Source organism: Perissodus microlepis, chromosome 10 (assembly GCF_051167445.1).
Source record: "Perissodus microlepis isolate ML-2025 ecotype Zambia chromosome 10, ASM5116744v1, whole genome shotgun sequence".
Lineage (NCBI taxonomy): Eukaryota > Metazoa > Chordata > Actinopteri > Cichliformes > Cichlidae > Perissodus > Perissodus microlepis.
Genome location: NC_140470.1, coordinates 11117229 through 11364015, shown reverse-complemented (window position 1 = coordinate 11364015; position 246787 = coordinate 11117229). Strand labels below are relative to the sequence as shown.

The 246787-nt window shown below is 40.5% G+C and overlaps 19 protein-coding genes across 34 annotated transcripts; 10 read left to right on the top strand and 9 right to left on the bottom strand.

Moving 5' to 3' along the window:
• Positions 1–1593: 1593 nt before the first annotated feature.
• Positions 1594–18844, bottom strand: scn4bb (sodium channel, voltage-gated, type IV, beta b). 2 transcript variants are annotated; one of them, XM_084941955.1, is made up of 6 exons: positions 18467–18841; positions 17954–18208; positions 11969–12132; positions 11647–11866; positions 6889–7018; positions 1594–6731 (listed from the first exon to the last, which is right to left on the bottom strand). In XM_084941955.1, exons 2-6 carry the CDS (start codon positions 18036–18038, stop codon positions 6635–6637), a joined length of 696 nt encoding a protein of 231 aa, XP_084798081.1. In that variant the 5' UTR covers positions 18039–18208; positions 18467–18841; the 3' UTR covers positions 1594–6634. The 2 variants fall into 2 exon arrangements, with proteins under 2 accessions (XP_084798081.1, XP_084798082.1); XM_084941956.1 differs by lacking the exons at positions 1594–6731; positions 6889–7018; positions 11647–11866; positions 11969–12132 and adding an exon at positions 12139–13374 and having other exon boundaries at positions 18467–18844.
• A 4508-nt stretch (positions 18845–23352) lies between these two features.
• mpzl2b (myelin protein zero-like 2b) lies at positions 23353–34177 on the bottom strand. The gene is made up of 5 exons (XM_084941948.1): positions 33869–34177; positions 27522–27691; positions 27114–27327; positions 26322–26484; positions 23353–25342 (listed from the first exon to the last, which is right to left on the bottom strand). The coding sequence occupies exons 1-5, from the start codon at positions 33915–33917 to the stop codon at positions 25198–25200; spliced, it is 741 nt and encodes a 246-aa protein (XP_084798074.1). The 5' UTR covers positions 33918–34177; the 3' UTR covers positions 23353–25197.
• pafah1b2 (platelet-activating factor acetylhydrolase 1b, catalytic subunit 2) lies at positions 33493–43743 on the top strand. Of its 5 annotated transcripts, none has more exons than XM_084941953.1 (8): positions 33497–33659; positions 33789–33901; positions 37135–37258; positions 37673–37754; positions 38861–38950; positions 39151–39267; positions 39628–39750; positions 41239–43743. In XM_084941953.1, exons 4-8 carry the CDS (start codon positions 37674–37676, stop codon positions 41515–41517), a joined length of 690 nt encoding a protein of 229 aa, XP_084798079.1. In that variant the 5' UTR covers positions 33497–33659; positions 33789–33901; positions 37135–37258; position 37673; the 3' UTR covers positions 41518–43743. The 5 variants fall into 5 exon arrangements, with proteins under 5 accessions (XP_084798080.1, XP_084798079.1, XP_084798077.1 ...); XM_084941951.1 differs by having other exon boundaries at positions 33786–33901; XM_084941950.1 differs by lacking the exon at positions 33497–33659 and having other exon boundaries at positions 33683–33901.
• A 10270-nt stretch (positions 43744–54013) lies between these two features.
• LOC146378853 (transgelin-like) lies at positions 54014–59251 on the bottom strand. Its single transcript, XM_084941947.1, has 5 exons — positions 59068–59251; positions 55868–56054; positions 55602–55773; positions 55369–55471; positions 54014–55259 (listed from the first exon to the last, which is right to left on the bottom strand). Exons 2-5 carry the CDS (start codon positions 56045–56047, stop codon positions 55109–55111), a joined length of 606 nt encoding a protein of 201 aa, XP_084798073.1. The 5' UTR covers positions 56048–56054; positions 59068–59251; the 3' UTR covers positions 54014–55108.
• A 12625-nt stretch (positions 59252–71876) lies between these two features.
• Positions 71877–89645, bottom strand: LOC146378852 (gap junction delta-2 protein-like). Of its 2 annotated transcripts, XM_084941945.1 has the most exons (3): positions 87951–89645; positions 86253–86309; positions 71877–74254 (listed from the first exon to the last, which is right to left on the bottom strand). In XM_084941945.1, exons 1-3 carry the CDS (start codon positions 88019–88021, stop codon positions 73390–73392), a joined length of 993 nt encoding a protein of 330 aa, XP_084798071.1. In that variant the 5' UTR covers positions 88022–89645; the 3' UTR covers positions 71877–73389. The 2 variants fall into 2 exon arrangements, with proteins under 2 accessions (XP_084798071.1, XP_084798072.1); XM_084941946.1 differs by lacking the exon at positions 86253–86309 and having other exon boundaries at positions 87951–89643.
• A 3212-nt stretch (positions 89646–92857) lies between these two features.
• On the top strand, positions 92858–102350 carry rab6a (RAB6A, member RAS oncogene family). 2 transcript variants are annotated; one of them, XM_084941942.1, is made up of 8 exons: positions 92858–93220; positions 95528–95586; positions 95703–95756; positions 96328–96433; positions 96671–96782; positions 98675–98768; positions 99462–99528; positions 100913–102350. In XM_084941942.1, exons 1-8 carry the CDS (start codon positions 93151–93153, stop codon positions 100975–100977), a joined length of 627 nt encoding a protein of 208 aa, XP_084798068.1. In that variant the 5' UTR covers positions 92858–93150; the 3' UTR covers positions 100978–102350. The 2 variants fall into 2 exon arrangements, with proteins under 2 accessions (XP_084798068.1, XP_084798070.1); XM_084941944.1 differs by lacking the exon at positions 98675–98768 and adding an exon at positions 97019–97112.
• A 783-nt stretch (positions 102351–103133) lies between these two features.
• dnajb13 (DnaJ heat shock protein family (Hsp40) member B13) lies at positions 103134–108298 on the top strand. The gene is made up of 8 exons (XM_084941938.1): positions 103134–103354; positions 103441–103544; positions 105691–105852; positions 105947–106095; positions 106192–106305; positions 107092–107205; positions 107284–107360; positions 107703–108298. Exons 1-8 carry the CDS (start codon positions 103287–103289, stop codon positions 107860–107862), a joined length of 948 nt encoding a protein of 315 aa, XP_084798064.1. The 5' UTR covers positions 103134–103286; the 3' UTR covers positions 107863–108298.
• LOC146378849 (dicarboxylate carrier UCP2-like) lies at positions 108088–110859 on the bottom strand. Of its 2 annotated transcripts, XM_084941939.1 has the most exons (8): positions 110817–110859; positions 110520–110670; positions 109324–109523; positions 109032–109248; positions 108740–108937; positions 108554–108655; positions 108294–108474; positions 108088–108202 (listed from the first exon to the last, which is right to left on the bottom strand). In XM_084941939.1, exons 3-8 carry the CDS (start codon positions 109447–109449, stop codon positions 108088–108090), a joined length of 939 nt encoding a protein of 312 aa, XP_084798065.1. In that variant the 5' UTR covers positions 109450–109523; positions 110520–110670; positions 110817–110859. The 2 variants fall into 2 exon arrangements, with proteins under 2 accessions (XP_084798065.1, XP_084798066.1); XM_084941940.1 differs by lacking the exons at positions 110520–110670; positions 110817–110859 and having other exon boundaries at positions 109324–110287.
• Positions 110860–113013: 2154 nt separating this feature from the next.
• On the bottom strand, positions 113014–116226 carry LOC146378848 (dicarboxylate carrier UCP2-like). The gene is made up of 8 exons (XM_084941941.1): positions 116110–116226; positions 115798–115929; positions 115382–115520; positions 115088–115295; positions 114813–115010; positions 114625–114726; positions 114352–114532; positions 113014–114257 (listed from the first exon to the last, which is right to left on the bottom strand). The coding sequence occupies exons 3-8, from the start codon at positions 115505–115507 to the stop codon at positions 114143–114145; spliced, it is 930 nt and encodes a 309-aa protein (XP_084798067.1). The 5' UTR covers positions 115508–115520; positions 115798–115929; positions 116110–116226; the 3' UTR covers positions 113014–114142.
• A 5175-nt stretch (positions 116227–121401) lies between these two features.
• On the top strand, positions 121402–126230 carry ppme1 (protein phosphatase methylesterase 1). Its single transcript, XM_084941937.1, has 14 exons — positions 121402–121672; positions 122175–122270; positions 122475–122565; positions 122705–122762; positions 122876–122927; positions 123249–123403; positions 124069–124159; positions 124594–124659; positions 124753–124879; positions 124962–125091; positions 125195–125239; positions 125320–125384; positions 125527–125594; positions 125843–126230. The coding sequence occupies exons 1-14, from the start codon at positions 121587–121589 to the stop codon at positions 125844–125846; spliced, it is 1134 nt and encodes a 377-aa protein (XP_084798063.1). The 5' UTR covers positions 121402–121586; the 3' UTR covers positions 125847–126230.
• A 1151-nt stretch (positions 126231–127381) lies between these two features.
• Positions 127382–131718, top strand: LOC146378846 (odorant receptor 131-2-like). The gene has a single exon (XM_084940671.1). It carries the CDS (start codon positions 129435–129437, stop codon positions 130395–130397), a length of 963 nt encoding a protein of 320 aa, XP_084796797.1. The 5' UTR covers positions 127382–129434; the 3' UTR covers positions 130398–131718.
• A 3899-nt stretch (positions 131719–135617) lies between these two features.
• nectin3b (nectin cell adhesion molecule 3b) lies at positions 135618–166875 on the top strand. Of its 2 annotated transcripts, XM_084941934.1 has the most exons (8): positions 135618–135824; positions 142284–142631; positions 146001–146300; positions 147319–147436; positions 147691–147842; positions 159688–159832; positions 163305–163407; positions 163724–166875. In XM_084941934.1, exons 1-8 carry the CDS (start codon positions 135746–135748, stop codon positions 163886–163888), a joined length of 1410 nt encoding a protein of 469 aa, XP_084798060.1. In that variant the 5' UTR covers positions 135618–135745; the 3' UTR covers positions 163889–166875. The 2 variants fall into 2 exon arrangements, with proteins under 2 accessions (XP_084798060.1, XP_084798059.1); XM_084941933.1 differs by lacking the exons at positions 159688–159832; positions 163305–163407; positions 163724–166875 and adding an exon at positions 151181–155273 and having other exon boundaries at positions 135620–135824.
• On the bottom strand, positions 166871–176503 carry rtn2b (reticulon 2b). The gene is made up of 7 exons (XM_084941936.1): positions 176360–176503; positions 171582–171789; positions 171332–171470; positions 170920–170989; positions 170203–170249; positions 169974–170032; positions 166871–169847 (listed from the first exon to the last, which is right to left on the bottom strand). Exons 1-7 carry the CDS (start codon positions 176370–176372, stop codon positions 169745–169747), a joined length of 639 nt encoding a protein of 212 aa, XP_084798062.1. The 5' UTR covers positions 176373–176503; the 3' UTR covers positions 166871–169744.
• Positions 176504–178485: 1982 nt separating this feature from the next.
• Positions 178486–184411, top strand: ppm1nb (protein phosphatase, Mg2+/Mn2+ dependent, 1Nb (putative)). Of its 2 annotated transcripts, XM_084941932.1 has the most exons (6): positions 178486–179291; positions 179484–180055; positions 181515–181632; positions 182095–182209; positions 182307–182370; positions 183303–184411. In XM_084941932.1, the coding sequence occupies exons 1-6, from the start codon at positions 178886–178888 to the stop codon at positions 183318–183320; spliced, it is 1293 nt and encodes a 430-aa protein (XP_084798058.1). In that variant the 5' UTR covers positions 178486–178885; the 3' UTR covers positions 183321–184411. The 2 variants fall into 2 exon arrangements, with proteins under 2 accessions (XP_084798058.1, XP_084798057.1); XM_084941931.1 differs by lacking the exon at positions 183303–184411 and having other exon boundaries at positions 182307–182597.
• An 87-nt stretch (positions 184412–184498) lies between these two features.
• On the bottom strand, positions 184499–187757 carry kcnk12l (potassium channel, subfamily K, member 12 like). The gene is made up of 3 exons (XM_084941930.1): positions 187211–187757; positions 186404–187014; positions 184499–186298 (listed from the first exon to the last, which is right to left on the bottom strand). The coding sequence occupies exons 2-3, from the start codon at positions 186915–186917 to the stop codon at positions 185298–185300; spliced, it is 1515 nt and encodes a 504-aa protein (XP_084798056.1). The 5' UTR covers positions 186918–187014; positions 187211–187757; the 3' UTR covers positions 184499–185297.
• A 3489-nt stretch (positions 187758–191246) lies between these two features.
• ccdc61 (coiled-coil domain containing 61) lies at positions 191247–197088 on the top strand. 2 transcript variants are annotated; one of them, XM_084941929.1, is made up of 13 exons: positions 191247–191487; positions 192819–192976; positions 193063–193145; positions 193692–193852; positions 193937–194089; positions 194180–194387; positions 194474–194556; positions 194687–194907; positions 195007–195085; positions 195160–195357; positions 195450–195483; positions 195698–195764; positions 195868–197088. In XM_084941929.1, the coding sequence occupies exons 2-13, from the start codon at positions 192829–192831 to the stop codon at positions 195960–195962; spliced, it is 1530 nt and encodes a 509-aa protein (XP_084798055.1). In that variant the 5' UTR covers positions 191247–191487; positions 192819–192828; the 3' UTR covers positions 195963–197088. The 2 variants fall into 2 exon arrangements, with proteins under 2 accessions (XP_084798055.1, XP_084798054.1); XM_084941928.1 differs by having other exon boundaries at positions 194474–194574.
• A 951-nt stretch (positions 197089–198039) lies between these two features.
• LOC146378840 (transcriptional regulator ATRX-like) lies at positions 198040–219552 on the bottom strand. 4 transcript variants are annotated; one of them, XM_084941924.1, is made up of 35 exons: positions 219335–219552; positions 217807–217910; positions 217684–217718; positions 217078–217106; positions 215609–215733; positions 215177–215293; positions 214643–214752; positions 214046–214113; positions 212182–213944; positions 210888–210948; positions 206862–207016; positions 206483–206659; positions 206305–206410; positions 205976–206066; positions 205634–205819; positions 205328–205472; positions 205003–205112; positions 204025–204168; positions 203737–203914; positions 203502–203639; positions 202218–202393; positions 202019–202136; positions 201792–201922; positions 201651–201715; positions 201141–201241; positions 200898–201057; positions 200730–200821; positions 200525–200630; positions 200256–200433; positions 199750–199941; positions 199492–199635; positions 199335–199406; positions 199157–199252; positions 198538–198666; positions 198040–198453 (listed from the first exon to the last, which is right to left on the bottom strand). In XM_084941924.1, exons 1-35 carry the CDS (start codon positions 219352–219354, stop codon positions 198370–198372), a joined length of 5706 nt encoding a protein of 1901 aa, XP_084798050.1. In that variant the 5' UTR covers positions 219355–219552; the 3' UTR covers positions 198040–198369. The 4 variants fall into 4 exon arrangements, with proteins under 4 accessions (XP_084798050.1, XP_084798052.1, XP_084798051.1 ...); XM_084941926.1 differs by having other exon boundaries at positions 200898–201054; XM_084941925.1 differs by having other exon boundaries at positions 201651–201712.
• A 2038-nt stretch (positions 219553–221590) lies between these two features.
• Positions 221591–237319, top strand: LOC146378839 (plastin-3-like). 2 transcript variants are annotated; one of them, XM_084941919.1, is made up of 16 exons: positions 221591–221699; positions 228082–228186; positions 228273–228424; positions 230163–230292; positions 230518–230650; positions 231635–231716; positions 231830–231995; positions 232087–232229; positions 232932–233027; positions 233129–233324; positions 233821–233899; positions 234005–234122; positions 234203–234333; positions 235719–235842; positions 236020–236144; positions 236243–237319. In XM_084941919.1, the coding sequence occupies exons 2-16, from the start codon at positions 228126–228128 to the stop codon at positions 236373–236375; spliced, it is 1869 nt and encodes a 622-aa protein (XP_084798045.1). In that variant the 5' UTR covers positions 221591–221699; positions 228082–228125; the 3' UTR covers positions 236376–237319. The 2 variants fall into 2 exon arrangements, with proteins under 2 accessions (XP_084798045.1, XP_084798046.1); XM_084941920.1 differs by lacking the exon at positions 221591–221699 and adding an exon at positions 224939–225496.
• Positions 237320–239774: 2455 nt separating this feature from the next.
• Positions 239775–246223, top strand: cnga2b (cyclic nucleotide gated channel subunit alpha 2b). Its single transcript, XM_084941918.1, has 7 exons — positions 239775–240061; positions 240873–240981; positions 241097–241207; positions 241645–241821; positions 242307–242414; positions 242528–242634; positions 244467–246223. The coding sequence occupies exons 2-7, from the start codon at positions 240881–240883 to the stop codon at positions 245918–245920; spliced, it is 2058 nt and encodes a 685-aa protein (XP_084798044.1). The 5' UTR covers positions 239775–240061; positions 240873–240880; the 3' UTR covers positions 245921–246223.
• The last annotated feature ends 564 nt before the right edge of the window (positions 246224–246787 follow it).

Genomic DNA, 246787 nt, shown 5'->3' with positions numbered 1-246787 from the left:
GGATGGCTGTTATTCCTAAACAATCAATACATATTGTTTTGGCAAAACCACTGATCGTTTGATTTAAAATCCACTATAGTTGTGCACAGAAGGAAAATTAATATATAAAAAAATAACGAGAATTAAAAAAAAAATGGTATAAACAACAACAACAACAATAATAAAAATAATAATTATTATTATTCTTAGTTGAAGGAAATAAATAAGTGAACTTTATTTTATTCAATAAAACAGACACTAACAAGGTCCTTTAAGGGCATAAACTGCAGTTGAAAAAAGTCAATAAATCTCAATGTATGTCATTGAAATAAAATATAATTTTGTTGCATACTGGAAAAATGTTAAAACTCCAATAATATTGTATTGTAAGTGCAGAATTGTGTTAATATTGCATTGTGGGGTGTCTGTGATTCTCACCTTTAAGAAACACAATAAATAGGTGTGGATTAGTAATATAGAATATAGAGAATACAACAAAGCTATTAAAATGTTATTCTGCTGTTACCAACAAATAGAACCATCTGAAGCCTGAGTGCTCTGAGGGATCAGGTCATGTATGTTCATCTTATTATTTAAAATTTCTGCCATCTGACTTTGTAACTTTAAAATGTCTGGAGAGAAAATTAAAAAAATGTTTGTACCCTTTAAACCACAAACCTCCACATACTACACTTCCCATAATCCAATGTGATACAATTTTTAAAACTTAATCCAGTTTTATGCAACCATTATGCAGATTTAATGGTGTTCCACAGGCTAAGAGCACATTTTGTGACCAGAAAGCTATCAAAATCACAGAATGTAAAAAGGTTCCCTTAAAGCAGAAATTAAAAGATAATTTAAGGATATAAACATATTGTTGCTTCCACTTTACTTTGAATTATCTGAAAATTAAAGTTATTATAGGTGGCACTGTAAATGTCAGAAACACAGTGTTTAACTAAATGCTTACTCTGAATAGCTTTACCTTGGTTTTTCTAAAAGACCCCTGATAAACCTTCACTTGATCCAGATCACTGCACTGAGAGTACTGACAGGTACTAGAAAATGGGAGCATATTTCTCCCATTTTGGCTTCTCTTCATTGGCTCTCTGTTAAATCCAGAACTGAATTTAAAATCCGTCTAAGTCTTGAATAATCAGGCCCAATCATGTCTTTTGCTGTCATATTATCCCATTGGAGCACTTTGGTCACAGGCTGCTGGCTTACCTGTGGTTCCTAGAGTTTCTAATAGTAGAATGAGAGGCAGAGCCCTCCTGTGAAACAGGCAGACTCGCCCTCCTTTTAAGATTAGGTTTAAAGCTGTCCTCTTTGATGAAATGTATAGTTACTACTTCATCAGATGATCTTGGTCCATCCCTCAGTTATGCTGCTATAGGTTTGGGCTGTTGGTGGACTTCCCACAATGCACTGAGAATTTCTTATCCACATCCCTGTTCATGTGTTTATACGCCACTGCTGCATCTTCAAATCTTTGATTTTTTTTTAGGGTAAGAAATTGTGAGTTTTCATTGTTCTTCTTCCCTCTGCCCAATAGGAGGCAGTGAGGTCAAAGATCTACTTTAGTGATGCATCACTTCCAACAGCACGAGACAGATTTATATCCAAAACTTTATTTTTCTATAGTAAAGAGATCAAGAGTTGGTATGTATGAATTAGAGGTTGAAATGGGGACATCATTTGAGGGCGAGCAAGAGTATCACAGCTGTATTTTTCTACTGAGAGCAGCGGTTGAGTATGACTTTCTGAGTCTTTAGGTTTTCTGCCATATAACATAACATGCACTTCTCTCAAAATAAGCTCTAAGTCTAATACGACTTACATGTAGAGCAACAACGTGTGCCATTGGATTGTATAGCTTTCTGCTTCTTATCCATATGAGGGCCATCATTAAAACTCCCTGATCCACGACATCCCCTGCTATTGTATTGCATACAGAGCTGTCACAGTTAAGCCAAGGTACAGTACAACAAATTCACATTCAGTTCTGTTGTGATTTGCATAGAGTCGCTTGTCATCTTACATTCACCCAAAGCTTGTTTGGGCACATCCACTTAAAGCTTATTTTCCTCAGTTAATTAATTCATTGACACAATAATAAAACAAAACAAAAGAAAAAAAAACAACAACCTTAAAACCAACAACACCTGACAGAAGTGGATCTTTTACACTCAGAGAAAATCCACCCTTTTACAATTAAATATATTTATTGCGATTAAATATTTTTTAACTTACGATCTTGCACAACTTTGCCTTCGTGTTTCCAAAGTCACAACAACAGCCTAGGAGTTAAGATCTGACTCTAAGGTAGATTTACTCTTGCAATCAAAACAATAATTTACCATAGTTGGAACATCAAATGAATATTGCCCATAATATTTCCAGCGCTTTGCTTACTTGCAATATGTTTTTCAAAGGTATTGAGAATGAGAAATCGGTTTGCTTGTTCTCTTGCTGAGAGTTAGATGAGTGCTTTGATACAAACACTCACATGTGTTCATCAGAATTGATAAAGCTTTTGAGGTGCTAATAAACTGTCACATTTGGAAAAAGCCAGGTAAGTTCAGCTAACTGACTTGGTGGTAGTAGCTTTGTGAAAGAGTGATACCAATTTTATCATTTTACTCACAGGAGGACAAGCAAATAAGCATATTTTTTTCTGTAACACTCATCTGTTGCCATCAATTGCCATCAAAAAACCATCATCATCAGTGTTCAACAACAGTCTTTAACCATCTGTTTGGTTAACTTAGCTGAACAATGGAAAACCAACACTCATATGGATAATACATACACAGAAACATACATCTATATCTTTAGAATAGCATTGTAATAGCTATATTGCTTTGAGCCTTTGTTAAAAGACCAGAGGCACATAATTATTAACATAAGGGTGAGTTTCAGAAAGCCTTCAAACCGTCACGTTATTTAGGATTGAGAATAGATTACTCTAAGATTACCTATAAATGTGGAGCGCCACGGTGATGGCAGACACACATACACGCCACTCCCCGGAAATATTATATGACTATTTCATTGGGTCTGGTGCTGATTAATTCTTCTCCTGGTTCATCCCTGTCTCAGGTGAACAGATGTCCCACTTTAAATAGTACTGCATAGCATTTTTAGCCCCAAACTTCAGCTTCCTTTTATTTTTCTTGCATTTACTGAGCAAGAGAGTTGGAAAGTTGGATTTAAATATTTGAATGCCTCCCAGCATTGCTAACATGTCACACTTTGTGCCACACATACACCGAGCTTGTCCCACATTTAGTTTGTTGGGATCTGGTCACCCTTTACCTATCTGGCACAGTCAGTGAGCATCATTTATTCCTGCTTGAACAGATTATCCCTGCCATACAGCCCCTCTACTCAACCTGCGAAATCCAGACCAACCAATTATATTCCCACATTATTATGGGTGGTTTACTGAGTGCACGTGCATGGATACCCAGTCAGTTTTTCTCTCAGCAGTGCGCTGGGTAAGAATTATTTATTGCAAAGAGTAAACCGCTAACTAAATGATTGTTTGTCAGTGCTTAGAAAAGCCATTTCAACAGGCGCATACTAAGCAGAGGGAATATGTAGTGCTTAACCTCAGACACTGTTAGCACAATGAAGTTAGCGTGGTACAAAATGGGATTTACAGCTAACTCAGAGCTGATGCTACTGGTGTTGGTATAGCAGAACATGTATTTCCAAAGGAACATCTTTTAAAGGCTTTGCCCATATTGCACATGCTTAAATGCATTGGTTATTTGACTTAAAAGCAGCATTTGGGGGTCATTCATTTTTCTAGGAGGGGGAGGGTGTTTCAGGGGATTGTCTATCCTTTATTTTAAGAAGCTTGTTGTGTTACTTTTTGTTTTTGATTTTTTAAAAACTGCTTTACAACATGTAGCCGTCCTAAGTGACAGACAAGCATAGAAGCACTAACAGGCACCTGTGTTTTATATCAAGCAAAGAGGATGAAGAACTGGGCTGAATCCTGCCGCATTCTGTCGATACAGTCTTTGTGTTAGTTGTTTGAATAAATCAGACAATCTGAATGTTGTGTAAAAGGTTATACAGATATATTTACTGTTGTAAGTGAATTTGGTGTTAGTTAAAGGACGGTTCAGACCAGTTGTATTATATTGCATTTTTTCCCTGTTTCAAGAACCTAAACAAAGAAAGTTTCTTTGACTTCAGATGAAAAACAGTCACATATTTTTTTTTCAACTCTGGTTGTGGTAGCAGTTAATAATCGCTTCAGCAATGGACCCACACAGTATTGCTTGTGTACATTACATCACATCCTCATTTTACGATGTCATAAAATGTGCACATCAATTGTTTTTTCATTTTTCTTTATAAAACAATATACTGAAGGTTTTATCTGAGTGGTTAAAAAAGAGCCTGCAGTTGCTTTCCCTTTATTCAGTTTAGTTCATTTTTGTTTTATTAAGAGAGCTCCAGGTATCTCAGGGGCCTTTACATGATAAGGTAAGTCTTAAAATATTATAGAGAGGAACCCAGTAGTATCCTTTCAAGAAGCACTTGCCAACAGTACGTACAGTCATGCGAAAAAAGAAAGTACACCCTCTTTCAGTTCTAAGGTTTTCCATGACACGACATGTTAACAAACCATCTGGTTCTTAACAGGAATTTTATTACGTAAATTCAGGTGATGAAAAAAAAATAAGTAGATCTTTAGGAATTAATACTGCAGTTAGGAGCATTCAGGTGTTTGTTAACCCAAAAACCCCAAAGAAGAAATACATTAGTAATGATCTTAGAGAAACAACTGTTGCTGGCCATCAAGCTGGGAAGGGTCATAAGATAATTTCCAAACAATTTGAACTTTCCTGTGAGTAAGCTCATTCTCATGTGGAAACAATTCACGACAGTTGTCAGTCTTTCCAGGGGTGGACATCCCAGAAAATTCACCCCAAGGTCAGACCATGCAGTGCACAGAGAAACTGAAAAAAATTTAAGAGCTATATCTTTGGCTCTACAGTCTCAGTTAGCATGTAAATGTTAAAGTTAATGACACGACAATTTAAAAAAGGCTCAACATGTCAGTCCCTTCTCTCTAAAAATAACATAGCATCTGACAAACCACTGAAGTTCTGGATCAATGTCCTCTGGACAAACAAGGCCAAAGTGGAGACATTTGGCTATAATGCACAATATCGCACAAACACAGCACATCAGCAAAAAACACCTCACACCAACTGTAAAACGTGGTGGTAGCGGTGTGGTGATTTGGCTGATTTCAGCCACAGGACCTGGATACCTCACAGTTAAGGAGTTAACCACAAACTCCTCTTATTACAAAAATATTCTAGAGTCAGTTTGATGTTAAATGTGAAGCCATTTGTCTGACAGCTAAAGCCGTGGTCTAAATTGGGTAATGCAATGTACAGAATGGCTGAAAAAGAAACAAAAATGCTGAGGTAGTACTTAGGAGTGTAGAGGTGTGCAGACATACAGTGCCTGAATGCCTGCACATCTCAGTGGACTAAAGAATTCCTCTAAAAACAACATGAGAGACACTGACCTCTTCAATTTATTGCTGTTAAATATGATTGTACAAGCTAATGAATCGTGTACTTAGTGTACACACTAAGTACATTTGTTACTATTATTATTGTTGTTGTTGTTGTTATGTCCTGATGTACAATCATAGAACTGAAAGAGGGCATACTTTCTTTTTCACATAGCTATATGCTATACTGCCGTATAACACAAAGCAACATTTAAATTTGGTATCAATTGTGTATATAAAATAATATGTAATGGTCAAAGTATAAACACAAAACAACAACAAATTATGCCGACAGATATATTACTATTTTTTCACAGGTTGGTAACAATGTATCAGATTAAGACTGTAGTTGTGAATTGAATTCCCAAATATTCATTTAAGAAGTTACTTAAACGTCTTGTTTTACAGGGCCCGTAAAATAATAGGAAATTAATCACTTAAACTAATTTCAAGTTCCTGAAATACATAGTCTTTTGTAAAGTATCTTCTTTCTTCATGTTGTATTGTGTTGTTGAGTCCATTTAAGCTCAAACCTTCACTGCTGTTGCTGGAGCAGTGACGTCTTAATTGACCCACCCAGAAAGACAACATGGGGATAATGATCATTTGAGATTTCTGATGTGTTCCACCAAGCCTCAATATATTACCTGTTTGTTACATTTCATCAGGCTCAGTTACTGTCTGGATATCCTAAATAAGTCAAGTGTTAGTTGTTTCCCCTTTATTTGGTATTCCAACTCTGTAACATGCAACTTCTGTCGGTGCTGTGCGACTGGAAACTGAATTTCCCGGAGGAACCCACCCGAGGGATTAATAAAGTTTCATCTAATCTCTAATCTGCTACTGTTTATGTAAATTATGCAGTTATGCAAAAATGATGTGCACATTTTAAATAATATTGTTGTACATCATCTGGACAGTTACTTCTCTTTACACATTTGATATAATTTCCCTCTCTGAAGGCCACAACCAGAGTTAAGCTTTTAACTTGAACATAATGAATTTGCATGTGCGCAAACACATGAGCATATACAAATATCCAGAGAAGGTATATAAACATGAGCACTGTCATATTTATATACACTTGTTTTTACATGCACTGTCTCATTTCTTTTTTGGTGTTGGTTTTGAATCAGCTTTGGATCCTGAGAGGCCATTTTCTGTGTTGTCAATCCCTGATGAAGTTACAAGGCACTCCTTACTGCAGTTGGAGGTAAAAGAGACAGTGTTAAAGCTGTAGACACACAACAGTTCAAAGCTGAAAATCCTCAGCATGTACATATACTGGCTGATCTAACTTGATGCCAAGCACCAACTGTGTAATCTAGTGAAAGATCATTGCTTATAAGAAAACTTACTTCTTCTCCTCAAGCTTGGTGAGAACAAAGAGAGTGAAGTTCTTGAGCAGCATGAAGCCCATCAGCAGTGCAATGGCCCCACCCACAGCCGAAGCTATGATGATGGTCAGCGTGTTGTCCACCTCCCTCACTGCAGGCATTAGCAAATGACCAGGTAAAAACTGATGAAGGTAGCTAAACATGATGACATGTTGTTCAGGTGTTGTCTGTCTCAGGGTAACCTCCTGTTTTAGCTGATCTTGTGACCTTTGCTCCTACATTTATCAGTCTTAGAATAACAAAAAAGCTGTGAAATGTAAATATGAAATTACATACATTTAAAAATATTTTAAATATATATAAAAAATATATGAAATGTCACCAGATTTCTTTTTCTTAACTGCACAAATATATGTTTTTCATTTATGTGCGACCTGATTTATTTTGTACGGAGCCCTGCAAGGGACATGGGAGAAAAAAAAATTAAGATGAACTTTTGCGAGATGTCGCAAAACTAACTTGGGATGTAGCAAAACTTTTGCAAAATAGACTGCATACTTCGCAGGTTGCATTTGAAGGCCGAGTCAGTGTATCCTTCGTAACCCAACCTATCCCAGAATTCATAGCGCGGCCCAGCCAATTCGTTTCCAACAAGTTTAGTTTTAATTTTACTCTTTGTGGATCACAAAATAAACTTTTAAGATATTTTGAGGTGTGAATATAGCTGTGTAAATGTCTAATATCTGCTCAGTTTATCATGACATCACATATTTGCAAAAGTGCTCCGACGTTTTCAGAGACGTCTGTTACCCACCATCTCGAAGCTAGCAGGAGGACGAGGCCCACTACAGCCGGGGAGAACATCGCACTCCCGGCACATCGTGCCTTGACCTCCCGGTCGGCTTGAAGCTGGCGGCCTCCAAAGAATGCGGCCAAAACATTTGCGAGATCTCGCAAAACTTCAGCTCCCATGTCCCATTTTCTCCCATGTCCCTTGCGGAGCTTCGTAATTTTGCCTTCGACACATGCATGTTCTCTCTTATTTTTACCAGTCCAGTTGAGCATCTGGAAGACCACCCTTTCTGTGACTGCCTTATACACCAATCAACCATAACTTTACCATTATCTGCCTAACATGGTGTCATTTGCCTTTTGCTGCCAAAACAGTCCTGACCCCTTGAGGCATGGACTCCAATAGAGTTACGATGTACTGTAGCTATTTGACTATAGTACAGTCAAATAGCTGTACAGCACTTTGTTTGAAAGCGCTTTATAAATAAAATTATTCCATCCATCCATCCATCTTCATCCGCTTTATCCGGGGCCAGGTCGCGGGGGCAGCAGTCTAAGCAGAGAAGCCCAGACCTCCCTCTCCCCAGCCACCTCTTCCAGCTTATCCGGGGGAACGCCAAGGCGTTCCCAGGCCAGCTGAGAGATATAATCTCTCCAGCGTGTCCTGGGTCTGCCCCGGGGCCTCCTCCCGGGGCAGACCCAGGACATGCCTGGAACACCTCACCCAGGAGGCGCCCAGGAGGCATCCTTGTCAGATGCCCGAACCACCTCAGCTGCTCCTTTCGATGTGGAGGAGCAGCGGCTCTACTCTGAGCCCCTCCCGGATGGCTGAACTTCTCACCCTATCTCTAAGGGAGAGGCCAGCCACCCTTCGGAGGAAGCTCATTTCCGCCGCTTGTATCCGCGATCTCGTGCTTTCAGTCACTACCCTTCTCCCATCACTGAGTTGCTCCCTTCTCCCATCACTCGCGAACAAGACCTCGAGATACTTGAACTCCTCCACTTGGGGCAGGAACTCATCCCCGACCCAGAGTGGGCACTCCACCCTTTTCCGGCTGAGAACCATGGCCTCAGATTTGGAGGTGCTGATCCTCATTTCCACTGCTTCACACTCGCCTGCGAACCGTTCCAGTGGGAGCTGGAGGCCTTCACCCGATGAAGCCAACAGATCCACATCATCCGCAAAAAGCCGAGATGAGATTCTGAGGCCACCGAAGTGAAAGCCCTCCGCCACTTGGCTGCGCCTAGAAATCCTGTCCATAAACATTATGAACAGAATCTGTGACAAAGGGCAGCCCTGGCGGAGCCCATCACCCACCGGGAACAAGTCCAACTTATTGCCGGCAATGCGAACCAAGCTCTTGCAACGGTTGTATAGGGATCAAATGGCCCGTAGCAATGGGCCAGACACCCCATACTCCCGCAGCACCTCCCACAGGACACCCTGAGGGACACGGTTCAATGCCTTCCCCAAGTCCACAAAACACATGTAGACTGGTTGGGCAAACTCCCATGCACCCTCAAGTATCCTTGAGAGGATAAAGAGCTGGTCCAGTGTTCCGCGACCAGGATGAAAACCGCATTGTTCCTCCTGTATCCGAGGTTCGACTAGCGGACGAACTCTCCTTTCCAGCACCCTGGCATAGACTTTCCCAGGGAGGCTGTAGAGTGTGATCCCCCAGTAGTTGGAACACACCCTCCGGTCCCCCTTCTTAAAGATGGGGACCACCACCCCGGTCTGCCAGTCCAGGGGTACTGCCCCTGATCTCCACGCAACATTGTAGAGGCGTGTCAACCAGGACAGCCCTACAACGTCCAGAGCCTTCAGGAACTCGGGGCGGACCTCATCAACACCAGGGGCTCTGCCACCAAGGAGTTGTTTAACTGCCTCAGTGACCTCGCCTCCGGAAATTGGCGGGTCATTCTCCTCCTCCCCAGACTCTGCTTCCTCCTCGGAAGACGTGTCAGTGGGATTAAGGAGGTCCTCGAAGTATTCCTTCCACCGCCTGACAAGTTTCTCAGTCGAAGTCAGCAGCGCTTAGTCAGCACTATACACAGTGCAGGTAGAGCACCGCTTTCCCCTCCTGAGACGCCTGACGGTTTGCCAGAATCTCTTCGAGGCAGTCCGAAAGTCTTTTTCCTCTCTGAACTCCTCCCACACCCGAGTTTTTGCTTCAGCCACTGCCCGAGCCGCATTCCGCTTGGCCTGTCGGTACCTGTCGGCTGCCTCTGGAGTCCCACAGGCTAACCAAGCCCGATAGGACTCCTTCTTCAGCCTGGTGGCTCCCTTCACCTCTGGTGTCCACCATTTGGTTCGTGTCCCTCAGAATGCTGTTGAAGCTCTGCCGGAGGTGTGCTTTGAAGAGCTCGCGGACTGGGGCCTCTGCTAGACGTTCCCAGCACACCCTCACTACGCGTTTAGGTGCACCAGGTCTGTCCAGCGTCCTCCCCCGCCACCTGATCCAACTCACCACCAGGTGGTGATCAGTTGACAGCTCAGCCCCTCTCTTTACTCGAGTGTCCAGAACATATGGTCGCAGGTCTGGTGATACGATTACAAAATCGATCATTGACCTGCGGCCTAGAGCGTCCTGGTGCCACATGCACTTATGGACACTCCTATGTTCGAACAAGGTGTTCATTATGGCCAAACTGTGATTTGCACAGAAGTCAAATAACAAAACACCACTCGGGTTCAGCTCAGGGAGGCCGTTCCTCCCAATCACGCCCCTCCAGGTCTCGCTGTCGTTACCCACGTGAGCATTGAAGTCTCCCAGCAGGACAACAGAGTCTCCAGGTGGAGCACCTTCCAGCACCCCACCCAGGGACTCTAAGAATGCTGGGTACTCTGAACTGCCACTCGGCGCATAAGCGCAGATGACAGTCAGGACCCGTTCCCCGACCCTAAGGCGCAGGGAACAAACCCTCTCATCCACCGGGAAAAACCCCAACGTACCGGCAGCTAGCCGAGGGGATATTAGAATACCTGCCGGGGGTCAGTCCGCCAGGGCCTCCGCTCCTGGCCGCCGCCCGGCACACAATGCACCCGACCCCTATGGCGCCTCCTGCAGGTGGTGGGCCTGCGGGAGGATGGGCCCATGTCCCCTTTTTGGGCTGTGCCCGGCCAGGCCCCATGGACTGAGGCCCGGCCACCAGACGCTTGCCCTCGGGCACCCTCCCCGGGCATGGCCCCGGTAACCCTATCCCGGGCAGGGTAAACTGTTCCCTCGATGTTTTCTTCATAAGGGTCTTCTGAATTGCTCTTTGTCTGGTCCCTCACCCAGGACCAATTTGCCATGGGTAACCCTACCAGGGGGCAAAAGCCCCCAGACAACATAGCCCCTGGGATCCCTGGGACACACAAACCCCTCCACCACGATATGGTAGCAATTCACAGAGAGGAAATAAAGTTATTATTATTATTATTATTATTATTATTATTATTATTGGTAGTAGTAGTAGTATCTAACACCAAGATGTTAGCAACAGATTCTCGAAGTCCTGTAAGTTGTGAGTTTGGGTCTCCATGAATCTGACTTGTTTGTCCAGCACATGCTCAACTGGACTTAGATCAGGGGATTTGAGGTCAAGTCAACACCTCAAATTCATTGCTGTGCTCCTCAAACCTCTCCTGAACCTTTTTTTTTTGTTGTTTTGCAACGCAATATCCTACTGAAAGAGTCCACAGGGATTACCGCTTCCATCAAAGGGAGCACATGGTCGGCAACAGTGCTTAGGTCGGTGGTCATATCAGAGATCAGTGTTGTTCACTTCACTTGTCAGTGGTCATTGGTGTTATGCACTGATTGGTGTATATCAGTGTGACAACATGAACATTCAAATGACTGGTTCAATGGGGCAGAAAAAAGCTGTTTAACAGTTTAACAATGATGTCCTTAAAATCTAACAGGATATATTTAACTTTGTAATGAAAGAAAAATAAATTAGATGACACTGTGGCATATGTCATAGACCATGACCACTCACACTCGTCAACCACTATGAGGTTGAAGATGGCACTATGGTTCTTGTGGTGCTCTTTGGGATTGCGTCCAAAACACGTGTACTGTCCCCCGTCCTCAAAGGTGATGTTCAACAACAAGATGGAGACGTTATTATGATGGTTTTTCCCCACAAACTCCACACGCTCCCGGAATATAGCCACATCTGGCACCACCCCCTCTGAAGGTATCACTGACTCACAGACCTGATGGGATCAGCAAGATATCAGTCATCTCAAAACTGCTGCCGACTGCACAAGTTAGAAAAAAACGAACAGAAATCTTTGAATTACGTGGAAGGTTTTTACCTTTTGCATGGTGCCGTTGTCATTGAATTGCCAGTTGAAGTAGAGATTTTCAATGCCAATACAGCTGGCATAGGTGCACGGCAAAGTAACTGTGCTCCCATTCACTGCCTGAAGGAAGGGAATTTTCCCGACAGACATCTCAAGGGCCTGAGCAGACCACGCACCTGAAAAGCAGAGGAATGGCAAAAAACATGAAGATAGGACATACACCAGTCTTACAGTGCAGTACCATAGTGTGAGGTCTGTATGCTGGTGTAATAATTTTTTTTTGTCTTGGTTATTTGCTTTCTTGCTGAGAGTTAGATTAGAAGAACGGCAGTAATTTCATATCTGTTTGTTAAATATACAACTACACCTACCAACTAGTTGATACCAAGGCCGGGAAAAAGCATTTAAACAACTCTTTCTTTATATTTGTTTCAAGTTGTCTGTTTTATTTGTCATTTTTTAAATGCTCTTGAGCAATATTTCTCCAGGCTTTCTGAAGGTAAAAGGTTGTCTTTGGTTGCTTTTTTATTCAATTTTAGTGCAGTCCTTGTACCTAACCATTTTCATAGGATTGGTTTTTGTCACTGACCTCTGAATTATTCAAGCATAAAATATGTATCTAACTAAAAGGATGGACAATTGTTGTGTCCATTCATGGCAGAAAACTTAGAAAAGAACCAATTTTAAATTGTATTTTTAGGCACATTGTTACACACAGCTGAGAATAAAAACTAATTTGATTAGTTGAATCTATAAATGGCTTGGGGATAGAAGCTCCTCTTGAGTCTCTCTGTCCTTGCCCGGATGATGCGGAACCTTCTACCGGACAGAAGTTGGAACAGTTTGTTGCCATGATGGGACGGGCCCTTCAGTATCTTCAGTGTCCTGAAGCAGGGGGAGAGCAATCTTGCAGCAGCGTTCTGCCATATGGATCACTCTCTGAAGAGCTTTTTGGTCCTTAACACAGCTGTTCCCAAACCAGGATGTGATGTTCTGTGTGAGGATGCTCTCCACAGTGCCTGTATAGAAAACCCTGAGGATCTTTGGAGAGACCCTGAACTTCCTCAGTTGTCGTAGGTGGTACAGGCGCTGCCTAGCCTTTTTGGTCTGGACCTGAATGTGGGCAGACCATGTCATGTCTGAGGAGATGTGGACACCGAGATACTTGAAGGACTGTACACTCTCCACGGGAGCTCCATTGATGATAATGGGCTTGTAGTCTCTGTGCTGACTCCTTCTGAAGTCCACCACCAGCTCCTTGGTCTTGCCAACGTTCAGCTGGAGATGGTTGTCCTGGCACCATGATGCCAGATTCTTCACTTCATCCATGTAGGCCGCCTCATCGTTGTTGGAGATGGCGCCCAACACCACTGTGTCGTCAGCAAACTTCACAATGGTGTTGGAGCTGTGAAGCCATCCTTAATGGGAAACAGGGATACAAGGCTGAGCTATGGCAAATTACACAAGAACAGGACTGAAAATAAACAAGTCATATAGAGCGAGGAATCAAAATTCTTGGATCAAATCATTGTTAATATGTATGGAGGTTGTCAGGATGGAGGTACAGTGAGAATATGCCATCTGCACCCCCAGGCTGGGAGACTCTGTGATGGTTTGGGATTTCATTTTAGCCAGCGGTGTTGGTGATCTTATCGAAACTGAAAAGCACTGTCTGACTTTGATTCACGCAATACCATCTGAAATAATAACAATTATCCCAAACACACTGCCGATGCAGTAAAAGCACACATAAATAGAAAAACATGCAGCTTAACAATATAAATCATGAATGTCCTTCAAGAAGTCTGGAGAATTATTCCTGAGGAATACTTAAAGAAATGAGAAGAAAGCGGCTGATGAGAAGTCAGGCTGTGCTGAAGAATAAAGGTGGTCATACCAAATATTGACTTTCGAGCTCATGAGTATCATACAATCTCTGTTTTTGGCCTATATACTGTATTTCCATTATGTTTACACTTTTCAATAAAACACTGCACCAATTTTTCTTGCAAAATATAAAGAAATGAGAAGAAGGATGTGGTTCAAGTCTTTTGCACAGTAATGTAAAATAGATTTGATAACCTCCACTGACTCATAGCATCTTATTTGTTTAATTTGGGGAAAAACACATGTAAATAAATAAGATAGACGCTACATGCTGGGGTGTTTTTGACCTGGGAACAGTGAATTCCTGTAGAGATTTTAGTTCATCGCTGCTTTTAAGTCAAGAAAAAGACGAGATTTTGTTTGATTTTGCGTAATATAGAAATTCATCAGCAATAAGAATTACTGATGGTTGGATTTTAGTTCATATTCATCAGAAATGTGGTCTAAGTGTAGCACTTAGACAAGGAAGTGAATAAGGGATATTTCCCACAATGTCAGCCCATCATTTACATTTCTTATCTTAGTTGTCAACGTTATTATAATGTCAGTAACACAGATACATTTTCCTCAGTATCATGCTAAAACCGATTTGAAAACCTTCAACTTTTTATGTTCATGGGCAGGAGAATACATGTTGTGCTCTGTACTTTTTGTACAGTAAAAAGAGATGCACGATTAATAATGAAAAGTCACCTTTTAGATTATTTTGTACCATTTTTAAGTAGATATACACAGTCACTGCTTACTAGCACTGCGTGTAATGGGCATGGATCACAAATTATTTATCCTATCAACCACTTAAGTTTTTATTTTATGAAAATATATTTAACACCACAGATATTATTTCTATTAATAGCATTAAACAATTCAAACCCTTGGTAAGAGAACACCATAATGTCCTTGCTGTGACTTTGCTGTGAAAACTGTAACTGCACACCAAGGATCATCAGCATCCATCAGCATCAGAGTGTGCTGTGATTATTTTTTTTATCTATTTATGTTCAATTTATGTATACCTGATATATATTTTTTATATCAGGTACACAGTTGTAGTCAAAAGTTAACATGCACTCATCATGGACATGCATGATCTGGTATTTGGGGCCTTTAACAGTTTCTTTGAACTGTTCTTTTATCAGAGTGAAATGACAGCGCAAATCTATAATGACCTTAAAACAGGGGTGGGCTGCTGCAAATTTCAGCTGAGCTTTAAAGTGTTGATTTTGGCACACGATCTACTTCCTTGGTCGATGCCCGCTTAGTAGATGATGGGAATCCCACTTCACTGTGGAAAGTGATGCTGGAGTTCCAGTAGTTTTCCATTCATGGCAGGCTTGAGCCCCTGTGGTTCCTGGACCTCTTAACCAATTGCCTATTATCTGAGGGTGCCAGTTTGGGACTTCTAACAGACCTCAGCGAAGTGGTGACACATCTGAAAAAACTACAAGAGACCTTCCCAACTTGTGTAAATCTACAATTCTCCTGAGATCTTCACCTTGGACTTCCAATGTTCCAGTTGCAGTCAGTCATGACCATGAGTAGTTAATAAGCCTTTGCTTTGTCAAAAAACAAAACAAAAACCAAAACAGTGTAGAACTTTCAACCCCACTTACTGAATGTTTTATGTGAGTAAATGTATATTTCTGGCCCAGTGTGAATTGGAGAAAACACCCAATCCCTGTTTTTTGTAAGTCATTACAGATGTACAGACGAACAGTTTGAAGAAATCATAAAAGTCCTCAAATTACCTAAACCTTCATGCCCGTGATGAGTGCATGTAAACTTCAGACCACAACTGTAAGACATTCGAACTTAGCACTTGCTTTTGTGTGAAGGTCACAGACAGCAGATGGCTACAGCATATAATTTCAGCAGGTCGAGGACAGACAGAAGCTCTCCCCTCTCTCTCTGGCCTACACCACTAATGTGCCTTTTGCTTAGTGCTTCCTGTGAAGGATGTGAGGTAAAGTACATGCTGACAGTGTGTTTTGCAGGTTGGAGATTTAATGCAGAGAAACACTAACACAGACCTATTATATGATCAGTAGTTGCATGAGAGTAGTAACATGTTCTACACTCGTTGTAACATTCCTGTGATTCTGCCCTGTGGTTTGTGGACACTTTGTGCATAACATGTTCAAGGTCAACATCTAACAAGCACCATTTGCAGGAAGAGGAAACACAAACTGACACAGCAAAAGACGGGGGAGGGGCACTGTAAGTGTGCATGCTATCGATTCACTCTCAGCTCACTCTTGCCCTGACAAAAAAAGAAATCACACCTTCTAATCTTTTCCTCAGCTGCTCCTATGCAGTCCAGCAAGCCCAGAAAAGGAGTAATGAGAGAGCAGCACAATCACTCTGCAGTCTCATGCATGCATGTTTTATTTTATTCTTTTATCACTAGAGTTTTTTCACAGTATTTGTTTGATTTTATTTTCATTCTTTTAGCCCCTCTGTGTGTCCTTAACTAACACATTTTCCAGTACAAGGACACTGTTGCTATCAGTGTAGATACTGAAGCTGCTCACACAAGATCAGGAAATAAAAAAAAACATCTTCTTTCTGTTTTATCCCTAACACACTGAAAACCTTCTGGTATTTACTGCTCTCTTCTAAATCCAACTACTGTACTTTGTGTCTTTTTTCTAACTGTTCATTAAAACTTGTTTCGTGAGTCTTGGTGTTTCAGATAAAAGTAGCACACTGGTGTTCCAGTTTCTAACCCACATATGTCAACGTTTTCTTCTTTTTTTATTAACCGATGTATGCAAAAAACCACCAACTACTGTGAGGGCTATGTGGGGACAAGAACAGATCATTATTTGAAGGTAAAATAAAGACGCATACCGTCCATGAAAATTACATCTACCTTTTAAAGGCTCTGACTAAACACTGTCTAAAAATGAAGCCCATCAATGCCATAATGCTTAAGACATAAGATGATTTGTCTAAGTCATAATTCAGATAGTAATAATAACTCAGAAATAAAATAAAATCTATTTTCCATAGTACCTGCCTCTCTTTATCCTACATGTGGCTATAAAACTGTTATTCTCTCTGTTCAGGCTGTTAGCCATATCCTGTAAAGCACCTTACAGTGCATCATACAATAAATGCATTACATAAGGCAAATATCATTCTGTACTCCTGTAATATAATCACTGTCCTGAGCTATGGTTTAACCGCTGTAGCATCTTTCTCGCTGCTGGCCACCTGCATTTGCAGATTTGGCCTACTGTGCAGTTTCTTGAACGTTTCTTTTACATTGTAAAAAAGAAAAAAAAAAGAACACCTGTGAAAAATCGCTGATCTGTTTATGAAAAATCTGGCCAGACAGTGACAGTCATCTGTTCCTGTGTGTGAATGTAACACAATGCAAAGAAAAGAATTTGGTATTAAAAGTGGGGAACACAGGATATTTATTGCAATAGATTCATTTTTATGCACCTTACAGGACTTGAAATGGACTGGGACAATAAGGGAACCTTGCAGCCTACATCTCCTACACAAGATGTTTTAAACAAGGGAGCTTTAAATGTTTAATGTGTGTTTGGTGCACTGATGCCCCAAGAGAGGCATGAATAGAAATTAAGTTATGACTCTAAAAAGGATGTGGGTATTTCAAAGCACAAGTATCAGCCTCAAGTATCAGCTCTGAATGATTATTTGAAATGTCAAGCCACATTATTATCTGTTGGTTATAAATAATCTCAGGCTTGTACTGTTACTTTGTGCTTACTTGTAAAAGCCATCAAAACTTTATGACTCATATGAATTTAACAAAACCAGTTAGTTTACAAGACTTCCACCTACTGTCCTACTTCTACTCCATCTGGCTCAGAGCAATATGTAAAATGCAACATCATGCAAAAAAACAACAACAAAAAAAACAAGGACAACCCAAACAAAAATAATCATAGTGTTTCTTATTTCTTACACAAATTGTTGTGCTCTGCATAGTTCAGAGATGAAGGTCAGTATAAGACCTAGAAATACCAAAGCATCATTATTCTACCTAAACACATGAATAAATACTGATGTGAGGAAAAGATGAAGTTTTCTAACACTGCACACATCATATGACATAAAATGAAAGACAGACATTACCAAGCAGCAAAGAGAAGACCAGGCCACAGGTTGTGTGTGGAGGGCCCAGCCTCACGGGTTCAACCCCAATCCACCGGACCTCCATGGCTGCTAGAGCTGCTCCAAAACAAATGATGCTGCAGTATCCAACACTGGCCCCGAAAGCTAGGAGAATACTCTCTGTCCACTGGAAAAATCAGGAAGCTGCTCTGTGGATGCGTGTACTCCAAGTGTTGCACCTGCAGCTGTTTCAGGGTAGCACTCCTTTAGAAGGGACTGTCGGTTAGACAGTGGGCAGAGGAGGAGGAGGGTGAGGAGAAGGAAGGAAAAAGGTTAATTAACTAAAACCTGGCGCGATGAATACACAGGCAGTACAGTAAAAAGTTATATTAGTGCACAGAAAATGCAAGTCTCCTACACATACAATAACCTTTTTTTTAAAAAAAAAATAAATAAATAAATAAAAATAAAGGATGCTGAGTGAAAAGAAACATGACTTGATGATAAGCACAGTTTAACTTTGCTACTGCCTACCTGCTCCTGCAGCTGGTGCTCATTCAGGGGCTGACCAACTGCATGCACAGCTGAGTCAGTGTGGACAGGACGGAGGCAGAGCAGCACTCACTGCGCAACCAGGGTTCACTCAAGGAGAATCTGCCAGGCAGCACTTTCACTGCAGAGACAGCCACATTGCAGTGCCAGCCAAGAAGAGCGACAATTAAATAAGAGAGGGGGGATGTAAGCAAAAAAATAGAAGTACTGAGAGACAGACATCCAGGGAAAACGCCGCGGCTCTTATCCCTCCTCAGCACAGCCTCAGTGAAGATAAATCTCCCTGTTCTTCTCTCCGGCTAACTCCCAACTTTTCTCTGTCCTCTCAGTTGGCTGCATGCCACCTCTCTCTTACCTCACCTCTGCACCCCCCCCCCCCCCCCCCCCTCCAATGCCCCAGACAACTCCTTGTCTCATTCACCCCCCCATTGGTGTACACACCCAGGCACTTTTGACAGTGTTTATGAAGCTCAGAGAAAAGTTCTGCAGTGCAGGGTGACGTGGAGGCTGGGTACGTAACCACAGATCCCCCAGGTCTCCTGTAAGACACACATTTAAAAGCTCCTATCATAAATAGTTCTTTCATCGTTCTTTCCTGGGCAACACCATATTTTGCAACGTGAGAGATTTACAATGGGTGAGGAAAGCAGTAAAGTAGCTTCTTGTTTGCACAGACTTGTTTTAAAATGTCTTTTTCTATTAATTGTAATCATTAAAAGCTGCCCCCTACTCTTATTTTGTTTCTTCTGTCGTTTTGTCTTGTAAGGTGAAGATTTCTTGCATCGCATTACCATTCAGAGCTATGAATTAGCATATTTTATGTGCAGCATGCCCTATTTAGTGCATACAAAGTCACATTATCTTGTGTATTGTTATTTTGTTCTTTAATCTGCTAAAACTCTGCTGCAAGTCCATTATGATACACGAGTGTGTACAGTCATTTTTTTTTAAAGCACGACAGCTTCGTTGCCATAAATGTACAGACCATCAGTCAACAACAGCTCAGCAATGCCTTGTGTCAGCACTATTCACCGCAGCAGAAAATGCTTAGCACTTAACTTACAGATTTGATTGGTTTATTTATTTATTTGCCTGTCAGACTCCATCTGTTAGGTGCCTCTATGGTCACAAAAGGTTTTTCAAATACAAAAAAAAGAAGAAAGAGAGAGATTTGTGAGTTTTAACGAGGATGCAGCAGAGACCATGTGACAGAGCTTGTCACCTGAGTCGAGGTACAGCTAGACAGATAGAGGACACAGAGACAACTCACATCTGCTCACATCCATGCATGCTTGTTTTCCGCTGCTGATAGTACTTTTTTAAATTTTGTTTTTCCGTTTACAAGAAAAAGAAATGGAGATTTACGATTCCAAGGGCTTTAACTGCAAGTATTTGCCTTACATGCTAATAACTGTGTTTTCGTATTTGCAAGTTGATACTGTGATTATTGAGAAAGGTGTTATTTGGGGGGGGAATAACAAACTGCACCTTTTCTGTTTCTTAATTTACAAGTTCATACACTCTTTAAAATACATTAATGTTTTGTGTTAGTTGTGCAAAACTTCAGGTAGTCAGCAATAGAAATATTATGTTATTACTGTTATTTCTATAGTATATGATACAATCAGCAGGCTTGGCGTTGCAGGCATGTTGGTATGTAAACTAAAGTATTATTCATAAGAAGTTGAGTGAGCAAAGTTATTTCTTTGTGCTTGTTTAAACAGCATGAGGCTGGATGGCGTTATCCCACGTACGTCATGAATAAGATAATCATAGGATTTCAAATATACACTAACAGGGATTACTGATGTGGATTATTCACACCTCCATTATTAAACCCGTACAGGTAGGTAAGGTTTGGTGCAAGGTCACAGCAGGTAGAGTGGAGACGTTTCATGGGTGGGAGATAACGTGGGCAGGCTGCAGGCTCACTGCTCTCCTCTGCAGGCCCCTCCACTGGAGTATCAATGCAGCAGCAGCGGGAACTCTTCCAGAACTGCAATAAGGGAAAAAAACAACAGCATCGTGCTGCAGGAAGACAAGAGAGCTACTGCAGACCTGTGCTGGATGACTGTAACTACACAGAGAGCACGTCAATTTACAGCCAGTACAAAACATAATTATATTGTATTTACCGGTAGACATGTCCCTCACATAATACATTATGACTTGCAGATGTTTTAAAGTTTACCTCAGGCTTTTAAAAGAAAATCTTGGTATCTGGATTTACTGCAGCAAAACACGTGACTCTGTAAAAATACTTCAGTGCAAGTAAAAATCCTTTCCTGTTAGCCTTACTACAGCTCTGGTCAGAAGTTTGCATACACTCATAGTGTCTTTCTTGTTTGATACACTCTCAGTCCGAGGCTACGTAACATTTGCTGCACTGTGGACAGTGACGCTGGTGTTTCAGTAGTCTCTATAATGTTGCAGGCTTGAGCCTTGGTGGCTCCTGTGTTGCTGCATGACTGCAATGTTAATGTTGGTGTTTAAATTATTTATTTGAACTTTTTACAGGGTGGAATAATTCTACAGCCTATAGCCTGAAAAAGTTTGAAAAACTAAGAATTGAGGCACAAGATTGAAATGATTTTGGAGTTTCTCTAATCTACACAGGGTCAAAAGTATGCACACAGGCCAAAATATATACAAACATCCCCACTAATATTTGGTAAAATTACCTTAGCTAGTTGCAACCACATGCTTTTAGTAGTCGTCAACAAGCTTCTGGCATAAATCTACTTGTATATTTGACCACTCCTCTCTTAAGAATTGGTAGAGATTGTTTAAATTGGTTGGTTTTCTTGAACTGACCTGATTTTCAAGTGTAGTTTGTAAAATTTTCAACAGGGTTGAGGCTGGGGCTTTGGGAAAACCATTCTAGCAGCTTAATGTTAGTGTGCTTTATCCATTCCAAAACCAGTTTTGATGTAATGTATGCCGCCGTGTTCACGCTCTGACTGTCTAGCTGTTGATTTGAAGTGAAGCTAAAGAATTTGGAGGTATTCCTTCTCCTTCTTAACCCACTCTGTGTAATGTAATAATGGATTGCATTTATATAGCGCTTTTCTAGACCCTCAAAGCGCTTTACAATTCCACTATTCATTCACTCTCACATTCACACACTGGTGGAGGCAGTTACAGTTGTAGCCACAGCTGCCCTGCAGGCTGCCATATCGCGCCATCAGCCCCCATATCGCGCCATCGGCCCCTCTGGCCAACACCAGTAGGCGGTAGGGTGAAGTATCTTGCCCAAGGACACAACGACCAGGACAGACAGAGCTGGAGAGAGGATCGAACCGGCAACCTTCCGGTTACAAGATGAGCTTCCCAACCACGGTCGCCCCCAATCATATGTAATGTATCTGTACCACTTAAAGAAAAACAGCCTCAGAGCATGGTTATACCACTGCCATGCTTGGCAACTGGTACAGTCTCACCTTTACTTCACTTTCATAAAACATTTTCTCCAGAAGTCATTTGGCTTGTCCTTGTGGGCAGCTGCAAATTTCAGTCAAGCTTGAAGCTTTCGATTCTGGAGCAGGAGCTTCTTTCTCAGCCTGTGGCTATGTGAAACTCACTTCACTGTGGACAGTGATGCCGGTCATCCAGCAGTGTTCACTTTGTTGTTACTAGGTTGTTGCTGAACAGGCTAACCATGTTCCTGATAAATATTGGCCAATCCAGTGAGTGCTGTGTGACAAATCCTTTTTATGCTTGCAAAGAGAAACTACAAGTTATAGTCATTCATAATCAGCAATGAGTAGTTAACAGGCCTTGGCCTTATCAAGTTATAAAACACTGTAGAGCCTTGTGTGAGTGTATATATTTATTTTCAGCCCACATGTACACTTTCTCCAAAATAAATTCAAACTTGGGCACCTTCTTGTTTTTTTACATTGATTAAAATGTTTACTGTGTAATCATTCCATCCTGGAAAATGAACAAAGAAATTGTTAAAAGTCCTAAATTACTATGACATTCATGCCCATGATGAGTGTACATATACTTCTGACAGCTGTAAGTACAGTTATATAAAAAAAGTAAGATTATTTCATAAAGTGCATTTCACAGATATATTTATGTGCATAGAGAAAGGTTAGAATGATGTGTACAAAAAACAGCAGTGAAAAGGTCTCGGTTAGCATGTGAAAAGCTACAGTTCATGACAGCACAGTTAGAAATAGTCTGAATATGTCTGGCGTGTTTGGAGGGCTTCCAAGGAGAAAGCCTCTTCTCTCTGCAGAGAACATGGCAGCCCAGATTAAGTTTACAAAGTTGCATCTGAACAAAGTCCTTTGAACAAACAAGACCAGAGTCGACATGTTTGGCCACAATGACTTTATCTGACATCGGCAGTGGGAAAAGACGGGAACTATTTATCCAGCTGAGAATCCAACCAGAGACTTCAAAACATTTGCACCTGTTTGATACCCAACCTAGCCACTAAACTGTCATATCACACCAAAACATTATTTATTTTAATGAGAGGTAAGTTAATCTCTCACAGCAAAAAAAAGCACAGCACATTTATGTGGTTCTGTGACTGTTAAATATGGCACACTTACACTGATCTAATGAAAAGGAATAAAGTAAAGTGGTTCAGCGAGTTGTTTTCAATGATAACAAATACACCGCACAATATAAAATGAAAAAATGAATCGGTAGGGAGACAGATGGGGTTTTTGACAAGCTTGGACAATTCCAGGCAAGTTCCTGCATGTCCCAGTCTTTCCACCCCGCCTTAGTAACTAATATTGTTCCAGCAGCTTGAGTTAGATTTATCTTAGGACAGATATGAACAGAACAGGTAACAATGTAATTCAATTTCAGAAATATAAAAAATGAGCATTCAAGTTACCAGTGATGGGTTCCACATCTGTTTGATGTTTTTGTGAATTTATGCTCTTTGTGAGCAGTGTCAAAGTAAAGTCACCAATATCCTTTCAATAACTGTCCCAGTGAGAGTGTTTCAAATTATTTGAAGACACAGAAAACATCAAAGTGACTTTCCAGCACAAACTGTAAGCTGCAATCAACTGTTTTAGGGCAGAGTGACTTACAATAACTCACTGTCATGTGGACACACACACTGAGGAGTGGCTGACAGTTGGTATGTTGCATTGTCTTCCATGGTACTGAGCTGTTAATATCGAGCCTCTCTGTACACACCCTGATCACTTCTATTCAAAAAGAATTCACAAGCCTTTATGATTAAAACAAAAAACTTTATTCCAAAGTCGCTGAACAGAAAATTTTATTTTACACTTTTTATACAAAAAGCAGAACACAAACTTGCTAGCAATACATGTCCAGTTTTTGAGTAGAAATCCCCAATGAGATTACACAACAACAAACAACAAAGCAACATAGCGATCATAAACAGTACAGTGAACAAGTCTGGTATTTATTTGTCCCAGTTATTAAAAAATGAAATGACAACTCAACACATTTCAGACATCGGTGCCTATATACTGGAGTATGTATGTGGAGTACTGAAATAGTTGTGTAAGTTCTTTATTCGTGCAGAAAAAGCTGGAATCAGTCAGCTTTGGTTGGTGCATCACATTGGGAAGTGGAAATAATTTGTAATAGTTAAAAAGGAGTGAGCTTAGCCAACCGTTGTAACCTGCACATGATTTCTGTTTAATGCTAGGAGCTTAACACACTTGATTTTCTCAGCTGAAATGTCATTGGTCGAGATTTGCTGTCTGCAAATGCAAGCTTTTTGGCAAGGAAGAAAAAAAAGATAGCTTTGCAAAGATAACATGTGGGTTCAGCCAAATATATTTTAATCCTGTCAACTACACTATAGCAGCAAGTAAAATGTCAATAAAGCAGAATGCAGGAATAGCCTGATATTTAACTGAAAAAGTACTAAGAAGAGATATAAAATGTTGACAGATATTTTATTGTATATGCTCATCTTAAACTGGAGAGCAGCAAACTTGAAGTCTCAGAAGAGAATCCAAAAGAAGCTCAGTTTATCCATAGACAGTATAAAACATGGAAGTAGCTTTGAGGCAAAAAAAAGAAAGAAAGAAGAAGAAGCTGTATGAAAGAGTCTTAAAACAAACCAGCATTACATCATCTAAGGATCCGGTTTCATATCAGCCTCATCATATCAGTTTTTTAAAACCAAGATGGCAACGTCATCTGAAAGCTTCAAAACTTCAAAGACTTCAGAGACCAGGGAGCAGTGTCACAGAAGCTACATCCATTTTTATACTGTCAACAAGTCTTCCTTAAAAAACATGATGAAATTAAGAAAAACTGTGAAATAAGTCCAGACTTTTATGAAACATGCTGCTGACATAAAATTTAAAAACAAAACAAAAACATTGTAATATGTCAACATTTGTTTTTTTTTGGATTTTTTTTCCAAATAAATAAAAGTTTTAACTTATTTGCAAGTCACTGCTTTTCTCTTTTTACTCACATTTTACAGTGTCACAGCTTTTTGTTTTTACAGATAGGTGGAAGCACAATGCTAAACTTATTGGGAACTAGAAATCTAAAAGTAGCCTCTATGGTGGAAGTGTTCCAGAGGTGCACGGGGAGAGTTTCTTTACAGGGAAAAATTAGATTTCAATCAGAAGAAGTTTTTGCTTTTCATGGGCGGTCACAAAACTTTCTGAATGCATCACATCCACATGATCAGCCCAATAAATTTGTGTGAATGAACAAATTGAATTCAAGAAAAATGCATCTATCTAATCATCATCGTCGTCATCATCATCGTCGTCATCATCATCATCATCATCATCATCTCCACTGCTGGGCTCAGACTCTTCATCGTCTGAACTGACCTCTTTTTTCTTCTGCAAGGCTGCCAGATGCTCTGCCTCCTCGGGTTTGCTGAAGCACCCCCACCAAACAGTCACACACAAACACAGATGCAATGAGAAGGACTATTTGTGGGATACTGGCTTCAATCAAAAGGGAAGCAAATATACAAAAGACACTGGTTTACCTCAGCAAAAAAAAAAAAAAAATAATATATAGAGAAGGAGACACCCAGACTCCTCGACTTGAAACCAACCCAGCCCAGAGCCCAGAAAATCAATGAACTGATTCTTACCTTCGACAGTTCAAGACTTCTGCACTAAAACCCATTCACTGTTCCCTGGATCTTGGATTTATAAAATGACAAGTGCTGTGAAGCAACAGTTGTTCTTGCAGCTGCTGCTCACCGAGAAAGTAGAAGATTTTGCCCAGACAGCTTTCATCTGCCAAAGCTGTAATGTAACCCATTAGTAGCAGGCAGCAGAGCGCAATTAACTCAGTTCACCGCAGCAGTATCAGCTTTTCTTTATGTTGAAGACCACGTACAATTACCTCAAAAAGGTGCTCTAGTTAAAATTGACATCTATAAAATTTACAATAAAATAACCTGTGATTGAAAGATGCTAACTAAATGGTAAAATGCTAAAGATTATACAGAAAAACAGCCTCATTCATTCAGTTAGAACTGCTGCTGTGAACAAGTATTAATAACCACCATTATAAAAACCAACCACGATTACAATCCATAACCTACATTTAAAAAATTCTGTTACAAAGTATTCAGTAGTCACAATCAGGACCAACTTTGTAAAAAAGTCTCAATAGTATATCCACACATACAAAAGTGTACAGACTGGAAAGGGTGTTTGAGCTCTAATACTGAAATAACTGAATAAAAAAAAATACATTAATATTCAAGACATTCACAAGAGAGGAAAAAACATAGAAGAAGATGCCCTTATCCTTATTAGTCATCTCCTCCATCAAAATCAACCCAACAGCCAACCAGAGTCCACACCAGTGCCAAAAGACAGAGTTCTCTGGCCCTCACCACACAGTTGGGTCTTTGAAATCGTGCTCGTGCAGCTCAAAGTCATCTTCCCTTCTCTTTTTCTTGTAGAACTTCACTGCCATAATGATAGTGAGAATGAGCAGGATTACACCACAAGCACCTCCAACTATGATCGCCAGGAAACTTATCTCAGAGAGGGACACTAGGAGCAAGAAAGAAGACAACAAAGTAAAGATGAATGAGCGACCCAGTGGTTAATGACGCTGTCCTGCTTCATTCAATCATATGACACATACTAAAACATTCTCTATTTTTTTAAGTGTTTCTTTTTACTCGCTGTAGTGCTTCTGATAACGATGCAATGAATGAGTCAAACTTTTCATCTCAAAAGTAACAGAGTCGTCATATATGCAACGCATCAGTCTTTAAAAGACTTATTCTAATACATACACATACAAATGTCTCTGGTGCCCTACAGACTACTGACCATCATTTAGAGCTACTGCAATGAAATTTTGGCCAAATAGACCAGCCTGCTGTATTTTTCTCTGTCTTTGAATTCAGCCCTCTGTGGATTAATCATTTTAATTTCGATCAAACGATGTGGCATCTTTTCGCTCCTAGCAGATCATCCAGTTCAGATCAGAGAAGATATTGAGCATGATCTTTTTTGATCATTGTGAGCTGATGTTTTCAAAGTCTTCCTTTATTTGATTTTAGCAGTTTAGCAGATTGTTTAACAGATAACAAACTGTGTAGCAAACCAAATCATGAATCATATCATTCAATCCACGAGGTGTCATTTTTGGTATTGAGGTCCAATAGTCTAACCTTTGTTGACCACTCTGAGGTTGATCTCTCCAATATTGCCTTGAAAGTCTGGAGGGTTTCTCACTTGGCAGCTGTAGGTGCCATTAAAAGTTGGATTCACGTCCTGGAGAGTGATGGAAGCATCTTTTCTCATGATATCTCCCGACCACACTACATGCCCTTTGAACTGCGGAGACGTTGGAGGGTGAGGCGTTTCATTCTCGTAGTAAAACAGCTGCCACATACATTACAGAAAATGACAAAAAAAGGAAGTGCAGAAATAGAAAATATTAACACACACTGGAAACTTTAAACATATAAAACTAGAAGCTAATACAAGACTGAAATTGAGAGGAAGAAATTAGGTATTATTTGAAAGTCTTATGGATTGAATTTCATTACATTTAAAAAAATCTATTTTATACTCACAGACTCGCCGGGTTTTGAATTCAGGGGTTGGAAGTACCAGGATACTGTGACAGAACCTGGAGTCACTGGATGAGTACTACTGAAGGTGCAGCTTAGTTTCACATCCGTCCCGTTGACTGCTTCCATTTCCTTCTCCATTCTAATTTCTATCCCAGCAACATGCCGCACGCCTGAAATAAACACGACCAAACGAGAACAATCAAGATTGAAGTTAGTAGTTCAAACTGCCCATTTCATTAAACACAGGAATGTCTTTGACACACCATGTCATGTGCCTCAGACCTTTACTGCCTTTCAATATAAAATGTGAGTTTGTTACTTTCTTATGGCAACGACATGACAATCTATTCCACAGGTAATGCTTGAACCTATGTGACCTGACTGTGGTTTTACATGTCTGCCAGTACAACAACGAACACAGCAAATTGTAATTTAACAACATCTGTACTTGCACACCTACTATGAGGTTAGTGTTAATCTACCTCACGATCTGCTAATTGGAGCCCTTTTAGGGAACTTTTAGAACAACCTGATGACAATGAATTACAATAGTCCAGCCTGGAAGCAATAAACAGATTAGGATGTTTCAAATTTTAGTGATATGGTGCAGATGAAAGATGGCAGTTTCAGAGACATCCAGCACCAGTAAGACACAGGATTTCTTTGCATGCTAAATTAATGGGATGTGAAGCTTTTTAGTATAATGGTTAACAGATCCCTGGTAAATAAGGAAGCAGCTCAACACAGACAGAAGAATAAAAGTTAAGAAACCACATTAACCTTAATAAAAGAATAGTAGAGTAAGTAAGTTTTTAGAAATAACTATTTAAATCTGAAATACTGAAAAACTTCTCAACCCTTTCCAAGGCTCACTTCAAATACAAACAAGGTCAGTTTCAGTTCTCCTCTCAATTATCTCCTCCATGGCCGAGAGTGTGGGAACACCCCGTCAATGTATCTGCTGTGTTTACAGACCAAGGTTAATATTGTTAGTTACAGTTAAACTGAAAACTTAAACCAGAAGTGAAAAAATATTGAATTCACTAAAATCAAATTTAACTTTTGGAAGAAATAAAAAATACAACTGAAACTATTTTGTAAACTTGGAGAACTAACTTCACTCTGCGCAACTAACTGAAACTAAGATGACTTAAAGAGAAAAAAGTCAAAACTAAACAAAATGAAAACTAATTGGAAAAAAACAAAAGTACTGTGATCACACATCAAACAACCCTGCAGTCAGAGGTTATGTGCAAGTTTCCTGTTTAAAAGTAAGAATCACACTGCAAACCTGGATTTTTTGTTAATTAATACTAAAGATGTTTCCTAAAATGTTGAATAGATTCCTGCTCAGATATCAGATATAGAGATGACTTTGTATGACCAAATGCTGTCCAGCTCACATATCACATGTTAGCTAAACAAGAATGCAAAATCCATGTTGCACATGGCTTAGATTTACATTCGAAAACAACACACAAGTTAAGCTGCAAATAGAAGCTGGTTCAAGTGGATTTTGGCGTCAGTTGCTCAGAATGACATGCAAAAAGGAAGATGAGTGACTGGCATTCTTAAAAACAGTCAGAAGACACCTCAAGACAACATGCAGAGAAACACAGTGAAAGAAAAGGAAGCCACAATAAAGGAAAAATAAAGGTTTGGGATCCACCATGAGCAGCACAAACATGCTGTACTTAATTTGAATGTATATGTTTGAACTTCTTCCAAAAATAAATTAAAGGTTGTTTTGATAGTCTTTTGCATAAAGTCTTTGTATTGCAGACAGCTGCAGCTATGTATACATATTTATTTTTTAAATATATTATGTCATTTTATATAGAAAGTTGGGGCTTTGACTTCCTCTTTTATATATATGCTGTTCTTATACAAGAAGCTTTTTCACAGTGTTTGGCTTTCGATTGTAAACATTACAGCTGTTGCTGAAGCCTTAAAAGCCCTTTGCCTTCACAGCTACAAGGAGCTGGAAGCATTTCTCAGTGATTTTGGTCCATACTGACACGACAGCATTGCACAGTTGCTGCAGATTTGTCAGCTGCATATGCGTGATGATCTCCTCTTCCAGCACATCCCAAAGATGGATTCAGATTTAGTGACTGTGGAAACTATTAGGTACAGTGAACTCATTGTAGTTCGACCCTCCCGGCACTACAAGCTGTTCATTTTCGTGCCCCACCGTCCCTCCCTTCCTTTTTCAATTCATTCACTTCTCATTGGTACACGGGGATTTGCCTGGCCTGAGAGCTGCTGCCAGTCAACTCTCAGGCTTTCCCCAAACCACAGCCTCAATTTATGCTCAAGCCATCTGCCATTATCTACTAGAAATGCTGTGAAACCTAAAGTGAGGATGTGGTCCTAGCTAGTGAATTGTTATTTTCAGGAAAACAGTTTGAGATCAGTTTAAGAAGCAGCCATCATGAGATGAGTGATGCGGTCATATAAAGGGATGAACATGGTCAACAACAATACTGTGGTGTTTAAACGAGCTACGTTAGTACTAAGGGGCCCAAAGTGCGCAAAGAAATTCTTTCCCTCACACCATTAAACCACCACAAGGCTGAATCACTGACACAAAGCAGAACAGATCCATGCTTTCATGTTGTTTACGTCGGATACCATCTGAATGGTCACAGAAGAAATCCAGGCTCATCATACCAGACAACGTTTTTCCACTTTATCTATCTGTATTTTGTTGTGCCATTTTTGTGAGTCTGTGCAACTTGTAGCCTCAGTTTACTGATCTTAGCTGACAGGAGTGTCACACAGTGTGGTATTCTGCTGCTGCTGCCCATCTGCTTTGAGGTTTGATGTGTTGTGCATTCAGATGCTCTTCTGCACAGCTTGGTTGTAACAAGTGGTTATTTTAAGTTACTGTTGCCTTCATATAAACTCAAGGTAGTGGCCCATTATTCTCCTCTGACAGATACTGGATGTGCTTTCTTTTTCAGACCATTGCAGTTTCTGAGATACTCCGACCAGCCTGTCTGGTCTAAGTATTTCAAAAATGCCACTTTCACGGTTACTTGGATCACCTTCCTTCCCGTTTTTTAGTTTGAACTTCGGCAGGTCACCTTGCGCTTAATTGCTTTGATCTGCTGCCATGTGATTGACAAGATATTTGCGTTAGCAAGCTGCTGAACATGTGTACCTAATAAAGTGATAGGTCAGTTAAAAGTATGATCTAATACAAAGAAATAATCCATGGCTTCAAATCCAAACACGGTCTTATCAACGCCTGCTACAGGCATACTAGCAGAAACTGGTCGCAGTACACGTAAGTGTACTTTATACTCTGTACTACACCGTGAACGCCCAAAGAATAACACGGGCTTTACAGCTCAGAGACCAAATAAGATTCCGAACTTGATGTTTCGTTTGTGTTTCGTTTTATTAAACACGGTTGCCATGTTTGTGAAACACGTTAATAATGCGATGTACCTCCCGGTGTTCCAGATCTACTGGCGTTTAGATCAACTGGCGTTGGTCAAACAGATGTGTGGCAGTCTTGCGTTTCAGGAGCTGCTACCGACAAACCAGCAAAAAAACCGCCAAATGTGTCATCTGTGACACTTGTGAAGTTATCTCAAACACACTCCGTCAGTCTTGATGCTGTTGAACAACAAAATGTTTAAAAATGTCGCGAGTTCACCTGGTGATATCCTCATGCGCGACGCGATCGCGAAAACAGCAAACAATTAACACCACGCCGATGTCGTTCACAGGACAGCAAGAGTAAACGATCGGGAGACTCTTGTCGTCGTTATCGCTCCCCCCGCACGTTTTATTTCTCCGGTTTCAGCGTTTTTGCTTCACAACTAAACCGTGCAGTTTACTTTGTGCACTAACATGGACTCGAGTCAACCAGCGCCACCTCTGGCCAAGTGCCACAGCCTACAGCCAGATCAACTTGTGACACACATCTGCAGCACGTTTGAATTCGTTTCATGCACAACACATTTGTACCTTTTAATTGTCTCTGTTTGTGCGTCATGCAAATAAACCTTTGAAAAGAATGAAATGATATCATATATTCCTTATTGGCCTACATTTGTACAACATTCCAAATTATATAAACAAAGTCATAGAAATCACCACTCCAATTGGTCATCATGACTTTAATATTCTCTTTTTCCATAACAATGAAATATGCCTTGGACAAATACGACACATCAATATTTCATTAGTGTTGTCACATCACATCCTGTAAGCAGAGTCTGTCTGTGTCTTTTCTCTGGAAATGAATATTTCCAGCCAATATAGGCAATCCATCAACATGGCTGGAGAGTTGGTAGTTATATGCAGTCTGTATAAGTGGGGTTAATCAAATGAACATTTGTAAGGAGATGGCAGTTACTGTGAATTCACAGCAGTTACACAGTGATTAGTAATAAACAGAGCCAGTGAGAGTGAGTGGATTTAAGAAAGTCAGTGACTCAGGTGTGGCGATTGGTTTGTCATCTGTTTTTGAGACTGGAGGAGACGTAGAAATCTTTTGTTTTAAATCTTAGTTAGGAAGGTTCCTGTTTTAAAACAAGCATTGTGTGTGAGAAATGCAAGAAGTACATCTGCAGAAAGCACACAGTTACATTCTGTCCATCATGTGGACAAAATCGAAAATGTTGAGCATTGAAAAACTGAGAACGTTGGGCAAGTTCAAAAGAAATGTGTGTGTGTGTGTAAGAACGAAAAACCTTTACCAAAATGGTTCCTAAAATAGTTATGAAAAGTCTAACTGTTGTATGTCTGTGTTCTACATGTTTATCTGATGGAAAGTAAAGTTGCTATTGTTTTATTGCAGTTTCTTGACAATTCTGAGTGGATTTACACAGTACGGGTCAAAATGACCTGCAACAAAATCAATGTCACATTTTTGTTTGTCAACATAATACAAGGGTTAATTTCCAACACTTGCATATGATCTTCAATTTGTAGCAAATCCACTATCACATAGCAGCTGGAGCAGTCTCCAATGGAGGTCAGTCCACTGCTGCCACTTGTGGCCAAATACCATAGCCTACTACTAGATTAACTTGTGACACATCTGCACCTGCTGCTATGATCACATTGAGTAGAGGCTGAGTGGCTGCACTTACCCCTGGTACATTCAGATCTACCCACAAACATGTTGAAAGATGCAATCCCAGCAATGTGGATTGTTAACACTAAAAACAATCAGTAAGCAAAGACAACAGGGATCAATTTTTTCTGTTTATTTAGCAACCACAACATTTGTAGTCGCCTTCTGCACAGGGGAAGTCCACACACACTGTGTGGTACCACTTCCCACAGAAGGTGCATTCAATCTGCAAGAAAAATTAGATTGTCAGAGTCATTCATCTGAAGTCAGGCTCTTGAGTAAAGCAACTAAACATGTGCACCAGTCTTATCTGTGTATCACTTGATGTTTCCATGCGTCCTTTAGGTGCTCTAGTGTCTTTAAAGTGCAAAGGCATGCAGGTCACCTGAACTATAATTCCACTGTCGGTGCATCAAAGTGACATGTCACCCAGTGATGTTGAAGTAACCCAGTCAAGGTGCTTCCATCTGAGGTATTGATTTCGTTATCTTACCCATGCTAACGACATGTGATGTTACAACACTGGTGAAATATTAGTGTGTCTATATTTGTTCACGACATTTTTCTTATGGGCAAAAGTATTGATATCATGATGAACAAGGGTGGTGATTATTATGACTTTGTGTATATAATTTGGCATTTTGAACAAATGTAGGCTGATAATACATACATGATATCATTTCAGTCATTTCAAAGGTTTATTTGCATGACGCACAGACAGACACAATTGAAAGGTACAAATGTGTTGTGCATGAAACGAATTCAAACGTGCTGCAGATCTGTGTCACAAGTTGATCTGGCTGTAGGCTGTGGCACTTGGCCAGAGGTGGCGCTGGTTGACTCGAGTCCATGTTAGTGCACAAAGTAAACTGCTCGCTTTAGTTGTGAAGCAAAAACGCTGAAACCGGAGAAATAAAACGTGCGAGGGGAGCGATAACGACGACAAGAGTCTCCCGATCGTTTACTCTTGCTGTGAACAACATCAGCGTGGTGTTAATTGTTTGCTGTTTTCGCGATCGCGTCGCGCATGGGGATATCACCAGGTAAACTCGCGACATTTTTAAACATTTTGTTGTTCAACAGCATCAAGACTGACGGAGTGTGTTTGAGATAACCTTACAAGTGTCACAGATGACACATTTGGCATTTTTTTGCTGGTTTGTCGGTAGCAGCTCCTGAAACGCAAGACTGCCACACATCTGTTCGACCAACGCCAGTAGATCTGGAACACCGGGAAGTTCCTAAAACTCACCTGTCAGGAAGAATCCTCCCAGGAGGAGCAGAGGTAATATCCGATACATACTCCGCCTGATTAATTCTTCTGTATAAATCCCTTCATGAAAGTTTATTAGAGTCCAGATCGCGACTATCGCTGCCAAAAGGACAAAGCCGTTTTTTTGGACAGTGAAAACCTCAGTGCACCTGTAGGCGGAGTTTTGCCTATTGCATAACACATGCCCATGCAATCTCACAGCCGCTGAGTCGAAACTTGACACATTTCAACCCTGCCTTCTTCTTACTCCTACTTTCTAAGAGCACATTCAGTTATTTACACAGCTAAATGCGTCAGACACCTAAAACTTACCAACCCGCTATAGAAAACAGTAAATAAGACAACAAAAAACGCCCTGAAGGCAAACTGCTTCCTCCAGTCAGTCAAAAACTATCTGAAAATTAATCCGAGCACCCAGAGTTGGAAAGGAAGAGTTACCAGCATTACAGCACTTTGCGTGGAGGGCCTCTTGTCCTATAATATCCCAGCTATTATAGGACAAGAGGCAGGGTCCAATCTGAACTAACTGAAATCCAAAGAAAATGGTTACAAGTTTGGAAGTGTTAGAAGTTACCTCTCTGTGCAATTAAGGTTAGATAGACACATTTACATTTTTACACCATAATACCAAGATTTGCTGTCAAAATTAATACTGAGAGATATTATATTACACAGGCTATCATCATACTTTCCCAACTTCTCTAGACAACATAAACAGTAGCTACATCCAGCTTTTACATACAGTCTATGTCATACGCCTGTCTTAAAAATATAGTTATGCTGATGCATGGTTAGATGAGCATATACCTTTATAATATAATACAATGTACAGCAGAATCAGAAGTTCTCCAATTAGGTCTGACCAGGCAACTAATGTCATTACAACTGAGTCTGTCTTCCTCCGTAGTGGACCTGTGGTCTACACACCAAATCTAAGTAAGATATTCACTATAGCTTTACAAATTATGGTCTGGGATACCAGTAAATCTGTAAAGAGGATGCCAGTGTTTGTAAGAATCTCATTTTGAGGCTTTATCTATTTGCTTAAATTTGATATCCTATGTCTTCACAAACAAACAAATACTTACAAAGCTAATCCGATGATAGGCACTGTTAATTTGAGTTTAACTGATGTTTAGTTATTCTCGATTTAAAAAATGACAAAACAATAAATTAAAAAGTTCTGACATTGAGGGAAATTCATAATGGTTTATTTACTTTCAGAGGTCTTCCAGGTATGTTTTAGGAGGTAAACGTATTGTATAAAAAATAGCATCTGATAATATGAGTGATAAATGAAATGGAAAACATGAATCCTGGAGATCTGGCATGGCTCAGCTGTACTGTGTGGGGTATTTTAGCTGGTATGGGTGGCTTGGTTTGATCTACTGAAAACTTAAGCAGAGATGTGTAGGGACTCCATCTGGTGGTTCATTTTGGTATGAGTTATTTTTCCCTAAGAGTAGCGACACTTCTTTCAAACCTTTCATTGAGCTTTCAGGGCACGTCTACACACGCAGAAAAGCAGTGGACTGTTTCAGTTGGTTAACAAACACCGCTGGGGACTTGGCTGGGCAATGTAAGGATTAAGAGGGAAAAGGCATTATAGAAACATAATACAAACAGGAGAAAATAAAGGAAGAACTAAAATAATTTAAAGAGGTTTTAGTGATGGTGAATCATGCCATATGTGAAATCAAAGTAAAGACAATTTGTGTTTAAATAAATGTCCCAGGATATATTTTTAGCATGTCTTATCTGCCAGTTTGTAAAATGTAAAAGTGAGCCAAACAAAAGCAACCTCAAAGTTTCCCAGGAACAAAGAAAGGCTATTATAAAGCTGATTTCTGTTACTGAAAAAGCCACAGGTTCTTCAGGAGTCATGAAGAATGCTTACACTGAAAAAAGAAAATCTGCATTAACAATGATTGAGGCTCGGTTTGTTTAGTCGGAAACTGGAGGTGTTTGAGTCAGTGAGGGACAGGAAGTCACTGAACAAACTGATCATCATTCACAGCCATTGCTCCCGCTCCATTAGCCACACACTAAAGAGACTGCAGAGCCCATTCTTCCTCAGACTCATTCAGCCTCGCTGAACACTTCAGGAAATCACTCCTAGTCTAAACTGTACAGCTCTCCTTTTTAGTGACAGGTGAACACACCTGTCAGAACATAGGATTACAGAGATATTTCTGTATCAAACCTTCTTGCGGCTGTTTCTTAGATTCATTAATGACATTTATTAAAATTTTTGTACTCATTTGTGGTAGAATTCTCTTTTGCACAGTCTTAATCTTGTCTTTTATTTTTTATTCCTCATTTTGTTTTTCTGGAAAATGTGAAAGGTAGATAAAGATTAACATTTTTTTTTTTTTATTATAGTTCTTGTTTTTTCATTAGCTAATATAGAAATTTCTGGGGTTTTTTTGTTTGTTTGTTTGTTTATTTACTACAGCAGGATTTCTCTATCATCTAGAAAAACTGCAACATACTATTGAAATTGCACTTCTTTTTGATATATTAAGATACTTTAGGTACTCAGAGTGTTGGTAAAACTACTTACTCTGACAGAAAGGGGGGATTTCACTGTTTGTTCCACTTAAGATCAAAGCGGGGTGTATGTGGTGGTTTGACATTACTGATGTAAAGCATATTTCCGCCAAATGTAGACCTACGGCCAGAGAGCAGGAATGTTTTATTTCCTGTGTTTTCCACAGTACTAGAATGCAGCATTTGCTCTAACGTGACCGTGATGCATTGCGGTCAGCTGACGCCGGGCTGGGATCAACGAGAGATCACCGTCGCACTCCGAAAAACTAAACTGCACGACATACTCAGACATAGGAGCATGTCTTCATGTCTGGTCTTACACTAACTATCACCATCAAAAAATTAGATATAATTTCATTGTCAGAAAAATGCGAAGTTGTTCAAACACGCGACCACCTACCCATGATTCCTCGCGGGATCAGCTGTTGCGGTGGTGTGTTTTTGCCCTGCGGTTTCTCCTGAGGAAAAACCTCCCCTCGGTTCTGTGTTTTGGTGTCAGCGACCTCCGCAGATTACAGAAGGTAGCTGTGCCCGGGTTTAGGTCAGGTGCATGATAGCACTGATAAGACTTTGAACTCGGAAGAATCCACTCTTCCTTCCATCGGTGTTACGGCTGGTGGTGTCGAGCGGGCACTCTTGCCACTGGAACGATCTCTGTGCTTTCCCTCTGACACACCTTTTGTTGTCTCATCTAGCTCGAGGCTGCTAACACTTGCTAGCGAGCATCATACGCGTCGACTCCCTGACAGCGGTGCAGCGAAGCCGGGGAATAAAAAGTTAAGGGTCACCCAGGAGAGCCGACAAGTGACACCCTACCAGGTAGTTTGTCTTGTAAATAAATAAGTAATTTCAGTTTTTAAAAATGTTTTTATTTGTTTATTTTTTAATTAACGACGAGCACGACAGACGTGTATCAGAGATGCAGCCACAACAGTCTCCAGTCATTAGCAAGCAGCTAACAAGCTAACGTCAGATAAACAGTAGCCTAGCGGAGTTAATGCGATCTGCTCTGTGATCTCTAAACACCCGCACTGAGAGCGAGAGTGGCCTGCAATCCGCATTAGGCCAGTCTGTCTGCTCCCGAAACGCTAAGCCGCTGCATCACCCCGCTGCTCTCTGCTAGGTGGTGCAGATGCTTTCCTCTGTGCCCTGCATCAGCATGACGTCCTTCCCCCTCCTGTAGGTCGCACCATGTTTATTGCATGTGTAAATAAGCGCTAGGATTTCTTTCAGGATGAGTGGGGATGACGTGAACCCAGCAGCAGTCCCTCAGCCAGTAGAAGATGTTCAAGGAGATGGACGGTGGCTGTCACAGGTATCAGAATCAGAATACTTTATTAATCCCGAAGGAAATTAGGGGATCTCTATTGTTAGAGTGTTGTAAACATTTACTCTGTATTATCATTAATACCTCATATCCTTCTGATGTATGGAGGCGGTCTGAATGATGTGCATTATTTATCAAAGATAGTTTCCCTTATGTGTTTCCATAGTAATTGTTAGTATTAAGTCAGTGTTTAAATAAAATAAATAAAACCAGTTGTATAATTCAGCTCAGATGGGATGGCACTTTGGATCTGCACCTATGTGTGGCTTTGATAAGTAGGAGTCTTCTAAATTCTGCACGCTGTCCCCATCAGGAGTTTCTGTGTGACGCTTGGAGCGCTTACGATGGAGAGGAGGATGGTGCTGTGAGACTTTTATTGCTGAGAACTCTTGCAAATTAAACTAAAGCTTAGTATAATATACATTTCTCATGTTAATTGATGCGCCACTATAAGACATCGCTTCGATTTGGTGACCTTAGTCTGAGATTATGTTTTTATTTCTAATTCTTAAACACAGATGTTTATGACTGTGCTGCAATCCCGTGAAGCCAGTTAGTGTTGTCAGTTGATGTTTTGATCTTCTTAATAATATTAGTGTCTGAATAAGAATGGATGATAATGTTGATAATATTTATTATAGTAGTTATAAGCTCATGATCTGACTCAAAGAAAAGGCCACTAAATAAATATCAACCATGTGCTCACAATTTTTAGTCACTAAGAAGACTTTGTTTCAGTGCATCACTTTGTTTGGCTTGTTTAGTGGATCTTTCTAGAAAGTCTGCACAAAGTTAATCCTCCCAAAGCTAATAGGGCAGTCATTGAGACAGTCTGTTTTACTCAGAGCTCTCTGTCAGATAGGGCACCAGACGCATCTCGCCTATAACAAGCTTGAGGTTTTTTATCTGACTCTGATGGCTCACGACTGTCATCATACCGCTCAGATTTAGAGAGTCAAATCGCAAAGTTTTACATCAGGGGGCAAGTTCTCAGAACCAAGCAGAGAGGGGTTCATTTTTAATAAATTGAAGATGTTCTTGTATTTATCGGGTCTGTCATGCACTATATCACCAGCTCTCTTGTGTTTTTACAGCATTCAAGGTTTGTACAGGAGTGCAAGGATGCTGAGCCAGACGTGCTCTTTGTGGGGGATTCCATGGTACAACTAATGCATCAGTATGAGGTCAGAGTAAAGTCTTAGAAAACATTTTTAAATTAAACAGGACACATCTGGATGTGATTCATGTGTCTTGAATTGCACAATAAAGACAGCAAATAAAAAGCCATACGTTTGTCTTTGCTCGCTGTTGATTTTTCTTGATGACGCACTAGTTATCATAATCGACCTGACTCAAATGCATATTCATGGTTTTCTGTCCAAAGGTGTGGAGGGAGTTGTTCTCCCCTCTTCATGCGCTCAACTTTGGCATTGGAGGGGACACCACCTGTAACGTACTGTGGAGGCTGCAGAATGGAGAGCTGGAGAACATTCGCCCAAAGGTGAGACGAGCCCGCTAACAGAAAGGCAGATGAGGACAGTATAATGCGTCCACACTGATGTCCACAGTTTCACATTTCACACACTCTGACCTCCGTGTCTTGAGTTTTGTGACTTTCATGTAGATCTTGAGCTCTTTCTTCATAAGTGCAAGTTTCAGCATTGACCTCGGCAGAAGTCAGTGCTCTTTAACTTCTTTGTTAAACTTGATATTCATCCATTTGGCTTAATTGCTCTAAAAAAAAACAAAATGTCGCTTAATTGTGTTGTATCTCATATGTTATGTCATTCGCTTTGATATAAATTCTGCAGGGTTGGACGTGTTTAGCGGAAGTGAATAAATTGTCTGTCCTCTTGTCCAGGTGGTGGTGTTGTGGGTAGGAACCAACAATTATGAGCACACAGCAGAGCAGGTTGCAGGAGGAATTCTTGCCATTGCAGAACTGCTCACTACCCGCCTCCCCAAGGCAAAGATAGTTGTCCTGGTAAGTTTAGTCATATGTTGCATCTTGTCTTGCTTGTTTGTCTTAAACTCATATTTTGAGCTAGAACTTTTAATTATATTGACATTTGTTCCTGAGCATTAACATAAAGGCTCTTTAACGTGGTGATATGCACACAACTTGAATACAATTTCAGGTGACTTAAATAACATGACTGAGGAGTTGATGCCACAATATAACCAACAGACAGATGAAAGTTAGTTTCCTTTAATTGTGGACACACAGTTTGATATTAGTTTGCGGTGAAAGAAACTCGTCTGCATACAGATTGGTTGAACATGTGTAGCTAATAAAGTACATGTCTTTTACATATGTACAAGTCATCACTGTGAGCTCAGAGCTCAGTTTATTCTCGTGTTGGAGTAGTATAGTCAGTAGGATCATGGTTATAACTAGGGATGGGTATCGTTTAGGTTTTATCCGATACCAGTACCAAACCGGTACTTTTGAAACGGTGCCAGTGCTTAAACGGTGCTCGAACCGGTGCTTAAAGAATGGAGAACACAAAATTGGTCCAAAAACCTCTCATGTTCAGCTGTTTTTTTTGTAAAAAGATAACAATGTTAGCCTTTTCTGCAGCTATAGGGGATTTATGGCATCACTCTTGGCTGGAAGCAGTGCTTAATCAATGGAAAAAACACAAACTTTGTCCAAAAACCTCTCATGTTTAGCTGTTTTCCACTTTTTCTTTGGTCATTTTAGCCTTTTTGGCCAGGGTGAAGTTGGTATCTGCCATCAAACAAGAAGACAGCCGCATGTAGCTATGATGATGTTTGCTAGTTCACCTTACATGCATTAATGTAATAACGTGGTTAGCCTACTCAGCGTAAATTACACACGAACAACATTAAGCTACTCACGCAGAGAAGAACGGCTGCTGCTGCCATCATCATCCGTCATCATTTCTGCTACACTGGCAGGGCTAGGGGCCAGGACTCTACTCTTTGGGTTTTTGGGGGATGTTGCTAACTCCGGGTCAGATAACAGGCAACCCACCCGCAGTAGATGTACCCGGTGTGAGGTCTCGCAGCAAGCTATCAAATACGGTGCATTTCTCGGCTTTTAACAAAATGCTATACGTTGCCAGGTGTTTCATCAGATTCGAGGTGTTACCTCCTTTGCACAGTGTCACCTTAAAGCACTTGTTGCAGGCTGCTGAGTTTGCCATAATGGCACCGGATACCGGTACCCATCCCTAGTTATAACTCTGGCTGAGCACAGAACTCCCACCATCTGCTATTCAAATCTTGTTTCAGAGGCATCCATCAGGAGATATTTGGCTTAAAAAGAGAGGAGGAAGCTAAAACAGCTTCTTCAGAGGTGCCTAAGGAGTGTTTTGAACAGTGAATCATTCAGAGCTTGTCTAGTAGAGTCCAAGAATAAAAATATGGCGCTTGAAATTAGCACGATATGTCTCCTTTAATATAATAATTTCAGTAAATAAGTCAGCTCTGTTTCTGTGGTCCTCAGGGTTTGTTGCCTCGAGGGGAACGGCCCAACCAACTCAGGGAGAAGAACGCTGCTGTTAACGCTCACTTGCGCTCCTGGCTGCCACGGCTGACCCAGGCTCAGCTCTTGGATGTGAGCAGGGAGTTCGTCCACTCCGATGGAACCATCAGCACTCAGGACATGTTTGACTTCCTTCACCTTACTTCAGCAGGTTACGACTCTGTGGCCAAGCCCCTCAGTGACCTGCTGCTGCAGATTCTTGAGGAGACGCCAGAGGAGAGACGAGCATCGCTGGTTTGAGGGCTACGGCCACGAAGCACACTTCTCCAGAGGCATGTCTCATCTCCTGCTGCTGCAGTGGCTGAGACATGCCCCTGGTACCTGAAGGAGGAAGGGCTCACGCTCAGGGGGATGAAGAAACCTGATGTGAGTGGGCCCACGTGGGGTGTGGGATCACATTCTTGAACAGAGGGTTGAGTGTGGGAGAGGTGGCGAAGCGGGAGAGAGACCTCATTACCGACGTAGACACTGTGATTGCAGTAGTAATGTGAAACGGATTCACCAAGTTCGTGCAACTCTTAATTTTAGACTAGATTTAATGAGATCACGAGGGACTGCAGTGGCACGTGCACACAAATTAATCTCGGTCCGTGGATAAAACGAGTGTTTTGTCCCTCACCTGTACTGCAGGAACACAAAGCACCATCTAATTTATTTCTTCATGTTTTAATATCCATAAAACAATTCCTTGGCAAGTATCTCTGTCAAACACATGTCCCTGCTCATCGTGCGCTTAGCTGGCAGAACCTTAGTCAACACTGGACAATGTTATGAGTGTGGCCAGTACACCAAAGAGCGGTGGTTTCCAACACAGAGGGGATCCAAATCCTTCCCTTGAAGGTACAAATAAACTTTCATTAGTCAGTTTTAAGAATAAAGAGATATTTCTGCTACACTTAAATCTCTTCAGTGTCATTCAATCTCCCAAAAATCATAAAGAATCAATCAAGTTACCCCTCAACAGTCCACGAGATGAAAAGCAACTGCTGCAGAGAAGATAGCGCTGAGATGCACGCTGTTTACCAGTGAGCAGTATCTAAAAAAACTAACTCTTTTTTGCTTAATGTGTAACACTGCAATGCATAGAGCATATTAAATCACTCTAATAGTTTTTTCAGTTCACTAATTATGTCTTTGTGTACGTAAACAACTGCTCTGCGAAGCGAGAGCACTTAGTTTATTTAATGTTCACTTTTGAACTTGATGTGTAACTATTGTTTGAAACTGTTAATCACTATGAAATGTATCACTGCATAATTCACTGCTACACACACACACACATGCGCGCGCGCAGATTAAAATTATTCTGGTTCCTGTGTTGCGCAAGTGTTCAGTTCGAGCCACATCTTGCTGTTCGCTTCATGCTTGTTTGAAACTGAGCCTCAGCTTAAATGTAAAAAGGCTTCTGTGTTATATTACTCAGTCAGTGAATGTCACACATTGCTGCATATTCATTAGTGAGATTTATGCTGCTCAATCCACTTCTCTGGTAATCTTTAGGTCTTCCAAAATACCTCCAGCCTCTCTGCTAAAGTACGAAGCTTCTGTCCGAGCTAGCAGTAGTGTTTACATTGTGTTTGTGGAATAGCGTCATTAATTAGATTATTTGAATGTTTTTAAAATAGGTTATATGCATAAAATGTGCTGCTTTTTTGCAACAGTATGCTTGATTTTGTTTGTCTTATAAAGCAAAGTAAGAAGATTGGAGAAAATCAGTGGCTGTCCTGCTTTTGTTTTTTTCTTTTTTTTCTTTTTAAAGTATTTCTGATCATGAATAATTCCTGAGTTAGGCTGATTGATGTGCTACATACTGCATTATCCAAATGTTCATACTCAGACTCTCAGACCAGCTCTCTCTCCCTCTCCCTGCTTAACACCTAGATGTACAGTAATCTCTCCTCCTCACTTCTTGCCTCTTTACTTGTGGCCCGTCGTGTTTGTGGTTGAACCTCGCCCGACCCTGCCATCCTGACTTACTTCTGTACATGGTGTAGTTATTGAAGGGGGGGAGTCTAGCCACATGGTTAAGCTGAACGTACTATAATCATGCTAACTACTATAAAGCATCACAGGCCATGTAAAGAAAACCTTTTGTCTGTGAGCTTGCTGCAGCCGCCTGTTCTACACTGTTTGCGACCAAGAGTCTGCTGTCGAGCATCGAGATGTCAAACGTTACTGCTGTCTTAAGCTCTGCACATTTGTGTGACGTGTTTGAATATAAATGGTGTACGTGTGCGTGCCTTAAGCGTTCATGAGGGCGGGTGTGTACAGTGTGTCCGGTACCGGATTGTGTGAGTGTCATGAAATGACCCGGGTTGTATATAAGACGTGAAGTTGTTGGGGAAGAATGATGTTTGTAGGCTGGACTCTGTGTTTGCTGTCACACAGTATTTGCACTGTTCTGGCTTATTGTTATGTTATTGAGATAAAGCATTCCAATAAATAATAAAATAATAAAAACAAGGACCTAATCGTGTTTTGTTTTTGTTTTTTTGTCTTTGACATCAGCAAATAATGATTTCCTTTGTAAAATAAGAAGAGGAAACCTGAATTTGAGGTGCTGGATCCGCTCTTGTATTTTTCAGTGCTGTGTGTAAGTGTTACACGGCAACAAAGGGAGCCATTTAATCAGAGTACCAAATTGAGAAATACATTAATAAGGCTCACTGCTTGTTCCTTGGCTCCATAGAGTTTCTCAATGCTTAATTAGTTTGCTTTCACTAAGTTTATCCCCCTAATGTAACACTTCAACAGCACTTGGTTGCAGTGTGGACTCATTAAACAGATTAGGTGCACTGCTCAACTGTGACTGTGCGCACGTTACATTTTTTTCCCGCCTTGATTATTGTAACTCACTTTTCACATGCGTCTCAGTCCTCCATAGTCACAGCTGTTCCTGCATCTGTTCACTGGCTTCCAGTTTTATGTTAACATAAAACGCTGTACATGGACAGAGCTTCTGGGACCTTCTTGGAAGTTATATTTGCCACAATTTTTGCTGCCCTCTTGGCCTGATCTCTCTTGAAAAACACGTTTTTAATGTCACTGAGACTTTATATCCCGATAAATAAATAAAGAATATATGAAAGTCACTTTGCCAACAACAGCTTTTACCTTGTGAATGTTTTTTCCGGCTCAAAATGACTTCATGTTATTCATGAGCGATATGAGAGATGACAGATTACAGGCCAACAAGTCCTTTATAACAGTTTCAATTCCTGCAGTAATTTTCTGGCAAATGCCGGGAATCACTTTTTGGCAGACGATCAGTTTTTGGCACAACGCCGGCCTCTCCCATCCTCTAACCAGGGTCTCCTAGCTGTCCCCAGCTCTGATTTTATTGCTTAGCCTTTCCTTAATCTTTTCCCCTTTATTTTGGGCCATAGTGTCGCTATTTGTGTGTATGTTGGATTGAATGTCTGATCGTAAAGTTGATGTATCTGTCTGGTGGAATGTGGATGTTTATCTTGAATGTGTGGCTTTTATTCAAACTGTGAAGCATTTTGTAACTCTCTGTTTCGAAAAGTACAAATAAAGTTGTTTCTTTCTGTCAGAGGCACGAGCTCTTCCTGTTGACAGGGTTTTTAAAAAATTTTTTAATTTTGTGGATCAGTGAAAAATGAAAATAAACACATGTACACCCTGTCTACAGACCGCTTAGTTTAAATATCCCTTTAATGTTTTTGTAACTCTAAAAGCCAGCCATGTAGACCCAGGATAAATATTGCAATTTTCCTTCTGTCAACACACTGTTTGAACGTGAACTTTGTAATCCCAGCAGGCATCAGAGGAAACACCCTGATGTAATCTGCTCCTGGTCCTTTGTGCGGTTCCTGCTCTGCTCACCTCTGCCCCAGATTTCATCTTATCTATGACCCTGTGTTTTAAAGGTTCGTAACGTTATGCCAGGTGGAATGATCGGTGCAGCAGATGAAACACGCTGCTGGCTATCAAACCAATAGATCATCTCCCTCAGACAATAAACAGCTCACACAAACAGCCACAGAGGCTCATTTATCATGACAGTAGTTCCCAAGTTTTTATAGCAGAAGCCAAAAATTGCAGCTTAGATTTGTGTTTTCCCCACATAAATCATATTTATTCAACTTACAGCAGCCTGACTCATTATTTTCAGCTGCAGTGACTCTATAACCCAGCAGGGGGCACTGCCGCCTAGTTCAGGAAATCACTTGTGCTACACAGATATGCCTGTGACTCCATTTATTGAAACACACACACACACACAAATGCAATAATTTCAAAAGTTTTGCAGTTGTATTTTTTTTATGATTCCCACCCTGCAACTTAAAAAAAAATCCTCACGAAGTTGTTGTGAAACATGAATTTGTTCCTTCCTTTAACCTCCTAAGACCTGAACTCTCCCATGGCATGAATTTTTAATTTCTCTTTGATATTTGGGACGTTGGGACCTGATGAATGTAAAAACAAAGAATTTCCAGATGGTTTTTTTTTTTACCTGATTTTTGTTTCTGAGAGAAATGAGATCCACATATAAGGACATTTATTTTAAATTTTGATAGAAAAGTGGCAGTATAATGTCCTCGTATCTGGATATCAGGCCTTTGTAGAGCAAAATGTATTATTTTGGTCTAGACAAGCCAAAATGTGATGTCCACATACGTGGACGCCAGGTCCTAAGAGGTTAAAAAAAAGTTGCTCTATTTCCAGCCTGAATTGGTCATATTTCACTCATGGGGTTCTGTTTCTTTCATCATACAATGTGACTTGCATTTAGTGTATGATGGGTCTCATATGTTGTTGTTGTTGTTGTTCTGAGACCTTTGTGAAGTAAAAGGTTAAGATCATCCTGTCACATGTCACAATCAGATTATGTCGTTTCAGAGGAAATGAAATGCAGAAGCTGTTATGATAAAAGCAGAAATTCAAACAACCCAAAAAGTCCCTGTAATAAATTGTTTGTGGTTGCTTTAGCTACAGAGCAACTATTTACATCAGAAGGTCTGATTTGTTATTACCAGGAGACCTGTGTGTGTGTGTGTGTGTTTCAATTAGGCCTGCATACCTCTCCAGCAAGAGCACACCTTCATAGAAACAGAGTCAGGTAAAACACTGATGTTGATTAGGTGATGAAGTGCACGGTGAGTTTCGGCAGGTTAAGTAAGAATCAATCAATCAATGAGCTTTCAGCTCGTCCCCTTCTCCCCTCACAGCTTTGTTTTCCTCTCAAAGGGATTTGAACTGCGGTCTGACCTTTCAGCTCTCAGCCCTCTGCCTCAAAACACCAACAGGGGAAAACACCTGCCTCCTAATTTATGTTACACAACATCTGACCCAAATTCATTCAGTGCCACCACATGAAGAGCAAACACCACATGCAGCGATACCACAGCACCTTCCTCTGCGGTTTGTGATGCCATATTCATGCCAATGACTCGTTTACTTGTATTTCTAGGGAAGCTATGCTGGAGGTAATTTTATAAGTGATGTATCCTTAACCATTCATTTATCATCTAAAATTGCAGTCTCCAGCTGAGTCCCCACTGTTATTTTGCCTTTCTGCATTTGGAAAACCACAGTTGTGGTTGTATGTGAATATAAAGAGTCAATGCAACAAAATAAATGATAACCTTGCTCTGTGAAATGCTCACGGTGTAATAAATACTCACCATATTTCTCATAAATTTCCTCTGGAGATACATAAAAAAAAGTTTTTTCACTCACACTGAGCCTTCCAAAGGGCCTTTCTGCTATTTGACCAGGTTATTAAATAGTCCTCCTATATTCACTTATTTTTCACAATGCACCTCTCCTTTACTGTCTGGATCCTAAAATGAATTCAGCAGGTCTTTGGTCTGGAAAGGCCTTTCACCTGAGGCGGTCATTTTTTGACTGCAGCCTTTTGTGTTGTCATTTAATGACCTCACAAAGCCACACAGAGTGCAAGAAGCATATCAATACTTTTGATTTCACCTAATGTATAAAAATATATACATTATAGATATAGATAAATATGTTATTATATATATTGAAAGCTAGTCTCTCTACCTATAGTGTGTTCTAAGTTAATGTTTCTAAACCTGCGCTTGTCTCTAAAATGTGCGTCTCTTCTATTTTTTCACACAGCTCTTGCTTGTTCTCCGTTTTTGATGAGATTTATGCTCCAGCACTGTGACTTTTGAAAAGAAGGCGTCACTCGTAACCTCTCACGTCCCTTCCTGACATTGTGTACAAATCAAACTCGCCCACAAAGCGCATTAAAATTTTATCCCCTCTCATTTATGGCATGACATCTATTGCAAAAGCCATTATTATTGTCAAAATAAAAATAAATTGAATTCAAACTTTCCCCTGAATGAAAATACATATCTACAAACAATGCCTATCATAACACAACTGATCCAGTCATGGGTAAACATATAAATCAGCTGTCAACGTTTTGGTTTGTGGAAGTTTGGAACTTAAAAAAAAGTTTACATGTGTATCCAGTGTGCTAGAATTAAACTGTATAGTTGTACAGATAGTTAGGTTATCAGATTATAGTTCTCATTTTCATTGTTAGATTACAGGGTGGGCCATTTATATGGATACACCATAATAAAATGGGAATGGTTGGTGATATTAAAGTCCTGTTTGTGGCACATTAGTATATGTGAGGGGGCAAACTCCTCAAGATGGGTGGTGACCATGGTGGCCATTTAGAAGTCGGCCATCACTTTTACAAGTTTCTGACCACTTATAAAAGGTGTTCAATGTGCTGCCCATTGTGTTGGATTGTCAATGCAACCCTCTTCTCCCACTCTTCACACACTGATAGCAACACCGCAGGAGAAATGCCAGCACAGGCATCCAGTATCCGTAGTTTCAGGTGATGCACATCTCGTATCTTCACACCATAGACAATTGCCTTCAGATGACCTCAAAGATAAAAGTCTAAGGGGGTCAGATCGGGAGACCTTGGGGGCCATTCAACTGGCCCACGACGACCAATCCACTTTCCAGGAAACTGCTCATCTAGGAATGCTCGGACCTGGCAGCCATAATGTGGTGGTGCACCATCTTGCTGGAAAAACTCAGGGAACGTGCCAGCTTCAGTGCATAAAGAGGGAAACACATCATCATGTAGCAATTTCAAATATCCAGTGGCCTTGAGGTTTCCATTGATGAAGAATGGACCCACTATCGTTGTACCCCATATACCACACCAGACCATCACTTTTGTTGCTCCAACAGTCTTGGAGGGATCCATCCAATGTGGGTTAGTGTCAGACCAATAGCGGTGGTTTTGTTTGTTAACTTCACCATTCACATAAAAGTTTGCCTCATCACTGAACAAAATCTTCTGCATGAACTGAGGGTCCTGTTCCAATTTGTTTTGCCCATTCTGCAAATTCTGTGCGCCAATCTGGGCCATCCTCGTTGAGATGCTGCAGTAGCTGGAGTTTGTAAGGGAGCCATTTGTGAGTAGCTAATATGCGCCGAAGGGATGTTCAACTAATGCCACTCTCCAGTGACATGCGGCGAGTGCTATGCTGTGGGCTCTTGGTGAATGAAGCTAGGACAGCCACTGATGTTTCTTCATTAGTGACAGTTTTCCACATTTTGGCAAATCCAACACTGAACCAGTTTCACGAAACTTAGCAAGCAGTTTGCTAACTGTAGCACGGGAGATGGGTGGTCTCGTAGGGTGTCTTGCATTGAAATCTGCTGCAATGACCCGGTTACTGCGTTCACCAGATATCAACACAATTTTGATCCGCTCCTCATGTGTTAACCTTTTCGACATGTCAATGGCTGTGAACAAAGAGAAACTTGTAAATAACTCATGAAAGAATAAAGTTACGTTGAAACCAAGCACACCATTGTTTTTCTTGTGACATTACCAATAAGTTTGATGTGTCACATGGCCCTCTTCCTATTGAAAAAACAAAAGTTGTATCCAAGATGGCCGACTTCTAAATGGCCACCATGGTCGCCACCCATCTTGAGGAGTTTGCCCCCTCACATATACTAATGTGCCACAAACAGGACTTTAATATCACCAACCATTCCCATTTTATTAAGGTGTATCCATATAAATGGCCCACCCTGTAGATCTCTGAAGGGCTTAAAAATAAATGGAGTTCATTTGTGATGGCGATGGAAACACCTTAAATCAAAGGGGTTGTGTGCAAACTGGGGAAGTTAGCATACTGCAGCTATCAGAGGTTCGCCACATGACTGCTGCAGATAAAATAATTCATGATATGATATAATTACAATATGAATAGACATTTTTGAAAGTAATCACTTTGTTTACTTTGGGTTTTATTTCCTTTACGGACAAAAAAAAAAAAAAGAACTTTATGAAGGTGGAAGTTGGACATTCTGTCAATTAGTTATGTATGTAGTAGTTATGTGTGTATGGTTTCAATACTTTATTAACAAAAAACAGAGAACCTAACAGTGAGACTTAAAATGTCCCTGCATGAATTCATTCCTTTGACCCAGAAGAGTAAGTTGTGTTTATGATGTTTCTATGAGAACATCAGGGCAGTGTCACCCATTTTTTGTTTTGTATTTTAAAAACATGATGTCAATTTTCCAGTTTTGGCCCATTCACACTATGTATCCCAGGGGTGGGGGAACTCCAGGCCTCAAGGGCCAGTGTCCTGCAGGTTTTAGATGTGTCCTTGATCCAACACAGCTGTTTAAATGGCTAAATGACCTCCTCAACATGTCCTGAAGTTCTCCAGAGGCCTGGTAATGAACTAATCATTTGATTCAGGTGTGTTGAACCAGGGGATCAATTCTCATTCAAATACATACAACACAGCTAAGAAACAGACAAACTACTTTCTTGAACTTTCTTGAAGGAGGCCATAGCAGTTTTTGTTGGTGATTGTGAAGAGGACTCTGTGAAACCGAGCACACAGAGCAGCCATTAGTAGTCACTAGTCCTGCAAAAAGCATGCAATCCCTCACTGGCTTCTCACTGTTCACTTTAAACAAGCCAGAAGTCCTACTGTCATGGACTGAAGCCAGGGCTCTGAAATGGTGTGCAAAAACTTTTCCACTGCGTCACTCAGTCCCGCCTAACTAACTTTACTAACAGTAGCATTAGTTCTAGCCTGATAATCAGACTGAAAGGCCGTTTGAGTTACATGGATCTTCAGGTTTGGGCCAGATGGCTTTCGGTCTGACTGGTTCTTGCTTGCATGTTTAGGTCCTTATAGAAGTTAAACAGAAGTTACTCATTGTGTCATCATATCTGTATGCAATGTTGTAACCTTCTTCTTGAGACACCGCTGAATAAATAAATGCTGAAACTTGCATAGTTAAGTGGTTCCCAAATGACCTTTTGGCGTAATGGAATCAGCCCTTTCCTGCAGCCACTGGAGCGAGGGGGGCTTTACTCCCAACCCTTATGTGTCTTACCCAGCAGCACTGCAGTGGCTGAATAAGGGGAAGGAGGTGTTACATCAGCTTCCCCTGTCACATTTTCCCAGCTGGTCCAAAGATTCAAACTGGCAGTCAAAAAAGTAGCTTCTCTAATCTCAAGGCGATCATAATCCGCCCTGTTATGCCCCTCCATGGCAGCAAAGTACCTTCCACTGCGGTGAGCCCAGTCACACTTTCATCAAAACCTTGATGGGAATGAAAGGCCTTCTATCAAAAAACGTTGCGCACCACTACTCTCTTTCAAATTAGCTGAAGAAAAAAGAAGAAAAAAGGCTGCAACTATGAGAAAAAAAAAGAGGAAGAGCTGAGTGACGTGTGTTTTTGTTTGTTTGTGGAAAAATTCAAATGTAACAGATGGGTTTTTCAGGTTCACTAATTTCAGCTGCCTTTCAGCACTGCGGGTCAGGAACAATGTTTTGCCTCAAACTGCTGTTTAAATCTATGTAAATAGTTACACAAGCACCTCCCTGGAAGTAAAACAGTTCAACCACTGTGTTTAGCTCCACTGTTGTGGAGTGATGCTCCTCACTCAGGGATCGTTATGCACAAAAAAAGGGCAAGTGTGTTTTTCCTGTTTCGGGTTTAGTTACACAAATCAAGTTACACCCAGTTTAAATAACTTGTTCTGGTCCCACCACCACAGAGTTTCTGCACACGTTATTCACACGGTTTAAATCTGTGAAACCTCAAGGCACCGTGTTTACCACAACTTTCTAAAACAGTTGGAAAAATAAATCACTAACTAATCATTAGTTATGTAAAAGAGAAGATAAGGAAGCAAAAGCAAGGAGTAAAAGTGTATACATACATGTGCCTTCTGAACTGCCTCAATTCTTCATGGCACAGATTCAACAAGGTTCTCACCCTACCACTGAAATGTCTCAGCAGAAATCAAGACTCATCAGACCAGCAACTTTTTCCACTTTTTCCATCTGATTGGCTAATGAGAGATAGTTACGTAAATGAGCAGCTGAGCAGGTATACCTGGAAAAGATGCCGGGGAGTGTAGATATTCAGTCAATAAAGGAGCTTAGCAGAGATGAAAAGGCAGCAAATGGGCACCGAATCCACACATTAACTTTGGTAAAGTTTTTGCCCCTTCAAACAGAAATATATAATTCAATTCAATTCAGTTTCATTTATATAGTGCCAAATCACAACAAAAGTTGCCTCAAGGCGCTTTATATTGTACAGTAGATACAGAGAAAAGCCCAACAATCACATGATCCCCTATGAGCAAGCACTTCGGCAACAGTGGGAAGGAAAAACTCCCTTTTAACAGGAAGAAACCTCTGGCAGAACCAGGCTCAGGGAGGGGCGGCCATCTGCTGCGACCGGTTGGGGTGAGAGAAGGCAAACAGGATAAAGACATGCTGTGGAAGAGAGACAGAGGTTAATAACAGATATGATTCAATGCAGAGAGGTCTATTAACAACATTCGCTCTCGCTCTGCAGGCCTACTTGTTGTTCCTAGAGTATTTAAAAGTAGAATGGGAGGCAGAGCCTTCAGTTTTCAGGCCCCTCTTCTGTGGAACCAGCTTCCAGTTTGGATTCGGGAGACAGAAACTATCTCTACTTTTAAGATTAGGCTTAAAACTTTCCTTTTTGCTAAAGCATATAGTTAGGGCTGGACCAGGTGACCCTGAATCCTCCCTTAGTTATGCTGCAATAGACGTAGGCTGCCGGGGGATTCCCATGATGCATTGGGTTTTTCCTTTCCAGTCACCTTTCTCACTCACTATGTATTAATAGACTTCTCTGCATTGAATCATATCTGTTATTAACCTCTGTCTCTCTTCCACAGCATGTCTTTTATCCTGTCTTCCTTCTCTCACCCCAACCGGTCGCAGCAGATGGCCGCCTCTCCCTGAGCCTGGTTCTGCCGGAGGTTTCTTCCTGTTAAAAGGGAGTTTTTCCTTCCCACTGTCGCCAAAGTGCTTGCTCATAGGGGGTCATATGATTGTTGGGTTTTTCTCTGTATCTATGAAGCGCCTTGAGGCGACTTTTGTTGTGATTTGGCGCTATATAAATAAAATTGAATTGAATTGAATTGAACATAGTGAGTGAGAAATATACAGTAGATTATCTGTCATGTGTTGCAATGACCAAAAAAGAAAAAACTTGCTTGTTATATCAGTGGATGTGCAAATAAACTTGGGCTCATGTTGTGAGACTCAAGAGTTCATTGGTGCTGATTTGGCACTAACACTCCACGCGTGTCTGCTAGTGTTGAAATAAATATTAGTTTTGAAATCATAAACACATCTTGACTCTTATAACAGTCTGGGCTTTGGCAGAGATAACAGCTACTGTCACACTGACGCTAATGGGCCACAGCTTATCGACAGCAGAGTGGGCTCTATTAGTAGTATTAAGTTGCTTGCTAACTTCAAAGTCATCAATTTTCTCAGACTAATGCTTTTATTGTGAAAATAAGTCACTATAAAAACACAAGTACATATGTTGCGCTATGATGGATAACCTACAGTGTTGTTGTCTTTGCTCCACACTGGTTCCACCTCCATTTACATTATACTAATTTACCCCCTTTGTGTCAGCACCTACGCAGTTTCCTGCTAAGAAGGAAGAGGAAAAGGAAGTCTCTTTTTAACCCTCCTCCTGCAATGATTCGTCCTTTTTTGGAAATGCTCTCTACTATCTGAAATCCTCCTCTGTCATGACCTGCACTCCTTCTGACCCAAGCCACCTTAATCTCTAGACTCCATCTGGATATATATATATATATATATATATATATATATATATATATATATATATATATATATATATATATATATATATATATATATATATATTTTTTTTTTTTTAAAGCTGCACTTTTTCCTCTTTTTTTCATCAAAGCATCTTCTTTTATTGTTTTCTCTCTACTGCTGTTCTTTTCCATCTCTGGCTGTTTCTGAGTCATTTCATGCTGAACAGCTTAAGCTGGACCAAAGCAAGAACACAGTATAAACAAAACCCTGGCAGCGATAACGATAGTCTCCCACTGGCTTCTCTTATTCCATCAAAGTAGGCAAAGTCCAACATTATTTATTACTCCCTTACATTATTTTCTTCACCTTTGCCTTTGGCAGCCTTAGCTGACCTCTCTTTAAAGTACAGCTCAGCTTTACGGCACACAAACATACGTGTCGCCCTGACTACCTGCAGAAACTCTGATGTTTTTATTATCTGTTGCTAGGCACATAGGTTGCAGTTTATCAGCTACCAGTTATCAAGAGTCGAGATAGTGACGGTGACATCATTGAGTGTGAGGACACACTTCCTTAGGCCATAGATTCATTACAAAAGAGGCTTCTTCAAACGTTAAATCAAACTTTATTTCAAAGAGGCGGTCCAACATTTTGATTGACTCACGGCGTCTAACAATAGATTATGTAATAGGACAGTAAAAACACACACAGGTGTAGTTTATACCTTTTTCAAACCAGGCAGTTTATTTTCTAAAGTTACTTAAACTTGGCTGTATTACTGGATGCGTTTGTTATAACCTACTAACATTACTGTAAACCACAGCAAACTGTAATTGTCTTACCTTTCGTTAAGTTTTTACTTTATTCCAGTACAAATTGAATCAGCTGCAACTTGGTACCTGCTTAAGGTTGTAATCTGTGAAGCTGTAACACTAAGTACCCAGAAAAGCTGCAGTAAGACACAGTAAAACATCTGTGTCTTACTGCAGCTGTTGTGGGGAAAACACTCCTCAGAGGTGTATTTAAGGACATCCTGACGTCCATGAACTGACAGCTATGTCATCAGAAGGACAGAAAGAATAAAGTCAACAAAGACAGTGTACACTAAATAATGAACATTATCATTAAATTAAAGACTTCATGACAGAGTCTTACATCTTTGGTGTCCTTGAATGCACGCGCTGCTGGAGTTTTGAGAAGAGGCATTGACTGCAATAATGTAGATGTTACAGGAAAGAATAAAGCAAACAGAACATTCAAAGTGGGGGATTTCTGGGGATTTCTTCTCTCACGCAGGTTTCAAGTCCCTGCAAGCAGATTTTCTTTGTTGTAATGAAATGGTCTGAAGCTCCCTGTCTGTGCAAGGTAAGAAATCAAACATGTCTAACATTGTGGTCTCCAGTAATGATTTTAAGGTAATGAGTTTAAACATGCAAAACAACTGTTTTTGATTCTGTAACAAAAAAAAATATTTACAATGAGTCAAACAAAAGAAACATTGTTAAATGTTTGATTTCTACTGTTAAAGATCTACATGTGCACTTGTTCTCGTTGGTCCCTATTTTGGTCCCGTTAAAATCTGAAAAACAGTCAGATCACATTTTTCCTCATATCCAAGGTAAGAGTCAACGTCTCTCCATCCTTGCTCACTGGCCTTCCAGAGGGCAGAAGGAGGGCGGTTTAAGAACTGCTCCGGTTCAGGGGTTGTTGATGATCTGCCTGGGACGTCCGTAGCCTGTCATGCCAGCTTGAGATGCTCCTTTATTTGTGCCCATTTGCAGGCCGATGACACTTTGGCCTTCTTTCAGCTGTTCCTCCGAGAAATCTCTCCTGTTCTCCTGGGCTTTTCTGCACACACACAAACAGACGTCAGTCAGTGCTCAATCTTCAAACCTCCTTTGCGTTTCATCTTTCCTCAGAGGCTAGTGTATTTACAGGACAAGGAGGAAAAGCTTACTTATGGAACCAGCTGGGGTCTCCTTTGTAATTCCCATCACCCTTTGTGACGGCCACACTTCCCAGAGCCATCAGGGTCCTCTGGACAGCAGCCAGATCTTTGCCTGCAGACATGCAACATCCTCACATCAACAGAGCCCAAGGAAATACAAGGAGGAGAACCTGTACTGTTTTTTCCCTCTTGAGTCTCAATTGTTACAGTAAAGAAAAGCTCTGGTTGGTTGGTTATCTTACCCTCAAAGAGGTCTACAGTCTGAAAGATGTCAGTTTTGGTGACTCCGTAACTTTCAGCTGCTCTGAGGAACATGGAGATTTGCTCCATCTGCTTGAATGCCATGCCAGAGCTCTTGATGGTCTTGATTGGCTTGTTGGCTCCATACAGGCTGTTGATGAGCTCACACAGCACCTAGACGCACACGGAGTCCTCTCAATACACTGCACATAAAGTGAATTACAATGCTTTATAAGGACATTTACACTTCTGCAAAACTAGAACTCACACATCCATCCTTGAGCCAGTTTTGGAAGCCTGTCTTGTTGGGCTGGGGCCGACCGACTCCAGATCCGCACTGGGCAACGATCCACTCCACCAGCCTTTCCTCCAGTTCCGGATCGTATTTCTTATCAATCTTACTCTGAACCTCACGGGTCAGACCATAGGAGGGACCTCTGTTTGCCATTGTAATCCTAATGGAAGGGAAAGTCAATGTTAGATAGGCTGGTAGCTCAGCAAACTCCACTCCCTGGCAGCATTCTAATATCTGATAGATTTAATAGTGTTCACATACCGATGCCTGCCCCGCTCACACCCACAGATGCAATCAATCCAGTGAATGTGTTTCCACTGAATGTTCTGTTATTTATGAGGAGCTGTTACTTTGAAACTTTTAGAATGAGGAGACTTTCTAAAAGTGAGCATATTTTTGTTGGTCGTCACTTTCACACCTCAAGAGGCTCATTTATCATTTGAAGTTAGTGCGCTCTTCATATGTCTCAAATCTCTGCTATGTATGAAACAAATAAGAATATTTGCCATACTGTCAGGGTTAGATGGATTAGAAAAGAAGCCGATGACGACCTGAGGACAAGAGCGTGAGCAGGGTACTAACCATGCAATGCACACAATAATCTGAGTTTTCCATTATCCAGGCCGCAGCAGTGCAGCTATTTAGCAAATACATTTCTGACAATGGAAATTAAAGTGTTTAATGACTTGAGGAATTCCAACTTTGTTGCACTCTGAAAGTAATTATGGTTGGTTTATCTGACATATTAATGCACAAAGAACTTCCTGTTGGCCTCAGCCAAACCACCCTACTCCCTCCATCCTGTTTGCACATTCAGCTGTCATTTCCTTCCTGAGTAAGGTAGCTGTGTATATACAGGAATCTAAACATAACAACATAGTGTTGCTCACTATGGAAACGGTCTGTAAGAAAAAAACAAAAAGCCGGCTATATCAGAGAAATACTATCGCAATACACAATTTGCTTTTACAGATCCAAATCACAGAGTTGCACAACGGCACAACAACTTTGGAATTTTCTAGGAATCCACATAACAGATGGGGATGATTATAGCTCGTTCTCCCCTTTTTTCTCCATTTACTGTGCTAATTTACTGCGATAATATCTGCACATTTAACATCTAAGGTAAGCAGGTGCTCTGCAAATATCAGGATCCAGAATCACATCTTACTCATAAACAATTGGAGGATCTGTTTTTAATTCTGCAGACTTTAATATACACTTAGAATTATATAGATAGATGTTGCTCCAGGACATACAGGCACACCTTTAGCCAAACAGAGGATTAGTGTTACGCAATATGTGTTGAAAGTTTGATAGCTTATCATTGTGTCCACAGCTCCACGCTGGAGCTGCTATAGACACACACACACATTGTTCTCTGTTCATTGTCTGAGGTTGCAGTGGTTATGTGGTCATGCGGTCATGCGGAGGATAAGTGTCTTCCTGTCTCCAGAGTTATTCCATAAGTTGTTTGTTAACAGCGGCAAGAGCGAGGAAAATACTCAGCCATCCAAACTCCTAAGTAGCCTGTTTCTCAATCAGATGACTTCCATCTGTGTGGTGTCCGGACATGCCCGTTACATCAAGCAGCTGCAAACATCAGGACCTGAACGTCTTGCAAGGAATGACGAAATCAGAGAACGCGCTCTTTCAGATTAACCCCATGTTGAGCGTGAAATCAGATGTATGAGCGACACATTAAATGGCCAATGTTGCTGTAACTCGCAGCAGCATTTCCAGGGATGATTGTCCACCTAAGCATAATTGTAAAACTGCAACTAGGAGTGTGCGCAGGTGTTTATGGAAGCGTGACTTAGAAGCTCATATAGAGCTGTGCACTTAAAAACATAACTGGGAGTGGTCAAGTGGGAACATCTTGTAATCATAAAGTCACATCTACTCCCTCCCATCTCACAATCTCACCCCACAGTGGGCAACTACCACAAAATGATTTGAAGCTTAAAGTGACACTCAGCTGAAATTGTACGTAACACCTCTAAATGACCAAATCATACTTACAACTTGTGTAAGATGAATAACTGAACACTTCCTGATCATTAGCATACCTAATTAGTGCATGTCTTATAGTGGGTGTGTGTTTGTTTGTTTCTAATCAGAGAGGAGAACACTGCAGATTAATCATTTAAACTGCATGATCATAGAATCCACTAAATCTAGTATTTTAAGCCTTCATTCTCCCAGACGTCTTACTGTACACCATCATTTTATTAATCCTCTGCTTCAGTTTGACACAGTGGGACTTTAATGCCTGTTTTGTGTAGTTTAAACTAGAAACCGTTAGAAATCTGAGTAAGACACCGTTAAGTTACTCAGATGTCGTTCCATATGTGACCGAGTCACTCATCATCAGTCATTTGTCTCACTCCACCCTCCAAACTGTTAAACAATCATATTCTAGTAACTTGCAGACATCTGTTACAAGAGGCTTGCATAGCTTTCATAAAATTGCACCATCAGCTCATGTTGAAATCCTTACTATGTGAACACGGTGGATCCAGATCGAGATTATTTCTTCATGCTCTTGCCTTCCTTCATCTTGCACAGTCCCCACTGTTGTATTTCCACCTCATGACAAAAGATAGCAGTCACCACCTAACGTCAGTTTCTCAAACTATAAAACTTTATCAAGGCCCATAAATCTAACAAAAAATGTGGCAGCAGCAAGCTGCCAGTTGCCACTTTCTGAACCAACAACCTGGTGTTCAAAACATACCCTGAAGAGGAAATTTATATACTATTAGGCAGTAGCGATAAGAGGTTTGTCAGAGGCTGAACCTGTTAACATTTCCTGGAATTGTTAGGTCTCACATGCCGTGAGCACGAGGTGCGTGTTCAGAGGAGAAGCCAGACAAAACAAAATGGGTTTTTATAACAGAAGAATGCACAGGCTCACCCAGAATCCACACAGGAATGGCTAAATATTAACTCAGTGTATTGCCTCGGCCTGTGTATGACCAAACACAAGCAAGGGGGAAGGAGACAGAGAGCAAGGGTGGAGAGCATGAGAGGCAGTATCATATTTTTCATATTTTCTGCACCAGAATCAGCCACAAGATCCATAAAGAAGCAGAGAAATGGTTTGGCTGCTGATGAGAATTTAAAAAAAAGCAAAAAAAACTGAGAGGAAAAGAAGAGGAGCCTTTACTTACTTTGTGTAGTAGCTTTCTGGTGAATGCAGGTGGGGTTGGTCTGGCGCTGCTGTTTGTCTGCTCTTCTTCTTCCTCTACAACACAGTGCAGAGTGCACAGTACAGAAGTGGCAGGATTAAGCGCAGCAAACACCCCTGAAGTGTTACACTTCAGTAGAAAGAGGGAGCAAGAGAGAGCTACGCCTTTCAGGTCCTCTTATTTCACTCTTATGACCCGCCCCTACGCTCTTTCTCCTTTTCCCCCCTCAAATTGTAATTCCTTATTTAGGAGACGGGCGGGAAGGGAAAAACAAGACATGTGACTTCAGAGTTTGGTGTGGTCACTGAAAAGAATTCTCTGAATTTCACCCTTTACCACTGAAGAACAAGACGGGATTAGGAGGACAGAAGGGAGGCAGGGATGATCAAATCCTCGAGTGGAGCTTGACAGAGCACGGGAAAGGCAGTTCCAGTAATTAGAGAGCAGGGGAGTGCACGTACGAGAGTTTTTAGTGCCTTAAATCAAACTGCTGCTCACTGTGGTCTTTCAAATCAGGCTGAAACTGAAAGAGACAGCAAGCAGATGTCAAATGTAAATCCCCCTTCCTCTCTGTCAGGGTTTTATTTCAGTCACAGTGTCTTTTCTTATAGCTGAAACTTGCTCTTGGCTTTGTACACACTTTCAACAGATACAGCGCAGTTTATAGAGGGAGACACTCCCTCTGAGGCATCTCAGCCTTGTCAGCCACTGTCCACAGAAGCAAGTCAGGACCTGCAGAGTTCTCATGAAATGACTGTTTGAAGCTATCACTGTCTGAAGTCACCAATTAAACCTGCTCATCATGAGTGTAGGTGTTAAAAAATGCTGGGAAGTTTTAATATAAGTGAAGGTTTGTGTCAGACAGAAGTCTGATAGAACTTGAAAGGTTTGGTTGTAGTTGAACGTTTCCTCTTTTCTGCACATAAACTGTATCTGCACACACTTTCAGTAGCAGTCAGCTGTACTTCCACCGTCATAAATGTATTTTTTTTATTTGACTTTGGGTTATTTTCTTTGAACTAAACAAGTAACACACACGAGAAAACAGAACAAAATGAGGGTTTTTTTCTTCCCTTCCTCTTCTACATGAACCCAAAGCAAAGTTCATGTTCATGCAGATGACAGAAATCTGCGTGGGAACATTATCCAGCAAACCTGTAAATGTCAGATATACACAAACACAAGAAATTCCACACGCTGGTGAGCTCGGAGCAAAAGCCAAACACACTCAGCGTTTCTCATCTTTAGGCAAAGCGGTTACAGGCTTATCCTCCCTGGTTTTTCATCCTTCAGCCGAGAGCTGTGATGTAATCACCTGTCTTGAATTTGATGGTTCCCAGTGTCAGATCTACAGACCTTTTCTTGATTTTAAACTTTCCATCTACAAAATCCTGTTTCAATCAAGAAGTGGGAGCTTTGGTTTGGTTTTTTACATCTCTATAGGCTGTTCCTGCGCAGCAGCAGCATCTGGTGGCTCAGGGTGGCAGATATCAGGTGACATCATCTCACTGCTTCTCCCACTGCACGGGTGCAAACAAGTGCAATTGCAAGTTAAAATATGTTCAAATGAGAACTAAAATGCCCTCCGTGTTTAACCTTGTGCTGAGAACACATTTGAATGTGTTTTATTTCAGGTTGGTGGACATGCCGCTGGGTGTTAATGATCATGCTGGGAGATGCTAAGCTGCTAATTGAAAAAGAGCTGACCCATGGAGAAATACCCGTGAGGTCATTAGGGTTTGTAAAATCAAGCAAAGGAAAAGAAACAGATGGAGACCATAAACCTAATGCCAGGAGCTGAATTATTTAAATGCAGACATATTTTAGACTGATGAACTTTAGAGTGCTATAACACTCTTTATAGGTACACCTGGCTGTCCTTGGTCAGAAAAGTAGGTACAGCTGCAAGTTCTAACAATCCAGGTTTGTTGGTTGGTTCGTGCACACTTAAATATATAAAAAATCGTTGGGTGGATTGTCCTGAAATTGGTTACTTTGCACAATTATGACCCCCTTCAAGATATATTATAATAACCTTTCATTGAGCAGATCACATCTTTAAGCTTTTGTTTCCAGCAGCATTCCCATCATACTCAGCCACACTTAGTGCTGACGTGCAAAATCCAAAATAATCTCCTAAACTAAAATGCCTGCTTTCACCATTGTGAGCACTACTGTGTGGTTTGCATAGCCTCTTTTTTCATTCTTTCTTTGTTTATTTAAAAATAATGACTGAATAAATAGAGTGCATCTATAAAATCAGGGTCTTATCTCTTGCTGTGTTTTGAAGCCAGTGTTTTGTGCGGTAGAGATGAAAAGCGAAATGGAATTTAATATTTGGAAGCAGTCCAAGGATGTAATGCTTTTATTTTCAACCTTTGGTAATGTATTAGCTGCACTCATTGTCCTGGACCTTCACTTTGTTTGCATATTTCTATAATGGCTCTTGTGGCTGAATGCCAGCTTGAGATTGAATGCTAACATGGCTGTGTACTGCAGAGCCTCAGATGTTGTTGATCAGGTGAACTACTTACTGGGTTGAAAGGGAAAGGAAGATTATGATTGTTTCATCTCTTTTTTAATTCATGCACAATTTGTTATGCTGTGTTAATGTTGAAGGGCAGAGAATGGAAAAGCCTCCATCAAGATAATCAATAAGAAAAGGACCTTTCACACCATCTGAAGTTTTCTTTGTGCAATGTTATATTAATAAACTGAAAAAACCCTTCAACATGAAGTGATACTCTCTTTACGCCCATATAACCACAAATCATCCATCAGCAGCAGGTTTGCACTGCAGGAGGTGTCATGATGTTGATATCTGTGGACTAATAAAGAAATCTACATGTTCAGACCACAGGTGGTCTCAGTGCCTGACCTTCGAGGGTAAAGTACACAACAGGAAGCATGCAGTCTATTTAAATTCTATCAGTGAGTTTACCCACAGTTTACCCCCCCCCCCAAAAAAAAAGAAATTAGTGTCATTTCACAGATAAGATGAATGTTATCTGTACAGTGACAACTCTATTGTACAGAGAAGCACTGGCTTTACTACTTGCTAACAGTTAAGAGATTTAAACTGCAGCTGTAGTATGCACTACAGTCCTCTTGGGGGCGTTGTATGATCTAAAACATTAAACATAACATTTACTCTGCTGACACTCGGCTCTAAACTGCGACCCCTAAATGTCCATATAAATCTACTGTTCTCCACATCGTCCCTGTAATAATGCTATGAGGCAGGAAGCAGTTGTGCAGAAAATGAAGGTCTGCCCTGCAATAGACGTGGTCAAGATGGAGATGGTGCGTGTTAGTCAGTCCCGGCTGTAATTGCTCTGTTACATTTCACATCAGATTTTGATGCACAGATGCACATGCAGGGGGAAAATTTGCAGCTTTGTTACACAGAATTGGATTCCAACTGCATTCTGCTGGTTGATTGCAAAATGATGTCAGATATAACTGACCTCTGCTTATTGACCCAGGGGACAGAGGTGCACAGGTGGGGGATGTTTGTGGAGGGAGAAATTGTGAGCCGAGGGTGAGCCACCCTGTGTGTGTAAGGACGATGTCTTTGTGATCTACACTCATCCTGTCTGGCAGTTGCAGCTGACATCATGACGTAAATGTTTGAGGTAAGCTGCAGCGTGTTCATTTTTGGTTGTGCACTTCTAAATCATGTCATCGCACATGCACACACAGTATGCAAAAAATCAAACAACAAAAACATCTCCAAGAACAGCGACATCAGCAGCTCTACACTCACTGGTCTTTTTATTAATTCGACTGCTCATTAGCAGTTGAGCAGTTGAATTATCTGCTCAACTATCTAATCAGCCAGTCACGTGGCAGCTTGTGGGCATAGAGACGACTTGCTGATGTTCAAGCTGAGCATCAGAGGTGATTTAAGTGACTTTGAAGGTTTCATGTTGTTTTTGCGAGCAGCAGTTCTCTGAGAAAAAATGCCTTGTTAACGTCAGAGGTCAGAGGAGAAAAGCCAGGCTGCTTTAAGTTGATATGAAGGCAACAGTGAGTCAAATAAGGCCTTGTTAGAACAAAGTTTTGCACAAGAGAGTCTCTGAATGCAGAACACTGTGATTGTAGAAACAGAAGGCTAAGAACTAAGAACAGGAAATTGAAGCTAAAATTTGCAAGAACTCACCAAAATTTGACAACAAAAGACTGAAAAACGTTGCATGGGCTTATGAGCCATGATTTCTGCTCTGACATTCAGAGGGTAGGGTCACAATTTGATGTAAACAACATGAAAGCATGAATTCATCCTGTCCAGGCTGCTGGTGGCAGTGTTGTGGTGTGGGGGATATTTTCTTGGCACACTTTGGGCCCTTTTAGTACCTCCTAAATGCCACAGCCTCACAGACCAGAGTATTCATCTTTTGATGTCTGCTTCTAGAAGGATAACTTGCGATGTCACCAAGCTCGTGTTAATTCGAACTGGTTTCTTGAACATGCTGCTTCGTTAACTGTATCCAAATGGTCTCCACAATCACCAAACTGTGATCCAATAGAGCAACTTTGGGATGTGATGAAACAGAAGACTCGCATCACTGATGTGCAGCCAAAAAACCTGCAGCAACTGTGCGATACTATCATGTCAATACGAATCAAAATCTGAGAAATTTTGCCAGCACCTTGTTAAATTTGTGAAATCTATTCCACAAAGAACAAAGGCATCTAAAAGAGGCAAGAATGAACGGGATCCAACAAAGTACTAGCAAAGTTTTATTAATTTAGTATGTGGTAAATATGTATTGTTTATGCATTTCAAGAACAAAAGATGATAGTGTCGTGTCGACTTGTCGTGGTTCTTAGTGGTTGACTTGCCCCTGTGTCTCCTGTGGGTCCTTCATGCCATCTGTTTGTCTGTGTGTGCTTCTCACGTCTCAGTTAAACTCAGATTACTTTCCTTGTGAATCTTTTGCTTTTTATTTCCTGCCTCTATTTTTTCCCTATGTTATGATTGCTTTACATGCCCTGGTTAATATTCTTTAAATCAGTTAATTAGTTTGTTATGCATTTGTTTCATGTCAGTCTGATTCTTGTCTTTAGCCCCTTTGGTTTTTGACAGTTTTTTGCTTTCGTTTCTTGCATTTGTTTCTTATGACATCTCAGTCTTTGGAATATATGCTTTTGAAGTTGTTTAACTGTTACTGTGCCAGATTAAAGAGTGTCCTTTGTTCTGTTTTGCTCTACCTGTCGGACACTGTGTCGTGTTTTAGGATCCTTAATCTTTTGTATTGAAAAAATCTCTAACCTCTCATGAGAAAGGACCACTTGAAAAAGAAGGCCATACTGATAATGTGATCACACTGGGATTGCCTATCATATTGCCTGGCATAATTTCAATAACTATTAAACTTTAACTAGCTAAAAGCATTTTCTCACTAAATTTATATTTCCAGGTTTCTGCTGCGGGTTGCTTGAAGCCAATCTTAAAGCCATGCATGATCAGCAAAATAAGAGTGGCATCAAATGGCAGATGAATAGCCGCAATTCATGATACCTACAAATAAAATGTATCATTTTTTGTAGGCACCAGGCCAGTGTTGCCAAAAGGAGAACACATAACACCCGTGCTGTCCAAGTTTCTAAATTTATTGCTACAGTGGCTAATTTGGGTCACAGTGAAAGATTCAATGACAAATGGCATCTTTGCACATTTGTGGGGAACAGATGTACTGCATGTGTGTCTGCACATGAAACATTCTTCATGCAACATTCGTCATGGTCGGACTCAACAGCCATAACAAATAATGGGAGAGACACAGACTGATCAAAAATGTACCATTTTATTCAGCAAATAAAGAAAAAACAGTTTAGTGTGTAGCAGCTGGATGGGTGATCAAATGTTAGGTGTGAGTGGGGTTGTGCAGGCGAACCCTAAAATAACCAGGACAAAGCCAACTAAACATAACATGGTGCTGAGTGAATATATATATAGAGACAAAGCTGAGACAGCCAGATCTTAAATGCAGATCTTAAATATTATCGCAGTATTCAGGCTTCATTTCCTTTTTACAACACCCTAAAGAGGCCATCAAAGCATAAATCTGGAAAACGAAGAAAGCACAACTCTCCCTTGTCATGAACACAGCATGGTCTGTGTAAAAGGGAAAAAAAATGCTTCCACTTATCAAAATTACCAGAAAAGCTGCAGAGTTTCAGCAGATTGCAAGAGTTGTGTTATTGAGGGTACTTTTGAGACGTACCCCAAATCTGTCTTTCTCAAAGATGAGTTAATCCACTAAGATATCAGAACAGTGGTGACTGAAGGCTGAGAAGGCTGAAAATGAAAACCTTTGCAGCTTTAAATATATTAGTCAGACAGTATATATATATATGTATATATATATATGTTATATATTTTGGGCAGTGACATATGACTTAAAAGCAGAAAAGAAAAACAGCAAACTGTTCCCAGTTTTTGTCAGCAGTCTTTCTAAAATGGGATCAGAAAATCCTTTCTGGCTAAAGAACAGGGAAGAAGACAGAGTCTAAGACAGTTTAGGAGAGGGGAGATGATGGGCACGGACTGGATTTGAAGCTCAGCTGCTTTGACAGATATAAACAAACAGGAAAAGGAACATGGAGTGAAAACAAATGGAATTAATATGGATTCTCTGTGAGCTCCAGGTGAAACAGCCAGAGCAGGTTTTCAGGAGTAAAGACAGAGAAGGGCAAAGATAAAGCGGAAGGTCAGAATAAAGATGTGGGGGGGGGGGGGGAATAAGAATGAGTCAGGTGGAGATGGACCAGATGGAGACAGAGAGAGAGGATGAGGAGAGACACTGTGCCAAGCAGGGATATCTCAAAAGGCAACCGAGTCACTTGCAGAGAGCAGAATAGAGACTGACACAAATTGATGATCCAAGACAGGAGACTAGACAAGGAACAGGCTCCAGAGAAGAATAAGCCAACTCTAATTTCATCTTTATGAATTAGTGAGTGGGCAGTGAGGGAAATATCAAAGGAACACAGGAGAGGCATAATGAAATGATTTCCCATCTCACTGCTGCCTTATCACCACTATAACAGCGGATCAGCTGTGGAGAGTGGGTCACAGAGCAGAAGGGCATTTGATGGGAAGACGCTGATGGATTTCTGTGGTATGATTGCACCGAGGAGGAAAAAATACGTCTATTTTCTAAATATCTATTTCTAAATATCTATTTACAGTGGTGGTAAGGTCAATTAAAGGCTGACATGACCAGAAACATTGCTACACTTGTTTGGATTCTCCAGGGGTCGCACTGAGAGACTCACATAGAGATCTGTGTGGTCACAAAAGCACAGCAATAATCTGATGATGTGCTTACAGTAAAATCTACAGCCAAGAGGAGGTAAGATACCCACATAAGTCAGATCTGGTTTTGCTGAAATAAACAAAGACAAATAAAGAAGTGACACAGATGGTGCATCGTGTAGCCACTAAAAAGCCATGTGCCGAGAGGTCTAATGTAACCATTATACTGATAATCAAAAGAATGATGAAGTATATGCGACGAACACCTCACTTTCAAGCTGGACAACACAAAAAGCTAGCTTAATCTGAAACAGATAAGAGTACAAGTGAAACTGATGAGTGGTGGCGTGTCTAGAAAGCATAAGAAATACATCATCTGAGTCATAATACTGCAGGGCAGCAGTCTGCAGAGTGAGTGACTGAAGTCAAAGAGCTCAGCTTCTCCCAGTGGATCAGGGTGAAGATGCTGAAAAGTGCGTTAACGTGTGGAATGCACCTCGATCACCGCCGCAAACTGGTCACACTCAATTTTATTTTTTTATTGCCAGGCAGTGTTGGTTTGTTCATTTTTCATTCAACTGTATTAATATTTATTATGTTCTACTGATGTTTTCCATCTATTCATCCATTCTCTTCTGCTTTTCCTTATCCAGGGGGGATGGAGGCTATTCCAGCTACATAGGGTGAGAGGCGGGGTACACCGTGTTGGGGGTTGTTTTGTTTATTTAACTTAAGCTAAGAAAAAGAAGTTACTGTCAGTAGGATAGGTTTAATAAAGTCAGTGTGTAACACCTTTACTCTCCTCAACTTCAGCTTCAGCTAATTAAACTTTAATAAATTGTGATTTAAATTGGAAAGTTGGAAGTTAAAGAGGCACAGTTGAATAGTTGTACATGGTCAGAGAATGGACAGTGAATATATTAAAAACACATATATATATATTAATATGGAAGCAAATGAGCTGCTGTGGTGACTCGAATAAGAAACATCTGATAGGAGATACATTAACAATGTTTACTAAAGATTGTTAAGGTTTAACCATTGTTACTCTGTTTTTAGCCTGTGTATTAAAAACTAATTTCCTTATAGAGTTTAATTGAACTGGTTATTATATTTTAATATTTTATTTGTCCCAGCTGAGAAGAAACAACAATAATTACACTCTAATTGGCTCTCGTATTATTTTTCACACTGTGTTATGACATTGCTGCTGGCATCTGAGCTTCTCACAAGGTGTCCTGTGGCATCAGCGTGATGACACATCAGAACAGCAGTAACAAGACAAATTTCACTCCCGGCTCGTTACGTATCGATGCTTCTTATAAAGACGCCTCCCCTGTCCCTCCCTCCGCTTCCTATTTTTACAGACCAGACGGCTTTAAGCGTCAATGCTTTTAAGGTGCACTTATAATGCTGTATTTTCACCTAAATTAAACATAATCAAACAGCTAGTCCACACAAAAGTAAACAGCGGGGGAATATTCACTCATATTTGTTATCTTTAATGCTGTATGTTTTTATATTTTTAAGTTGTTGAGGATTTTTGGTACTGTGGATTTTCATGTTGTAATTTTATGGATTTGTTGTCTGGGCCATATTGTTGTAAATTGTCTGACTGAGTGTTAATTTTCTTCAGATTCTGCCTTGTTTTGATGCCGTTGCCACTACTCATGTGTATTTATACACTGGTTACAATATTAGCAATTTCACCTTCATATTAATCATCCAAGTGCAAATGCACTGTACAGTATTTCATTGTATTTACATTTTATAATGAGTTTTTTATTTAAGGAATATGTGCATTTATAATATTCAGTAGTTTATAAACAAATGATCAATCAAATTAGTAATTCTCAGTTCATTGTTTTGTTAACAGTTAACTATAAACTAAATATGAAATAACTTTCCAAGTTAACTTAAAGTGCAACCAGTGCTGTTAATTCATGCTTTAATGCACGGGAGACAGTTGGTGAACTCCTTGAGTGTATGTGGCTGTGCTCTACTAAATGGACTGCAGTGCTATAGTATAAATGTGCTGGTACAGTATGTGGGCATTGAGACAGCTTTATTTTACAGCAGTGATAAGAGAACATGAAATACAAAATATTGTAATATTCTTAGCTTCTATTAAGTAGATAGTATCATAAATTAAACACAGATTCTTAGAGGTTCACATGGTAAGTTTAAGTTCTTTACATATCACTTTAATTAGAAATAGCTCAGGTGCCTGACCTGTTATTTATCTTATGCTTGTGTGCTGCTGCTGCAATGCTGCAGAATGAAACACAGCGCAATGTGTTTCTAACTTTTCATCATGAGTCTTAAGTATTGACGTGCTACTGTGGGGCGACTGCAGGAGATGCGGTGCAGTGCTGTTTCTGCCTTTCACTGCTGCAGTCTCTGTGGTGTTTAACATCGTTACTGCCCTCATGTCACCACAGCAACCAGTCTGGTTACATCCTCAGCAAGGCCTTTGTTTAGATATTTATTATGGTCTGTGCATATGCATGTGCCTGTGAATGTTGGGTGCTTGTTGATGCAGAGGTATATTGGTCACAACGGAGAGTCAATCACAGCTATCCACATGTCAATAAAGACACACTTTGACCTTTAAGTGAATGAATAACCACAAGTTTCATTACTTTACATCCTATCAGACAATCAGCTTTATTACCACTCCTCTCCTTCCCCCTTGACTCTCTTGTGGTATTTCCCAGGATGTAGCCACATGCCGTCTGCACTGCTTAAGCTTTAATAACACTAAAAGGTTTACTTCCCCCCATCCCTCCCAGCTCCACCACCTCTCTTTTCTCTCCCTCAGTAACCATGGTCATTATTGAAATTATCACATCCTATCTAGTACCTTACCGATGACTCACAACAATCCTAGCACACAAAAGCAGGACTATGAGAAAAATCTTAAAATGATATTTTTTAGCATCAAAATGTGGAATCAGTGAGCGTAAAAGAGAAAAACCACAATGGGAAGTTCTCACTTTGTAATGTGGTAAATTTGCTTCACTCATGAGTCTTATATTGTGCAAGTGAACAGATTAAATATGTATTATTTATCAACAGAAACCCAGAGAGTGCACTGATGTATCTCTCAAACATGTATCATTTCTCCGTGCTGAATAATGAATGTTAAAGCAGGTTTTGAGTCTATGCAGCTGAAAGCACAACATGATGGATTTACAGCACCTATGTAATCCACACAGCATGAAGCTACAGTACATTTAATGTTGTATCGCAATGTCATGTGTGCAGCTAGAAATGGAACTTACTAGCTTACCAAATTACTTCTTCTAAACCTTTACTTTATTAGTAGTAACTTATTATTGACACAATATCCTATGATCTCTGTCTTTTTTTAGCACATCACTATTTTGGGTAATTTTATGTGTGAAAGTTTAGTTGATTTATTGATGAAGAAGTCGCTAAATGTGCAGCTGCTGTGACAGTCATGCTAATGTTAGCGTCTGTGTAACGCTGATTATGCTAGCAGATGTAGCCTCATTACGAGGTTACAGGGTTATATGTCAATAAAATCTTTTCATATCTGTGGTTTCAACATATAAATGATGCTAATGATAAATATATCTTTAAAAGTAAAGGCGGGTTTACTTTTAAAGGAAGTCTGAAGGCTGTATCACAGGAATTGATGCTAACAAGATTATTTTTTGGCAGCTTCTTACAATGTATTTGATAAAAGATATTTAAATGGGGTTTTAGTTTTGCATTTTTATCTCATTTCAAATACATAACAAATAATAATAGCTTTCTGTTTTAGACATTTTGTAGCACAACAAGTCATATTATGTTATTTAAGATTTTTGTTTCAGACATCCAGCCAGCAGCAGGAACAGCAATGAATATAGAAGCAGCTCCCTCTGGAAAGTCACCTTCAACCACCACAGACAGCTACTTATTCTAAACGCATGTAAGTTTCTGTTTTGCTTTAACTACACTGCTAATGCAGTTTTTGTTTAGTTTCACTTAGAGTACACTTTATGCACAGAAGTATAGGCCCACACCTCCTAACCTTTAAATTCTGGTGTTTTCAGTCCCTTGCTATGGGTGTATAAAAATCAAGCACCTAGCCATGCAGTTAGTCTTTACCAACACTTGGGTCATTCTGAAGAGCTTGTAATACTGTAATAGGATGCCACCAATGATACTGGCAATGTTTCTGGCGGTTGATTTTCTACTTATTTAAACAGGAAAAAGAAATGGACTAGTCAACTAGTCTAAAAGACAGAAAATCCTCATATAAAACCCCTAATTACATTTTCATTAGTGAAATCACATTCTAAATGTCGCTGAACATTTATAAAATAGGAATAACACATTTAACTAACTAGCATTTATGACAACAGCTAGCAAGAAATGTGATGTTTAAACATTTAGTCACAAGAAATCAAATTTAAACCCTTCTGGATATTTCATGATAAGCTGTAAGTGGTATTATTGCAAAGTGTATAGTAACCATAGTAACTTACCCAAAAAGTGGGAGACCACATATAGTTTGGGGTCGGAGACTGCTGAAGTGTATAGTCCATAAAAGTCGCCAATGCTCTGCTGACTCAGTAACTGCAGAGAAACCTCCTGTGGCATTAACGTAAGCACAAAAATTATGCACCGGGAGCTTCATGGCACTGGTTTCCATGACCGAGCAGCTCCTGTAGGTGTAGCCGGTGTTCTGACAAAACATCCTACTTTGTCAAAACATCCTACCGTAGCGTAAATTTATAGTCATGTCTATCAATCCGTGCTACCTTATTAGAATATACTACCTTATGTGGTTTATGCCTCCATCGTACATATCTATAGGTATGACTTTCTGATAGGCAAATCACACTTATCAAAACGTGCTAACAATGGAGCGTGGTGTCCACCAACTGCAGGAGGACTAAAATTAATTGACAGGGTTTACGCTGTATGCCAGTTTACAGACATTTAGAAGTACTAAATCAAGACTTGAAATATGACTTCAATTGAGACTCCAAATTGCAGTATTTTTGAAAAAAAAACAAAAAAAAACGCAACTTAGCTTGAAAAGTTAACAAATTGACAACAGCTTACGGAAAACAAGTATCAACTGTAATAAAGAAGTAAAACATATAATACTAACCATTTTTCACACGCACAAGATCGGGGTAGGATCAAATAATAGGCGTGTACTATTAACACCAAAAACATGGGCGTTTTGAGTTGTGCGCATGCGCAGTAACAACATCTAGGACAACTTGATAGGTAGGGTGTTTTGTCAGAACACCGGCCCTGTACTTTTGTCCATATATTTTAAATGAAGACTTTTGAAACTCACCATTCTTTAAGCTTGAACCTACACTGCACCGCATTAGCAGTAGTAATAGCAGTAAACATATGCTGATGTAGTGTTGTAGTGAAATTCCTTTTTGCATGGTGTACCTGCATGACTGTTATCAGCTAACACCACACAACGAAAGTAGAAAGGCAACAGTGCATAGTAATTATCACATCTTTGTTAAACAAAGCACAGCCAAAATCACTGCATAATGATTTATTCACATATTTTTTGTCACATACTATATATTATTATTATTATTGTTATTGCTGCAGTTGTGGCGCCTTTCAGGTATTTGCTTTCATTATTCCCATAACGAGATTCTATGCTCATATCTCTTTATAGTTTTCATCTTCATGCATGCTGAATATTACATTTCACAGGAGCAGGATGCAAATAAATTAAACAGTCTCTTTTTTAAAGTTACATCTCATAATCTATCCATTCTAATAATACTTCAGTTACATGCCTTTTTCAGAGTCCATAGAGGGAAGTCACTTCTTGGAACATACAGTCTCCATCAGAGGGTAAAGGCATTACAAAGAGCACATTATTAATACATCTCATTAAAGCTGGCAATCTATGATTAATTTTCATAACCAACCTAGCCCCTATTCCCCCACCCAAGTACAGCTTATCTCTACCGCATAGTGAAAACACTAAGTGTAATTATAACATTTCATCTATGTACAGTAACTTTGAAATATGGCACCAAATCAGCTTGTGAAAAAAAGCTTGAGGTTACATGTTAAAATATTTGTGACTACAATACTTTTCCTGTTTAAAGTGTGTAATTCCATTCATAAGCTTTCAACAGCAATAACATTTTACAAGCCAAAGTGCAAACACTGGCACACTTTTCTTGATTTTTTTTCTTTTTTTTGTGTGAACGTAAACAGTGCCTTGCAGGCACCGGGCGCATTGTGGTGCATTGACACAGTGTTGGAAAGTAATCTACCTCATCTTCAGTGCACCCTGTGTCCTATTTTGAGCAGAAGCTCTCAGGTGATGTGAGTCTGCAGTCTGTTTGGCACCTAATGCGGTGAAGAATATGGAGATTTGTGAGAAATTTTAGGAAAAGAGTCTGATACAATAAATGATGTGTTCCAGTTTACTAAACATTTTAGTGCTGATCATTTTGTGTTGTTCAAAAGGTGCTTGTTTGTCCACTGTGTGGTCTTAACAGCGTGGACATTATTTTTCTCTCAGTAGCTCAGATTAGTTTAGCATTCAATTATCCTGACTTGAGTCAGAGATTGGCTTTTTTTCCCCACACACATGCGTATGCATGCACGCGCTTAAGCTCTTGCATATGCACACATAATTGAAAAATGAGAGGATTTCTAAGCTACAGCAAAAGCAAATAATGAAGAACTTCAGATAATTCAACCTCACACAACCTTTAAACCTACAGTCTATTAATATTATTTGTAATTGCTCAGTTTTGTCAGTTGGGTTCTGTGAAGGCACCTAGTGTCACCTAGGCAGAGCAGAGCTCTCAATGTTACAGCAACACAGTTACCTTTTTAGTTTCAAAGTGTCAAAAACTACTTGGTGAAGTAATGGTTCATCGTCACTACACAGAGTCCATCTGTGCTCCTGAATAATAATGCAGTTGTCAGTTTTGTGCCTACTGATGGGTGGTCTGCGGCCAGGGAAAAGCTCTTCTCCAATATTTAAAAGGTCTTTGAGCCCCCAGGCAGAGAAGCCTCTGTCAGACGTAGGCTGACTCACTAGACTGGGTCCTGCCCAGGTTTGGGGCTTGGGACATGTGTGAAACATCCTTCTTGCGCACTTCACAGATGGACTTTCTCCGGGCCTGCACCCCTCTGATGGCCGTTTTTATCTTCCTCCAGCCAAGGTGGTTGAGCTCTGCCAGGTTAAGTAGCACACATATGCCACTAACTGCAAACATAAAGACCAAAAACACAGTCTTTTCTGTGGGACGGGACACGTAACACTCCACCTCCTTCACGCATGGGTAGCGATCGCACTCAAACATCCCCGGCACGTTGAAGCCGTACAGGAAATACTGGCCCGCCAAGAAGCCGATCTCTAGCGCATTGCGGAACACAACCTGGATGACGTAGAAACGGGAGATGCCTTCTTGCCGTCGCACTTTAGAGCTCTTGTGAGTTGGAGGGAGTCCCCGGGGTCCGTTAGGGATCTCCTTGACCTCCAAGCAGTCATGATCCTCCTTACTACTGTCGGGGTGCACCAGGATGCCGTTGATGTTTCGGGCATGAAGCTTACGAGAGTGGTGGTCATGGTGGCGACCGTGGTGGCCATGACCATGGTGATCCATGTAAGGATGCAACAGAGAGTAGCTTCGATCACGTGCTTTGGCTGACTGATGGACAGAATAGGTGATGAAGCACAGGCTTGGCGTGCACACCAGGATTATCTGAAAAACCCAGTAGCGGATGTGCGAGATTGGGAATGCCTTGTCATAACAAGCCTGGTTGCAGCCGGGCTGCATGGTGTTACAAATGAACATGATTTGCTCGTCCTCATACACCTTCTCCCCCACTATGCCAACTATTAAGATACGGAAAATCACCACCACTGTCAGCAGGATCCTGCAGAGACAGAAGGAGAAAGGGCAGGAAGGGAAGGTGGTGAAACAGGAGAAAGACAGCATCAGTTAATGAGGAGCAAATCCACAAAGGAACATTATATGTGGGCATGACTGTATGAGTGAGTCGGTATAAAGTTAATGGTGAATAGGTGCTGTCGACAATAGTGGTTTTGATTTTTTTGAATATGCGTTTCTGAAAATTAAAGGGACAGTGACACTACATTCACTTTGCATGTGTGTGCGTGTGCACGCGTATTTGTGTGCTTGTACGCAGCTGCTGTGATAAACAATACCCTGGGATGATGGAGCTGTGCTCTAGATAGCATGCGCACCTCAGGTCACTAATCATAAGATAAAGATGATTTCACACTCATTTTCACTGCTGGACTGAAATGGAACTGAATGGCAACAGCTATAATAGACACCCAGTGATTTAAGAATCAGTCTCGCATGTTAGCATATTTCCCCTAGTGTTAATTAGCTTTTATCGAACATACCAAAATATCTCTGTTGCAAAGCAACTGAATAGTATATTGCTGTATAAATAACCTCCTTCTGTTTCATTGTTGACTCCCAAGTGAGGAAAGAAGCATGCACCATATTAAGGGGCAACAACTGTCACAGTTGCAAAGCTTTTAGATGTGTAGCTATTTAAAGAGCTCACATACAAAAGAACGAGTTGCCTCAACTATAGGGAGCTGCTCTCCCGAGGAGGTGGCATTTGCTAAAAACTGCATGGACTTCCCATTGAGCATCATTAGTGCTTTGCTGCAGTTATAGAAAGCTGTGTCCAGGGACCGGTGGATCTAGAGAGCAGTACAGCTGTTCTGTTATTTTCATGGTGTCGATCCAGTATGGGCACTGCGGAGGAGGACTCTGGCTTTAGGGCTGCAGTGTCAGCTCTTTCTAATGAGCGAGGAAAGCCTGCACATCATTGAGCTCCCTGGTATTTATGCCACAGCCGTGGATGTGAATGCTCCCTGTGTGGAAGAGCCAGTTGCTTAGCACACCCTTGTATCCAAGCACAAGAGGGGGCCACAGACGGGAAGTAAAGGGATAGAGATAGATGGGAGCTGGCCCTGAAGTGAAAGGCAGCTACGTAGGACAATAGCCAAAGTAATGGGATTTTGTCGTATTTTAAATATGCACGTGCATCCTAACTTGTTTGCTATAAAATGAGACTCCATACTTTGTCTTTTAATGAGGGCTCAAAATGCCTACCGACCTTCAGTGACCAGTAACCACAGCAACCTGCAGAGGATGGCTGTATAGACACCCAGTATGGAGGGAAAAAATAGCCTACAGTTGTTAGAAATATCCGACAAGTCAAAAAAATACATTTGTTTGAATGATGTGAAAGAGGAGGCAATTTGCTGAAGCCAAGGGAAAGACGGGTGGAGGTAAGAGGTACACCAGGGGAACATGCGTTAGCATGAAACAGACTTAAAATAGAGCAGTGCCTTGCTGCAGGACTATCGCTGCTCCACCTGCGAATGCATGCCTGTGTGTGTTTTTTTGTGCGAAGAAGACAGGCACGAGGACACAGACACAAAGAGGAAGAGTCAGCCATGTGTATGACTTGTGCAAAATGGCAAAGACTCACAGTCGCCTGTGCTCAGAGCAGCTGCCAGCGTGCACGCTACACTGACTTCCATCATGGTTAAAAATCCAGCAGAATAAAGCTCCCCCGCATCTTTGGACTTTCAGAAGTTCAAATCTGGTCCAGTGTGTCATTCACATTAAGACATCTGTCAACATCTGCTCCTTTGCGGTTAGCCTGATGTGTACGGGCTCACTAGTGGTTTGACAGCAGTCGATATGGCTGAATGAATGATATTGATGGTTCTCTGCACCACAGGAAGATTTGACGCATTCTGCTCACAGGGACGGAGATCTGTGGTCGACACAGCTCGTCTGTATGCAAATATTTGTTTAAAAGATTAAGGATATATGACTAACTCTAGGTCAGTGTCAGTGTGAGAATCTGCAGTGCTGGATGTTGATTTAAAACCATGCAAGAGGCTCAAGAGCAGCTTTTCTGCATTCTACCTTGATTTTCTAATCAAGGTAATAAAAGACAATGGCTGCTTCTCTGCTCAGTGATAATTACTATGTCATAATTACAATTTAATGCCACTGAATCTTCCTGCTGTCAACATCTGTGTGTAATGCCACAGACTCATGGGCAACATGTTTTTTAATGTTGAACTGAAATATTCTTAGTTCAGACTGTCCTCGGACTGAAGGTAAGAGGATTGAAGCTTTTTCTTCTTCTTAAAATGTCATGCATCGTGATTTCCGATGAGTGCGTCCACGTAGATGTACTGCAACGTGTAATATCAGTTCATCTCGACAAACTTTCCACTATGCTATCATGTGTTCATCATTGTAACAGCTTTTTTAGTCCAGATCTGTTAACAAACATTTTAAATAGTGCTCTCTACCAGTCTTTCATTACATCAACATAGGTCAGTATGTATTTGTCTGTAGTCACCACCATCTAAACGAAAAGACTGGGCTTTTTTTTTTTTACATAAATATAGAGGGATAAGGACTTTGTGATTGCAGTTTTCTTGTCCTCCTCAGAGTTTGTTCAATTTTAAAGTAAGAACATTCCAGTGTACCTATGGGCATTCCTTAGCGCAGCATTGCAGTCATTTAAAAATCCAGTCATTACTTCTGCTTTTTTTGTCATTACAAAAAATCCCAAGGTGTTCCCTGTATTGAGTGCTGTGTGTTTGTTTGTGTGTGGTGGTTTATGTGTTTGCTCTACTGCTGGATAACGGGATAATCAGCATGGGGCAGATTGCTGCATTAGCAGAAAGCAGCGCCCGAACGTTGTCTGCAAACATCAGTGCTTTAAGTCCTGCAGCATAACTAGCCAATACGGTAACTAGGAGAAGATTGGGACAGCCCAAAGGCCTGAACCTGCAGAATATTCAATAACAATCATGAATAATGAAAAAGGTGTCAGAAGTTTTAGTGTCTCAAACCCACGGGGCAGAATATTAAAATACTTGAAGAGTTGATTCATATAAGTGGGCATGAAAAAGATTCAGGCATTACGACATATCACAGCATGGTTCCTGTCACCAAAAGTTTCTTAAATGGCTGCTAAATTGTCTCCCACATCAGTCCCCACTCGTCACCTAATTTAGCATCCTGCTTCCCGGAGGACTCAGTTAAAGCTAAGACTAATCATTACATTTTAGAGACCTTCTAAATCCCTACCACTGTCCAGGAGATTTGATAAGATTTAGAAGTCAATCCTTCTGCGTCTGTGGATTGTGTTCACGTCTGGATCTTCTTTTTTAATATCTGCTTTCTTGGGCTTCATCACTGACAGCTGACATTTTCATAAAGCGCAGAGACAAACAGCAGCTCATGGGCATGTTAACGTTTATGTCTAGAGGGACAGAAATAGGAGGAAGTAAAGATAATGAGGTGGTATTTTGTTGCGTTAACCTTCAAAGTGATCCTCAGGCAGCTGATTGACCTGTAAGATTGTGTGTGCGGTGTAATGTTAGCTGCTCATCAGCTGGTGTGTCGGCTGGATATGCAAGCTCTGTCTTTCCCAGAGGCTTTAACACACACACACACACACACGTTCATTCATGCAGCAGCTGCTGTCGCCAGCCTCCAGGGAGAACAGAGGCCCACAAGCACAAATGCACCAGAAAACCTACACTTGCTTTCATACATAGATTGTGAATATAAGAAAGTAACTGTTAATATATGAAGGTGCACAGACTGGCCTCTGAAGCGCTGGATAAGTGCAGTTAGCTGTGAAGAAACCTGGATAAAAATATTCCTGCCACCCATACGCTCTCAATAATAAGCTCCAATGATTGCTGATGGCAGCACATAATGAATAAAGACCTTACCGGGCCTTGAAATTAGACAGCTTAATTATCAGAGTGCAGACATTTCTATCCACCCGCCCCTCATCACTGCTCCTCTCTTAAAGAGTTTTAATAGTTTAAGGTCTTGCCCACATATCCGGCAGATGTGCACGAATGCCTGAAGTGCAACTACGAGTCAGCGTGACGAATACGGTAATTTAAGCTAAACTTGAGCTGCGGTGGTTCTCTTACCCCTGCTGTCTTGAAATACGTTACTTAGAGTGTGAAACAGAAACGGTTTTAAAAAATCTGCCCAAGTTTAGCGACGTCAGACTCAAACCATAACAGCTTTTTCATCCTGCTAGTTTCCACTGTGCCACGACTCAGAGTCAACATGGGCAGAAATGTAATTATATCACTTGCTCATTCAACATCTCGGAGGGAAATGGCCTCCAGCTGTTTTGCAGGAATAACGGAGGAAACGGGAAAGTTAATTGGGGGACACTCTACAGGTATCTGTGCCAATTATACCTCAGCTAACAGACAACAGCGAGATCTCAATCTTCACAGCAAAACCATTACAGCTGCGCTTGAGAAAGATGCCTTAGAATGGTTTATGATGAGTATTTTTATTTTATGCCAAACTACTTCACGCCACTCAAAGAAAGCTGGGGGAAGAAATTCCTACACACAACGTTTCTGTTAACTCATCGCTTGGCCTAACCATGCACGATGATAATGCAGAGCACGCCAGATGCAGCTTTCCTCTATCCCGTTTGTCTTTATGTCATCTAAAATTACTCTTTCATCTCGACTCAAGCTAGCGAGGCAAACATTATGCAGAAGTGTTTCTATCTAAAATAACTTCAAAGATAAATAAATGGCATCAGCATTTCTTTGTGTATCCAGAACCAGCACGTTTGCTGATCACATCAATATACAATTTCAGAAGATTCCATTTATATGACATCTTGGCCTACAGTACAGTATTTGGCGTAATGATGGGATTTTACACACATCAGATCTCCCATTTTATTCCTGTAATACATTTTTGTACAGATGGCTGCCCCTCCCTGAGCCTGGTTCTGCTGGAGGTTTCTTCCTGTTAAAAGGGAGTTTTTCCTTCCCACTGCCGCCAAAGTGCTTGCTCATAGGGGGTCATATGATTGTTTTTACTCTTTATGTATTATTGTAGGGTCTACCTTACAATATAAAGCCCCTTGAGGCGATTTTAATGTTTTTATTTGGTGCTGTATAAATAAAATTGAATTAAATGGATATTGAATTGAAACAAATAAATAAATACACAAGGGCGACTTAATCTGGGCAAATGACTCAGCATCACTGTAATGGAAGTCTGGTTACTGAGGATGAAAGAGTTACAGGAGATATTTTTTATATATTTATTAATGAAATGCTTGATATTGACGAGAAAAGAGATGATTACAGGTTAGCGCAGCTAAGTTTACGCAGCTCTGAAGTTTCACACAAGTTTCTCCCAAACTAGATAACAAGTAGTCAAAGATATCCTTGATAAAAACAGGAAACATCACCGCGTCACCGAGCCTGACCTTTTCAGACCTACCCAAAATAGCAAGACTAGGAAATTGGACTCATACTTTAAATGGTATTTGTTCAGGACGTTGCATAAGACCCCTTTTTAATTTTGATAGTTCCCAGAATGCATCAGCTCTGCTCTGTCTCTCTAATATGTTTTAGTGCCAGAACCTTTAAGTCTTGCAGCAGACAAAAATCAGCTGCCTCATGTGGTTGCACTGTATGTTTGTCTTCAGAGGATATCTTCTTAAGCATATAAATCTGGTGCTGAAAAGTAACAAATTGTTAGAAGTTTTTGTCCCTAATATTTCAAACAGCACTCACAAGTTTTCCTAAAGTAGCATATTTAACCTTAATTCTTATGTAGGGGCTTTTCATCTGACTGTTTAATTGCGAAAAACACATAAAATCTTAGTAAATGTCTGGAATGGTTACTTTTTTATAAAAATATCTCCGCTGCTAAAATGTAGCCTCTACATAAGGTCAGTAAACAGAACCTTTGCTACTTGTCAGCGCTGGTTAGATTGTGTGTTGGGTTGCAAAGATTTAATTGTAAGGCTTTTAGTAAAATTGTATGTAGCAAGTTTCTCTGTAAAAAGTATTAATGGAGTTTTAGCCTCGTGGAAAGAGGTTGGAAAAGCACTTATGATATATAACTTGCTAGTTATAAAACCAGCGAACACAGATCTATATTAGTGGGAGTTTACAGCTGTAAAAGCTTCTAATCACAAGCTAATTACTAGAAGTTACTGAAAGACCATATAAACACTTTGTGAATTCAGATGCTTTGTTCATCACAACGTGTGAGCTTTTGTTCATTTAAACATTGGCTTAGAGTTGCATACAATAACCTGTCTATAATATTTGTGTTTGCATATGTTGGGGTGTGAAACAGCTTCCCGCCTCATGGCTTTTCTGGCAGATTATTTAAATTCTAATCAGTTGTCCTTTCTGAAAGTTAGAGCACACTAACATGATGGTTACTTTCCAAATCAAGTGGCTTACTATTGTAGAGTACTGTCATTATGTATCACAGTAAAATATGATTCAATCTGCACATTAATGAATGTCCCTAACTTCCTTCTAATGTGTGTATTAATTTCTTATTTCAACTGAGGGAAATGTATTTGTTATTAATGAGCCTCAAACTGCGTGTTTTCTTTCCTAAACCTGCAATGTGCCATTAAAGACAGTCAGACTCTAGTAACGTGGTTGGCTCCTGTAAATTGACTTCCCACAATATAACATGATAGCACCGTTCACCTGTGCAAGGTGAACGCTTATTTCATGTCTCTCCCACTCAGCCATGCCCGCGTCCTAACTCTGTCCATATTTTAAACCTTCACTAGCTGATGGCTAAGTTTGTGATTAGGCTAGTGGTGTGTGATACTGCAAACTTTGGTATCGAGCTGATGCCAGATCAATACAGGACCGATACTGCTGATACCAATACTGATACCGATACTTTGAACCTATAAAGACAGCATATGGAGGGGAGAGCAGTGGCGTCGTAATTTATGAGTTGAATCATCAACACATTTTAATGACTACTAATTAACTGTGAATTTTAATTTCCACAATAATTAGTTAACACAACGAAACGCGCCTTTCAGCTTTTCACCTTCTGTTGTTTAAACGTGCCATAGGCTGTGAATACAATAGATAACACAATTCAATGGGCTACTGAACTTAGGATAGAAATAAGGCATTGATGCTATCGTGCTTGCATAGATCTAATACCAATACAAGGGTTGGCATAGATAATATCAATATTGGGATTGATCTGTCCACCTGTAGAATAGGCTGCTTATTACTTTTTACTGATTTATTCTTTTTATTTTAGATTGGAGCTTTACATATTGTATCATAGTATCATAGATTTGTTAGGTTGTCGGTGTCAAACATTTCTAGTTAGACATCTTTGCCACCGGGATTTACCCAAGAGGAAGTTAAAGTTTGTCTTTATTTTAATTAGAACACTGCAAATAGTTTAAAAATCTCAGAGCAGCCCACATACATGCCTGCTTCACTTTCATCTTTTAAATCAGCCCTTGTTTTTGTTAAAGAAAAAGAAATAAGCATTAATAAGCATTAGTCATTACTTCGGTCTCTGGTGCACATTTTTCCTGGACTACATTTTTACCTTAAAAAACAACATCTTCACAATGCTTTCTTTAAGGAAGTTTGGGTGTTTAATAACAGGCTCACAATTCATAAAAGTTTAACAAAACCTGTCTGAAGCGAATCAGAAAATATCACTACATGTGGGAAGTCATTAAATATACATTTAGGCTATGCATAGGGGAAACATTACATGCCTGATAAAACTCTTACACACACCGCTGATGTGTTGCTGAAATGAATAATAGCCCGCGCTGAGTGAAAGCTGAGCTCAGCGCTAGTGGCAAACCGTGCAATCAATTTCATTCAACATCAGGGACTGCTGCACAAATAAACTAATGACAACTATAGATGTGCAGGAAAATGGTTTAATTTGAACGACAGTCCTGCTCCTTGGCGAACGATGATGGATTACTAATCCTTTCTAATGCTGCAATATGGACGCCGTTGTTTTGCTTTGCACCAAAACCTTCTCGGGTGGAATAAATCTTATCCAGGAAGACGGTTATCAATGAGACATGAAGTATATTCTGTCAGAAGAGGTGATGTCCTCAATTCACGCAGAGCATTCCTGCATCTCTGATTATTTTGGGAGAACTAGGGTGCCCTTCTCAAAGTAGGGTACCGCCTTCTTGTGGATATCCTGACCCATTTAGGAAAAGAACATGACCATGAAAACTGCAGGAGTGAACAACTTCGGGGCAAAGAGTGCATCTTGCTTTTAAAGCCAACAAACAAGAACGCAGATATGTTCGGTCACGTCAAACCTTTCCGGGCTGCCTGTCTAAGTGCAGGTTCTTCCAGCCATATAAACAGCACTGCAGAGCAACAAGGTGTATTTCATACACCACTTTGTTGCATTAAAAGGCTGGTCAACTCTGCATACATTTTTAATGAATGACTTGACATCAGTTGCAACGTGCAACAAGAGGCACGAAGCATTTATTAAGATTTTATGGTTTATACTGCTTAAGTGGGGAGTGATAGATGATGAATAATGGATCATTTAGAGCTTCATCACAGGGGAAAAAACAAATAAAGGGTAAATAGATGCAGAAATCTAAAAGTGCATAAATGAATAACAGCAAACAGCACTTTGTAAACTAATTCTTAATCTGATTGAAATGCAGTTTACAGAATGTAATCTATGGAAATGTACTTTTGTGGCTTTAACAGCATAGACAGTGACATTTGCATCTCAGAATCAACCTGAACATTTAAAAGAGCTGCTTCATGAACATTGCTGTCAACATTGTGTGCCGGGTCAGCCAGCAACTTCAGATGAAGGATCTCTGACACAGATTCCGAGCGATAAACCTCTGCAGAGGGAAAACTTTTCTTCCTCCCTCTGTCTCACCCCCACCCTCATCCATCCGTTGCAGCTTTTTTGTTCTGCCTCTACAGCGCCCATCATCTCCTCTCTATCCATCCTGTTACCTTTATTATTTTATCTTCCTTGGATCACTCTAGTGCTCCATTATCTCTGCCTCTTTTTTTTCCAGCTCATCTTTTGCGCTGACCTCACTACAGCATTGCAGTCAAGGAGAGGCAAGTTATATATCTCGCACCCAAAAGGCTTGATCTTCACATGGTCGGACGCATTTTTGTCACGGTAGACATCACAAACATTCACACCTGCGATCTGCAAATGGTTTGAGCACCACATGTGAAACACACACATACACACACACACAAACTGTATTACTGTATGTGAATATTAAACTGTTTATTGCCTGTAGTTGTGTGCTTTAAAATATATTGTAATGATGTGATTTTTGTATACAGATTAAGGACTGGGAAAAATGACGAGCCTAGGTGTTAGATGCATGCCCTCCACATTCAGTTTGCAGTATTATATGGACATGTAATTTATTTCTCTATCGCACCTACTTAAATACTTAATTTGTATGAGATTGTATAGACAAGAGGTGTTCATATGCTCGTCTGATCAGCAAGAATTACGAATAGGACAAAACAAAAAGTAAATTACTGCTGTAACATTTTTATTGTGAAGGCTGTAGATGTACAAAAAAAGAAATTATTGTTTTAATTGTAACCAGAAGTCAGTTAATATGCATAGAAAACAACCACAAACATTATCAAGGCTGCTAGTGTCATGTTTTACACAAATGTACACAAATAGAGCTGTGCCATTGGCATAAGAATAAAATAACAATTTAGTTTTCCTAATTTTGGAGCCTGAATGTTTAAGTTGGAGAGGATAGTGCTAACAAACATCACGTATTCAGTGCAGATTTTGTTATATCTTTATTAGGTACAGAAAATAGATACACAGGTCTGTGTGCTGACATCCATTCTTATCAGAAATGTCATTAATTTGTTACAATTAACAGACTAAGACTGACTATACTATCTAATGCAAAAGATTTCAGGGTTATCATAACTGTAAAACTGGTTTGGGATAGAGGTGGATTACTGCAGCCTTGACAATGATTTTCATTTCCATGTTATCATGAGTACAGTCATCGGTTATCCATGCACACATTGTACATTGTGCAGTTAGAAGTCAAGCTTATGAAAATTTCACAATACACAACATTAATAACTGAATGAGTCATAATACGCAAGGCACCTGTGGTTAGTCAGAGGCACAGAAGCAACTCTCAATTTGTCTGTCTCGATCAAAGACCATAATTAAGCTAACCTATGCCACAGTGTAGAGTTGGTCCGTTTCTATTTCAAACACTCTACTGTAATCCTGAGCTAATTATCTATCCTATGCCAGGGCATAGGTTAGCTTAAACCTACAATTAAGAAACAGCTTAATTGTAGCTCAAAAAGACAGTCTAAACATCTGAAAATGCTGTCGGTGTCTCACGGTGGATTTACATCCTCGTGTCGGCACTCAAAAAAAGATGACTGACATGCAACCGTGTTCCAAAGTTTGGATGCAGGGGAGACCTTTTATGTCGAAACGTCACTGTTCTGTGCTTTGGAACCGCATCCATTAAAACTGCAAGCGAACACATGCAAACGTTGTCAAAGTAACGACACACAGGCTGAACATCCTACTTGTGATGCCATCTACCAGTCGCTGCATGCCACACCCTGTGAAGTGCAGGACTTCACGACGCACAACAGTGCAACACTACATCACGGTTGTGTTCACGAGTGCAATGGACCACAGCCAACAACCATTGTTGGCTGTGGTCAGTGGTGCAACAGACTTGAACCTTTCAACCCATAGAGGTCAGTGCAACAATTTTGACTCCACACATAATTTAGTGTGGGGTTTGGCGTTAACAATCTAGGAGGCACCTTGACAGCACAAAACTGTGCCAGTGGTGAACAATTCTCCAACTTGCTGGTACATCCAGAAACATGATTCCTGTCTTTTAATTATTAAGTGTCACTGATTTCCTGACCATGCAGACACATGCTTAGGTTTAGGAGTCAAGGCATTTTTTGTTGTTGTTGTTTTTTGTCTTACTGCTGAGATAACCTAGGAATGTCTAATGTTTTCTTTTCCTTTCTATAGTTGAAAAGCAATATCACCACTTAAAAATGACTTGCTACAAGCTAGTCCACGGCCTCTCTGTCCAAGGTACTTGTGAGTTTTCCTGTACATCTTCAGATATCCTGCACACATGCTAACTAAAGGGACAAAATCGAAAGCGGCGTAGAGAAAATAAGAAGCTGTTCGGGGGCCTAAAACAAAAAATGCTAACAAATAATGTACAGAGTCTCAAAAACAAAGGTTTCTTGGCTTACATAGCAGATGGAAGAAAAATGGAGGAAACCCCGCCACTGGGAAGCAGATAATGTTACAGCTAATGCTCTAGGGTCAACTAAAGAGCCTTGTAGGACAAACACTCTGAGGAAAGCCAAACACACGGGGATCATTTACAAAGCATTTCACTGTATTCAGCAGAGTCGAACATAGCTGTGGATTTCATACTACTATATGATGGAGATGCCCTTTTTTCTTACTATCATTTAACTATCCAATGTCACGTGTCTTTGGACAGTTTGACACATAATAGAAAATAAATATAGTAAACGCTATCACATCTCACACAAAAAAGTGCCCTGTTCTAAACTGTACCACTCGATTTACTAAACACATCTTTGGTATTCAGGATACCCTTTATTAGTGTTCAGCCAGTGAAGTGCATGATCAACAAATAGCTCAAACTATGCATATAAGAAAAAACCAGTGCATCATGAGAATAGTCTTTATGACTTCTGAAAGAGGTAGCAGACAAATTGAGAGTTGCTTCTGTGCCTCTGAAAATCTGTAGGTGGCGTGAATCATCCAGAGATTAATTTTCAGCGTTCTTTGTACCCTGTGCTCACAGGATTTTACTGATTCAGCTTCCAGAACTGTTATTTTAAAGCTGCATTAAGTAATTTTTGACCACTAGGGGGCGGAAAGACTCCAAAACAAGTTCACAACAGTTAGCATCTAGCTTATCAAGATGTTATGGCTAACATGTTAGCAAACAGTTGCCTACTCACATATCCAGCAGAAACAGAGCAACACGGACATCCCTTCGGTCTCCTTTATCTGGCCACCTGTTGAATGTAATTCCAATATTCACTGGCGTTTTAGCCCTTGTTTGCTCTTCCAACTCATAATTTTTTTTTTTCATTTGCTAAATCTCCAACTTTGCTTACCAGTTCCTTCTGCTTTTTTTTACACAGGGCTTCGGTACCGGGAGCGACTGCCCACATTCATGTGAACCAGCATTGTTTTGGTTTTTCCACTTAAAGAAACCAAAACAACTAGCTGAAAGCTGTGTAGGGCTTCCAAGTGGGATATTGATTCTCAGTGCTACAACAGTACTCCCAAGCCATCAATGGGAGGGACTCACAAGACTGTGAGATTGCTTAATGCATCTTTAAATCAAGTCAGCGTCCAGGTTATTGTTCCATATGAGGACTGGACCAGATGAATTCGTTGGTTAATGCACTTTTAAAATATAAAAATTAGTTGACTGAAATTATTTGGTTGGAAGGAGGATCTCTGTCTTAGCTTCAAATTGCCGATCAGCTGAAATTTTGCTATAAATGTGTAGCTCACATCATCTCTGTTACTTTGACGGAGTTCCAGTGCCACTGGAGGATGTTGGCTTATTCACAGACAATGAACACATGAGCCATTTTGCAGTCCTTTAACTTACACGGGGCAAGAAACACACACACTCACACAAAAGACCACTGAAGCAAAAAGAAGTTTAGGCCATGTCCTTGTTGAGTTTGAGTTAATGAACACAGCAGGGCGATCACAGTCTTCAATGTTACTTTTTGTTTTTACCAAAGCAAAGCAGTTTTTAAATGGCCAACATATACATCCAGATTTCACAGGCTGAAGCATGTTGACTCTTCACTTTGCCAAATGAGCATCCAAGCGGGACATTTGGATTGTGTTCACTGGGTGGAAAATTCCACTTTTGCAATCAATTAATCACACAGAGATGATGTGGGGCACGCATGTGGGGCACGTATTTCACACCAATTTTACAGCAAGTCTCCGTGGCATGTCTCCACTGCTAATCAAACTAAAAGCTCGTCTGTTCAACTCTCCGCCACGAAACACTCTCACGCAAAATATAACGTCTGCTGGTCAAAACTAATTGGATTAACTTTTTTGTTTTTTTTAGGAAATAAAATCACTCAGAGTTCAGAGTCATTAACTCCCCCCTATGATTCTTCCTCCACACCTGCTTGCTCACCATCCTTTCATCTTCCGCACCTCTGCTCTCCTCTCCTCTCACTCCTACTCCCCTCTCCCCCTTCTGTCCTATTGGTCTGTGGCCAGCAGCATCAAGCATAATCTATCAATAGCTTGGCTATTAGCTAGTAAAAACATAGGAACCTCTCTGAATTAACCGTAATGCCTGCTGCTGACTATGTGCAATTAGGTTATGCCTTAACTAATAGTGGGTGTGGAGGATAAGAGTGAGGAGAGCAGGGAGGAAGAAAGGACGGGGAAGGCAGGGAGGACTGTGAGGGATAGTGGAACAGAGGAGAGCACTGGGACAAGCCTTGAGAAGGGTAGTCTCTGTACAGATGCCATCCACAGATCCATACAAAACAGCATGTAATGTGCAAAAAAAAAAGAAAGAAAGAAAAAAATCCCAGCTCATCAGTTGACATAAAACCGCGGACACAAAACCAGAAAACACCACCTTCCCACTTAAATCCATGTCTTACCTTCCGATCATAGTAGAGTGCTGCTGGACAGCCGCCTCCAGCAGCCTCTCCAAAATCGTCCACTCTCCCATGGCGATGAAGAGGGGGCAGAACGGTCAGAAGAAACAGGGCTTGGGGACCTGATCCCCCTTTCCTCCAGGGAATTCCTTCGCCTTGCTCTCAGGACCAGCAGAGAGTACAGTCAAACCACCCACCAACTCCCGTCACACCTCGGCTCCCTTTGACCTCTACACGTTGACCTGGCTGCTTATCAGTTCATCTCTGTGCACGTGAATGAATGAGTGTCTTCTGCTGGGCCTGTCCCGCTCTGCTCCTCTTCCAGGTGCTGAAGAGGTGCTGAGCTGATCGCCTCCCCACCACACACACACCACTCCCCCCACCTTCTCTCTCCCGTAGTTTCTCCCCCTCCCCTGTGCAGTGATGCTTGTCCTCCCCCTGCCGCACCACTCCGCTCTGCGCTACAGCATATGCTATAGCTCACTGAATGACAGCCATGATCACCCTCTGTTTTCCACTTGTCTCTGTTCTCCTTCCCCTCTCCTTCTTCTGTCCCTGCCTTTGTCCTCCACCTTACCCCCAGGGCACTCCTTGTACTTTAGCTGCACTCACTGCCATCGGTGCTCCCCTGCAATCGTCCTTGCATTGTGTAGAAGCTTTGCCTTTGCTGCACCCTTGCTACTCCAACCTAAACACACACACACAACACATACAGCTGATCCTCCTCGGCTCACCTCAGCAAACGGCACTGTAAACACACACACACACTTGCACTCGATGACAGCTTTGAATCCCACTCTCGCACTTCCTACTGAGGACTGCAGATCCACGCCAGCACACAAAGCTCCTTCCTGCTGAATGTCATTTCATGACTGGAGGAATGGTCGCTCCCACAGCTCTGAGTGCTACAAGGACCCATAAAAACCTGCATACACACACATGCACACACACGTGCGCGCTCAGAGACACACGCTCAAACACGCTGCCACCCAGCCCCTCAGTAATAAATCAGCTGCTTTGCTGCATCCAGTGAGGCTGAACCCAGTCAATGTGCTGCAGACCTGCTGTCCTGTGTTGTCCTGTGTTGTCCCTCTGGCTAAATTCAGCACAGTCCAACACCAAGAGTCATGTCTTGCAGGGATGAAAAGCTGTCCTGAGAAACCTATTTCTGGGCTCCATCATCTTGCACCCCCCCCCTCCCTCCCGCCTCTCTCCCTCCTGCTCTCCTTCACCTTCACTCTCTTCCTCCTTTTCCTCACGTTTGTTCTGCAGATCTGAGTCCTTCCAACTACCTCTGTCTCAGCGTTCGGTCCCCATCTCTGCTCTGTGCTCTCCCCTCTCTCCCTCTCTCTCTCTGTGTGTCTCAGCCTCGTTCATCGCTCTATCTCTGTCACACTGTGTGAGCATGCAACACCCCTCCTCCTCCTTTCATAGATCTGCTCTCTCTCATCCCTCCTTCTCGCCCTCCCTCCTTCTCTGCCTCCTCTTGTAAATGTGCTTGGATTGCTACTCTGATCTCTGCTTCGGTTATGCTTGCAAGAATGCCTCCCACTGTACTGCTGTGCCTGTTCCTGCCTGATGTTGCACAGAGAAGACGGAGTTGTGATCTAACTGTGCCTCCTGCCCTGTGTTCATTGCAGTCCTTTGTTCCAGTCTGGAAGCTCGACGGTGTTTCCCTTCACTTCAAATGCTCTCTTCCTGGTTCCCCCCCCCCTCTCATCATCTAACCTCATGATTCCAGGAGGAGGATTACAGGAGAATTGTAGCTCTGCTCCACCCCATCCCCCACATATCCCCTCCCTTTCTCTATCTTACTGTATTGGGGAATACAACACACCTATTTTACCCTGGCCTAACCTTCATACCCCTTTTTTCCGATTTCCCCTTTTCATCTTCTTTCTGTTCCTCATCAGTCTCTCCTCCATTAGAGCCCTTGCGTTCAGTCTCCCCCACGGGAGAGATGAGCACAGTGTTGTACTTTGGTGTGACATTGACATTAGATCAAGGTGGTGTGGGCATGTGATGGTCTCCATCCATTACGCACATGGATACAGTCAGATTCCTACACTAATGCACAAACATCCCCTATACACTCTCTTTATCTGAACAAGAGAAGAAAAAAGAAGAAAAAAATAAAGACTTTTTTTCCCCAAGATGGGAGTCATAGCAAGGTTTTCCCATCTAGAAGACTGAGTCAAGTTTTGCAGAAGTAAATGATGCAGTGGCCTGACATGAGACCAGCGCACCAGGATAAAGTCATGGCTTGGGGTGACAGCTTCGATTCTTTTGCACCATGCTTCCTTTTAGTCATGCTCCTTTGATTTTGGATTACACGCTTTTCAAGCTGACAGCTCATTTCTTGCAGAATAAGGTGCGTAACTTTGAGGAGCTTCGGGGGAAATTTGATAGCACCTCCTCAAATTCATGGTGCTGATGGATCTTTCACAAATGAGCAAAAGGCAGTGACGTGAGCACATTCAAAATGCACAACCTCTACAGAGGTCTACAGCGCAATCCGTCTTGCTGTGCGCGTGGAAACACACGTGCCGCATCCCTCTGTATGCTTATGCGTGAGAGATGGAGAATGACTGAGTGAGGGAGACCGGGAGCAATGGAGAATTTGTTAATTCAGCATCTTCAGTGGGAGGGGCGGGAATTTGGGGTCTTTCCCTGACCAAGGACATGTGGCGTAGGAGTGCTGTTAAGGGGAGAGAAAAGAGGGAGGGGAGAGGCAGCCGGCTCAAGTTGATGGCTCAAGTTTAATGAGGCGTGGGTCGCAACCAGAGCAGCTGAAGGGCTGGCATCAGACCGTCAGCTGCTCTGCAAAGAGACTTCAGAGCTGCATGGCACATGAATGAGAGCGGGGCGCAGGTGTGTCTTCTCTTCAGTGACTTAGAACAGCTGGCTCAAGCAGGCATGAACTCACATACTGTACCCATACACTAATAATGCATTGCCTTTTATACTTAAAACCCCTAAAATGTAAATGTAATCCAGGCTAGTGAACAGTAGGGTGAAGCCAGTTTCCTCTGGTTAATTAATAGTTGAAGAAAACACTTGCATCTGTAGGGTTCTGACATTTTAGTTTATTTTCTGTTTCAGCTCATCTTTATCTCATCAGGATGGACATGTCCACACAAATAATACATGCCCTTACACAGCACATGTATCTTTAATAGGAATTATGTAAGAATTAAATTACCCTAACAACAAGGATGCTGGAATGACAAAATATTGAGACCAAATGTGGTTATCAGTCAGTGGGAGATTATAAGTATCTTGATTTGGTATTTAAATGACTGCAGGTAAAAAAGCAGAGGTGTACTGTTCATACATGCTGTATATGAGAGTGGGTCATTTATAGAATTTATTAAAACACTAACAGAATTAAACAGGTAGACAGGTAGTCATTCATACATCCCTCTATCCATAATCACATGCTGTGTATGCTACCGTTGTGTATAGTGTATTATTTTACTTATATTATATTTGTTTGTATTTTATTTAGATTTTTAGATTTTTCTTCTGCTATCTGTACCTGAGCTGAGGTAACGCACAAATTTCCCTGCCGTGGGATCAATAAAGTCTTATCTTATCTTATCTTATCTTATCTGTCCTTGGGTGGAGTAAGTAAACCACCTTGTATGTTGCCTCGGGGCTTCATCCTTCAGGACAGCAGCTGTCTGATGAGCTGAAGGTCATGAGTAATCCAATAAAAGCTACACAGGGTCCTGTAAACATCACAGCCTGAAACCAATTTTTAAAAAGTGTCTGACATAATAGAACTAACAAGTCAGACATCCACTTTCACAGCTACAAACTGCTACCCTCAACTGTGATTTAATTTCCTTCACAAGGACTCTTAATGCCAGTTGGCTTGATGCTACATGGTTGCCAGCAAAACCTGGCATTAATAGAGGGAATATAAGGCTGAACATGTGCACATTGCAGTGAGGTTTAAAAATAGGCTGAACAAAAAGAATGCTATTCTTTCAGCACCAACAGGACTAATTAACACTGTCGAATGCTATATAGGAGTGTTACACAGTTTCTTTAAACAACGTTTATTCTACATTGAAAAAAAATGAAATAAAGTTTACCTAAAAACTCTGAGTAACAAAGAAAGAAATTCTAAAGAAAATTTTACTCACTACTGGGGACTGTTTTTAATAGAAATATTAATGTATTAGTGGCTGTTTTCTTCCTTAATCTTCTGCTTCTGAGGGATTTCATCATAAGTGCTGACCCCGTGTTTGCGTGGGTTCTCTCCAGGTACTCCGGCTTCCTCCCACAGTCCAAAGACATGCAGTTAGTGGGGATAGGTTAACTGGAAACTTTAAATTGCCCATAGGTGTGAATGTTAGTGCGAATGGTTGGCTGTGTGTCTGTGTTAGCCCTGCGACAGACTGGCGACCTGTCCAGGGTGTACCCTGCCTCTTGCCCTGAGACAGCTGGGATAGCCCCCCCCTCCCACCTCCGCGACCCTGAACAGGATAAGCGAATGAATGAATGGATGGATGGATGGATGGATGGATGGATGGATGTTAAAAAAAATCTTTCCATGTAATTTAACCATCGGTAAAAGTCACCGTCTAATCTTTAAACATTATTGGGATTCCCATTAAAGTTGCTTAGTAGTGAAATCTTACCTGTGATGAAAGTGCCCCCTCTAGTGGGCTTTAAAAAAGCCACACCGTGCCTTTTCCTTCTGTTCTTCTCTGTCCTTAGCACGGTATTTTTCCCCCTCATAATGCTTCCAACTTTGTGAAATAAAATAAAAATAAAATCTACTGAATCAAATGTGTCAGTGCGTTGCTCTGCCAAAGGAGCAGTCTGGTTTTTCATTGTGTTTTTTTTTTTTTGCTCCACCAGCAGAGGGCAGCACATCAACATGCCAAGAAGACACATCTATCCATAAAGTTGTCTCTGAAGAAGAGCGGCCCGAGGTGGCTCGTTGGTTGGGTGTAATTGACAGAGTAGAAGAGTAACGCTAACTTGGCCCTAGTAGTTAGTGCGGTGCTTAATATTGACTTGGACTTTGAAGGAATACGCTTTGAGCACAAAATTTGCTCAAGTCAGCCACGAGTGGGGCTGTTCATTTTCGCTGCCTCTGGATATTTGATAACTGACAACAACTGGTTAGTTAGCATTAGCTAACTAGCTAGGAAGCTCCCGAAAAGTAACGTCAAGGTTTGATTCAGTCATGTCTTCGGCCGGAGACTTCGGAAACCCTTTAAGAAAATTTAAACTGGTCTTTCTCGGTGAACAGAGCGGTAAGTCTGCTGGTAATTTTAAATGTTGTGGGATGTAGGATTTACCTTTTTGCTCTGTTGGACATTTAGCTAACACCAGAGTTTGGTGGGTGATTAACGTCAACCAGCTAGCTAGCTAACGTTAGCCACGTATCGTTAACACTTGGCAGTGATGGCATTACGACACAGTAACTTGTTACGAACAGTTTCTTCGCCTTGGCCCGATTAAAAAGGTGATTCATTTCCTTCAAAATGAGTCATGTCTGTAAAAATGGACTCTTACTTCAGTTGTGTGACGGGCTGTGATAACACATCATTAACGGAGGCATCGGAAATTACCAAGTGTCATTTAACAGGATGTTAAATTATGAAGCACCAGCATTATTTTTTGGTATCTCTTCGTTATTGAAGGATAGGTGAACTTCAGGCATACCCTGCTGTGTTTAGAAGATGTTCATAATACTTGAGTGATCATAAACTCATAATTTCGACCCTGGAGCAACTTCCAAATTGGCCTATCTTGCCAAGCAACATTCCTGCGATCTCCCTACTAATTTAGACTCTTTCAGTGTCCACACAGAGGGTTCGTGTGGGCTGTTTTTCATGTCTTAGGTAAAGCTGTGTGGCTGTTCGTTGTGTCGTCCGCGGTGTCCACAGATTTTAGGGTTTAAAGTAGAATTTGGGTTATTGGTCCAGCGTTGTCTCTTTCTTTGGAATCTACTTGCAACATATTTGAACTAGCTGTTTCATGTTGCTTTATTAAAACAGTATGAAGTTGGAATTCTCGGTAAAGAGAAACTTGGATCAAACGTGAACTCAGATAGCCACCAAAGGACAATAGGGAAGACAAAAAAGGGGCTATTGTCAAGATGAGATTTTGCACTATTTATTCATTCTTTTCCAGCAAGAAAGAAACAAAGAAGTCATGGCTTCTCCTGCTGTGATGTGAGAAGAATAGCAAACCCAATCACTTATAAAAAAAAGGAAGCTAAATGCATAATAAACATCTAAACTGAAGAAATTACTTACAAGAAATGTCAGAACCATTACATTGCACAAATATTTATTATAAAAAATACCCAAGAACATTAAAAAATGCAAATGTAGAAAGAGGCCCTGCACACCTTTTTCCCAAAATATAAAACTTGTCTTTCAGTCGCACTGTGCCATAGACTGCATATAAAATAATACAGATCTCTTTGGAAAAGATGTGAGTTGAGAAGCTGCTGTGATAAATGAAACTAGGAAAGAATTAAGGAAGCCAAAACTTGATGACATTATTGACAAAACTGTAATAAATGTTTTTGCTGTAATATGACCTGTAAGTCCCACCAAGACGGGACAGACACACTGCGTTTATCGGACAGTGTGTGATAAGCTGTGGCTCCTTTAAGCCTTGTAAACAGCAGTGTTGTCTGTAGCCCTGTCACCATCCCTTGATGGACATTGTAACTGATAATGTAACTCGAGCTCAGCAAAAACAGTCTGAGAACTGGCAGCACTGTGCGAGTACTCAGAGCTACTGTGTGACTGTCCCTGATGTGTTAAAGGTGTTCATAAATGTTTTTCTATGAGATTAGGAAAAAATTGAAGCATTTTACAGCTGCAAAGTTTGTAAAGCGTAGTTTTGTGTGTTAAACAACATTACAGAGTTTTTATTACATATGGACACAAACCCTCCATTGTGGATCAAATCAGCACCCTGAATACATGGGTGGGGGGAGTTCAGACATAAATGGCAAACTTTGCTTACAGCCCTTTTTCTCTCTGTGCTTTGCTCAACCCTCTGACTCCTGAATTACTTTGAACAGCTGTGCACTACACGCTTAGTGGACAAGAGGGCAGTGGGAGTTGTGTGACATGAAGCTGCTTGCTTTACTCTGTTATTAGTGGTCATCATCTGTGGAAAAGGGCCACAGCAGCTGCTTCGGGTTGAATAACTTTAAACACATTTCATTTCTGCAAGCTTTCAGAGATCTGCGTAGTTTTTATTTAGCCCCGTAATAATTATTTTGATTACAGCTGAAATTATTAGTGAACCAGTTAAAAGCGGCTGACTAGCTTTATGTTATTGTAAATTAGATATGTTTAGGTTTTAGACAGTTGGTCAGATAAAATAATCTGTTTGAAGACTTTGGGTACTCAGAAAGTGTAAAAAGCATTTTCAGTTTTTAAATTTTCTTCTAATTGGGGGAAAATGTAGAATAGATTCAGTTATAAATGCAGTTCTTTTTTCCAGGGGAAAAGATGTACCTAATTCTTCTCCAAAATCAAAGTGATCGTGTGGTCATTGCACTCTTTAAGAGTTTCTTGTTTGTGTTTGTGCAGTGGGAAAGACTTCATTGATCACCAGGTTCATGTACGACAGCTTCGACAACACCTACCAAGTGAGACTTAACACCTCCACTTTTAACTTTAATAATCATTGATGATGCCCAATATCAACAGCAATACTCCTTGGAAATGACTGTGAATATTTGGTTGATTTTTTTGTTTTTTTCAGGCCACAATAGGAATTGATTTCCTGTCGAAAACTATGTATCTTGAAGACAGAACAGTAAGTTTATTTTTGGCACAACCAGTAACTCTGTTTTTGTTTTTCTTCTTCTTGTCCAGTTGCTTTTCTTTAGCCACTGAATTATGCTCTTTCTAACACACACAGAGACAGCATTTGTACGTTGCTACTGTGATCAGGAGTGTTGTATCCCCCTGGACAATCCTCCTTTTCTCTGTTCATTTCCTCCCTCAACACGAGTTTTCTTCCTCTCCTTCCTACCCTTCCATCTACTTTCTCATCACCGTTTTGAAATTAAACACCTTACTTGATCCAGAGAGGAGGGCTGATGACAAGTGAAGGGTGATTACTTCTTTCTTCCCTCCCAAAGGCCCAGACAGCTAGCTCTCTCTGGTGCTTATTCACTGCCTGCATGCACTACGTGCTCACCTTTCTCTCTCTTTATCTTTTCCCATTAGTCCAACTTTATTTCCTTTTATTAATTTTTTTGTCACATAAACTTACCCCATTTGTCTATTTGTTTTTCTTGTTTCATTTTCATCTCGTTTTGTTTCTTTCTTTTTTTTTTTCTTTTCTTTTTTCTTTCCATCCCCTTCCCCTTCCTCCCCCACAGATTAGGTTGCAGCTGTGGGACACAGCGGGGCAAGAGCGATTTCGTAGCCTCATCCCAAGTTACATCAGAGACTCTGCAGCTGCAGTCGTAGTTTACGACATTACAAGTATGTGGCTCACCTGTCCACTGGGAGTGCCCTAGGTTATTCACATCGTTGATGCTGAGGAATGCATTGATTCCATTTAAATACACTAGTATGACCGAAGCATATTTTTCTTTTTAATTAAAAAAAAAAAAAAAAAAGTTGCACATTTTACAGCTTGTAACTCTCTTTGCTTATTGCCTTGCTGTCACTAACCACTGTTTTCTCACCTGAGGCCTTTTATCTCCATCTGTCTTCCAGATGTCAACTCTTTCCAGCAAACCACAAAATGGATTGATGACGTGAGAACAGAAAGAGGAAGTGATGTCATCATTATGTTGGTGGGAAACAAGACAGACCTTGCCGATAAAAGGTAATCTGTGTTTCCCTCCTTCTGCCTTTGTTAAAGTAGGCACTCCATGAAGAGCATAGAAGTGAAGTTATTGATTGTTACTGGTTACTGGTGGCCTCACTAATTTTTTTTCTTTCATGCATTATATCTGAAAGTGTCCTGTTTTGGGTTTTTTTGTTTGTTTTTTGTTTTTAAGCCTTTTTTTGAATTTGTATTGTCTCTTGCTGTGAGTCTTTTAACCGTTTTATCTACCACAGGCAAGTATCTATTGAAGAGGGTGAGCGGAAAGCCAAAGAACTAAATGTAATGTTTATTGAGACTAGTGCGAAAGCGGGCTACAACGTAAAGCAGGTAAGAGTGTGTGTGAGCCGTGCTCTGACGCCGTGCTGTAGATGCTGCCTCCTGGGTTTCACCTCCAAAGGTCTCCCACTGAAAATAAAAGTCAGACTAGGTTCCTGAAGTTGCCCCTTTTCAGACATGGCTTGCATAAAATTTTTGATCTGGTAAAGTGACAGCATTTTCTTATTTGGACATGGAGCTTTTCTTTTACATTAATACTCATCAAAGCTTCTTTCAAACATCCCCACTCTGACAGAACAAGCTACAGATATCATGATTTTATTGTGTGCTATGCGCCAAATTTCACACTATAGTTAGTAGGATATAGTGTCCCAAATTATTCTGGGGGGTTATTACGCCACATTCTGTATATTTGCAATTGCAACCATAAACACTTAGGTCAATTTTATAATAATAATAATGGATTGCATTTATATAGCGCTTTTCTAGGCACACAAAGCGCTCTATGATTCCACTATTCATTCGCTCTCACATTCACACACTGGTGGGGGCAGCTACAGTTGTAGCCACAGCTGCCCTGGGGCAGACCGACAGAAGCGAGGCAGCCATATCGCGCCATCGGCCCCTCTGGCCAACACCAGTAGGCGGTAGGGTAAAGTGTCTTGCCCAAGGACACAACGACCAGGACAGAGAGCAGGCAACCGGCAACCTTCCGGTTACAGATGAGCTTCCCAACCCCCTGAGCCACGGTTGCCCCAATTTTACTAAACAGTAGCTTATAAATGACCACTAAGTGAACCACTAAATTCACACTGTGGGTTGTGATTTTTATGGACCAGTGTAGATGCTGGACTTTGTCCAGCGTGGAATAAAAAGCCTGTTTAACATATGTAACAAAGGAGTGGCTTTGTGGCTTCTGCAGTATTTCTGGCAGTGAGACGATGGAAAAAAGCTGAAAGCTGATGTCTCATGCCAAAACTTTATTTTTTCCGCCCCTCACATTATTATAGTTTAGGGGATTATCCACAACAATCATGTCTTTTAGTGAGCTGAGCAACTCAAAGGTGGAGAAGTGATGTGCGTTTGTAACCTCTGCGTTTAGATGCCATCTGACTAACAGAATTGAGTGCATGTCTGAAAAGGGCTTCTTAGTCTAAATTGCTCTTGTTTGTGCGTATTTCTTTAAATAAAACAAGTATTCATCACTTTCTTGCTAAAGGTGATGAGAGTGTGTGGGTGTCAGTCTCGTGTATGGCTTTTCCCTGTTACCTGCAAGCTACTCTAAAAGCTTATTTACAATCTTTTTACTCGTCTTGGCCTAGCAATGCCTTGGATCTCCAAAACCCTGTTTTTCAGCCAAACACAGAGAATAAAACATTTATGGTTGAGATGTTGGAAGTTTCACTTCTCTTCCTGTTTTGCCAGGAAGTTTACTGGGAAACCTTTGGTGCTGGGCAGTGGTGGCAGCCGCAGCAGGAAGGGCACGGCTTGTTAATGCTCTTCAACATAATCACAGTGTCTGTTTCTTTTCCCCTGTCTCTGTGTTGATGTTTGTGGGGGTATGTGCGTGTCCTGGTGGGTGTTTGTGTGTTGTTCGCGGTGGCTCATCACAGACAGATAACCACAGAGGAGGGAGAACAGAGAGCGAAAGAGATGAATGTTCTGTTTATTGAAACAAGTGCAAAGACAGGCTACAATGTCAAACAGGTAGAGCGTGTGCACCTACATGTGTATGTGTTCTCATAGTGCTCTCTTCTGATTGGCTTCTATTTCACACGCATGTGTGCGAAAAGGTGTGCTTTAAACATCAGTTTCCACTGGTCACTAGGGAAGAGAACTGATTGTTTTTCAAGCTCTCTCCCCCCTGCAATGATTTGTATTGGCCAACCTTTTATCACAAAGTCTTAGAGATGGGGACCAGAGTTTGCAAATCAACAACCTGCACAGCACTGATCACCACAGCAATAGTGTTACTGCTGCTGTGAACTCTGCATGTCATAAGTCTGCTTCCATGACGCTCTTTGGTGGGGGCAGGGGATGCTGAGCATCATCATACATTTCTCTTGAATTTTATGAATGGATCCATTCATCGCTTAAAATCCTCCAAGCTTTGTCAATGGAAGATGTCACTAAAGCTCAGCTCCATCCTCTTTTCAAATCACTGATGCAGCACAGAAATTGGTTTACAGTGTCAGAGACACAAGCTGCTAAACTGAGATCAAATTTGATAAATCTCTCTTGGGTGTCTTTCTCTGTGTGAGTTTCAAGTGGACCTTATGCTTGATCAGTTAATATTAGGATTATACACAACATGCTGTGCCAATTTCATTTTGTATTTTTTATCATGCCCTCAGTATATTCCTTGTCTGAAAGAATACATGTGGTTCTCTTTCCCTCCAGCTTTTCCGTCGTGTGGCAGCTGCCCTCCCTGGCATGGACACCACACAGGACAAGAGTAGAGAGGACAGTATCCTTTTGTGTACATGTCAGTGTCTGCATCTGACATGACAGAACAGAGTCAGAGGTCTCTTTGCCCTCTTATGTCTGTCATATGGATAAGCACGGCCACAGGGAGAATCAAGTGCAGAATTGTGACATCTCACTATTGTTGCTTAACCCACATGTCGATCTAGATTTGTTTTACCAGTGAGGACACCTATTGAGATTCAGCTGGATGCCTGTTTTAATGAGTATAATATCAAAGACACTCTGCACTGATGGTCTATTTTTGGAGGGTATGAAACAGACTTGAAAGGTTTTGAAGTTTGTCCTGATACAGATCAGAGCAGACAGTGAATTCACATTAGTCAGTCATGCTCCTAGAAACGTGCCTAAGTCTGAACTCAGACTGAGTTATAAAGATGTTGTTATGATGTTTACTGACTTCAGCTTTGATAAGTTTGCCATGTAACTATAGCACAAGCCATCATGTGTCCATAAGAATATTTAAGATTACTTTAATATTCTGTCTAGCAATAAGTGGTGAAATACTGACCTCAGTTAAATGGAGACCAGTATGAGTCGTCACATTGAGTTGAAGCATCTGATCTTGTAAAATATCTGAACGATGATAATTTATTCCTGCCATTAAAGGGTAAAAACTTCAGCTAACACCCACAGAAGTTCATGTAGAGCTGAAAGACTTTCCAACTTTGGCACGCCATATACACAGTACAGTGGGTGGATAGCGCTCTTAACTCCCCAGCAGCCCAACAACTAGAAGCTTTTCTGGTGGAAGACCAGCTTTGCATTCTGTCTCATGCAGAGAGAGAATGCAGTATATGTTAACAGTATTAGTTTTAAATTGTCTTGCTTAATGACTCAGCAAATAGAAAAATATTTAGTTGGGGGAGGGTCTTTAAAAATTAACAAGTTCATTTTTGAAACTAAGAACTTTATTTTAAAACTTAAACCCCAACCCTTTTGGTGCCTGGTTCTGCCAGAGATCTCTTTCTGTTAAGCTGTTTCTTCCTTCCCACCATCAACAAGTGCTCCATTATAGGGGAGTCCCTTTGTAATTTATTGTGAATGTGTCATAAACCAATACATGTGAATTGGGCAATACCACTGCTGGAGTGTGAAAATGGCCTCTACCTGTACAGCACATGTGGTCACTGACTACTTTAATGATCATGAAAATAATGTAAAACGTGCTGGCATTTACAATCACGGTCATCTCAGGCTAATTGAACACCAATGGGACATTTTGGACCATTGTGCCAAAAAAGTGTGACTGTCTTTCCTTGAGCAGAAATCTAGAGCTATTAATTTATTTATTTGTTCGTTTAATCAATGCCAATGCATTTCAGAGTTCCTTTTCAATGTTGTTTCTTAACTCCTAAACCTTTCAGTGATTGACATTAAGCTGGAGAAACCACCAGAGCAACCTACCAGTGAAGGAGGCTGTTCCTGCTAATGTTTCTATCTAATACATTCAGTTTTTCTGCGCCCATATCCTTCACTACACCCTCCACTGTCCCCCAGCCTGAAAGAGAACACTACATCCGTTATCCTCGCCATCATGGAAGTCTGGTAGCCCATCGGGCTGCTCTGAAAGTCACTTCAGTTGTACTTAAATTGAATATTTGCACTGTAACACACATGCATTGAAACATTGCATATTTATGCTTGAACTAAGCCTTCTGTCATTTCAGCAGAGATGGTAGTACAAGAAAAATGAGAATAGTTTGTGGGTAAAGATGATTTTGAACCAAACTGAAAGACGATGTGTGTCAAAGTCATCAAATCAATGTATTTGTCTAAGAGCGAGAATCTTTAAAAAAAGAAAAAAGAAGTAAATATTGCTTTAAGCTTAATAAGCACAATGTGAATGTGTTGTGTGCATTTGTCAGTTAACACAATAAGCGCTTTTGTATTTGATTGGCCGAAGTTAATTTAGGTGTTTTCTTCAAACTATTTTGTTTTTAACATTTTGGGATAAAACGAGGAAAAGGTTGTAGGATTGTTTCAAAGTAAATCATTATTTGGAGTGCTGGATGTAGACATGTATACTACACACCCATGAAGTGTGAGCTAGGAGCTTATTTTAAACTTGATCACAGTTCTCCCAACACGACCTGCACAGTCACGCAGTCTCACACCTACACACCATGGAAACCAGCACAAATGCATAACATGACTGCATCAAACACATTACCGTCCTTCCTCCTCTGCCCACACGTCTATTGAGATGGATTATTTTTACCTTGGCTTCCATTTTCTATTACTTTTTATTTGGATAGATTTTTTTTTCCCTAAAGACTATAGCTGACATGGATTAAAACCTTCTTTGATAGTGTTTGTAGATTTTCTCAAATCCAACAATAGACATTAGATGTGGAGATATATGCCTTTTGGAGTTGAATTGTAGAGGGCTTCCTTGGCTTTGGATTTATCTAATTAGGTTTGGTATGCCGTTTTATCAACACTTCCTTGTTTTTATTTTTTGGCATTGATCTCTTGTTAGTGATGATTCTACATATGTATTTAATCCACAATGACTTGTAATATTTATTTCTATCAGATTCCTGTTTCTTTTGTATGGCTGTTAATATCTTCACTTTGGGTATGAGTCGCTAATAAAATATGCATCCAAACTGGACCACCTTTGACACTCAGCAGAGAGCAACTGCTGTTTCACGTGCTGCCTCGAAGTGGCACTTTGATCATACTGAAAATATTGTGCAATTTTTGTGTAAAACTACAGGCGAGAGTTCAGTTTGTATAGCGTTGTAGTCCTTAACGTTTCTGGAATGGATTCAAATGAAAGAATAAAAGTAAATTTGTCAACGCTGCTGGTATTGATCTGTGTTTCTGACATGTGTTTTGGATAAATCAGTTCAATATTTTTATTTTTTAAGTGCTGAGATGGTGATCTGTTTCTGTATAATTTCTGGCAGCAATTACTACAAGATAATGAAAGTTACAGAAATATAGATGTTTAGCTGTGTACTGAAAAAGTGATTGTAGTCAGAGACATTCAGTGTTCAAATCACATTTAACTTTTTGATTTTATACATACAGGTTTGATGTCCAATAATATTACAGTTAATTTACAGAAAATCTCAAAATGACTGTCGAGGTACAAAATAACCAAGGTGCTTCAAAAATTTACAGATAGACAAGATCACGGTATGCTGAAGCTACAGTAACTGGCCTGACTCATTACCTACTGTTTGTTCTGCAAGTCCACAAAAGAAATAATGCAATGGTGGCCCCCAAACACGAGACATGCCAGCAATCCACTATGCAAAATGTCAAGTGACCCTATCTACCTGACCTAGTTGGGATCTAGCATTGAGTGATTATCAGATTGTTGCACAGCTATTCATTAATATCGTGGTCATCTGCATATGATTCTAGGCCATATTACAAAGCAGACAATAACTAACTACGCGGAGACATTAAATAATGCCACATTATAAAAGCTTTCGAAAGAGGTCAGTAATAATTACTTCACTGCGAAGTAGCAACTCCCGTCAACGTTTATTACTTCTAAATTTCTTCTTATTTATTTGAAGACGAGCAGTCTTCTCTGGACTGCAGTCTGTTTCTTGTTTTTTCATTCAATAGTTTATTTTAAATCAATGTCCGCGAGTGTTTGCAATTCTCGCGAGAGTCTCCCAGCAGCCGTTTCCGTGGAAACCAATTCACGCACCCGCACTCTGTGTTTTAGCTGGATATTTCTTTGATGTCTAAATGTGGTTTTAAATACTTAGTTTCACAATGAGTAATGATTACTACGAGACTTTGGAAATAAATAGAAACGCAACAGATGCAGACATCAAAAAGGCGTAAGTCATTTAATACATATGAAACTCACATGTTTAGTAATGAGGCTTGTTCTGTTATTCCTCAGTTATTTCTTTCTCTTTCTTAGATATCGACGCCTTGCACTCAAATTTCATCCGAAAAGAAACAGAGAGCCTGGAAGCTCCCAGAAATTTACCCAGTTGGGTGAAGCCTATGATGTTTTAAGCGACCGTAAGTGGAAGAATATCGAGACTGAAGTGTGTTTTATTTTGGAAACCGCACGGATAAAAACAATAAGGGGACACTCGATGATCACAGTCTAAGGAAAAGTCAGTTAATCGTACTGAATCCATTTCAGCTGCTTTGGTGCAAATGAAAGTGGTCGTTCCTTATCCCTCGTGATTTAGTTCATTCTAGCTTTGCTTTTTGTGACTTTACTTTTCACTTCTGGTGGAATGACATGATACCTGCATCCCATTCACGTTGCAAAGATAGTCAGTGCACAGCTGCTCCAGGACTGCAAATCAGGAAGAGCCGATGTAAGAAGGTGTATCTGTCAGCAGTGTCAAGAGTGTGGAGCTGCTAAGAGCTGGGCAGTTAGGGGCATCACCACAGCATCAGTACCCATGTCTGTTCCTTTGTATAAAAAGGGACAGGAGGAACATTTCCAGTGCTCTCGAAAATTACCTCAAGAAGGCAACAGATGTGTCTGTTTCTTGGCAAACTTTTATCACCGACCTACCAGCACGTGGAGGTCTGTGGAACCCTCCAAATCTGTCATGCTGAAGGATCAGGCAGACAGCCCAACATTCACCACAGTGTCTCAAGACCCTTTCATGTCTGTCACATGTCCTCACTGCTTGTGTGTGTCTCTCCTGTGTGAAGAGAACTGAGCTCGACTACCTGTGCAACCTGCATGGGCTGCATGTATTTCTCACTGACAAACAGCAAAAACAGTCAGGTTTTTGGGTGGGGTTGTCTCGTTGATGCCTCTCCAGCGTTACTTTCATTTGGACCAAAGTAAGCGAAACGGATTCACACGGGTTCATGTTTCCCAACTGAACAGACTGATATCTCTGAAGTTTAACTGATATACTGTTATACTGTGATGATCTATTATTCTTCTTTTTAAAGCAGCACAAATCAATTGAATTATCAAAGGAAGGTGTACAACATTCCTGCGATACGTGATTTTGCATTCAGTTGCAACCAGCGACATTCCTGTTCTATGTAAATAAAACCAGAATATAGCCACCTGGGAGCCGGTTGAGTCAGTTATTTGACATTCTCTCAGAGAGTGATTGCAGTCAGTCTAAGTCAGACTGAGACTGTTTGCAGAAAAGTTGCCTCCTCTCAGGTGACCTCTGCAACTGCCTTCCGATCAAAATTGACCATTTGTGTTCGACACCCTCACGTTCTGGGCAACTGTTTAGTCAGTTGCAGAATGTGAAAAAATTCAATTCTATAACCAGGCAGTCACCGATTCTTAAAAAAATATTTTGTAGCTGCAAGGAGGTTGCTGTCCTGTTTTTACTTATGAGCCATAAGTTCGCTCTTAATTAGCATGTAGCTTTGTCAAGCTAAGTGTGTCCAGTCCTGGGTGGTTTGTCAGTGGAGCTGATTTTACATTCAATTCAATTCAATTTATACGACGCCAAATCACAACAACAGTCGCCTCAAGGCGCTTTATATTGTAAGGTAGACCTACAATAATACATACAGAGAAAAACCCAACAATCACATGACCCCCTATGAGCAAGCATTTTGCCGACAGTGGGAAGGAAAAACTCCCTTTTAAAAGGAAGAAACCTCCGGCAGAACCAGGCCCAGGGAGGGGCGGGGCCATCTGCCGCAACCGGTTGGGGTGAGAGAAGGAAGACAGGATAAAAGACAATGAGCTACATAAAATCATCTCAATGTAAGATGAGTCCTACTGTTCATAGTACTCCCTGAGTATTTATATTTCTTTATAAAATATCGATATTTGGTGACTCTCTATCGATACAATATCACCACACAAAGTATCGCAATGTATTGTATCTACCCTCCCACTCACGGTTTTAAACAATGCTATAGATAAACCCACAGCTACAAATCAGTTTAAAATTGGTTATATTATAAACAATACTAACATTTTTGTAAAAAGAGAAGTGGAAATAACTGCAGATTTGTATTTAAAGCTTTTTGTTTTAAAAAAAAAATTTAGCAGGAAACTGTTATAAGGATCAGAAATAGAATATTTTTTACCAGTTAATATTAAAATAGTAATACAGGCTAATATACAGTGAAGTGTATTTTGGTCTGAGGAAAGGCTGTATTTATTGTATGTAGAATGTACCATATGTGTGTGAATCAAAGCCAATTTTCTGTGTGAAAGCTCGAAAAAAGGCAACTTACGACAAGTTTGGAGAGGAAGGCCTGAGAGGTGGTATTCCACTTGAGTTTGCCAGCAATGGAACTTGGTCATCAAAATACGTCTACCATGGGAATCCTGACCAGACATTCAAACAGTTTTTCGGGGGTGACAACCCATTTGCAGGTGAGAAAAAAACATAATCAAAGCCCGACAGTGAATGTGCCTTTTTGATTTTAATCCTTTAATCCCCCTTCTTTTTTTTCTTTTTTTTTACTAGACTTCTACACAAATGATGTGCCGCTTCAGTTCGGTGGCCTGCAGCGCCAAGTGGCGAAAACGCAAGATTCCCCAATAGAGAGAGACCTTCATTTGTCCCTGGACGATCTCTTCCATGGATGCACAAAAAAGATCAAGATATCTCGCAGAGTAAGACATGTTTATATTTTCTCCCTCCCGTGGCTTTTGTTGGATACAGCACTGATTTTGCCTCATATATTGTACGATGCTTTATTCATTTTACAGGTCATGAATGACGATGGATGCACATCCAGTATCAAAGACAAGATTCTGAGTATAGATGTCAAGCCTGGATGGAACGAAGGCACAAGAATTACTTTCCCCAAAGAGGGAGATCAGGTAATTAACCAGCCTACACATCATTTTAAAATGGGGGGTTTGAAAGTGAGCTTATGAGTTGGTATAGTGTATTATTTCTATCCTTTTATACATAAATATTTCCTACAGCCTGAGTTGGGCTCGTGGCTCTGATGCCATTTCCAAGCTATATGGCTGCTATAACCCAGAAATGTATTTTTTGCTGTAATCAATCCTAGGCTTCAGTGTGCAGTTAGCTTTAAAGGGAAATTTAGCAGGTTGCCATTGTTATTGTGGTATATACATTACTGCAGTGCAGCAATTAGTGAAAAGATAGTAGAGGTAAGCATTAAAAAGGCTGAATGCGACAAAGGAGAGGGGAATTTTTAACAAATTATAATTTATTGTACTCCTTTTTCTGCTATTGCAAGTATAACTGATGACTAACTACTTGTGAAGGTTTTCCTAAAATTGGCACTTTGCATAGACTGCACACAAGTACGTTGTTCCTGCAGATCTTTTATAGGTTCACTGAAATGGAACACGCTTACTACCAAAAGTAAGCATGTTCGGTTTTAACACCCGATTACAATAAGCAAAAGGCATTTTGGTTATTGTACTCTGGGCAATTTTAACCAAAAGAAATTATGCGCTCAAAGCTATTCTTCTTATTACTCTGTTTTTTTATTATGATGATGTGTACTGACTGTACCACTGCCTTGTTTGTGTATATTCTTTCCTTTACCCAGGGAGGGAATGTATAAAGAACTGTCTGTAAAGACTGCTGCATGGTAATCTTTTTATTTTGTTTTGCTGTTTTACCTTCAGGGACCAAATAGCATTCCCGCAGATATTGTGTTTATTGTGCGACAGAAGACTCATCCTCTGTTTGTGAGACATAACAATGACCTCATCTACAAAGCAAAGATTACTCTGGAGATGGTGAGTCATGTCATGGATTGATTATTGGCCATGCAAAAAGGTTTCTTTGAAGCTGTAAGCTGATTCCCTTGTTCGCAGGCTTTAACTGGCTTCTCTGTGGACGTGCAGACACTAGATGGCAGGCTGCTCTCTGTTCTTATCAATGACATTGTCCAGTAAGTGCTTTCAGTCACTGTCTTGAAAAACTGTTTTTCCCAGTCTGGTTGTTTTTACATTTATGTAGTGCCAGAGTGCAACAACAGTCGCGTCAAAGTGCTTCGTATTGTAAGGAAATACAACCCCCCCCCCAAAAGAAAAAAAGCAGAGAAAACTCCAACAATTATAGGATCACCTATGAGCAAACACTTGGCGACAGTGGGAATGAAAAACTCCCTTATAACAGGAAGAAATGTCCAGCATAACCATCTGCTGTAACACTTAATGATTATTGTGTTTTTATTTTGTGCACTATCTGCATTAAGTTTCCGCTCTCTGATTTGTTTGTCATGTCATATCAGCCCTAGATACCAAAAAGTCTTGTCCGGAGAAGGAATGCCGCTGTCCAAGAATCCTTCCCAGAGAGGAAACCTCATAATTACTTTTGACCTTAAGTTCCCCAAGACGCTTTCTGCTGAGAGGAAGTATCTGATCAAGCAAGCTCTGTCTTTTAAAGATTAATCACATTCCAAATACATGTGTAATCAGAATGATTGATTGGACTGTTCATGTGGCTACATGTCTGTCAGGAGAGAGCAATACTGATACATTTGCAAATCATGTCTTTCTGTTTTTATTTGCACTTTGCACTCTGTCAGAATATTTCTGTAAACACGCTGGAAGATAACAAAAATGAAAGACAATGTGAGTGTGGTCGAACACGAGCCCATCAAGAGACAGTAGAGATTACAGATAAGCTTTGCAGCTGTGATTCGCTGCCATCATTGCTCGTTTCAGCTGCTCGTACGTCACAAACATGACCACGTTCCAGGACCCCAGGCGTAAGAAAGACGGGATAAACCTTAAGAAAATGGAAATGGAGGCAAAAACATTTTTGGTTTCGTTTCATTCACATTAAGAGTTGTCAAATGAATGTGGAATCACTGGGTTACCCTTTGTAAAAAGCACGCGGGCCTTCATTGGTCATCATGGCAGCAGCACAGTTGAGAACGCTGCTGTACTGGCCAAGAGCAGAGTTCATGTATCTTGTCTTGACCACATCAACAGGAGAGGCGATCACTGTTGTGCACAACCCCGCACCAAAGGCTGATGCAAAATGGCAGGGCAGATTATCTGTGGAGTGCACAGAACCCAGGGCTGAGTGCTATATCATACACATGCGTGATGTTGCTGTGAAGCCACTGTGTTTTACCTGTCAGCTGCGTGGACCTAAGGAGCATATCCTTGATGAAGTCATAGGTCACCAGTTCTGTGCAGTTAACAATAGCGTTACGTGCAATGTTTGGAGCTGTGCCTGTGTGACATTGAAAACAAAGATGCATCATAAGAAATGAAGCAGCAGCCTTTTAAAAACACGCATTTTGGAAGCTTGAGCTACCTTTCCACAGACCACAAATGCCTTCCTCCTTGGCAATGGTCTTGTAAGCATCCACTGTGCTACAGTAGCGCCTGGCACGGCCAAGAGATCTGGCCTGTGCCTGGAAGCGAACTTTCACCACGTCTGTGGGCTGAGCAATGGCAACCGCCAAGGCACCTGTGGTAGATCCAGCCAGCAGCCGACTCCCAATGCCCACATCTAAACCAGGGAAGAGAGAGATGTCAGTTGAGACTGGTCAAAATTTCCCCTCAACCAAATAAACAACTGTCAGAATCCAATCACAGATGCTCACGGTCAGAGCCTTTAGTGTAGAACTGTTTAACAGAGTCGTAGAGACCAATTCGGACAGACGCAAAGCTCATCTGCCTCTGGAGTCCTGCCACCAGCCCACTGTAAAGACTCAGAGGACCCTCAGTACGCACCATGGTGGCGATGGTGCCGAACACCCCTCGATACTTTACCGTAGAGCCGCTCCCTGTAGCAGCGGAGCCTCTGGCCTCTCCTTGGATCTGTGCAATGAAAGTTCAGGCTACTAAGGTTACAAGAATTGGCTTTGTGTTTGTTACACAAGAATACTTTAATACCTGCAGTCGCACTTTGGCTGTGTCTAAGGGAAAGGTGAGCAGGTCAGCGATGCAGGCTGCAGTTCCTGCTCCCACAAACTTTACAGCTGCCGAAGGTGGCACATCTGCAGGCCTGAATCCAACCATTTTCCACAGTGTTTTTTAAAAAACACAAGCGTTGTATTTGTGAACGTGAACACGACAAGATGTTCCTGCAAAATCTGACAGAAAAAAATTTCACAAACACACTGCATTCAGAGACAAATGTTTTTTATTTAAAACTGCATCTCTAAATTTGACACATGAGAGTTACATCCCATCTAGTAGCTAGTAATCAAAGGAGCTTGCAAAGAAAAGCGTCTGGACTTCTTTAAGTTACTTGAAGACGTTTCACCTCTCATCCAAGAAGCTTCTTCAGTTCTAAGGTCAAATGGTGGAGAGTCCCAGATATAAACCTAGTGGGAGTATCCCCCCACAGAGGGACAAAAGGACCCCCTGATGATCCTCTAATCGCCTGAGCCAAGGTGTGAAACTGGGTGTGGGTCCCAATCAGCCAGAGTTTCGGGTGAGTTCATTGTGAAACCTGGCCCCACCTTATCATGCGAATTCCTGATGTCAGATGGCCCAGGATGTGAGTGGGCGTTAAGGCGTCTGGGGAGGGAACTCAAAACTGGATTATAGATGGCAGAGAGTTGGTGTCGTAAACCACCGCCTCTGTTCAAAGATGGTCGCTCACAGTGGACATAGATGGCTTCTTTCACTCCTCTTTCAAACCATCTGTCCTCTCTGTCCAAAATGTGAACATTGGCATCCTCGAAAGAGTGTCCTTTATCCTTAAGATGCAGATGGACAGCTGAGTCTTGTCCTGTGGAGGTGGCTCTTCTGTGTTGTGCCATGCGCTTGTGAAGTGGCTGTTTGGTCTCTCCAATGTAGAGGTCTGGTCCTCTACATTGGAGAGACCAAACAGCTGATTGGGACCCACACCCAGTTTCACACCTTGGCTCAGGCGATTAGAGGATCATCAGAGGCTAGTAATGCCTCCAGCTGGTGTGTGCCATAAGGTCATTTAACACCTCTATTCAGCAAAAGCAGCACCCCCCCCCCCAAGTACAGGCTTTAATGAGACTGCTGTTCATTATGTTCTGTGTACTTGCATGGTTTTAAAAAAGAAGCATTGCAAATTTAATAAAATCTAATTTTAAGTCATTAAGTCTTACCTTTATAGGAGCAGTTTGGGACATATATTTTAGAGATCAGGATTCTCTAAAGGCGTCCCTCTGGCTGAACTTTGTCCCAGCTATGAACAACTTTTCTTGTTTTTCCATAGATTTTTTAACAGCAATGAGGCGTATAATCATACTCCAAATCCTGCATAAAAGAGTCATTTTAAAATCAACATAGCAATCCAACAAAGCTTTATTAATTAATAATATTAACAGGAAAGTAAACAGTAAAAGTAAAAAGGTAAAATTTGCCTGTATTGTGATATGATTTGTAGAGTTGAAAAGCCTTACCAAGGGACAATAACCAAACCTCTCGTCGAATCTCAGACAATAAGTGGAACAGATGCAGGAGCGGGGAAGAGGTCGGCCTCTTTAAATACTGCCCATGATGCTGTTACATCATAGCATGGCATGTGTTACATGGTGGGGTCCCACCCCAAATATGTGGGCCGACTGTAAACCTCTGCGTCGGCACGGCACAGAGTCTGCATTTGTCACGTGTGGGAATGCGTGTAGTTTAGAGCACGCCTTCCTTTTGTCTTCTTGACTTCACAATCAAATGCATCATGTCCCCAAACCCACATTAATGCACAAACATTAATTAGATCTTATTCCATAAAATCAATGTTTTATCTTTGAAGATGGATTTTTTAATTTGTTTAAACACATTTTAATCAACCCAACAATTTCTTTAGGTGGTCTGTGCAGCAAAGACTTGTAAAGTAAATGCTGAGTCATGATGAAAGTACAAGAAGCCGCGCGCATGTACACTGCACCCCAAATTGTAGCCATATGTTCAAACCGGTAATTGTCTCACTGCAGCTTTTCGTTAAAACGTGTTTCGTAACTTGTTGTTCCTGCATTTAGTAGTGAGCTGGAAGGTTGAAACATGCAGTTAGTCGTCATACAGTATTGTTTGTTTAAATGGCAGAACTGCAATCCAACTATGCCACTGTAGGGGACTCCAAAAAAGTGCAGCGTTGTATTTTTAGTGCCATGTTGGCAAATACAAGGACTGTAAATTTCCATGTTATGAGTCAGTGCATGGGTGCATGTTGTCCTGCATATGTAGTGGTATGGTGGCGCTATCTTTCCATATCTGACTGACCCAGTTATGGGACTGCAGCAGCTGAACCAGGTGTTTGGATCACAGAGATTCATCATGAACTGTCATAAAAATATAAAATGTGAAGTGATTTTTTTTTTCACATTTATCCTAAAAGGTTTAAATGCTCATTTGTGCTAGTGTTAGCTTGGATGATCTCAATAATAAGTGCAGTTTATTTTTCCTGATGATTATCCTGGGATAAATTATGGAAAAAAGAAGTGATGGATAACTGATTACTATATAAACAGTATATTTAAACTGTTGATTCCCAGTATATATATTTTATATATCAACCAGTTATCCATCAATTATGTAGTAACTTATCCATACCCCCATATCTGCACTATATGTGTGTGAGATAATATGACAGTGATCCAAGTGTTCATCAGAGTGATGGCCTGTGCAAAAAAACTGCACAGATATCGTACCTGGTAAGATCTTTTTCAGAGACCTATGGAAATGATACTGTCACGGACCCGGCTCTGGAGGACTCGGGGGTCCGTGAGCAGGATGGACCATTATTGTTATTATTATTATTATTATTAATATTATTATTGTTGTTGTTGTTGTTGTTATTTGGGGATGTGTGTTTTTCTGCACTATGCTGTGTTCGGTGTTCCACTCATATGTAGAGGCAGGGTGTGTACATGTGTGGCTGGAGGACAGCCACATGCAGGCCTGATGGGTGTGGCCATGCAGGAGGACTGGTCACACCTGAAGTTCCTGCCACACACCTGTTGGTGATCAGGGCTCGTCGGGGGAGCTACTTAGGAGAGTGTTGGAGCTCCCACTGGCGCAGGATCATTAAGCTAAGACTCCAAGTCAGTGTGTGTGTGTGTGTGTGTGTGTGTGTGTGTGTGTGTGTGTGTGTGTGTGTGTGTGTGTGTGTGTGTGTGTGTGTGTGTGTGTGGTAGTAGTAGGAAGTGCGGATCGTGTGTGCGCGCGGGTTTAGTGTTTAACGGCTGCTTCTGTTATTGTCCTGCAGGTGGAACGAGGGACCAGAAGGGCAGCACGCACAGGGTGTGCAGAAACACAACTGCCAGGAGCACGGATGTCGGAGGGGAACACACACATGGGAGTCTAGGGAGCAAAGGGGATTTATTGTGCATATGTTACCTTCACTGTAAATAAAGTGCACTGTTTGCATCGCAGAACCATGCACTTTGGGTCCTCATTCCCCCATATCCCCACGGTCTGCCAGCCAGACCGTGACAGATACAGCACTCAAAGAATTATGGAGTTGGAAATGTAATTCATAAATGAAAAAAAAAACATATTTTAGGTTTAAACTGGTGGTTCTGTGCCAAAAGAAATGCTGGGAGGTGTTTTATGACGGCCTGTTTCATGATTTGTTTGTTGTAACAATTCATTTTTATTTGTATAGCCCAGTAGCACATATCATGTTCAAAGGGCCTCACAGGCATAAAAATATATTAAGAAACAAGGTCACTTCCACGTTAAACAAATAAGCAACCCATCAGAAATACATACATGCAAAAAAATCCATGAGTGAAAAAAATTATATAGTAACATATGAAATCTGGGACGTAACAGAAGCAGAAGGCCAACATGATACTGATGAAGAAGACATGCATATGGTCCGTATTACCATGTGTAGGTACATCTCTGTAAATGTGGCTGAACTCCGGAGGCGCATTTCAGGAGTATTATTATTCAGGAGTATTATTATATTATTAAGTGGAAGCACTAATAAATGCTAGATTTCAAAAGGAGGTATATTTTTAAGAGATCAGCCGCATTTGCTTCCCTAAAATTCTGAGGCTTTTCCAGAAGATTTTAGGAAATCCGCATTCCCAATTTCTCCCTGTGAGGAGTGTTGTATATCTAACAGGTTAGGAGTGGGAGTCGGGATGTGAAGTGACAAACATTCAGAATAAAGTTACAAAGCAACACTGGCATTCAATAGCAGACAAAAGGATGGGCGAAATTACAATTTTTCACTAATTAAAGTACTTTATTTCACAAAATATACATGACTTATCGACCAGCAACAAATCATACATACTTTTCACATCTAGTGGCAAATACATTAAACTACAACTACAAAAGGTAAACAGTGTAAACAATCCAGAAAGACATATTGTGGTCATTTTAAGGTATGTAATGTTGGACATAAACGGTCTTCTGCTTTCATGGAAAGCCTAAAAGAAGTAAAAACTAACTTTACGGCCTAACATTATTCACGTGATTATTTCATTTAAACATGGAAGTTTACACCAGAAGGAGCTTCTTGTAATGGAATTTCTGACCATTAAAATGCATGAAGCCTCTGTAAGGTCTAACCTTTAAATTATTTTAAATATTGCAACAATGTCCCTGAAGTCTTCCTGCTCAAACTCTTTCTAATGTCAACTCTTGTGTTTTCATGCTCCTGTATTTTCAGGTCTCCAACCAAGAGTCGTCAGTAGTCACCCCCTGCACTGTGGTGTGCGTTAGGCTGTTGTGTTTTGCGGTCCTGAGTTGAACAAAAAAAAGTGACTAGTTGCGGTCAGAACGGAGACTCCCAGTACTGCTGTGCCCTGCTCATGCCTTTTTTAATTTGCTCATAGGTGACAAACATCACAATGTTCCAGGAGCCGAGTCGCAGGAAAGAAGGCATGAACCTGAAGAAGAGGAAAGAAAGACAAGTGAAGAATTATTCAAAAGGACTTTTGTAGCATCTCTGCTTGCCTCGTGGTCATGTTAGAGTGTGTTTACCCTTTATAGAAAGCCGTGGATCCTTCGTTTCTTAGCATTGTGAAGGCACAGTTGAGAGCGCTGCTGTACTGGCCGTGTCCTGAGTTCATGAAACGTGTTTTAACTACATCCACAGGAGAAGCCACAACTGTGGTGCAGAAGCCTGCGCTGAAGGCGGCCGTGAAGTGGCACGGCAGGTTGTCTGTGGGAGGACAGAAGTTTAGTCACAACTTTCACGTTAATTTGACAGACGTTTGAGGGATGTTTGTCTGTAGCTTTCATTCATGGCCTCACCTGTCATTAGGTTGTACTTCAGGATGAGTTCTTTGATCATGTCGTAGGTCACCAGCTCTGCGCAGTTTACGATGGCGTTACGAGTGATGTTTGGCATGCATCCTGGAACACAAAAGAGGATCGTAACTATGAGAACAGCCGAGGGCATTTTCATATAAAGATGAATGACTTGAATGCAAAGCAGGTACCTCTCCACAGGCCACGTACACCCTCATCTCGGGCAATCGTCTTGTAGGCATCTATGGTGCCGTTGTATCTCCTCTCGCCGTCAGCCAGTCGGACCTGGGCTTGAAAACGCACCTTTACCACATCTGTTGGCTGTGCAAAAGCCACAGCCATTGCCCCGGTGGTGCAGCCCGCCATGAGCCGAGTAACGATCCCTGCACCTGTGTGCCATACGTATGTTGGTCACGAAGAAGCCGTGCAATAGAAGCAGACTTGTTGCTCGCTCACTGATACTCACTCTCGGTGCCTCGGGTGTAGAATTGCTTCATGGAGTCGTAAAGGCCGATACGGACAGAAGCGAAGCTCATCTGTCTCTGCAGGCCTGCCACCAGTCCATTGTACAGACTCCTGGCCCCCTCTGTGCGCACCATGGTGGTGATGGTGCCAAACACGCCCCGATACTTCAGTGCACCAACCCCTTCGGCTATCTGAGACTCTCCCTGAAGCTGCACGACATGATGCAAATAAAAGAGGATTTAATATGACATCTATCATAAGGTTAAAGGCATCTGGTTAACACTGTTTGTCAAACCTGCAGTCTGACTTTGGCGGTATCCAGTGGAAAGGTGACAAGGTCGGCAATGCAGGCTGCCGTGCCTGCTCCGAAGAACTTAACTGCCGCAGAGGGCATCACATCTTTGGGTTTCATGCCAACCATTGCTGCGCCTCAGCTGAGGACATGAATGGAAAGATATGCTCTTACGATCCAAAGACCTTTGGTTGTGTAACACAAAGCACCAAAGAACATTGCTGCCTGGACAACCAAATATGGGATATAACCGTGTAAAGTAAAAATAGACTACATGCATAACTGCTGATATTTTCTTATATTAAACGACTTTTATTTGATCTGTTTAAAATGACTAACTGTGACAAACCTGGGTGTATTTAGTGCACTGGATGTGCTGGAAATATTTTCATGCTGTTCATGCTGAAAGTCATACAAACCTGTGAGTAAGGATTATGACAAGTTTCAGGTTTTCTCAAGAAACAAGCTAGTCTTTCGAAGTGCTTCTGTTGTGGAAATGCCTCGGGCCATAAACTCTCCTCGAAATGAGCCAGTGAGCATACCACCACTCGCTGCAAAAACAACCATATAGCACAACTCAGCAAATCATCATTCATTCAGTTTTAGCTGAAAGCGACCCACAGCTTGAAGCAAATATAACTGACATTTTCAATTAACTGCCAATAAAAATTTACAGAGTTAAAAAAAAATCACAGCTATGTTGATATGCAAGGTTGGGTTTTTTTTTTTACCTTAATACTTTTCCAAGTAAATTATAATCCAATGAACAGGAAAAAATGTATACAGTCCTCTTTGGTAGTTAATCCTATACGTTTTCTCGTCTCCTGTGTGCCTACTGTTCCAGTATGGAAGAAGCCTCCCCAAATTTATAGGAAGCTTTTCCACGTGACTACATGCGCTGTAGCCAAACACGCTGTACACCTGTCATGAGAATATCATGTTTATCAGTCTGTGAGCCTGAGCCAGATATCTGAGCTCTTGTTGATCTCTTCCTGATGCTGTCATCATGGCAGCCTGGCATGAAATCTCTGAGTACACGTAAACATTCAGGTCTATTTGGAGTCCGTTTACACAGTAAAGAACTTACTGCTGAAAGTTTCATGGATTTTTTTAAAAACATTGTTTCAGGTTTGGAATCCAGAGTTTGATATTTGTGTGAAATTTCAGCTTTTCTTCCCCAGATACCAGCTCACATTACTCTGCTGACATCACAGGGTATTTTTCTATTGGTTGGTTACATGCAGCCAATCAGACTGGAAGGCTTGTCTGGATTCATGAGATGTTTGCACCGCATCATTTCTTACTGTTTGTGCCCAGGGAACAGAATTAGTTCTAGAAGTTTAGAAGCTTTAGGAATCCCCCACCTCTCCATCCCTGCAAGCGATAAAAAGATAAAGTTATGCTTCGTAGCCAATCCATACCATGGGCCATGGTGGTTGGGTGCAGAGAGCATCTGAATGCAATCATTTGGGTTGATTTGTAACAGGGACACAAGCTGCTTCCAACAAGAGGAACAGCTGCCAAATGGAAAGTGTCAGGGGGAGGAGGTGCACTCTTTGTAGGTGGGGGTGTTGGCTCTCTGTGAGTGCATGCCTCCTTACATGTGACTTTCCATTGCATTCTGGGTCACAGGTCGCCAAGTTTTTCTGAAGTCAGAAAGCACAGCCTCATATTCCAAATATCAAAGGATTCACCTGCTGCAACATGTGTCAGGAAGTTGTTCTGTTCCCAAGACGACACTACTAAATTTTGTAACCATATTAGTACTGTGCAAAAGTCTTGAGCCTCCCTTGTTTCTTTATATTTTGCTTCCAAGGAGCCAGATAAGATAAGATAACTCTTTAAGATAAGACCTGGTGCTACTGAGCCATAGTTCTCCAGGCTGCTTTTTTTGATTATATTCATTCAAGTCTTTTAACCATTTTTAGAAGAATGTTTTTTATTTGTTAAGCCACTTAACACTGACCTGTTAATGAATTAGAAAACACACCCAGCTAAAGCAATTAACACCTAAGACAACTTAGCCAAGAGCCAGTTTTGAATTGTATCATTAGGATCTTTGGTAAGCCTGTCACAAAAATATCTAATTTCTTCTCATTTATTTTGTTGAATCCACAAAATATGCCAAAGATAACACAGTTTGACAGACAGAAAACTGTGTTTTTGCACCTACAAGGTGATTTTCAAAGAGCTATTCAAAAATAACTTGTCCCAGCATGGTGTGAAGGTTGTCCTTAAATACAGAAACCAGATAAGAACAGATTTTTTTTTAATGAAAAAACAGGGGACTTGACCCTTCATCATCCACCTGTTCTTCACTAAAACCTCATCAGAAATGGTCTCAGTGGGAGGATGGCTGACAAGAAATCATTCTCAAGGAAGGAAAACAGGTAGGCTGAGGCAATCCAAATTACACAAGAACTGGACTGAAAATCTGAATCTGAATTTGGAATTGTTTGGTTCACATCATTGTCAGTATGTGTAGGGAGGAGATCAAGAGGGACGTACAACAGTGAGTATCTACAGCCACTTGTAAAACTCGGTGGATGCTCTTTCATGGTTTGGGGCTTCATTTCAGCCAGTGGTGTTGGAAATCCTATCAAAATTGCTGAAATTATAAATACAGAAAAGCCCGGCTGTGTTGAAAAATAAAAGTAGTCATACCAAATATTGACTTTCAACCTTATTAGAATTGTATAAATTCAGTCTTTGCCTTGTATTTCTTATATTTATACACTATATTTCCATAGCTCAAGACTTTTGCACATTATTGTAAACATCTTTCTTTCCCATAAACTGCTGCTTTATAGCAATATTGCCCTGTATGCATAAAACAGTGTCATAATTCATCTTCAGTGTGACAACTTACTCAGAAACTCTGAAGTAGTTTTGGTAAACAGGGTGAAAGTAAAGCCATACACCTGCATATTTTCCACTCCTCATATTTACAGCTATAAAGGTTCTATATTAAACAAGGCATTCGTTGGAGATTAGTAAAGTGAGAACATATTTACGTTTAGCAAACATATTCAGACTGGGTCCTGTGATGTCAAACGACATTACAGGACATTTGAGAGGTAATAATCCATTTATACTGTACTCCATGAAAAGGTTAAGGAGATGGTGGAGGTGGTTTCACCACCTGCTCTCTAAAAACAGTTTCCTGGGAACACTCTGTGAGAAACATTTAAGCACACGGTCGGGCCAGTAAACAAGTCAGTGGGCTGGCTTCAACCAGTCTGCAGTGACCTCCCCTTAAAAAGACACTGAGCCCCCAGACCCGATCACCCCTGAGCTCTGAATACTGTGAACTTTAAATCAGTACTCTATAAATAAGGTCAGCCGCTGCATCACTTAAAGGTTAGTAGGGCACAGGTTTATGGCTCAGCATCTTTGCTTCATTCACAAAACCAACTCAGACTTGGATTGTCCTGGTTCTGCTTCACTGGATGATTAAATAGGAAAAGAATAAAGGGACACTAAAACTGCTTATTTTTAATATCTGTAGTTACCTCAAGTTTATAATGTGTTTCCAACTTCATCAACAGCTTTTATCATTTATGCTGACTTACAGTTTTTCACCGTACACAAAACAGATATTCCACTAAGACAGCAAAAGGCCCCGCATAGCAGAGATGACTCAGGGGTTTGCAGACTGTTCGGATTTAGCTTTGGCTTGCATTTTTCTTAAAACTTAGTGCTTATTCTGGCTCTCACTGGCTAGATGATATTTTCTAATATTAGGTTAGATCAGTGAGCAAAGATCAGATCACACATGTTGTTAAGGAGTTGATGGGTAGAAAACAAACACAGGAATTATAATGTAATATAAGCACTGTTGAGAAGATACGGAAGGAAGAGCTCATGTAAAGCACATGATGAAAAATGCTTGAATAGTCTGGAAAATTGCCTAATATTGTATTCCAGAGAGCTTTTTTTTTAACAATATCACAAATTCAACTTAGTATTTAAAAGATATCTGGCATGATAACTGGAAAGGCTCTTTATGCAGATACTCCTCAGTGTTTAGACCTTTGCCCTACTTCAAACGTGCGTCAGTGCTGACTGATTAGGATGATAATCAGCTGAGTCCTCCTAAAATTACATGTGACTCTTATGTTTGCTCACCAGCACCTGTTCCCGTCCTCTCGTCTACAACTGTGGAGAACTGGCTGTCATAACATGTTCATTTTACATAACTGCGATTCATTCTCTCTGATGTCTCTCACTATGTCGCTCAACTTCAGTGTCTGTAAGGTTTCACACTTTAACAACTTAAATTTCCTCTTAACAGTTTTTGTTATTGGAATGTGTGTGTTTACTTTTGCACTTTATATGTGTCAGGCTCTAAAAATTACATGTCAAGTAATGTAACTTGATGTCTTCTCTCACTGGAAACACCCACACCTTTAAAACTGCCTGCACCCATTGTCATACAGACCAAGCCTTGGAAGACATTGAACTCCTGTTCACAGACTGAGTAGCACAAAAATTACTGTGAGGAAGTGGGACATAGTGGGTCACATTCTTGGATGGGCACTGCTTCCAGTCTGTGTTCAAGAATTATATAGTAAGCTAATATATATATATATATATATATATATATATATATATATATATATATATATATATATATACGACTGACCTAAAACACACACACACATATATATATAAATATAGGAGTGTTGTTGTTTTTGTTTTTTTCTGAATTCTCACTTTTTGTTGAACTTACTCTGCCTTCACGCATCTGCATTTGGGTCCAGCTCACAACAAGCGCCTTGAGGCAACTGTTGTTGCGATTTAGCGCTATATAGATAAAACTGAATTGACCTGAACATTCGACCTACGTAAAGCAGCAGACTGTGACACAGCAGAGTTTTTCAAGTGCTGCTTTTAAATACAGAGCTGTATACAAAGTTGTGCTTCGGTGTTTGTGATTCCAGAACATGCTGAAGGTTTCGCTCTCGGAAGACAGAATAAAGGATCATGTATACCATACTTATAGCTGTTGGTTCATTTATGTTTACAGTTCATTTTCCTTTAATGTAACTATAGCAAAGCTGTGAAAAGATTTGATGCTATGTCTGTGACACCACAGATGCAGTGGGTTGCTGGGCTTCATGACTAAAGTTAACCTCTGCTTAATGTAACAATACAGGCTGATGTTTATTAAGAGTGAATCACTGCTTGCAGTGAGTCAATGTTATTTGTAACAATCCAGTTAGAGAATCAGCAGCTGTAACTGTGTCGTTGAATTTGAGAAGGCAGTTAATTACATTACTCCTTTACATTACTGCTCACTAAGTAACTAAAGTGAAATAACAGTTCTACACTGTTTATGTATTATTTAAAATCACATAAAAAAATAGGATAAGAATATTAAGTTAGGATAACATAAAACAGCATGTTTAAGTTTTGTTAACATAATCCCATTGTTAATGAAAAACAGCTTTAGTATTACAAAATAAATAAATAAATAGGATTACCTGAATTTAGCTGACCAAAAATATGGGTGGAATTAAAATATCTACATTTTTTGCCCATTACTCCATTTTCATCCATTTATCCAGTTAGGGATCACAACGGGGGATTAAGGCTTTTCGCGCTGTCACGGGACAAGAGAGGGAGATACAACCTGCACAAGTCTGTCCCAGGGCAGACAACTATTCAAACCTACAGCTAGTTAAAAATCACTTGTTTCTCAAACATGCGTGTCTTTAAGTTGAGGCCGCGGTACGTTGAGGCCAGGTAATGCAGTCTGCAAAGGGGGCAAATGGACTTAAACCCACCTCCTTTTTGCTATAAACTGACAGCGCTAGCCATCACGCTACTATACTTTACTCGGTTTACACTTGATATTCATAATAATCAGTCTCAGTTTTTAGTGTAAAGAGTCTGACTTTCATTCACGGTACTCCGAACTGCTGAAAGCTATGGATTGTAAGCCGCTTTTGAATTGCAGTTGAATTTGTAGCCAGTAGATGGCGACGATGCTGTGAAATAATCTGCGTCAATCATCTGAGGAAAAGAGACCGTCATTTCAGCTGCAGAAGAAGAAGAACGCTAGCCGTTAGCTTGCCAGGCAAACGCAGTTTAACCAATGTCTGGCTAACATCGGTGTAGGTGTCGAAGAAAATCATATGCTGCGAAAGCGAGAGAAGGTCACATCAAAGAGTTCCTGACAAAGACCGGCCTCACTTTTGACAACATGGAGAAACAGTTGCATTTGAACCTGTTAGCCTCCAGACCTCCCATGGCAGGTGGTTTTCAGTCTGGCTCCAAAATGAAAATGGGGTGAGTTAGCTAGGATCTTAGCAGCTTTTTTTTTATCGTGACGTTTAGTTGTGTGCACTATCACGCCGGTTGTGTTTTTTATTCCCAAAGCCAGGGAGTGTAATCGAATATTTACACTCACTGAATTGCACTGCTTAACTGATTGCTTTAGCCCAGCTAGGTTAGCTGCGTCTGCTACCAGAGTTTAGATAATCAGTGTTATACACCACTGATTGATTTAGCCTGGCGCTTTTGCGTGTTAGCATTTAAAAATTAAAAGGATATCCTTTCAGTCTGAAAATTCTGTTTTGTTTTTTATTACATTTTTTGTCTTTTTGTTTATTTTTCTATTTTTTATTATTGCAATGTTTGATAATGTGAAAAGAAGGGGAGAGTTATTTTTAGTCTGGAGGGTTTTTTGTCTTTCAATTGCTTCTACAAAGTTTACCAGTCCTGTTGCAGTGTTGAGTCACATCAGACATGGATTCGGTTACTTATTTACTTTTGTTCTGTTTTTTTACAGACCTGGGCGTAAGAGAGATTTCTCTCCTCTGCCCTGGAGTCAGTATTTTGAAACCATGGAAGACATAGTGGTGGAAAATGAAAACGGCAAAGATATATCCTTGACTGCTGTTCCAGTTTGTAAGAGGAAATTGAGCATGAATGACACACACTTTGGGTCCAAGTCTTCAGATTTAACTCCTGATATCATTGTGCTATATGACTAGAATATATGCAGAAGATTAATGTGCATTATTGTTGGACGAGCATCTGCTTACTTCATTATTCTTTCAATTAGTATTTCTTTGACCACTGTGAACATTTTCAGAATTTACTGCAGTGGCTCCCATGGTCCTGTGCTGCTCCTGCTTCACGGAGGAGGCCACTCTGCACTATCCTGGGCGGTGTTCACTGTGAGCTTCATAACTATTACAGACCCTTTATGATCTGTTAGCAGTCTACATTAAAGTTAACAGCAATGTTGGGCAGAATATTTATAAAGCTTGTCTGTGATCTATTTCATTGAAATGATTTTTATCTATGTTCTTGCAGGCCATCATATACAGCAGGATTACTTGCAGGGTGGTAGCTATGGACCTCCGAGCTCATGGTAGGTTACAGGACACAGCAAGTTTTTATTTTTGCACGTGGTTAGAGGATTATGGCATTCTTTGCCTCAGCGTACATGGAACAAATGAGTTAAATCTCTGTCATCACCTGCAGGTGACACTAAAGTGAAAAATCCTGAAGATCTCTCTGCAGATACGATGGCGAAGTAAGTCTTTAAGAGAACACAGTTTTTGTGGGAATGGTTTTTAAACATCTGCTTCTTGGGTTTACATCACAGGAACATATGGGACGCCACAGAAGGTGGTGATGATCCAGCAGGCATGAGTTTAATTAAGAAAGTTTTGATTTCACCGCTCATTAAACGTGGGAAGAGTGTGGTGACTTCCTGTGGCTAACATTTGGATTATTGATTGCGGTGTAAAATGTAAAAAGTAGTTACAAGCTTCCTGATTAGAGTTTCAATCATAACTGAAAAACAGGCTGACAGGTTATATTCTTGCTTCTTTTTTTTTTTTCTTCCCCAAAGGGATATTGGCAAAGTGGTGGAGGCACTTTATGGAGACAACCCACCTCCAATCATGCTTATTGGACACAGCATGGGAGGGGCCATTGCAGTTCACACTGCCACTGCCAATCATATACCATCCCTGCTTGGTCTCTGCGTCATTGACGTTGTAGAGGGTAAGCTCCACAGATAAGTGCATATTTCCAAAGTCGTTAAAGACAAATCCTGCGAGTTGCTTTGGTAACGCCCCAGGTCACTTATTTGGGCAGTTACTTTGAGGCCCTTACCTAAATGACTGAGGAGACTGAAAATGGCTTAAATGATCACCAAGACATAAAAACTCTATTTATAGAATCACCTGGCCAAAGGCACCAGATGGTTGGTGACTTTGTCCAAAATCAGGTTTCCAAAGTTTTTCCCCACAAGTTGTTCTTCTGTTCCGAATGGGCAAAGTCACATGTCAGTACAACTTCATTAACAGTCCAAATTTGATCAGTGACTGGCTTGTTCTACTAAGAGCACTTGAACAAATATTATGCTAATCAATGCTCTCAATACTGGGAACAAAGAAAAACAATGAGTATACTTAAACACTTAAAACTGTGTGCACGAGTCTGCAACAACATGAGCAGATCACATGATTGGGTCTTTTCCAATACAGAATGCTCTCATTGATTTTTACGAGAGCATTCGTCATTTCTTTCATTTTTTATTTTTTTTTGTTAGTTGTTTAGTTTTTTTAATGATGTAAAATGTAAGTTATTATGCTGAATATCGTTAATAAATGCCATAAGCACTAATTGTGGGTTTGTTAAATAATTTTGTTTGTGTTAACACTCAGGGACAGCAATGGATGCTTTGAACAGTATGCAGAATTTCCTCAGAAGTCGGCCAAAAACATTTAGATCTCTGGAAAATGCGATTGAGTGGAGGTAAATGTTAAACAGTGAGCCACACTGCTGCATCTTTTTGTTTGATTAGATTACATCATATATATATATATATATATATATATATATATATATATGTGTATATATGTGTGTATATATATATATATATATATATATATATATATATATATATATATATATATATATATATATATATATATATATATATATATATATGTGTATATATATATATATATATATATATATATATATATATATATATATATATATATATATATATATATATATATGTCTTTTAGTTTTCAAATTGTGCCAAGTGTTATTTGTCCAAAGCACACTGAAATAACTTGCTTTATTTATTTATTTGTTCGTTGTAGTTCCTTACCTTGAAGAGCTTCAATTCTTAATTGTTGTATACAAGTGCCTAAAGGTGTTCTTCACCTTTTTCCTTTCAGTGTGAAGAGTGGGCAGATCCGAAACATCGAGTCAGCCCGGGTGTCCATGGGAGGCCAAGTGAAAAAGTGTGTCTGGGCTCTCTCTTCTCTGCAGTTTTTTCCGTGTGGGTTTGTGGCTTTAACTGACCGTTTCAATTTCCTCTCTTGTGACTTTTACAGATGTGAGGAATCCACCAGCAGCTCAGGGGTGTCTAATAGCATTGGTGAAGGTATTATAGAAGAAGAGGAAGATGAGGAAGCAGAAGAAGAATCCAGCAAGAAAAGAGCAAAGGAGGATGACCAGGAGGTTTGGTCTCTTGGTTCTTAGTTTTCTCTTGTTTGGAAAGAGATTGAAAGCTATAAAAGAGTATTTGAATTCTCTCACACAGACGAAAAAGGAGAGCATCTTCACCTGGAGAGTAGAGCTTTCCAAGACAGAAAAATATTGGGAGGGTTGGTTCAAGGGTCTGTCTGCCCTCTTTCTCACCACCCCTGTGCCAAAACTGCTCCTTCTCGCAGGTTCGATTTATTCATTTTTTTTTTTTTCTCAAATATCTAGTAGTTTAAATAGGACACACACACTGACTGCACAGTTTCACGCCTGACTTATCTCGTTGTACAGGAGTGGACAGGCTTGACAAAGATCTTACCATTGGACAGATGCAGGGTAAAGTGCACAGATTGTTTCTCCCTTTTTGCAATTTTTTGTAAGAATACACGCATTTAAAAAATATTATTTGTTTGCAGGAAAGTTTCAGATGCAGGTCCTCCCTCAGTGCGGTCACGCTGTTCACGAGGATGCACCGGAGAAAGTGAGCGTTCTTACCCGAATTTACTGGCGCTGTACTCATGTACTGTCAGAGGCCCATAACGTTATATATTTATGTATGCGTGCTGCGTGTTGTTATGTCTGTTTTCAATTTTTTAACTTGCTCCTCTGACATCTGTTGCTAGGTAGCAGATGCACTAGCAACATTTATGGTTCGGCACAAATTCACTGAGTTTAAGGAGGGATACCTGTGGTAAGTGAGCTCACTACTAAGGAATGAGGTTGTTAAATTTCCAAGAGATGTATTAATTATATGTAGAATAATATGATAATCGTTTCAGTTCTGCTTTAACAATAAAAATCTAGATTTTTAAATTGGTTGATAAGGAATTTATCCTTGCTTGTTTCTGTCAGAGAGGCTGGAATAAATGGTAATGGTAGAGACACATGAAGAATTCACCTAATCTTCCTTCATTCCATTTTTCTTATCTTTTTCTGCAGCTAATTTCCAGTTTTGCGTCTACATATAGCCAGCAGCCGTAGAAGAAATGTCTCAAGATTCATCAACATCATTGTCCAATTAAGGAAAATATAGCTGCTATTATTATTATTACTATTATTACTATTATTATTATTATTATTATTATTATTATTATTATTATTATTATTATGCTTTTGTCATGTTGATATTTTTGCCTTTCTGCTTTGCCTTATTTTTATTTTAAATCATCAGATTTGCTTGTATGTTTCCTTTTTGTTTATATATATTTTTTAAATTTCTGATTTGTAATGCTCTCCTGTTTTATTTTGAGTGATTGCATCATTATTAATGTGTGTTTAATGTTTGAATTTAAACAGTGATTAAAGATGGATGCAGCCAGTAGTGTCACCCAGTCTTTTAATATGTGCGTGTTAATATGCATGTTGTACTTTATTCTAGTTTTCTATCATTTCTACACTGTTCGCACTAAAATAACTACTAGAACGTTCTGCTGTTCTGAGTGAGTTCTGGTTGTTACTTTTTTTTCTTTTCTTTTTTTTATCCAGTAGGTGAAGTAAGTTGACCAGGTGCCCCAGTTTGTAAAAGTCTGAATGGCACATTCAGCTCTTGTCCAGCAATGTTTCAACACACCGTTTACAACACCTAGATTATTGAATCTTGGACACAGTTGGGTGTTCCAGCAGGAAAATGATGTTAAAATTGGTTTTGGAATGGATAAAGCACGCTAACAGTGAGTATCCTCGAGCCTACTGAAAATATGTCCACTGCATTTAAAAGTTGGTCTGTGCCAAGAAACCCAAAAATTTAAATGATTTAAATTTTTGTTTATTTAAATGATTTAAATTTTTGTGGTAAAAATATCCAGCCAGAATTACGCCAGAAGTTTGTTGATGGCTACCAAAAGCATGTAGTTGAGGTCCAACTAGCCAACAGGGGTTCAACCAAATATTAATAGAGAAAATGTGCACATTTGAGCCTGTGTGGATAAGAGATTTATGCTGTACATCATTCATGATATTACCATGGCATTCATTCCCATCATTATTTTTGTGAAGCATGTGTAGCTCATGTATGTAATTAGCCGGATCAGTGGCAGTATGAAATTGTATTAAACATTTCTTTTACAAAATCATCACAGATATGGAAATAAGTCTGAGATTCTGCAGATTAAAAATCCAAGGTTGGCTGCAATTTCTAAACTTTATGAAAAAGGTGACATCTTTTTCCTCATGTCCTTCATACACTCCGTGGAATAACAAAAGGTTTTTAATTGTCCCGCAGTGAATTATCAGAGTGAGAAATATGTTGCAGAGATGTGCAGTATAAACACCTGAATTATTAATGAGCCATAATGACTGTCCTCCAAAGAGCTGAAGCCTCTGAGATTATTTTGTGATCTGAGTCTGTAAACAGAGCTGACGTGCACCGCTCCCAACAGGGGCAAAGTTTATGGGCCCGGCAAATTATGTTTTATTTTTTTGTTTGCTTTTTTTTTTTTTTTTTTTTTTTTTTAGAAAAGAAGAAAAGAAAATGGCAAAAAACAACTTTGCTGTCAGTGTTAGTTACACAACTACAGCCTCGTGAATATGCAGGAGCTGTCCATGATGCAGTGGTGCTGAAATGCTGAAACGGGGTCAACAAATTGGTTCCTTCTATCAATAAAACTCTACTATATTACATGATATTACCTTATAGTGAATATCTGTCCAATGTATTGATGGGCCAGGGTGTTTAATACCTAATCTCGCAATATGACACAATTCATGATCCTCAGAGGATAAAACAGACCTGATGTGAGTAAAAAAAAAGGTCACACTATGTAGTGTAATGACATTTCTACTTCGAGTTCAATTCTACATACGTAAGGCGTAATTGACGACTCCTTTGAACAGACATTACAAATAATAGCAAATAAATAATACATTAGCTCATTGAATTGGCACTGCGTGATCAAATCTTTAGGATCCCTGCTATAAACAAATGTAAAATGCCTTTATATTGCTTGCCTTCAACAAACAGTGCAGAACTGAGCCCAGCAAGCTCACTAGATTTAATGTAAGGGGCACTCATGATATAACATTGTCCTCTGGAGCTGTACCTAAGGCCCAGCTTTCAAGACAGTTTTCCTCTGCACAAAATAGAGCAGGTATCAGTGGGACTGGGCCACAAAAATAAATAAGAAAACTGTAGTTTTTAGTGTCTTTTTGTTTTGGGTTTTTGTTTGTTTGTTTGTTCTTTGCCTTAGCTTCTCTGATGACTCATTTGACTGAAATAATGGCTGCTTGGGGCAAAGTTTATGGGCGCAGCAAATTATGTTTCATTTTTTATTTGTTTTGTTTTAGAAAATAAGAAAAGAAAATTACAATCTGTGTCACACTGCACTTCTGTTCTCTGTTGGTTTTAAAAGCATAATGTACATTAATCAAGGATCCATGAAGAAATGCCCCGGAGTTACCTGTTTTCTCTTACAATCTGACTGAAAAGATCCAGTTGGGTTTTATTATCATCTAGGTGAATCATCTTATTATGAAAAACAAGAGTGAAGTGATATTAGTGCTGTCAGCAAAAAGAACTACAAACAACAAGCCTCCAGCAGCATTAGACCCAAAAGAAAAAAAAGATATGTTTTTAAAATTCATATCTGCTGCCACAAACGGCATATTAAATATATGTTTGTCGCGTGATTCCCTTTTCAGGCTTATTTGTGTCATCAACTATTCACAGAGAAAACTCAAACAGCATCACTGATCTCTTTAATGACTCACATTAAATTGCCTATTAAAAGAATATCTGATTCTGGAGTGTTGGTGCAGCTCACTGGGTTGAGCAGGCAGCTTGTGTGCTGTAGAGCAACGACAGAGGTCTGGGTATAATCTTCTCCCATGCTCTTTTTGAATGATAATAATAAAATTTCAAGAAAACAAAATATGTTAAAATGGATATCTAATTCCTGCACAGTTCCCTAAACAGGAAAATGTCACGAGAAGAGAAGAGCCCTTTATTGTCATTGTACATGTACAATAAAATTATGGGTGTTCCACACCAACTGTGCATGAATAAAATGTAAATGGTAAGACAGCAGGAATAAATAAATCATCAATAACAAAACAGGAGAAATATATACCACAAAGAGAAATATATACAAAACAAGTGAAGGTCACAGAATGTAGAAAAAACTGTGTGATATCTTTTAATGGTAAGTGGAGTAAAAAGTAGATGGAAAGATAACATCAGTTAGACAACTTGGCCAAACTTTCACTCCACAGCTAATGCAGAGTGTTGAGTGGCTGTGAAGCTGACACAGATGGTGATGTCAGGACGCGGCTCACCTATAAAAAGGACATGACAGGCTGCTCTTCTTTCCTCACATTTGTTCACCGAAACGTGTTTGCCAAATGAAGTCAAACCACACAGGTGACATGTAAGTAATATGTCTACAAAGCATATAACGTCATAGTTTCCATCTAGGTTTGGCACATATTTCTCACTTTGATGCTGTTTTTTTGTGATATTTGACAAAATCATCTTGCACAATCTACACTTTTCAGAATTGTTTATAATATTAAAAATCAGTCCGTGTTTGTGTTTTTCATGCCTTTGCAGACACGGTGGGAAACTGCAGTCATGAATGCCACAACAGCCGAGTTCCAGTCGTTGCCGTTTCAGACTTCAGTCAAAGCTGCGCTGTCTATGTTGCCGTGTTTCTTCTTCCTGTATGTAAATGCCATCATGATGTTTGCCCTGTTGAAGAAGCCTCTGTTACTAGAGTCCTCCCGGTACATCCTGTTTGGTCATTTGCTCATGTGTGACTCTGTGCAGCTGCTGCTGACTATGATGCTTTACATCTTTGCCGTGATGATGGTCAGAATGATCAACTATGTTTGTGTTTTTGTCTCACTGGTTGCGGCCGTCACTGTTAAAATGTCTCCTCTCAACCTTGCCGTGATGTCTTTGGAGAGATATGTTGCAGTTTGTTTTCCGCTGAGGCACCCCAGCTTTGCCACGCCGAGGTCGACGGGTAAAGCCATTGCCGTTATGTGGACGGTGGCGTCCTTAGACTCATTCATACAACTTTTCCTGTTTGTCAGGATGGAGAAGACGATCTTCCCTATGCAGTCGTTCTGCATCAGAAACAGTGTTTTTCGCCTAGAAGTTTTTGTGACTTTAAACATGGCCTTCACCATTCTCTATTTTGTGTTTGTGAGTATGATTATTATCTATACATACACTGCAATCATGATCACTGTGAAGTCAGCCTCATCTAGAGGGCGTCATACCAATAAGGCACCCAAGACAGTGCTGCTACATCTGCTTCAGCTGTGGCTGTATCTCACCTCCACCCTGTTTAATATGATAAACCCCAGCATGATGTTGAAAGTGCCTCCTGATGTGGCTATTCATGCTCAGTACGTCCTCTTTGTGGGTCTCATCATTTTCCCAAAGTGCTTGAGCCCGCTCATATACGGCCTCAGAGATCAAACTCTCTGTCGTGTCTTCAAATACTATTTTACATTTGGCTTTAGAGCCAGTGTTAAACCATCACCTTTGTCCTGATTTCAGCGCTAACTGTGTTCTAACTGTGTGGTTTAGGGGTTACAGCCTATGATATGTTTTTATAAAAATTTGATCTAGCCAGAGACAAAGATGTTTTTTTTGTTTATGTTACAGAATTACAGATATTGAAAGTTCAACATAGTTTTGAATATTTATCCTTGTATATGAACTTAAGCTCTGCAGGGAAGATTGTATTTATTCATTACAATATCTGTCTTCTACTAGCTTTATTGTCTAATCTCCTGTTATAATAAAGAACAAAAAAATATGTTAAAAATTACATCTGATTCTGGTGTAGTTGCTGCATGGACACACTCTAAATGTGGCTGATTTCACAAGAATCATGACAAGGTTTTAGAAATGTTATCCAGTGAGAGTTATTTTTGCGTATTTATGTTACAGAATTGGAGATACTGAATATTTTTATGCACATTTGAAGTGCCACTTAGTTTTGAGTATTTATCCATAACAGAATTTGAGGACATATCTGTACTCATATCCTTTCTAAGATCAGTTATTTTTATTGCACTATTAAAGTTCTGCAGGGTCGGCTTTGCTTAGTCATTTGAAAGACATAAAGTGCAGCAGCCTTTCAGTCTCTTTTTTATCGTTATATGTTGCTTATCAGGTAATTTGATTATCAATTTTAGGGATGACTTTTATTATTTAATAGTAATAATGACAAATGTGCAAAAACAAAAAGACTTATTTGTAAGTTAATTTATACTTATGGGTTGGGGGTGAGTAAAACTAAAGCAAAGTTATGGTACTATGCAAGAAATAATAATATCATTTACTTTTTGACTGTGTTGCTCATGTGTGATTATGCATTAACATGTGTCATAAAGGGAAAAACAAACATCAGACTATCCATTTGTAATTTTTTTAAAAAGAAAAAGAGATGTTCATGCTTTTATTCAAGCATTTCAAACTCATCTGCGTACGTCATCTTATCCTTTGTGGAAATACTTTGCATTCAAGGTCGGGCAAGAATAACTGCTGATGTAAAAAGAAGGAAATTGTTTGTCTGTGGAATCGCTTTACTTATATAAGAAAATATTAAATACTAAAAGAGATACATAGACTTTTTTTTTCAATTTGATTTTTTTTTAAAATGATGTAAGCTCATAATAGATCTCTCTGCCTTTTGATTTTTTTTTCACACAAACAGACAAACTGATTTTAAGATTTAAAGATAATACTAATATTTCAAGTCTACAATTGTTAGTGGCTTTTTTATCAAGTCTTTACCATTTGCTGGGGGTATGTTAGTTAAACCGGAAAGATGAAACACATGTTATTTAATCTTGAATAAAACATTATAGAGTCACTATAAAGTAACTATTTAATAATAGAATTATCTGTAGCACATTTCATGATGATCAGGTTCGATTTCATTAAATCTACAATAGAAAAAACTGCAGTAAAAGTAAGTCTAAATCTGCATGTAAAAAGTTCATTGTTTTAGCCAGCAGATGTCACCTTTGCTTTGTAAGTGGTTGTAGAAGCTGAGGCTCCAGCTGCAGCCCTTTCATTTCAGTCTGTGTGGTATGTAAGAAGCTGGATCATGAACTCTTCTATGATTTAGTCTAACTTATTCCATCAGTACAGCATTTAGAATATCTGATCTGGCTGATAAAATTCCTTTTCCCTCTTTCTCACAATGCACACAGACACTTGTGTAGGAGAAAGAGCTTAGACAGAGCGCAGGGAGAGGGAACAATTTATGTGGGTAAACAGGGAGGTAAGTACTGACCCACAGAATAAAAGAAGCATCTGAGCAGGAGGTGGACTAATTTAAAGGATCTTTACTCCGCTGCAAACTTGAAGCCCTCTCAATACCTCTCTGGCCTTCATGAAAGAGCACTTGAACGGCTGAAAAACATTCCAGAGCGAGAAAGTACCTGGTGACAGAGAGCGGCTTCAGTTTAGAGAGAGAGCGGGAGGGAAAGGTTCTTATCATGAGCATGAAACCATTCACAGGCTAACCCAAGAAAGTGGATTCTGTGGGCTTTTTTTATTTTTATTATTAATGGCAGCTTTCTTTGGAGTTCCAATATTACTTTTGATGATACAAGTTATGGATCTCCCTTTCTGCTGTGTTCACAGGAAGCGCATCCAGAGGAGAGCTAAAGATAAAGAAGAGATGGCACAGACAGACAGAAAGCTTATCTTTGTGTTTGTTAATTAAAGATAAGACATGGGAGAAAAACCATTGCTTTGCTGTTGCTCACACATATGGGGGACTGATTTTTTGTTTGCATATTACAGTGCAAAGCAGAATTCCTTCTCCTAAATCCCTGTGCTTGCCACATATTTATTTGTGTATCCTGATTTGACAAATTGTAGAAGCATTTGTAAGCAATTAGGATAAAATGGAAATTCAATTGTATTAATAAACCGCTGATGAAAGAAAATGAAATGAATGAAACACACAGAGCATATAATTTACAAAGAAAAATAAAAAAGGTATACCATTGTCGAATATTATAATGGATGGAAAGGTTTACCGCTTCTTGTGAAGGGTTGTGGAAAAGTCAGGGGGGACTTTCTAATGTACAAGTGATGATATAGAAGAAGAGTCAAAATCGAATTACAGAGTCTTTTAGCACACTCTTCACTCTCCCTCATCTCAGTTTCTCAGAACACATGACAACATATAGCTTTCAACTTGATGCACTGCACTCAAGGCAATATTTTCTGAATGAATTTAGAAACAATGGGAATATTCAATGCATTTTTACTCACTTCAGTAGAGAGCCAAAGAGACGTGCTATAATGCTCGCGTGCACATGAACGTGCGCAGCCGTTCGCACTATAGAGCTGCAGATGAATGTCATGGTGGGAGAGTAATTGTATCCCCTGTGACTCGAATTAAAGCACTGACCTGGTTAGCTTTCTGTCAGCAAGAAGGGGTGGGGGTGCTGCCCCCACAATTCCCAGCCCGTCCCACCCACATTAACTCTTCAAAGATTAACTTGTTGACTGACTGAACCATGAGGAGCACCCTGAGCCACAGAATCATGGAAGTGACACACCCAGGGATAGCCTTGGGAAGAGAAAATGTTAACAAGTGCTTAATAGCCATCTTCTTCTCATCTGCTGATAAAAACAGAACACGCATTGGGAGATGAGTTGTTTCTTTCATTTTAGTAATGTAGTGATAGTAAGGCAGATTTGGAAGGGCTTCACTACAAACCCCTGAACGCCACAGATACATTGCCCGGCCGGTGGCATGCCAAATCATGCCAGTTTCATGAATTTAATTTCTTTACGTGGGGGCCACGAGCAGGTTAAACAGCCTTGACCTTTGTTTTTACTGCAGACCTTTTGATTTGTCATTGCAGGAAAAATAGAGGTGAAAGTAATAACATTATCAATGATTCAGTTAGATGTAAGTGTCCCAGAAGGGCCATAATGACTTGCTCATGCAATGTGCCATGGAAAACCCACGCTAAATGTAACTGGGGCATTATTAATGCTATTAATTACACCTGCGCCGCCCAATAACCAGTGAATTACAAGCATGAATGCCTTTGCCACCAGCACCTTTTACATAACAGTTCAAAAGGAAAACAGAGGACTGCTCAGAGTTATCGGGGTTGATGTTTTTTGGATAATATCTTTAATTTTCTTTAACAACAACAAAAAAGCTGGGCAGCATGCTAGTGCAGCGGTTAGCACCACAAGAAGGTCAAATTCAGCCTGGGACCTTTCTCTAAGGAGTTCGCGTGTTTCCCCTGTGCATCTGTGGGTTCTCTCTGAGCACTCAGGGTTCCTCCCACAGTTCAAAGACATGCATGGGGTTAGGTTAACTGGTGATTCTAAATTGACTGTAAGCACAAGCAATGACAGACATGAAAAAGCAAACTCCTCTAAAATAAAACATGGCAATCCACATTTCCAAAACAAGTGTTCATAAAAAAAAAAAAAGAACACCGGTTCAAATACTGCATGGTTGAGATAAAGTCCAAGTTGTTTACAAAGTCGAGGATGTTCCCAAACCTTTTCAAATATTTTTGTTTGGTTAATTTCATTCTGTTGTTTTGGTTCTTACAAAGCAAAGCTCTTATCTTTTTAGCACTCAGTAAACTGACAATGATTTGTTTTTGTTCATTTCTATTATAATTATTTCCTTTTGGAAACAAACCAAGTAAAAACAAATTAGCTGGATCTGAAATACTCTTCTCACATCACCTACTGCTTTCTAAAATATTTTAATGTCTCTCTACACTTCCAAACACAGTGAAACAGCATTACGGTGAATTGTATGTCTGGCATGTTTTTATCATATGATTTAACCTGGCAGGAGTTACATATGTTTAAAGGAGCCAGTAACAGTTTGTAAATCAGAGGTGTATATTCACCATGCCAGTCTGAACTCCATGCATGCTGATTTCCAATCCTATGCTAAGATTTAGGTTTCCACATATTTGTCTGACATTTTGTGAACTCCCTGATGAACAGGATGTCAGCACTGTGATATGATGCCCTTTTTAAAAAGTACTCCATCATCATTATTACGACAAATATATTTAGGGGGAGGTCTAATACATGAATTATGATGTTTTAATCACATGTTCAACCTTATTTTTTTCAGAGAAAAAAGAGGTGGGAGGAGGAAGCTGCCTCGTGAAAGTATTGTTAATCATATCAAATAATACTTATAAGAATTTTTAAAGGGTTGAATGGTATGAAATGTAATCCAATTTTGATAGGATTGGTTGAATGTGTTGCTCAAATTCAAAATGGTGGTGAATGTCTGGAGTCAATGGTTAGACCACATAAGTCAGATAAAAAATGTTTTTTCTACATTTCGATGTTAAAGAATTAGAGTAGAAGACGTTGCATGTAAAATAAGTTTAATTACTAAAAGGCCAAGCCTTCCACCAATTTATTTTTAACTAAAATATGATATAATTTAATTGTAAATCCTGGTGCCTATTGAGAAACAAAGAAAGTAGACCGAATTCATATTTTTGGCAGCCGTAAAGGATGTGGATTTATTTATTTGTTTGTTTATTTATTTATTCTGTGAGAAGACACATAAGGGCGGGAAGTGATTTGATGAATCAATATAATATGTCGGGTTATCAACAGAGATGACGTAATGTGTATACTAATGGAGTATTCCTTTAGGGGGAGGTTGCTGTCGAACCTCGACAAATTACCATTTACATCAATTGTCAGGTGAGCCCCCAGTCTCCCCGCTCCACGATCATAGATGGTACAGTCCGCATGCAGTTCGGAGTTGTTGCTGAGGAGGTTCCACTGTTCCGCACATACTGTTAGATTGGCATGCATCCTACGCTTTGGTCCTGTGGTAGAAGGCTGCACGGCTTTTGAAAATGTTACCGTCTTGTCAAAGGAGTTACTTCAGACAGCAGAGGAAGGTTGCATTATTCCTCCTTTTGTTCAGTATTACAGGTGAGTGCTGATTTTGTGTGTGTGGTGATTTTTGGGGGGTCCTACCAACGTTACAGAGAAGTTTTGTGAGGAGCCTGCGTGAGTGTCTCGCGCATCACGGAGAAATTTCAGTCGGCAAAACTAGCTGCCGCCGCGTGCTTATTTGAAGCCGCAAGTCTAGCAAGTTTAGCCGGTGGCATTTAAAGCCCCAAACTTGGTTACAAGTTCACTCCGACGCCTCGGGAGTAGTAGCTAGCCAGCGCCACCACAGCGGATGCTGGTGCGAACCCGGGCTGCCATAGAAACAGTCCGGAGAAACCGCCGAGGAGCGCGAGCGGTGACAGTCAGTCAGATATACCGTCCGCTACTACACAGCCTACACTTAGGTCACTGCAGACTCAGTGGCAGCCATATTAGCTCCCGAAACAGTTTCTGTTAAAGTAACATGATGCAGTGAAGTATGTCACGCCAGCTGCTCGTGCAGAAATGTTGAGGAACTTCAAGTCGTGTCACCAGAGAGGACAATGCTAGCGCAGCACTCCCCCCGCCCCCCTCATCATCAGGTCGGGATGAGGGTCAGCCACCATGTGCCTGCAGAGGAGCCTGAGCTCATTATGGTTTAATCAGGGAGTGGGGAGTTTCCTGACTCCACCCTGAAGCACGCCAACTTTGTGCTAAGTGTTGACTCAAAAGCACGAATATGACAGTGTAGCTCTAACCCTGCCTCTAAACTGCTTTTATCAAGTATGATGCTAAAACTATCTGAACAAAATATACTTCTTTTTTTTCCAGTGGAACATCTATAATTAAATCTTTGTCATGCCCAAGAATAATGATGAGCTGCAGCCAGGTATCCCGAGCTAGAGTGAATCAGAGCAAGCACTTTACTTCACTCAGCAGTCTTTCCATATCTAAAGGGCCATGAGACTGACTAAACGCATCAACAAAGTAGATGTATACACTGCTTAGAGGGGGGAACAAAAAAAGCAGGTACACATGCCACTGTAGGCTACCTGTGTGGACACACCAGCACCATATCCCTGTTTTGATAGTAGAGGGACTCTCTTGTAGTTTTGCAAGCAGACCAAAAAAAGCTCTGGTCTCCTACACTACACCAAAACCCAGTGAAGCTCCATAACTCTCTAAAGACCTGACATGAGTTTACTGAGTCACTCTAAGACTGCGGTACATTTCAATGAGGAGGTTGACCTTGTGTCTTTGTTGAATGCAAAATAGATGCATATACATTTATGGCTAATAATGTTTAGGCCTTAAAGGGAAATAAACACTGTTTTCATAAGAGACTAGAAATGTCATGAAAACTTGCTCTACCAAGAAGTCGATGCCAAAATTCTGAAAATATGATGAATAAAAATAAAAAGTAACCAGACCTATTATAGATGTCATAACAACAACATGTGTAGCAGAAGTGTTAAGTACAAGTTCAGCAACAGGTCTGGTGCTATGTGTTTGAAAAAATACACCAAGAGTCATGTATGGAAATCAGAGTTTTTCTTGTAGTTTTGGAGAAAAATAATGTTTTTGTGACTGGAATATGGATGGGGCATATACTGATTTCAGTAAAACGGACTCTTTGCCTTTACTGTGGGCTAGTCACACCTCTGAAGGCCCCTTCTGAGGTAGGACCCCACCCCAGAATCAAGATAATTTGTGCTTGAGCTTCAGATAATTGGGTTCAACAGCCAAAATCATCATGCCAACTATTCTGCAAAGCTCCCAGAACAAACAGGACGCCTCAAACTTAGCTTAGCACCTCAGAGAGAGGCATGTGGGCATATCACAGTGTGGTCACATAAATTTTAAACTTGTAACAATGAGCTGTCATCAACATGTTGTGATTCTGAAACAGTTACTTTTATTGTGTGGGAACTGCGGCTGTAGCCATCAGTTGCAGCAATGCTCTGCACAGTTTTCACCATGACTAATGATGTGTCCCATTTGACTTGGATATCAGAGATGGGAGTGACACCACTCCAGAGTTGAACGTGTTCCTGTAGTAAAAAGCAAGGGAAAACTGCAACATAGATCCATTCATGCATCACTAGCCATACCCAGTGGGTTGATGCAATAAGGCAAATGCAGAAACCTGGGTTCAAAGTTAACCTTGAGGTTATGTACTGCCCATCTTCTGCTGGGTGTTTCTTTCCAGCCTTCTGTTCACTGGCTTATCACAATAAAGGCTCAAAGCACAAAAAATGTATATCAAAAATAAAATTCTAACTGGAAATTCAGAAATTTCGACTTCAAATGGCACACACAATAGGTTTATCTGTGCTTTGTTTATTTATCTTTTATTTATTTTTTATTTTTTTTAGGGTGAGCCAAGTGCTTCTCATAATTATTAGGCAACTGCCATTATTATGTGTATGTGTTTGAATATGGTGTTTATGGCAGCATTTTCAAGTTTAATATTCAAGGTTTCAGTTTAATATGAAACATTCAATATTCATTCATTGTGGTGTTGGATTTGTACAGGCAACATAAAAATGTAACTTTACAAGACGCAAGTAAAAAAACGCCAAACGTTCTCCTGGAGTTAAAAGAAAAACACTGCAACATGTACACAAAGATTAGCTCAGTGTTGAACTTGAATAGCTCCTGCTGATTCACCACTGATGGACAGCCATTTTAAGACTGAGTCATTTGAAGTAAGAAGTTGATGCGACTATGGGTTAAGATCAGCTTATTAAACAGGTGTTTAATGCACTCCTGTCCTGCTCTACAAAACTGGATTTCCATCTTCGGTTCTATAACCATCACCTATTATATTGTGATTTCTACTTTTAACAAGACATGGTGTCCTGTACCAAGATATTGCAGCCACACATGTAATGCCCAATAAAGTGAGAATGAGTAGCAAAATGCCCCAAGGGAGCAGCGTGTCCTTGATGCCAGGATATCTATAATCTGTTTTCTGCTCTGTGTCAATGAGAGACTGTGTTTGAATTTGCAAAGCAAACTGAAAGTGTCTGAAGATTCTGCTCTTTCTGAGGATTTAAGGATTGCAAGATCTAAAAAAACACTTTCTTTTGGCTGTCTGAGAGCATCAAAAGGAGAGGGAAGGAATCGCTATTATGTGAAGATAGGCTTCACATAAGATTTGATAGACTTTCTCTTCACTTTTTTTTTTTTCTTTTTTTACTCCAAGTTGGAGAAAACGAGGGCACGCTTATGTAAGGTTGTCGTCATGTCACGAATAAAAATTTAATGCAGTCGCTATACCTCTCCATTACACATTCAGTGGAGGAAAAGTGCTGCTTTCTTCCTTCACTATGCCTTCACTCATGCAATTTAGTCAAGTCATTCAAAAGCTTGTACAACGAGCTTTCTTTTAACTCCAGGAAAAGGTTTGTTTACAGTGTGCTGTACTGTAGTTACAGTCTGGCATTTCACACACTGTATTAATCAATATTGATATTTATTTCTAAACCTTGTTGTGGTGACATGCATCTCGTGTCCAATTAGATGGCTTTCCCTTGTTTCGAAGATGCTTTGTTTGGGGGAACTTTCTAATTAATTTGAGCATCTGAACGAATAGCAAACATTTGCTGTGGGGTATTCTTTTATGGTCTGAACAGCTTTTCCTCCCTTGAGGAAGTTGTTAACTGTGTGTTAGGCGAAATAGGGCATACGCCTGTTTTAGAGTAGCTCGACTACTGATGGTTGGTTTGCAGTCATCCTTATCCATCTTGTATTTGTAATTTTTTCTTATTTGCATAAACATGTGGTGCCTTCCATTTGTGAATAGGCTCAGTATGCTTGTAGAAAGGAATAGACATAGCTTACAGTCACGCTTTTAATAAATCATTTTACTCTCCAGAGTAGTGTAGCATTGTTTGACAGAAAACTGGCTTCAGATGGCAGCAAACCTCCATGTAATGAGCTTAATGGTAATGATTAAATCATAGTAATATTTGAAAGTAATATGAAAATGTTGTTAGTTTCTTAATACGAGTAGATAAATAATTCACAAATGTTTGTTGAGCTTCGATGAGATAATGTCATTTTGTACCCGTCAGCCATAAAAGGCTGATGGGGTATTGTCGTCACCCAAGTATGTGAATGCAATAACTCCAACGTGGCGACGTAGAATTTTCAAATTGATGCCACCAGTCTTTCTAATAAAAATCTCAGATGAGTTTAAACCTCAGTGACATCGATCTCAAGGTCAAAGGTCAAGATTTCTGAAATTCTTGTGAATACGTTAACTCAAGAACGAAGTCATGTAGGATTTTCAAATTGATACAGTAAGTGCATCTATTAAAGATCTTAAATAGACAATTTTAAATCTCAGTGAAATCTTGTGGATGTGATAACTTGAGAAAAACGTAGGACTTTGAGACTGATAACATAGGAGACTGAGGGCTAGCGCTGGCAGTCACCAGTATTTTTCCATTATATTTATCCCGAGTATTGATGCACCAGTTCCAGCAGGTTTTCTTGGTCTATTACACTTACACACACACACACACACACACACACACACACACACACACACACACACACACCATGCTGCCCTCTCACTGACTCTTGGTGTGATTCTTTTCAAGTGACTTGTTCCATTCTCTCCAGTCAACTAGCAGTATGTTAAACAGATGGCAAACAGAGTCTCTGCAAATGGTTTTGATTGATAAATAAAACAGAAGGAGCGCTGTTTGGAAAATTTTGGACTTTGAGGGAAATAAACACAGGGAGACAAACGAGCCGTTACACAAATGTTGCTACAGAGCAGTGCTCGCCAGAAGGTTTCAGAAACCATTATTTTAGCGCCTGAAGAACCAACACGTGGACCTGATTGCAACCGAGGGTCGATGACATAGGCCCTAAATTATATCAGGATATTTCTGATGACAAGGAAAAGTGTAAGCAAATTCATTTTTCATTCTGTTTCCAAAGAGAAACTCTCATTGATGACACACTTCCTAGTTTAAAGTGTGAATGATGGCTTTGGATTGCTACTAGTTTATCTTATTGACCCAAAGAATTTGTATTTCCTGTTTGTTTGTTTGTTTTAACACAGGAGAGCATTCATAGCATATTAAAGTTCTTAAATTGCCTGTCAGTTCCCCTACTATACATGTCATCCTGTTTCTCGAATATAGCTACATATCTATGTTTTCAGCCAAAAGTTCAAACAAAGAAACGCTAAGGGCACAACAATCTATACTGCAGTTTGTAAGGTAGATTATTCTATGTCATAATGACAAAGTCACATTATAAGCAATTTAGGATTACAAGAGTCGTCTGTCATCTGGAAGACCTAATGATTAACCTGTAATTAAATTAGTCTTAAATTTTAGTGAAAACTAGAAAAACTGATAAATAAGTACAGTGTTATTACACAACTCAAAAGGCTCCAGTGACGGTAACATTAGAAAACAGATATTTGCTTCTCATATTGTAGGGGTAGGAAAAATTCCTTGGGCTGTGCCAGTATTTGCGGACATGGCCTTTTTGAGGGAGATTGGTCGGAGACTGAGCTATTTTTTGGCAAAACAACAATAGAATATTTGAAGTCTGTTGCCAAGCAGCGCAGCAGGTTTTGATTTATGATGATGTCTTCCTGCTGGCAGCTTGTTGCAATTAGCGTAGTTGAAGGCCTTGGCAGTCCTGCAGTGTTGTGTTTATTTTTATTTTTTTTAAACCAGTAATTCCTCTTTTTTGTACAGGAATCCTGATGGTGCATTTCCTTCCCCTGTGTTTTATATGACTTCGCTCTTGCTTTTCCTCACGCTCAGCTTTCTCTTCTCTCATCGATGATGTCATCATGTTAGCATATCTCTTCCCTTCACCGTTTTTTTTTTTTTTTTTTTTTTTTCCCCTTTTCCTCCTTCTCTCCCTGCCCGGTCGCAGTCTGTTGTCTTCATATCTCTTTGACCTTCCACAACACTGAGCTCCTGCTTTCAAGACATGCCACATTTCTGACAAGCGCAGGTGACAGAGTGCACGGGTTAGTTATATTTGGACAAAACGCATACAGGCAGCCTGCTTTGAAGTCCTGAATTCAGGTCAGGAGGAGAAACACTGTAGAGACAAAACAAACTCATCAATGGGAACACTGAATCACACAGTAAACTGTATTATTTGTTGAAGATCCGAGTGTCTGCTGTGGTAGGATCAAGTTTGGATTCTAGTCTGATACCCACAGATGTCAGATAGTTCTGTATAGATATTAAATTGATTTTTTTTAACTAGTAAAGCCAGAAGTAACACCAGAAATACCCTCTTCTCAATGGAGGTATGATAGTATTATTGAATTCCCACATAGTTTGAGCACAATGGCTCTGGATTTTGTACTCGTTTGTTTTTCCGTCTTTAGTTGCTTGAAGTTTCGCCAGTTAAGAATTCAAAAACAACACAAAAATAGTTATTAATAGCTAAAATGTTTAGTTAAACCCTTGTTTACAAATTATCAAGGTGATTTGTATATCAGTGTTATTTTGTGTGTCTCTTTGGCAGGTGTGTGGTGCAGCCAGGTGGTGGTGCCTAAAAGAGTGAGTGCCGTGCTGGGGAAGAATGTGACATTAGAATGCAGGGTGGAGGTTGGCACAAACCTTACTCTTACTCAGAGTTCCTGGGAGCGCCGTCTGCCTTCAGGCTCTGTCACAGTGGCTGTGTACAACCCGGAGTTTGGCACCTCCATCCCTCCAGAATTCATCCATCGTTTGTATTTCCGCTCACCCTCCTCCCATGATGCCACCATCGTACTGGAAAACGTGGGCTTTGCTGATGTCGGGATCTATACCTGTAAGGTAGCCACATTTCCTCTGGGAAATACTCAAGCATCCACCACAGTCAGTGTACTTGGTAAGTGTGTGTCTTCATTTGATATACTTTTCTTGAGAAAACACTGGCTTTCCTTTAGGCGGTTTTTGGTAGAGATAAAATAATTAGATCAATTATTCAGTTTTTATGTTTCTGTCCAAATCTTTTTGGGAGGAAAGTTTGTTTTTTGTTCTTTAATATTTATGCTCTTTTGTGTTCAAATGTTCAATGTAGGTAATGTGTCCTCCCTCGTGCGTGAACACATGCTGTACTCTACAAAATGTGCAATCATGCATTGAATACACTGAAAAGGTCCAGAAAAAGACAGAAAAAACAAATTTAGTCAGCATCTACTCCTGATGCTTGCATAGAAAGCTTTTATGTGCAGGTTAAATCCTGTGTTTCTAGTTTTGTGTTGCATTTATAAAACAAATTGTCATGTCTTGTGATATTATTTAACAGAATAGTACTTTATGTATGTTTGCTATTGCCATTATTATAGTGAAGTGAATAGAAGCCAACAAACGTAAAACAGAAATCCACAGGATCATCATAGATTGTCCTCCAATTCATTACACATTGCAGAATTGCGGTCTTTTGAGAGTCATATAATTAGTTACTCTGCGTTCTCGATGCCTAGTGTGTTCTTTGTTTTCACCGAACAGATCACAGGTCTAGCTGCTAACATTAACTTGGACAAAAAGGAATAAAATGCAATTAATAATGCAGGAAAAATCATCATCATCATCATCATCGTTTATTTATATAGCACTTTAAAAACACACAAGGCTGACCAAAGTGCTGAACAACAGAAACATAACAGATACGATAAGAATAATAAATACGATAAAATAATAAACATAGCGAAAACAATAAAATACAAGTCAGTCAACCACTGAATCAAAAGCCAGTGAATAAAAATGCGTTTTCAATCTGAATTTAAAAACCATCACTGATGTCGATTGCCTAATGTGAAGAGGAAGATTATTCCAAAGCTTAGGAGCCACAATAGAGAACGCTCGGTCTCCTCTCAGTTTCAACCGTGATTTGGGGACTGAGAACAACAGCTGCTCAGCTGACCGGAGCGAACGAGTGGGGACATAGGGCTTCAGCAAATCAGACAGATACGCAGGTGCCAGACCATTTAAAGATTTAAAAACCAATAAAAGCACTTTAAAATGAATCCTAAATTCAATTGGAAGCCAGTGCAGGGAGGCCAGAACCGGAGTAATGTGCTCAAATTTCCTTTTACCAGATAAAAACTGTGCCGCAGCATTCTGTACTAGTTGCAGGCGTGTCAGAGTGCCCGGTCCAACCCTATTAAAAGGGAGTTACAATAATCCAAGCGTGAGGTTATAAAAGCGTGGATAACAGTCTCCAAGTCACGCCTTGAGAGAAAAGGTTTAACCTTCGACAGACGCCTGAGTTGATAGAATGACGATTTCACCACCCCATTCACGTGGCCATCAAAGGTAAGTGCAGAGTCGATTTTTAACCCAAGATTGGTAATCGAGCTCTTCAGGTGAGGGGTCAGAGCAGCAAGGTCAACATCAGGGATATCAGAGGAACGATTCGGGCCAAACAGAATTACGTCCGTTTTACGTTCGTTAAAATTTAAAAAGTTTTGAGCCATCCATGACTTAACATCACTAAGGCAATCAAGCAGGAGTCTAATTTGGGAGCTATCAGAATGACTGAAAGGAAAATAAAGCTGGCAATCATCAGCATATAGATGAAATGAAACTTTATGTTTACGAAAGCTCGCACCCAGTGGCAGGACATACAATGAAAACAGTAATGGCCCAAGAATAGATCCCTGTGGTACACCCCATGGCAGAGGGGCCACAGAGGACGATGACGAGCCCAACTTAACACAGAAGCTCCTGTTTGAGAGATATGATTTTATCCACAGGAGTGCAAAGCCAGAAATGCCCACACAATGCTGTAAACGAGAGATCAGCAGGTCGTGATCCACTGTGTCAAATGCAGCAGTCATATCTAGTAGTATAAGCACTACGTGTTTACCACAGTCCGTCGCTACCAGAATATCGTTCATAACCTTTATGAGAGCTGTCTCTGTGCTATGAAACGGCCTAAAGCTGGACTGAAAAACTTCAAACATATGAGAGTTGTTTAGATAATCCATCAGCTGAGTGTGAACAACCTTTTCCAAGATCTTACTCAGAAAAGGAAGTTTAGAGATGGGTCTAAAATTTGACATTACTGAAATATCTGAGCCTGGCTTCTTAAGTAAGGGATGAATAACTGCATGCTTAAACTCACTTGGTACTTGACCTGACAAGAGGCTGGTATTGATTATGTTTAAAATATGTGGTCCAACAGTAGGAAGCACCTCTTTCAGAAAACGAGGTGGAACGACATCATTCGGAGAACCACACGGTTTAGCACTTAACACAAGCTTCTCTAGTTCAGGTAAAACAATTGGTTGGAAAGCAATAAGCAAATTTAAACAGGGAACATGCACAGCCGGGCCAACAGAAGATAAAGTGGAGGGTCTCAAACTGGCAACCTTATCCACAAAGAAATTAAGAAACCTATTACACATAACCTCAGAAGATTGCAAAAGAACATGATCCTCTGCATTCAGTACAGAATTAATGGTATTATACAGAACACAAGGGTTATGTGAATTAACAGCAATAAGTTGTGAAAAATAGGAGTTTTTAGCGGTCTTTACTGCCCTCTGATAAGCTTTCCAACTCGTCTTAAGAGCTTCCAGAGAAACGCACAGCCTGTCCTTTTTCCATCGTCTTTCACATCTCCTACATTCTCTTCTAATGGCTCGAGTAAAATCGGTTAGCCAAGGGCTGGCCTTGGGTTTACACTGCCTGAGTCTTAGAGGTGCAACAACATCAAGGGCAGATTTACAAACAGAGTCCAGATGAGAGAGTAATCCATCTACGGAGGACGACTCAGAGGGACTGGACACAAGTTGTTCAAATAGTGTTGAAAAATCCTCAGCAGTATCTGAGCCGAAGGCACGATAGCATCGCATAGGTGCAGCCCGTTTAACAACAGGACTAAGAGGAACAACATCAAATAAAATGGGCATATGGTCAGAGAATACAGCATCCTCCACATGTAAGTTACAGACAGATAACCCATATGATAACACCAAATCCAATGTGTGACCACGTTCTTGAGTGGCACCTTTAACAGACTGAACAAGATTAAAAGAGTTCACCAGGTCCATGAATTCCTTAGCCAGGGGCTTCCCTGGGCAACAGACGTGTATATTAAAATCACCGAGTAGCAGGACCTGGTCATACCGGGATGCACAGTCAGCGAGAAAAATATCAGTGTACTGTAAACATTTGAAACTCAGTAAAGCAACCTCAAAGTCTTTACTGTTGTCTCTGTTGATTCTGTTTTCACTCTTGTTAATAACAGTGGAGCCGAAGGTTTACGTGTCTGCTGGTTCAACTGCACTGATTGATGGTGGCAATGAAACTGTGGTCGCTACTTGCATCGCTGAGCGAGCCAGACCACCTGCTGAAGTGTCCTGGGAGTCCAACCTTTTTGGCCAGTCAGAGGTGCAGCTATTTGATGAACCCAATGGTACTACCAGCACACAAGTGCGTTACATCTGGCAGCCTACACGTCATGTTCAGGGCAACACACTCACTTGCGTGGTCCGCCACCCAGCTCTGCAGAATGACTTCAGGATCCCCTACCAGCTCAATGTGCAGTGTAAGTGCCTTGTGAGTGACTGGTGTGGGCTAACAAATTAAAAACTGAAAGAATAATAAATATGTGAAGAATGTGTTTAATAATTCTGTTCCTGCCAGAGTTAGTAAGTTAAAGTTTAGAGAAGATTTTGTGCTGTAAGATTGCGATAATCATTAAACCAGTTACCCATTGCACTTGTGGTGTCACAGCTTCACTTAAAAAAAACAAAAAAAAAACACGAACTTCAAAAAGCTGATTATGTTTTAATATTGGTTGTCTAGAAAGTTTTCTCTTCCAGTCAAATCCCATAGATGCCACAGTAAATGTACTCAGCGTAGTACAGCTATTTCGCTACGTAACATGTGCTACCAACTTATGAAAAGAGTAAAGTGACCACCTCCAAAGTCTTTGTTTGACAGATACTTTTTTTTTCTTTGCTCTGATTTACTGCTTTGTGACATATGGTAACTATAAAGGATTTTCTGCTTATTCACTGAATGCAACAGTGGAAAAAATGTGGCAACAATTTTTCCATGTAACAAAATCTTTTACTTTGTAATAGTATATTTGTGTGAAATAAATGCATACCAGCAGAAGAGCCAGGGTGGTGCAGATGACTTCTCAGAAACCTTGTCAGCACCTTAATGAATAGATTTGTGCAATGTCAGCACAATATTTCAGTTACATTATTTTCATAATGAATGTGCAAATGAAAACGGTAAACCTGTAAAAATGGGGGGACACTGTTTCATGGTTGCAGTTGTGTAGTGTTGATGGTTCTTTTAGGCTTGTGAAAAACATTGCAATATACAAGCACTCATGAATGTTTGCTTCTCTCTGCAGATTATGTTTATAGATTATCTAGCATCTTAGTGCATATTTGCAAGCTTATGTCTTTAGCCCATTACTGACCTCAGACTCACTATAATGCTTCAGACAAACCAGGAAAATGGTTGTACTTGGAGCACTGTTCTCTAAGGCCATTTACTGTGTCTGGCCATTTTGTGGTCATGTCACATAATTGCTTTTCTCTCTTCAGTTGCTCCTGATATCTCCGTCGTTGGGTATGATGGAGACTGGTACGTAGGCCGGGAAAATGTTCAAATGACGTGCAAAGCCAACGCTAACCCGCCAGCTCATCACTTCAGATGGATCAGGTATGAGTATCCGTTTGTCTGGGATTGAAATTGACCCAGCGGGTCAATTGCTGATCGAGCTAGGTTGAATTATACTCTGATATTTTAGTAAGATAGAGCTTTACATTTGATATAAAATAAACAGTAAAATTAAGGTTTTCACATCCTTGAAATAATTCTCAAATGATAATTTATTATGCTTTCCTCATGAAATGTCCCAATCAATTGTGTGTCCCTCTGCGTGTCTTAAGGTTTCTGTCTCTTGTGTGTCACAGGTTGGACAGAGAGATGCCTGAAGGGGTGGAAATGATAAACAGCACTTTGCTTTTCCTGCGTCCCCTCCAGCGGAATGACTCTGGCGTTTACAGGTGTGAGGTTGCCAATGACATCAACCTCCGCAGTCGGGATGTGCGTATTCTCATACAAGGTGAGCAGAGTATACACACCGGAACAAAGCTGACTCCTATTGCCTTCTCTTCCCTTAGGAAGCATTGTGCGTGTTTGCACGTCATAGAGGGTATCGGTGCCTGTGTCGTTGTCCTTCAAACTGAAATGTGACACTATCACTCTCGCTCGTTCTGTACATACTGACAGTTTATCAAGTAATCACCCATGGTACACTGTGTTCATACTGATATTATTACATTTGGTCTTAATTGCATGCTTATTAGGCTTGATTAACATTACGCCTCCAGATGTTCAAAAGAGAGTTCCTGGGCCAAACAGCTGCAAATAATTTCGGCCTCTTCAGACCACAGTGCGCTGCCTCTGCTCTGTCCTGCTGGCTTGGCATCTGAGTGCGTCGTGTCTCTCTGTTGTGAATGATGAGCATGTTCCTTTGGTTTCACAAAATCTGTCTTGCCAGTGGAAGCTCTCTTTCTGAATGAAGTTCTGATTATGATGTGATTTCCCTTTTCATCACTCTCTCGCCTCCTTTCTGTGTTTCTTTTATTCCTGCATGTGTCATGCAGTGAGAGGCAAAAGCCTGCAGCCTCACTGTGAGATGATGTCCCAGATTCATAAAACATTAACTAGTTCTTTTCAACTCCTATTTATTATTTATCATTCATATTTCATTTTCCTTTGAGAGACCTGTACGGGTGTTCACAAGCTTATGCATGTTGGTGTACCCTGCATTGTGTGTGCGTGTGTGTGCGTGTCGTGTTGTGGGTGTACTCATCAGTTCACTCTTCATGGAGTTGTACATTTCACATACTTGGAGACCACAGACCTCCGGGTTCATGTGTTTGCTCTTTCAGATGTGAATCTTTGCCTCACATCTGGCCTGGCACCAGGGTTAAAGTGGCAGAGCAATTTTGCAGCACCATTAAAGCTTTTAGACAGATTTTTTCCATTACTCTAGCTTCTTATAATTATAGCCTTTGGCTTGTCTGTTTGTGGATAAAAACCACTAATCCGTTACATTTTAAGGTTGGTGTTCTATTCGTGGAATAGTGAAAGTTTATACTTGAAAAGTGGGGTCTTAAATGTATGTTCTTGATCATTTAAAACATATACCCATATACATATACCCAAAATAATCTGCTTATACCATTTTTAAAACTGATAACCCCTACAGACTGCAGAATTTTAAGGACATCACTGGTACTGTTTGGTGTTTCTTCATGTAGTCAAGTCACTTGTTTCTCTCTGCATGTAGAAAATGTGCTGAGCTGGCATCAGCATGTGCAAATACTTTGAAGTTACAAATTGATTGAGGGGACAATACAAAGCCTGTTGTCTTTTTTTTCTTTTCTTTTTAGTTTAAATTAATACAAAAGTAGCTGAAAACATGACCTGATCCTTTTAGACAGTTTCTAAAGACTTTGATTTATGATAGAGATAAATCCATAAAAGTGTTTTCAATGGTTTTTTTTTTTTTTATTTAGCAAAAATACCAAAAGTTGTAGTGTTGAACACATGGCATGGCCTGATTTGCCCAAAGTAAGAGAATGCACATTAACTTAAAGATTTTAAGTAACAGTTTGAGCCATGTCAGGTCTGCTATCGCTGTCACCTGCTTTTTTTCCTTTTTTGATCACAAGAGAATAGCTGTTATGTTGTGGTGTCTCGTTGAACTTTACCGAGATCTAGTGCTATGATTTTTGGGTACATACAAACTAACTCTTAGATACAGCAAACTCAATCCCAATAAACTCTATTTCAAGTGGAATGGAGTATGTAAGCACAGCATACTACACCACATAGAAACACAGTGCAGTGTGGTGGTGACTAGGGATGGGTATTGATAAGATTTTCACGATTCCGATTCCATTTTCGATTCTGTTTAACGATTCGATTCTTTATCGATTCTCTTATCGATTCTTTTTAAAAAAGGAGAACACTAAGGTCGAATAGCTTAGAACTTTGTTTTATATCTTCTCTTTGAACAAGATAGAAATTTGGGAGTAACATGGCCTTACAAACCCAGCAGTGAGATCTTAAGAGATCCAGCCTACGGCTCTTCAATGGGGTGTCACAGGGTCCCCAGGAAAAAAATTGTAAATGTAAAATAATAAAAATAAATATTCTTCTGTAGCAATAACAAAGTATAACGTAAATTATTCTGTAGCAATTACACAAGAATATCCAGTAATGTCCCTGCCTACAATTAAACACATTCACTTACCAAAAATCGGGGCATCTGCTGTGGCAAATGGGTGCAAGCCTTTGACCACAAACTTAGTCACTGCTCGGTGACATTCGTCTATCCTGGCCTGAAAGGAGACGCTACCGGTAGACTGCAGCGAGAACTGCCAGCATCTGAGCCAGCCAGACTCTGTCTGTCTCTCTCATCATGGTCACCTAAATGCACAGTAATGGCAGGTTTTGTAATAAGGCAGATCGCGCTAACATAATATGCGCTGTTGTTGATTATTTACCTGCCGCATTAACGGGAGAAGACGTGCAAACGTTACCGCTGCTGCTGGGTTGAGACTCACGAGTCCGGAGCAGAATTAAAAACACGACATTCATTTAAGGTCATCGCGTGTTTTGTGAGCAAATGCTTTTGCATATTCGTAGTGTTTCCTCCCTTAAATGAAATATCTACTTTGCAAGTATTGCAAGTTGCCCTGTTGTCATCCGTTCTCAAAAAGTATAACCAAACTTTTGAGCATTTGAGCCGCCATGTTTCCTGCCAGGTAAATGACGCTCCGCAACGTGGTGACGTCATTCGGGGAAACTGGAATCGATAAGGGAATCGTTTGCAAAAATGGCAAACAATTCCAAGGAATTGAAACAGTGGGAACCGGTTCTCAACAAGAACCGGTTTTCGATACCCATCCCTAGTGGTGACATTGCTGGACATCTGTTTTTCTGCGGTCAAAGAAACAAAGCAAACTCAATCATGCAGAATTTACTCTACAATGCATTCATTTTTCAAATAAGCATAGTAAGAATGACTAGTCGGCTGTCCATGTTGGCAGAGAGTATGCTTTTATTGTTAAGAGGATCTGGAAAGACATTACTGAAAATCAGAGTATGCTTAACGATACACATAGTGAGGATATAGTGATTAGGACAGGTTTTTAGATCCAACTTTTCTCATTAATCCATCATCTAATAGGTGAGCCCATTGTTCTCTGTGATACAATTTTATATTTACTTACTAATCTGTAACAGTGGGAATTTGCAAACCTGATGCTGCTATAGTTTTAGATGTTTTAGTCAACCTCTTCCTTCTTAGCAAAATGTAGTTGGCATTGACATTCTGCTTCTGTCTTTCACTCTTTATCCCCCTCTCACCCTCCTTCCTTCCATTAGATCCTCCCACCATGCCTTCCACCATTACCACTCCTGTCCTAACTGGCTTCTCCTCCACTTTTGTGGATGATAAGGGCCACGTCCTTCTGAGCTCCCCCACACTTGAAGCCCTTCCTGAAAGTAATCTTGGTTCCATAGTGGGTGGGGCCGTGGGAGGGGCCTTATTCCTCTTGCTGCTGCTGTCTCTGGTTGGTGTGTGTTACCTACGGAAGCAGCAGACCTTTCATGGGAACTACTACACCAAGCAGTACCTGGACCCAAATGATCTCCAGAAAGCTCCCACTCAGCACGAACTCCATCCTACCAAAGCTGGCAGCAGATCTCAGCATCGGGACCATGATCGAGAGGAGTGGGGCGACCGCCAGCTGAAGCAGGAGCGGGACCGCCGCCACCATAGTGACTATAACGGAGAAGAGTATCCTGTTAATGGGTACACTAGGGCAATGAGGGAGAGCAGGCGCCACAGTCATCAACAGAATCACCATCATGAACACACACAGTATTCTAGTCCACAGCAGGCCAGAGGTGTCAGATACCCTCATTCACCCAAACTACAGGGAAACGGCTCCCACTACATGTCAGACGACTGCTACGATAGCGGGCCCGACGGTGATTATGTATCTCATAAAGATGGCTCAGTCATTTCACGCAGGGAGTGGTATGTTTGACAAGGTACCTAGTTCTGCAGGAACGAAAAAATGCAACATGAGTTGGAAAGTTTTGTTTATCAAATTAGGGGGAAACACATTTTCTTCTTCTGTAGGCACACACAGCATCTCTAATGTGTGTTTTGTAGTTTCCATGTTTTTTGTTTGTTTTTTGTTTTTTTTTTTCAAGCGTCCTGGATGACACTTGAGATGTAATGTATACATTTCTGTTTTGAGTGTGGGCAGCCTGTGGACGCACTGTCCACAGGCTGCCCACACTGTGTGCGGGCAGCCTGTATGCGGACTAACAAAAGAGCCGATGTATGTGTTGTCTCTGCCTTACAACATGGACTGCTACAGCTGATTGAGCATAACTAATGTGTTACTGAGCAGAAGCCCCGGTGGCTTTAAGATCACGCACGATTGTCTGAGAGAAGAGGTTTTTTTCACAAACTCTGCATTTTGTGTTCATGTTGCTTGTACTCATTTGTTTAAATGAACTCTGGCCTCTTAGTGCAATTAGATGATGTCATATAGTTATTGCAGGTAAATCCATAAAATTCAGATGGTCATTTTTCTTCAGTAAGACACAGCTGAGCCGCAGTACATCAGTTTGTTTAAAACAGGATTTGTCTTCCTGAGAAATCTGAATTCCATTTTGACTAATTACCTAAACACACTCTTGGTCATAAGATTTATTGAACTGCTGTTTTTGCAGGATTTTGTAATGGATTGCTGAGTCATCAGACCTTTTTTGTTTTGTACTAAAATCTTAGGTAAATCACAATGGAAGAACTGAGCTTGAGGAGTTGACCAGTAAGTTTTTGGCACATTTTGTGTAAACCTTGTGAGCGTTTCTCCTGCTTGTCCTCAGCTCGTCTTTTATCCCTGTGATGAGAGAGCAGGCAGGAGGGCTACATGAATGGGGCACAGTCTGCTGTGCCAGCACACTGGGTTTGTCATATCGGTCAAGCCTTGAAGCCTGGAAAAATATTTCTCTAGTTTATCATTTTTATTAGAACTTATATAAGCTGCTGGTTTTTGGGAAGAGTTTCAGGTTAAACATTCCATTTAGTTAACCACATTATCATGTTGTCTATCGGATGATAATGGATCTCTTTGAGAAGTTTAAGCCTGGCACTAAACCAGGACTCTTGGAATTTCAAGAGCGGCATCAGCAGGGGCATTGTTTAAAGAGGCTACTGTATGGGAGCCACCGTAAGCTGGCCTCTTAGTATTTTGTAGCACAGAGAAACCATGCAGCCAGTACACACTACTACTGTCTACTGTGAGTAATCTATAGAAACAAGACATGACTGTGTCACAGATCTGTGACATGTATTGTTTGGAGTGTGCGCCCGCATGCTCAGACATTCACCATTTCATTTACGATTTAAACATTTGGTACTCACAAAATTAAAAAAAAAAAAAGTGTTATGTAGTTTTTGTAATGGCTGTGTTGTCACTTTCACCTGTGATTATCAGCACTTTTGACTAAACTCCACAGCACAGGAGTTGGAGACAATATTTTGTTGCCATCATCATTAAATCTTTAACACACAGTTATCCTTTGAGTAGCTATTAAATAATAATGATACACCCTATGATTTTTCTTTTTCCCCAAAAACATGTTTTATTCATTTGGAACCAGTCACCTTTTATTGCCAATCAGGACTCTCAAAAATCACATGCCATACCAAGAACTGTGATTAAACTGCAGAGAAAGCATTGTACGTGTTAGTGTCATTGGGCTCTGCAGCCCCAGTAGTTCAGGAATCAAACAAAGCTATAATGGATTTAAAGGTAAACTTAGGTTTTTGTATAAACGTAAAAATTAGAGTATTTTGGCACATGCACCTGTTCACCAGACTGCATGGAAGAGATCTGACTTTTCTTTCATATACACTAGATGTGAATACTTGCCAACTTTAGTAGTATGGTTACTTATACAGTATTTTCTGCCAGATGCCAAATCTTTGTTTAACTTGTGTATATATATATGACGATGACAGTGTCTCACATTCGTATTACCGACTAGATAACAACTGATGATTAGCTTACTTAAATGACTAATCCATCACTGTTGTAAACGGGGGTTTTGTAGCCCGAAATAGGGAGGGGGGAGAAGATGCTTTAACATTAGAGTAACAGTTGTCAAAATCGAAGCTAGTTATGTTATAATGAACCTTCACAAATTCTGTCAGGGTGTGAATTTTGTGCAGTGGATCGGCGGCAGTTGTCGTCATTTGATAATAAGCCACTGTAACTATCAGTCTGAGACTCTGGCCCCTGACTGTGTTTCATGTTGTTTTTGAATGCTGTACAGTAGAAGTAATTTATAGACTGAAGGTGCACATTTCTATGACTTCCTGAAGGTTGACTTCTGAAAACTGAGCATGTTTTCTTTTCGCGAAAGGTTTTAATTTGCACTAATTTCCTTGGTAGAAAGTAGTTGAAATGAAAAAGCATTTATAGTGGGGGGGGGATCTGCACAGCTAGGTTGTAATTGAGAATGTGAGTCTTTGTAAATTGGATGACTCTTTAATGGAGGTGTCACGGAAATGTACAGTTGGTAATTTGTTAGCCCTGTAGCCTCATTTTGACTGAATAATTACATATATTGGTCCGCTGCTGACACCTATTCAGTCTGCCCTTCTGGTCACTTTCACATAAATGCAGAAACTAACAGGAAGCACGGTAGCCTAAACCCTTGTTGTGTTTGCTCCTATGCACTAAAACGGAAATTCCTCTGATCGATAGACTTTTTTTTCTTGGCTCGCCAGTTTGAAGCCCTGCACTTGGATTAATGAAGTACAGTTTTACTGTGACATTTTGTATAGAGATCAGTCATCAATATCCTTACCTTGAGAAATGCCCTTCACTTTCTGTTGAAAAATACACACCTAGTGCCTTAGATATCTAGCAGAAATGTGTTTCTTATCGTTTACCTGCGTATGTCATGACCCGATGTGTCACGTCTGGGTTTTGATTTTCATTGCATTCTGTATTTTAGGAGGAATTCGTAGTGCCAAATTCACTCTTTCTGCCCTTGTGGCAGTGAAACGCAGTATGTTTCCAAACCTAAAGGCATTAAGAAACAAAAAAAACAAAGCTTGAATACATCTGGATGTAAAATGACTTGCATCCTCTGTACTGTTCTGTCAGGGGTTTTGGTTTCTGTATAGCCACTGTTTGTTTTTTTTTTTATTCAGAGAAATGTATAATTACCTTCAGTCTCAAATTGTCAATGAAAAGCACCTTGCAGTCATGTTGTTTGGTTTTTCAGGGGATTTTTCTTTTTTTTTTGTGGGTTGTTTTTTGTATATACAGAAAATGTACATTTCTTGAACGAGGGAAAATATTTATGTCATCAAAAGCAGTCAAACATTATTTTGTCAATCTCTTTGAGATACTTTAGTTCAATAAAGCACCTTAGCACCTGTGAATTCTTTTTCTTTCTTTTATTCTCTGGAGGTTTTTGAGCTTCCTATTACTCAGACTGCTCAGTCTCAGCCTCTTTGTTCATCTATAAATGACATCATCTCTAGCGCCGTAACGCGTAATGCTGCATAACCTCCCCCCCTACACACACACACACCTCAAATCCAGTATGCATATGTGGGACACCACAAATGATGTAATTCCTTTTTTTTTTTCCTTCCCCTCCTTCAGTTCAACTGATCCTCATTACACTTTAATAACAAAGATTTATTTCGGATGTTACCCTATTACATTTGCCATCTGGTTAAATACTGAACAGTTGATCTCCAGTGGTATTCCTGTGGTCGGGGGAGACCCAGCACCTCATGTGCTCGAGGTTCCCTCATTAATAGTCCTAGTTTGCTTTGTTTCAGGACAGAAAGGCCCTTGCTCTCCCCTGCAGCACCTCTCCTTTGTAAATCCACCACCTTCCCACCCCCATGTCTTTCTCCCACTGTCTACCAGCTGGTAAAATTAAACGATGAGTGTTTCTGACTGGCCCAAAGTCCCTGCTCTCCAGCCCGTTGACTGTCCCCATGGCAACAAGCTCATCTGGAGCTGCTGATGGAGGCTGTCGTCCTACAAGCTCTACCTGGCCACAGAAAGTAGGGGCCAGCGTGGAGCTCAGAGCTGGGCTGTGCTGTTGTGACAGCTCGTGCAGACAGACTGAAAATGGCCCATTACTCCCTGCAGCACTACAGAGAGCTCTTCTGGCTTATAAGGACATATACAAGTGTGACTCAGTGTTGTGCTGGCACTCTAGGTCCTCAAGACGCTCTTGCCATAAAAGTCTTCATCAACTGACCTGTCTTGTCTCCTACAGATCTTATCATGGTCACAGCAGTTTCTCATCCTGACCTTGAAACAGGGCAGTGTGAAAACGCATGTGGAAGCAGCTCGGTGGCAGTAATGATGTCACCCCCCCAATGCTTGAATTTGTTTGAGACACTCGTGCAGAAGATCAGCGGATTCGCTGCCTGCGACACAACAGTTTCCACGGATACTTTTCACAAGACACAAAGGAGTGAGCGAACGTCTCAGGCAGCGCAGAGGGATGCAGCTCTGACAACTGTGAGTGAGGGGAGAGACTTTGATATTAACTCCCCAGCAGAGGTGGCATCACATTGTAACCATCACAAAAACTCAAAATACTGAAATGCTGCTCTAACCTCCCCCCCATCGTTATTACACCAGCATCTGCTCCCCAGGGGGGTCTGTTGTCTAGGCAATAGCATGACCCCTGAGCCTTAAGTATCGGTGGGAAGGGGGGCGGTGTTTGGCCAACTCGCTCTGTCTTACTTCTGTTTTGGCCAGAAAGGGTCCGTCTGAAACTGACCTCACTGATCAGCATGTGCTTCTGCTGGATTCACAGCAGCATTGTTTGTGTGATGAAGTGCTGAAGCGGGAGAGACTCGAGAAGGGACGGTAAAAAGCCTGAAGCCGGATCCCAGTGTGGAGCAGTTGATCCACCACTAACACCAGTAATCCGAGGCCCACCACCCCTCCCCAGAATACATGGTATTTAAAACAATGAGGAGAAAATGTCAGGACGGAACATGCAGGATTTTTTCTGAGTACAATTTGTCTCGATATTTCTTAGCTAGAAGCATGCACAAAACACTACCTCCGTTAATGAACTCCTACAGCTGCTCCATGCGTTGTGGCTTTAAAGTAGCCACCCTGTGCAGGTCCCCTGAAAATGTCTGTCACAAGGCATTAAAGCAGCCGGCTTGATGAACTACATTTTTAAAGGCGTTTTGATCAACTCAAGAGGCCCTTGACATAGTTCAGCAGCCATCAAAGGTAATCGAATGGTTATTAACCGTTAGAGGACGGCAGGAATGGAGGAGGCGGAAGAAGTGACTTTCGGGGGTGAGCTCAGAAATCCCAGCTTGTTCAATATGCATCATAATTGAACTGTTATTTAGATTTCTCATCTCAGCACATTGATTTTTTTTTTTCTTCCCCTCTCAAGAGCTAAATCAAGGGGAACTGACCATTATGCTTATGCCTCCTCTGTCACCTTTTGTCCTTCAGTTCCTTTAGTGTCCTACATTTGGTTTTATACATTACTGCTGATTTGCCAAAGCTTGCTGTTTTGCGAGTTTAATGCATCCTAATCACGATTAATCCTTAATCCCCTCTGTGGACAGCATGGAGCATATGTTCTAACAAAGCTAATTCAACACTTTGATAATACTGTTACACACACACACACACACAAGAGTGAGGTAAAGCAACGGATGGATTCAGTGTTTTAACCCCGACAGTGAATTTTTAGTGAGTAACAGAGTTTTTAAACAGCATTTTTATACCTCAGTTAAATTGCAAAAGCCCTTTCATGAATACCAATAATACAGGGCTGTCCAGTACAGACTCGGACACAGTAAAAGGCTACTGGGAGCAAAGTATCAGCACTTTTTTTTTTCTTGAGCAGTAGTGGGGGTTTTTTATTTGAAAAGAGAAACTGTCTTTGTAGCTGCTGGGAAATATACAGATGAGGAAACAATTATTAGTTTCCCTATGAAAACTAAACTAAAAAGTCTTTCCCAAGTGTTGCTAAACACCTAATTCCAACATCCCACTAACACTCATGGGTCCTGAGCGTTCCCACCCCATTCTTCTTTGGTGAATCTCTCAACCTCCTCCAGATTTGATTGTCTAACGGCATGGACCTTGGTTTTCAGTTCACCCCACAGATTTTCAATGGGATTTAAGTCAGGGCTTTGTGCAGGCCAATCAGTAACATTTATTTTGGTCCTCTGGAGGTAGTTCTTCACCAGGAGTGACATGTTTTAGGCCACTGTGTTAGAAGACAAACTAATTGGCCAGATCCAGTTTTGCTGCTGACTGCTTGAGGTTTTCTTTTGAAATTGTCACACATCCATGTTTATTTAATCTTTCCACATCTTTCCAAAATCTTTCCACCTTGATGAGATTCCCAATTCCCGGCGCACTGACATGTCCCCCACAGTGTAATACTCCCACCACCGTGTTTAACTGCGGGAACGGTGATCTTTGGGTTGTACCCTTCTCCTACTTCCCTCTTATCTCTGTGGCCAAAGGGCTCTATTCATGTTTCAACTGACCAAAGATCATGCTTCCAGTATGCATAATCTTTCTCCAAGTAGTCCTTTCGCATACTTCAGTCTGGACTGAACAATAAAGGGTTAAAACCCTCAGTTTTAACTTGATTTTACAAAGTAAAATCAGATCATTGCACAGCTGTGGTTTGTGCAATGGCTCAATAAAAAGCTCAGTTTTGGGGAGCTTGTTATTGTGTGCAAATCTAAAAGTAGTAAAGGAGTGTGTCACAGATTTATGCAATTTATTTGTTTAACAAGACAAGTTGTAAGAAGTGCAATAAGGCATTATGGTGTGCTTAACTGTTCCCATACTAGCCACGCCACTAGCCTACTAGCTTAATATTCAGCATGTAGAAATGACAGTGGTACCCATGTTAAAAATCCAAGGATGCTTGTTTCAGTTTGAAAGTGAATAAATACAGAAATAAGCATAGAATAAATACAAGTTTGCAAGGCAGAGTTGGGAATCACAAAATTTCAACTTTCCGACTCAGATTTCAGAGTAAGTTGTCACCAACAGCCCAAACCTAACATATCTGAATTACTGAAATGACAAACAGCAAACAGCCATATTTAAAAGGCAGAAAGCATCAAAAGTTGTTATTTCAGTCTTTACTTCAAAGACAACTTCAACCTTCACAGCTGTTGAGATGGCTGGTAGTCTTTTAAACAAGAATTTGCTGGGTGGCTAATCAGGTAGGCTTCTCCAAACATTTTGCATGCGCGTGACTTAGAGCTCAATCAAATATAGTGAAGTAAAAACAAACAAAAGGGGTGCCGACCTGCAAAGTGTAGGTCGGAGGGGTTTTTGTTTTCTTTTGATTTCCTTTTTGAGCAGTGACATTTTTCTCCTGACTCTTTTTCTTTTTCTACAACTGTTTGATAATTGAGTTGATGCATGTGACAACCAATCACAGCTGAGCAGTCCTCTGGCTGACCCAATGTAGCACCAACCAAAGTGACAGCAGCAGTTTGGACTCTCATATTGTAGAGAAGTAGTGCTTCTAATTATAATCAGATCTTTAATGTGGGCAGAATATTATCTCCATAAGATAAGTAAAATAAACTGGAACAACTTAGTTTACTCTCCTTACCTCTAGGTCTAAACTGCTGTTGCTCTACTCTAATTGTCTTTATGGGTTAAAAGTTGTAGATTGGGACTATGAATGAGAATCTTTGAATCGACGCCTGACTGTGTGTACACTTTGATTCATTCACTGCCAGGATGTTAGTGGTCTGTCATCGTTGTGTTGTTGGTGGTATCCTGGACTGTTCTCTGTCCTCTCTGTCTCAGACCAGTCTCAAGCAGAGAGGTCAAACTCCATCACCGTGGCCGGAGCTGTGATGGGCGCAGTCCTTGCTCTCTTCCTCATTGTGGTCTTCATCATTGTGATCCACACCGCTCGCAAAGCCCCACCACCGGCCTTCACAGACAAAGTGTAAGTGGACCGAATTACTCATGTCGCATGCAGAACATGCTCAGCTGGTTAATTAATTGCATGATACAGTGTGAGGTGGTGGGAGCCCACCGGTGGGTTCAGGGAGTTGCTCCTTCCTGCTGTGGAGAATGCTGCAGCAGTGCGCGCCCTGGAGCAGGGAGTCTGCGGGACAAGGTTGAGGGGTGGCGGATAATTGCTGCCTTGGCAGCAAGCCCTTGTCCTATTTTGTACAGGTGCACCAGCACTCATGTTAATGTTAGAGCAAAGAAGAATAACTCTGAGGTTAAATTATTTACAGGAGGAGCTGGGTCACCCTCTGCCAGAGTCCTATGACCAACATTAAAATCTTTGTGTGTGTGCCTTCTTTGTTTTTTATACTCTAAGAAAACAGATCTGAGCAGCATCTTATACATGTTTTTTGTGGACAGAGATGAAGCCTGGGAGGTTTTGATTAACACTATTTTTGACTTTGAAGTTCATATAGCATCTCAAAAGGTATGTTTAATGTGTCCAGCAGTGCTCACAAGCCTAATACCCCTTATATAAGAAACATTGCCGTGTACCTGTGGAGCATATCTCCAAGGTTGCAGGCTGATCCTCTCATCCATCCCTGTTAGTGTATGATTCAGCATGAACACTCCAGTCCAAGTATTTCTCAAGTTAGGCAGCTATAAGGGCTAAACGCAGAAGCAATCCTGCAGTCTCTTTAATACTAGTGGTTTTATATCCACTGCAAATATGTCAGTGACATACGGAAAAAGTGGCAGCAATTCAACAGGTTTGACCAGCCCACAACCCCCCCCCCCACCCCCCACCCTCACCTTTACTACAGAGCCCTCTCCCCATTCTCCTACCTCCCTCGCTTTCCCCCCTTCCTGACACTATGACACTCCCCTTCTCCAACCCCTCTCTCAACAGCAGGACATCTGCTACAACTCTGAATTATGCCATATTCAGAAGTTTGCAGACGACACAGCCATCATGGGGTGTATCTGGGATAATCAGGAAGAGGAGTACAGAAGTCTGGTGAGGAACTTCGTCACATGGAGTCACACAAACCACCTGCAACTCAACACCTCAAAGACCAAGGAACTGGTTGTGGACTTCGGGAGGTCCAGAGCAGGTCCACTGCCGGTTCAGATAGAGGGGGAGGAGGTGGAGGTGGTCAACAAGTACAAGTACCTCGGGCTGTGGGTGGCCAACAAACTGGACTGGTCATGCAACACAGAGCACCTGTATAAAAAAGCCCAAAGCCGACTGTACTTCCTCAGGAGGCTGAGGTCTTTTATACAGAGCACCTGTATAAAAAAGCCCAAAGCCGACTGTACTTCCTCAGGAGGCTGAGGTCTTTTATACAGAGCACCTGTATAAAAAAGCCCAAAGCCGACTGTACTTCCTCAGGAGGCTGAGCTCTTTTAACATCTGCAGGAAGCTCCTGAGGATGTTTTACCAGTCGGTGGTTGCTGGAGTACTTTTCTATGCTGTGGTGTGCTGGGGGAGCAGCACAGCAAAGAAGGACTCATCCAGGCTGGAAAAACTGATCAGGAAGGCTGGCTCTGTGGTCGGCATGAAGCTGGACACTCTGGTGACAGTAGCAGAGAAAAGGACACTAAAAAAACTGCTGGACATTATGGACAATGCTGGGCATCCTCTGCACACGGCCATAAACAACCAGAGGAGTCTGTTCAGTGACAGGTTGCTTCTCCCAAAGACAAGAACCAACAGACTTAAAAACTCCTTTGTCCAACACGCCATCAAACTGTTTAACTCCTCTCTGGAGGGGAGAGGGAGGGGAAACAGGAGGACAAAGGAGGGGGGAACAAGCAAGCTGTAGTGCCTCTTCACTTCACTGTGCAATACTTTTTGTTAATAGTCAACGGTGCAATAGACTTCAATACTTGTATTCTTATTCCTATTTATTCTATTTATCCCTTTCGTATATTTTATTTATATATGTCTCTGTATTTATATATGTGTATATATATAATATTCTGCTCACGTTCTGTAACTTCTGTCGGTGCTGTGCTATTGGAAACCGAATTTCCCAGAGGAACCCACCCGAGGGATTAATAAAGTTTTATCTTATCTTATCTTAATTACCAGGACACAAGTATGTGTTCTGTCATCGTCCTAAATAAGAACACTCAGTCATTTGTTCCCTCAATCCGATTTTATTCTCCCATGTAAACATTTACATCCTAATTTCAGCGACTGCGTCGTCAGAAGAAATCTAGTGTACATGCTCCCAACTGCGCCTCAAAGGTGCGGCTTGAATAACGAACAACCCATCAGCCTCTGGGTGCAGGTTCAATGTATGTAACCCGTGTGTCAGGCTGGTCAATGCTACGACAAACTTAGCATCTTAAGTGTGACCGTGGCTGGAAATCCCAGTGGAACAAGGCGTGGGTAGGGGGAGGAGGAGGGTGAACGCAGGCTTCATCACCTCCTTCATCACACGCAGACGTGAGAGTAAGACGGCGGGTCAATGAGAAGCTCTGACTGTAATCGGTCACTTCGAATCCCAAATATGAAAGAGAGACTCGGCATTAAGTGACACACAGTGTTGGAAAATCGATGCCTGTCATGACGCTGTATTGTGAATGGCTGAGGTTTGTTCTTAGGCTTCAGTTTAGCAGGGCAGGGGGATTTCAGCCAGCGAGGGAGCGAGTCTGACTTCAGCGTCTTGCAGGGGTTTAGAGGAACAGCTGTCAGAAAATGTTCTAATTTACTCGTCCGCGTGGAAGTCCATCACTTTCATACACCTGCTGTCATGTACACTGAGCCATCTTCATTTAATCATCTGTAATATTGAATTCCAGGGCTTCGAGGAATACCCTGTCTAGGACTATTAAACTGCAGGACTTGCAAGATGCATTTAAAAATAAAAAGAGAGGTAAAATTTCATCAAGTTTCAGACATGCAGTATCTGTACGGTGGCCCTCAGGTGCAAATAATAAAAACTATTTGACGAAACACACAACACACAACACAAACACAACCACAGCAAAAGGCGAAAAAGTGCATCATCATTTTGTGATTTTTGTTTGTTTTTGTTTTGTTGTTGTTGTTGTTTTCTGCCATGTTTTCTGAAATCTTGTGCCTTTGTGTTGTTGTGTTTTGCATCTCAGGGCCTCTGCAGACTCCCATGTTTTCCACAGAGCGTCTGTTTTTCATCGTCTCCGCCTAAAAAAATTCTCACATCTTTAAAGCTCTGCACATCAAGTTGATTTTGCTGCCTCTTCTGTTGTGAATCCATCTCAAAGTTTATCGCAGGATACCATAAACAACATCAATATGCCTCAGAAGGAACTCGTTATAGTGGCTGCCCTTCAAATTTGATCCAGTAAATTGATTTTGTACCGATTTTATCTATCGCTGATCGTTTTATTCTGTTTCTTTGTGAGTACAGTGTTTTTCCACTCTGAAATTTGTCTCCATTGCCATTCTTCTTCCCCTTTTTCTTCCTCTGAAGGATTGACCTTCCTCCGACACACAAGCCGCCTCCTCCCTACTCCGAGAGAGCACCGGCTGTTCCTCTGGGAGTCCACGCATCACAAGTGGCCTGGCTGTGTCAGGTAAAACCCCACTTTCTTTTTACAACCAGCTGAAAGTCACGTATATGAATCATGACAGCTCTACACCACAATTATTAACACTGAATGAAGCGCACTGAGTCACAACAAGCAGCAGTAACAACGAGCTAACTCATGTCATAATCTGTTTATATTAAGCAGGAGGCTCTTTGGCTTTATTAACATAATATGTTGGAGAGTTTCATTTTTTATTTCCCTGTCCTTTTTTTGGAGTCTCACACATTATAGAGGCCTAAAGGGTGACGATGATAGAAGATGATTTAGGTGATGATTAGTTTTTTTTGCTTTTAATATACAGACTCGCAGGGCAGAGCACAGGCACGCGCTCACGGAGAGGCAGCACCCACCCACAGCAAGGCGGGGAGCCCAAAGCCCCACCCATCAGCGCTCCCGTCTGGAGTGGGTGTGTCATCAGAGTGGGACAGACCAGGTGTACATCAACCACCGTGAACACTACGTGTGAGGAACTGTTCCAATCACAGTCCACCAATCACCCGGCAGTCACTCTGCCTGAGCAGCAGAGAGCTTATAGGCTTCACCTGATTCACAGAGCCATCAGTCCAGAGAAGGAAGCGGGTGGTAGGGGTGGTAGTGTATGAGGAAAGTGTCTCTCTATATGCAAGCTTTTTTTTTCTTCTTAAAACATAAATCCTTTCTGCTATACGCTGGCTGTCACCCGTAGACTGTACAAAGAAGATGGACATTGTCATGTTAGCTCCTTTAAACCAAATCTCACAGTTGCAGGCAGATCTGAATATAAAGCTGAGGGACACTGCAAGCTCATACAGTTGAAACCTGTCAGTCACAAAGTAGGCTCACATTAAAGCGTTTATTTTTCATACAAATGGGGACTAAAATTTACAAAAACAACGTTATTTTGTATCATCATAGATTGAAAAGTAGAGCCTAAAAACTCATCAGATAAGTGTTCACTGAGGGCTCAGCAGCTGCTTTCCCATAGACTTTTATGAAACCGGATTTCTTTTGAAATCACAGGCGACGCCTTCTTGCTGGCTGTTAAAAAGCATTTTTAACCTCCTAGGACCTGGCGTCCACATATGTGAACATCACATTTTGGGTTATTTAGACCAAAATACTAAATTTTGCTCTACAAGGGCCTGATATCCACTTACGAGGACATTATACTGCTACTGTTCGATCGAAATTTTAAAGGAATATCCTCATATGTGGCTCTCATTTTTCTTAGAAATAAAAATAAGGCACTCCTAAAGACACTCCTCCAACGCAAAAGCTACTCTTGTCTATACAGTAAATATGTAGCTATAGCCAGCAGTGTGTTAGCTTAGCTTAGCACAAAATTAGAGATACTAGGGGGAAAAGGGCATTTCACAAAAGGTCCAACTATTCATTTAATTACCTTTTGTTACAAGTTCTCAGTGTGTATCACTTAGGGTACCGAAGTGCTTTGGAAGAACTAACAATATCTTCTGCCTGCATCAGTTTATATGCCTATACATGAGTAAAAGTGGTTAGAGACTAGATTAATGTCAGAGTTAGCCTGCAAAAATAAAGTTTTCTTTTTTTTTTCCTTGTTGGAGAGCATAAATCCATATTCTCAGTTACATCACCAGACCAAACTGTGAGGTCCAGTGAGACTAAATATTCTAGCTGCAACACAGACATAAAGGGATTAAAGTACTTCTATCGCAGCCCTGTGATGTGCGGTTGTAATGTTATGATGCTGTTCTTTTTTTAGGAACAAAACATGTAGATTTGTAATCCTGTGGAGACTTAACCTACCACAAATCAGGGAAACGACAATATGCAACAGTACAGATTACTGTTTTTTGGTTTCATGTGCACTGAAGAAAGATGCTTGCATTGTTTTTGTTAAACTAAAATAGATTACATAGTTCATAATCCTGTAGGATATACAGTGTCTGATTATTATTGTGAGGAGCCAGAGAAAGAATATTTTTAAAGTGCCATTATAACATTTGGCAGGGGGGAGGGGATTCCCTGCTGATATGTGTATGCTGTAGTGCTCACATTCCTCCACTGTGACTAGATGGTTTTGAGCTATTTTTTTTGACTGACATATGTATTAAAAGTGCATATTGTTGCCAAGTGTGTTCTCAGTTGGAAACATATCAAAACCACTTGAAAAGCTATAGGAATAGAAGAAAGAGTCTACTGAATTGCTGTGTGAAGACAGAACGCCCCAGATGAGGGTGTTCAGTGACCTTTTTAAAGTAAACACTCTGAGAGATGGAAGCTCTGAGTCACGACACGGGGAAACAAGAGAAGAAGTCCTTGAAGATTTGAAAAAGAGTTTGTAGTGACGAAGAGAGTTTGGTTGTATTTATTTTTTTAAGGGAAATAAAAATCATCTCAAGGTCACAGTCACATTGCAATTACTGTGACGCCCACATCAAAGAGAAAAGCTCTTATTATTACCGTGAGTCAATGATGTGGTGTTTGTGCTGTGAAAAGCCAGAGCTCACGTTGTAATGACACCACAGTGAGGGTGGAGATGTTTGAAAGAAATCAGTGATTTGTTTAGATCAGTCCTCGTGTTACGGGCTCTAGCGAAGACTTTCCTAGGGTAACACCTAGTGGACAAATGGGTCAGCGCAACCCCCGATAGAGCGTGTGCATCACTGAATACATAATGCGACCCTTGGCTGCTCCTTGTCAGAGAGAATTAAAACTTGGATGGCTGCAGTCTTACCGTCGAGCCTGTTTACACAGTGGAAAACTGCTAACCCTTTGGCACAGACGTCGTTTTCACAGCACAAAACTACAAACGATGGAATAAATGATGCATTAATTCCATTTAGATGTTTCTCTATCAGAGTCCTGGTGCTGTGATTGCTCCCGCCGTCATGTCTCACTGAGTGTTGTTACATTCTTTATAACAGCAGCTGAAATATACACTATGAAAAAAGTTAGCTTAGGCAGTGGAGGAAAATTGATTAATTAAACACTACTGTGCAAAAGTGAAGAGTCACCCCTCCTTTCTTTATGTTTTGCTTCCAAGGAGCCAGACTTTCTTTTCATTTAAAAGTGATATTTAGCAATGGATCTGATTTCAGAAGTTTTTCTCTGCTTCAGCTGATCCATCTGCTGTTCACTGAAGTCTCATCAGAAATGGTCTCAGTGGGGTGGGGTGTGGGGGGAGGCTGTCAAAAAGCCATTCTTAAGGAAGGGAAACAAGGAGAAAATGCTGACATATGGACTAAAAATCAGCTGCAACAGGTCTCTTGGACTGATCGATACTGAATAAAGTTGGTTTTACCAAATATTGACTTTCACGTTCAATGGAATTGTACAAACTGTTTTTGCCTTATATACTGTATTTTCATGTATACTTACTTAAACAAATAAATGAGGGGTTGAGCTCAAGAGTTTTGCATGGTACTGTTTGTGAAGGCACAGGGGAAACTCGTCTTTATTTGTAGTAAACAAGATTTTATTTGGGAGCAAAATTACAATAGAACATCACAATAAAAAAAAAAAATCCATTACAAATATAGAGTAGACCTAAAACATGGGCTAGCAGATGATGCCTGGCTTTAGGCAGCTGTTATTTAAGACCATGTGTTTATACTGATGGTTGTTATTACAGTGACTAAGAGAAAAAAGTCTGCTAATTTCACACGCAAAGTGCGCAGTACCACTGATACTACACTAATTCTGATATTGCACTAATGCATCATTTATGCAATCAACAGTTTTTGTTTAGAATAGCCACGTTTTACTGTTCTCTGTATACTGCAGAGGTGGGTAAATATGGTTGAAGATTAGAAAAAATACTCTTTCTAAAAATAAGACTTTTGAAAATAAATTGACAGAATATTCTGGGTAAATAAAAGCATAACTATCCAACATGAGTTTTACACGCTCATTAAGACACATTAGTATGAGCAGCAGCTTCTTTTTTATGGTCTAAAACACTGAGCGTTAGAGGCTTAAACGACACTGCTGACTACTGGCTCAGGCTTGGCAGCTGGTTGCTACAATAACAAAAGAGTTCACCCAAACTCTTCTTTCCCATTCGCCCACATGTCATGTTGTTTTCTGTGCTCATGTTTGTACAAAGTCACCTAATTTCTATGTTTACAGCATGTGGTAGCAACTACTTCTAGATAAGTGGTAAAAGTGTAACAAGCATGTTTTATACTTCACAAATTGTAATGCTGTGGGGATATATTGATTATTTTGGGGGGAAAGAATGAAATTAAAGTCCACTATTTTGCCATCAGTGCTGATAATTCCATGAAATTCCTGAAACTGCACCAAATTTGACTATAACTGGGATTTAATGGCTTCCTCAAATGTTCCCTGAAAGCAGTTTAAGCATCTGGTTCCTGCAGTTATGGACATGTGATAATTGATTAGCTAGTTAGTGATGGCTTAGCAAGTCGTAACTCAAAACAATGGAAGATTAGTGAATACAGCCATAATACTAAATTACTCTACACAGCGCTGTACTCATATTTATATGCACAGCGAATCACATGCTAATAATGTAAGATCACCCGGCTCTGTAGCTTTGGAGAGCCTTTTGGGCCTCGTTGTTTTGTTTTGCAGACAACAAATTAATAATAATGGACATAGATTCCAGGTTAGAAAAGTTAAGCCAGTGTAGAAGTGCCTTAGACATGTATTTCTTTGAATGTTCAAACCGAAGATAACGTAGTTTTTGTAAATTTTAGTCATTTGAAATGTCTAAAAGAGGATTACCCGTGGTATTCTCACTGGATAACAACTTGTGACTGATAAGTCGTTAGCCAGTGAGCATGCAATTTCACAATCTGACCCCAACCAATGTTCTTACAGTACATTTCTAAACACCAAGATGGTGGTGGTGAAAACACTCATTTCAACACTTTATAAAGGGATTTTATTAACCACTCCATGGTTTACTCTTACCACTCACCACTTAATACACTAGGCATATTCCTAATAACAACAGTGACGGTTTAGTTGTATTTAGATACAGAAGCCTAATTAATTGTGATTAGTTCTAATTATTTTTAACTAGTATTTCAGAGCAAAATGGCTGCTGTGAAATGGGTTATTTGGAAACTAATGGAAGTCCTGTCTGTAAATAGACATCTGTTTGTTGTTGTTTTTTATCTTTGCACTGTAAACCAGCTTCTAAATGGTTAGAGCATAGCATTTCTGTCTAAGTACCAGCAGGGGGCGACACCACTGGTTGCAAAAAGTCATCATATTGTACAGAAGTTTATGGGAAAATGTTCCTCAGCTTCCTTTTCTCTGTGACCTCAGTACAGAGAGTTGATTGGCCCAGTCACTACTTTTAGCCTTATTAAATACAACATCAAGTTTATTTTGTAAATTATTACCCACATTAGTGTCCAGAAGGACAATAAAGCAAGGAATGCTTTACCATTTGATTAACAAGTCATTAGCCAGGGAGCGTGTGGTGTCACCCAGTTACACAACGAAAACCGTCCCACACTCATGCCGTGTGGTTTAAAAAAACATGGCAATTTTTTTAAAAACATTGGGTGATTTCATGGTTGCTATGTCTATCTTTTGTATACAGTCTAAGATGTTATCTAGAAAGTGCCTTTTTGTGTTTTGATCAATCAAAATGAACTGCATTTACTACAAGAGTCAATATTCCTCCCACTTCTTAAGAGTTGTACTTTTTTTTTATTAGCAAACTGCTTTCCCCACAAATATGAGGTCACTGTTTGTTTCTAATTAAAAGTGATTAGCACTAACATTAAAGGAGAACACTCTCATTATTTCTCATGTAAGTCTTTTAAAGGTTGTAGGGCTGGCTGCTTACCAAGCTTTTTCCTCGACTTAGCAAGTGCAGCACTATTAATGCTGATTAATAGCAGCCGATGTTCATGTCTTTTTATTCTATGAAGCTAACAATGAATGATGCTTCATAATAAAAGCAGCAATAATGCTGCAGGGCTTCATTATAAATACTTCCACAGTTTGACAGGAACACAGCGGACTAGTTATGTAAAAATACACTTGTTATTAAAGAAAAAAAAAGCTGTGATGTTCTGTGCCATCCATAGCCCACTCGAAGAGTATGACTGTGTGAACTGGTTCTATTAGACGCTGCCCACAGAGAGCATCACAGTAAATAAAATTCCCCTCCTCATACACCTCCTCATCCTCTCTCTCCTTCAGTGAATGGCAGCTTTGTTTAAGCTGTCAGGATCAATTATATCTTGCTCCCATAAACAAACATCATGGTGGAGAAGTGGAAACGAGCAGCCCCTCCAGCCGCCCCCCAGAGGATGTGCCCTTCCAGTCTTTCCCCAAATCCCAAATGCTGGGTGTTTTCAATACGTGACCAACACAGTTACTTTGACTTGGCTTTCTGTTTGGGCACATTCGCAGCTGAAATTGCAGGTTTTGGTGCAGGGGCTGGAGGGGGCCTCACCGAATCGTACACACTGGAGAACCTACAACAAAACGGGGGCATCACAATGAAGAAAATACCAGCACCGAAAAAAAAAAAGCTACAATTTTGCTAGCATGACATGACCAAGAACAGAAAACAATATCACATAAATGGGTAGCTCACTTACAGGCTTTTGACTCTCTTTAGAAAAGCTCTGACGGCTCTAGCAATCCTTCTTATCCGCACCTGTCACCAAAATATCACAAAGGTCAGTGCAAACCAGCAATTTCTGCATCTTACATAGAATTACATGCGATTTTTACTAAGATATGTTTCTGTTTTGTTTGGTTTTAACTATTAATCAATTTTGCTGAATCATTTTCATTGAAATTTTTTTTAACATAAAATAAACTCACCTGCTGCTTTTTGTACAGCAAAGGAAGGGAGAAAACAGCGATCACAGCTGGACAGACAAATTATTCATGTAAATGACTGGACTGCTGCTTTTAGAGCACTCTAGCTGAGCACTCAAAACACTTTCTACTACCAGCCACATTCATCCATTCACACACACATTTAGGCTCCACTTTCAATCTTTGTTTTTGAGAGCTTTGTCTAACATTCACACACACACTTCAGTGGATGCATCAGAGGCAACTCAGGGCTCAGTATCATGCTCAAGCATGCTTTAATATGCAGTGTTGAGGAGCCAAGGATCAATCTACCAACCTTCCAATCAGTAGATGACCCACTCTACCTCCTGGGCTTTATGTCACTTTAGCTTTGCACAAAAATAATCTAATTGGTTCTAATGAAAACATTCTCCTATTTAAATAATTGGTGCAAACCAGTCATCTGAGGTGACTGATGGAGGCATGACTTCAAAAGGAACTTGAGGTTTGCAGTAAAAGTTATTCCTTAAATCTTAACCGTCATGTGCAGAGTGCTTTTTTCTGCCTAAACCCAGTCACACTTTAACTACTGAGATGATAGATCACTCATGAGTCTTACAAACAGGAAGATACATTTGAAGGTGCTGGGAGCTTAATATATGTAGGTGGAGGAAAGAGACATGGAGGAAATTAGATACGCGTGTTAGCACAAAGCATAAGTATGCACCGGGTGCAACTTACCACTTATTACCAGGGTCAGTCCGTTAGTTTGGATGCCAACATAGGTCAGCAGATACAGAAGCACAACAAACTGAGAGAAAGAGCACAGAAAAAGATTACTGAACAGTTTAATAGTTTCGTTTATTAACTGTAATTTGATTTGTGAATGATGCTGCTTTAATACATGTCTCACTGAGATTTAAAGCTTTTGAATGTAGTCTTGATCCCATGAGAAAATGAACACTGCATGGTGGCTCTGTTTAATTTTTAGCTGCTTTTAAGAAATGTAGCCTGGATTAAAACAGTACAGCTGCTCACAGCCCCACACGAGCGTGTGTGGTGTGTAGCTGCCACCAGGTGGCACCAAAGTCAAAGAGTCTTTTAATCTTGGCTTTGTGACATCTATACTATTGCTTTACCATCACACTCATACCTTAATAGAGTCAAATATGTTTTCAATGAAAATGAGCCGTTTGATTTCTGTGACAGCAAATGCGATCAGCAGCACCGTCTCCTCCACCAGCATCACCGTCTCCTTATTTGTCAGAGAGCTGTCGTAATCCAGACATGACCTAAGCACAGGATAACACATTTGTGAGAAAGTTCAACATGCTTCCAGAAAGCAGAGGAGCAGCATTTTAGCTGGAAAAGAAAAACCTGTGTGTGAACACTGATGGACTCACTGAAAGGGGTGAACCCCGGGGTTCCAGTGCAGGAGCTCCAGGAGCTTATAATAAAAACGGAGGGGGAAGGTGATGCACATGACACCCAGAAAGACGTTGGAGACCACAGTGACGGCACTAAGCTGGAACAAGCTGGCCAGACCGATTACCAGCCCTGTAAACACCACACCAGTCCTCCACATGTGGCGCCAGTACACCAGATCCACAACTGCAAAGCAATTAAGCACAAGACATCATCTTAAATGAGTGATGCACAGAGAGCGCGGTATATCTGAGTGAATATGCAACTGAAATGGGAAGTTGTTAAGCTTAAATTAGGTACAGGCTAATGTTTCTTATACTTCATGACCTGACTGTGAAGCAGGGTTACCAAGAGTGGTAACATGACAGAAGGGTGTAGAGAAGTCAATAAAACTGCAGTGGAGATAAAACTAGCAACGAGGCAGTAAGTAGTTCAAAATGAGGAAAGTACTGAAAGACCCAGGAAAAGAACTTATCTATCTCTACTTATTTTAATCCCACAGAGGTCAGTTATGTTGTTGATAATTTTATTTCTTCACTATGTAGGACTCTGGATATTGTAGCTCCTCTGAAAAAGACTTCCTACTCTCTTCTAACTCTCAAATCAAATATGCACCTTAAAGCAGATAACTCCAAAGCTGGAGAGTAAATAGGATCTCAGTAATTTAGAAGATTGTCATTTAGTCTGGAGAAAAGAAAAAAAAAAGCCCTTCGTAAAGCTAGAAAACCTTACTGTTCATCACTGATTGAAGAACGTAAGAACAGCCCTAGGTTTCTCTTCATTGGTGTAGCCTGACTGACAAAAAGTCAGAGCACTGTTAAGCTAACCATTCCTTTAACATTAACATTAACATTATTTGAAGAGTGTCAGTCAGGTTTCAGAGCTCATCACAGCACAGAAACAGTTTTAGTGAAGGTTACAAATGATCTTATGGCCTCTGACAGTGGACTCATCTCTGTGCTTGTCCTGCTAGACCTCAGTGCAGCGTTCGATACTGTTGACCATAATATCCTATTAGAGAGATTAGAACATGCTGTAGGTATTACAGGTACTGCGCTGCAGTTGTTTGTATCATATCTATCTAATAGACTCCAATTTGTACATGTAAATGGAGAGTCCTCTTCACACACTAAGGTCAATTATGGAGTTCCACAGGGTTCAGTGCTAGGACTAATTCTGTTTACACTATACATGCTTCCCTTAGGCAGCATCATTAGAAGACATAGCACACATTTTCACTGCTATGCTGATGACACCCAGCTCTATCTGTCCATGAAGCCAGATAACACACACCAATTAGTTAAACTGCAGGAATGTCTTAAAGACATAAAGACCTGGATGGCCGCTAACTTTCTGCTTCTTAATTCAGATAAAACTGAGGTTATTGTACTCGGCCCTGAAAATCTTAGAAATATGGTATCTAACCAGATTCTTACTCTGGATGGCATTACCTTGGCCTCCAGTAACGCTGTGAGGAATCTTGGAGTCATTTTTGACCAAGACATGTCCTTCAACGCACATATTAAACAAATATGTAAAACTGCTTTCTTCCATTTGCGCAACATCTCTAAAATTAGAAATATCCTGTCTCAGAGTGACGCTGAAAAACTAGTTCATGCATTTATTACTTCCAGGCTGGACTACTGTTATTCATTATTATCAGGATGTCCTAAAAACTCCCTGAAAAGCCTTCAGTTAATCCAAAATGCTGCAGCAAGAGTACTGACAGGGACTAGAAAGAGAGAGCATATTTCTCCTGTTTTGGCTTACCTTCATTGGCTTCCTGTTAAATCCAGAATTGAATTCAAAATCCTGCTCCTCACATACAAGGTCTTAAATAATCAGGCCCCATCTTATCTTAATGACCTTGTAGTACCATATCACCCTATTAGAGCACTTCGCTCTCGCACTGCAGGCCTACTTGTTGTTCCTAGAGTATTTAAAAGTAGAATGGGAGGGAGAGCCTTCAGTTTTCAGGCCCCTCTTCTGTGGAACCAGCTTCCAGTTTGAATTCGGGAGACAGACACTATCTCTACTTTTAAGATTAGGCTTAAAACTTTCCTTTTTGCTAAAGCATATAGTTAGGGCTGGACCAGGTGACCCTGGATCCTCCCTTAGTTATGCTGCAATAGACGTAGGCTGCCGGGGATTCCCATGATGCATTGAGTTTTTCCTTTCCAGTCACCTTCCTCACTCACTGTGTGTTAATAGACCTCTCTGCACTGAATCATACTTGTTATTAATCTCTGTCTCTCTTCCACAGCATGTCTTTTATCTTGTCTTTCTTCTCTCACCCCAATTGGTTGCAGCAGATGGCCCCGCCCCTCCCTGAGCCTGGTTCTGCCGGAGGTTTCTTCCTGTTAAAAGGGAGTTTTTCCTTCCCATTGTCGCCAAAGTGCTTTCTCATAGGGGGTCATATGATTGTTGGGTTTCTCTCTGTATCTATTATTGTATGATCTACTGTACAACATAAAGCGCCTTGAGGCGACTGTTGTTGTGATTTGGCGCTATATAAATAAAATTTAAATGAAATAAAAAATGAAATACAAGATCTTGAATAATCAGGCCGTATCACCCCATTAGCTCTCAGACTGTGTGCTTACTTGTGGTTCCTACAGTATTTAGAAGTAGAATGAGAGACAGATGCCATCTGTTGGGCTTAAAACTTTCCTTTTTGCTAAAGCACATAGTCAGTGCTGGATCAGGTGAACCTGAATCCTCCCGTAGTTATGCTGCAGTAGGTGTAGTCTGCTGGCGGATTCCCATGATGCATTGAGTATTTCTCCTTCAATCACAATTCTTACTCTCTTTTTGTTTATACATCTCTCTACATTTAATCATTACTTATTGTTAATCTCTGGCTCTCTTCCACAGCGTGTCTTTTGTCCTGTCTTCCTCCAGTCGCAGCAGATCGCTGCCCCTCCCTGAGCCTGGTTCTGCTGGAGGTTTCTTCCTGTTAAAAGGGAGTTTTTTGCTTCCCATTGTCGCCAAAGTGCTTGCTCATAGGGGGTCATATGATTGTTGGGTTTCTCTCTGTATCTATTATTGTATGATCTACTGTACAACATAAAGCGCCTTGAGGCGACTGTTGTTGTGATTTGGCGCTATATAAATAAAATTTAAATGAAATAAAAAATGAAATACAAGATCTTGAATAATCAGGCCGTATCACCCCATTAGCTCTCAGACTGTGTGCTTACTTGTGGTTCCTACAGTATTTAGAAGTAGAATGAGAGACAGATGCCATCTGTTGGGCTTAAAACTTTCCTTTTTGCTAAAGCACATAGTCAGTGCTGGATCAGGTGAACCTGAATCCTCCCGTAGTTATGCTGCAGTAGGTGTAGTCTGCTGGCGGATTCCCATGATGCATTGAGTATTTCTCCTTCAATCACAATTCTTACTCTCTTTTTGTTTATACATCTCTCTACATTTAATCATTACTTATTGTTAATCTCTGGCTCTCTTCCACAGCGTGTCTTTTGTCCTGTCTTCCTCCAGTCGCAGCAGATCGCTGCCCCTCCCTGAGCCTGGTTCTGCTGGAGGTTTCTTCCTGTTAAAAGGGAGTTTTTTGCTTCCCCAAAGCGCTTGCTCACCGATTGTTGGGGTTTTCTCTGTTTTCTTGGTATTACTGCAGGGTTACATTAGGGTTACCTTACAATATAAAGCGCCCTGAGGCTGTTGTTGTGATCTGGTGCCGTGTAAATAAAAATTAATTCATTTGGTTTTTAAAACATATGAGGTATACAAAAGATGCCATGTGCTACTTTTGCTAGTACAGTGAATGTTTTAAACTAAATTTAAACAGATGCTATGAGTTGCTGTATCATATTCCCCCTTTTCTCTCTGATAAGTCCCACTGTGGATATTTGAACTGTTTTGAGCCATAAATAGAGACTAAGACTTTTTCACATGGTCTCATAAAAGTCATCTAAAATTCTTTCTACCACAACGACCACAGCCAATGGGTGTTTGAAAAATGGACACGTGGTTATTTAAAGTGTGGATAAGAAAGAGAAAAGGGTAACGAAGAGAAATGACAAAACAATTTTACAGAAACTGAAGGACACCCTCACCTCGTTTCATGCCATGCTCCTTTATTAAAGGAGAAAATCTTTCTGAATGAATGCTGTTTTTAATGGGATCTGTACGTGTTTGAAAGTAAATCATAAATCCTCAGATTAGACACTAGATCCTTACCCACCAACATTACATGAGCATCCTAACTGCAGCACAAATTTAAGATCATTTTATGATTAAAACAGATTATTTAAAAGCAGCAGAGTATTGCTGGTTTTCATAGTTGGGTTTCCTGAGAATTATAAAAGTAGACGTATTCTTATTCATTTATAAAAACAGAAACATTAATGCTGTCACACCAGTGAAGTCACTTCAAAGCTGGGCACAAGTACGCCCTCTCATTCTTATCCGAATAACTGGAGTTATGTGTTATCAGAAGTAAAACAGCCCTGACAAGACAGCATTTCTTATCTCCTATAACAATTTAAGCCTTTACAAATAAAACAAACTACATTCAGTCAGCAGTGGGCTCTCATTTAGCTCAATCCCATTCAGCCCATCTGTCGACCAAATGAAAGACACACTGGATTCAGTGTTTAACTTGCCATCCTGCCTGCATTCACACCTGCACAGCAGAGGGAAAGTAAATAAATTCCCTTCTTCTCCACCTGACAGCTGCACTCTGACCCCGTCTGCTCTCCTTCACTTTACTTAAAGCTGTCAATATTGATTTCCTTACGTTTGGTGGCCATTTCAGCGGCGGTCCTGCTTGCTCTCCTCTCTTTCTTGTGCTTCCACCGTTGGCTTGCACTCCAGGCTTTTTTTGGCCACCCCAGCTCCGTCAGCAATATAAGGCCCGGCTGGCCTAATTTTATCCTGTATTGGATTCACACACACTCAAATTGGGAACTTGAGACTTGAGCATGTACATGCCCCACAGCTTGTAGAGGCTAATGCTTCCTCAACCAGTTGGTGGCTGATTTGCACACAGAGGCCTTTCCATGCACGACAGACCATGACAGTTTTTTTTAACATAAAATGATCAGCAATCCAAACTGATAAGAAAACAACTAATGTTAGCAGGAAGCTAATGCCAAAAGCTGCGTACTACAGCACTGACATCAAGCTGAATACATACAGTCACTGCAGTCACTTGCCACGTTTTACAGATAAGCAAGAAAGATGAGTTTCTCTATAGATTTATTATTCACTCTGCACAAATATCCCTCATGACACCTTCTGTGTGTCAGACCAAAACACGGAGCCAAACTCGCCTCGCCATCTGTATATTTAACACTTTCACTCACACCTTTAAAGCTCTAAAGATAACATAAGAACAACCTTATAAAAGAGGAAATCCATGTTAGAAAAGCACAGGCTCAGATGTATACTATAAAAGGGAGCTGTACTAACATTTGTATTTAAAAAAGCCATGATGTGTTTGCTGTACTGTATTTAGTACGAATTAAGGGTGTTATATAACTGTTATTCAACAACTGATACATTGCTAATTAATAGTGTCTAATACACATGTGAAAATAAAAGTATGTACTTTTTTTTGTATGCCCTTCTACATTTATGGTTGTAGAGGGCTATACTGATGTGTCCTATCCTAGCACTGTGGCTTCATATCAAAAGGATTCTTGCTGGACCCTTCTGAGTTGCATTAGGATGTTCTTCCTGTGCTTGTATGGCTCTCTACAGTTACTCTAGAGAGCCATGTAAGCAGAATAAGGGCATGTATGTTAGATTAACTGGTGATTCTACACTGATCATACATTCAATTCAGATTTATTTATATAGTATAACTCCAAACCACAACAGCAGTCACCTCAAGGTGCTTTATACTGTAAAGTAAAGACCCAACAGCATCAGAGCGAAAACCCTAATGATCCGACGATCCCCTATGAGTGCAAGCACAATGGCAATGTTGTTCGCGAAAACGAGATCTCTGCAGTGAAAATCTGACATTAGCATGAAAAAAAGGATGGAGAGATAAAAACTGTTGATCAAGCTGAGGAACATCTAACACATCTATTCTGCCTCCTCTTGGCAGGTGGTGACAAAACAAACTAAGATGTTTATTTTTATGGTGTGTATCACTTTGACAAGTGGTTTTTACACCATCATGACTTATTAGGTGTTTAAAAAAAAATCCTCCCTTCTTGTCTGATTGCAGCTTTACTAATATCTGTACCCAAGTCAGAGTAATGTGGAGAATTACACAGTGGTGACGTCACTGATGTTCACTGCACAGATGTAAGCTGTTGTTTGGGGAACGGGGCCAAACAAAAACAGCTGTAAGTCCTGTTATGGTGATTAATCATGAAAATAAAAATTGCAGTTTAAATGGCGAAGACACGCATATTTCTGCCTCTGTGATTATAAAACGCAGGAATTTTAAAAGTTTAAACAGTTTCAGTTTCTAAATAACATCAGAAAAAATAAGTAATAAAATAAACATTTTGTTACTGAGCAGATATTGCAAATACAAAAAAAAAATACAGTCTATCTCCCGCCTAAAGAATGAACGCAGCTTTGATTTCAGGAAAAAACACCCGTGGTTTGAAGTGTATGTACTATTATTGTGTTTAATAAACAAAAAGATAAGGACAATATCCGATCAGTTTAACAGGATCAACCTCCAACCTCTGTGTGTCTTCTTCAAACCATCTCACACTTTGTGCTGCGTGTCCGACAGTACTGTAATCCACAAGCCTATAATCCCGACCGATCAAAGGTTGAGATTAGGAAAGATGTGGGAGGGGCAGAGAGCTGCAGACAGGAGGATGGTGAGTGAGAGTGAGCGCAAACATGACAGTGGCAAAGCAAGCCAGGCAATGATTGGTGCGCACAAATAGCCAGCCAATCACAGCACGGGCAGGGAAAATAACAAGGCAAGGGAGAAGCTGGTGAAAGAGGGAAGAGCTATGAAAAAGCGAGGGAGAAGGTGAAATCTCAGCAGCACAGAGAAGAGGCCAAACAAGCAGGAGCGGAAGGATGATCGGAGGTAAAAGCGCTGATCAGTGAGGTCTCCAGAGAGGGAGAGGAGAAGAAGGAGATGAGCAGCAAGAGGGGGGTAAGCAGCCAGCACACACAACATCCATCAGCTCAGGCAGCCATGCTCTGAGCCCTGGAGCAGCAGGGCTACGCAGACACTGCACAGGCCCCACATCAGGCCTATAGCTCAGCCCTCCATCCCGGCCAGCAACACCGGGGCAGGGACAAAACAAGATTCCCTTCACAACACCTGTGCATAAAAGCCATGAGGACAGCCAGGAAGGGCAGTGTAGAGATGCCTGCGTTTGTGCGCCAGCTGGTGAAAGAAACAGAAAAGAGGGTCAGCTCTTTCTTCAAAGGGGGCCGTGGAGGAACAGCAGAAGGAGAGCAGCAAGGGGAGGGGGAGAAGGAGGAGGTCATCCCCAGCCCCTACTTAGACAGGCCAGTCCTGGACAAGCTCACAGAGGAGGGCTGTGCCCGCTGGGGCCTCACCTATGCCCTAGGAAGTATGCAGGGCTGGAGGGCCAACATGGAGGACTTCCACAACTGTGTGCCACAGCTGGGTGGAGAGCTAGCTGACTGGAGCTTCTTTGCAGTGTTCGATGGCCATGCAGGCAGCACGGTGGCTCAGTACTGCTCCCAACACCTTCTGGGTCACATCCTGGCTACGGGTGAGAGATCTGTTCAGTGACACCTGACAGTGTGTGTGTGTGGGTGTGTGTGTGTGGGTGTTATCTTATAAGGATATTATTTTATGAGATATTCAGAATTTTAAACAGGCTGGTGATTTTCCTTTGTTATTAGTCATCAATATGATGACTGCTATGGCTGCCGGGTTCAGAAAATACTGTTTGTGCTCACAGATGGAATAGGACCAGAAGATGACCCGCCAAAAGTGAAAGGGGCCATCGAAGAGGGCTTCCTCCAGACAGACAAGCACCTGCACTCTGTGGCCCGTCGAGAGGGCTGGGAGAGGGGCGGCACCACTGTGGTGGCCACTCTCATTTCGCCATATTACATCTACTTTGCCAACTGCGGTGACTCAAGGGCCATGCTGTGCCGGTCTGGGCAGGTCTGCTTCTCCACTGAGGACCACAAACCTTACAGCCCTCTGGAGAAAGAACGTATTGAGAGCGCGGGTGGCTCCGTGTCCCTCCAACGGATCAACGGCTCCTTGGCAGTGTCACGCGCTCTGGGAGACTTCGGCTACAAGGGGGCAGAGAACCGGACCCCGAGCCAGCAGATGGTTTCACCTGAGCCAGAAGTGTGTGTGGTGGAGCGCTCGCCGGCAGATGAATTCCTGGTGCTCGCCTGTGATGGCGTGTGGGACACCATCAGCAACGAGGAGCTGTGCGCCTTCATCCACAACCGGCTGCGTGTCTGCACCGACCTGAGGGACGTCTGCACTCAGGTCATTGACCTCTGCCTCTATAAGGTCAGCACTGTTACACATACTTACTGCATGCACTTGTGTTGCTGTTCAGTAGTCTGAATAACAAATCCTTTCGACTGATTAAAAACACAATTTCAGTTTCAAGCTGAGTTACATAATTTTTAATCAGCTTTGAATTTTATGGCTTCTAATCAAGTAAAGTAATCTACTACGAGACTGACTGTGTTTTTAAACAAAGACATAATGGACTGGATATTCATTTTGATATAAGGTAATGGGCTCTGCTTCCTCTTTTAAAGATAACCCTTTAAAAGTTCTGAGGTTGTAAAGGGTGCAGAGTCACACGTGGAAATATTTTCCTACTACATAAATGTTCATCTCTGCAACTAAAAACTTATCTTGAGGTAAAACTGTTTTAAATCAAAAATAAGCACGAAGTCACCATTAAAGTTTGACCCATGGTGGTCCTGAGAACCCATTGAGTTTTAGGAAAAAACACAAGATAAAACAGAAGCAGACTAAGTGAACTTCCTCACTAATTCTATAGCACATGCAGCATATTTGTGAAAGGTGCTCCAAAGTCAATAAACACATCCATATATGGAAGCTTAGAATATAAAAGGTTTTTTTTAAATCCACAGATAAGAAATGTTCTTCTTAGAGTGTGCTAATGTAAGCTCTCAGGGGCTGAGGGGAGCTGCAGAGTGAGATGATAACTGAGGCCCGAGCAGAGGCACATACAAGACGTGCACCTTTTGTTAAATGTCTTGTTTTCATCTTCTTAGTTTAAAATGTCATGCCAGTCCTGTGTGGTTAAATGTGGCTTTTCCTGATTCTTTTCAGCAAGTTCTGCCATACTTATCAATCCATTTACAGCCTACAATTTCGTTCCCATATGGAGGGAAAAAAATTAACAGGATCTTTGGCTGAAATGGCAAAAGTTAAAAATTTAAAAAGCAAGACTGACCTCAGCTTAAGCTTTGGTTTAGTCTCACTGAGACTGCCGCTGCTGTTCATGGTACAACAGACTATCAGACAGCCTTAAAATAGACTGCAGGGGTGTCGGAACAGGTTACATCGCATTATTCAGGGTTCCCATGAGGCCTAATTACCGACACTATCGCTCAGAGAGTTTACAGAATGTTACAGGAATGTAACGAAAGAAAGTAGATATTGGATTAAAATTACATGGCAGATTACCAACACAGAAACACATTAAGATAAACTTGAGCCACATGTGCACTCTGTTGGGTCCTCATGTCACGCTTATGTAACAGTGCTTCAGCTTGGATGTGCACAATGACCTCAAAATGTCATGCCTTCTTCCGCACTCCATTTCCATTTTGCAGCTCCCCTGAGTCTGTGTGACATTGGAGTGCAAACGCTGATGTGAAAAAAAAAGATCTATTTGTGAAACTGCTCAAGTGGGATGTTAAGGAAGTTGACATTTGTAAGGTCAGCCATCATTACTCACCTCTGCTGATGCCGTTTTGTTCCACAGGGCAGCTTGGACAACATCAGCATCATCCTGCTGTGCTTCCCTGGAGCCCCCCAGCTGTCAACAGAGGCATTACACCAGGAGGCTGAGCTGGAGGACCTGCTGGAGTCCAAGGTGGCAGGTGTGTGGGTAAAGATGCTTTGCAAGGGACAGTGACAACCTTCATATTAGCAACCTGGAGTCTGTTTTTGTCATGGTGTAATGTTTCAATTCTCTTTGGTGTTTCAATGGTTTGCAAAAAAAAAGTTTGAACGATTTGTTAATCAATGTTGTTTTTCCAAGATAATTATTTAAATGATTTCTGACATCACGTGTCTTGGGTAAAAAACAAAAGCAAAACACCAAATCTGTGATTCTTGCCATGAACCTATTTACTTATGAACACGGGCACTATCATTTATTCTGAGTAAGTCCCACATTTACCCTAGTGTGGTAAATACTCATTAGAAATCCTGATGTGTATTGATCCACAGCTGAAAATAGTCCTAAAAACTGTGCTCTTTACAGATTTTTGCCCAAATCTAAAGTGTCCAGTGTATATTAGAAAGAAACTCTCTAAAAATGCATCTTTCTTTTTAATCAGAGATTTATGATGAGCTGTGTGCCAGAGGGGAAGAGCCTGAGCTGCTGTCCGTCCTCACAGTTCTTGCATCCACTGTCATCCCTGGATTACCACCAGGTGGAGGCATACAGAGCAAGTAAGACACAAATGAGCATCTATGTGCATTTGTACATGTAAACCACGTTCTGCTGGATGCAGTAGTGATTACATTGTGTTACTTCTGTGTGTTACAGGAGGAACTGCATTATCTCTGCTTACTATCAACAACGTGATGCGCACAAGCCCATGATACCAAATGTGAGTGACAGTTACAATTAGGTCCATACGTTTTTGGACAATGAGACTTTTTTTTGATAGTTTTTCCTCTCTGCACCAACGCAGTGGATTTTAAATCAAACAGTAGAGATATGATTGTAATGTTTCTTCAGCTTTAATTAAAGAGGCTTTACAACAGGATTTACAATAATGTGCAAACCACTGGTTACAGTCAAAAACAAGAATGCAAGATTAGACTTTGCCCGAAAAACACGGTTCTGTAAAAAAAATATCTTTGGAAAGATGAAATCAAGAGAAACGTGTTATGGCATGGGCCTGTAAGGCTGCCAGTGGAACTGGGTCATTAGTGTTTATTGATGATGTGACTGCTGATAGAAGCTGCAAAACTGATCAAGCAGCACTTCACAGTGCAAAAAGATAAGGACCTAAAGCATTGTGCAAAGGCAACCCAAGAGTTTCCTAAAGCACAGAAAAGGAATATTTTTCAATGGCCAATTCAGTCAACTGATCTCACCAGAACAGAGCATGCTTTTACTGAAGCGACTGAAGACAATAGTGATGGCAGAAAGACCCACAGTCAAGCTGCAAGTGAAGGCAACTGCAGTAAAGGTTTGGAAGAGCATCTCAAGGGAGGAAAGAGCATTTATTGGTGTCAGGGGCCTCTCTGTCTACAACCAAGCAAAGGATTTTTACCTCAGTCATAAAAACAATCCTTATATGCACATTTATGGTAAAACCATGTCTGCACAGTCAATGCAAACTTTTTTGATAAACCCCTTGAATTAAAGCTGAAAGGCTGCACTGCAATTATATCTTGATTGGTTGATGTAAATATCCACTGTCCTGATGTAGAAAGGCAAAAAACAACTAATGGACCTAACAATATAAGTAAAAAGACATTGTTATTACACAGTGAACTCACTCTTTGTTACTTTATCTGTCTGTCTGTTCAGGGTCTGGGAGGCTCTTGAGAAGGCCAAGGGATTTAGATTTTGTCTCCAAAGTTCCTCAAGGGAAAGGGACTGTAATAAATGTGAATATTAAACCTGTTTTTTTTTTTTTTTCATGTGTGCAGTTTCACAACAAGACAATGGTGTTTGTTAGCAGCACCATCTTGTCATGACAAAAAAAAAATGCAAAAACAGATCTAGTAAAGCCTGATACTTTATATTTATACAAGAAAGATATTTTGTAAAAATGACTCAGAGACACTGACCCAGCAACCAAACCTCAACCTCAATAAACAGAAAGTGCAGATGACAAATTGAACTGAATAACAACCAACTGTGACATAGTTCGTTTTCATTAGATAAAATAAGAAAGATTAGTACATGCAGGGTCGCATTTTGAAAATTATGATTTAAGACTGTACACATGTGTGTGTGTTTGTGTGTGCGTGTGTGTATTAAAGAATGAACAGGTTTACCTTTCCTCTTCAGGAAACATTGTCACCATTAAATAAAACCTAGCATGCAGCTAAAACGTGTCCATTTGTTGTGACAGGAAATGCTAGTAGTTCATGATACAGCTCGTGGGGATGCACACAATCTTTTTCCCTCGTTGCTGTAAGTGAAAGGCAAATAAACTCATTAGATATCTGACTCTACTCACAATTCATGTCACGGGATCTAAAAACGTTTTTGACAAAGTGTTTTACATTTTCAAAAACAAGAACAAAATATGTCAAATTTGAAATACTTACAAATGGAACTAAAAGTCTCCCCCCTAAAATGTGTCCCGCTGTGATTACTGTCTAAATTTACATGAATGCGTTCAGCATGTACACAATTTGCAATTCTTTCTAAACATATATTATTTCTAAACACATTCAAAGGTAAAGTTTACATGAAATGGGATTTTCTCCATGAACTGATGCCTTATTCCCCTTTTTTACAGCTGACAAAACAAACAGCACCAGAGCGGGTCAGTTTCTGGATGAGTTATTTTACTGCTTACTGCATTGTAACATTACGTCAGCGAGTCATTTTCTGTGTTACATTAAGGAAATTACATTAAGTGTCACTATTGTTTTAAATCTAAATAAAGAATATTTGTCTGATGACTTGCTGTGCTCGTTTCTTAAATAACTCATTTTGAACACAGTGAAGACAAAGTATGAGCTGCGACTGCCGAAAATGGGTGATTATGATTTCTATGGAAGCTTTTAACCTCACACTCATCATCTACTCACAAAAACCCTCCTCATAAATGAATGAATTACAAACGGCTTTTGTTGCATAGTAAAGGATTTCATCTAGTTACCTAAATCTTTCTCTCTGCTCTGCTGACGTGATCCTGTGACTATCTGCAAAGCCCTCGTTGACATAAGGACGTCCTCTAAGAGTCATGTTTCATTAGATCTCAATTGAAAACCCTGGATCTCTTTCATGATTACTCTGAATTTCAATGACGTCCAATTGAAAAATGTCTTTCTTGGTGCTTCTGAGCTCCTGCAGTTTGTTTGAGAAGCTCTGTTTAAATACAAATCATATTTGAACTGTTTTATATGTGCAGTTAGTTATCTAAGAGGAGATATTTTGGTTTCTACGTTCACTAACTACCACCTTATGTACAACGATGTCTTCTGAGGAGCTCGGGGAGGGGGACATGTGCAGTGTCCTTAAATCAGCAGTCCTCTTTAAGTGCTCCTTCAAAGCTTCTCTCATCTGATTGCGTTTCTGTGAGTCAGTCACTTCAGGACATCAAACCCCTCTTCAAATGATGCTGAAGTCTTTAACACATATTTGTCCTTTAACTTCCTCTTTCTCCTCACCAAACAACGTATGAACAATTATTTGCTGTCTACAGTCTGCTTTTCAGAAACAAAATATTCTATTCTTGGATATTTTTTAATACAGAACAAATTACTCATAATAAAAAAAAATCCTAAGGAAATGTAAGGCTTAAATATAGAGAACCCAAAGAACAATTGAGGTGTTGTTATGATGCTATCTATCCACACTGGTTTCCTGTAAGCGATTATTCATAATCCCCAGTGCTCCCACACCACCAGAGAAACCATTCTGATGGCTGTAGCTCTGCCGCGGGCCCTGGTGAGCTGTTTCACTCAGCTGTTTCTGCAGCAGTGCCAGAGACACCTTGTTGGACACCATGAACTCATTGACTGAGATCATCTCCCCTGACAAACGACGCCCCACTTGTACTTCAGCCAACGCGCCCGCATCCGTCTCGCTGTCGCACACAGTCTCAACCGAGCCGTCTGTGTAGCGGTGGTGGGATGAGATGGGCTGCACAGCGTTGCGTTTGATGCGTTTTGGCCTGAAGTGTGCCAGTTGACGCAGTTGACGCCTCTGTTTGTGATTTTTGTTGTGGAGACAGGGGCAGCAGAGCCACCAGCAGCCAGGGGTGGAGCAGGAACAGAGCTGATGCTTCCCTGAGCAGACCAGCTTTCCCAGGATCCAGTTGAGAGTCTGCTTGATGACGATAGAAATGACGTTGAAAAGTGAGTAGATGCAACAAACCCCCATTAAGATGAAAAGGCAGTTTCCAAACCGGTAGGCCTCCTGAGAATCGTACTGCTGCCTCTGGCTGCTCACCAGGTCCCCGAAGCCAATGGTGCTGAAGGCCACAAAGCAAAAGTACAGAGAGTCCACATAGCTCCAGTTCTCCATGGAGCTGTACAGAGTGGAGGCACTGCAAGCAATCACAACAGATGCTATCCCTAAGATCAGCATCACGTAATAGACGGATGGCTTCCATCCTTCCAGACTGTCCTCTTCACCAGATGACTCCTCCCTGCTCGACACCACCCCAACTCCAGCACACCTCAGCCGACGCTCATGACACCAGCGCATGATGTAAGCTAACATGGTGATGATCCTCTCCAGGAAGAGGTTAAAAAAGAGGATGGTGGCAGCACAGCCAATGAGACCATAGAAGATAAGGAATATTTTTCCTGCTATGGTTGCTGGTGTGGTCATGCCAAAACCTTAGAGAGAAAACACAAAATACAAGGTTAATTAAATGATCACAGCCGTGAGCAACATTCCAAAACTGAAGAAAAATCTGGAAAAAAAGTTAAGTGGAGACTTACCAATAGTGGAGACCACTGTGCCCACAAAGTAGAAAGCTCCAGAAAAGTCCCAGCGTGGCCTTAATGTGTCCACCCTGATGCCAGCTCCGTTTGCCTCCTCATACTGCCTCAGCAGAGTGTGCAGGGCGCCCAGGTTGACCCTGTATCTCCTGGTGAAGTTGTCCAGCTGCTGTTTCCACAGGAGGCGTGCGCGGAGCTCAAACGGGTGTTCCAAGGCTGAGAAGATGGCAGCTCCGCACAATAAGTAGAGCAGGATGAGTCCGGCCAGCAGGCAAAAACGAGCATTGTCCTCTTTCATGGGCGCTCTGGGGCAGCAGCAGCAGCTACCTGCAGCCCTCCTCTTAGCCATGAGCACAGCAGCAGCAGCAGCGGCACAGAGACACCACTGAAACAACATGCACCGCCTCTGCCGGCGCTGCCAAGTCACAGACTCACCGTGCGTGTTACATGCATCAACAGGCACAAATATACATGCACTAGCAGAATGAAACTTCTGGTTTAAACACGCATGCATACATTTTGCTCTAACATCTCACAGGCAAGCTTTCTGAAGAGGTTTTTGAGGACAGGTTGATCATTTTGTTGAAAAGATTTCACATCAGATGAAATATCTGTAATAAAATGAGCAAAAAAATAATAATGCAGATGCAGATTAGTCAGATGTGGTTGCAAAATCTTAAGTTTAATAGGTTGACTCATTTAACATGACAAATTGTCAGAAAACACTTCTTGTAAGTAGCAGTTTATGTCTTATAATCCACACAACATAAAATACTGAAAGTTTAAAGTAAATAAAAACCACAGTACCTGGTCTCGCTGGCAGCACCGTTCACTTAAGCGCTGCAGATCTGCGTGTGCTCATTCCATGGATGTTCTGAACAATGACCAGCCAAAGGAAGCCTCTTGATTTTGCGTCTGTGAGTGTGTGTGCGCGTGTGTGTGTGTGCAGAGAGACTGTCTGATGTTTCATCTGTCAAACACTCACATCATCATCCCTCTTCTCACCGCCTCCTCCTCCGAGCACACCCTGATTGGTGCAGTCAACTCTTCATTTGTAAAAGTGCTTTTTTTTCTTTTCTAACTGTCATCAAACACCAGTTTAACATTAAAAAAAACTCTCAAGTTTGCTTTAAATAACTGATCGTGTGGTCATTTGCTTTCATCAAAGCATGGGACAAGAATTTCTTCTGATAAAGTAAAACTAACATTAACCTCTTAAGCCCCAAGCCTAACTGATCTCCTGCCTTTTGCCCCCGCATCAGGGGGCATTGGGGCTTAAGAGGTTAAAAAAAAAACATTGTAGTAACAGGATTAGAAGCTTGCAAGTTCTGCTGAATTAATCAAAGTCGGCAAATTTTAGTTTCCCCTGCTCTCTTGTTGCCAGTGCTCAGGTGCCATTTCCACACCCACTTAGAGTGCTTTTTTGTTATCGCTGCAGACTGTGTGGGAGGATTTGTTGAGCATGGCTATCGGTTCCTCTGTCTGTTCGTTCCTTTAATCTTGTCTGGTGCTGCAGGTAAGGGCATGGGGTTCCCCGCGCCTGCCGACTAATGGCTGAACGTCAGCAGCGGGCAGGTGTGGAAAACAGACAGTCCATCTGCCTTGTCACGCAGAAAAGCAGCAAAGCAACAGTTTCTCTTGATGCTGGTGTTTCAAACGATAAAAAACAAGATTTAAGGCAATCAGCTTTCACAAGCAAACAAGACGTAAAAGATCACATTTGTGGAAACTTGATCATTTTTTATTGATGTGAAATACTTAAAAGTGCATAAAATACTAACTACTTTAACTACTTGCTTAGCTTTAAAAAGATAGAAGTGAAAAACGAAATATAGTGCTGACAGCAATGCAACGAATAATCATCTACAGAAACACTGACTCTGCTAACACAGTGATTTTCAGCTGGGGTAAGGTTGACTGTGTTCTCTCTTGGCTTTTCTTGTTTCTCTACTCTGTCCTCTCTCCTCCTGCCTTGGGCCCATGAATGTAATTCAGTAAACCTTGTTGAAGTAGATTTCCAATTCCTAAAATATAATAAACCTCCTCTGTTCTCTGTCCATCAGCACAGCAGGCCTGCTAGAGAGGCTATCATTGAGGATGCACAGATGTATCCTTTGCATTAGTATTTTTACCTGAAACATATAGAAGGAACACTGTATACAGCTGAAATGTACAAACTGTGGAGGGCAGACGGGGTCTTCAATCAGCTAGTCTTTTGTATTCAAACATTCATTCGGGTATTTTAGATGATTTATTATGTGATCAAACATTCTGACCTTCACTGTCTGTGTGTGTTTTACTCTTGTTGTGAATATGACTAATTAATTCTTTTTTTTTTTAAGTCTAAAACTGTTGTACCTCATAAATCAGATCTGAAAATGCAGCTGGTTAAATTCATGACGCAATTGTGACACACACATCAAACTGAGGATGTCTCATCTTTCTAACTGCTTGTTGTGTTGACTCCTCTCTCTTCATGTCTCTTCCTCTCCTCCTCCACTCTTACCTCTAATGGGAGGGACTAAGATGCCATGGGAGGAGTCTAGGAGAGGAATCAAAGACGTGCAACTGCCAGCAGGATTCAATGTTAATGTAATGCGCAAGTTTGGCTGGCACTGGCACTGGCACACCATCCAGATTTACTTTACAGGTTTACGCAGACACACAACCAAGTCAGTAGTACAGTGGGAACATTTTCCAGCATGTAGCCAATCAAAATAAATAAATGTCAATAAAAATATTGAACTTTAAAAAAAAAAATGCAAAAAATGTAGCTAAAGCTATCTTGCTGGACCTTAAGGGCCATCCTTCTCTGTACTGACCATAACTGTCAATCTTAATCTGTTATCCGGAGTTAATGAAACAGTCGCACATAATGTCACTAAGGGCTCAGTGTAAATTTGTCAAAACCTTAAATTGCTGATATCAGTATGAGATAAGCTACAATGGTTAATATGAAGCATTATTCATTCCATTAATGCTTCATATTAACCATCATTACCATCCATTTATTTGCTTCTGCTTCTCCAGTTCAAGGTCACATGGGGGCTGTAACCTAACCCAGCTGTCACTGGACGAGAGGCAGGATACACCAATCTGTCACACCATCATTACCAAATAAACACTTAAATTAAATTAATGGGGTAAATATTTTGAAAATTTAACAAACAGTTAATAACTGATGTATAAAACATTATATTAGTGGCTATTATAATGTTACAACTGATGTTTCTGAATATTTGTAAATGCTCATTATCAACTATTAATAATGACAATATCAAAGCAGAAAGAATATATCCACTTTTCATATACTTTGTACCATTTTAGTGATACAATGTCACTTTTAAACTGATCAACCCAGAGGGGATGTCCATATTTTTAGCTTGTAATTGGTAGAGGCATGTGTTTCCTGAAATAGTGAGCAGGTCAGCTCAAGACAGAAATGTCAGACATCTCTGGCTGAGGCTGGAGAAAACTGCATTTGTGTTTGGCTCTGCAGTGCAGGTGGGGATAATTTGTAATGCTGGATTTACACTGCATGCCGTTATGAAGCTGAGGCCATCATCAAACTATTAACAAACTATGGTATGTGCAGCAAACAGTAGTGACTTATTTAGTGTAGCATAGTGTTTACACTACTTTAAATTTCCATTCATGTAAACTCATTCTGCCTGACCACTTGCTGATGTTTCATCTAAGTCATAACAAGTTCCCAAAAGTTCTCTGAGTTTAGTTCTTCTTGGAGGGACTAAACATCTTCAGCCATCCTTTAGCATGCATGCAATCCACGTCACACTGCACTGATCCCAGTGTGCATGTTTTATGTCCTTTCAGACAGACAGCGAGCACCTCACACTTCAGACTCAATCACTCAACTTATGGGTGAACACTGTCTCCATGGTAACAGTTCCTCACCCAGATTGAGCGAAGGCAAGCAGAGGTCAGGTTGTCCAAACGTTTAGGGGAAGGTACTTGTTTCCGACAACTAATATCAACCACTTAACTAACCAGTGGAAAGTAAACACACACTTGAGACAATGTCAACACTGTTGTTTTTCCTTTCTTGAAACACTGAGCTGACAAAATGATGTATTAAATTTATTTTTTTTTTTAAATAAACTGGTAGCAGCTTCAGAAACACGAGGAGATCCTTGGTACTGTCTGATCATTGCACAATATAAATATAGTCTAGCAGCACTGTTTGGAATTACTTATCTAGATAAGAGAAACATGTCACACAAGAACTAAAACTTTTCAGTAAAACATTAATTTTATTCTACTAATAAGTGATTTTACTATTATACTAATAATATTACTACATCATTCTAATACAATATATTGTAGAATTATATTATCATAATGTAGACAAGGAACAGTTTTTTGTTTGTTTTTTCAGCATGACAATGATCCCAAACATGCTAGCAATCCAGCAAAAGGATAGAAAAACTGGATAGAAAAACACACAATGCACACAACACACAATGAAGTATCAGTCATGGATTGGCCTCCCCAGAGACCAAACCTCAGAATTACTGAAACATTGTGGGAATCTTGTTGCACCTATTTCCCATTTTCCAGCAAAATATGAAGAAATGAGGGCTCATATTTTTTCACAGTACTTTATAATGTATTGGATGCTTTTAGCAAATTTTAATAAAGCTAATATTATCATTACTCGTTATTATTACTGTTACATTGTCGCCGTTACACTGCTGCATCGTTACTTAATTAGCCTATCTGACATTTTCGTGCACCGTGAACATTCACCGTATTCCATTTCGTGTGGTTGTAAGAGCAGTGTCTGATCGGTACCTGTGAAGGGCGCCCACACGCCTGCGAGGCATCGAGCCTTCATCTAAGCAAGACAGAGGAAGAGGCGGCAGCGGCAGAGAGAGGTAAAGAAGAAGAATTTAACGGTTCCCGGTTGTTGAACCGCTCTGGTCTCCACGGTGCCCTGCGGCTTATGAACAGTTTGGGGCTTGGGATGACGGTCGTTTAGTCAACTAGCAGTTATAGTTACTTCATTTAGATAGGTCACCACCATGTTTTGACAGCTTACCACCCTAAGGAGCATCACAGCAGAGGTAACGTTCATTTGTTTGATTGCACATCTAATAACGCTGTGTGGTTGATGTACAGGTAGCTCTGTTAGCGCTCTGTGAGTCCACTAAAATAATACTTGTGCTAACTAAACATAGTGTCCGTGCTAGCTAACCCTAGCTAGCGCTGGTGAGTTGACCAAAGATGTAACTCTCGCTAGCTGACGGAGAAGTAGGAGAAAATGTAGCACCGTAGTTTAGAACAATGCAATTATCTCTTCCAACGAAACCGTGCTTAAATTTAACGCTGTTTCACTCGAAGTAAATATTTTTTCCCAAGCGATGTGATAAAATGTTGCACAGATTTTATTAGCAGTACCGGAGAAAGTGAAGTCGAGCGCGAAATCTTTCAGCGTTTTAACGCCACAAAAGAGACGCAGTTAATGACGTACTTTATTAAACAGTGGCTTAAGATCATTGTCAAATCCCTCAAGTCCCATACCGTTTGACTGAAGCCATCAATCAGAACTTTTACTGTAACAATGTTGACACCTTTTAAAATGAACTATGTCCGCTGCCGCCCCCTGCGGCTTACTTGTGTAATAACAGGCTGTGCGAGAGGAGCCGAAAAAAAACAAGAGAGAGAAATGGTTATCGAAGATATCTATTTGAAGATAAGAAATGCATATGTTGTGAATAATATTTTATGCTTTTAAAATTAGGTTCTTAAGGAGGGTATGCCTTGTTTCACTAACCTGTAAAAATATCAACCCTGTGCAATCAATAATGATACAAGCACACATGTTTTTATACACACTAATATATTTATATTGTTTTATTTATTCGAAATTGTGTTATTAGTCTTTGTACATATGAAAACTATTTAATTAGATATATTGCTCACTTTCTACTGATGGGACTGCGTACCTTTTTTTATTTTTTGTTTAATGACAATAAAAATTCTGATTCTGACTGTGATGCCGAAAAAAAAATCTTAATGTCACTATAATAAGACCGAGAATTGCAAACATTCCCAAAATGTTGGGATATTTTTGTGAGATGCATGGAATGATACAATATATTTTTCACAACACATCATTTAATTCCCATTTTATATATGATTATGCATGTCTCCTTGCAGATTTTCCCTGTTATCCTTCGAACAATACATTGTTGAGATTTATCAGTTGCTCAACATGATCTTAAAGGCTCTGCTGTGTGTGAAGAAGCGTGGGTCAGCTCAGGATTACGATTATGCTTTATATTTTGGCTCAGGTGTCAGATGTACGCATACATCTGTCTCTGTTTTAACAGGAAAGGAGTTGCTTGATTCAGTTGTTTCTAATCGATTGGAATAATTTGTTTCTCCGATTTAGAGCCGGAGCAATGGAGGAAGGCTCTGAGCTGATGGAGGATATTGTATTTCGGGGGGTGGAGTTTTCCGTGAAGATGGAGGTGGACAAGGGTTTGCTCATTGTCGAAATCTCTGATTCAATGACAGCAGATCAGTGGAAGGGGGAGTTTGATCCAGCATGTAAGTGGCATATACATCTCAGTTTACATATCACTATAGCCAGTCATTCATGCTGTTTAACTTTAACTGCTTTTTCGTTTATTTAGATATTGAAGACCTCACTCGCAAAACTGGCAACTTCAAGCAGTTTCCTATTTTCTGTAGCATGCTGGAATCTGCAGTGAGAAAGGTGTGTGTGTGGGGGGGGGGATTAGAGGCAGAACGAATGTAAACACAGTTAATAGATGAATATAAAGAGACAGATTTCCCCGAGGCTGTGTGAGCCGAAGAAGAGACTCGGTTGTGTTCATTGTCTCCACTTAAGCGAAAAATGCCCAGTTATCCCAGGATGTCCTACTCCCTTTTTCCTTTTAATTAACGTGTAGTAGCAGGGGAAAAAAGAAGGAGTCTGGAGGAAATTAGGAGAGACAAACTGAATTTTTGGCACATTTTTAAGTCTGCTGCAACTAAATTGTCATGAAAGCAAGGTATACACGCACACTGTAAATGTTAAAGCAAGACAGAAAAACATGCTTTCTGATATATCTGAAGATGCATTATTAGAAAATTAGATCCATGATCATTAGAAGAGATGGCTGATATTTTTTTGCCATTAAATTGCTGTAAATTGGGGGGGTAAATATAAAATCAGGAGCCTACGATCATAAGACTGTTCCCTAAGGTGATAATGGCATGTTTTATTATTCTGATTGTTGAATGAGATGCTTCTTTGCAGACGAGTGACTCTGTTACGCTTGACCTCCTGACCTATGCTGACCTGGAGCTACTGCGAAACAGAAAAGCAGGGGTGGTCAGTCGTCCTCGCAGCCATCAGCAGCCATCTGCTCTCACCGCCAAAAGATATCTCATTCTCATATACACAGTGGAGTTTGACAGGTTTGCTCACAGCTTTGCTGCTTTATGCCCTCTGCGTCTGTAGTAGAAGCTGTGCTGATGTTCTGATTTTCTGTCCATGTGTAGAATTCACTACCCTCTACCTCTGCCCTATGTGGGAAAGCCTGACCCAGCTGTCCTGCAGAAGGAAATCAGAGCGCTCAGGGCTGAGCTCAATGCTCTCACCTCTCACGGAGTTAACAAATCTGCAGATCTGGAAATACAGCGGCTACGAGCAGAGTAGGTTTAATCTCTACCAGTGTTACCAATATTAGCAGATGCTGGAAGTTTTCTTCTTTTCTTTTTTAAATGTCTCCTGCTGTTTTCAAGGCTGGCTCTGGTTAAAGAGGAAAAGGAGAGCATGGCGAAGGTTCTGGAGCGACTGCAGTTGAGTGGAAGTGATCCCACGTCTGGACGAGAGGACTGGAGAATGAGAGATGTGGTGAGGACGCTGGAGGAGCAACTTGTCAAGGAAAGGGCCAAAAGTCAGCGCTCGATGAGCAAGAGATGTCAGGAGCAGCGACTGCTAGTGGAGCAGGTGATGCTTCTTTGTTTTTTTTAACCCATGTAACGCCCCCTTTTTAAAATAAATCAGGTTTTAACTTTTTCTTCTTTCCATTCCAGTTAGAGGAGCTGAGAGCATCAGAGTGTGCTCTCCGTGTTCGTGTCAAGAGTCTCACCAATGAACTGGCGTTACTACGGAGAGGGTTAGACAATCTAAGCGTGTACTATATCTTTACTTTCTCTCTCTTTCATACATTCGCTTATACACTTAAAATTTCAAAACCCGAATCAGTCACCCACTGAACACTCGTGCTGTTTTTCTTGTGTATGCAGCAGAGTGACTCCTGTGTCGGGTCGTATCAGCTCACGGGTAGATGGAGAAATTTATCGCTCCCTTTCTCGGGAGAGAAGGTCTGGGTACGGGACAATCAGGGCTCGCTCGGGATCTAGAGAACGTACAGAGGATAGAGGACAGAGGTCGGTGGAAAGAGGAAGACGCGCAGACTCCTCGGGACCGCGTGCTCGCATACCCAGGCCATCACCTTCCCCCACAGGTACTAGCTCTGCTCCTGATGTTGTTTCTGTGAATGAATTCTCAGTAATTAATCCCACTGATAAAGATTTGTACTTGATAAGCACTTCTGTTTTTGCAGGGTCACGGGTTCCACGCTTTGATCCAACAGCATATATCCAGGACAGGCAGCGCAGACAGAAGGAGGCAGAAATCAAAAAGTTGGTTTCCTCACTTTGTGAGTATACGCCAGTACTCCGTGTAGTAGCTGCTCAAGCATGTTTTTCTGTGTCAGACAGAGGAAGGTGCGAAGGGACATGCTGGCATCACCCGTGCTCCCCGAGAGAGGCCGTTCACGTTCCAGAGAAGCCTATCCTCAGCTGACCCGGTCAGGCAGCAGAGGCAGGAGTTTATCTATGGAGCGGCGAGGGAGCAGGAACTCCTCTGAAAGCTCGTTAGTGGACATGGATGAAATGACCAAAACTCTGTACAGGTGATAGTACTTTGGATGGATTTGTGAAGGCTCTGTGGGTGTAGCTGGCTATTTTAATGTCTGGGTTGGGTTTTTTTCTTTCATGTTTTCAGAGGAAGAAAACAGACTTACAATGGACCCAATGTGGTGAGTAATGACTTTCCTGTTATTTATTTGTTGTCCTCTCCTGTATGTATTTGAAAAGGGCTGATACCAGCCTTTTTTGGGTATGAAAGCAGTGCAGGTAGTAGATGTTAGTGGAATTAAATCACTTAGAGTTGTAGTTTTTAATGGTTTTGTAGCCACTAAGTACAGAATATTACAGGCCTTAACATTTACAGTGCAATTTATCTGTCTCTAGTCCAGGGGAGGCCTTCTGTCCAGGAAGCCATTATGCAGCACACCAACACTCAGAGTCAAAGACAAAGGTAACTTGTACTTGTAACTTTTTTTTTTTTTTTGTCCCCATCAGTTTACATGCATTTTTGGTTTTTTAAAGTCTAATTTGTCATTTGTTGTCCCAAACCCCAGAAAGCTCTGTAGATACAGGTGCAGAGCTATCAGAGATTGATGCAAGGCTGCAGGCACTGCAGGAGTACATGAGAGACTTGGATACAGGACATTGACCTGCTGCACAGGATTGTCTGATTTCGTCATCTGCATAAAACTGAGGAAGGAATCCTGATTTGGACCTGAGCTTTGGGTTTAGCAGAGTATGCACTAACATCAGAGACTAAAACTCCCTCTGGAAGCTCAGACTTCTGGAAACTACAGCCATCAATATGAAGGTCATTGGACTACCTTTTTGTGGACTAATTTCTTATGTTTTTATAAATTAACTTAAAATATGATTGTGTCTGTGTGTTGCCAGCTTTTTTCCCCTTTTTTAAGCCCAAACAAACTGATACATGTGTGTAAAATTTGGCATTGCCTGGTAAATGTTGATCTTTCAAAGGCTTGTTTAATAGTGTGAGCAGAGTTGAGACCTTTTATATTCAGTCCATGATGCAGAAAGGCATTTCATCACTGGGTTTGCAGGTAGATCATTTGTTTATCTATCACGCCTACATCCATGTCTGATCCTTGCTTTCATCATCAGTTTAAAATGCGGAACATTTTTTTACGATTTCTCCGTTAATGAGTTTGTGTTAAAAAAGTGATCCATACATCTTTTGATACATTACAGAAATGTCCATGAGTATGATGGAGTATACCAAAATGTTATAGTACATCCACACATTTAAATATGTAATGGGCTGTTGTTTCTACCACCCAGTGCTTGCTGGGATGCCTTACAGCTCCTGTGCTCTGAATCAGTGGATGACATAAGTGATACATGGTGGTCAGTTGTTTTCCACCTTTTTTTTTATTATTATTATTATTTCACCTTGTCTTCCCACTTTGAAGTAAGGATTATCAGTGCATCTCAAGTATTTTGTTACCACTATACAGTCTCTAATTGTTCCACACAGTGCAATACAATACAGCCTTTTCTGCCCTTTAAATTCAGCATTATTTTGATGGTATCACAAACTGATTCCAAACTTGTTAGACATTTCTATAAGGGAACAATATTTACCATAAAAACAATGTTTTAATAGGCTATGCTGATGGTGCATGTAAAGTGTGTAAAAACTTGGCACATTTTTCATAACAAATTGCCAAATATTTTCTGAAACTGTTGTCTGCAGACTGTTACTAGAACTTTATCCATTGTTTTTATACCACCTAAAATATAATTTATAAGAAATATATGCTGTGTGTAAGGAGTCTTTTTATAGTTTTATACATACTGCTTTCCTTTGGATTAGTGTTCGCTGACAAGAAGCTTGAGGGGTACCTTGAAGATCTTCCAGCACTGCAGCTGGTCTGCTTTCACTAATTAACAAGTCCTCTTCTCAGGCAAACCAGACAGTGTCTGAACAGCTGCCGTGTGCCTGGCAGGATACTCAGGAGGGGAAACATGAACACCTTATGTTGGTTTATGCCATGCAGAAATTTGGCACTCACTCACATCCACAATGTGTTGCAAGCTTCACCTTTTTTACACAAGAATGCAGACACAGGTTTAAAAAAGATTAGTGTAAGCCATATATTTGTTTGTTTTTTATGGCAGGTCAATCCTTTATGTGCCAAACAAGTAGCTTCTTCTGTCTGTTTGATTTGGCTGATTTTTGATTTTTGATTTTTTTTAAACATGGGACACCCTTCCTGACACAACACCAAAGGGATTTGTGTCTCCTGGGACTGAACGGGGGATCTTTCACTTGTTGGCCAAATGTATAACCACTAGACTATGAACTATCTACTACTGTCAACAAATCTAGAACAATTTCCCTTGTGGGATCAAAAACATATCCATCTGGTACAGCTTTATATGATTCAAAGTTCAATACTGGGCCTTTGTTCCATCATTTTACGTTCATCTTTTGAAACAAACCCTTTAGCTCTCTTTCAGCTTACATTGTAAACAGAAGATTTGTATGTTTGACCCTAATAGGAACACTTATGTCATACATATTAAATAGTTGGGGAAAAAATCCTCTTGACACAAAACATTCAAAGTAGCCTGAAGCCTGGATTAGATGTATAAACACTGACCTCGTTATTTGAAAAGTCATATTTAATGATCAATAACCATCAACATGTGACAGGAGATAAGGAAAATATAAAAGGTGCACTTTAAAGCATGAAAAAAGTAAGTGTCGACTATATGACTTTATTATAGAAAAATATTAGAAGAGTTAATCAATCAACAGGTCAAGGATTAAGGCACGTACCAGTGTTCACCAGTTAGCTTTTGGTAGCAGCGAAACAGCCAAGCAGCTGAACAACTACATACATGATAATGTTTCCTGTGAAAAGGCTGAAAAAGTGCTAAACCAAAGTGACACTGCTGGCCTGTTGTTTAAGTTTTAAACAACTTTGGAAGCTCAGTGCAAACTACTCTTGTAAAACATTCAATCTTCTGGAGGAAATAAGTAATAAAACAAAAACTACAACTTTCTCCTCCTACAAAGACAATTTTCTTGCTCAAGTCTGTCCAGGCTGCTTCACAGTCATCTGCGTCGCATCATTTCTTCGACTGTTCAGTATGCTTTGTATTCTGAATGTGAGCTAAGAAGGGGAATGATAGAAAAATGTATATTAGTACAATAGTATGTACACACAGGTGCACTCACAGGTGTACAATTTACTTACTGTTTGTTGCTGTCCAAGAGCGTCTCGATAAAAAGCATATAAATGTTCCTGCCTCTTCAGATCGTATTGTCTCCAGACCTCAGCTTTGCTCTTTACCTCGGCCTCAGGCAACTGGGGGTACTGCTGCCGCTGTAACAGAATATTTTGAACTCAACTTACATAAGTTTGCATTGTGAGTCGTCTGAATTCTGTTATCTGCCACTGCCTTGTGAAAATGCTGGTTTTAAGTTGATCCAGGATTGGCTGATCTTGTTAATGCAAATCCTATTTATTCAGTGACTCAAAGCCACAAGAGAATATGAACAGCCAAGATAAAATTATTGACCAGAGAACATAATCCACCATCAGAAACACTGTGGAGCTGGAGGACAAAGAGAAGTGTTTACTGACATTATTGACACAAAACAGTGCCAAAAACTGAACGACATTCATAAAAGGCCCAGCATGGCACTGAATGAATTCGATTTTTTTAGAAGTACAGCTATGCAAAAGATTTTGCAAAAGATGTTTCAATTTTAAAGTGAATTAAATACTTTTTAAAACTAACATAAATCAACATTTAAAGAACTTTATTTTCCTTAAAAAATGCCCATCGCCACAGGATATGAGGGTCACTCACCATTAGAAACATGTATTCCTCAACAGTGTGAATCCTCATTTTCTGCAGTGCCATGAAGGTCACTGAAACAGTTGTTCTGCTTTTGTTAAGCAGTTCCTGTAGAGACATTTTTACTTAATATATAATATAAAACACAAATGTTACTAAACAGTGAGGCTATAAAATGACATATTTATACCAATAGCTGCTCATTGGTCTTTAAATCCAAATCATCTTGGTGAGAGGTCTCTGGAACACTGGCTGGGTGTGACTGAGTAAAGACAGACAGTTTTACTCATATGCATATGATGTAAAAGGTGGGAATAATCAGTGCTTTACAGTGAGCAGTCCTGTACCTCAGCTTCATACTCATCCCAAGCAGCTTTCCGTTCTGCCTCACTGAGCTCCTCGTCTTGTTTATGGTCCAGCAGGGATTCGTGCTCATGGTAAGTCACTATGTGGTCTTTGCAGTCTTCTAACAGCTGTGCCAGAACCGTATCCTGAGAAACATACCGAAGTTATCTAGTGCTGCAAAATCTTGATCAAACACCTGCTTGGTGTTTGACTAAGATTAAGACTGTAAGATTGAGACTGAATATTAAGACTGTCGTTACCATTGGCAACACAGAAGCCGGTCTTTTGCTTTTCTTAGAGTTTGGATCGTTGAGCAGGTCTGGCTCGAATGTGTAAAGTTCAGTCAGCTCATGAAAGGTGAAGTGTCTCTCAATCTGCTGCTGATCTACTACTCGGAAGGACAGCGACTGCTTGGTCACCTGCCGATCGTAGATTTTCTCCTCCATGGTGCCCTGAAGATGACAACAATCACAATAACTAAATAAAAGAGTTGCAGCTGCAAGAATTAGTCAATATGAATTTTTGCATCGCTTTTCAGTTTACGTCTGATGTTGCTTTAATTTGAAAAGGACTATTTAGTGACCAATCTTAAACATTTCATCTGTTGATGTAACATGTGCAGAACATACAACAGTGGCACAGTAGAAAAGAAGCACATATGACTTTTAAACAGTGCCATTTCTTCTAAACTACTAGAGAGGCCACAACTGACTTAAGGTCAAGACTTTGTGGAGCTCAATTTTCTAAATAAAAAAAGCAAGCTTACCTGGGCCAAGAAGCGGTACACAAACACTTGTTTCAGCTGACCAAAGCGGTACACTCTGTAAATGCTCTGGATGTCATATGAGGGATTCCATGAGGCATCAAAGATGATCACCCTGTTAGCAGCCACCAGGTTGATGCCAAGTGAGCCGGCTTTTGTTGAGATGAGGAACAATCGGCCGCTAGAATAAAGATTATTCAAATTCAATCCGAACCTTCTGTTATATCAGTGCAGTCCATATAAAAGATGTGACAGAGAGAGACATTCTTTACCGGACGTTTACAGGATTGTTAAACTCATCTGCCCACTTCTTCCTCAGTGTGGCACTGGTGGAACCATCGAAGCGGTAATAATCAACATTTTTAACCCAGCTGCCCGCTGTTAAAATTTAAACACAAGGAGGAAAAAAAAGCATAAAAATATAAACAGGCATTTCCTCTTCCTCATTCTTTTCCTCTCCCATTAATAGAATACTACCTTTGAATGCTGATGGGTCTCTGGCACGGTGAGAATCCGCAAGAAAATCCTCAATCAGGTGTAATGAGATCAGTGACTGACTGAACACAATCCTACAAACGCATTTATGACATTAGACGCTGGCAGATCACTTGTTTAAATCTGCTTCATATCAGAAAACAAACATACACTTTATCCTCCAGTTCTTCAGCCATTCTCAGGATCTCAAACAAGAGCACCATCTTCCCTGAGTGCTCCAGGATTTTGGCATCTCTTTCAGAGAGAAGATCCTTGTACCAGCGCTCATCGGGACTCGGAGGCTTCAAGCTGATGGGTGCGTTCTCTACTGCTAAAGACATAAAATGGGACAAACTGTAGCACATTTCACAAGCTATATTGTTGGAGTATTAGTGGCATGTGGAGCTTTTATACCTTCCACTGCACAGACAACTTTGACATCATCAGTAATTGGTGTGCTGTTGTGAGTGTTATTCCCTTCTTGTCCTTCGTTCTCTTTCATTCCTTCACACCAGCTAAAAATGAAGAAATAAACATAACCATTGTAGCATATGTATGCATGCTCCACATCTCTTCCTGGACGAGTGGACTAACCTTGATGAAACTTTGCATAAACATTGCCTTAGGGTACTTTGACTACCAAAATCTATATGGCGTATACAAATATTCTATACAAACTCCACAATCACATATATTAGTGACACTTCCAGAGTTTATACACTTCCTGTCTACACAACATCCATTTTTCAATCTAGATTTATGCATCATGTTTCCTTGGATAGCCAGTTGGTCTACAATCTGTATTTGTTCCACCACTGCTTGAGAATACATCTTAAAGGAAAGGTCTTTAGTATTCCCATAACCCACCAGAATTGTTTTAGGGGTGCTTTAGGCTTTAATGAATAACAAATGAAGAGGTCTTACCTCTCAGCCTCAGTCATAGGGGTCTCTGCATCCTTGGGCAGATCTGCTGCTTTACCTTTACTCTTCTTTGCAAAAGAAAAAGAAAAACATGTTATTTCAGACTAATGAGTAATCAACATGCAGTTACGGAGATCTTTCTACCTTTTTTAATTTGCTCAGGTAGCTGAGCTGAAGGCACCACGGATGAGTCCAAATTCGGCCGAGGACCTGAAAGTCCTTGAACAGGTTTGCTCCAGGCCTCATCTTTTTGCTGTTATGTAAGGAGGTTACACCTGGGAAAAAGCACAACCATCTATAAACTCTTCAAGTAAAAAAAAAAAAGACATATCTATTTTAGGTTTATTTTAGTGCACAATACAGATCCGCACCTGTGAAATGGTCAAGGTAGTATCGGTATAGATTATACTGAAGTGGGGAAACCCTCACTGCCAGCACGTACTCATACTTCGGAGGCAGGAACTGTCGAAGCTCCGAGTAATCTCTTCTCTAAGGAAAAGACAAACACAGTATTGTGAGCTGGAATATAAATGCAATGAAGAGAGCATTCAGATGTTCTATTATTTTTACCTGTATGCATCCGCCTAGCACTGAATGCAGTACATGTGCTCGCTTCTTCATGATTCGGACATCTTTCGGGGTGGAGTCAGCGCACTGGCCGTTCTCTATGGGGTTGATGAAGCGGTTTCTGAATTCGCCCAGTGAGCCCAGAAGGTTCTTCTTGATGAAATTGACCATGCAGTGGTCTGGGAACAAAATATATATTCGCAATAAGATTTCTAAACAAAATAACTAATAGATTAGGCTAAAAGCCTTTAAAAAAGCTGAGCACATTGTGAAAAACAAATCAAAATTCAGAGTTTTTTGGATGCAAATTTGTCACGTCACGTAAATAAACACTAAAAGTGTCACAATTTTGCAGAAGATTTGTCCTTAAAAACACACTATGGAAAAAAGGAGTCAACATCAAGCGATGATGAGCTGATCCTGATGTTTCTAAACACAAAAAGGAAGAAACAGAGATTCTGGGTGTGTTCAGTATTCAAGAGGAGGCAGTAGCAGGGAGAATTTCATGGTTTGGTATGACGACCGCTTTCAGGATGTCGGCGGAGTGGTCATTTGAGGAGGCAGAGAAATCATTTCAGAAATCATGTTAATATATTCAGTACCGTGGTACGTTTTTGAGCAAGTACACTTTTTGCCACATGTAGTGGCCTGATTGGTCAGAAAAAAAAGGGAAAAATCAAGCCTGATCTTATCTTTTGTAGTGCCAACACTATGTTATACTTTGACTTGAATCCACATAACGAAATGAAACAAATAAAATAAGTCAAAGCAGAAAATCAGTAGCTTGGCATCACCAGACAAATCTACAAACAGACAGATCTGGATGTTCTCATGTCTGTTGTCGATGTTCTGAAGCGAACAGAACTACAACCAGAATTTCAAAGGTGTGATATAGCACTGAGCAACAAAATAAACCAAACAAACCACAGCATTCAGGGATGTTAGCAGTAGGTCACACCTGCTGCATAATGAAAGTGGCGGCTGTGGAAGAGCAAACAGACACTTTGCAGCATAGCAAATTAAGAGCTCTCAAACTAGCTTTGTATCCTGGTCAGAAAAAAAGGTTAAAAGCATCGAAACCAAACTACACAACTGGCTTCTAAACACAAATAAAGGAAACAAAATTTGATGACTACAATTACTGCAAATCCTGTTTAAATGGGGACACTTGAGAGAGTAACTCCACCATCATGCACTTATTTAAACTAATTATAATCCCCATGTTTCTCTGTAATCACTTTAGGACTTCATGGCCACAGTTATGATGACCTAGTGCTGCAGACTTACACTCAACGAGGTTGTTCTGCAGTGGCGTGCCAGTCAGCACCACTCTTCTTTGAGTTTTGATGGCATTCATAGCTTTGGAGATATTAGAGCCATCATTACGCAGGATGTGCCCCTCATCACAAACCACAAAGTCGGGACCTGAAAGGAAAAACAACATCACATTCCATGAGCAAAGGCACGACACCTAAAATAGAAAGTCTTTTAATAGTAGCATGCCATAACAAAGTCACTGGACCTGGATCCACAAGTGTGCGATAAAACTCCTCCTTCCACTCGTCGTTGTTGATTTTACAGTCTAATGACAGGATGCGGTACATGTCATACCCCATTATCATCACACCTCCGTCTCTCTGCCACCTCTGCAGAGCTCTGAGTCGACCTAAGTTATGCTTCATTGTAGCCAGTTCTATCACCTGTGACCAATAAGGACATGTTGCTGACACCATATGAGGCAAACCAAAGATTTCTGGCCTTGTTTTTTTATATATATATAATTTTAACACTTTTAAATTTCTTTGATTACCTTGACTTTATCTTCCCCCATGTTGTTTTGCCATTTCCTGAACTCACTGACCCAGTTGAGGATGGTATTAAGCGGACACACAACCAAAGCAGTTCTAAATTTCAGTTCTGTTGACAGCAACACTGTGTGGAGGAACGTCACCACCTGTCAAATGAGACAACTATGAATATGACACATCCAGAAGTACTGTCCCCTTCTAATGGATAAGTTCATTTAAAACAGACTGAGATTAAGTGAAAAACTTTCCTGTAGTATGACTGATCACATCTTTCATTTCTGTTTTCAGAAATCAACGACTCTGCATTCACTAGGCTAAAGAAGAGAGGGACCATAAAGCCCACAGTGTGTCAACAGTACACAATTCATAAGTCAGCATTCGTGATGCTATAGGGGTGTAAAAGTGAACATAGAATGCATAAGTCACCATAATGCTGAACAAGACATACAGGTTTTAGAGCAACATTTACTGGCATCCACTTGAAATCTTTTTCAGGGAAGTTCTTACTTATTTCAGTAAGATGACATCAAACCACATTCTACATCTATTACAAGATCATGACTGAAAGCAAAAAAGAGTCAGGCTGCTAAACTAGCCCGAAACAGTCCAGGCCTGTCACCCATTGACCCAACAGAACTGCTCAGAAAAATAGGAAACAGCAATTTGCTAAAAGAAAAGAAAAACATCTCACTGTCTCAAGGCATAAAATGAGCAGATAATTTTATATTTTCAATAAAACAAATACTCAGTTTCAGCATTTGATATGTTCAGTAAATGAACCTAAATAAATGTTCAAATACATAAATAAAAATGACTGCAATCTACTTTTCCTGACGTTTCACACAGTATCACAACTTTCTGAAAAGACCGGGCTGTATCAAAAATGAAAGCACAGACAGAAAATAATCTTTGGTTCAGGGAGTGTGATTCGTGATTCTGTGCAACTAGCATATCAAGGGTGGACGTGTGTGTGCCTTTACCTGCAGAGTCTTCCCGAGGCCCATGCAGTGTGCCAGTACACAGCCTGATCCAGGAGAGGAGTTAGCCTTCTTCACAGACTCACAACAACTATCCCAAATAAACTGGACGCCTTGGGGAATGACATTGTGATTAGGTTTTTGGGGTGTTTTTAAATAAATTTTAAAAAGCTAAATACAATTAGCTCATATTAGACACAAGTTTTAGGAGAGACGTGGATTTCAAACACAAAGTCTTAATGAACACAAAATTAAAAATGTATAATTAATCTAACTGCCCTAAGCATCAACATGATTGCAAAGCAAAACACAAAAGACAGAAACTAACCGTCCACCTGGTGAGGCTTCAATATTGTGACCAGGTTCCTGTGCACCTGAACGAGAGGGTTCTTGGTCTCCTCATCCTGATCCAGGATCAGCTTGGTTGTGACGGGACACGCCACTTGAGACAGCTCATCCTCTATGACAATGATCTGCAACACAAACAAATATGTCCTAAAACGTTTCACTGCCGCTAGCAAAACGTTGCATGTGCTGTGCTCGGTGTCCTTGATCTACAGCTACAAGGCATCTTATCAGCATTTCCTGCTCTAAACACTGATTTCTATTGCTATGGTGAAGTTTAGCGCAGTACCTCTCTCCTGTCTTCCATCTGTTGATCCCTATTTGCCAAACGTTTGCATCTCTCCTCCTCCTCTCTCAGGGCTTCCTGAGTCTCAGCACGAAGGTTTTCATCTTCAATAATTCTGCGAATCCTTTTGCGTCCTTTCGGGGTGACTTTATTTTCACGGGCCTCCTCAGGTGCATCCTCTTGATCGGTCTGTCCAGAGAACAATCCAACAGTCAGTATGTCAATCAGGCACGAGAGTTGTCTGGTTTTTTTTTTAGACAAGGTTTATGGTATCACACATAAACAGGCCGAGATAAGAAGAATAACACATAAATTCATAAAGAGATAAAAGAGATAATTCGATACCTTTTCACTGCTGGAGTCTGACAACAAAATGTAAGCCACTTGCGTTTTCTTTTCGTAACCATGAAGCTCATCATTCACCTTTGTGTTTGCTCTGGAGTTAAAAATAAGAAAGTATGTTTTCAAAAAAAAGAAGAAAAAAAAAAGAAATTGGCATTCTGTGCCGATCAGGTTATCCAGTAAATCTAAAACTACTAAGCTGCTTGTTCAAATCTAACCTTTGCCTTCTTCTCTATATTATTTTCAGGTCTTTACAATTTGTGCATTGGCACGGTATAAATTTAACTGAATTGAACACTGATTCTTATCAGTGGAAGTTGAAATAAACATACTTTTTGAGCCTGTCTTCACCAGCCTCGTCACCCGACTCGCTCAGCTCCTCGCTCATCCCAGCATCTTCATCCAGCTCATCGCTGTCGGCCTCACTTTCACTGTCGGCTTCACAGAAATCAAAGTCAGACGAGATACTCATCTCCTGTTCCATCTGATCACTGTCTAAGTTATTCTTACAGCTCTGATTTTCTTTCCTGGCTCCTCTTTTGCGCTCCCGTTTTCCCTCTTTGCTCTTTGGTGCATCCTTGTTACTTGATGTTCCCTCATCTAAGATAAGTTTGTGACGGAGGAGGTGGTGCCTGGAGATGGGCCCATCAGAGTAGCAGTCAGATGAATCTTCGGTCAAGTCTTCCCCTGTATCAGAGACATAATCTATCATTATTATTATTTATGCTCTTTAACCACCCCAAGTGATAGAACAGCCCTCTGCCACTGGGATAGCTTCGCAGTTTTGTATTAATCTCATAACTGAGATACTGGTTAAATAAAATCTGGAAAATCTATTCATAAGGAAATGCACAAGATTAAAACTTGTAATACCAAGAAAAAAACTTACCATCTTCATCTGTTCCACTACCGTCATTGCCTCGTTTGATCTCCTTGTCACTCAGTGAATCAGATTCATCCTCCTGTGTTTCTTCATCTGAAGAGATTTCATCACCCGAGGAGTAGTTGGATTGAATTTGTGCCAATAGCAATTTCTTAGCGATTCTTTCAAAAGTAGAAGAGAAGGAAAAGGCACCTGAAGTTCATTTCATGATCAGTTTCATTGTCTTCAGCTGGATATTGTTACACAGTAAAACAAAATATGGTAATATTTGGGCTATATTACACAGAAATGATCATTTAAGTGCTCAGCTGCCAATATTCCAAAAGCTGGTGGCATTAAAAAGAAATCAGCTATTAATGGTGAGTCGCTTCTAGTGGATCCACATTATGTCTTTAAGTGATGAGCCCAGTTTGAAGCTCTTGTAGTTGCTTCACAGACCAATTAAAGAGAACTGCCACAACACTGAAAGACATATTCAAAACATTAGTGTAGAAAGCAAAAGAAAAACGAGACAGAGGCATTTTTAAGAGTAAGAATTTATTACGACAAACAAGGATTCTTCACACATAAAAACAATAGTCTCAAACTCTCAATAGTTTGTTCGCCCTTGGGAAATCGCGAGTAACACTTTTCTTTCTTTTTTTCCTCTTTTTTCTTTCTTGCTCGAGTCTGACAGATATATGTTTGCAAAAATGACATTATGTTCATGTATTCCACTCATCCTTTAAACTGTGACAGCTCTGATTTGAAGACCTACAATCTTTCGAGGCGACCAAAAGGCAATATAATCATGATTCTCCCAATTTTCTTGAAAAGGGGGACAAATTACACGTGGGACACAAAAACAGAAAATTACTGTACATAAAGATTTACTTAGAATGAAACATTAACTTTTTTTTCCTACCCCAGGGGGTATCACATTTCAAAAATGGCTGAAGTATATTCAAACTGCAGTAAAATTCACGTAAAAAAAAAAACATGTAAAAAGTTCATTGTTTTAATACCATGTGGTGTTTTGAAGAATATATACAATAAATAACCCTTTTAAACTCCATTTACGTGGACCCAACACTGCATGAGTCGTATCTGGCTCGGGTTTGTCTACTGCATCCTACTTCAGCCATTTCTCCCACAGGGTTGACCCTGTTTTCAAGTAGGCTATAATCCAGGTCAGTGGACATCAGATAAGCGCCACTTTCACTGACACCAAATCCAACGTCCGGTGAGAACTTATTGTTAAAGTACACACAGTACAGAAATGTTAGACGACAGCAGCAGGAACAGATGAGAGTCTTGAATCTCATTTGATATGTTTCAAGTTAGAAGAAAGACGCAGCAGAAAGCGCAAAGACACTGAAATGAAAAAGAACACAGCCACATGCTACGTTTTAGCCCAGTAACTACAAACAATGTAAACTTTACATTTCTGCTGACCATTTTCCCCAAGATAAAGATGCACTACAACTACACACAGACGTCATGTGATGCTATTCATGTTGATAGGAGGCTACAATATCCCAGATTTAAGTGACTGTCGCCTAACAGCACTGCATTCACTGCTGTGCTGTCAGAAAATCCGCCCTGAAAAAAACATGAGAAAACAAACAAGTCACATCAATAAAGACAAAGTGTAAACTTGGTTGCTTGTTTTTTTGCACTCTAACAACTGTTTCACAGCCCACTCTCATTTCAGATAAGGTAGAAATGATCACCAATTATAATCACTGTTCTGAAATAAATGTTTTCATCTGCTTTACGTGAGTAAAAGCACAAGCTGGGTCTCCTGTTAAGCAGGATTTAACTGGCTGCAAGTTTCAGTCATTACGTTTAATGGTCAGCAGTAATGTATAGTCTGTGTATAGAAAGTGGGCTAAAACACTAGAAAAAGCATAGGTGTGTCTCTAAAGAACACTGCATAGCACGTACATCACTTTGGAGAAGAGTAGGCCAAATGAAGAAATTTAGATGCGAGGTGTTAAATTAGAGGGGGAAAAAGGAGATTAGGATTCATCTCTGATTGCACTTTATGGTAAATCTTAGCTACTTCAATGGTATTGCACAAATGCTGTGCTATTACTCTGGGCTTAGCCTCCAAGAGCAGTAATCAAATTTCACTCACTTCCATTGGAAAGGGTTGGTATCAGAAAGCTCGACAGAAAGATATTAACAGAGGTAAAGAGGTGGAAAATGAGTGTGAGACGTAAGATAATCTCAGTCAGAAAACCAAAATAATACTGAAAGTATTCAACTTCTTCAAACTCAGCTTCTACTCCCTACCAATATGTAATAGTTTTCAGAGCTCAAGTGAACTGACTGGATTTCTAGCTTTTATTTGAGACTCCTGACCAACTGAAGCAAGTAATACCTGCATGTCCACACGCTTTGACTTAAGTCATTGGAATGAGCACTCAGGAAAGCAAGTGAGTGTCAGGCTGACACAAAGCCTGCTCCAAAGTGCATTAGCTGTGACTGTGGGTGTCAGCGGTGCAGCAGGATTTCAACTTGTTTCCAGAGATGAAGTAAAAACTTGCTCAAAGACAATTGTTGGGAGTCTCCTAACTTTCAAAGAAGGCTGACTACATACCAGATTACAGAGGTATTTTATCAAATTAGATTGTACTAGATTATACATCGTGATGGCTGAGTGTAAACACCAGAGCCTTGAAGGTGCATCAAACAAACACTTAACTATCAAACATGTTAATGAAAAAAAGCACATTACTTCTACTGCAGCTGGTGGTTAACTTACCACAACTTGCATAAAACCCAATAGCTGGTTTGGAAGGCTGGGTGCGTATCCTCAGCTCATGATACTGTTTTGAGGTGAGGGCTGTGGGAGACTTTGAGAACTGTTTTGAGAGCTGCTAAACTAACAAAAGTTTGCATTTTTTGTTTGTCGGACTGTGAGAGAGCCATGTAACAAATCGTGAGACTTACAGACACTCACAATACCATGAAGGTAATTACACTTTGGCACTTCTTTCAAAGTGCAGCAATAAAGTAAACACTTTTATAATGCAACAACTCTGCGGTGTCAAATAAAAACCCATTTGTGTGTGACGTTCGGGTCCTGTGCTGTAGAAAAATTACAAAAAGGGACTGCACGCATCAAACTTTTGGGCCTAAAATTATTCAAAAGCTGAATAAATTAAATCTAAACACATGTACAGAGCCAGGTACATTGTCTCAGATCAGTTTATTCAAAAACCAATCTTTTTACCATCTAGCAATCTAGCCCACAATTGAATGCTCACACCACAACTGTGACCATTAAAGCTAGGAGCAGGTTTTCAAAAAAAAAAAAAAAGGTGAAGCATAAAATTTTTAAACATGTTTTGCAACTCTGCAAGCATCGCTCCCCATTTGTAATATAAAACAGAAAAAGGTTTAGATTAAATTATATTGTTTTTAAAGTCATAATATGTGCAGATAATGTTGCTGGCAGGTTTCAAACTTTATCCTTCACCTGGAAAATAACAACACTCCATTTACTTCAGTTAACAGTGCCACTCCATGTTGTTTTTGTGTAGTTTGTAAAAACACAGAATGAACAGTACATCGAAGCTCACTTTAAACGTATACTCACAATGAAACCACACCTGTACTCGTGGTGCTCAGGTTAAGCTGTACGCCAAAACAAGCTTCACTGTTCAAATGTATACTTTGACCTCCTTCATTCAAGTGGGTCTCTTAACATCAGCCAAGTGTCCCAGGGAGAATACGCAGGTATGATATAAGAAATAATACTAAAACGTTCTTGCATTTCTAAATGTAAAAAATAAAACAAAGACGAGCAGATTACGTTGCTTATCAATAACAAAAACCACGTCACGATTTTATCTCTAGAATGTGTATTTGATCGCTGGGGCCCTACTGCAGCTACGTTTGGGTCGTGTTTGAATTGGCTGTAACTGAGTCCTAATGACATGGGTGTTGCTAGACTTTGCGCAGACGTCAGGATTTGAAGTTGCAGCTTTTCTTCTACACCTAACTTGCTTTACAAACTCTACATCCGGGCTTTTTGAACCGTACCTATTTTCTGGATCATCGTCATCTTCTGCTGCCCATGAGGGCCCAGACTGCTCCTCATCTCCTATAAGAACAAACATCAGAAACATGAATTTCAAAATGAAATTAAGCTGCTACGTTTTGAAAACATATATAGTGGCAGAAAAAGTGTTTAATGAATGCTGGATTGTGTGGACATTGAAAGAAAATATTCATATTTATTTCTGTCACAGTTCTTACTTCATGATTCATGACGAACCACTAATGACACAAAGTACTGTTAAAACTTCTTGAGCCATCACTTATTTCTTTATATTTTGCTATGAAAATGGAAAATAGGTTAAACAATTTACTGAAACATGTAAACATACATGGTGACACAATATAAAAGCAAAACAAATGACCACTTTTATTCTTCAACACCATCTTCAGGAATAGTTCTGCAGGCTTCTTAAAGGACATTCAAACAAATCTTTGGATGCTGGCTGCCTTTTGTTCTTTTCTCTATCAATATAATCTCACACTGCTTCAACAATTTTGAAATCCTCTCTCTGGGGCGGCCAATCAATGACTGACAGTGTTCCACTGTGTGTTTTTCTATCCAGATATGCTTTTATTGCATTGGCAGCACCACTGTCTAAAATGCAGTTTCACACCATTAAGAGCTTCCACCATGTTTTTAAAAGGGCCATTTCTCAAAGTTTCCCTTCCTTCTTGACAGTCACTGGTGCTTTTTCAGGTCTTTACTAGATTTTTTTTCATGCTTCCTAATCTCTTGACCCAGATACTGTTCATCTGCTGTAGATAGTTTATTTTAGGCCTGCCATTTCTTGTTCTGTCCTTACACTTGCCCTGTTTCCTCAAATTTTCTACTGACATGCTGGATGCCATGTTGAGATACATTGTTCTTACTCAATAGCTCTTTGGGCATCACTTTGTTGGTGCGAAAATACTATTTTATGCCTGCCGAACTGTGTTAACTTTGGCATTTTTTTGTGCAAAAGAAATGGGAACAAGCTGCTACTAACAAAGTGCCTAAAGATACAATTTAAAATTGGTTCTTTGCTAAGTTCTCTGTTATGTGACTTGTTAGTTGACTTTTTTAAGCTTAAATGATTCATAGATCAGTGGTAAGTAGCTCTGGGTCAGGTACAAGGACTGGGCTAAAAATGAAAAAATGAAAAAGTGAAAAGGCAGCCAATGACCTTCAACAAGCCTGAAGAATTATTGCAGTCTTACTTGTTGGAAGTAAAATATGAAGAATTAGGGGGTGGCTCAAGACTTTTGCACAATGGATCTAGACACCTGTAAAACTCACCTGACGATTGGTGGAATGCAGCTGCTCCTAATAAGGCCACATCTTCTGTGATTGGCTTCATCTTCTGATCACTTCCATCGCTCCCAGAGTCATCGTCATGTTCTTCTTCACTTGATGAGGTCGATGAATCCATTGCTTCCTGGCGAGATTTAGTCTTAGCGTCCTCACCTTGTATCCTACTCCGCTTTCTAGCCACACCCTCCTCTCCTCTCTTGACAAGATGAGGCTTCCCTATTGACCTCAGCGTATTTAAGTGTTTTATTTTCTTTTGCGAGTCTTGCTCGTCGCTAGAGGAGTCCGTCCCACTTTCACGGCAAGCTTTGACTCTTCTGTTAGTTGAGTCGGCCTCAGGGGTGCGATCCAGTATCTTGCGTTTCCGCCTAATATTCTCTGGTGAGATTGGAGTGTTCTTATTAAGCCAGAAGAGACATTTTTTCGCCACTTTATTTGGCGACGCTTTACCACCACCTTCATCACTCTGGGGTTCATCAGAACTTTGTGTCATCGCTGCTCGCTCAAGCAGAGCAGCAGGGACTTCATCTGAATCAGAGTCATCTCTTGTCCTGCTCAGACTCTGCTCTTCAGTTTTTTTAGCAGGCACTGTGTTGGGGGCCTCTTCAGTGTCAGAGTCGCTGTCACTGTCTCCTACTGAGAGAGATGTTTTGGTTTTCACATCACTTGGTCGGCGCAAAGGGGTTGTCTTCACCCGAGGAGAACGTCTATTGCCCTGTTCTTCTTCTAGATACAGAGATGCACTGGAGTTGTCATTGCTCATCTTGCTACCACTTGTTTCTTCATCTTCTGATACATGTTTTTCCTTTGACTTCTTATCTTTCTTTCCCTCCTCGGTTTTGGGGGGCGCAGATGACGGCTCCTGCTCCATAGCTACAGGTGTAAGTTGTACTACTAGTTTTTTAGTCATGTCAACGCCGCTTTCAGTAGATTTCAGGCCAATCTTTTGTGCTCTCTGTCTGGCTTTATGTGAACCTGAAACCATCTCCTTGCCCGGACAGTCTTGTAGACTCCCATCTGCAAAGCCCTTGGAGTCAGAGTCGTTATCTTCTAAATGTTCAGCTGCCAATTTCTGCAAGTCACTCAAGCACCTGTCATCAGGCATGTCTATCTCCATTTCTGCTTCTGTTACAAGTCCATCAAAGTGGTCACTAAGCAGTTTTTCCCAATTGCTCGATACATCCAAATCACTGAATTCTTCCTTAAGGCTATCCTCCAGTGCTGCTAGGGATTTTCTCAAGCCTTTAACTACTTCCAAAAATGACTTCAGGTACCTAGTGCGAACACCAGGTGTTGGTTTGTTTTGTGTCACACTATGAATGAAATTGACAAAAGTTTGGTTTAAGGTATTTGTTGAGTCCACTAAATGTTTGGCCTTTTTGGTAATGTCCTTGGAAACCTGCAGCATGCTGTAGTTGAACATCACATTTCCATCCATACCAGTGTGATCCCATTTATCCAGAGAAATGTTTTGAGGTGAGTGTGGTAAAATGTTGAAAATCTCAGACTTCCCCGGATCGACTCGATTCCTCTTGCGCTGCTGTTGCCACAAACGTTCCATGTTCTCAAGGACACTGTCACAAGCCATGACCAGGTCAAAAAGAGGTTCTGGGCTACACACATAGCAGTACCATTTGCTCTCCAAGATGCCCGACAGTTCCTTCCTTCCCAAATTTCTTAAAATGCACTTCTTACAGAAAGCATTGCTACAGAAATCGCAGCAGATCAAGTTGCCTCCTTCAGCACACCACCTGCACGAGGGGAAAAGAGAGATGATAAATGTGGCTGACAAAAGTGAGTTAATGGAAATGTTAATATTTCAGTTAAATGACTGAATGCTACTAAATCGTGCCTGCACTGCTCATCCATCCCGTCACAATCCTTGCTGATGTCATCACTTGAGTAATAGTTGTAGCAAGACTGGCAAAACAAAACATTTAATTAGAAACAGCTCTGAGCAATGTATTATAAACACTAACAAGGTGAAAAATTTAATTCTGTTGATGATATCAATATACTTGAGGTCAGGTTTTTTTAATGCATCTTTTTTTTTCCAGTTTTGCTATTGTGTTCAATCAGGCATCAAACCCAGTGCTGCCAAATCAGTCTGGCTCAATATGGTGCATGACAGTAGTTTTATTTTTGTTTTACTGGTATTCATGACAAGAAGCCACCCACACAAGGCCAACAGAATAAACACACATCACCAAGACAAATTATGAGCTGCACCACAAATAAGGACCGAGGTTTAAAAGAATTAAAAACACCTGATATGCCTGATGATGTTCATGATTAACAATCAAAAACCCCAAAGAATATAAATGTAGTATTTAACAGCACAAAGTTATGTATTCTTTTCTGCGCTTTGGACTTACTGACTATATTGTTCTGATAATGTTCAAAAAGTGGGTGAAATAAAAAATTCTAGTATATCAATAAGCAGACTCACCTTGCATATAAGGACTTTCAGAACTGGATGGCGATACAAGGAATCCCTCCGGAAGTGGTTAACTTGTCGGCCACACGCAGTGCAACTCACAATTCCAATGTGTTCAACTCCTGGGAAACAAAAGCTCCATTATTAGCAATTACATGGTTATAAAGAATGGGTTGCGGGACAGCTTCTCTTGTTGCATCTTTACGTACACCCAGTACATTTTCCTGGTAAAATCTAAAAGTGCGAGATCCTTTACCCGGATATAAAACCTTGTGATAGGCAGTGGAGATTAAAAGTGAGGCACTGCAATCTCCAAAGTGGAGTGTCAGAGGGCTCTCTTCCAAAATAATGACTATTTAGATACTAAGTGAAGTGATATTTTTTTCATATTACTTTAAATACTTGAGCATTTCTGCCTAAACCATTAATAGAAAAGTAGCCTGACACGTGCCTTCTCTTTTTGATGTGTTGCAGATTTGATTCTTTATACTGAAATTCCTGCCTGAGCATTAGCTAGTGAGCAATTTCATAGGAGTAGTAACTGACCTCCACGTCTTCTTGAAAACTCTTTCCGCATTACGCTTGATTTCCGGCTGCGAAACTCCGGGCCCCTGAAATCATCTCTGCCATTGTCGACTGCTTCAGGCCTGACCAGCACAGTGCCTGTGCAAAAAAAAAAAGTAATCATACAGTTCCATCATTATTAAATATGAAATTAGAAAGCCAAAGCCAGTTACAGACTTGAAGATCCTGCATACCCTATAGGCACTTCGGCACATTTACAATGACTTAATTTTGTTAATTTCATCATAAAGTAAAAAAAACAACAACACATAGATATAAACGTGAAGTCTATCAACGATATACTCTGAATGAAACACTAGCCCACTTTCTAGGAAAATGTTATGATGGTGTATAAATAATTATGTTTAGTGTCAAAGTAGCAGTGTGTGTGCAGTCAACAACCTTACGACCTACCTTTAGGCAATCTAGTGATATCAAGGTGACCATTTGCATTAACTGGTCCAAGAACCAAGTCCTCACTTGCATTTGAGTCCCCGGATTCATCCAATCCAGAGTGCTTCATGACAACTGAGGGTTTTCTGTAACATCAGTTAGAGAAATGAGCTATATTTAACAAAGTTTAAAAACCTACATGGACAGCAAAAAGGGAGATGATGCACACTAGGGGTGGGCGATATAAACGATATACGATAGAAATGATATAAATTTGGCCAGCGATATCGCTCTACCGCGATAACGCGTTGATGATGTCATCAAGCTGCGCCTGTTTTGGTCGAAAGCATCGCAGTGGCTAAAATCATTATCATCTGCAAATTATGCCGGGCGACAGTCATAGCAAAGAGATGAAGCACTTTTGAAATATGGGGAAAGCCAAAAACTGCGCTTCCTCCACTTCCGTAACATTGATTCATTAATGTTGAGTTCTCTCACAGCTGTTCTATTCCCATGTTGTTGCAGTATATTAATAACTAACCTTGTATTGTGGATGAATAATCTCAGTTGTTCTCCTGACTGATGTTTGGCCCGTGTATAGCATCCTGCTATGCGATTGCATTTGTCCCTGACCACCAGAATCCCTCACGTTAACTTTTAATGAGTGGAAAAAAGTTGGCGTTCATCCTCCAGCTTCACTGTGCTAATGTTATGCTAACATAGCTGTGTCGCTAGCAATCACGTAGCACAACATTATATACCAGGTAGTCCAACTTCAGTAACCCTGCAAACGCCACTGCTGTTTAGTTTTCTGTCTTCATTTATGTTGGAAGTGGTAGCAGAGCTGTACGTTTTAATTAGTTTCAAAAATCTCTCAGTCAGAACATGGTATGTCATGTTTAGGTGGAAACTAGCGAGCTAACTTCCTGTTAACTTCTAACTCCGTTAAATTTAATAAATTCTGTTTTCATGGATGCCTGGATGTTAAACTTAATTGTTACACCCGGTAAAGCAGCAACACTGATCATTTTTTTAAAGATGAAAGAATTTAGACCGTTTTTAACTCTCAGTGTTCGTTTGACTTTGGGACCTGAAGCGGACGGAGTTTTGGACCCAGATTACTCCGCGAAGCTCCTCACTACAGCAGCCGTAATGCTCTGACAATCCATCAACCAGTGCGGCTTACCAAAGTTGTACTAAAACATTTTTTAACAGATTTCTGCACACCCAAATCGGTTTGAGGTCAGTAAGCACAACCAGAATTCATACATAAGGCACACTCTCGATTTTTGAGAAAATTAAAGGATTTTAAGTGTGCCTTATAGTGTTGAAAATACGTTATACAGAAGAAAAGAATATATCGCGATATATATCGTTATAGCACATGCTTCAAATTATATCGCGATATGGATTTTAGGCCATATCGCCCAGCCCTAATGCACACCACAAATTTTGTGGTTGAAATACTTTTAAACAAATAATAAACTCACCGCCTCGAGTACTTGCCATCAGCACCAGCCTGCAAAACGAGACGGTTTGTTTATTTAGGCTGATGGTCATCATCGTTTGCTTTGTGTTGAAAAGTATCCCAAAGGGAAATGCATTGAAACATTTTTCTGAGTCTGTGAGTCATTTGAATAGAGCAAATATGTTTTACAGATACCTCCAACCTCCATACGGTTAAACTACTGCTCAGATGACAGAAATAACTGAGTATTTGAGAGAAATTGTGACACAAATTGTTAAGACTATCGCTATTCCTAATAAAACAGCAACAAAAACATGTAAGTGGATGAACCGGCTCTATGATTCTTTGATACAGACAATGTGTGTGAGGTGTACAAGAACAGAGTTTAATCTACTTGACATTTTATACGCTTTAGTTATCCACTTGACAAATATTTGTTATTTGTCTCTCTAGATTAGGTTGTAGATCGAGTCTGTGTTAATACATTTTGGAGAAGGGCTGTTGTTTTTACTAAATCCAGATAAAACCGTTAATGGCACCATTAGTGCCACCAGTGTTACGCAACATGACGAAACACTACAAACACACATACTACACTGACATGTGTTTATTATGCATGTTCACTTACCTCTGTCAAAGTAGAACAGCACCTGTTTGTCAAACCTGTGAACAAAAGATCAGTAAAAAATAAATTGGTAATGCATGTAAACGTGTTTCCATTAGTCATGGTTAGAGTGATTAAAAGACGTACCATCAGCATCCTCAACTTTTGCTGTGCCACTGCTGTCCTCAGTGGAATTAGCCAAGTATTCATGAAGTTTGTTGACCAATACATTTAGCTTGCTGGTAGAGTTGCTGGACAGGAGGGGAAAAAAAGCAGGGCAGTGTTTATTTGATTAAACAAAACAATTCGGATTATACAGTGCTGTGGAAAAGTATTTGTCTGCTTTCTTAGCTTAGACAAAGATAACCAGAGTAAATACTAAATGTAGCTATTTAAATTATTATTTCATTTATTGAGGGGAAAAAAAGCTATCCGAACCTACTTTGACCTACATGAAAAAAAAAAAACTGCCCTTTAAACCTAATAACTGCCTTTGCCACTGTTGGCATCAATAACTGAAATAAAGCATTTGTGATAACTGGTAAATAGTTTTCCACATCGCTTTGGAGGAAATTTGGCTCAGGTTTCCTTGCAGAGTTGCTTTAATTCCGTGACATTGGCGGGTTTTTGAGCATGAATGACCGGTTTAAGGTGATGCCTGTCTCAATCAAATTAACTAGGCCACTCCAAAACCTTCATTTTGGTCTTCTTGAAGCATTCACTGGAGGATATCGCAAAACATTAGAAGTGGCTTTGTAACAACTTTTTCCACACGGGGCCAGGTAGCTTTGTTCGCTTAATAACTGAAATCATTTAAAAACTGCATTTCGTATTATGGGATTATCCCCACAAATATTAGAATTTGTGGGGATAATCTGGCTAAACTGTATAGAGGTACTTACTTCCGTTTTAGATAATCATAACCTATGTTGTGTCCAAAACTTGTTCGTTTATACCAGCTTTACATACAGTATCTTAATTGTTGCTTGCTTGGGTGTTGGTGAGAAAGTCTTAGATGTATTTTATTTAGCAACTTGGTGTGACTTTTTTTTTTTTTTTTTTTTTTTACAATTACTGAAAGTTTAAACTAAAAAGTTTACACTCACCTGATCAACATTAGAATTAGAAATAACTCACTTTCCTGATCGATGTAAATACCTTTCACATGAGCCAAAGGCCCAACCTAAAATCTACAAGTAGAGCTAACTAGGTTAACATGGTATGAAGACTACTTTCTGATGCCCCCTTATTTACAAGTGGTCAGCACAGCTTGTTTGGATTGGACAGACTTTTAAGCAACCACAAAGAGATCATTCTGCTCCCGGGAGTGTACTGTAAATCACTGCACTCCTTTGAGTTCAAATTATGAGCCAGCTTATGTATGTTACGTTCAGCTCCTCCAAAGTTAGCTAAGAAATGGCTTCTAGTACTGTTTACGAAAAGCCACGTTTTTCGATTTATATAGCCTAATGTGCTGTCCTACCTCCATTACTATTATGTTACTACTAAACTAAACTAAACTAAACTTAACTTGAACTGGCCCGAGTATTATTACCTATACGGTCATTCTGGTTTAAATAACAGTTAGCTAACTCTGTTAGCAAGTGGCTAAGCTAGCTCGCCGTTATATTTGCTAGCAACACTAAACAAGCGCACTGTAAACCGCCGGTTTTACCTCAGCGTCACTGCAGACATGTTGCGAAGCAGCTGAACAACCGAAGTCGTTCAAGTTTTTACACTTTCATAGCACAAAATAATGTGGCGCGCAATCTATGGTCCACATCACATCCCACACATCCGTTATTGACAAAAAATTGACAACTGAACCGCAATCCATAGCCCGTCAACGGATCTATTTCGCCTCTTTTTTCCTCTTTTTTAATGCGTACGAGTGAGCTGTCGCTCATTATCGCCATCTGCTGCCATGGCGTGTGCATGCTCAGTTGTGTTGTTTTCTACGGTTATTGGTTGTATTGCATGGCTTCTCCCTTTGGGATCAGGTTCCAGTCCCCCTTCCCTCCAAAACCACCTCAGAGAACCTGAATTGGATGAAGAAAATGGATGAATGGATGGAAGGATTTAGGTGAATTTGAGTGAGTAATGCTCATTTTCAGCCATTTTTAAATTACTCTCCAGCTCATGTTTTTCAGTTTTCTAACAAAAAGTTATTAAATCTTCCCATAGGGAGTAGTCTGTCTGTCAGCCACAGACAGACAGATATGACCTGTCTGTGGCTGACAGACAGACAGCCACACACACACACACGCACACACACACACACACACACACACACACGCACACACACACACACAAAATGCCAAAGAACGTATTTTAGCTTTAAGTTAGAACAATTGTATGTTTTAATTTTACTTTCCTGAAAATAGTTCAATAGTTCCTGCAATTTCTGTCATTTTAGTCATTTGTTGGACAACTCTATAATAGACATCAAAGCCAGATCATATATATGATAATATGTTTTAAGGGACAACAACAGCACTAGCCCTGAAGGTCATTTTTCTGTACTCCAAACTTTATGAAAGGAGTAACTTAATTTATGACTTTGCTGAAAGTTGCTGAAAGCATGCCTTATATTTTTTAACGCAGCTGTAAATGTCTTTTAAAAAACATGATGGGATTCCAGAGCTGTAAACTTTGTGTGAACCTTCTGGTTTTTATGTACTTGTTTGCTTCAACAACAGGTCTTTCTTGTTATTGAACACATAAATTGCATAACATTTACATGTTATCTTCCCTGTTAGTATTCTGAGTAGTCTATGTAGTCTGTAAAATACCAGTAAAATGCCTAGTGCCCACACAGTCCCATTTTATAACACTGTCTGTCCCACATACTTTTCAAGTTACAGATCACATCTGCTTCTGATCCACTCACATCATTCCCTTCCACCTGAAGACAATAGGTAAAATAAAGCGTGGAAGATATTTAAATTTCATATTACTTGTTATTTTTCTGAAAAAAATCAGGCATTGTTAAATCTGTTAACAGGGGTCCAAGTCCAAGGGGAAAACAGTTAAATGTGCAGCACAACTGAAGGTTTTCACCTGTCATATAATGTTGTTTTGTATTCATTGTGAAAACCTCACCTTAAAGAGCAACAATGACTTGGAAAACCACACTGGTGGCAGTGGTTTAGACAGCAGACCAAATGTTTTTTTAATTATAAGGTCAACAGTTTTAGCCCATTATTTGTCTTCTATGAATTATGGATTCAGCTTGTAAATTTGTAAATCAGTGTTGTACACATAATAACTGTAGAGTTTTTAAGTCCTATTAGGAGTGTCCCTTAAGAGTGTTGTTGACCCACTATTGATCATCTGCCTAATCACACAAGCCAAGGTGTGAAAACAGGTGTGGGTCACTATCAACCGAGGTTTCAGGTGAACCCATTGTGAGACCTTGCCCAACCCTATCGTGTGACTTGCTGCAATTAAATGACCTAAGATGTGAGTAGGCGATAAGGAGTCTGGGAGGGGGTGAAAGAAAATCTGGTATTCTCCACCATTTGCTCTTAGAACTGAAGAAGATTCTCAGATGAGAGGTGAGTACAGATGCTTTTCTTTCCAAGCTCCTAAGAAAGTGTAGGTAAATCAAAATACAAGAAAAACTCCCCACAATTTAAATATAAAGGGAAAACATAGTTAGGTATACTTTGAAAACATTTTATGAGAAGTTAAAAATACTACATTTTCAACTGAAAATATTGCTGAATATATACATATATACATATATATTTGTGCACTTGAGATATGACATGCCTATAAAGAATGTAATTGATTTATTATTTCTATAATTGTTCTAATAAATCAAATTAAGTAAAAAAATGTTTAATACAAAAAGACTTTTCACTGATGTATTTTATTTCAGTTTACATTTTTGGCATAGATAACCCTCCATAGCCCGCACCGCCTGTTTGGTGACGTCACGAAGGGCGGGCGAGCATTCCTGCCGTCTACTTTTGTCTCTACGTGGAGGAGGCAGGACTGCAAAGTGGACAGTGTCTGGAATTTAAGGCGCACTAACAGTAAGTACCAATTTCCTGACAAGTTCTAGACCAGCACCTACTTATAGATAGAGTTTATATCAGTTTTGCTTATCAAAACAACATCCTTTGTCCCAAGCTTTCCTCCCTGTTATCCTCTGTTTGTAGGGATGGGTTTGCTGGAGTAAGCAGGGGTAGTTTCCTGCCTATGAAACTTACATGTCTGTCGCTAGCCGGCTAGCTCTAGCTACACCTTGAATGTAGCTCGTTCATCCTCTCGGAGCTGAACGAGTCTGAAAATGTTGAAATATTGCACTCTTTCACTCCTTAATTATGACCACATAACTTTTGGAAAAAGTAACTACTGCTCAAAGACGTAGTATACATATACTAGTTTCATTGTGTAACTATGTATCACATTTATACACGAGGTTCACATTTCTAGTTATTTTTTATTTTTGTAGATGCGGGCTGTTTAGACATTTTTGAATATGTAAAATCCTACAGGAAAAGTCAAGTTAGACAGAAGCAGGTTTGTTCCTTCATCACGCCGCCTCTCACCGGAGGAAGTATAGGTGGAGCCTGCACGATTTCTTTTAAGTTTTCTTTTTAATCTTCCCGCTCCACCAAGTTAGCATATAAAAGCCATATACCAGAACACAATATCACAAAGAGTCTGTAAATAAATCTTGTGTAACACATCTCTCTGCTCAATGTTCTTTACTTTGCTGAGTGTTTCTCCTCTCTCTGTGTGTGTGTGTGTGTGTGTGTGTGTGTGTGTCTGTTTGTGGGTTATTTTCTGCAAAGGTCTGACTCTCCCACTTTTTGCCAATGAACTGTAAACGTCTATGACGCCTTTGCACTCACTGTGCAAGAGTTAGCGTAGCTGATCCTTGAAAAAGCATTGTTCTCATATGGTCTGTGCTGGTAAGCCTGACAAATGTTTCCACACCAAAATAAGGCAGCTTGCTTATGCACAAAGTGGCTTTTTGTCTGTGTCTGTGTGTGTTGAACAGTGGTCTATGTAAACTTGTTTACTGCCTTGAGCGATTTACCAGATTTTTCCTGGAGCCCATCTGGAGCTGCAGCGCTCACTTACATCTGGGATTCCAATCCTGGATCGTTCTTAGGACACGGCTGATCAGCAAGGTCGGCTGATAATGTCAGAGAAGCCCGTATTTTAACTTTATAAATGTTGTGACTTTGAACATAAAGCGTGTTGTGAATACAGGGTCTGGCCTTCTCTAAAATCTTGTTTCACTTGTATGGCAGGATACGAGGATGCAGGAGACAAGAGGTGTTTAATTCATAACCATGATTAATACATTGTTAGCTGTTCTCGTAGTGTCAGCGCTAGTGAATGTCATGATTGCATTTCCTTTGTGGGGAAAGAAAAATGCTGGATGACATTTTAACTGTAACCTGACTGGCGTGGTTAGATTGCCCATGAATGTACTGGTATGTAGACTATGCTCCACAAAATAGCTGAGGTAAAGTGTAATTTTCCCTTGCTCATGCTGTGGAAGTATAAGAGCGCCTACTGTATGTGTTATTTAAAAGCACAGACATTACATGTGCGCGCTGCTGTCTCTCCAACCAGACCTTGGAGACGGTGGATGGGTGGTGTATTTTTAAAAAACCTTGTGCTTCCAGCCGGGCTCACACCTGTGCGAGTGAACAGGTTTTCCCACTTTTTTCCACCATCAGGATCTATGGGAACGGTCACTTGTTCTGCAAGTCAGTAAAAGTGATCAGGTTACTCTTTAGTTGCACTTCTTTCTTTATTCAGAAACTCCTTCTTTTTTTTCTTTTTTCTTTTTTTTTTTTAAATTGCGCGTGCTGATGGATGTTTCTGAACATTAAAACAATGCATTGCTATGCTAGAATGCCAAGTCATTTTAAATAAATCATGTGCCAACTTTAATTAATACTACACATCAAATGCACCAGAGAATATTAATGCAATGAGTCACTAATGTTTTCCTTTTTTTTTTTTAAAGGCCCCAGCTTATTAACGTGGTTTTTGAAGCAATCGGATACAATGTCAGTGGTATTTTTTACGGTTGCTGTGCCTTTTGTAGTACTGTGAGTGTGCCATGCCTATAAAGGATAATGGTATGCAAGGTTTTTGTTGAGTAATAGCATAGGTGTAGGTGTGGCTGCTTACCTGTAGGAGTAACAAGCTAACCCAGCTGATTCAGCAGCACCTCTGTCTGTATGGACTCCCGTACTAGCCCCTTTTAGACTTCCTTCATCATTTAGTAAAGCTACATGCTTTCATTTGGCCAACAGTGGTACGCTATAGAGAGCAGATTGTAAAGGCTAGGTGGTTACTGTCATTTCATTTGAATGTTTCCATGATGATTCACCACATGGCCTGGCTTTTAAGGCTTTTATAATATCACTTTAACCCAGCCCAGGGTGTTGCACTCGCAGCTGTACATGATGTCAAAGTAGAGTAAACTCCACAAACAATTTGTTGTCATCACCTCCCGGCAGTACCTGTCAGTACTGCCCTGCTGATCTTATCCCAACAGCCTGAACAGGAAATAAAGGGCTGGCCCTACAGACTGGCTTTCTGCTCATGAGTCATTTTCACATCTGCACAAGATTGTGAGTGTAAAAAAAAAAAAAGAAAAAAAAGTCCCATGTTCTTGCAGACCGTGTTGGGTGTGTGCTTATTGAACTTAACCACATTTGGGAAGGGTGCCCAATCTATTTGTGTGCCTCACATTTCCCACGTAACTGTAGATGAAACACTGGCGGGGCGGGGTGTGTCGCCTCAGCTCTGCACATTTAATTCAGCCATCTGGGAGCAGCCCTCGGCTTTAAATTGAGTGAAAGATTCATCAAAGGCGATTGTAAATGGCGTCAATGTGCTGTTTTTGGCTCAACAATTAAAGCCGCTGCTGGTAAAGAAGTGTGTGTGTGTGTGTGTGTGTGTGTGCGTTTGTGTTTGTGCGTATTTGTGATATCCAGTTGTAAAATGAGCTAGGAACCGAGAGAGCTTCTTGAACGGAGGGGGGTTAGACGTCTTAAAGCCTACAAAACAAGTCCAGTTATGCTTGTTTTGCTGCTGCTGAGTATCACATGACTAGGATGACTGCACATCTATACAGATGAGCATTTGTTTCAGTCCAGCTTAATTTCAGCTGGAGCTACCAAATCTTGTATTTTAGGATATTTACAATATTTTTCTGTTTTTGCTTGGTTGTTTGTTTGTTTTTTTTAATTAGTGAAAAGTATATAGCTATGGCACTCCTGAGTCATCCTCTTTGTACTATAGCCAAAGACTGACCTCTTAATAATGTGCTCTATCAGAGGTATTGATGTGCTTTTAGGCAGACATCCATTTAGGAGGTTGATGTTGTTTTCAATGTTAAAGCACAGGATTTTTACAACACACACGCAAACACATGTGCAGCTGTCAAAGAAAACAACTGTCTTTGGAAACCAGCCGCTCTGAACTCTACTCTCTAGTGTAACACAAGATTTATGGCCACAGCTTTGCTACGGTGATTACAAACGCTCTATTCTTCCGTGCATCTCACATTTGTCCATTGCCATCTGTGCCCTTGCTCCACGTACTTGTGCCCTTCTTCTGTTGTCACTCCGCCTCCTGTTGAGGGTGTGACAAGTGAGCGAGTGAGGTAATGTTTGTGGGCCCTTCTTGCAGCAGGCCCGACTCAACCGGCCACATTTCACATCCTTTTTGGAGAAAAGTTAAATATAGCAGTGCTGGAATTGGCATTTTCCTAATAGTTGAGTGGGGAGTTTGTGCTCGGCCTGATTTGGGGTTGCTTTGTTGAAGGAAAACACACTCTTCTCTCTGATTTATGGTAAGTCTTTTAAAATGATTTGTGCTTTGATGTGGCTCATTAAAGTGACAAATCCCTTACCATCACCTAGTTTTCGAAATTATGTAATTTTGTCTGAAGGACTTTTTTGGGCAAGTCTTTCTTGTTTTTGCAGGGCCGTGTGTTTTTAATTTGTCACTTTGTTTTATATTTATAGCTTTATGGGAACTGCATCACGTCTCTGATGCCTTATGGCTACTGATGAGTCACCTTTCGTGACTATTAATAGTTCATTAAAGCGGATGCAAACTTTGGTTCACTGTCTGCTCAGCTGTCTGGGATGCTGCTGAGGGTAGAAAGATAATAGATGGCTCAGTTCACTCAGAGACGTTCAGGCACAAATTCCACTATTCGTTCTGTTATTTTTATGTTTTGTTGGGGAAACCAGGCGTTGCCTTGCCCAGGATTTCTGACGAATGTGACGATCGCACATCTGTAGCTTTAAGTCTGGCAAGAAAAAGGGAACACGTTTCTATCTGGAAAAATCTTTGCTCTTTTGTTAACCACTTTTTGTTTTCTCAACCCTCGTGTTGGAAAGGAATGCCATCATACCAGTTTAGCCTTGGAGAGCGAGGGAGCTCACCTCTCTGTAAGTGGAGCTCACTCAGTCCAGGCCTCCTGCATTCCTTTGCAGCTACTGAACAGGAAGGGGGTGCTGACAGAAATTCCTTATTTTCAGTGCCTTTTTTTCTCAATAGTTCCTTTGCCTCAGAGGAGAATGGGAAGCAGTGGTTTTTGTCAAGCAAAGTAGCTCTCGAGACAGATTCTCACTGACTCGTGGTCGATCCATGACTTGAATAGTTAACCTTTGAACCAGACGAACCTGACGGGTCATGTTTCATTTGCTCTGGCTGTTTAAACGGATTTCCATCTGGTCTTGCCCATGGTGTGCCACTCGCCAACGTTGATCTAATATTCAATGGGTTTGAGCTAACCTATTAGCACACTGCAGTCTCTTTGCACTGATCTGTCACTCAGTGCTGTCTTTTTTTCTTTCTTTTTTTTTTATCTCTATGAAACAGCATGGGTTTGAATATGCAGGAACTGTAGACAAGGGTTAAGCGTTTGGTGTTCCTGTTCTAAGTTCCACTCTTTGCCCAAATAATATTGACCAGTGCTATTGAATGGGATTTAGGTGCATGCAGGTAAACAGAAATAGGTGGTTAGAACCACCAGCTTTCCCCTGACAATAATTCATATTTATAATTATTAGTAAATTTGAATGGGATATCTGATGACCTACCACAGAACATAGACCATAGACCTCCAGGCCTCGAGGGCCGGTGTCCCTGCAGGTTTTAGATGTGTCCTTGAACCAACACAGCTGATTTAAATGGCTAAATTAGCTCCTCAACATGTCCAGAATCCTGGTAATGAACTAATCATGTGATTCAGGTGTGTTGACCCAAAGTGCGATCTAAAACCTGCAGGACACCGGCCCTCGAGGCCTGGAATTGCCCACCCCTGCCATAGACCCGAGAGACTTTATGGTCTTCCTTAAAGTTAGCTACACAATTCAAATGCCTTGTGTAGCTGTTTGGCTACACAGAAAGAGGAGACTGCAGGAATTAAGCCAATGTGGAGGTCATAGAAACATACTAAAAAAGCAAACAGTGTGTAGCTTGACAGCCACTGTGCTATCTGTTAATCAAATGTTGATTGGTTGAAAAGTCACCTTGAACAGGAATGGGAACGATAGAGTTCACCACAAAGAGGAAGAGATTAAAAATGAATAAATAATTAGGAGAAAAGCAGACACAGGACAGTCTTGTTTTCACTTTACTACAAACAGCTCTTTGTGTGTTTTGACTCATGTGTGCACTGTAGCAGGTACTAAGCTAAAGGTCAACTGTCCCTGTCATGGTCACTGCTATGTGTGATTGTCCATGATGTGTACAGAGCTCATCACAGGTGCTTAAGTCATGTAGTGATTGGCACTGGAATCTCAGATTGCACATTTTGTTGATTGTTTGTAGGTCAATCCATTTAATTTCAGATGCATTTTGGTGATAACACCCCACAAATGTTTCACATTTGCACGTTTGTCTAGAGATCCCTGGCTTTTGAGTCTATTTCAAACTGCATGCACAGTCTGAACCACTTTTTAATTGCAGCTGTCAGTAAAAAGATTTAACTTGCTTTGTCGATTTGATTTGTAGTATAGGCACACAATAAAAATAAAACATTGTAGTTAAAAAAATCTATATTTTACAAGATTTACTGTATAGTATAGTATACTAACTGAAGAGAAATCATTTAGTCAACCAAAGGCTGATGACATCTTGACTCATCTAGTAGTTTCATTGGAAAATGGGCTTGCTGCTATACAATAAAACTAATAGGATGTGACTTTGATTAAGGAAAAGGAAAAGCGATAGGTAAATGAAGCTATTTTAGGCCTGACAGAAAATAAAAGGTTCACTTATCTGCTGCGTGTCGATGCCATTCCCTTTGCTGGTTGAATGCATAGAAAGTGACAGCAGTGTGGGTGAGTTTGCAGGAGTGATAAAGATGCTGTTTTCCTCCCAAACTATTTTTAAGATGTTGTGACTCTGCTCTCTTCACAGTCACACCTTTCTTTGACTGACCAGCTCAGGTCAATCTCAGAAAAATGTCTGCAAAGCTAACACAAGAAGAAAGGGAGGAGATAAGACAGATATTTGAAAGTTACGGTAAGTAAAAGTCATGTTTCTTTTTATTGCAGTCATTGTTACTGCTGGTTTAACCATATCTGATGATTCTTTCTGTGTTTTTATAGATAAGAACGGAGATGGGAATATCTCTAAACAAGAGCTTGGTGACCTTCTTAAAGACATCGGCCATCCGCTGCCAGGATTCAGGCTTCGAGAGCTCATCCAGAAGCTCGATACAGACAATGATGAAAAGCTAAACTTTAACGAGTTTACCTCGGTACGTTCTAAGCAGAGCCGAAAAGCATCCACATGCCACAAATGCATACAAGCATACTGCAGGAATGTGAAAGTGATAAACTGAAGAAATGATTAATCCTTCACAGTAGCAGCTTCTTGTACAGTCTGCATTCTTTATCAGTCAAAACTTGGGATCACAAACAGCACCCCAAAATGTTATCACCCTTGGTCCAAACATCTACTGACTAATTATGTATGTATATATGTATGTATTTATTTATTTAATAATTAAAATTTTATTGAATTAGACATTAGAAACATCAACATATAAAAAGGCAGTTCAAAGACACTGATGTAGTGTGATGTATACGAGGGAATTTGTACAATAAGTACAAAAAGATGTTTTTACTTTTTCTTTGGATATGAACTCACAGAAAAGGCCCTGTTGCTCCTTGGCTATCACATTTTTTTTTTTTTACAATTGAGCCTTCCCAACATCTTGTCTGGCACAAGTCTGATTGATTAGGTATTTTTATGGCACTGCAAAGCTGGGATCTGCAATCCAGCATGGTCCATGTATAGATAATAATGACATGTATAGACATACATGTGCCATTATGCGAGAAAGATGAATCAAAATGAGCAGAAGCGGCTGAAAGTATTAATAACCTCCACAAGGCTGCTATTGTGTTGTTGCGGTTGCTTCTTTCACCTACACTGGATAGGAAGTGCAAGCTAGCATCCTGTGGCCTTCTGCATGTAAAGAGTGCTGTGCTAGTTTGCCCAGCAGCTCATTGTGGTCACACCGACAGCTGTGGAGGCGAGGCCACTGATGAAGCTCTGATAACTCCGGCTGCAGGAAGTATCACATACATTCCTACTGAATACATATTGTCAAACCAGCTTGGTTTCAATTCTCTCCCATGTTGCGATTTACTGATAAGATACGCCGCATATCAAGAACTGTCACCACATATTGCTCCCATTATTATTGTTAAATGACGTTTAAATATGTGGGTGTTTAATTTGGAGGATAAGTGCTGTAGCTGTTTCTGTCATAATCTCATCAACCCGAGGCCATCCTGGACCTTTAAAGCTCATTGATGCCGTCAAAACCTCAGCTACTAGCCTAGATACTCACCATATCTTTTTAGCCCTGTAGCCAGCAGGTTGGGTTATGTTTTCGTGCCACTGAGGAGAAATTCCAGCAGATCTCCTGTGTCTGCTGAGCAACCTGAGCTGCCACGGTGGCTCACAGGAGACCACAGTAACAGGAGAGAAGATGGTTGAGGCTTTTTGCACAGAAGTATGACTTAATAAAGATTGTTTGCTTCACTGATTCTGATTCATTGATTAGTCTGCTGATTCCATTGAAAAAAAAACTTCCAAATGATTTCCGATTAGAAAATAAAATTAAAATGCTGAATTACAAATGAAATTGCCGGAATAATCATATTATAAATAACATGCAGCTGATCTGAACATGATCTTTAGTAAATTTGCTCGGATACTCATACAGTAGTTTGACACATACCTGTTTAATCAAATGGAATTCAAAGGAAGTGTCTTTCATTGGTCTGTTATGCTGAGTCAGTCATTGTAGGTACTGGTAAATGATGGTGTCTTATCTAATCCAATTGTCGTAAATTAGGATTATTTCCACCACTTTTTTTGAGATAACTACGACATAATCCCAAATCAGTGTCTTTAAATGCAACACAAACACGCCGTAGCCTTCAGCCTTCGCCATTTCTAACCATTCTTTGCTGTTATTTTAGATTGTTGATGAACTGAAGGCCGGCCAGATATCCAAGTCTTTCCGCAAGGCCATCAACAGAAAGGAAGGCATCCTGGCTATTGGAGGGACGTCTGAGCTGTCAAGTGAAGGCACACAACATTCGTTCTCTGGTACGTCAGAGATTCCCAACCTCATTGGCACTGTTTGCTGCCAGTGTTTGTCATGAGCTGTTGACTTTGTACCCTCTGCAGTTCACGTGCAGGCGCTTCATTTAACACTGAAGTAATCTATATTAGACAATGTGACCTAGTGAAATTAGGTGATATAAGCAGCCCACTCACGTTACCTTGTTGGTGTTTGGATTTTAACTAACCTGTGTCTGTTTGTCCTCATAGAGGAGGAGCGATACGCCTTTGTGAACTGGATCAACACTGCTCTGGAAAAAGACCCTGACTGCCAACATGTTCTGCCCATGGATCCCAACACAAACGCCCTCTTCACGTGTGTTGGAGACGGTATCGTACTCTGGTGGGTGCTCCTGTTACTGTCCCTCACTGAGCTCTAACACTGCTCTAAAGGTTGTTCATATTAAAAAATATGAGTTTTTATATCAACATATAGAGGTCTAAAGAGATCGCGTTGTCTGTGCCTGAATTGCAGCTGGACTGGTCAAAGCTCAAAATGATGCTTCACTGTTTGAATTGGCTACTTTTAAAAATCTGTTTGAGGTGCCGGTGTGGCTCCCTGGGTTGAGCAGGCGACCCTATCACCATGAGGCTAATGCAGCATGCCCGGGCTTGAAGCCACTGGGCCTCGGAGTGCTGCTTTATCCCTGTAAAGCCTCAAAATCCCAAAACATATATTTAAAAAAAAAGAAAAAAAAAGAAAAAAAGAAAAAACAATACACACACACATTTGCTTCTGAGTTAAACCTCTGTTCAAATTAATATCCACCTTTTGCACCCTTCATTTGCATTTTTGTGACCTGGCAAACAAAAGCTATGATTTTGTTTATTACATGCTGAATTATTTGTTTTGTGATACTGTACAACTTTTTAAACATAAATCAGTTTTACATTAACTCGAGCTCATTTTATAAGACTAATATATGATTACTTTTACTTAAGTGTTTTTGACACCAATGGCTCTGAAGTAATAAAGTAACAGTCCTTCATGTTAAACATATTTCTGATACAGCTAATTAAGTTGCAACATAAAAGGATATTGTTAGTTTGTCTAAGGTTATGTTGCTACAATATAAAAGCAAGAATCAGTTAAACATCACATGTTTGAATTTATGTTAAAGTTGAAAAAAGTGCCTCAAATTTACTTAAACTGTGAATGCAAATCTTTCCAACCATGATGCCCTAAAAGTTAGATATTTACCCCCAAGTTGCTTAATATTCACAAACACAGATGCTTTAGAGACAATAAACATTTGGATTTCTGTCTCCTTAACAACATGCATCAGACATGTTAATGTTTGTGGGGTTTTTTTTACTCTTTGCACAGCAAAATGATCAACCTGTCAGTGCCCGACACGATTGATGAGAGGACCATAAATAAGAAGAAGTTGACTCCTTTCACAATACAGGTCAGTCAGTTTTTTCTTATGGTGCTTTTTCCCCCCTCACATTTTTTAGCAAATGTTTTTTTTTTTTTTTGTTGTTGTTGTTGTTTTGTTAACTGTTAATTTGTGCCTTACAGGAGAATCTTAACCTGGCCCTGAACTCTGCTTCAGCCATTGGGTGCCATGTGGTGAACATCGGTGCTTTAGACCTGAGAGAAGGGAAGCCCCATCTGGTGTTGGGCCTGCTGTGGCAGATCATCAAGATCGGTCTCTTTGCTGACATTGAGCTCAGCAGAAATGAAGGTACAGGGCATTAAATAACATGCGCTTCAGTCCTGTTGTTCCCCCAGTCTGTTTTCAAGCAGCTTAAGTGATGATTAATGCTCCTGAACAGCACTGGCGGCATTGCTGAGGGATGGGGAAACTCTCGAGGACCTGATGAAGCTGTCACCAGAAGAACTGCTGTTACGCTGGGCAAACTTTCACCTGGAAAATGCTGGACAGAAGAAGATCAACAACTTCAGCTCTGACATTAAAGTGAGTATACTCACTGGCACTGAATCCAGGTGGTGCATCTAAATAGTAGATGCAGAGAGAGGGACACTAAACAAAACTTTAGAACATAATATTACAGGTTTAATGTGGCTTTTAAGGTTCTTCACGGGGCTTTTTAAATCCATTTTTGACTTGTTTTTCACTCCGGTAATAACTACGTCTACCAACACAGGCGTCTGTCAGCCCACCTGGACAGGTAGCACATGTTTGTGTTTGTACAAACTTACCCAAATATCCACTTATCTTTTCCAAAAATAGGAATGAGTGGGTAGTGTCTCAGGCTTAGCTGTGTATGTAGGGATTAAGACAAAGACACAGTCTTTCTGTGGCAACATGCATTTTAGTAAGGTAGTTCAGGTGAAAGGTGCCACTCATTACGTCAGATGTACAGCATTTTGTATACAGTTATGCACCTGTATGTGTATGTATTTTTCTCAAGCTCTGCATTTGTTTCTTTGTTTCTGATTAATTCTCATTATTATAACATTTAGCGATGTGATCCTCTAAAAACTTCTAAAGTTCAGTTTTTGTCCCCGTTGAAGTTGTTCTCAAACTAAATCAAGTTTATCATCACCTTTCTCAGAGTGAAGCTGCCTTCAATAAGATAAAATGAGTGTAGGTTTTGTTGTTTGTCCAATAGCAGGAACCTACATTTTCTTTGTTTGTTTGCTTTCCTTTATTCAGGATTCAAGAGCCTATTTCCACCTTCTGAATCAAATCTCTCCAAAAGGCACAGATGAGGATAAGCCACGCATAGACATCAACATGGCAGGAATCAATGTAAGCACTCTGACAGTCAGCGCTCACAGCTGAGCATCTCCAACACATGCCAGCAGCTGTACAGGGCCTCTGACTCAAGTGTGTGTGTGTGTGTTGTTCAGGAGAAAGACGACATGAAGAGGGCAGATGCCATGCTGCAGCAGGCTGACAGACTCGGCTGTCGGCAGTTTGTCACTCCAGCTGACGTTGTCAGTGGAAACCCCAAACTCAACCTTGCTTTCGTGGCCAATCTGTTTAATAAATATCCAGCACTGACCAAACCTGAGAATGAGGATATTGACTGGGGACTGTTGGAAGGTGGGTTATCAAGATGTTCAGAGGTGGTAATCAAATGAAAACTAAATTGGAAGATACAAGAGGCCCCAGGGATCTGTAGTATTTCTCTGTTACGTTATTTATGGGTGAATGAGTAAAACAAAAAGTTTGATGCAGTCAGGAACCAGAAAAGGAAAAAGCAGAAAATGAATATGAGAAATCTCCTAAATTAATTTAAAAAAAATCAGCTTGAAAGAATCTAGCTGACAAAATGGTTGTATTTAGATTTCTCCAGATAGTCAGATGCTCTGACTAACACAAACATAAACATGTAAGTTATAGCCAACAAACAACAACTAACAGGCGTACTGTAGCATAGAGATAAGTCTTAATATGACAACAAGTCCCTCCTGGCTTTGGCACCTACTGGATACGTTAGTCAGTACATTTGTATTTACAATAATCTTTACTGTTCACTTGTATAGTTACATACATTCATCATTAAGTCCCTTAAGACTCACAATCCTGTACTGTCCAGGTGAGACGAGAGAAGAGAGGACGTTCCGAAACTGGATGAACTCCCTGGGAGTGAACCCACATGTGAATCATCTGTATGGGTAAGTAAACTTCCTGGCATCTGAAACAAAAAAGTGGGATACTAGCTTCTTCTTTTTGTCTTATTTAATGTTTATTATTAATTACAATGCTCACTATTCTTACAGAGACCTACAGGATGCCCTGGTCATCCTTCAGCTCTATGATAAGATTAAAGTGCCGGTTGACTGGAACAACAAGGTCAACAAGCCACCATACCCTAAACTGGGAACCAACATGAAAAAGGTAGACCTAATGGCCTTATTCTTTTAGATTCAAGAAGAAACATGTTGGCTTTCTCCAACTATTTAATTTATATTTCCCAGCTGGAGAATTGTAACTATGCAGTGGAACTGGGCAAAACGGCCAAGTTCTCCCTCGTTGGCATCGGCGGGCAGGACCTGAATGATGGCAATGCTACCTTGACTCTAGCACTGGTGTGGCAGTTGATGAGAAGGTACAAAAAGCACAACACCGTGCAATTTCAGGAATAGAATCAAGTAGAAGTTCCTCCTTCCTTTTGTTTCTGCGTTTCTGCTTTTCTTGTAGTCAGCAAGATAAGGAAAAGGTTTACAGCCTGGCGTGCTGAGCATGCATAGCACATTTCTGTGTCCAGCTGACTTATTTTTAAACACTTAAAAAATATAAAACAACAAATTTTCTGAATTGTTTACATTCTACAGTAACACAGATTGCAAACTTTGGTTTTTAAGCCTTAAGTGGCATCAACAACCTTTATAAGTCATATGTAGTACGCATAGTATATGTAGTACATTAAATAATAAAGTTATGTATCATGATATTTTAAAGGGACTTCTTATCCTCATTTACAGCATTTGGGAACAATTGGTCGCCAGGGAAAAATGAGTATTTAACTGGCTGCGAGTGGTTTCTGGAGGTTGCTGGAAGTCACTGTGAAATTGATCACTATGCCTTTGACCCCATGGTAGCCATTAATCACTAAGGAAAAATGCTCATCCCACAATCGGTTGTCAGTGTTTGCTGGAGGTTGCTTGATGAACTTGGGTACATGTGTGCAGATAAGGTGGCGTCTTCATGCAAACTATTGGCAACCACAACACTCTGCAGGTGCCCAAAGCAGATCACAAAGAGGCACTCTTTGTGACTGACTTCACCTGGTAACAGCCGGCAACCAATCGAGGAATACACATTTTTCCCAAGCAACTGTAGGCTACCAGGGGTTCACTGACTGGCCTGGCCTAACCAACCCTTTTATTTTTTTCTTTCTGATCAGCTATCCCACATAATCATAAGGTTTGAACAATGGGTGGCCTGGGCTTCTGAGCTCTAGAGCACAAAACATTGTCTAAAAGAGACCAATTAAGAAACCTGAGGTTTAGCTCACAGGGGATTACATACAAGCTATACAAGCTAATGCCATCATTTATGTTTAATATGGGCATCAACCATTGTAAGAGTGAATGTATGATAACAAAAATAGTATAAAAGCACTTCAGAATCAATAGTGACAAATCAAAGTAGCTTAATGTAAAAGTTAATGATCTTGTATTAAATTGACAGACTTCATTTTCAGATTCATTGTGATAGTTCTCTTTATTTACTCTAATTTTCTTTAAACTGTTTCCACTGTGGAGAGTTGGTAGTTGTAGTTGGCAGCCTCACCACACAGGTGTGTGTGTGTGTGTGTGTGTGTGTGTGTGTGTGTGTGTGTGCACATTCCTCATATTTGTGATTACATTTCCATAGCTGATTCCAGTGTTAAAGATTCTTCCCTGATGTTTTTGTCTTTGGTCTTTTAGTTAAAAACTGGAGTTCTCTGTTCAGTCCTGTAATAAATATACTGCCTCTCTACTCTTTCAGATATACGCTGAATGTACTGGAGGACCTTGGTGATGGAGAGAAAGTAAATGATGCCATCATTGTACGCTGGGTGAACAAAACATTGGCAGAGGCTGGAAAATCAGCCAAGATTTCAAGTTTTAAGGTAAAGTGACATTGGAGAATCAGACATCTCTACATATGTAAACCAGCCCTCATCAGCATTGAGCAGCGTAAAAAGATGTAGTCATGTGATTCGGTTGGGGAGGGGTGGGGTCTCATTTTGCTGAGACGGCTCCATGTGTGTGTCGGAGCCCTAATCTGTGTGTTATGTGGCGATCAGGACAAGGAGATCAGCAGCAGTTTGGCAGTACTGGAACTCATAGACGCCATCCAGCCTGGCAGCATTGACTATGATCTGATCAAAACTGGCAGACTCTCTGAAGACGACAAGCTGGAGAATGCCAAGTAAGGACAAAAAGAAAGAGAAGCAGCTTTTTGACCATATACTGGTAAGTAGGGGTGACCAGCTTTTATATAACTTACCATGTCTGTATCCTCTCTAGATATGCCATTTCCATGGCGAGGAAGATTGGAGCCCGCGTCTACGCTCTCCCAGAAGACCTCGTGGAGGTCAAGCCCAAAATGGTGATGACTGTCTTTGCCTGCTTGATGGGTCGGGGGATGAAACGAGTCTAACTAGCTGGAATCATTGTGACAATTACAAGAATTATGTTTTTTTTTTCTTGTGTGTCAGAATCATACATTTGCATGTGTCCCTGCATCTTCTGATTAATAGAGGTGTTTTCTGAAGAATAATGTGCTTTCATCTTATTTAAAGTGAGGCTGCAAAACTAAAATTTCTAAAGACTTTGATCATCTTTACAGTTTCAGTATGCAGAACTCTTAACGTGTAAGAAGGCTGTTTTGTTTTGTGTTTTTTAAGCGAGCGTGCCTATTTGCAGCTGCAAGGTTGTTTACATATTTTTACTCAGCTCGATAAGTAAATTATAGCCTTGAGTAAGCAAAACACATTCCCAAATACCATAGTTATGAATAAATGCTTGGTAAATGTTTTTTGAAGGGGGAGGGGGAATAAAAAGAGAAGAGGCATCAGACAACCATTTCCTCTCACTTGATGAAGTGAAGTAAAACCATGGCCTAAACTGGCATCTTAACTGGCAACGTAAACGTCTACATATCCATATACAGAAGCCATAAGGTCTGATCATAGTAAAGACCATGGTGATGTGCTATCTGTATTCTTGTACTCGTCATTTGTTTGTTTATTGGGATCATTATGCGATGTAAATGCTGTTCTTTGGGTGTTTCTGGTCTTAATTGTTTGGGTTTTTGTTTTTTTTGTTTGTTTTGTTTTTTTAAAGTATCTGTTACGTTGGATGAAGAGCAGGCTGACTGGATTCTCCTGGCTTCTGCTGTGCCTTCTTGTCTCAAAGACAACTTGCACTCATGCGTTGAGTTTTTCCTTTCCTTTTGTATTCACTGTTACCAAATATAAATTGCAACTTCATTCCAGGTAGCTTTATGATACTCTATGACAATGGCCAGATTGTATTTGGTCTCGTGTTCATGTCTATTCCTAAGGGCTTTACATGCAACAATAAATATGCCTTGGAAAACCAGTCTTATGTTTGATCGTGGTTATTTCTGACCACAAGTTCATCTTTTAAGCTCTTCCACTTTTCTTTAAAAAATGAAATTTACTATTATGTTTTCACTTTACAACATTAGATCAAAGTGGATGCTTTGTGATTGGTTACTTGTAGATCAAAATAAACATTATGTTGTAATTATATAGCACTAATTCAGGGACTTTATATTGTAAGATAAAGTCTCTACAATATTAGAAGGAAACCTCACACACCTACCTCGCACATCTACACAACCCACTATGAGCAACAGTGGGACCTCTGGTTAGACATTATGTCTCTAAGATTTTTAGGACAGAGTGCAATAAATTCAGTTTTGTGGAGATTTAAAAGCACGAATTTAGAGGTCGTCCTGGCTTCAATGTCTATAAGGCATGCCTGTAGTTTACCTAACTGACTTCATGGAAAAATAAAGCTGGGTATCATCTGCATAGCAACAAAGATGTCCTATTCAGTTTCTTGTTAAACACAAATACCTGCATGTCTGAAGGCTAACATGTCTAACCTTTAAGCAGTTGGACTACAGCAGCAGAAGACCACACAAGGTGCCACTCCTTTCAGCTAAGAACACAAAAACTAAGCCATAATTCTCATCGGCTCACCAAAACTGGAAAATAGAACGATTGGAAAAATGTCGCCTGGTCTCATGAGTCTGGATTTCTGCTGCACCATTCAGAAGGTATAATCAGAATTTGGTGTAATCAGTATGAAAGTATGGATTATACCAACAATTTTTTACTTGACACACTTTGGGCCCCTTAGTGCCATCTGAGCATCATTTAAATGCACTGTTGGTGACCATGTTTGTGTCTTTTACATGGGTAATATATCAGTTTATCTGAATAAAGTGACGTATTAAGTATAATTAGTGATGCTGGATTCGTCATGCAAGAAATGCATCATCTTGGCTCAACATCTTGAAGGGTATGAACAAACAGTGGTTGGTATGGTTACAAGTAACCATAGAAGAGGATACATACAAGTCTAAAAACACTTTAACATTTAAAATGTTTAAACTGATGTTAAACATGATTTTTTTAAGCAGTCTCCGAGTACTTTCAGTGTATTAGATCTTTTGTTTTGTGAATGATTGATCCCAAAATGTACTCAGGAGGAAGTTCTTTGTTTCCAAGCGCCTCTTACATCAGATACTTGTTGTATTTTTTAGTGCTTCTCCTTCCTCTTATCTGAGCTTCTGTTAATGTTACTACCTTTATGCTTTATGTTCTTCCTCTTTTTCACCATAAAATCCCCCACCTGTTTTTTTTTTAAAAAAACTCTGTAAAAGAAAAAAACAAAGCGCTTACAGTTTCTGCTTTTACTCGTCTCTTCACAGTCCATCAACAATCTCGTTGCCCAACAGAGATAGTAATGGCAGATTGAAGTTTACTGTTCACTGGGCTGAATCTTAGTCAGATGGAAAGTCCTCTGGGCTTCACTCCCACTAAGTTTTCGAGGATCTGATTAAAGCGGAAACTGCCAGGCTCCGTCGGAAAGCTGCATGATTAGGAAGAAGTCTCGTGTGGTCCCCATCGCCTGGGTTTTCAAGCTCCATTTGCAGCGGAGAGTGTGGCTGTGGTGAAAGTTTAGACTCCTAAACATCGCTGCTCTTGTTACTTTTTGTCAACAAGAGAAGATTAAGCAAAATATTTCAAGTCAAACTCTCAAAATCAAACTGTCAATAATCATAAATATCCCACAGATCCTAATGATCCCATCCTAGATCATAAAGAAAAGAGGCTAAGTTCGTGTTTTACCTTATATCTAAGGTACATCCTGGCTCCCCACCTCTCACTCTATAGTAGCTGGGATAGGCCCCAACCCCCCACGACCCTGATAAGGATAAGCAGAAGTGAATAGATGGATGGATAAAGTTTCACAGTAAGTCTACAAATATGAGTGTACAGCCCTAAAATCATATGTTAGTACAAAGGTACTGTGAGCAAAATATACTTAATTCCTCACATTTATTATATGCAATGTAATGAGATAGTTCATAGTAGGAATCAGCGCAGGAGCAGCAGCATAAGCTTGACTACATTCATGTTTCTGTTTCTGCTAATCTTCCTTTTTTGTACTGCACACCTCTTTGAGCCAAACCGGCTACTGTTAAAATGACCCATCTGCTCAGACATGAATGAGCTTAAGAAAAGTTATCATTGTGTTTATGAGAGGGCTCACAAGCGAACAAGGGTTATGATATGTCATTAAGCCGATATGTTACAAATGCTGATGAGCTGTCAAGCAAATATAAAAAATGTCAGACTAAGAAATGCTGAGAATATGAATCAGGCAGACTACATATATAAAGAAAATCAAATAAATCAGATGAACTGGCTGCATTCTTTTGTTCTGTTTCTCACGATTCTCCTGAGTAATAAAAGTTAAAAGGAACAAGGTTTTCCTAGAATACTCTTCAGTTTGATGCTGACATCAAGGCTCTCAACTACTTGAAAGATTTCCACACCCTCCATCTCCCACCCCTACCTGCTTCCTCGGCACTCAGCCCATCTGAGGATGAGGTGGACCACGTGCTCACGCATGTGAGGAGAGCGCTCTTCGAGAGGAGGCTCACAACCGAGAATGGTGCAAGAGCAGGACTTGCATCCGGCGTGGGCACAAAGGATGGATTGGCTGGTGAAGACCAGCTCTGGGTGTCCCTGTGTGAAGTCACCATGAGGATTTTTTTTTTGGACTAATTCAAGGAAACTAGAGGTAGGCTGATATGTTTACGCTGAGGCCAGTTTGGCATATACTTTATTATGATGCTAGTAATCTACATTTGCTGTGAAGCACTGTGGAAAAAAGTTGTGTTGCGTAACATATTCAATAAGCGGAATTAATAATTATTTGCAAAAGTAGAGGGAAAAAAAGTCTCATCTCCACATTAGTAAAGTTACAAAGTGTGGACTGGCAGGCAGCTGGATGACTTTAGGGGTGAATTATCACTCTTTGTGGCCTCAGCAGCCATCGTGCTGTTATGTCATGCCACACTTTGCGCTCTCTCAGCAGCCTGGTTTCCTAAGTGATGTGGTACCTGAGGGAAAGCAGCTGACTGGTTCACTGAGCCGCAGAGCTCCAGGATGGCTTTGTGTGTGTGTGTGTGTTTTCATTAATGACCCACCAATTAGTCACACAATGGTAACAGTCATCTAAGTACCTCATCATCTGTCTGTGCTGCAGGGAGAAAGTGTCACAGCAGCCTTAATGTGACTTTTTGTGCTTTAACTGAACTTTGACTGTGTATCTAAAGTGCTGCTGCGTCCATAAAACTGAGCTTTTTATTTCTCATGAGTCGCCACAGCAACCACCTGCTGTATGATGGGCTAGGTTAGGGACTATCTACCACAGTCCCAGTTGTCCCCCACCGCCCCAGTCCCCTGACTATTATCTGAGACATGCACCATAAACACTTTTCTCTCCTGCCACAGTGTAACTGAAGCAGGAGAGCATGTCCAACACTCCACAATATGGATTAAATGGCTGTAAGTGGGTCTTTAATATTAGTGTTTGTCCGTACTGTCAGATCTAAAGATGACGGGCCAGCTGGCAGAGAGAGATCGGTCTCCCCACAATCTGTCAGTGAAGACCAGCTTGGAGGAGGAAATCGAGAGAGCAGAGAGCATTCTCAGCAGGTAACAAGAGCTTCCTCATGTTCATTATGTTTTTCTCAGAGGTTTCGTTCAGAGACACAAAACAGAGGCTCTCGTAATGGCTTAAAGAAGCCGGGCTGTCACTTTTTCCTACTAGGGTCCCATCGATCTGTGATGACACATCCTCAGAGCTGCAAAGAGTCGCTGCTCTCGACCCTCATGGAGGCAGTTCAAGAAATTCTTTTCAAAGGACCGGAGCCATCTCAAGGTAAACCTGTGATGACTCAGCTGTGGCACGTCAGTATGGTATGGCAATTTCAAATGGACTGATTCAAGGAGCTGAAAGATTATTGTGGAGCTCTTATTACATATTAAATAACTAGAAATGGCTATAGAAGAGCTTTTTGTCTTTTTTCATGAAGGTCGTCGACTGCTACAAAATTCATTACATTTGTCCAGTGAAAATCCTTTGACCTCTGATGGGTTGCAGGAATTTAGAGTCCCTTTTTTCATTCAGGCATTTCAAGATTTTCCAGTCCTACAGATAGAAAAGGAAAGACAAAGTGAGGTCTCAAATCATGTGCGCTAATTTGCAGTTCTGTGATGGTTTCGCACATTAACTGTGTTTGAACTGATGCATTTTGACATGATTTTAAGTTATAAAGCTGCCTAAAGATGCGGTGTTGCGTTCCTTTTGTGTGTCAGACTGGTGAGCCTGGTGGTGAGACTGCGGGAATGGGCACACAGGAGTCTTTTGGAGGAGGAGGAGAGGCCAGACTCTTTCCTGGAACGCTTTCGTGGCCCTGAGCTGAGAACGGCCCCCAGTCGCATCAGCAACACACAACTGGATGCCAATGGCAACAATGCCAAAGGGATCTTTAGGTATGCCCGGGTACCACCCTGAACCTTTACTATGTACACCTTCATGTACATGCATAAGGAGTACAGAATTACACTTGAACAAATCACGACGGGACTTTCTGCTTCATGGCTAAAATAAATCCTTGAAAGGTCTTATTAAGTTGTAGAGACACCCAGAGTTACAGACAGTGTTTATTCTACTCAGTGCTGAGGCTGTAATTTATGTTGTCCTTGCGGAAATATAGGTTTACTGCAAGGTGCTATGTAAGGAAAAGAAGATAGATCAATTGAGCTTTAAATATTTTACATTTAGTAGAACGTCACAATATTTTAAAATGACCCGAAAGATGTCACATTTACAAAAAAAGTAGCTGTCTCATATAGCTGTTAAAAAATAATTATATAGCTATTGTGTTGTGATGCACTATATTGCTGTTTTTCTCTCTGTTGTTGTGTACTAACAGTTTTTGCTGAGTGTCATAATCACAGTCTCCTTTTGCTTACAGGAAAAAGTGGGATTTGTTTGTGGTGTCTCCCTCCGATGACGTATACTACCGCTGGTTATTTGTTATTGCCTTGGCGGTGCTCTACAATTGGTTCCTTGTTGTCGCGAGGTAATAACACTACAGTATGTGTGTCAGAGGGGCCCTGCAGCCTCCAGAGGGTGTACAGTGTAGTGTTCACTTCTTAGACTAGAGCACTAAATCCTTTTTAAATGCATTTCCAGGGCATGCTTTGACGAACTACAAGTGAGCAACTACATCTGCTGGCTGGTGCTGGACTACCTCTCTGATGCTCTATACATAACAGACACCTGTGTTCGACTCCGGACAGGTAAGCCACCTAAAAATGTAGCTTCTGGCCTTCTTAAATTTTAGATTACTCTGATGACATAGTTTCCTCTCTGCTGAAAATTGAATGAGTCAGTGTTTGCGTTCATTTTATATTTTCTCAGCTTTCTAATTCAAACCTCGCTGCTTCCTTTTATTTACACATCAAATGCAAACTAACTTTACATTTTAGTTACAACATCCACTAAATAACAATATCACCAAGTAGATGACCCTATGCTAAAATTGGCTTGTGAACACATCAGGGACGCATGATGAAATAAAACCATTAATGTGTGTGAAAATGTGTGTGTCTCCAGCACAACTCACAGCACCATGTACTGTTAAATTCCGTTATTTTAGTGTTGTGCCAAAAACTGATTGTCTGTCAAAAAGTGATTTCCAGTGTTTACAGGTGTTTTTTTTTATATGTAAAGTCTACACCTATATTGGTAAATAGACTTTAATGAACAAGATTTAGAAAGAGGTTATAAAATGTAAAAAGTACCCGTCTTTCAAGTATCTTTATGACTCTGGTTTATTGTACCTACATTATAAGCAGTCTAGTTTACAAAATTACTGTTATACTTGTTGTAATGTCTGCTGCCCTCTTGGGCAGATCACCTTAAAAAAGACATTTTTAATGTCAACAAGATTTTTTAACTGGATATATAAAGTAATTTTGCCAAAAAGCGAGTGTGGCGTCTAACTTGTAACAGGAATGCTGATTAATGTTTGCTCTAGATGGCTTGATATGAGGCATGCATTTGACACACATTTCACATATTATAGGCCAACAAATTATTTACAGCAGTTTAAATATGGGCAATCACTTTTTGGCACGACATGTTGTCCACCAGCGCTTGAAGCGTGCTAAATGCTTCACTTAATGAGTTTTGACACCTAAGTCAAACAAGTCTAGCAAACATAGAGGTCCCAGGTGTTTCCAATGGTAGCCCTAGTTAGCTGTAGGCAGAGATCATTCTCTAACTTCTGATGTGGAAGCAGGCCTGAAATGTGGCAGAAACCACCTGAGTTCATAAAAAAACAATAACGGTTACCCCTGGTCATGGTCCAAGAGAGAAAGAGTTAACCTAGTCACTAGCTTTATCTGCTTCTTGGTACTTTACATGGAGCACATGTAGAGGAAGAATGTTGCATGCTAATTTATAGCTAATGCTAGCTTGGTTAGCAAGGTGCATCAATAGACTCTGTCCTGTGCACTGATATCATTTTATTAGTGAAGAGGGAAAAAAAACAATATCAGAGCATCTTGAATGGGCTTTAATTATTTTTAACTGTGCAGAAAGCCATATCATTACTTCAGTGATATGAATAAAAAAAGGCTATTTTTAGAGCTAGCCTCCTGTGGCCTTTGGAGGAAAATGCAGTTTAGTGCAATTAAAGCCCTTTCACATAGGAAGCAGCATGAGCTGCACTGGTATGATCACGAGAATGTATGTCACACTACACCACAAAGTATGTGGCACGTGCCAGTATTCCCTGGGTGCTTCCAGTTGTGCCGGGGTTTGCCTGATACAGTAGGAAACTGTTATGGTGCAGTGTAGTAAAGAATGTGTCTGAGAGCACAACCCATGCCACTTCCTATGTGAAAGGGCCTTTAGGCATTAGCTTCAGACCCAGAGATTGCCACTTGGATTTATCAAATTATGCAGCTCAAAAAAAACGGAACAATGTGCTTAAAGACTCTAAAATTAAAGCTGAGAGGATCTAATCTACCAGTTTAACTGTTAAATAAAAACTTGATTTGAGCCGCCCTCTATTTTTTTTCATCCACCACCAAGCTAAACACGAGTTTTATTTATTTTTCCTCAGGGTTCCTGGAGCAAGGTTTGCTGGTGAAGGACCACACCAAGCTAAGAGACAGCTACATCCGTACATTACAGTTTAAGCTTGACTTGCTGTCCATCCTGCCCACTGACCTGGGGTACATCTCCACAGGCATCCATACACCACAGCTCAGGTTTAACCGTCTGCTGCGCTTCCCACGCATGTTTGAATTCTTTGACCGCACAGAGACACGCACCAACTACCCCAACATCTTTCGCATCTGCAACTTGGTTCTTTACATCCTGGTCATCATTCACTGGAATGCCTGCATCTTCTATGCTATATCTAAGTCTTTGGGATTTGGCTCAGATACGTGGGTGTTCCCAAACATCTCTAAACCCGGGTATTCCACCTTGACTCAGAGTTATGTCTACTGTCTCTACTGGTCGACTCTTACCCTTACCACCATTGGAGAGATGCCTCCCCCTGTGCGAGATGAAGAGTACGTGTTTGTGGTCTTTGACTTTCTTGTTGGGGTATTAATCTTTGCTACAATTGTGGGAAATGTTGGCTCTATGATTGCCAACATGAACGCCACCCGTGCCGAATTTCAAGCTCGTATTGATGCCATCAAACACTACATGCACTTCCGCAAAGTCAGCAGAGAACTGGAGACACGTGTCATCAAATGGTTTGACTACCTCTGGACCAACAAGAAAGCAGTAGATGAACAGGAAGTGCTAAAGAATTTGCCAAACAAGCTGCGGGCTGAGATTGCTATTAATGTCCACCTGGAGACCCTGAAGAAAGTACGGATTTTTCAAGACTGTGAGGCAGGATTGCTGGTGGAGCTTGTGCTTAAACTACGCCCTCAGGTCTTCAGTCCAGGCGACTACATCTGCAGAAAGGGCGACATTGGTAAGGAGATGTATATCATTAAAGAAGGGAAGCTGGCTGTGGTGGCTGATGATGGGGTCACACAGTACGCTCTCCTCACCGCTGGTAGCTGCTTTGGTGAAATCAGCATTTTGAATATCAAAGGTAGTAAAATGGGAAATCGTCGGACAGCCAACATCCGCAGCTTAGGTTACTCTGACCTCTTCTGCCTCTCTAAGGACGACCTGATGGAGGCAGTGACTGAGTATCCAGATGCTAAGACTGTGCTGGAGGAAAGGGGCCGGGAGATTCTGATGAAAGAGGGTCTTCTGGATGAGAATGCTCAGAGTGGCGGGCTACAGAAAGAGGACACAGAGGAGAAGGTGGAACGGTTGGAGTCCTCTTTGGACACCCTTCAGACTCGGTTTGCCCGGCTACTCAGTGAATACACACACACTCAGCAAAGGCTAAAGCAGCGTGTCACTCTGCTGGAGCGTTTCCTCAATCAAACAGACTGCTGTGCAGAGGCAAATGTGAATGACATGGATGAAGGTGCAGGGACAGTCACTGAAAATGACTCTGGGTTTGTTGCCCATACAGATGGATCACCAATAAGACTTTAGATCAATACCTAACGGAATAGGAATGACTCTTTAAGACTATAAGAAACCCATACGATGCATTTTCTCTGCTTTTACTTGTATTATGTGAAGGTTTTATCAGTTTAGCAATTGCAAAGAGAAGTTTGCATGTTAATAAACATAAGAAAATTTACAACACTGCTATGACCATGCATTCTTTGAGTTCATAAACCAGTGACACTGAGATAAAGTTTTAAAGTTACTTCCTGAATCAAACGAAAACAAAAGATGGAATACGTGAGAATATATTTTAAACTGTAAATTAAAGATGTATTTAAATGCCACCAAAATAAAGGGAGTGATTCTACACTAAACACCTGAGACCTGCTCCAGTTTACAGTTTCTAGTTCACCTGTAAACATCTTGTTTTTGCTTGCATCAGCGAGAGACTCAGTTCTCTCCATGTCCTGTATATTGCGCTCTGGGTGTGCACACATCGTCTCTTGCCACTCCTTGAGGGGAAGGAGTCCACAGAGAAATGGTTTGCGATGTTCAACTGCACAGGGATCTTTTTGTGCGTGTCCTTATTTTGCAGGTTAGACTTACTTGGGCTCTTGAGGGACATCTATGGAACGATCCTATTTCTTGCATTTTAAGCAAAGTGACTTAAAATGGGCTAAGTGAATAACTGCTCAACTGAGTTATTATTAATCTCTGGTTCTCCTCCACAGCGACCTGTCTCCCTCTCCTCAACCCCAACAGGTTGTGGCAGATGGCCTGAGCCTGGTTCTGCCAGAGGCTTCTTCCTGTTAATAGGGAGTTTTTCTTCCAACTGTCGCCAAAGTGTTTTCTCACAGGGGGTCGTCTCATTGTTCAGGTTTTCTCGGTATTCTTGTAAGGCCTTACCTT

Excerpts from the sequence above, each read along its gene's own strand:
- LOC146378849 (XM_084941939.1), bottom strand. The coding sequence starts at position 109,449 with ATGGTTGGATTCAGGCCTGCAGATGTGCCACCTTCGGCAGCTGTAAAG. Across the intron at positions 109,249-109,323 it reads CAGCCAAAGTGCGACTGCAG|ATCCAAGGAGAGGCCAGAGG; the intron begins GTATTAAAGTAT and ends TTCATTGCACAG. Across the intron at positions 108,475-108,553 it reads TAGGTCCACGCAGCTGACAG|ATAATCTGCCCTGCCATTTT; the intron begins GTAAAACACAGT and ends TGCACTCCACAG.
- pafah1b2 (XM_084941954.1), top strand. The coding sequence starts at position 37,674 with ATGAGTGGGGATGACGTGAACCCAGCAGCAGTCCCTCAGCCAGTAGAA. Across the intron at positions 39,268-39,627 it reads TGGAGAACATTCGCCCAAAG|GTGGTGGTGTTGTGGGTAGG; the intron begins GTGAGACGAGCC and ends CCTCTTGTCCAG. Across the intron at positions 39,751-41,238 it reads AGGCAAAGATAGTTGTCCTG|GGTTTGTTGCCTCGAGGGGA; the intron begins GTAAGTTTAGTC and ends TGTGGTCCTCAG.
- rab6a (XM_084941942.1), top strand. The coding sequence starts at position 93,151 with ATGTCTTCGGCCGGAGACTTCGGAAACCCTTTAAGAAAATTTAAACTG. Across the intron at positions 96,434-96,670 it reads CGTAGTTTACGACATTACAA|ATGTCAACTCTTTCCAGCAA; the intron begins GTATGTGGCTCA and ends TCTGTCTTCCAG. Across the intron at positions 98,769-99,461 it reads CAGGCTACAATGTCAAACAG|CTTTTCCGTCGTGTGGCAGC; the intron begins GTAGAGCGTGTG and ends CTTTCCCTCCAG.
- ccdc61 (XM_084941928.1), top strand. The coding sequence starts at position 192,829 with ATGGAGGAAGGCTCTGAGCTGATGGAGGATATTGTATTTCGGGGGGTG. Across the intron at positions 194,090-194,179 it reads ATACAGCGGCTACGAGCAGA|GCTGGCTCTGGTTAAAGAGG; the intron begins GTAGGTTTAATC and ends GCTGTTTTCAAG. Across the intron at positions 194,575-194,686 it reads GGGTTAGACAATCTAAGCGT|CAGAGTGACTCCTGTGTCGG; the intron begins GTACTATATCTT and ends TTGTGTATGCAG.
- nectin3b (XM_084941933.1), top strand. The coding sequence starts at position 135,746 with ATGTTACCGTCTTGTCAAAGGAGTTACTTCAGACAGCAGAGGAAGGTT. Across the intron at positions 135,825-142,283 it reads CCTTTTGTTCAGTATTACAG|GTGTGTGGTGCAGCCAGGTG; the intron begins GTGAGTGCTGAT and ends TCTCTTTGGCAG. Across the intron at positions 147,437-147,690 it reads CATCACTTCAGATGGATCAG|GTTGGACAGAGAGATGCCTG; the intron begins GTATGAGTATCC and ends TGTGTGTCACAG.
- kcnk12l (XM_084941930.1), bottom strand. The coding sequence starts at position 186,917 with ATGCATGCGTGTTTAAACCAGAAGTTTCATTCTGCTAGTGCATGTATA. Across the intron at positions 186,299-186,403 it reads CACAGTGGTCTCCACTATTG|GTTTTGGCATGACCACACCA; the intron begins GTAAGTCTCCAC and ends TTTCTCTCTAAG.
- LOC146378848 (XM_084941941.1), bottom strand. The coding sequence starts at position 115,507 with ATGGTTGGCATGAAACCCAAAGATGTGATGCCCTCTGCGGCAGTTAAG. Across the intron at positions 115,296-115,381 it reads CCGCCAAAGTCAGACTGCAG|CTTCAGGGAGAGTCTCAGAT; the intron begins GTTTGACAAACA and ends CATGTCGTGCAG. Across the intron at positions 114,258-114,351 it reads TCCACGGCTTTCTATAAAGG|GTTCATGCCTTCTTTCCTGC; the intron begins GTAAACACACTC and ends CCTCTTCTTCAG.
- rtn2b (XM_084941936.1), bottom strand. Across the intron at positions 170,250-170,919 it reads ACTGACCCTGGTAATAAGTG|CTGTGATCGCTGTTTTCTCC; the intron begins GTAAGTTGCACC and ends TTGTCTGTCCAG. Across the intron at positions 170,033-170,202 it reads TGCTGTACAAAAAGCAGCAG|GTGCGGATAAGAAGGATTGC; the intron begins GTGAGTTTATTT and ends TTTTGGTGACAG.
- mpzl2b (XM_084941948.1), bottom strand. The coding sequence starts at position 33,917 with ATGTATCGGATATTACCTCTGCTCCTCCTGGGAGGATTCTTCCTGACA. Across the intron at positions 27,328-27,521 it reads ATTCAAAACCCGGCGAGTCT|CTGTTTTACTACGAGAATGA; the intron begins GTGAGTATAAAA and ends TGTATGTGGCAG. Across the intron at positions 25,343-26,321 it reads TTCAAAGACCCAACTGTGTG|CAAACCCGAGGAGGCAGAGC; the intron begins GTGAGGGCCAGA and ends GGGGTGCTTCAG.
- LOC146378852 (XM_084941945.1), bottom strand. The coding sequence starts at position 88,021 with ATGGGAGAGTGGACGATTTTGGAGAGGCTGCTGGAGGCGGCTGTCCAG. Across the intron at positions 86,310-87,950 it reads CACTCTACTATGATCGGAAG|GTGGCCAGATAAAGGAGACC; the intron begins GTAAGACATGGA and ends TACATTCAACAG. Across the intron at positions 74,255-86,252 it reads GCTCTGTTTCTGCTGGATAT|GATCCTGCTGACAGTGGTGG; the intron begins GTGAGTAGGCAA and ends CTGTCTCTGCAG.
- LOC146378853 (XM_084941947.1), bottom strand. The coding sequence starts at position 56,047 with ATGGCAAACAGAGGTCCCTCCTATGGTCTGACCCGTGAGGTTCAGAGT. Across the intron at positions 55,774-55,867 it reads ACTGGCTCAAGGATGGATGT|GTGCTGTGTGAGCTCATCAA; the intron begins GTGAGTTCTAGT and ends GTGTGCGTCTAG. Across the intron at positions 55,260-55,368 it reads GACCCCAGCTGGTTCCATAA|AAAAGCCCAGGAGAACAGGA; the intron begins GTAAGCTTTTCC and ends GTGTGTGTGCAG.
- LOC146378840 (XM_084941924.1), bottom strand. The coding sequence starts at position 219,354 with ATGTCTGCAGTGACGCTGAG. Across the intron at positions 217,911-219,334 it reads ATGTCTGCAGTGACGCTGAG|CAACTCTACCAGCAAGCTAA; the intron begins GTAAAACCGGCG and ends CCTCCTGTCCAG. Across the intron at positions 204,169-205,002 it reads GCCTCGGGAAGACTCTGCAG|GTGGTGACGTTCCTCCACAC; the intron begins GTAAAGGCACAC and ends CTCATTTGACAG.
- ppme1 (XM_084941937.1), top strand. The coding sequence starts at position 121,587 with ATGGAGAAACAGTTGCATTTGAACCTGTTAGCCTCCAGACCTCCCATG. Across the intron at positions 124,160-124,593 it reads GAAAATGCGATTGAGTGGAG|TGTGAAGAGTGGGCAGATCC; the intron begins GTAAATGTTAAA and ends TTTTCCTTTCAG. Across the intron at positions 125,240-125,319 it reads TACCATTGGACAGATGCAGG|GAAAGTTTCAGATGCAGGTC; the intron begins GTAAAGTGCACA and ends ATTTGTTTGCAG.
- LOC146378846 (XM_084940671.1), top strand. The coding sequence starts at position 129,435 with ATGCCTTTGCAGACACGGTGGGAAACTGCAGTCATGAATGCCACAACA.
- LOC146378839 (XM_084941919.1), top strand. The coding sequence starts at position 228,126 with ATGTCTGCAAAGCTAACACAAGAAGAAAGGGAGGAGATAAGACAGATA. Across the intron at positions 230,293-230,517 it reads CACACAACATTCGTTCTCTG|AGGAGGAGCGATACGCCTTT; the intron begins GTACGTCAGAGA and ends TTGTCCTCATAG. Across the intron at positions 234,334-235,718 it reads GTGTGGCAGTTGATGAGAAG|ATATACGCTGAATGTACTGG; the intron begins GTACAAAAAGCA and ends CTACTCTTTCAG.
- cnga2b (XM_084941918.1), top strand. The coding sequence starts at position 240,881 with ATGACGGGCCAGCTGGCAGAGAGAGATCGGTCTCCCCACAATCTGTCA. Across the intron at positions 240,982-241,096 it reads GCAGAGAGCATTCTCAGCAG|GGTCCCATCGATCTGTGATG; the intron begins GTAACAAGAGCT and ends TTTTCCTACTAG. Across the intron at positions 242,635-244,466 it reads CTGTGTTCGACTCCGGACAG|GGTTCCTGGAGCAAGGTTTG; the intron begins GTAAGCCACCTA and ends ATTTTTCCTCAG.
- ppm1nb (XM_084941931.1), top strand. The coding sequence starts at position 178,886 with ATGAGGACAGCCAGGAAGGGCAGTGTAGAGATGCCTGCGTTTGTGCGC. Across the intron at positions 179,292-179,483 it reads GGGTCACATCCTGGCTACGG|ATGGAATAGGACCAGAAGAT; the intron begins GTGAGAGATCTG and ends TTGTGCTCACAG. Across the intron at positions 181,633-182,094 it reads GCTGGAGTCCAAGGTGGCAG|AGATTTATGATGAGCTGTGT; the intron begins GTGTGTGGGTAA and ends CTTTTTAATCAG.
- scn4bb (XM_084941955.1), bottom strand. The coding sequence starts at position 18,038 with ATGGAGGTCCGGTGGATTGGGGTTGAACCCGTGAGGCTGGGCCCTCCA. Across the intron at positions 12,133-17,953 it reads GGTCTTCTCTTTGCTGCTTG|GTGCGTGGTCTGCTCAGGCC; the intron begins GTAATGTCTGTC and ends TCTGCTTTTCAG. Across the intron at positions 11,867-11,968 it reads ACAACGGCACCATGCAAAAG|GTCTGTGAGTCAGTGATACC; the intron begins GTAAAAACCTTC and ends TGATCCCATCAG.
- dnajb13 (XM_084941938.1), top strand. The coding sequence starts at position 103,287 with ATGAGTAATGATTACTACGAGACTTTGGAAATAAATAGAAACGCAACA. Across the intron at positions 103,355-103,440 it reads GATGCAGACATCAAAAAGGC|ATATCGACGCCTTGCACTCA; the intron begins GTAAGTCATTTA and ends TCTCTTTCTTAG. Across the intron at positions 103,545-105,690 it reads CTATGATGTTTTAAGCGACC|CTCGAAAAAAGGCAACTTAC; the intron begins GTAAGTGGAAGA and ends TCTGTGTGAAAG.